At 42.2% G+C, this 259,332-nt stretch overlaps 8 protein-coding genes, 2 long non-coding RNA genes and 1 pseudogene across 17 annotated transcripts; 6 read left to right on the forward strand and 5 right to left on the reverse strand.

Moving 5' to 3' along the window:
• Window positions 1-9,981: 9,981 nt before the first annotated feature.
• LOC113589209 lies at window positions 9,982-15,510 on the reverse strand. Its single transcript, XR_003411938.2, has 3 exons — window positions 15,429-15,510; window positions 10,585-10,660; window positions 9,982-10,204 (listed from the first exon to the last, which is right to left on the reverse strand). It is a non-coding gene; the product is annotated as an uncharacterized LOC113589209 (long non-coding RNA).
• A 31,969-nt stretch (window positions 15,511-47,479) lies between these two features.
• On the forward strand, window positions 47,480-92,261 carry dapk1 (death-associated protein kinase 1). Its single transcript, XM_035529680.1, has 26 exons — window positions 47,480-47,653; window positions 48,193-48,366; window positions 63,201-63,422; window positions 65,782-65,920; window positions 66,776-66,905; window positions 67,820-67,868; window positions 67,957-67,983; window positions 70,021-70,173; window positions 71,227-71,272; window positions 71,472-71,561; window positions 72,014-72,106; window positions 73,851-73,970; window positions 75,101-75,199; window positions 75,454-75,552; window positions 77,476-77,574; window positions 78,362-78,559; window positions 79,151-79,348; window positions 80,244-80,342; window positions 83,262-83,339; window positions 83,619-83,835; window positions 85,051-85,236; window positions 85,654-85,851; window positions 86,991-87,129; window positions 87,469-87,589; window positions 88,157-88,345; window positions 89,333-92,261. Exons 2-26 carry the CDS (start codon window positions 48,305-48,307, stop codon window positions 90,590-90,592), a joined length of 4,311 nt encoding a protein of 1,436 aa, XP_035385573.1. The 5' UTR covers window positions 47,480-47,653; window positions 48,193-48,304; the 3' UTR covers window positions 90,593-92,261.
• Window positions 92,262-95,869: 3,608 nt separating this feature from the next.
• ctsla (cathepsin La) lies at window positions 95,870-99,096 on the forward strand. Its single transcript, XM_027029508.2, has 8 exons — window positions 95,870-96,010; window positions 96,851-96,986; window positions 97,077-97,199; window positions 97,340-97,492; window positions 97,689-97,913; window positions 98,033-98,201; window positions 98,425-98,542; window positions 98,627-99,096. The coding sequence occupies exons 2-8, from the start codon at window positions 96,861-96,863 to the stop codon at window positions 98,724-98,726; spliced, it is 1,014 nt and encodes a 337-aa protein (XP_026885309.2). The 5' UTR covers window positions 95,870-96,010; window positions 96,851-96,860; the 3' UTR covers window positions 98,727-99,096.
• Window positions 99,097-99,871: 775 nt separating this feature from the next.
• On the reverse strand, window positions 99,872-109,549 carry fbp2 (fructose-1,6-bisphosphatase 2). 2 transcript variants are annotated; one of them, XM_027029488.2, is made up of 8 exons: window positions 109,267-109,549; window positions 107,244-107,406; window positions 106,531-106,623; window positions 106,363-106,371; window positions 105,591-105,731; window positions 105,111-105,248; window positions 101,451-101,570; window positions 99,872-100,395 (listed from the first exon to the last, which is right to left on the reverse strand). In XM_027029488.2, the coding sequence occupies exons 1-8, from the start codon at window positions 109,437-109,439 to the stop codon at window positions 100,207-100,209; spliced, it is 1,026 nt and encodes a 341-aa protein (XP_026885289.2). In that variant the 5' UTR covers window positions 109,440-109,549; the 3' UTR covers window positions 99,872-100,206. The 2 variants fall into 2 exon arrangements, with proteins under 2 accessions (XP_026885289.2, XP_026885297.2); XM_027029496.2 differs by lacking the exon at window positions 106,363-106,371.
• A 687-nt stretch (window positions 109,550-110,236) lies between these two features.
• On the reverse strand, window positions 110,237-113,752 carry fbp1a (fructose-1,6-bisphosphatase 1a). Its single transcript, XM_027029475.2, has 7 exons — window positions 113,488-113,752; window positions 112,780-112,942; window positions 112,591-112,683; window positions 112,158-112,298; window positions 111,808-111,945; window positions 111,519-111,638; window positions 110,237-110,879 (listed from the first exon to the last, which is right to left on the reverse strand). The coding sequence occupies exons 1-7, from the start codon at window positions 113,655-113,657 to the stop codon at window positions 110,670-110,672; spliced, it is 1,035 nt and encodes a 344-aa protein (XP_026885276.2). The 5' UTR covers window positions 113,658-113,752; the 3' UTR covers window positions 110,237-110,669.
• A 1,741-nt stretch (window positions 113,753-115,493) lies between these two features.
• On the forward strand, window positions 115,494-158,442 carry kank1a (KN motif and ankyrin repeat domains 1a). 7 transcript variants are annotated; one of them, XM_027029231.2, is made up of 12 exons: window positions 115,495-115,716; window positions 139,352-139,400; window positions 148,225-150,888; window positions 152,355-152,501; window positions 153,656-153,755; window positions 153,908-154,102; window positions 154,416-154,503; window positions 155,298-155,517; window positions 156,157-156,299; window positions 156,652-156,852; window positions 157,069-157,167; window positions 157,503-158,442. In XM_027029231.2, exons 2-12 carry the CDS (start codon window positions 139,373-139,375, stop codon window positions 157,563-157,565), a joined length of 3,948 nt encoding a protein of 1,315 aa, XP_026885032.2. In that variant the 5' UTR covers window positions 115,495-115,716; window positions 139,352-139,372; the 3' UTR covers window positions 157,566-158,442. The 7 variants fall into 7 exon arrangements, with proteins under 7 accessions (XP_026885001.2, XP_026885032.2, XP_026885024.2 ...); XM_027029223.2 differs by lacking the exon at window positions 115,495-115,716 and adding an exon at window positions 135,394-135,651; XM_027029239.2 differs by lacking the exon at window positions 115,495-115,716 and adding an exon at window positions 138,601-138,726.
• LOC113589542 lies at window positions 121,206-128,168 on the reverse strand. The gene is made up of 3 exons (XR_003411996.2): window positions 127,871-128,168; window positions 121,976-122,059; window positions 121,206-121,869 (listed from the first exon to the last, which is right to left on the reverse strand). It is a non-coding gene; the product is annotated as an uncharacterized LOC113589542 (long non-coding RNA).
• An 860-nt stretch (window positions 158,443-159,302) lies between the features above and the next one.
• dmrt1 (doublesex and mab-3 related transcription factor 1) lies at window positions 159,303-175,345 on the forward strand. Its single transcript, XM_027029082.2, has 5 exons — window positions 159,303-159,527; window positions 160,249-160,426; window positions 162,373-162,530; window positions 167,579-167,750; window positions 174,890-175,345. Exons 1-5 carry the CDS (start codon window positions 159,306-159,308, stop codon window positions 175,036-175,038), a joined length of 879 nt encoding a protein of 292 aa, XP_026884883.1. The 5' UTR covers window positions 159,303-159,305; the 3' UTR covers window positions 175,039-175,345.
• A 7,230-nt stretch (window positions 175,346-182,575) lies between these two features.
• On the forward strand, window positions 182,576-185,611 carry dmrt3a (doublesex and mab-3 related transcription factor 3a). Its single transcript, XM_027029072.2, has 2 exons — window positions 182,576-182,969; window positions 184,638-185,611. The coding sequence occupies exons 1-2, from the start codon at window positions 182,576-182,578 to the stop codon at window positions 185,609-185,611; spliced, it is 1,368 nt and encodes a 455-aa protein (XP_026884873.1).
• A 5,345-nt stretch (window positions 185,612-190,956) lies between these two features.
• On the forward strand, window positions 190,957-194,246 carry dmrt2a (doublesex and mab-3 related transcription factor 2a). Its single transcript, XM_027029417.2, has 4 exons — window positions 190,957-191,152; window positions 191,370-191,786; window positions 192,170-192,272; window positions 192,838-194,246. Exons 2-4 carry the CDS (start codon window positions 191,436-191,438, stop codon window positions 193,950-193,952), a joined length of 1,569 nt encoding a protein of 522 aa, XP_026885218.2. The 5' UTR covers window positions 190,957-191,152; window positions 191,370-191,435; the 3' UTR covers window positions 193,953-194,246.
• Window positions 194,247-245,300: 51,054 nt separating this feature from the next.
• Window positions 245,301-245,773, reverse strand: LOC118241993 (annotated as a pseudogene).
• Between the last annotated feature and the right edge of the window lie 13,559 nt (window positions 245,774-259,332).

The following is a 259,332-nucleotide window of genomic DNA, read 5'->3' on the forward strand; positions in this document are numbered from 1 at the left end:
AGTAAAAGCATGAAAGGGGGTTATTCCGTCTGAAACCGATTTTTACTGACACAGTCCACCACTCTGGATGAACTACATTGGAGAGGGACATCGGGCACACCTTATGAGTAGAATCTTGATATTCGTATTGGTCATGCGTGAAAAAAAGAAAAAGAAAACGGCTGGCCTACACTCGTGTAACGTGATATAGTGCAAGTTCACACTTGAACTATAAAAAAAGCCAGTGTCGTGTCTGTGGATGCTAAGGTTGACGAATTCGGTGGGTCCACTGGTCACAAAGGTTGGGCTTGTGTTTCAAACGGTCCCCTAGAGTCAGGAATGTACCTTCAGGCCAGCGCGCTACGCTCTCCACCCAAAACAATGCACCCCATGTCAGTTACGGATGGAGAGATCTGAGAGTGGCGCAGGCTCCTCCGTATCACGCCGCTCCCTCGTGATGGATGAAGGGAACACTATCCTCCGCGAGCCCCGGAGCTACGCTTATCGAAAATAAAGGCAGCTGTTGTGGTTTCTCTCACCGGGGCTAAATGGGCTAAACTATCAACAACCTACAACCTTTTTAATCTTCTTCGTCTTAATATTCAATGACGGACACGGTCACGCTGCTTCAAACAAGTTCAGGTCGTGTTTTCTAAGAAGGTTTGGCGTTTAACTAAACTAATTCGAATTGCATCAAAATACATCATCTTAATGAAAGAACTGTTAACGACTTTACATGGACCAAAAGAAAGAAGAAAACTGGCGAGGGCGAAAAATGAACTAGCCAAATTATTTTCTTTGGCAGGCTGAATTTACACACAACAGATGTGCTTGAACAACGGAGCGCTGCGTGTCATGTTTTGGTGGTGCCATTAAATGTGCGTTCATGTTTCAATAATGCAGTTAAGAGACAAATAGTCACGCCAAATACAAGTATCAGCTGTTAAAGACAAGACGTTAGATGGATTCGTTTATCATATGTCACTGCCATGATTAGCCATTTCTTCAGCGTTTCTTGCAATTAATTGGTGGTACTGGACAAGGAGGGTGTAATCGTGTTTGGTGTTGTCAATGTATGGCTTGGTGGTAAACAGACACCATGACTATTTCCTATATTTTTGACAAGAAAACTACATGTGCTTAATCAATGTGTCATCATGTTTCTATTCATGAAGGGGATGATTTTTAGCCTCATCTTGGTCAACATTAGAATGTTCATAAGATTCCCCCATTGAGGAGTCTTTGGACCAGTCTGTGAGTGGAAAGTCCTGGACGTACATTGGAGGTCATCTGAACAAATGTTAAAAGTGGATGTGGTTGTGACGTGTTGATAGGATGCACGGTACATTCTGTGTACGTCTCTTGTGAATGTCTACATGTGGGTGGAGTTGGTATGTTTGCAAAAGGAAACATCAAACCACAGGAAATGAGTCCACAGGAACAATCCATTTATATGGATATGGAACTTCCTCTATAGGGCCTAAATGAAGAGAGATAATGGACAGTGATAACGCGATTGAACTGAGTGCACTCGGCATTTGGTGGCCCTGATTCCAGTCAAAAATGGTTTTTAACAACCCTTTAATTTTGTTGAACTGTCTCTGTAAGTTTTATTTAATTAATTTAGTTATTCACCTTGTTGTGGATAATACATCAACCCTGTATACATGTAATGTTTTTTTTTTATATACACATTTTGTTTTCAGCAAGGTTTGATTAGTATATCACACAGCAAATTGTCACTATGCGTCTTTTTCTTTTTTCTTTTTCTTTTTTTTTGCTTTTGCGTCTACAAATTAATTGCTATAGATTATAAAATAAATAAAGAGATCTTCTCTGTTCCCACTCTTACGCAGTACTGGCCACACTCTAATAAGAACCAGATTTTTGCAGATATGCTACGGGGCTAGCTCCTGCCAGAATCCTGCTCCCCCTGTGCCTCCAGAGGCACACTACATTCTCCTATTCACCCAGTTCTACTTAAGCCAGTCTCACCTGCTTTAGTTCTTTCTGTTCTTTGGCAATTATTCTCAAAACCAGTTCTTTCCTCTAGGCATCCCTACAATTTGCCCCAGCTCAGTCCTGTGTCAGTTCTGCGAATACCCCTGCGTACCTCTGCGTTTTTGTTTTTTGTTTTTTTTTTCCTCTTCACTCTGACAGCTGCCCTTGGTCTTTCCAGAGCTCAGAACACAGTAACAGCTGTCGGCAACACCATTAAAGAAAGACAGACAGCTGCCAGCTCTCCTGGCTATAACTGCAGAGAAGCAAACTGCCTGTAAAAATCAACGGAGTTGCTTTTTTAATGCAAGTGTTTGCAAAGTTAATGCTTAGCAATGAAGGAGCTGTTGTGAGCTGAAGTCCAGGACATCACCCCAAGCATGCTGTCCTAAGTACTCTATTGTACCTCCATGGCTTAAATTATTGGGGAGGAAAGTCAACAGAATAAAGACTCTTCAATGCTTTTGTACATTTACCAAAAATTCCAGAGTTAGTGGGGCAAGTTCAAATGCATGTGTTTAACTTATTGCAGTTACAGGATATTCTTCACTTTGACATTTGGCAGATCTGAACTACATTATCATGCTTTTACGGTGGAATAAATACATTCGGAAGGAGACTGTCAGTACCCCGTTGCTAATCTCAGCCCACATATCATTGTTGCCGCCACCCCATCATCCATAGCTTCATCAAAAATCCGTTATTCCACATAGCCATTGGCAGCACAACCTGTCTGCAATGACAGGCAGTAGACTGGAGGGAGGAATTTTCTGGCGGGTTGTTTGAACCTCTGGCTGGGCTGATTCACTTGATCCCCCCCACCCCAACACACACACACACACACACACACACACACACACACACACTCCCACACACCAGCTGTTCCAACACATGGCCCCTCCGCCTCTCCGACTACAACAATTTATACAGGCCTAAGGGCCCATCATACCATCACACAGAGTGGGGAGAAAGCCATGTGCACATGTGTGCCAACGAAGATGTAACCCCTTACAGACACAACAGACACAGCATTAATCCAGCAAACATGTAGTACAGCAACACGGAATCATTTTTCCGCATGAGGCACAAAGTGTATCACCTCAAAAACCAGCAGTGGTCACAAGCACTCTGCATTCCATATTGTTTAGTGTTAATGTCTTTGGTGAACCAAGCCCTGCTGGAGTCATGTTCACAGTGCAGTCCCAGGATATCTCCCTTTGGATGATTAGGTTTGATGGAATTCGAACTGCATTATTTGGCAATGTGCAAAATATGTGGCAGTATTTGAAATATGCTCTGGAGTTAGCATTTTCATCTTTGGAATTAGCTTTTGCTAATTAACTGTAGTAATTTTTCACCAATGGATTTCATAAAATGTGAGTTTTATTCTTTTATTGATTGTAAAATATCATCGATGATATTTACGACATATTTAAAACATAACGTTATAGTCATGTCTTCAGGCATATTTAATCACAAGAAACACTCCTCTGTACTTCAAAATATAGATATACCATCACATTTTATCAAACGTTTTTAAGCATATCAGGGCATTCTGATAAGACATTCAGGCTATTCAGGTCATTGGCTGACAGCATCTCTAGGTCCTGCAATTTTCAGTCACTTGTGTCTGTAACCCCCCCCCCCCCCCCCCTTACCCTGGCAGCCATCCAGAGCCTTGATGACAATTTAAAAACATTACGACCGATTTAAAAAAACATAAAACAAAACAAAACACCCCCTTCACTAAACAGACGGACCATCACTCATTCCATCATCTCCCAGTTCAGAAAGTGATGAAGCTGGTGTGATGGGAGGTGGCCAACATGGGAGGCCCTTTGCAGAGTGTCACCTGTCTGGCTTGCTGCAGTGCACACCAGGTAGAGCCTGGGTGTGTGTGTGTGCGTGTGTGTGTATGTGCGTGTGTGTGAGTGGTATGGGTTTGCTAAACGGCAGCCGTGGCATGACTGGTTAGAATAACTGAGTGACACATTGGTTTCTTCTCCATATAAACAGATGTGGGTAGGCTGTGAAAACCTCCAAGAGCTGGGATTTTTTTTTCCTTCGTTCGATGCAAATTCTCCTTTCGCACTCCCATCTGTGTGCTAGCATGATCCCTGCACCCCCCACACCCCATTCCCCCCAGCGTTCCTGTTTCCCTCTCTGAGAAACAAGTGACTTAGCATGGGCAGCTGTGTGAGATCCACACAGCCCTACTTCTTCCGGCGTTCCCTGTTCTGTGTGATACACACACACACACACACACACACACACACACACATACAGACTGGCTGGCTCGCTGCTGGACACCGTACCATTCCTGAAGCTCCAGCGGCCAAAAGGAACCCAAGAGCCAAGAGAGCTCCAACCCTGGATCTTGGAGCTTTTGCTGTGTGGTGCTGACTCTAGCTCAAACTCCAGAGGTGCAAACACATGCGATCAAGTATTCATAATGTTTTTCACTAATAAAAACACAGACAGGAAACGAGAAGCGCATGAGAGGATTATTGCTTTCTTGGACGCAGTAAGCCTTGCCCTTTAATTATAGTGGCTGGGGCCTCTTTAGTATAAAGCCCTAACTCTACTTATTTTACTTATTTGTTAGTGAATTTTAGAACCGGTACATATTATTCCCAAATATACTGCTCTTGTTATTCCTATAGAACAGCTTCTAAATGGCCTTTGCTTTGGAAATATTGTAAGAACTGTTTTTTTATGGTTGCTATGGTCTCACTGGATCTGGCTTTGACAGGATGTGACAGAAACAGCACAAAATATATCATAGTGATTGACTTGACAATATGCTATGTGATGTTTAAAGACATTGTTTAAAGACTGTTACATTGAATATTTATATGTGCAGGGATTAGGGGAAAACCTAAAGATATCAGCCCAGTCCAACTCTTGTTTCCAGAACACCATCTGATTCTTCTCTTTCATCTCTCTTAGGATACTGGTATTTTTATTCCTGCTAGCTAGGTGCTTTTTGGTCTGGTCGGTGGTTGTGATGTTCACAATGATCCTTTCAAACATTTAATTTTTATAAATTTGTTCAACATGAGGTGCTCTAAAACAACACATGAGAAACAAGACATGACACCTACAGCAGATTATAAGCACATAAAGAGGAAGGCGCACCTTCAACGATTGATGAACACATCACATTCCCACCTCATACCACTGTCTGAAAAATGAACAATGTAGACCATATTAGAATTTCTGAGCTAAGTGCTTGAAAAACAGTTTTTGATTAAAGTTATTTATCCTCTTAGCAATGAACAAAGTAAAATCATTAGTATTAATTGAAATTGGTGTGGGTGTGTGCATGTGTTTTCAGACCCTGACAGGCATCTGCACCCTCAGTGATACCAGTGACGTCCTTCTTGTTTTAGGCATTATACAGGCAGTTTTCACTTTTTTAAAGTGCTGCATTAGTACCTTTTAGTTGTTGTCATCTATTCCTTCAGCACTGGCTCTTTGTTTTTAATGGGTGGGATGGAAAAAAAGGAAGAAATGGCTATAGGTGACACGTCATGGGGAGTTTTTATATGACCTGGCAATTCTAATTGCGATCAGATGTGGTCGAGTGCGTCAAGTGATTACTTGGAAAGTTGTAAATATCACTCATAGAAATCTTTGGCTTTCTGTCCAAGTAGCTGTGCTTTGTTAGACACTCATTTGTTAATTATGAGGGCTCATCACTGCAAGCTGGGGCTACCCCTCCACTCACCACCAGCACCACCGCCACTAAAAAAAATCAATAAAAAATAAAAAGATTTGGCTCTCCTGGACAAGATTGCTTCCAGAACGCTGTCCCTATGAAGCTTTGTTGAGGCCCCAGAGATGAATGTTTAACAAAAGAAGCCTGGATGCTGGTATTTTAGCACTAAAGCACCCGGTCCGTATCCAGTTCCCACCAGTGCCCTCACTCATAAGTCCCCCACAACAGTCCCCCTCCCATCTCCTGAGTCCGCCAGATGTCATCAGAGGTATTCATCACTGCTCGCCTCAGGGTCGCTGCTCAGTAATCCATCAGGAAGTTCCTGCTGAACTATAAAGCAAAGAGATGTACCTTTGTTTACCGCATCCACGCAGTAGCGGAGTCCCAGCCTGTGACCCATCGCGCTCAATTTATGCTTATAAATTTGAATGATTGGGTCTTCCATGGCTTTGAGAGCCATGTGATATTCAGCATCAACTTGTTGGGTAGATTAATCTGTCATCTCAGCTGGGACATTTGCACAGGCTCAAGAGATGATGCTTCACTCTTTTATTTCCAGAATTGTCTATATCATTAACTTTAAGTTAAGTTATATTTCTGACAGTAGTCTTGGTAGTATTAATTCCAGGCCAATCATCAAGTCCAAGACCACATTTCATCATATCCTTGGTGTGTATGCATGCTTGCCTTCTTTTAATTTATCTTGTTGGCATTGACCTACATATCTACCTATAATTTAATTTGACAAATTTCTTGAACAATAATATGACATACACAATTATACGAGAAACGCCCCAAAGAGCTCTTAGACAAAAAATCTGTATCAACATTCTTTGATTGAACTCTATGATTTGGTTCAATTGTCATAAAAACAAGGGAGATTTGGCCAATACAAAACTTGTAATCTTAAGATTATGGTGGTATGAGAGGCTTTTGCCAGATCGATAACTTCTGACTCCAGCACTTAACTGCTTAACTCTCTCAAGGGTTAGAATGTGAAATCCTATGGGTATGTCATACCCTTGACTACATAACTTTAAAATCAGCCAACAATAAAATAGCATAAAGCCAAACACCCGAACTATTCCAGTCCAGGGGGATCTGGACTTGTTACCAGAACAGAAATTTAGAGCTAAGCATACTTTGGCTCCAAAAGCCACCTTAGATTTCATTTTCTCTAAAATGATCACTTTCAATCAGCCCTTTAGGCATTGCTCTTTAGATAAATGTGTGTTTTTTTGTTACTCAACCTTTTTTTTACGATTGTGTACAGAAAATCTTGAACACTAGCACTATACACTAGCTTTACAGCATTTGCAGTTATGTGCACCAGAGCTTATTACCTTGGCAGAAGTACAAAAATCCCAATAAAGAACACAAAATGCTGGGAGGGTTAAAAAGAGAGACTATTCACACATTATATATACCACAAATGTCTTTCATTTAGCTTAAATGGGGGAAAATAACCACAGAAGTATTGTAAAAGCAGGGAGATCCTTGGCCTAATTCTTAATCGCCTGTGAGACCCATCTGTGCTGGACCTGCGCCATCTCTGCAGAGCTTTTCCCGTGATCAGGCTTCGCTCATGATGGGACAGCTGCTTTTCCCAGGAATATCTCACATTGGTCGGAGGTTGGAGTCACGTCAATAAACTTTCACCCCTCGGATGAAGAAATTACGGAGTTGCATTTGGCTCCCACATATGGGACCCAGGCATGGAGGGCACCCACAAGCACCAGGTTGCCCCTGTTACCACCATGCACTGAGGTTATGCTGTTTGCTAGTTGTATTTATTCTTTAAGTTGTTTCAGTTTTAGGTGATGTGTGTCCCTTTGGTTCCATTATAGGTAATGTATTTTGAGAGAAATCAAGCATAAAATGACAGTATAAAATGAAACACTTTCAGGTTCTTAACTGAGAGTAGACTTTTATGGTTGAGATTCTCCAGGAATTAGTGCATAATGATAAATTTAGAACTTAATGGCTGCTCATCTATACAATATAATCCAGTTGGGAAAAAAATATTGTCTAATTTGACATGCATTGCTGCATCTAAAAAACTAAACAATATATGGTGTACACACACAATTTCATGGTGGTCCTTCCTCTTACAGTATAGCTTCATCACCCTACACCCACACATCCACACACACCACTCTTCACTCCTTGAGGATACAGACCACCTTCAGTTTCTGATATACATACCACTCTACTGCATAAACAGTGGAATACAGCGGAGCTCCAGTTGGTAGCTAAGTAAGCGCTAAACTCCATACAGTGGCACAAGAAAATGTCACTGGCAGGTCTCTGTCACCAGCCATTAATAAAATTTGAAACAAACGAATCCAGGAGGTCTAAGGGTTGTCTGTTTCCAATGTGCTTGACACTATCAAGAATGAAGTTCTTATAAACCTCTCTCTAGCTCATGCATGCAAAACTAAATGAGGCACTCGCGAGAGCATTGTGGCCCCTCAAGAGGCCATGTAACTGTTTTTTCGAGAGATTGAGGCAGTTTTTACCCTTCATGTGCTTTTTAGTCTCTACTTCCTTCTTGAACTCCCTCCCCTTGCTTTCTCATGCTCTTGCTATTTTTCTGCCACTCTCTCTCTTTCTCTCTCTCTCCATAAACCATAACCATCCCCTCCCAACCTGAGTGGAGACCGCAGAGAAAACATGGCTGCATGTTTTTGGGTGCACAGGCAAACACAGCGCCCCTGCTGATATGCTCTTGTGGAATGTTTGCTTTGTAGCCTTCTGTGCAAGCCATTAATTGGCCCAGTGTTATGATGTTGCTGGAAGTGAAGGCATCCTACTGGCCGAGCTCCGTTTCATTTAGACTGCCTCTGTGAGACCCCAGGCCTGCAATGAAAAACGTCAGTCACAGTAGTACATGTCTGCACCGTTTCCATGGCAAAATAGCTGAAATAGCCACATTTTTCTTTCAGGGCACAGACATTTGGTAAGAGTTAACCACTGTCTATTTGGCAAAAATGAAAGCCCTAAAAAAATAAATAAATCATCTGTTAAATTAAGACAACTTCAGTATACATTCTTCTTTCACCTTCATTTTTTGGAAGGGCCTGTTTGTTTTGTTTTGTTTAAGCACTGTTATATCTTCTTAACATGTCTGATGAGAACTTAATTAGCCAGGGGACAATATGAAATCCATTAAAAGCTAGTACACTGTAACAAAAAAGTATCTGTAGACCGCTGTTAATGAAGTCATCATGGGACATGCTAAAGGAACCTGCAGCTGTCCTCAGTCTGTAAAAGCAGATGCTTGAGTCTTTTGGTCAAAGCAGCTGATCTAATTCTAGCTGTAACACCCAAGATGACTTCATCTGCTATAACAAGCATGGGCCCTCCCTCCAATATCTTCTAAATGTTGAAAGCACACAGGATAAACCACTGGATTAGCTCTTCATCCGCTGTTCTCCAGTCCAAGATAACAACAGAACAACACAGACAGAAAAATAATTTTAGAGTATCGTTTCAAGCATGTATCGAGTATCGCGTCAAGCATGACAGTAAGATCATAGGAAATACAGATCAGGAATAAGATCAGTAATAAGTCTCAGATCAGGAATAAGTCTCAGGAATAAGATCAAGTATAAATCTCAGAGATGCTCTTTTAGCCATTCGTAGTTCATATGGCCTTTGGGTTGTTATACTCTTTAAGCTGCATCTCTACAGATGGAGCTTCCTGGGAAGGTGAGCAGATGTGGCTCTGAGTGGAGAGTCTAGCAGATGTGGGTCTTGGTGAAGAGGCTAGCAGATGTTGGTCTTGGTGGAGAGGCTAGCAGATGTGAGTCTGGGTGGAGAGGCGAGCAGATGTGAGCCTGGGTGGAGTGGTGAGCAGATGTGGGTCTGGGTGGAGAGGTGAGCAGATGTGGGTCTGGGTGGAGAGATGAGCAGATGTGGGTCTGGGTGGAGAGATGAGCAGATGTGGCTCTGGGTGGAGAGGTAAACAGATGTGTGTCTGGGTGGAGAGATGAGGAGATGTGGCTCTGGGTGGAGAGGTGAACAGATGTGGGTCCGGGTGGAGAGGTGAACAGATGTGGGTCCGGGTGGAGAGGTGAGCAGCCTCTGGCCAAGCTCCACTCTGCTGGACTATGGAGCTGGGCTTCAGTGGCCTGAATAATGATCCTCCGTCCACCCTCAGACTCACTGCTATGTCTCTGACCAATGAAACCATTCCTCAGACACACACACACACACACACACACACACACACACACACACACACACACACACACACACACACACACATATGCAGACAGATATACAGGCAGACATGCATGCATGGTGAAGCGCTTACACAATTGGTATGCAAAAAATAAAAAATAAATAAATTGTGCTATTGATTTCTGCTGCTTGTTTGTGTTCTGTCTATGCAGATGGTGGGACAGATGTCCCCTTGCCTTCAACTATGTTCCACTTGGTTTTAATACAGCTTGTGAGTACACTCTGTCTCTGGGACAAAGGAGGAAATCGCCAAATCCCCTCCTGAAACCATGGTCACCACAAGCAGCAAACACAGACACAATAGGGAGAATTGTCCGAACATATTATTTGACAACCCTTCCAAGGCAATAATAGGGACCGTGAAGAGGCAGACACTGAGTCTGTTTGGAGACTGAAAGTCTAGTGGACCACAGCAACTTCAGCAATAAGAACACTGAGTAGACACATATTCATACACACGCACACACGCGCATGCACGCACGCACACGCGCACACACACACACACACACACACACACACACACACACGGTCCCCTCAGAGAGCTGCAAAAACACATCCGCCACTGGACTGGGAATCCTGTCTGTGATAACACTGGAACAATCCAGAACCTTCTTCTGCCCTCTGATGTCAGACATACTTACTGTCACTCCTTCTTGTTTAAATAGAGATGGATGGGTTGGGGGGCGGGTGTCCCAGTTCGTCTGTCAACATCAGGCTCTGTGGACAGGCCAGATTACTGGATAATGTCAAATTGAAAACCGCAGTCTGTCATCCAACAACCCCACCCTACCCCTACACCCCCCACCACCACCACCCGCTTACTGCTTGGACATGCTTCCTAGCCTCTAGAATCTAGAGCATGCCTTCCAACGCGAGGTTGGTCTATAGTAGTCTCTTACATCAGGCCCTTTCCACTCTTGGCAGCTGGTAAAATGTCTATTTCTGGCATGGAACAAAAGTCAGGGTGTGGATAAAGGTGCTCAAAAAGTCATCAGGAAAAACTTTGCATGTTGCCAAGTGATCCTGTCAAAATGTGTCACTGAAGTGTATGCTGGTTTCATTTTCACTTTAATCAAGGAATACTGATTTGTGTGTTAGGTTAGAAAGAAACCCATAAAAAAGAAAAGATCCAAGTCATCAAGCTTTGCTTGTGTTTTTGTTTATGCTGTTGTCCTCAGAAACAGTACAGTTAAGTGAAATTTGATGAAGAAATGCTCTGTTGGCCACAAACCAAGATGGAGGTCGCCATGGAGTTGTCCATGATGTATCTGTTTTGCATTACAAATGTGAGAATGAGCATGTGGCTTCTGTACCTTGAACCTTAAAGGTTGCAAATTGTCAGCGTCACGAGAACGTTTGGCATAGCTCGGGGTAGCAGGAAGAAATAGGAGCTATAAGCACATGGGAGTGGAGGAGGACTGCAGGCAGCTCTGGACCAGCCAGTCCACCACAGCCCCTCTGGCACATCAGCTCTGGACCAGCCAGTCCACCACAGCCCCTCAGGCAGGTCAGCTCTGGAAGAGACAGTCCACCATGGCCCTTCAAAGCTCTCGAAGGAGCAGGAGATCCTCACTCTTGTCCTCCTCAGTGAGGAGCTTCAAGCATGTCTCTTCAAGGACAACGTTCCACTAGCTCTCGAGATAGCACGCAGCATACCGTTTGCTGGGTCCATATCATGAAAGCATATTCTCTGGGTGATTAAGCCTCCTCAACTGACCCATTCCCTTTAAACTTGAGATAAGATGGCCTCCATATGGATACCATGTCTCTCTCTCTCTCTCTCTCTCTCTCTCTCTCTCTCTCTCTCTCTCTCTCTCTCTCTCTCTCTCTCTATCTCACTCTGTTTCACCCTCTTTGTTTCTTTCTTTTTTAAAACTATATCTGGATGAAGAGTTGAAGAGCCCCTGAGAGCTCAGGCACTTCATATTGAGTCTGTGCAAAGGCTGGTTTCCTGTGGAGGAAAAGGGGTCAGACGTTCCCTAAGGAAGAGTTATGTTTGAAGTCAACAGCTTGGTACAGAGTAAGAGGCCAGTCTGTGTTTCCCAGAAGGCCTATAATTAAAATATTAAAGCAGCGCATATGAAAATACAAGTTTTAATTTAGGGATAAATGTCATTGTTATTTTAAGCCTTATACTATAAGAACACAGAAGAACAATGGTTTAATATAGTTTATGACATCCATAGTCTGTAAAATCCACTGTAATCAATTATAGGACACAGTAGGTAGAAATGGGCTAAAGTAAGGCAGTGATCATGACATGGAGCTCTGTGGAAACATGCTATTTGTGGAAAGGTTATTAAAGATGAGCATTAAATGTATTTGTTGTCAGTTTTACTAAAATAGAGTACTAAGTTGAACACAAATAATTAGTTATTTGTCATCTATGCCAGCAAACTCCATAATCAATAACACCCTTGTCCACTTGCAGGTCACAGGGAATAAGTGTCACATATTTACATTTCAAAGATCACCATATCTAGGGTACAGCAACATTTTACCTAAAGACAAATGTCTTGATTGAGCCAGCCAGACGATACTGAGTATTCCAAGGAACAGTGCTTCCTGCAGCAGACGTTGTGGGGATTAAGACATAAACCTGGTGGAAAGGACAGCTAACAGAATTCTTTCTGGGCCTCCAACAGGGCCCGAGCGAGCACAGGGGTGAGGGGCTGGCTCTGCTTTTCCCATCAGGGCTGGGAGAGGGGGAGAGGGGGAGGCGGCGTTGGCGACGGCTCTCTCCAGGGCACGGCCGTGATTTACCACGCTGCAGCCCCCTCGTACCTGACAGCAGCAGCTGGCCCAGTGGCCCGGCCAGGTCATGTCAGCGGTGGGATTCCTCTGCGCTCAGTCCTCTGTCAGCGCTCACCATGACGAGCCAATTTTACCGGGTGCCGGCAGCTAACCGAGAACGGTGCCCGGAGTGGCGAAAGCGGTAACCTCGAGAAGCCGAGGCGCAGCAGCGAAATCCGATCCGGATTTCCTGAGCAGGGAGGGAAGATTTAACGGCGAGAGAGTGGGAAATGAGGCCAAGAATGCAACACAAACGGCAGCGCCAGATCTGCAGTGACCAAAGAGGGTGGCTAATGCATAAAACACGATGACAAGCAGTTGGGGGTTTGCGCAGGTGCCTCGGGCTTATGAATTAATGAGGGATAAGTGACAGTCATCGCGCCACATGACGACGCACCAAATTCCTATGTGAAAGTGCCATGGGTGCAGCCTGTAGATGTCAAGGCGCTGCAGGGTGCTCTTATCTGCCCTGATACATTATCTTTTTCCCTGTACAGGAACAGCTTCCTTGGAAAAGAATTGTTTTAGCTGTTGTTTTTTCCTGCACATTAACTCCAGATGTGCGTTTGATACTTGGGACAGGTCCTGAGGGGCTTGAAGATGAGGAAGGGGGGGGGGGGTTCAGCAATGGAAAAAAAGATGAAGTGTTAAAAAAAAAACTTTCAGGAGACTCTGCCCTTCTTCACTTTGGATGGTAACCATAGGAACACAAAGGTTATTGCACTCCAGGCCTCTTCAGAGACATGGCTGCCAGCGTTCATGTCTTGCAGTCAGGCCCCTGGTGCCTTGAGAATTCCTTATCAAAATGTTTGCTGAATCTGAAACAATACTTTATCCTTGCACGAGCATGCAAATGCATTGAACTCTCTCTGGGATAGAGGAGAATGTGAAGTAAATGATGGAGTTGGCTTAGAAAAGATCATTTGTGTGTGAAATCTTCTTATCCTTAACCCACTGCAAATATTATTCACATAACAATTTTGAATACCTCTTGAGAAACCCTGGGCCTGTGAAGTACATTTAACCAAGGGCAAGTGCTGTTGCTGTTTCTATACATAATTTGCAAAACTAGAAAGGTAGTTTTAACCCTGATGTGAAATTACCAGTGAAGGTTTCAATTCAATGAGTATGGAGAAACAGAAAGCATCTAGCTGGCTGTAAAGATAACAGAGGACTGAAACAGGGAAGAGTTACCATATTTGGAATAATGGCAATTAAGTGGCACTCAGTGTTGCCTTGTTTAAAACCACTCGGTGCCTTGAAAAGCTATTTTTGATTAAGGATCTGGTGATAGTAATGCAATGTTATAGGGGTCTCAGTAGTAGAATGGAATCTCATTATCTGACAGGTTATGAGTGGGACGAAGATGTTTTTCTTTGATGTCTCCATGGAACAGATAAATAAACAGGCCGGTTATTAGCTCACTTGAGACTAGAGGATTAGACATCCAAAATAGCCTTTACAGATCTAAAATAGACCCATTTTTAGCTTAACTAACAAGCTAGTGCTACATGGAACAGTGGTGACGATCCCCTATCTCTACTATGCATATTCGATGGCATTGCAGATTTGAGGCCTTGATGTCTGTTTTATTTCCCTTGAAATCTGAGAGTATGGGCTGTCTGTACTTACTTTCATGGGGATTTTGAGATTACCATCTAAAGAACCCTGAGGATTCCAGTCATCTTTATATATCATGAAAAGTCTGCCAATGCATAAGGTATGTCAAAAACAACAACTGTATTCTTTAAAAAAAAACTAGTGCATTCTGATTAAAGAATGAATATTTGAAAAATGTATATAGCCGATATGTTTTTTACCATGACTAAAGTTCTTTAGTGTGTACTATAGCACAGAGTTGACTCTACCAGGGCACATTTTCTAAGCTGTTCTTACAGTTTCTTAGCAGTATGACAAGGCAACTTTTGTATCATCAATCTGCATATCCAAATATTCAAATACAACACCTGTGTGTAGAGTATGTGTACACTACTTTAGTTCAGGGTCAGCTACTGCTAGCCAGCTTCCAATTTGCCCCACAAGCACATCCCTATGCAAACAGCCTGTAAATCACATTGAGAAAGTTCCTGTTCCTGGCAAGGGGCCAGGAGGGAATTACGATGTCCAGATATCTGCATCTTCATCACAAAGTCTAAGGCACACATCTGGGAAATCTCTCTTTTTTTCCCTGGCTGACAGAGCTTTGCTTGCTGGTGTGAAGATCATTTCCTTCACTATTTGCCTTATACAGCCCAGTATTTCAAGTTTCATAGATATCTCAGAGATGGGTCATATTATGTTTCCATCCAACAGATCTGAAATGAGCCAGACTTTCAGAGCAAAGTTCATTTCTCTTTCCCTTCACGCACTTTCCATCTTTCATCCTTCACATGTATTCAGGGCTTTCCAGCTCACTAGACTGCAAGGTTGCACAGTGACATTAGCACCCTAAACACGGCAGCTGTATAACTTTTCAGCCCCGAAAACGTGACCTTTCTTCCACTGCCTCTGACTTCAGATTGATGAACCATTGCTTTCTGTGACCTTTTCAACCCGTAACTTCAGCCTACCAGCAGCTGTGCACCCGTATCCAGATCTCTCGCCCTCCTCCCTCCCTCTGTCTCACTCTCTCTCCCTCCCTCCATCTTACTCTCCCTCCCTTGTCTCGGTGGCCTCAGAGCCTGCATCTTACCCGGGCTGCAGCGAGAGACAGCCGCATTCAGCATGGAGTGTGCTGCTCCAGCTGGGGGGCAGGGACTTCAGATGGGGAAGGGCCTGGCACATTCAGACACAGGTATTGATGTTAGGGGCCAGAGAGCCAGAGATGCCGTGCGGAGAGAAACCCAACCCTCCACGCCTGGGATAATGGGTCCTGTTCACTCAGGAAATACCTGCCCTGAGAGAGAACGAGATATATATATATATATATATATATATATATATATATATATATATATATATATATATATATATATCGTTCTCTCTTAGGGCAGGTATTTTCCTGAGTGAAGAGAGAGAGAGAAAGAGAGAGAGAGAGAGAGAGAGAGAGAGATATGAAGGGACAGAGAGGAGTGTGAGTGGAACAGAATGCCTATTGTTCTCATAGCCCTAGTTCATGAGGGCATGAGTGACAAGCCAAAACAGACGCTGACCCTGCAGAAAGACGCAAGTCAACGAAGTTCAAGATGACTCACCTTTGCCTTTCAGAGTCAAGATTCAAAAATACACAGCGGTACTACTTTTTTTTGGCAATTTGAACAAAATCAGATGATCTTTTGCAGTCTCCTCTCAGCAAAGTCCACAAAGTTTAATCATATTTCATGTCCATCAGTTCCAGCAGTTCTTGTAAATGAAATTTCCTGGAAAAACTCTTGGATTGTGTCATACTCAGTGCCCTAAAAAACAAAATCCCTTGTCAAGAAGTGTGGTGGAATAGCTCATAAGAAACATAAGTACATGTTTTTTTTAACCAAAATAAGAGCAAACAGTGAATGACAAGTCACCACTACACTCACTACAATTTGCTAAAGTGGCTAGCAACAAAGCGCTCATGGAGACAGGCTAGCACACTATCACTTGCACAAGGTATACCTATAATTAACACTGAGCTGCCCACACTTCATTCCTCCCAGGCGATCCCTCAGGTAGAGAGATTCTTCATCATAGTGCAAGCCCACCTGTCACGGGTAGTGTTGACAACATTGCCTTAATGACCTCTCTGGCGTACAACTCTAAGGCTGATGGATGGTTCTGTTGATGTCTCAATTAAATGTTCTGGAAGATGTAGTGAAAAGAATAATTAGACATAATTAGGGTCTTTTCCTGCAGTGGGAACTGCTTAGGTGCTAATTTTCAATACAAATTACATCAGTGTGAGTTACCGCACGATAGAGCTCTATAGAGGAGAAGTCAGAAATATGTTGTCCCTCATCTCTACAAAACAGATAAAGAAATGTCTTCCTCTGTTCCTTTAAGACACTTCAATAAGTGTGTGATGAAGCACTTGTTGGAGGAAGCATAACTTGTTGGAGGAAGTTTTTGATAGAAATGTCAGCAGCCTATCCAAAACTAGGGAAAAAATCCGAACCTTGTAATGTGCATTGGCACATCATGATATAAATAAGAGTAATTACTCAAGGGGAAATATGATACCAGGACGTCTGTGGTGACAGCTGCTGGTGTGTGTGTGTGTGTTGGGGGGGGGGGGGGTGGAATGGGGACAGATGCTGCTGCAACTCTAGCAGATGATGATGATAGTGATCAAAAACCAGATGCAGGTTCCTATCTCCTTGCTTTCACACACACACACACACACACACACACACACACACACACACACACACATATACAATTATATACACTTCTTGATTTCCAGATCAGTTATGCTAAAGCATACATGCAGATAAAGATCACAACAGACAACTATGGGTGAACCCACACTGACCATCTGCTCACTCCAAAATGACTTTCCAGCAAATCCCATCCTGAAACAGTGGACCACTTCTCTCATCACACTTCATTCAGGAGTGAGGTATACACAGTTCTGTCTTATTTTTATATCTACTGTGCATACTACGAGTATTTATGGAATAAACGATGATTACAAATATAGTATTTATTGCATTTATAGGCAAAATGTGACTCAGCTTCATTTCCTCAATAATAAACAAGACAAATACAATCTTGACTAAATTTAAGAATATCTGTTTATTTGCCTTACCCTGTAGAATTTGAGTTGAACCTCTTGAATACCAACCTAAGTACTACTCACCCTCTCACACACGCACACATATACATCCAAATTTAGAACCAGAATTCAAAAACTATAATATTTGCATAATATTCGTGACACTGCTGCCTTTTTATTATGACGTCACCACAGTTCCTCATTTCATGACTATGAAGTTCGGACAGGAACTTATATGTCATACCCTGGGATCACAACACTGATAGGTCATGAGTCAAAGTTCTATTCCCTAGGGCAGGCAGGAAACGGAGCAGCAGGACAGATCTCCGTGCAATTGCGGGCGTGCCATTTGTCTCACGCTGGGTCTCATTCTCGTCTCCTGGAGGTGAGTGCAACTGGAATGGCATCCACAGAAGCCTCTACTGTGCAAGCACTCCCGCCTGGTGACTGAGACACACTATAAATATGCACATACATACATCTAGGGTGTGATATGTCATGATATATAATTCTTCATAATAGGGATACACAGTGCAGCATGTCGAGATGGCTGTTACAGTCCTGGTTTTTTTTGTTTTTGTTTTTTTTGTCAACACCCACTGGGTTAATGGGAGAGATGATGGTAATTGAGAATAAAACATTTAATTCACTCTTAATATCCAAATGCATAACCATCACGATCTCATGCAAGGATTCCTATGGGGGTTGTTAACATGGATGGCCTCATGCCAAGAGATTAACACAACAAAGTCATACAGAGTCTAACAGCACTAGGCACTTGGCCACTTTAGAAAAGCAGCAAGGTATTAATCCAGAAGATTCCAGGGTCCAATTGCATCAGCAGGAACATTGTGAAAGAAGTCTATAAGACAGCATCACCCTGCATTCTCTGGGAGAAATGTTCCTGAGGTCAAAGGACATTAGAACTCCAGTAGTATGTTCACTGGCCCTCCCAAGTGACTTAGCTGACTGTTCAGTCCTTCCTCACATTATGCATACGCTTAATGGTGTGCTGCGGAGAGCTCTTGGAAGTATAGGCAAAGCGTCACAGACTGTTCAGGCCAAAATCCCAATCAGTTTCCTTTTCGCATGCAACAACAAATGGTTGTTGGGTCGATTTTCCTGTTGTTTTCCATAATTTGCTTTCCGTATCAATAAATCATCGGCTTTCACCTGCATCATTATGTGTGCTCTGCCAGAAGCATGAAACAAGGGGCCCAACAATCGGCTCTGATTTCCCTTGGACACTGGAGCCAGCTTTGGAAAATAATATTATCAAATGCCGGTAAGTGTAAGAAACTGTAAGAAGAGGCGGAGAAAACACTCAATACCCAATGCGTGCTAAGGAAACTTTCGACCTGGCCTTGAAGCACACCAGATGTGGCGAAGCAGTAATGCCAATTTTATCACTCCAATTATTATTTAAAACGCGAGGCTTGTTTCAGCGTCACGTTACCCGCCCTATCGATGGAAAGAGGAGCGGGTGAAGGGGCGTAAAACAAGTGTAGAATTTACAGTCCATGAAGAGCCTATATAGCCGGGCAAGGTCGGTTTTACAAGCACTCTCTAAATGACCGGGTCTTTAAACATTGGTCGCAGCGGTGAGGTGAAGCATGTGGCTGTAATGTTCTCCTAGGGGGGAAAAGGTGAATGTTTCCATTATTTTCGCGGGCAGCTTTATTTGACACTTCGACGTGTTCCAAAAGACAATAATCACTCACCGCCAAACTTGAAACAGTATGACGAACCATAGCACTGGTGCTGATCCAAGGCAAACCTCGTTCGCTCGCACCATAGGAAATCTGGGGGGAAAAAAAACTTTTCTCTTGTCACGACAGGGCCCGAGACCTTTTCCTGAAGTCATTATCCACCCACTTGAACATATACTTGGAGTATGCACAGCAGATGTAAACAGAGTAATGTGCAATATGCGGTGCATTTACTCTGCATAAGTGGGTCCCATGTCCCGATACAGTGCTAAGTGAACTAACAGCTACATAGGCTGCCATTGTTTAAAAAGGGAATGTTTGTTAAATACTGCTTGGACAGAGACTTTGTGAACAGCATGTTGGATTTTGACCTAAAGAGAAATAATAGGGGAAGAAAACAGCCATCGCCCCCTGAGACCTGGCAAACACTCATTGAAAATACATGAACTGAACGGTGGTCTTTGATACTTTTAGCACAGATGTGACTCTTGCAAGTGGAACGTGTCTCTCTCGTATGGAGAGGGCAAGCCTCTTTATCACTGTCAAGACTTTATTAAAATAGAAGTCCTGTGTACTGATAACTCTTAATATTTATAGTGTTAGGCATAATCCATCTGTCTTAAACATATTATCCAAAGTAACATTTTTATAACCTATTTATGTAATAGATTATGCATGTTACAAGCAATTGATCGAAGATTTTGACAGTCAGATGGGAATTTGACGTACAATTATGTTTTTGCCACACGTCCCGATTCTTTTTAACGCGTCCTCTCTGTCTCTCTTTAGGTCACTGTGGTATGTGTATAAATTTGTCAGAGTGGGCGTAAATTGCGGTCGTAGCTAATCTGTCCAGGTTTGCTGAACTGTAGTGCAACGCAGCATCCCACTTGACGAACGGCTCGCTTGTGGATTATTCAGCTTCATGCTGTCCATATGCATTAATGCTTCACTATTCATTAACTGTAACCAATTGTTAGCATCTATAGTCAAACGTACTGCTGTTTATTAATTAACTAAAGTATTTCTGTTAACATACTATGAGAAACTATATTATACAATATTATTACAGTAAAAACATATATAGATTATTCACATTGGTTTCAGTGATTTTGAACATTTTATAAATGACACAAATCAGATGTACTGCAGTAATTTGAGTTTGGGGGGGTATTGGGGTTTTTGTTGTTGTTTGTTTTTGTTTTTTAATTAATACATTAGTTTATTTACTTTGTGTCTTATAAGGGTGCACAGAAATGAACCTCTTTTTTGGTCATTTTTTCACAAAAGCACAATTGTTAGTTAAATGAAGACACCGCATCTTCAGAAATAAACATTCTTGACATGGCTTCTCTGAAATGATCGGTCATGGCAGCATAAGATCCATGGCTCTCGCTAAAATCTCTCAATCTGACCATTTTACAAATGATAACTGAACTGGCCCTTTCAGAGGTGGCTCTCAAGGGCTCCCATCATCCATTTCAAGGAGTGGTCCATAAAAGAGCCAGTCACTCGCGAACATCTCCCTCACTACTCTCCCAGGGCAGTTAGACATCGAGCCAGCCCAGAGGTTACATATTTCCCTATGAGTCTTCTGATAGTGGAATTAAAAATAAGTCTGCATCGAACGGCAGAGCGTTACGGCTTTCCCTCTCAGGACGTGGGGTCAAAAATCTGCTCCCCATCTGCTGGCTCCAAATCAGTTCTGATGTGCTCTCAGGCGGTGCAGCTTCCTGTGGGAGAGGACCGATTTCGGTCCTTCCAAAGCGGTCATGAGCAGAGAAGGCGCGTAATGTCCTGAAGCTGCCAAGCATGGATCAAGCCTGGAGTCTGGTTCCTAACCGTAACATCAAATACGACGCATGGTGAAATCAGACTCTGGACCGACAGCTGTGGGGAAGATCGTATCTGATGGGGGTCATTTAAACGATTGTAAAACATACTGTTTCTACCTCATACACCATTAAACTGAGCAGTATCATACAAAAAAAACCCCCCAAAAAACAGCTAGTTGCTTTGAGTTTGGATTTGCTCGATTGAGGGTAAACGACTACTGTGGTGGCTTGTTTGAAAATGTGATTTAAGCACATTAGGACGGTGGACACCACGCATTTAGCACAGTGCTGCCGTTCAGCACACCGTGACAAATGGATTCTGTGCGGATACGACTGCCACAGGTTTTTACTAAGCAGGACACCCCGTATAGCCATAAGTCACCAAACCGAGGTGCCTCTAAAAAGGCATATTTTTCAAAACCAAAATGATTTATGTGTTTTTTCCATCTTCAATAAAACAAAACCTAGCTCACCTCCCTTCATCTAGCACCTCCCTTCATCTGTGTTTCACTGAATTAAGCCCACGACACCTCCAGAAAGCTCAACGGTGAGGTCTGGCAACACAGCTACCCTTACTTTATGGCCTCTAAAACCAAACTGTACAGCAAATCCCCTAACACCTCTCTCCTATAAGCAGCTGCCACCCGCAATTTCTCACCTCAGCCACCAAAACTCAGCCAAGTGCTTCAGCTTCTTCCTTTCAAAAGCTTCGTCCCACCACATCCTCAAATGGAATTGTTAACTCTATAAAATAAACTATACATTTGCTTTCAGAGTACAACACCGTGTCCGGCCTCAGCATAGTTAATGCAATGCGCGGTGGGACCTGTATTTTTTTGCTTACATCCACTAGCAATTTCCAATCTCACACTTCACCCCATCTACTGATATTTATAGCCTGCCCTCAGTCTTTAATTCATTGCCCCTTATGCAAAAACCTAACACTTTATTCATAACAATATTAATACAAGATTTTGCTTGCAAACATATAAACAAACTGCATATGATTGGTTTGTGTGGAGTATACATAATTCTACATTTCTATTCATTTTCCCACTAGGCAAAAGAAACATAGGAGAAACTGAAAAGACTACTGAATAAAGCCACTGACAAAAGTGCAATGCAGATCATACCGCACATTGAAATGGCTAAATCTCTCTCCCTGGGGCATCCATTTTGGAACATATCATTCATGCAGGGCTAAAAGAAATGTAGCCTGCAGCATGTCATCATTGGGGCTTCAGGTCGGTTCCTGTTACCAGGACAAAATCTGTGGGAAAAGCCCATCCTGTTCCTCCGTTGTTCCGAGAGGACAGTTCAGGCATTGCGGGGTCTCGTTTTTCAGACTCCAGCCACATGCCAATGAGCTCCATCCATCATGCCAGTGAAGTTTCTGGAGGCTGTGGCCCCTCTGAAAGGCCCTCCGTGTTTCTCGATGAGGGATCGACGTTCTCTCAAACTCCTGTGGGAGCCAGGCCAGAATTATGATCCACTTTGCTGCTTTGGAAGGCGGTGCACAGGAGCCCATGCAAAGGGCTCCTATGTGGCTCAGCGCCAGCATCAACAGATTGTGCATAACGACGAGGGTGTCAGTTGCCGATGGTGTAATTTAGAGCACTATGTGAGGGTACTGTGAAAATGTTTTATCAAAGGGTCCATTAGACACACCAGGATATTACTGTAACGTTCCATTTCAGGATGACTCTTCTATAACATGAGAAACTCTAAAAGTTGTGACAATGTTCCTCGTGAAACTTCTCAAAAAAATTGCCAACAGGCACTCAATAACTGAGCAAGCATTTATTTTTTATCCATTAATTTCTCCAGCAATATGCAGAGAAACATGTAAGATTAAGAAGCAAACTTCATTCTGAGCTGTCATAAATAACACCTGGGCATTGTGGGGGTTGAAGTTTTACAGCACAGGACTGGTGTGAGGGATACATTGTTTACTCTAGCGCATCTTGAGCCAGGACATTCCTGAAAGCCAAGCGGTCCCAAATATAGGTAGGCATGTGGAGGGGAGACACCAGGGGAGAAGGGGAGAAAAGGACAGTGAGAGCATGAGCAAGCTCTGGATTGTATTATGTGCCGCTCCGAGCAGGGTGGTCCGAGGCCATGAGCTCAAAGAAGTGAGTTTTAAAACACTGCCCCGCTCTCCAAAACAACCCAGCTTTAGAGTTTTACTGGATGGGCCAAATGGGACTATTAACCGTTTATGGGATAAGACAACACTGGGCACATCAGACAAGGTACAAACGCAGCTTCCTTCAGTGATTTATTCCCATCAAAGCAGAAGTTACAGGACAGAAGGACGGAGAGGAGAGAGGGCTAGAGAGCAGGAGAGAGAGAAAGAAAGAGAGAGAGGTAGAAGGAGTCAGAGAGAGGGTCCAAACCAAATGCCACTTGGCAGTCGAACTAGACAAGGTGCTGCCTTTCAACCAGCAATATAAAACTTGCCAAGCACCACCAGTATTGGATGAAGGAACACATCTACTTATCACAAAGCAGTAATTACCTATAGGGCTCTTAGGCTGAAGTACAGGCCGACTCTGGACCCCCCCCCACCCCCCACCCCTTCCTCTTTGCCATGCTTTAAATATTACTGTCCTGATTGTATCTGCAGGCACAATTTTCCTAAAGCCTGTGAATCATTATTCGAAATTACAGCTAAGTCTGTTTAGTTCCTTTGTTGCCTTCTTTGGATGTTAGCCTTACCAGGGAAGGCAAGCGCTTACATATCTTGCGTTCGTGAGTATGTGCGTATGTGTTTTGAATCCCTTATTGTTCGCCTTTTTCCATCTATCACTTATCTCTTTCCCCACTTTCAAGGCTCATATCATTGGCACTAATAAAAGAACCAAAGAGGTTCTGGGATTAAGGACACCATGTCCTCATTTGTAAATTAAAAGTAGCTTTTAATGCACATAAAATCTCCTGACATTTGTGTGCTGGCAGTAGAGTTCCCTTGTAAAGAGAGATCGCAATGTAGCATTTCCGCACAGTAGTTGCAAAGTGTTTATCTGTGGACGCAAACAGGAGAAAAGTGATGGTGTTCCTTCACGGACGATGAGAAAAGGGACTGCTTGGTCAGATTATGTCAGATATTTGCAATTAAGATTCCCAGGGACATCTCTGCACCTTCATATCACTCAGGGATGACAAGCCAGCATGAATGACCTATTGTCCACCCTCCCATTGGGGACAGAAAGGGAGAGAGAAAGCGAGCGAGAGTGAGACAGACAGACAGAGAGAGAGAGAGAGACAGAACACAATAATGACACTGTGTCCCTCTCCATCATCAGTGGGAAACAAGGACTCTGAGGAATTAAGAATCTTTGGTCTGAGCCATCCAGGATTACACAGGGCTTGTCTTTATGCTGGAAATTCACTAGGGAAACAACTGGTGTATCTAATTAAAGGTTCACTCCAGGCAATGAAGCTTCTTTTGTGTCTTCTGAGGAAAAAAAAAGAGAAGTGAAATTATGAACTTGTAATTTATTGCAACCAATGTTCTACCCAGTGTTCATCCCAGCTGTTAATCCAAGCAGGCCTAAGCAAGTCATCAGGAAAAAAGCAAGGTTTTTGTTCACATGAAACGCAGAGTCTAGAATCATGGACATGAGATTAACTGAACCAGACGTTTTGCTGCACAATCTAAAGAAGGCTGACTTAAAAGGGAGAATGCTTTCATTACTGTCTGCCTGTGATAAATGCCATTTCGATCTGGTTATTATTAATGCACTATACGATGGCACCCGCGTTCTGATTTAGCCCGTTTCTCCACATCAGACTGTATGAGTGACGTTTGGACTCATGGGGTACACCTCCTCAAAATATTTTATGCTATAAACAGAATCTGACAGTAGAATCTATTTTCCAGCCCCAGGGCTTGTCTGTGTTACTAGAAAAGGGAAGCTGCAGGGTGGACAGTAAAGACAGGCTTTATTGACATATGACAGTATTTACATACATCACAGTGTTATGCCAGATCTTGGATAACCAAGATTATAAGAAATGTAAAATATCCATTTGAGACTAAAATTTTATTAATTTATTTTTAAATCTGCAAAGCAATACCTTCGCAATTTAAGTCATATAAGGGACTTTAACCAAAATTGGAAGAAAAAAAACCCAAAAAACTTTCACCTCAGCCTATTGCCATACAAACTGAATATATACATGGTAGATAAAATGCTGTTTTCAGCCAAAAGAGCACAAGAATGGATAATGGACAGAGACAGACGCCTGCAACATGACAACTGGCCAATTCACGATCCACTGGAGAGCATTTCAAAGCCACAGAGCATATTTCACGGGCAGAGGAATGAAAGCTGAGGTTTCTGGTTTGGGGTCATCTCAAGAGTCAAGAACTAGAATCCCTCATAGACTTCCAACAGGAAGTCATCGCAAGGCATGTGTGTATTTGCAGTGGGAGGATACCTTCTGACAACTTAAGTACAAACATGTTAGCCTACTAGATACATTTTCGCATAGACCACAAGGACTGCCTACAACCCCCCACTCCCCCCACCACCACCACTCCTAATCCTGTACATTTTTCCACCAGAAAATTTAACATTAGCTAAGGTAATTCACAAAGCCAGACTCAGGAATAAATGTGCAACTAAATATACTACCAGAAATCCTAAACCTATGGGGATCCTTTAGTTAAAATTTGTATAATCTCCGTCCTACAAAGGCACTCGTGTTGACAGGAGTGCCGTTCAATACTGAAATGGCCTTAACTGGCCTGCACTGTTTGAACCAGGATATAAATTCTACTTTTCACATTTGCTGTGGCGCGGTGAAGTTCACGAAGTTTCAGCACGAATGTGGAAGGGCTCTCACTGCAAACATTTCCTTAGCTGTAAATCTTTTCCGTCCTGCGCGCCTTTGCGCTGGGTTTACGAGAAACGGAGTGGAACTGGCACCACGACCCTGCTCCCGTCCCACCTTGCTAACCGCGCTGAGACATCCGCTGGTTTTGCTTGCTGCCTGACCGCAGTGATTCTTTAGTCGGACGCGAGAAATCGATCCAGTTGTGGGAGACGATTAGAGTCCTGATTTGTTTACATGAACGGGTGTTTCAGGGCAGGAAAGAGTTGCTAAAGAAAATAGGGAAAAGTTTAATGAAGAATAGAAACTGTTGCGCTCTAATGAAACATACGGTTCGCCATGAATTGGGCGAGTGAATGTCACGTGAGGCAGCAAGTGACGTCAGGTGAGAGGTAAAGTGTCTTACACGTGTCTTGCAGTCTTACAAGACTGTGTCCTGCAGTCTTACAGGACCCTACTATGAATGTTTATATAAGCCTACTTTATTTGACACTTTATAAAAATGACTAGGCAATTGATACAGTAATTACCAATAATTAACTGAGCCCTTGCAAGAAGAAAAAACATATATGTAACATCTCTTTGTAAAAATCACTTAAACGTGGTGCGACATTGATGTTCTCTAGGCCTATTTAAAATAGGGTCCATTTATTAGGCACTGATTTAGGAGATATACATTTAACAAAACAAAAATAATATGTAAAGTTATTGTATGTATTACTTTTAAATCCCTACATGAATTAAATAAGGCTGAGCATAGTGATGTCTGTCAACAATCAATGAAGGGCAATGGACCCTAACGTCAGTATGTGTAATAACTGTTTCATGCACGCTATTATTGTTAAAGTCATATCAAAAATAGTTTCCTTTGGCTTCCACAAGGAGACGGCACCGTCAGGCCCCTTACTGCACAATCATTTGGCCATTTCCATTTAGTGCAGAACTTTGAAGACTTCAATTTGAGATGTTACTAACCTACAAAATTAATTTTAAAAATGTAAAAATCAGGACATCAGTCATACTTCTGATGATATCCGCTGTGTCACAGTAATGTTCACTAAGTATGTAAATAGTGTACAGTTTAAGTGCAGCTTCAGTACAACAGACCCAAATCCAGGCCCACCACTTTGTTTAGGCTTTACAGCAGAATGTGAAAATGATAACCTCTCCCCCAGGATCTTTAAGGTAAAGTTGATGATAACATGATACATGTGTGATCTCCATGCCCTCGACCTCCCTCTCAAAGAGGGCGAGCTAAATTCTAAGCCAGCTACACCTGAACCCACAAGATTAGCCACTCTGACACAAGCATGACATAAGCACAAACGTGCAGGCTGGACTTCCTCACTGTAACTCTTACTGATTACAGAGAAATTACAAAACTAATCCTTTGGCTGGGACTACAGGGGTGACTATTGCCAATGCGGTAATGCGACCTTATCATTGGGGGTGGGCGGGGGTGAGTAGAGCGTGCAGCATGCAGTCGCCCACGGCTTCGTGTCATTCTAGATGTCTTTAGAGTGCCGAGAACCCAAACGGTGATGTAGGGCCCAAACATGGGATGAAAGGAAGGCCCTGACAGCGCTGGGCAGCTCGCAGGGGAACGACAGGCAGCCCTTGACGACTCCACGGAGCACTGCGCCCGGAGATGAGATCACCGGCGCTGCTGCCAAGCGGTTTTCGGGGGCTTTCAACTGTCCAAGACTGGTGCCTGAGGTCGCCGACTTGCATATGATGTCACTGGTGTACCACGTTATGTACAGTGTGGATTTCTTCACCTCTTTTCTGGAATTGGCTGACAACTCCTTTTTCACCTTCCCAGTACTCCTGATACATGTGGCTGCAGAGAAGCCCATGTTGGAGGGTACGGTGCTAGAATTTGAACTTTAATTCAGAAGTATCCGCTAGGTTCGCACCAGTAGTATTGTTACTACTAAGTAAGTAAGTGCTAAGTACTGGACGATACTCAAAAAATAGTACCGTATAGGATCAGTCACACGCACACACACACACACACACACACACACACACACACACACACACACACAGAATCATACTGGAATCCCAGCATTTTTAATTCACAGCCCCCCATTTCAAGGGCCCACATGCAGTTGAATAAACAGCTGCTCAGTTGTTTCTTAGTCAGTGTACACCACTACAATATCAGTTCAAGCCCAGGAGCTACTGAACAGTTTACATGTGACATTGGCATCCAGTGACGCCAATAAACAGTGGGCCATCATAGTCATTACATTCATAGTGAGCAAAGTAACCTCACTGTTTTGTTTTATTCCAACATGTCTAAGTACAGAACATAAATTGTGTCACCGTCCAGTTACTAATGAACTGCACTGTATTAACTTAAGATTTTGAGTCACATATGACTTTAAGGTAAAAGAAAATGTAATCTTTCTCTTCCTTCTAGTTCCCTTAACCCCTCTTAATGCATGATCATGGGAAAAGGGTGAGTTAAACTCAAGGCATTGTGAGAGTAACTGAGAGTATGCTTATATAGGCCACTGTTTCTCTTAGCTACTGCCCAGCCAGTTAACAAATAAACTGTAAAGCATTATGGCAACTTTGAAAATTTGGCTAGGCTAGAGAGCTAGAACATCGCAGAGTTGGCAGCAGGTCATATGAAAAATGAACTTGTACATCATTGTCCCCTTCAAGAATTAGACATTTAGGGCCTGAATCCCTTGACATGGATTCTTGGACTAGACTGAAAAATTGAATGTCTAGTTTAGGTTTAGAACCATCCGTGGCCTAAGTAATCAGTCTATAGTTTAAAAATGTCAATTTCATTATTTTACTTGCTTGTTTTGTTTTTCTTTGACAATGTTAAACATTTTACAATCTAATATTTTGAGCCATGTGTCTCTAACCAAAATGTCTACTGCAGTTTAAAACATACAAAGTATAATTCATTAGGTGACCTAATAATTTTATTTTGAAACCAATTCTCAGACAATTCTCGACGAGTTGTGACTGTGTTGGAAAAAAAAGGTGATTTTATCGGAAAGGAATTTTTTTCGCCTTCTTCCCATCCAAAAATCCTGGCTGGAAACACTTAAACTACGTGTACCGGTGCTGCTAATAATGGACTTAAAGAAGGCACATCTGGTTTGCTCACTTAAGATGGCCTGTCAAAAGTAGACGCTGGTCTCTGCCAGGCAGTCAATAGGCCAGAAGTTAAACAAAAATCTTAACTGCAGGAAATGGGCTTGTTATTATAACGTAACAATTTACATTGGCCAACAACCAGTGTTGTGCACTGAAAAGAAAGAACTTGTTTACTAATTTTGAAGGCTATAAAATTCGTATAAATAAAACGGCTCATGAGCAGGTGTGGGTTTTGAAGCTTTGTTTGGAAAGTCATACAATAAAAGAAATGAATGAACTGCAAACAAGTGCAGAAAGGCAAACTTGAATTGAATTAGCAACCCCTTTGAGAGACAGAGTTGATGATCCTTCACTAATCTAAACTCCAAAATTGAACACAGTTCCCAGTTCTGTAGCTGGGGGAAGCTGGACAACAGCGGGTAGATGGCTTCATAAGCAATAAACCAAATACAGCCTTATACCCTTTAAAATGTTCTTATCCTTGCCATGTAGCTTTTCATATGGATAATAAAATCATTCCTTCATGTGTCTTAATGCCAAAATGGATTTCAGCTGGTGGTTTACATTTGGTAGCCTCCATTTTGTGCCCTCTTAATAATCCACGCTAAAATGTGTGTAGTTAGTTTAACCTTTTCATTCAGTGCTGCAAGCCAAATGCATACAGCCAGTCCCAACTGTGCACTTTTTAAAATGGGGGCTTAATGGCCAGTGCGTGGTGATTTGGAGTGCGATGGAAACGAGATGGTGCGACCCAAGGACTGTGCGGCACCATAGTTAAGATGGAGCCCCGCTGAGAAAAGACTTACGTAAAACGGGAGACAAGCAGCTGGGAATGCTTAAATCAGAGCAAGATCAAACTTCAGAAAACAAAGGGGTTTTTTTCCTCTTGCACTTCCAATTCTGTTCTTAAATAAAGGCGTGGCTAGTACAGCTCTGCAGATCGCCAAGGATCACAAAAGGCGTGGCCCAGAACGTGACATCACGGCCCGCTTATCCGCTGAGAAAATCAATGTGGTCCCAGAATCAGGCACCAATCAAAATTGCTCTCATTTAACTTTATCTAAATGTCCACAGGCTTTGATCCCATGTCCCAAGTATGCCCCGTAGCAGCCAAATACTGAGTTCCCTATCATAATGGCCCACTGATTATGAATGGACGGCTAAACTGATTCATTTTTTCCTCTGGGTTGGCCAAATCGACCCCAGCTTTAGGAAGGGTTGTAAACATTCCATTGATAGCACTGCTGATTTGCCAAATCGCTGGGAGAGACCGGTCAAAACAGAATCGGATGTTAAAGCAGTTGGGTTTAAGTGAAGTGCAAATATTCACCCCGAAAAAAGGGGGTTGGATCTTGTTTAACTAGCATGGGGCTTCTGTAAAAAAAAAACAACAACAAAAAAAAAACACCCATAATAAAAAATGTCCAATGTTTGCATTAAAAAGGTCATGTGATTTAGAAAAACATTACAACCCTGTGCTCAGCTCTCTCTTGCCCTCCACACCTAATGACCAGCAGTATACACCCCCCACAGACACATTTTAATGACCATCATTTAATAGAGTGCCCAAAGGAGATACAGTATATCTTTCACCATATTTTGTGGCCTGCAATTATGACAATGGCTCCAAGTATGTATGCAGAGAATTTCTTTGCTGCTGGCACAATCTACAAGGCTTCTTATTATAACCTCTTTCCTTTAACCATTGTTTTCTTTTGATACATAATTTTTCCTGTAACAATATGAAGTGTTTTCAGGATCTCATTTTGTGCATATGTGCTTGTGCCAAATAGCTTTATTCTAAAAAATGTTCAAAAGGAAAAACAAAACCTCAGAAACATTTTTCTTCTAACTATACAAGTTTATCAGTGAGACCATCAGAGAGAATGCAGTGTCAAGGGACTACTAGCTACAGGCTCTTTGCAGTCCCCCCCCTCCAAAAAACCCCCCCAATGAATTCCAGATGTGTGCAAGTTGTAAGCCTTGTTTTTTTTTGTTTTTTTTTGGGGGGGGGGGGGCACTAGACTTCCTCCTTATTGCACCCTTATCGATCACAGTATTAGAAGGGTCAACACTAAAACATCGACTAAAAGCCCCCTGAGCTTGGCTCACAAATGTTATGGTGCAACTGGGATATTCATTTCCAGCTATGATTCATTTAGTTACTTGAATTCCTCATACCATGGGTGTAGTGGGGTGGGGGCATACCTGCGGGAAAGGGAAGATTCATGAGCGCTGTCTGTGCACTCCTCTGGAGGCTGCGCCGTACATTCCCTAGCATCTTAATATTGGCCGCTATCTACGTGGATCATGCATTTTTGCCCAATATGACTCCTGTGCATTTACACTCGCTTTCACTGAGTGAACATGCAGAACTTTGGGAGCATGGAAGTGCTTACAGTCAATTTAACACATTTATTTTGTTGCAATGAATGCATAGTTTGAATATACCTTTGCAGTGCTGTTTATGGGCAAATGTATACACTGCAAAATGTAAAATTTCACAAACATGGAAGCACTTAGTTTTATTGCTTTAAAAATATAACTTTACCACTAACCATTGTAGTGTTAATTAGGGCCCAATGGCCCTTTACACAGAAGAAATTATGCTGCAGAAGACAGACTGTCCTTACAGCCAAGGAGTTTCTCTTGTATTGAGAAGCTCGGTGTAGCCTACAATGCGCAGTGGTGCAAAGGGCGGGAAGAAAGTCTGAATCGTTTGATGAGGGAAAAAATGTATGGAAAATGACTTATTTTTATTCAGCAAAAAGAACCGCCCCCCGCCGCCCCCCAACCCCTTCTCCTGTGTGTTCCTTTCTCAGCGCGCACGTGTGCGTGTATCCATGCATCTGTAGGCCTCCGTGTGTGTGGTCTGTTTTCTCAGAGTAATAGAGTCATGACTGAAAGAAAAATACCGCTCTCTATTTTTAATAAATCTCAAATCCCTGCAGCCTCGGGGGCCGCGTGTAAACTCGCGCCGAATTTCATCACCGCTGAGTAATAAGAAGGGTCTTTAAGGAGGCTTATACACTGCACGCGTGCAACAGACATTTTCAAAGAAGCCCTTCAGTTGATTTGTTCTCGTTGCCGTTTTTCTTGTCGTCACAACAATAACGCAACATGATGGGGGGTCGTTTCATGAAATCCATATTATGCTTTTGAAATACACACTATGCCTGGGTTGTGAAGAGACGGGTAACATACACCGTGATGCGCATTCTGAGCGTCTGAGGTTAAAGACCTATGCTGGATATAGAGTACACGATCCATAAATGTCTATGTTTACACATTTCTCCCAAAGGATTTGATAAAAAGCACTTACTCTAAGGAGTGTACTATGTTTAACTAAAATCAAATGGTATTTGAAGTTACGCTATCGAGCCTCTGTGGAGACATATTAAAAAAAGAGCATAATGAAATACGATTATGTTTAACTGTCATAATGTCCTTGTTCACGTTCTCTCAACGGTCCAGACAAAATGTTGTGATGCAACTTGATTATAATTACAACGATCAAAACAGCGTAACTGCCCACAATAACCCACAACCCTCCCCCTCGTCGCTCTGTGCGGCATTTTATTTTTTCCGAACGCGGTAGCGTGTGTCGTCCTCCACGTACGCCACTGGCAGCTGACGGCGGGAGAAGTGGCGAGAAGGAAAATAAACTGACCGGCTCCGATCCGTCCGCAAAAGCTAAATATTGACTTAGCGACCTGTAATCAGATTCACGCACATGACAGAATGGAAATAAACACCAACATGTGCGCGTTGCCTCCGACTGCCGGCGGCCCACAACAGAGTAAGGGCAGGATACTGGGGGAACACACCAGCCTGAGGCTGCCTGTAAACTTAATCTAGTAATGGGCCCTCTTTGGAGTGGTGGGGGCATGAGAAAGGCCGTTAGATAGCCCCATTCGTTACAAGCATAAATATATGTACGCATCCATGTATGGCAATCTTTTGGCAAGCATGCATTCAATTACGACCGTCGCTACGCTGGAAATTGCATGTTACAATGTTGATTGGAGACTAGCACTAGGGACAGACCAGGCTCTTAACACTTAGTATAAATAGAGTAGCAATAAAGCTTTGCAGTCCTTTATACATGGTTATTCATAAACCAGGAAAATGTGATTATTGAAAAGTGACTTTTTTTAATGTATTGATTACAGACTGTTGCTTCAACATATTAGCACTGGTTTAGTGTAGTAAAGCGTCTGAAGGTTCCTGCCATGATGTATAGGCACCTCGCAGATAGCGCGTTAAAGCTCCAAATGACACGCCTCTCACTTTCGTCACGTGGAACAGTGTCGCATGCAGGACAGAATGGTAAGATCTACTATCTTAGCCTGCTTCAGTAAACGCTATCTATTAGGCCTACCGCTTAATAGATTTTTGCTTCTTCTGAACTGGATTTGTGTGTGTGTGTGTGTGTGTGAGAGAGAGAGATTGATTCACATATTTTCATCAGTTTTCTTGTCTAGTTCCAGCTGCAATTTTTGTTTTTGCTGTTGTTTTTCTCTCTCCTTTTTATGAATAATCGTTTACAGGTGGATTTTTAGATTTCTCCTGGCGTGTCTTATTAGCCTGTCTTCTCTTTTACGGAAACCGAAAACAAGTGACGGATTTCGTAGTCTGGACTTCCATGTGGTCTGAATCTGTATATTAAAATGACGTCCATGAATTATTCATTAGCGGATGCACGTGCACATCTGAGGGGGCGCAAGAACAGAAGAACACAAAGGAAATATATTGCAGGCATTCATCCTGGTATATTACTTTCATCGTAGGGATGAGTGTAAAAAAATTTAAAAAAGATGACGTGTAAATTCGAAATAAAGGAAAACTTAAAAGTAATTAGAAGCATACGAGCAGAATTAGTGACACCTGATATAACCTACTGCTACACTTGTGCGTAAACCAGCGTCCCTTTTACGTTAGGTTTACTCACTACTTTTAACATTTAGATAAATAAATGCAGATAGACGTGCACTTACAAAGTCGATTCTTTTCAAATCCAACCCCTGTCGTCCCTTTCTTGTTTCCCACCCATACAAGCAAAAGCTCGACTCCCCAACGCAATTCACAAGCCAGATGTTACTGAATTGTGATTTGGTCCTCCACACTTCCCCATCTGCTCCTAATTCCTGTTCCTTTATGCCTCTCGTGAATCGCGCACCCCTATGACTCACGTCCAAGACCTTTCATCGCACGCCAGAACATTAAATGATGAAAGAAATCAAATCTTCTATCCATATTGTTTTGTTTTGAATTGCAGCGTCTCCAGGTCCTGATAAGAATGTGCGACGTATTAAATTCAAAAGAGGGCGCATACGGTAAGTGCGGACACGGCGTTTATTTAAAAGTTGGCAAGGAAAGTGCGCCTCATATTTTATCGTTATCCTTTGGGAACACGAAATAGGCTTAACAGAGGGGAAGACAGGTCACATGACACATCTCGGCCACTTGCCTGCTTTCTCCAGTGGAGTCTGGAACTGGTTTTGGGCAACCGCAGCACTTGGGAAAGCCTTTCGATTTGTTCCCCCTTCACCGTTTGTCCACACAACACACACACACACACACACACTACAGCAGTGCAGGGAGCACACCCCTCCATTTTCCAAGGATAAATCTCGCTCCCAAATGGCGCTTTTGCCTTTGAGCAGCCTTTGTTGGAGTGGCTCTAATTACCAGTCGCCTGGATAAACCGTGAGCACAGCGCGATTTCTTGCGCAGCCGTCCCCGGCCTCGCTGTAATAGGCCATTAGTCTTGCCTCCAGTGCTAGCACATTTTTGGCCCGACTACACAGGGCCGCGGAGATAGCGCGCAGCTGACGCCAAGCACGACCCCCAAAAAAGCCAACAGTGCCCGAGCGCAAGACAAAAAAGGGGGCGGCCTTCATGGCCTTAAGTTTTAGACATTGCGGAGTGAAGAGCTTTTTTTGTGGCTAATTGGTTGTGCACTGAAGCTAATCATTCTTATGGGTTTTCATTCGCATATGTCTGGCCCTTGTCGAGTTCTCCTGACCTCAGTGTCACTGCGTTCTCATGAATGCTCCTGCGGTCAAGGCCATTTGCTACAAAGCAAAAAGACAAATTGCCACCAGCCCCTCAGTCCAGGACCTTAAAAACAAGCACCCTCACGAGCTGAAAGAGATCCACTTGCAATTAGGCAGAGTTTGAATTGGCTCATATTCCTACATAATTGTAAACCTGACTCATTTTTCAATTTGATCATTGAGTTTATATTTCTGTAAATTCCACAGAATAAGTCTATGTTTCCCTTCTTGCTCATTCGTATCTTTTGGGGGTTTTTTTTAACTAAAAATGTTTAAGTGATTCTCTTCTGTATATCTTCTTTATTAGGTGCATTTAATACTTCAGTTATGTAGGTGTTAATACATCAATCACTTTTATTTTCTAACCCTAATTTTTACAAAAAAAACAAAATCTTTTTTTTTCAACAAAAATTCATGAATCAGTTAACTGAACTAACATATTTTTGACAGATATATAATATACTGCAAGATTACACCTACTCACTAGGTACAACAGCACTGAACATATTTTCAGGCCAAACGCATGCCATAGTTCTGGCTTCTGTGTTAGCATCGGAAGCTAACACAGTGGCCAGCTTTATGAGCATGGTTAAAAAGAGGCATTATTTCCTCTATGGTTGCCACTTTCAGTCCTGGACTGGAAGCTGCCAGGCTGTGAGGAGGCCATGTTCTGAAGGATTACTGTAATTAAGAAGGAGAATGACAGCATACAGGACCTAACAGAGACCCAAAGTCAGTCAGCGTCCAATAGCTTTTCTCACTACAGACTGTAATTGCACTCATATTTAATTTAGCTTGAAATCAGGTTCAGAGGATGTGGTTTGTTTTTTATATCTAGTTTCAGCTCAAGATTAGCGTAGGGTTTGCGAGGGCGAACAGTGTTTTATTCAGCACACATGCGCTCCATTTCTGCAAGCGCTTTTCACCCTCACTGTTTTCGGCGTGGATCGGGGTTTCACTGAATAAAATCTGATTTTCGGATGAAAACTGCTTGACTTCATTATAGTGGCTTATCTCCATCAGGCATTTCCTGACGCTTATGCTAACTCTTGACCCCAGTGTCAATAGAGTCCCATTCATGAGAAGCCCTGAGCTACAGTGCCTGACACCGTGTTCCTGCTTCTGAGGCTAACAGTACAATACTGCCTGATGTTTACCGGTGTTTACTCTCAGGCTTTCTCATAGAAGCCACAATTTGAAGCTTGAACAAGGTTGCCATTGTGCAAACAACAGAGGTTCTTTGTGCTGGGAATTCAGAACTATAGCACATCACTCTGCTTTTACTAAAAAAAAAAAAAATTTAAACTCCCCACTCAACTGAATTCACATGTTAGTATAGTGTTTCGCTATCCTAGACACATCTGTCAGTATGTTTTATCTTAAGTCCATCCAATGAGATCATTGCAGCTTTTAGATGATTATAGCCCATAATCTGTAATCTACTTTTGAAAGAGGAAAAGATTACGCATAAATAGTTTCTTTGTGTAATGCTAATGTTACGTATTCCAGAATGTGGTGAGATGCAGTGAAATTTCACAAAGTTCAAATAGCAAGTGCCAGAAACATATATAATCTCTATAGGGGAAAAAGATTGATGAAACAGTGTTTTATTTGTTGCTATCGTGATGTTGTTTCCTTGGCTGCTATTGGCCTTTGCTATCCATTACAAATTTGACTCCACTACTGCTAAGTATGATTGGCTGTTTGCCTTGGCACCTGTGTGGAATCTTTTGTTTTTTTTTGTTTTTTTCTCTGAATAAGCAGTACAAAGACATTAGCTCTTTCTCTTTCACCCTCCTTCCCTGCTTGTCTCTCTCGCGCCCTCTCTCTCGCATGCCTTCTCACTCCACTGATGACTCTGAGACTTCTGCGCGAATGTGGTTCTGTGGGATTCTCACGTGTAAACAGTCATGTTTCACCACAGCCTCCTTTGCGAAACCCCAAATTTGTCAGCCATACAAATCCCTGAGTGTGTGTGTTGGGGGGGGGGGGTGCGCACTGCAAGGTGCGGCAGAGGTGTTTCCAGCGGTAACCGCACACCACATGGCTCGGGTGACCTAGATGTGGTCAGTGGCTTGTGGCACTCCAGCAGTAATCTGAGGAAACAATCTGTTGTAACCCTTTAAGCGATACAAGCTATAACCCTAATGCGTTTGTTTGTTTTTTGCGTTTGACACACTTTAGGACCAACAAACCTTACTTATCTGTGATTCTTGCAACAAACCCTTATAAATCACAAAACATTAAGGGCTCTCTCAGCTGAGCCTAAAATGGAGGACATATTAGGAATAAACCCAGTGTTATGGGTCAGTGCTGACATACGCTCCAGTCAAAAGTGGACCAGCCAACACATTCACACCCTGCTGACTTCTCAGAAATCTCTTCCCAACAGGATTTCAGTGCCAGATGTGAAAGTAAATTTCTGCATTAAAAACAAGTGTTTTTATTGTATCAGCTCTTTACTGTATTCACTGGACATGTATGTCTTTATGTCCTCCTTCCATTAAAGTTATCATACTTACTTGGGAAGCTGACTAAGAAGGTTTTGCTAACCCAAGTTTGTCCCTCAAGTTAGCGCGGCCATCTGTGGGCGGGAGATCGCAAGCACGCAACTGGAGCACTGCTAGCCAATTGCAGGCATCAGCTGGTACAGTTAACACTCTTCTCTAAGTGCGCTGAACTGAAAAGATGCTATGATTGGCGGTGATCACATCATGGAGGACACACGCGTTACACCACCCTCTCCAGGCCGGTAGCTGTCATGTGATACGGGAGACCTAAATAACAGGTGGGAACTGACTACATGCAGCACAAGGGGAGGGGAGAATGGAAGAAAAGAAAATACAAAATATATGGGTCATAGAAGATCCACTCCGCACCAGTGGGACAGTCCGGGCTGTTGGATGTCTGGAGTTGCATGCTGTCAGGGGAGTGGGGAGGAGATCGGGGCGGAGAGGTCAGAAGAGGAGCAGAACAAAGCCCTCATCCACAAGAGGACCTGACAGCAACACATGCTGGCCTCTTTTTGATATTTGTGCTGGCTCTTGCATTGGGGCTTGTCCCTACAAGCTCCTGGGGATGCCTCTTTCGCTCTGTCTCCTCAGAAGCCCCAAGTCCGCGGTCACTGAACAGGAAGTGCAGACAGCTGGGGAGCATACTGAGCTGAAGTGACCAGTAGTTTAGGAGCACCAACCCCTGCCAAAGCACCAGCTTGCTGGCTTCGAAAAAACCAAGGGAGGTTTAAGCGTCTTACCAGGCAGCACATCGGACACTTGCGCAGATGTACAGTATTCCCTAGCGTCTAGACAGTGGTGTCACATCCTGTTAGAATCTGTAAAGAGAAGCCTAACATATGTGGCTGGTTTTGGGACTGGCAGAGTATGTGTGCTATGAAGGAGGCCCTGTGGTGACTTGGTGGAACAAACCAAAACACAGGAGCCTTGACTTATGATGAAAATGGGGAAGATGCCCCCCCCACACACACACACACCCACAGACTCAAATAGCCAGCCATTTGATCAGTGTTGGCATTGCAATACAAGCCACGGGGCATTGCGAAGCAACTCAGTCGCGTCTCTGTTTGATCAGGCTCTGACATGGAAAGACACTGCACAGGAGTGGGCAAAGAGGGCTGGAGAGAGAAGGAGAGAGCTAAATAGACAGTGGGTGGGGTGGGGGTGGTGCTATGTTTGTACTTTCTGAGCCTCATTAATGTGTCAAGTGTAGTGAAAATATGGTGAGCATGTGACTGCAAGCCAGGGAAAAAACAAGGCACGTGGAAAAGGCGAGTGACGCTTTCCTGGGCTTTTCTTTTACAGGAGTGGCTGGCATCCGCCTCAAGCCCTGACAGAGGGTCAGCTGTTCTCTTTAACTCTTAATAGACTGAGCAAATAGAGTTTCAGAAAGGCCATCCTGGGATCTGCTCTATAGGGCAAAAAGTAACAAAATGTTGGAAGAACAGCTGTGCTCCCATCTCCGGGGCAATGAACACAGGGACGGGCTGATACAAGCCTGGGGGGGACAGCTGTCCAATCTAAGCCGTGTCAAAGACCAATAGTTGCATTCATTTAAAATGGGGGATCTTTGAATTCCACCGCTCAGGGTGCGAGTGTATTACTCCCCTCGGCTTGGCCTGTCTTAACACTCCATAACGCTTCAGGCCTCTTTGAAGCTCCTCTAATGGCTTTTTCCTGTGAGGTAATTGTGACCATCCAAAGAGCACAAGAGTTTATTAGGATGAAGCAAATATTAGCATTTATACTAGTGTCATTAACCATAAATTGTCAACTTTTTCACGTTATAAATGATTGTATTTGGTATGTGTGAGGTCATTGTCTGTTTTTCCTTTACTGCTTTTAATTGTAAAGTTATGCTTTGATAGTTAAGTACTCACACATGAAATCGTTTATATGACAGAAGGCCTCCAATCGATTTTTTTCCCCTAAGATTATAAAGTTTATTTTACATGGCACTTTTGTTTGTTTTTTCTTTGATTTATGAAGTCCCTGAAGTTTTACAGTGCCAGAAATGGTGAAAGACTAAGACTGAGTGCCCTCTTGTGTTCATGCAGAATATCATCTTTAGCACCATCTGTTTATGCATCTTGCTAAATTATGATTTCTTTGAGATCTGTCTAAACAAACTAACCATATTTTCTAATGAAAATGCATGAACATCTTTCACAATTATTCAGGTGCATTCACAAAACAGCAATAAATAATACATTTGACTAAAAGAAGACATGAAGATAGTTGGATAACAATTAAACCTTATCAAGGTTCTGTATATGGACAAGTTATTTGGAAAGGAGCTCATTAGTTGGTTAATATTTTCAAAGATGGGTTGTGTTATCATGAAATCATATCATCTTGATATGATACCTATTAATATGGTATAATTAAAAATATATAATGCCCTTAATGCCCATAGCACATAAAAAACAATGTGGTCCATGGCACCTGTGTGATGCATGTGGCGAGAGCCCACATGTGCACAGACTACTATATTCGTACATACAGTTAGATGTGACGTGCCTTTCCTGTGATTAACAGCCCCTTCCTCTTCCCTACTGCCTGTTTTTTCTCTCTATCCTAGGGCAATTACTGCAGAAACGTGCCTCTGTGTGGAGTAGCAGGAGGCTCACAGGGGACCTCAATTAGAACAGTAATGGGGGCCACGCTTGCGACCCATTACAGCCCATTGGTGCACGGGTCGGCAAGGAGCAGGGGTTGGAGAAGGAGAGGCCACCTGCCCGGGGGGGCTGGATTGGGGTGGAGGTAGAGGCACAAAGGCCCCTGGGGCCCGCAAAGCATTCATGACTGTGTAGAGAGGGACCTTGGACGTGATGACCCCACTTCCTGGTGAGGGAGACCGAATTAGGGTAGAGCAGTATAGTCTCCTGGCAACAGGGGAAAGCTGGGCAGGGGGAGTGCGCATGTGCTTTACTGAAAACAATTCCTAACTATAGGTCAAGGGTTAGCTTGACCCAAAGAAGTGAGAAGGTGTGTCTGAGAGTGTGTTTGTGTGTGTGTGTGGTTAATTACTCAGTATGATGACTCGTTACAGGAGGTTGAGAAGGATTAGGATAATTTTTTTATAAATGTGAAATGAACTGTAGGAATTATATGGTTAACCAAACATGGATATAAGGGTAAACAAAACCACATCTCATTGGAACTGTAGTACCTTGCAGAGGTCACTGCAGAGGTCAGTGTTTGATTTGGGTATGGCTCCAACTGCTTGGGGAGCGGAGTTGAACTGGGAGGAGACATGTTCTCAGTAAGACAAATCATTTGGTCCCATTCCCACACCTCAGACAGGAGTGTATGAACCCTGACTGAAGCCAGGCAAGTTCTAAACTTTGCTCTGAGCAAAGAAGGCCAGATTCGCCACTTCCAACTAACATTACTGCCTAGTACAGTGATTATCAAACTTCTGGTATTTCCCATCAGAGAATGTACCACACCAAGACATTTGAGTGCAAGGCTGTGTACATCCAAAAATCATTATGTACAGTATGTGCTTATAAAAACAAAGAATGTCAGATATGTTGGCTTAAAGCTACTGGCTCTATTTGAAACAATAACATGATAATGATTTAGAGACTTTTTTTAGTGCTGGGGTTGACTGAAACACAGACGGTTGAAGCATATGATTATTCATTAATTGACCTCTTTATTATAAGGCTAGTTAGTGTTGTAAATCTTAACTGTGTACCGACAACGGAGCTTCGGTTTAGCTTTCTAATGTCTCACGTTTGTTTCATGCAAGCGTCGTCAGCACTACGGTATTAAACTGCATGAGTCATGGTCTCGAGCGTTGCTTTTTTAGGGTCTCAAGAGGAAAAGAAAATCCCACACCCAGCGAAAATTATACACTGGCGTTTTCAGAAACGCACAACTTGTTACACAAATACGCAAACAAACAAAGCCGGAGCACAGCGTACGCCACTAAATTGCTATGTGTGCAACCATCAAATTACAAGGTAACACAATAGTTTATGCAGCAATAAAAGCAATAATTATGTATTGTGGCTTCATAAATGCGTCGAATCTCAATTTTAGGCCTCCGCGAGACACCAAATACCTTTCTGTTAATTTGCTCCATGGCTCCTTTTCTTTTCATACGGTCGCTGTGGTGAGAAACTGTTCAAAAGCACACGGGCTCCTGATTGCTACGCGTTCCCAAGGCAGACCGCAAATGCCAGGGGAAATGAGCTTTCGTTCACTGGCATTACATCAGTTATGTAATATTTCTAATCTTATGGGAAATACTGAGAAACCAAGATGGATTTTGCAGGTCGGCTTTGACCTTTGCCTTGCTGCTTACAATTCTGTATGAGTTTTAATGGTTAAAAAATCTGCAGTATTTGTGCATGGGCATGAGCAGTTTTGTCCCAGAAAATGTGCTGTTGCTGCCAAAATATTTTTTATGATAGCCTACCACATACTGTATATAGATTTTAAGATTTAAAAGGATTCTATCGCTTAGCATTGGAAGCACTATTAATGTTACCACCAGAAGGCCCCAGGCCCCACCAAAGAAATCCTGACAGTGTCGGCCTGTAGACCTTTCGTTATAACATGTTTACTTTTCCTTTTACAGTATGTTGAATTCAAAACTAGAATTTTAATAGCATACCACATCAAGGGCCACAAATATAAATGGTACTATTCTTAAAAAATGAATTTTAACTACATTAACAAGGTTCAGTAAACCTAGGTTACTTTTGCTCTCAAGTTTTTTCTAAACTAAACAGCCTGATTTTCCACACAATTTCGCATTAGTTCAATACACGCAAGTTTTATTGAAAGAGACCAAAACTGATGGCGATAAAATGGGTTTTATATCGCCATTCAGTTCTGGCTTGCACAAGACTGGACACAGGGTAGCCGTATTCTTTTCAGCTTGACAGTGTCCGATCCTATTAGGCGAGATGCTCAGTGGAATCAAATGGCAGAACGGAATTAATTAGAGGAGAGCTACAGCGGTGTGCTTGTTGAACTGTACTGGCAGGGTCACACCTTGCGAAGCTCGCTCTCAGTTCAGAAAACATCAGACTCTTGGTGGTGGGAGGGGATGGGCCAGGTCTGTTTGCAGTGCTGGGAGACAGAGGCCTGAGAGGCCAGATAAAGGAGGCTAATTGGTTTGTATGATAATTGTAATTATTGCAGCACTGGTATTAAGAGGAGCCTGATTTAGGTGATTTGCAGAATAGGCCAGATTATTATTACTATTATTATTATTATTATTGCTGTTGTTGTTGCTGTGTAACTATTCAGATATACACCTAGACACACAGCTTGACATTACATAAGAATGCAAGTTCACCTGTTTTGCCAAGTTCTACCTGAAGTGTGTACTCTCTCTTTCTAATGTGTGTGAATATGTGGAGTTGGAAGACTGACAGAGGCGCACAGTCCCATGACAGGAACTCCTCCTCATCCTAGCAGGGTTCTGCCACTCTGATGTCTCATCTGAACCAATCTGCTGGAAAGTAGCATTCTGAAACAAGACAGGCCTCTTTCATTTCCTCCATTTACTTTTACTTCAGCACATATGAAAGTCCAAGGGAACTGCTGTATTGTGGGTGCACCTGTAGAATATGTGCCTTGCCGAGCAAGATTTGCTTAATTTTCAAAGGCGAGTTTAGTCTCCAAGTAGAACTCGCGTACTGCGGCCTAGAAATGAGCAGATATGAGATTCCACTCTTGTGCAAGGTCTTAAGACATTTGGTTCTGCCAAATTATGTTCTGTTTCATTTGTCTAGGATAAGGCTAGTTTTGCTATTTAAAGCAATTATTCACTGAGCAAATCTCTTTTCATTTTTTTTCATTAGTCACCCTGCTTGATTCTCATTTATCTGTGAATAATCCTTAATAAATACCATGTCTTGCATAACTTTTACTCATTTATAAAGTTACATTAACTTCCATGTTTAATATACAGACCTGAAGTTTAGTGAGACAGAAGGGAGTTTTGTGGGGTTATTGGACAGAGTCATGGTTTAATGGTTATTTTTCATTATGACCTGCTGCTTTGAATTCCAGTCTTCTGTGCCTAGGCGTATACGCAAAGAAACATTAATCAAGTCCTAATAAATATTGGAAGATGTATCATTACCAAACAATCTTTGGGTGGTTAATGCATCGGTAATCGCTCCCAAAAGAAATAAAGTGATTAGGGCTCTGACCGTGTGTCTCGAGTTTTTGTCCATATTTGAGAAGATTTTTCCCCCTCTCAGCTCCTCCCCACCCATTCTGGCCTGCAGCATGTAATGAAGTGAAGAAAGCCAGACTGATAGCGTGAGCGTAACCTTCCAGATAGCACGAGAACGCAAGCACTTGCTGAATGATCTTCAGTGCATTTCGTCTGCGCTTTCCCGTATGCATTTGTAACACTCTCTGAACAAGCGCAGTTATCATACCATTCGCTCACAGAGTATGAACACACACATGCATGTGCACACATAGAAACATACAGTATTGAGAAGTTTAATTCAATTTCCTTATGAACAATGTAAAGAGAAGTTAAATGCATTTTATAGTTTCAGATTAATACCAAGAACACAAATGTCTCTACATTATATACAGAGAAGAGCAGGACTCCGGATCCTTTGTAGGTGTGTGCACAAGTGTGACTTTTTTCAGGTTGCGGTGTGTTCTGCGCACACCTCTCTGTGTGTGAGCATGGGTGCCTATTTAAGTATGTGTTTGTGTGTGTTCCCATAGGTATGAACAGCTGTAAAAACACACATGATTGATGGTCACATCTGTGGCCAGTTAATGATCCAAATGACTCAAGGTGCTCCAGTCTCTCAGACCTCTCTCACTCACCCTCACTCTCTCCAGTCTCTCAGACCTCTCTCACTCACCCTCACTCTCCAGTCTCTAAACCTCTCTCACTCACCCTCACTCTCTCCAGTCTCTCAGACCTCTCTCACTCTCCCTCACTCTCCAGTCTCTAAACCTCTCTCACTCACCCTCACTCTCTCCAGTCTCTCAGACCTCTCTCACTCACCCTCACTCTCTCCAGTCTCTAAACCTCTCTCACTCACCCTCACTCTCTCCAGTCTCTCAGACCTCTCTCACTCGCCCTCACTCTCTCCAGTCTCTAAACCTCTCTCACTCACCCTCACTTTCCAGTCTCTCAGACTTGCATGCAGAATAACTGCAGGGTTTGCCATGTAGGTGACTTGCAGCTGTATGCCGAGGCTCTCCATTCGAGAACAAGAGCAGGCTGATGCAAAACCCATTTTATTTAATCATTATATTGCCTGAAAGCACATGTTCCTCTGCATTTATAGGTTTTCTGCTGTTGCTAGAAAACAGAGTGAGTAATAGTGTTTTGCTACAGATAGGAATATAAACATCTCCAAAGTATTCTGCTTCAAGCAAAAAAAACAACAACCAAGTGCACATGTCAGAATCCACATGTCCCATTGTCACTTGTTAACTCTCTTATGTAAAGGGGTTACATTAACAGGGACTCCAGGCAGGGGAGCCTTCTCTCAGATTTAAGGAACTGACAATTCAGTCCAAGATAAAAAGAGCTGGATCCATAGCAGGCACTGCGACAGCAGCTTAGTAAAGGGCAGATGGTGGGTGTGGGTGTGTGTGTGTGTGTGTGTGTGTGTGTGTGGGAAGGGGGGTGAGAGTGAGACTGTCACTCGAGGTTATTTAAAAACAAAGGAGTTGTGAAGAGGGAGAGAGAGACACACACAGAAAGAGACCACACACACTCCCTTTTCTTCTCTTTTACAAACCCTGTGAACATGGAGAGAATGTCAGTACCAAAGGATAGAAAAAGTGATGGCAAGAAACGATAACGAAGATAATGAAAGAGAAAAAGTCTCTGGAATGAGGTTTGTCTGAATGCAACAAAAGCACAGAGAGCTGCCTGATGACTTTTGTCCATAGCTCTATGGCTGTGAAGTTCATTCCATGAGCACAGAAACCAGACAAGCTCTGCAACTTCACTGCAAGCCCTGAACAAAAAACAAATGTTTTCATTTACTCACAAAGATGCCCTTTCCAAGCTCTCTGAGATCAGCTCAACCTAAAAACAATAACACCAGATATAAACGTACACCAGAATTAAATAAAGATTAATTTGAATGTATAACCTATATTAGATCAATTGTGATTAATTTAGTTCTATTTGATTTTCGATATCAAGAACTGCTGCAGCTCTCATTTCAAACACAAGATGGCACCAACACTTCTCAGTGTATGACTGACCGCACTTAATGTATTCGTTACCACACTTTTTTGATGTATGAGTTTAACAAATGAAAGTTGAGTTGTATTTAGTCATAACAAATTAATTTACGTGAAGGTAACCTGTTTAACTTGCTAAAGCAGGAGACACCTTCTGGCTACAACTGTCTTTCATCGCTGTCTTGAAAGTGTGATGGGCCCTTAGCAACCAGAAATCAAAACATAGCCCCAGTAATCAATGCAGTAGCAAAACTCAGATGACAGACATGCCGTCTGGCATTCTGGAGACTTTGTGTCATCCGTTCGTGGTTTTTAATTATCGGGATTAAAAACCTTCGCTTGCTCTCATTTCAACACTCTCACTCGTGCACCGAGGCGAAACCCATCATTTACATACACTGACATTAGGACTGTAACAGCTGTCGACAATAAGCGGTGAGTCATGTGCCAGTTGATGCTGCGCGCCTCGGTTGAGACTCGCGGAGGGGGCGCGGATCCTATAGCTAGGATCAAAGACATTCATTTATGAGTAGTGAAATATCAGACGGCGTGCGGCGTTATCAGCAACTCCATTTGCTGCTGTATTTCAGAGGCCGATTCACTACAGCAGTTACAGAAAAGGAAGAAGGGTGTCGGTGGCTAGTGCTTGCCTTTGCGACGCCCATGAATATGATTGCAAAGAAAAACACGATTTCAGATGGTACAAATGCTAAATAAAACTTAAATAATAAAGTGCTTTGCTAAATATAAATAGTACTGCAGACAATATTGGCTACGGTACAGTACACAACAGCATCATAGTGATGACGTGCACAGATAGGCCTAGCAGGCGCTTGATTGACCTCTAATATTATATATATAAATATATATATATGTATGACCAGATCAATAAACCTTTTCAACTAAGTTTCAGATCGATATACTTTTGATTTTCTCTTGTTATTGGCTGAACTTGCCTGTTAGATCACTTTGATTAACGCATTCCAGTCACCACAGTAAGTCCTCAAAGGATCAAACTGCTTGCAATGAGCACATCTACAAACAGATGGCGCAAGTGTATTACATTTCATATACCAGCGCTGAACAAAGAGACAAAGTTTGTGAAGAGCAACCAAGTTTCTAGTTTGTAAGCAAAGTTACATGAAAAGAGTCTTAATAAAGTCTTTATTCGTCGACATTTATATTTATCCTGGGTTAAAGAATATGGAAACAATACATAACAATCATAGAATAATTTCTTGTGTCATTAGGCGCACCTATGAAATCGCTCAAGGCGCATCTAGTGACAAAATATCCATAACTACCCCTCTCATAAACACAGTCACAGAGCAATAGTTTTTTCTGTAGCACCCATGGTTGATTACGTAATGAACGCGTGGATACGTAAATAGGTTTTCACGAGTTGTCAACTTGGAATTTCATGAGAAAAAAAGTGCACCTGATATTATGTCCAGGATAAAGGACTGTAGTACTTCTTATAAAATAATATTTAACATGGGCAGGAGTGCCCCTCAGAAATCCACATAAAGATGCAGTTTACAAGTTTGTGTCTCTAATACTGTTAACCTTACAGTACCGTAACTAGATGTTCATGTATTTAATTTTTATTTGTCAAGAGATATTGAAGCTAATTTCTAATATACATATGCACAGACTACATACCGAGAGGGCCGGACTGTTTTAAATTTTTTTAAAATGCCTGTTCGTAAACTCATGGCGTGGGCCATACCACAGGAGAACACCGCCTCCTCCAGACAGAAACGAATCGACACCGTGTCATTACACGGTGTTACCCGCAGTGGGAACGCCACACACCTACATTGTTACAATCCTCCCATTTCATACAACCTTGCGTTTCCATGTCTCCCGAGAACGGTATGTTGTTTTTAACGCAAAACGGTGGACTTTACCTGTTTCCTGAACACTGAAGACAGCGGAAGTTCAAAGGTAATTTTGCTCGCTTTTATTGACATGCATTGGGCACCCGGAGGTGAACGTATTCTGCTCAGTTTTCAATTCATTGTTTTTTCCCCCAGTTTACACTTTAGAGAACGCCAACATTGTAAGAAACTTACAGAGTAGCCCGAACACTGATGAGAAACGTTAAACACCGGTTCAACGATAGAAATTCATTTCGTTCTTTCGTTGGCAGTTCAATGTCGTAGCAACATTACAGCAGTAGCTGTTTCTCACCCATCCACCATCTCTAGTAGTAGCCTACTAATGCCGCAACGCAAAACGTTACACTCCTTGACTGTTCAAAAAACATAAAACTGACACAAAAAACGAACTACATTTAATGCATGTTCCTCTCTTTCATCAACCCTTTAATGGAAGTAGCTTTGTTGTCTACATGGTGGCTCGGCGAAAATGATTCCCGAAGAGATGGTAGCTGGCGTAACCGACGCCGATAAAACCTGTACCTATTTGATCGTTTAAAGGACTTCCACTCACAAACGTCTCACCTTTTGTGTCTTCCCCACCAGAACAAACATGAGAAGGGTTCGCCGTAAACTGTCATGAGGCTGACAGTGATGGGTTGCTGATATTGGTGGGCGCAGATTTGGGAATCCCGGGGAGGAGGAAGCGCCCAGCACAATGACCGTGTTCAACCAGGAGAATGTAGAGGATTACTACGATATAGGAGATGAGCTTGGAAGGTACGTAGCTAATAGCTTAAAAATCGTTATTATTCAGAGCTGCAACAACCGCGACTGGGCGTGGACTAAAATGTCTAATGTGCTTTTTTAAGTTAAACAAATACTGCACACCAGCGTGTTTCAAAATTAACATATAATGCTCCTACATCGTAGAGAGCCATAGTCACCATCCCTTACGTTTTGATAAATGAACTTGGGCAAAGCGCACATGTGCTTAAACGCCATTCCTACCTGACAGTCATACTGAGCCTTGATATTTTACAACCTAGCATTGTGCCACTGCTTTTATTGATCGATGTCTGTTATATGAATGTGACGGTCCACTGCTCAGACTCAGAGCTACACTTGTCAAGATGATAGTCCACAAATGATTACCTTTAATTTGTGTAGTCCGCTTTATTTTAATTCACTGTCAGATCGATTATGGGTTTATTGTCTGGCTATTAGCTAATAATTAGTCACCAGTCATTTTAATTTGGTGATGTGACCTTGTGCATTGCTTGGCAAATTGAGCTTTGTGGCTGTGTAATCGTGTAGGTTATATTTCTGTGGATATTCCATATGTGACGAGAAGCAGATCGAGGCTTTCCAGCTGAATATCATAAGAATGCAGATTCACACTGACTGCCAGGCATGTGGGTGGTGTTGCTCAACACAGATGAATCTGCCCATCGTGTGGGCTGCCACAGAATTGACTCTTTTTGTGTTTAAAGAGTCTTGAGGATGTTCCTGTCATCTTCAGTCCTCAAACATGCACACTTATAGCAGTTAAGCTGCATTGGCTGCATAACTGGCCCAGTGTTGGAGTGGACATGCAGTGTTAGGATGCTGTTCTGCCTTGGTTATTGCATTCAATTGGTTCTGTAATGGAGAAGCATGGAAACTGTATTTGATTACAGTGAGGAAGAAATGAGAAACTCACTCTTGCGTGTGCATGCTCTCTCACACTCTCTCAGAGCTGGGAAACCAGGTGTAACATTTTATTGTTGAAATGTTCAGTATGCATTATTTAAATAAAGATTGATTAGAAGTTGACTGAAGTCGAATGAATGGGGTTTGGTCAAATCTATTTGCATATTGATTATTATTGATTGTTTCTTAGACCCACACTTATTTTGTATGACAAAACCGATATGTGCGCTGATGAGGTTGATTTTTGCTCTGCATTGGAGAACATAACCTTTTTTTTTTAACATATGCCTAAAATTATTTTTAAATTAATACATTTATGAAACTGCACTGTATTGACTGTGGCACTGGTATACATATCCTCAAGCAGCCATTGGACGGGGAAAATCAATTTATAGATCTCTGTGCTAACTTATTTCTCTTGCTTTGTGACTGGCAGACAAGTGAGCATTCAGTAAAATACTGAGCAAAACAGATGTTTCAAAATCAGGAGTATCAGTGACATTGTCCAAAGAGGCTTCCTACCCTCGTAGTTAGACACAGGCCTTAAAAAAATAGAGCCAGAGGAGTATTATTGCTCTCCACAGAGCAAAACCTAAACCTGATTCTTACCATTTAAACAAAAGCCCAGTGCCAAAAAGGCACTAATAACTGCTTGCACCACCCAATTGGCTCAGCCTACCCCTCTCCCAGTCTTTGATGCGCTGAGTAAATGGTTAAACCTGACCTGCCCCCTCTGGCCAGCACTGAAGCGTTAAACAGCCCCACATCAGAGACTCCTCGTGAGCTAGTTGGGCTTCAGGGTTAAACACACAGGGCCGATATATTGGCTTTAAGAGACTCCAGCCAGGGGAAAGTCTGGGGGATAAAGGGGGCCTCTTTATTCTGCTAATGGGCCCTGCTCTGGATGGCCCAGCCCTCAGCAGGGCAAGCACGGATGGCCAGCTGAATAGAAGCCGGGGACACGGCCGTTGGCATGGGCGTCTGCGGCTCTGGGCCACAGACGTTCGCGTACGACACCAGGATTTACAGCTGGGACGTGCTGACTACTGATCAGCGTACCACAGCTATTAGACGGTGGCAGGAAGAGTGAAGTTTTCACAGGGGTTCGTGTTTGTGTGGGAGGCATGTTTTGTTGAGCTGTCATCTTAAAACCAGCTAAACTGATTTTGGTATGGCCCTGTTTTCTCACTAGCAGTTATTGATCTTATTACACAACACATCCTGTCATTTGAATGTGAACGTACGCGAAGCTGAAAGTGTCACGGCAAAAGAAGTTGGCCTACCTGGACTAAATCAAAGTGGCTGGACACACTGGTTGTCATGGGTTCTCATTACCTTTTAATTCCACTCTCACCTGAACTGTGTGAGGGCTGAACTGTGTCCTGTGCAGTGTTCTACAATATGCATCAACAGACTGGCCTTCAATGACCTATTATGGACCATAGATATCATTTAAATGTATCTACATGATACATTTGTCTCCATTTAAATATACCTCCATTCATTATCTTCAGAAACATTTGTTTTGAACATATTCATACTTATGATGTTCTGAATAAATTCCATTCAGGAGAATCTCATTCTAGGCCTTTGTGGAAAGTCATGTAATATGACAGGTGTTACAAACATAGAAGTTCTTAAGTGGTACAGTGCATTAACAGCTGCACTTAGGTGTGAAGTCTGAAATCTCCACTAAGCCCTTCAAATGACAGGTAACCCCTGATCCCCTACAAAAAAGTTTGGGGGGGGGGGGGGGGGGTCATGCCACTGTGATGCGCTGCTATGTCTCCACAATCAGACTAGAGATTTTAGTCAGGTACTCTCTCCTAAATCCGTGTTGGCAATGATGGGTCTTGAGAAAACCTAATCAACCTCATAATATTTTAATATCATAGTGTTTTCCTCTGCAGTCTGACCTACATTCTTGCTGTCACCTGGGAGAGGCTGTCTGTTGTTCTTCAGTGTCCCCCATAATGGCACAATGGTGCATGAAGGGAAACGCCCATCCCCTAATAAACATGCATAGGCCCAGGACACCACTTGGAGCGGTCCTGTTAGTGAGTTCTGGAGTATACACAGCCCACTACAGAGACGCCTGCATAGGCTCTTTTTTTTTGTAGATGTTTTACAGGCTGGTGAGTTAAACATTTATTTGCTTGATTGTGGGTCTGTGGAAAGTGTGCCCCGAGGTCTCTTCTGACCATTACATGTGTAGCATGTTCAACATGTAGAATTGTAGAATATAGAACAGGTAAGTCATGGGTTTGATTCCCAGGCAGCACACACCTTGTGATACTGAGAACTATGTAAGTTGCTCTGGATAATAGGGTCTGCCAAATGCTGTAAATGTAGAAGGTTACACTCAGTATTTCACTAATCAGAGAGTGTAATGGGATGGTTAATCATTTATTGGTTTACCTGATTCCACTGACTTCTGAGTAACTAATGTGCTAGTGTTAGAGTCTGGTAGTAAAGCCTTCTCTGATCTGTGTGTGTGTGAGTGAGTAAGAGAGAGAGGGAGAGAGAACGCGAGATGAAGAGTGTGTCAGAGAAATAAGTATGTGTCCTGCGAGATAAGTCCAGTGTGAAGGGTAAGCTCTAGCTAGCCAAGCATGCCTAATACTAGGGAGAGAAAGCAGGAGAGGGAGAGAAACCAATCTTCTTCCTTGCTTTTTTTGTTGGGAGGGCTTGCCAAGATGCACTGCAACCCCCTCCCGATTCTAACATCCTATTCTTTCTGTCGCCAGTCAATCCAGCAGTCTATGCCTGGCTCTCTAGATAGTGTGCATTTACTGCAGCTGATTACAGACAAACAGGAACTCAAGTTTCCTAAATCCATTTAATCCAACACCCCTGTTATAACGTCTGTTTATTTGCTTCTGGGCGTGCTGGCAGTGTAAACTGACAGTCTAATCAAAAGGACTAAGACCATTGTCCCAGGCTCCAGTCTACTGTGATTAATGGCAAGTCCGGTCACAAAGGGACTCATGCGATCTTAGTTGCTGTTACTGTGTGTGTGTGTGTGTGTTGAGAGACTACATGATGCATGTTGGTGGTCTGCAATGACAACTTGAGCATGTCAAATACAAACATGCCAACATGCACAACCATAGTATATTTAAAAGGGAATTTCAATAACAAGCAAAAAGCCTCGTTGGTACGGTCATATGTCTTCAGGCACACCCCTCTAGCGCTGCATTGGTGCTGCACAGTGTTCTGCGACATACTGACGCAAGATATGGGTTAATGTGTTCACGCGACACCCATGCATGCATACGCGCCTGTTTCTTGACATGATCATCGTGCGCGTTTGATGGCGCATTTCCGTATAGGATTCCTGAAAATAACATGCTGCGCAGCTGTGCTTTTTTTATTGTCTGAATTACGTTCTCGATTTGTCGGACCCCAACACGAAACGCTGCCAGAAACCGTGAATGATAGGAAATAGGCTCCCCTCTTACACTATTATTTTCCGTGACAGTAAATGATGAATCGCCCTTGTAATTGCAAACGCAGCTGACGTCCTCTCGCCTTCACGTGAGGTAGTAGCCTGCTTGGAGGCTATGCAGCAAACACGTCCGCTGACTGATTTATTAAATAAATAGATCTGCGTGAACATGTCGCGCGATCACAGTTTCTCAGGCAGGAAGCTTCTCTCTCTGTGTTAATGTTGTTGCTAAGCTACCGTTAGTGATAAAGAATTAGGAATTCAGACTTCTCATGCTCTTTCTTTCACTGGCACTACATAATCGCGTCTCCCTTTTGTCATAAGTGTCAATCATATATCTAATACAGTTCTATTGATACTCATTTTCAAATATTTTTCTTATTTCAGATTAGTTGCTTATGAAGTTGCCGTATTGCCAGGCGGTATATCAACTAAATTAGCTTGGGCCTCTTTGAAGGCGACATGTTTTGACAGTAGGCAGGCCACCCCGAAACCAGGTTAATGTCAGTTTCAGTCTCTAGAGGTGCCCTTTAACGACACGACCCGTGCCAGACTTTAGATCGCCGCCCATAAGTTGCCATGGTAACTGCCATGCTTTTGCGGCATTTTCCGGTATCTATCGGTTGGACTTGCTCGTCAGTGGGATCTTCCTCGATTAGTGCGGATCTAAACTACTGCGCAAGCCGAAACGGTCCTTTAAACTCATTTGGAACCGCAAAGCGTACGACATTTTAATTTTGTAATTAGTTCTGCCAGTTTGATTAAGTTACAACTGAGAGCTTGTGTTTGGGGAAGAGTCCGCCCCCCCCGCCCGATATCTCTGAAAGTTGGGCTAACTTGCCCTCAGTGCCTTTTCACACAAAGTGCCTTTTGTCGCTTTAAATCCTGAGAAAGGACCAAATTTCATTCCACTGATATGTTGAGTGCCATTCTCGGTAATCAAAGAATGCGACCACATCTCCTTAATGTGTGCCTTGTATACGTCTTGCATGACTTAGCTTTGAGACTTTTAAGATATGGCAAAGACATATACAATGTTGGTATTAAAACATTTCCATTCTCCCGTATTGTCGTGTCTAGAAGCAGTGGCCAAAGTCAACAAATAAAAGACTTGACAAACCAGTTTAAGTGTAGGGAGATAAACATGCCATTCCTCCTCCTCTATTCCTTTCTATAGGTTTTCGAGCTTAATGTTATTAATACATGACCATAGCTCTAGAAACATCCTTTAAAACTTCTCACTGTGGCGCTAAACCTGTGCTTGAGAAATTTATTTATGACCTTAAGCTTGCAGCAGGGTTATGATTTTAGATGCAGCATGACTCACCTATGATGAAATGCCGAGCAGTTGATATTTCCATGTGACAGAGCTTGTTTGCCTAGTGTCAGACAGTGAATGCCCACGAGGAAAGCTCGCTGAATGCCCAACAGGAACCTCAGAGACTGATCAACGTGCTCACATCACAGTCAGTGACAAGGTATTTAACTTGTTGCCAACTGACTGAGTAGCAGCCTGCTGTTATAACTAAGACTGCTTTATTACTTTATTGCAAGAGTAGTACTAAATGAAACAATTAATGTGACCCATTGTGCAGGTCAGCTTCGCGAAGGGTTAATATACAACTGAGCAGCGTGCTTCAAATCAGTTTCACTTCCTGGAAAAAGGCTGTTTGTCTGCAAAAATAGATAAATCGAGAGCCACGTAAGCAGTTTAATGGCGACATTAAAGGGACTTCTGGTTTCACAGTAAAGGGGCATTTTAGTTGGGCGTTATCACTGCTGGTAAAAAGGTGCAGGTGGCATCCATTGCAGAGATGAATAGGAGGAAAGTGAGTGCGCACACACCCCCTCCCCTCCCTTCCCTTCCCTTCCCTTCCCTTCCCTCCTAAGTAGCATTAGCGATCATCTCCTGCTGCTTCCGTGCGCAGAGCTCCAGGCAAACCGCTCGTAAATCCCACTAAACGTCTTCTGCGGGAGCACCGGTGTGCATGTGCTCTACGCGCGCTGCAGCGCCGTTTCCTTGGTTACTCCGGTACGGCGAGGCTGTTGCATAATCGGCGCAGCTCGAGCACGCGGATTAGCGCGATCCGACTCCGCTTTCCCTGACCGGCCCGCCCACGCTCATTTTCCACTAATGAACTAAAGTGACTCACATACAAACTATTAATTCAAATTCTGTGCATCCAGAAGGACTCCCGCATGTGCCTGGTTCTTCCGCTGGGCCAGACACTCGGGCCCTACCGCTGCCTTTAGCTATGGGTGCGTAATTAGAGGAGGGTTTGGTTTAGAGCTCTGCTTTAGCCAGCTGTCTCTGATATCAGACAACTGCAGGTCCTACCAGATGTTTGGTGCATGGAGGTGCTATTGGCCCCGAGCTGAAAAGGCTGGCTCGGCCTGTGCTAAATGTTTCCAGCAGACCTCTTTGTACAGGCAAAATCAATTTAAAAAGAGGAAAGGCATCTTGTTTTTGAATGCAAGGCCATACGTGCAGGAGTTCACTGGGCGATCTCACCGTTTGGCCCTCGGCATAAACGCAGCTGCTCCTCAGAAAACACGTCACGGTTCCGCGCCAAGTAACCTTGCTACAGCACGCGCTCATTACAGAGAAGACCGTGTCTTGTGGATCGTAGCTGTTAACCTAGAATGTGTTCCTTATACGCAGTGAGTCTCAATTTATTCAATGCAAATAAAGCTAGTTAACACAAGAACGTCGCAAAGAAGACTCTCCATGAGGGGGCCACACACCGAATTAGTCCTCCCCTACGCAGAAAGTCTAGCATTAAAACATCAAATCAATATGGAGGAAAAAAGCTAATTGCTTAACGTTTATTGATGAAAGATTTTACTTGTTAGTGGCTCTCACGGGACACGGAGGAAGCCTTGAACTTGCAGTCTCTCCAACGTCCAAATAGCTATTGATCCAGCCACGCGTGTTATTCGGTTTCACATTTATGGGGCACACACCGGACACAAGCACTCCACGCATTTCTGAGAACTTTTGAATGCTGCCCTGTCATTGATATTGTCTGATTTGATGTCTTGTCACAATATGATGAGAATTAGAGGCCTGTAAAATCGTGAGCTTTTATACATTTTTACAGCAATAAATTGAACTGCAGAATGTTTCTACAGCTGTAGATATTTCTTTTGCTTTGAGCTGTTTGTTATGATTTCATCATTATAATCATTTCAGCATAGCTGTTTGACACACTGTCATGGTTAGCCTAGCTAATACTTGGGTCATGTGCCATATTGCTGGCATTACTGCAGTAGCCACCCACCTTTGGTTAATCTGGTTTTACCATCTAGTGCTCTGTTGCATTCTTCTTTCCAGCCCACCATGCTATGTTTGTGTTTTCTTAAACTTATATATTTGAGCTTCAACATGTAGATGTATCTGTCAGATAGGTTTGTGACAGAGGTCTCTGGCTCCAGCTAAATAGGTTAACCAACTATGAAGAGCACACCTGTGTGCAGCTCAGCCACCTTACACAACAGAGCCAAAAAAGCAGAAGCAATCCAACGTTGGAAACCTGCTGAAAACGTGAAAGCTTTTGCCTGACATATCAGTTTTTCTGCTGCAGTTACATTATGCTGCGTTATTCTACTAAGCATTTTAGGCCTGATGTTGCAAACTGGAAAATCTTTCATTTAACATTTTTTAACAAGAAAAGTGTCTGATGATTCATTGCACTGGAGCTAGAGTGGAGAATCCTTTATTAAGTGAACGTGGTGAAGTTTTTAGTGTCCCAGGTTTTCCTTCAGCATTCACCTCTATGTTTCTAGTTCTCATACATTTTTATGTTGCTTATATTTGTGTTTTCAATGTATATTTATAGTGTCTTTCTTGTGTGATGATTTTCAACTCCCAGATGTATTACAAGGAACAATGTTCTGATAAGATCAAAGTGGAATTGGAGTTGCACAGAGTGTGAAGTGTGCACACCTCTGACTCCATTTCCCTTTTACAAACACGTGCATAGACATTGTAGTTGTGCAAACACTGGAATTGTACTGGCGATGATGATGATAACGATGCAGGAAGTTAGGCTTCCTGCAGCCCCTTCAGAAGCGGCCTGAAACGGGGAGGTTCATTTATGATAAACGTGAAATGGACGTAAAAGCCACAATGACTCCCACTTAGATCCCTTAGTTTGATTTTCACATTTGTCTTGCAATCCCGGCATGAGTGCTAGTAATGAAGTAGTGGTTGAGAAGTTCACTTCGTCCTTCCTGATCGTTTGATCGGGCCTGCTCAGTCCACTGTTTGGCATGACACTGCAGTGAGGCGTGCCTCCGCCTCCCCCCCCCCCCCCCCCACCTCATTTAATTGTAAAGTCAAAACCAAAGTTAAACCCTCTGTGTCTGCAATGGCTCAGAAACCCACGCAGATAGTAGTTTGGCAAAGGATATCATTTGTATGAGGTACGCTGCCAGTAAGCAACTTCCTCTTTTAATTAACATTCTGGAGAAAGACGCAAGTAGGTGATGTGAAGAGGGATCCGGAAGACGTGGGGTGTACAAGCAGGACACTGTTCCCGCAGCATAAAGGCAGCGTTAATCCCAAGGGTGGGGCTTGGGATATTAAGCATGCTTATCATCCACCACTTGGGTGCGTAATGTTTTGGGGTGTTGCTGAACATAGTGTGGGGGCCGGCGTGGTGTTAACCAGGCTGGCACCCCACCGAACAGCCTGACGAGCCAATGGCAGGCCATCACAAAAGCTGCTTTGTCATAAAGCTAGCAGGGGTTGAAACGCAGGCAGCCTGATTATACAGTAGTTTTTTGGGTTTTTTTTTTAGCAGACTCGACTGGCAGGCATGAAATGTACACCACAGTTGTTGGGGGGGGGTGTATGGTCTCAAGTCTTGAACAGTAGCAAAGTCCGCTGTCTTTTATATACGAGTAGGGTGAAATAAATATAGAATTTAAATCTTATCTTTTTAAACTTTGACAAGAACTTTGCATTGTTCATCTTTAGAAGAGTAGATTCTAATCTCAGAAGCTGAACAACCACTAAAAGCTCAGAGGACTTTGGATACTGCAACACCATAGTGCTTTGAAGGGCTACAAGACATCACGCACTGAAATGCATACATCCACTCAGCGAAAGTGATTTTAGTGAGTACTGAGTCAGCTCTCGGCACTGTTTCTGCCATGTTAATTTATCGAGGACGTCTAACGTTGCAAATGCCGTTCGTTGAAACCAGCCTAACAGCTGTGTGACGCCACAAATATGCTTTGCCACGTGTCGTAAAGGTTCCCGGTGCACGTCTGTTAGATAGGTTATCTGTGGCGGGAAGACTGCGGGAAGGAGGAGCGTTTTTCAGCTCTAGAGTTTCACGGTTGCGTTCCTGAGCTCGGCTGACGTCATGGAGGCACCAGGTGAAAATGCAGCCCTTGGAATGCCAGTGAAGTGAGAAACACTTTCTAGCAGACACCTGAGAATGAGCCTCCCCCTCGGGGGGTGCAACCACGCGGAGCAGCACTGGTGGAAATCGAGGACGTTTGCAAATACGTAGAAAAGCTTGTAAATTGAAATTATGGTGCGTGGTATATGCGCTCTATATGACTTCACCACGGATGCATTTAGCTAAAAATTGTGTACCAGATTGTGGCTATGGGGAACGAGTCACATCCACAGCACAGCCTGTACAGATCTGCAATATGTCACTGGTTTTCGGCTGACTGCATTATTTCAATGCTTTTCCAATTTGAAGATATAGGACAGTTTTAGTGTTTCACTTAAAAAAATAAAAAAAAATTTGAACTCACAATTCGTTTTTCTGTTGCCAGCTCTCTGCTTGTCCAATTATTCACTTGAATGAGCAAGACAGCTGTGCAGAACTGAAGCTCATCCTTCTAAGCAAGCACTCTGCGCTTTGTCTGTAGCTTTGAATAGACTTGACACCTCCTGCAAGTCTTGGGCTGGAGTGCTTTAGTTCTTGCCAAAATACGTGGTCTTCCATTATTTAGCATCAGCGTTCCTGCTCCTTCACCCTGTCGGTGTGTGTCGAAAAATCGATAACACTCCAGCCTGTGTACCCAGTCAGCAGTCTGTGTTGATCTCTGATGTCATGGGCCAACACGTTTCCAACAGAATAACAAGCGACGCTGCGATGATTTTAACGCTCGCAGGTTGGTTGGCTTCGATTCCGGCGGGTTGGAGACCAAAGCAGAATGTTAGTCTTGCGGTATCCGGGTACTTACAGCCCCAATAATCCCACTGACACAGGAAGGGCTGCGCTCCTTGGACAAGTTTGTGCAACCCAAGGACAGCATGCGACTCTTCAGTATCTTGAAGTGGAACCTTTTTTCCACACAGGTGACTGCAGATGCAGCAGCATGGCTGGACACTATGAGTCGCTGCCTTTGCTGCGTGGCCTTCTGTAAGAAGGAGCTGCTCCTGGGCACAGCCGTTTTTACTGTTGATAACGGGCAGTATATGACCGTTTGTATAAAACAATTCTGGGCCTTCACATCGGAAGGCGACATTTTGAGCAAATGCCCAGCACCCCCTGTTAGCGCCAGGCTGGGCTGACACTGGGGTTTGGAAGAATGTCGTTCCGAGTCCAGTAGAAAGGGCAAGCCAAGGCAAGGGCAGATCAGACCTCACAAGTCTCCATGGATCTGTATTCAGAGCATCATCTTCCTCTGTGCATTCCAAGAAGGGCCAGCCGGCCGGTGCTGTCAGCATTATTTACACCACGCAGACCGGGAACAGAAGGCACACCGGGTCCTGCTGGATGGTGACCTGGGGGGGGTGGGGTCTGGTTGGGTGGGGGGGATTGTGGTTTGCATGTTTATTCTGTACTTCTTTTTCATCTGCAGCTCCTCTTTTCCCCTTGCAATACGCTTTCACACGATAATTCCTCGCCTCGTAGCGGTAACACATCTAAACTTATCCACCCAGGGTGTTTATCCGCGTTTAGTGTTTCGGAACCCGATGCTTTCGATGGAAGCAGTGATTACTTTTTTCCATTCTCTTTTTTTTCTTTTCTCGCGACTGCACTTGAGTTTTTAAGCAACTTTTTTATTTTTTTTTTGGAAACAGATCCACCCATGTCATCTAGTTTTCAGTGACGCTCGGTGCAGAGACGTACTAATGTGTAACGTAGCTTCCAGCCTGTCAGTTCTGCGTATACAACGCTGGGAACCTCCAGGATAATGGTGCGAGTGCAACAAGGAGCTGCATTAGTTAGCTTTCGCTCAGAGATGAAGGCAGGAGACAGGTGCAATAAACCCATAAATACCCCTGTTCCTGCAAGGAAACTCATCAGCTTGTAAACAAGGGTACTTTTTCTACTAACCACAAACAAACACACACACACACAAACAGAGCAGCGTAAACCTGTGGCGCAGCTTCACAGTCGAGTAGGCCGTTGGCAAGTACACAGAAAGCAGCACAGCAGTGAGGGGAAACACAGGCTGTTCTGATCACTCCGTCCCTCCCTCCCATCCAGCCACACACACACCCACCTATCCCATCGGCCAAGCTCAAGTTTCCCTCTCCAACCAAAAAAAAACTTGGAAGCCCCATCCCTGAAAAGTAACATAGGACAACAGGATTCCCTAGACTGGCATGTCGGGTAGTTAAAATCTCCTGTTGCTGCTTCCCTCTTTCTCTAGAAGAGTAAAAGCCGATTCCTTTGTTTCAGAACGCTAATTAACAATGTTAACGGCAGTTGGATATATTCCCCAGCTGAGTTCATTCCGGAGGGAAACTCCGAGATGGAGCACACGACACTTCCTGAGTGTCCCTCGGGGGTGGGGGGGCGATTCTGTGCTTGCTCGTATCTAAAGCATCACGCAGCCAACTAGCGTCCTGCGTTAGAATGGGAATAAGAGCTGTCTCCTCTCAGCAATGCAGGATCACGTCATCGTCCTCGCAGTTGTAATTCTGCCCCTCCGGGTAGCTAGCAGCACCCCTCAACCCCCCCCCCCAACACCCCCCCCCCCCCCCCCCCCCCCGAGTTTCCGTAGGCCTGGCAGCGGTGACTCCGCTGGGGAGAAGTGCAGGTTTGGACGGCTGCCAGCTGGCGCTCCGTTAGCATCTGCAAGCAGCTGCTGTTGTTGTTGTGCAGGGTTCTGCCTTCTGCATAGGCAACACTTGAGCAGGTGTTCCTTATGTTCCTTAACGTTAAGTTCAGCGTCTCGCCGAAGAACCCCATTCAAAAGTAAAACAGCGCTGTACAAACGTTCTGCTTTGTTACTTTTTTTTGTTGCCAAAATGGATCCGTTTCTTCGACAAGCAGGACACAAACCAGTGTTCGGGGTCCTTCGATTCGAGAATGGGAAGGCACGGTGTGAATATACCATAGCTCTAATCAGCCAGTCTGTAGGCGTCGAGAACCTCAGTGGCCTCCGAATTCTGCTGCAGGTGTGCTGACGCTTACGTCAAGGCCGTGTGGGATTCCGCAGGATTATAGGCACAGAGCAGGTGTCGTGGGAGTTCCACCAGTGGAATGCCCCATCCCACAGAACAGCCAGATTCAACTAACCCTGACAGAGGGCTCATTAAGGCGGCATGATGTGGCCGTCCGCAAAGAAGCCTAAGCTCAGACCAAGTCTTCTTCCTGTTGGCAATCAAGGCTGCAGCTGCCAAATGGTATCTGCGTAATGCACAGGATTTTTTTTCCCCAGAGGTATTGCATACCAGTATATGAGGTCTAGACAAATGGTGACGCAGTTGAAGAATGAACTCTACCAAAGCGTCGACCATCAGGAAGGGAGACGTGTCCAGCATCAGCAGGCCTAGAGCCAGCACAGGTTCAGCTGGATAATAGCAAACCCGTCACATGTAGCGGGTCGCCGTAGCACCCGGCATGAAGAGCACTTTTGTCGGGCGAGCCGTTGAACGTGGGCCACGGATAACTCCGGATAATAGAAGCATGAGAGTGCCCGCTGCATCCACATCTCGAGCTGGGCGTCTGATCTGAGACGCAGGCATCTGCCCAGTCTTATACACGGAGCAGACGTAGGCATGGCGAGAGGCGGGGGCAGGGAGACAGCACCCCGTGTTGCGATTCGCAGGTGACACCATTTTATGGGACTTGGCAGGGACAGAAGAGACCGGAGGAACACTCCCCTCCCCCCATCCGGAGCCCCACTTGCCTCACCTCCCCCCGGGCCAACCCCTGCCGTGAACGCTTGCACAGCTGAGGTCCCGTGATCCGCTCATTTAGGAGTGTGGGTGACAGAAGCGTTTAGCCATGCCCTAGTGCCCAACACCATGCTAGAGGGGTCACGAGGGTGACCCCCCTCATTTACATAGTGGTTAAGCAAGAACCCTGCAAATCAAATGCACCTCGGTCTTAGTCGTATAATTCAACAGCGGCATAATCCGAAGAAGGAAGATACCAAGTGAACCAATTTATATCAATTTATGCCGAACCCTTGCGTCACAGTTATAACGGCGTACAGCATCCCCTTATGATCTAAGCGGATGTGTCGGGTAATAACAGCCCCAGGCTTCAGGTACACGCAGTCCCATCGTGTCTGTTCGTCCTCCCACGGAAACCACAGCCCAACCGCCCCCCCCCCTTCATCAGAACCCCCACGGCCGTGATAAAATGCTAACGATCCATCTTTATCTGCCAGGTTACAAAAGGTGGAGCTTGGATGAATGGAGGCCATTAACATGAGAAAGCTCCAGCGCCAGGGACATCTTCCTTCCCCACATTGTTCAGAAATGCTTCTTAGAAATGGCTATTGTCACTTTTGTAGAAAGCCCTTATTTGGTGTCCTTGCCACAGCTGTTTAACACAGCTATTCATGGAGCTGGAGGGGGTTGGGAGGGTAGGGGGGTGTATATGAACACATTGTGTTGCAGAGGTCAGACTCTGAATCAGAGTTGGCCACGTGTAGTAATGTGTACAAGAGGCTTGTCTGGATGAAATTTGGCATTTGAGTAAAGGGACTGTAAATATGGATTAAGCAAAGTACGCCCAGTCTCACCGCTGCTGTGTCAGTGCGGGTCAAATGGGGTCAGGGGCTTCAGCCACAGGGGCTTGTCCTTTTTTGCGTTGGTTTACAGTTCTTTTTAATAATAACATGATAACTCCACCAAATAAAGAATACCATGAAAAAATATCCCAGAGGAAAGAACTAGTTTTGTGTGTGTGTGTGTGTGTGTGTGTGTGTGTGTGTGTGTGTGTGTGTGTGTGTGTGTGTGTCCCTTAGTTTGGGTTATTGTGGGATTCTGGCAGACTGCTGCACCTCAGATGTTGTTCAGGGCTGCGTCGTGACTCGGAGGAGCCGTGAGCACGGCTCTAAATGCTCCGAGCCGGTTCCCACCGCTCCCATTCCGAGCCTCCACCATGTCGCTACGTCTCGGCCCCACCTACGCTCTGTTGTTTTGATGGCGTACCGAGGCATATGTCGGTGCCGAGAGAATGTCGGTGCTCAACATGGGTTGACCACGTTTTCTCTCTCTCTCTCTCTCTCTCTCTCCTGTCTCTCCCCTCTCCTGCAGCGGTCAGTTCGCCGTGGTGAGAAAGTGCCGCAAGAAGGGCACGGGCCTGGAGTACGCCGCCAAGTTCATCAAGAAGCGGCGCAGCAAGTCGAGTCGCCGCGGTGTCACCAAGGAGGACATTGAGAGGGAGGTCAGCATCCTCCGGGAGATCCAGCACCCCAACGTCATCACATTGCACGACGTGTTCGAGAACAAGAGCGAAGTCATCCTCATCCTCGAGCTGTGAGTAATGCACCCCCCCCCCCCACCTATCTCCCAGACTTAACTACAGCTCGCGATCAAGACAGACACAGACAGAAACTGTAGTCACTGAGTCCGCACTGTGCTTGGAACTGAGATGAAGATCTTTATCATTGGCGTTAAAAGGTTTGCCTCTTAAAATGTGAATTGTAAATGTCTTTTAAGAATCCGAAAGCATGAGTGCAGTCAAAGACGAATCCAGCAGGGCCAAAACCGACCTGGGCTCAGCTGTCCTGGCTGCCAGTACTTTTAAGGTTTAAAAGATTTTAACGATTTTAAAGATTCCCAGAGCAGAGTTTTGAAGGAATGTTGTGACCTAAAAATAGAACTGACCCTGCCTCCAGTCCTAGCCGATAACCACTGAGCCTAGACTTCAAATCGGCCGCGTTACTCTGAAGACAAGCGCGTGGCGAAGCTGGGGGGTTCCTCAAGGGGCAAAAACCTGTATGGCCTGTTTGCACAAGCCTGGAGCCCTTTATCAATGCAACAGTGGAAGAAAGAAGCTGATTCACGCCTCTTCCATGTTGACTGTAGCAATACACAAAGACGAATAACTAAAATAACCTTTGACTGATAAAGCAGAGATTAATGCATACGGTCACGTATATGAAAGTACCTGTCTGGAGAACTACAGCACGCAGGAACCTTTGTGTTTACACAACAAGCTGTTATTTTCCCCATCTCATTTAGGGGAATTTGATGGGAGTGTGTGGACATTGTATTTGCTGTGTTGCAAGTTGTTTTGCAGAACATTCAGTGGGAAATCTTTGGGGGGACAAAAAATAAATAAATTAATGGAAAAAATGTTGCGTAGCCTGATCCTAACATCCAACATGTGTGATTTTGGCACTGTGCTGAAGCAGCTCGAGCCTTGTGTCTGTCTGTCTGTCTGTCTGTGTGTGTGTGTGTGTGTGTGTGTGTGTGTGTGTGTGTGTGTGTGTGTGTGTGTGTGTGTGTGTGTGTGTGTGTGTGTGTGTGTGTGTGTGTGTGTGTGTGTGTGTGTGTGTGTGGAGAGAGAGTAAGGTTTCTGTTTTCACCATGAAAAAGCTAAATATCCCCCCAGTATATTTACTATAAATATCTCGAGCTTGCTGTCAATGTCATTTCTTGGTTTGCTGTGCCATACCATCTGAAACGTCCCCTGTAGGGGAGCTGAGGAGCGGTGTAACTCTACATGGGCTAACCTCTTAGCCTGGAGCCATGGTGACAACATGACAATTGTATACTGATGCTTTTTAAGTCAAGGCTATCAGAATGCTGATACGCGACATTGCAGTGAGGCCGCCATAAGTAGATAAGAAAATTTTGCTGGAACTAACTGCGTTTTTTTGTTGTTTTTTTGTTTTTTTATTTCTTCCCCCACGAAAACCCTTGTAGCTGCTTTCGCTGTGAAGCCTGTTCGACTCATCCCTGTCCTATCCTGCTCTGTAAGGCTGTACCTTCTCAGGGGCTTCCCTGAAGCTGTCCTCTGCGCCTACACCTGAAACACCATTAGCCCCCACACCCACCTTTCCCCCCCCCCTTTTTTTTTTTGTTTCCACAATCTACAGAAGTGGGGTATGAGTGAAGTATTACGACCCGGAGAGCCGGAGGTCAAGTTTCCAGCTCCCACAGTCCTTAGTACACAACACGGCCGTCCACCCATTGTGTAGTGTGAAAGCAGAAAAAGATGTCACTTTTTTCCCCTTGTTTTGTTTTGTTTTGTTCTGTTTTTGAGTGATGTTTTTTTAACACCACAGGAGGAACAGAAACCGATCTTGTCATGATTATTTGTTTTTGCATCTGGGTGACCGGTGGCTCAGCTTCCCCACTATCAGCACAGATCTTCCTGTCCGCAGCTGCACCACTTCCTGCTTTGAAATAAACACAGGCCAAGCTCCTGTCAGCCCTGGCCCAGAGGCCCTGATCGGTGCCCCGCCAGCGCCCCTCTCCACCAGCGGGCGTAACGGGGCCTCGCCGATCGTGCCTTCCACCTCGAGCTGCGAGGCCATCTCGCCCCGTTTGAGAGCGCCCATCCGGCGCCACTCTGGAACTCATTTTCTAGATCTCCGCCTGGAGCTGCACCACCGAGGTTGGAGCCCTGCTCGGAATCCTAGGGCCTCCAGCTGGTTGTCACATTTCCACGCCGGGCACGTCCCGTGTGGCTTGGCAGTCGAACCACAGCCCAGAACGTTGGTCCTGCGCGTCTCTGTCTTCCCATGAAAGATTGTTTAATTTCGCCTAACAAAGGCGGGTTACTCAAGACATGGGGGCACCCGAAGCTGCATGGTCTCCTTTTCAAGTTCCACTGTTTGATTTTCTTTCTTTTTTTTTTTTTTTTTTTTTTAATGTTCATTTGCAGAGTGGCAGGAGGGGAGCTCTTCGACTTCCTGGCCGAGAAGGAGTCACTCAGTGAGGAGGAGGCCACCGAGTTCCTCAAGCAGATCCTGGATGGCGTCAACTACCTGCACTCCAAACAGATAGCCCACTTTGACCTCAAGGTGACCTTGAGGCTCCCTCCAAACCAAAGTGGGGTGTGCCATGACAAATTAATAGATGGGCTGTTAATCCAACTGGTTTGTGTGCTACTTTCCACCCAGTGGTGGAATCCTAGGAGATAATAGTCTGCTCTTTCTCGGCAACGCCTGGCAGAGTTGTAATCTGCCATGATCGATGGCACTGTTATTTAAGATGGCAGTAAATACAGGGATTTGTGGATTCCTGCCTCAATCAAACAACAATAACAAGAACACACCACAGATGAGTCCAACGAACAAATGACTAACACATTAACAGACAGCATGATCAGCATATAAGAGTTTGTGCTTGCACTCTTGGGGAATGCAATTCAAAATGCCTCATTATGTTCAAGTAACCGATACACCTCGGTCCTAATCCGTCATGTCATTGCCTTCTGTGTAATGAAATCGACCTCGGTCAACCTGCGAGCATAACTTCAGCATGTCACTTGGATATTTTTGATGTCAGCAGAGCTTTAAAGTGACACGTCTGTACATTAGGCAGGCTGAGAGAATCCGCCTGGGTGGTAATGCTTTCTAGAGAGCGCAGCCATGGCTTTGCATGTGATTTCCATGTGCTGCTGTTTCCTGATCCTTTCTCATGCTCTCTGTCTCTCCGTTTTTGCTCTCTCTCTCTCTCTCTCTCTCTCTCTCTCTCTCTCTCTCTCTCTCTGTCTCTCTCTACCTTGAGACTCCCTCTCTGATCCATGACCCCCTTTTTGTGTGTGCACACACGTGTGGGCTGTGTTGATTGTTATATTGTGCCCCTCTCTCTCTCTCTCTCTCTCTCTCTCGCTCACTCTCTCTCTTTCTCTTTCTCTCTCACCCTTCTTACAGCCGGAGAACATCATGTTGCTGAACCGGAGTGTGCCTCACCCGCGCATTAAGCTCATTGATTTTGGCCTGGCCCACAAGATTGACTTCAGCAATGACTTCAAGAACATCTTTGGCACTCCGGAGTTTGTAGGTGGGTGCCCGACAGCCTCGTGTTGGAGCGACATTCCCCACAACGTTCCCGTGACATTCCCCCCCGTCCCCCAAAACCCCCAAAGCCACTCCCCTCGTCCACAGCCCAAACCGAGAGCTGGACAAGAAAGCGGAAAAGAGCCACAGGCCCTTTCTTGGTGTCCCAGAATGTTTTGCAAAATAAATCCCCTATGTTTGGACCGAGCCCTCAGTGGAGCCAGGCCTGGTGTCTCACCCAAACCAGCTAAACACCCTCTTCCAAGCCACACAATTTCGTCTTCTACCTAACAGTCAGCGAGTCGGCTGTGTTTGGTGTGAGCCCCATCCTCTCAGCCCCCCCCCCCCCCATCTTTTTGGCATAGTCCCCAGTCCTATTTGAATGGCTGCCAATGTGACTGCAGGGTGTGATGAGACGGCATTGTTAATAGCCAGACAGTTGTCCCCCCAGATGAACCGAAGGCCGAGGAAGAGTAGTCAGCTGGGCCTAGTGTACCGCCACACTCTGCCCGACCGCCAAGACGAGAACCCAGTACCAATGCCGCACGTGGGCTAGTTAACACACGTAGCGCTTTTCCCCAGCACGAAAGACATTTGCACAGCTATTCCAGCTGCTCATTACCCAGAACCTAAACGTTAGAAGCTCCGCCGTAGATCTTCCACAATCTTCACCATTCCAGAGCCTCCATTTTTATCGTTCACACATCTGAAACTGAGATTTCCTCACTATTGTGACAAGTGACTCACTTCCTTCACAGCTCAAATATTTTGTGTGAAGGGCAAAAAAAATATATCCCCCCCCCCCCCCCCAAACCAGACATTTTCTCTTTTCCCTCTTTTTCCTTCTTTTTAAAAAAAATAAAAATCCATTTTAGATGGTTTACTTTTAAAACATCTGTTTGTTCCACTGTTTTGCAGCCCCAGAAGTGGTTAACTACGAGCCTCTGGGCTTGGAGGCAGACATGTGGTAAGAAAACCCGCCCTCCCCGCTGAACTGAGGTCTCCACGTCGTTGTCCTCTCGGGTAATCGATTCTCTCTCCCTCTCCCGTTCCAGGAGTGTCGGCGTGATAACTTACATATTGTAAGTATTTCATCTCCGCGACGATGACTCGTAAATTAAGAGAACATAAAATTTGAACTGTGCATCCATTTTGTTCACTTTGCTGAGGCACTGAGCTGCAGCCGCTGCGTTACTCGTTACACAGCAAAGCCATAATCATCACTCATTGTAATGTACAATTATGGCAGCCTATTTAGTTGGGCGTTATGAATTATATTTAGCATGGAAACAGATTTTAGTAATATCTTTTTTTTGCTGTAGTCGTTGCATCACAAGCAAGTGCCTGCTTGTCCGTTGCTGCCGATTCACGTGCTTGAAATGAGGCACGACGGTGTTCGATGAAACCAAGGGCAGTACCAAACAGCCATTTTGTCCAATGTGTCTAATGGTATTATTGATACTGCTTATTGTCTGAGGACACTGGAAAGTTCCTCCTGTCTGTGGCTGGGTGTGTGTGTGTGTGTGTGTGGGGGTGGGGGGAGGTGTGTGTGTGGGGGTGGGGGGAGGTGTGTGTGTGTGTGGGGGTGGGGGGAGGTGTGTGTGTGGGGGTGGGGGGAGGTGTGTGTGTGTGGGGGGGGGGTGGGGGGAGGTGTGTGTGTGGGGGTGGGGGGAGGTGTGTGTGTGGGGGTGGGGGGAGGTGTGTGTGTGGGGGTGGGGGGAGGTGTGTGTGTGTGTGTGGGGGTGGGGGGAGGTGTGTGTGGTGGGGGTGGGGGGAGGTGTGTGTGTGTGTGTGGTGGGGGTGGGGGGAGGTGCGTGTGTGTGTCTGTGGTGGGGCTGGGGGGAGGTGTGTGTGTGTGTGTGTGGTGGGGGTGGGGGGAGCTGTGTGTGTGTGTGGTGGGGGTGTGTGTGTGTGTGGTGGGGGTGTGTGTGTGTGTGTGTGTGTGTGTGTGTGTGTGTGTGTGTGTGTGTGTGTGTGTGTGTGTGTGTGTGAGAGATAAGGTCTCACGGGAAGCTCCAGCAATGGTGGGATAACTGGACCTTTCTACACCTCCACAGTAAACAGTACGGCTGGGTGCAGGCTCAGCTCGGCGCCTCTGCGTCCTTTCTCACCATCCTCCATCCTGCACCTTGTGGTCAGGGCTGTCGTTTTCCCGTTGCCGTGCCACCCTTGGCTGGCCCTGCCCTCCCTTCCACTTTCTTAAGGTTTCAATTTGTACTTTTGCTGCGTCTTCGTTCCACCTTTTTGTTCTCTTGCTCTGTGTCCCTTTCTGTCCTCAATACACCTTCCCACCCAAGGGAAGATGTTCTCACAATATTTTCAACAAGAGAAAATTTCTCTCTGTCTCTCTCTCTATCAGCCTTTCGCCGCCTACACTGCTGTCTTTCTGACACGGTAAAAATAGAGCCACGCATCAGGTCGCTCTGTCCCCTCACGCTTTGCTTCCATATCTATCCTTTTTTCTCCCATAGTTTTTTTTTCTCCCCATTTCACCAGTCCCTCTCCACCACCACCACCCTGGAATCCCACTAATTGGCCGTGTAAATCCAACACAGCTGCAATGTTAAAAGAATCGATGAATTTTTCATGTTTGCCACAAGGCCTCCACACAGCATGCCCTTGACCCGCAGCCAATGCAGTATTTGCCCATCTCGGCCCTTTAATTAGCCCCAGGAGAAGGAAGGGGTTTTTTCCAGAGTCTTCAAGATGCATGTAAGGCAGGAAGGTTCTGCCTTTTGAACACCCCCCCCCCCACAATATGTGGATTTTAAGCAGGTCAAATGAGATACAGTGCTTGCCTTCTCATTCCACCCTGCTAATTTCTTACCTATATTTGGCCACTACTATAAGTGCTCTAATAATATGCTTTTGGCATCCTGAAGTAAACAAAGGGCTATTCTCAAACTTGAACTTCCTTTCTCCGGCAGGCATACTACTTAACACTTAATGAACGGAGAGTAGCTTTTCTCTTCCATAATCTGTAGCAGTGTCCAGTCCACCCTAAAACCTGTTAGCAGGCCTGTCCGGGACCCTTGAGAATGGGTCCAAGGAGACACTTTGTTTGATGCACCAGACCCAGCAGTGACGTCCGTGTTTCCGTCCTTCCCTTCTTGCCACAGGCTGAGTGGGGCCTCTCCGTTCCTGGGCGAGAACAAGCAGGAGACGCTGGCCAATGTGTCAGCAGTGGACTACGAGTTTGACGAGGAATACTTCAGCAACACCAGCGCCCTGGCAAAAGACTTTATCATACGGCTCCTCGTCAAGGACCCAAAGTAAGGGACTGGGGAGAAATCTACAGTGTTTTACATTAAGACAGAATGGGTCATATGTTAGGACTGAAAGGCAGGACAAAGTCTTAACTTGGTTACCATATTTATCAAGAAAGCGGAAACATTCATGGTGTGGTATTTACTCTGATGATGATGATGCTAGCTTTATGTGCAATAGGGCTTGATAATTAACTGATGTGCAACCAATAAAATAGACAATTTATTATCTTCAGTCATGACACCGGTCACACACTTTGTGAAGGAAAACCTGACTGCTAACCCATACAAAGGAACAGATGATGCACAGATAGGAAACAGTGGTCTAAAATGAAATTGAGGACAATAATAATTCCTGTTTTGCCCCTGTGTGAGTTCACTCCACTGCTGTCTGTGCCTCATAATGCGTCAATCCAACTTCACACTATGGGTTGAACTTATGTAGGCCAGAAATCATAAACCCTTCCATGCAACTTAGCTTGATCTAGATCCTCCACATGGGTAGATCCAGTATAGCAATGAGGCTTCATTCAGAGCATTCAATGTTTACCAGTTTTTTTGACTTACTTTTCACACTTTCCATTCGCCTCATTAATCCAATCAGACGAAGTGGAATGAAATATTCCACACCAGTATTCCCCAGTTCCGGTCACCAAGCGGCCCTTCCATGCATGCTTTAGTGTTTTGCAGTTCCAGCGCTCCTCAGCTCACGAAAGGCTGGATAATTAGCTGAAAAGTTGAACCGGACGTCTCAGAGAAGGCAAACACTGAACCGTGTTCGGCGTCAGGGCTCCAGAGCATGGGGGAAGCCATCCTTTATGGCTGGGCCGCTCCCCCTGGCCCTTGGGGCTTTGCTCCAGCCCCTAACTAAGCACAGGCTTTGATGGGAAAGATCAAAGCCGGTTAGGCTAAGACCAGAGCCAGGGCGGCATTTCTCTAGGGTGACAGTCAGGACAGCACTGCTCTGAAGTGCGATTTGGTTTCCAAATGTTATCCCACCCTGCCTAAAAGAATGCAAGGGCTGCCTGCTGTTTAAGCTTGTTATTTTTTCCCTCACAGAAAAAGAATGACGATCCAGGAAAGTCTGCAGCATCCCTGGATCAAGGTTGGCTCATCTTCAGATGACAGCAATGTGATCATGACTCCAAGAATACAAATTTATATGATGGACATCTGCGTTCTGTCCTAAACATCCTGTTTCTTTGGAACCCTTGTGTACTTCACTGCAATTGTTATTACCTCTATATGATTTTATAGTTATTCATATATAATGTTTAAATATATACAATTTCTTTCTGAATTAGCCAAAAGACACTCAGCAAGAACTTAGTCGCAAAGAGTCAGCAGTGAATATGGAGAAATTCAAGAAGTTTGCAGCCCGCAGAAAATGGAAGGTAATGTTACATTTAAAAGCTCCCTGGCGAAAAATAACAAGTAAACGCTTCCGAACAATAGGCAGACTTTTCAGGTGTGCTCATGCCCAGTCAAGTGGTACGGAGTCAAACAGCAAATACAGTCATTTAGATCTGCTTGCCAATAAAACCACCCAGATTAAACATCCTAAGCCCCATTTCATCTGAGAGTCCTGCTAGTATGTCCAGGGCCTTCTCGTGTGGGATATTACCACCATTAGCTTACGATGTTTGAAAGCAACAGCTAATTGGTGGGTTTCCAAGCAAGGAAACCAATTTTTTTTTAATGCACGACTGTGAACTGCACCAATTTCATGCTTCAAGAGGCCAACCACAACAAAGGAAAATAGCAGCCCAGAAAGTTATTCAGGAGACGTTTTGTCTATTGCGCCTGCACAGTGGTTCAGCGTTCTTTATCTCTGTTTCTTCGCCAGCAATCGGTGAGGCTGATCTCTCTGTGCAACCGGCTCTCACGCTCCTTCCTGTCCAGGAGCAACATAAGCGTGGCGCGCAGTGATGACACACTGGTAAGCCCCGCCTCCGCCACGGAAAGACGGGGCCTGCCACACTGGTCGATGGCTGACCTGCTGCCATCCAGCACAGTGTTGTGTGTACTGAAGGCTGTCGACCAAGAACGTGGGCCTGAAAAAGTCTGAAACTTCTTGCCGTCTACTTTGCAACGCCGTCCTTGCACCTATCCAGTGTTGAATTGTAGACTATGCACTTTCCACATTCTGTCAGTCCCCACTCATTTCTATTTAAATCTTTCCTTTTCACATTGTTTACTACAATATGCAAGAGCGCGCGCGCGCACACACACACACACACACACACACACACACACACACACAAACTACAGGTTCAGCTGCATGTTCTGTTCCTTAACTCTTCTCCATTTTGCTGATTAATAAATGATGAGAGAATTTGTGTTTAGTTAGTTCCCTTTTTGGAATCGGTTCCTCTTTTGATTTTGAACAGGAATTTTCATGTCATGTCCATCACAGATGTGCCTTTAATTGGATCACAACAGTCAAAAGACTGTTAAACTTCATACATAAGAGTGCCTTTTAAGTCTCACACATGCCATAATTTTTACTGAATCTCTCATTTTGCATGATATGTTTCTGCAAAGATAATCTGTTCCAGGAAGTGTGTGTGTTTGTGTGTGTGTGTGTAGTGTGTGTTTGGGGGGATGCGTGGGTGAGCGTGTGTTTTTCACGCTGGAAATGGACATTTGTCAGCAATAATAATTGTCAAGCTGTGCCACCCGTGCTGCCTGCTGTGCGCTACTTTATATCTGCAGGGCTGCAGTCAGGTGCTTTGTTCCTGCGGCGATCTGATTATTGACATGAGGCTGAAGTCAGAGGCGCTTCTATGGCTACCATGCCGCCTCTTTGGTTGGCAATGCTAGATACAATCATAGTCATCGTGCTGGCCTGCCAAAGGCCGCTCTCAAGCTTACACTATGGCTGACGTGCCTCTGCCCATCTGCATCCTTCTGCTTGACGTTTTAACAAAACCCAGTCAGAGGATTCTCCAAGCCCTATAATTTGGCCTAGTGGCAGCAATTGTGTGTGTGTGTGTGTGTGTGTGTGTGTGTGTGTGTGTGTGTGTGTGTGTGTGTGTGTGTGTGTGTGTGTGTGTGTGTGTGAGTAAACTAGCGCACCTTTCCAAGTGTGCTGGTCCATGCCATGCATGCTAACACCCCCATACACAGACGCACACACACAGTCTTTCTATATTTTCCTCTCTCACTGTCTGTGGCCTGCTTGTCAAGGCTGTCAGCTTCTTTTTGAAGGTTATGGACTCGCATGGTGCACATACACAGACACACACACACACACACACCTTCCTGAATTATTCAATTGGATTAGGACAGCATGCCTTTTGCCAGTTGAGAGGCCACCTGCGTTCACTGGATTTGAGCAAATTGTGACTGTCGAAACAGATTTGGAATTGTTTTCCCAGCTATAACTCCTTCAGACATGACATAAATCCCATCATTTCCAGAAAGCTGTGTTGTCTGGTGCTATTGTGCTGTCTTGTGAATATATTCTATTTTACATGCAGCATATTGTAAAGATTTTTAAGCAGAAAAAACTAAATCTACGTTGCTCAAGTGTTTTGATCATTTTCTAAGCGGAGAATTGCTATTAGAGGTTTTTGTTTTAGCTGGTTACCTATGACACCATTATGCCAACTCCATCTTGAGCGTCCTTAACAGTTTTGCTCAGTTTAATCACATTCGCACTGATTTTTGCTTACCTGCAGGACGAGGAAGACTCATTTGTGATGAAGGCCATCATCCACGCCATCAATGACGACAATGTGCCAGGCCTGAAGCACCTGCTGGGCTCACTGACCAGCTACGACATCAACCAACCCAACAAGGTGAGGGGGTACAGGGGCGCGGGCAGAGAGGTAGGCCATCGGGGTGGGGAGGGAAGACGGCTGGATAGACAGGCTGACAGGGGAGGCGACGGATGGAGAAGTGGGCTGACGGGCGGAGAGGTGGAGCAATGGATGGCGAGGTGGGGCAACGGGCGGAGAGGCATGACGATCGGAAAGTGAAAGGCGGAGAAGCTTCCTGACCAGAGGAGGTGTGACTAGCCAGCTGATAAGTGTCTAAGCCGTACGTGTCCTACGATGCATTTTTCATGATCTCTTTTGAGACTCACTGCTGATACATGAGGTGTCTGTGCTAGGAGATGGCTTATTGAACACCGGGTTATTCCATTTGGCTTTCAAATTTGGTTCATCACAACTCAAATGTAATAGTTTTGAATGGAGTGGGAATGAGGTCAGTGTTAATACTCATTATTAATTATTAAGCGGGGGGGCAGCCTGTAAATGTGTTTGTGCTTGTCTTAAGGAACGAGAGAGAGATGAGGGTATGTGGACACTAACTTGTTCAAGAGGCATGCTGTTGATTGCCTCGCTTGGAGTGTATGAGAGTGTGTGTGCACAAATGAGTGTGAGTGTCTGTGCGAGTGTGTGCATGTGAATGAGTGTGAGAACGTGTGTGTGTGTGTGTGTGTGTGTGTGTGTGTGTGTGAATGTAAGTGTTTGTGTGCTCTAAGGACTATTCCCATGCCTCATGCATTTATGCATAGCGAAAAGTCCTCCAGTTGTGTATAAATGGCTGTAATCGCCAGCGTTTCTGAGAGCATTTAATCTACTGCTGCGATCAGTAAAACCACGCCACACTGCCGACACGCATCAAGTTAGGGCTCGTTTAAACTGCAGCATTTTAAAAGTGACTTTGAATTATTATCATAATTAGATGTTGTAATACCAGAACCATTGAACCATTGAACCATTGGTGCCTTGTGTGTGTGTACCATAAAGCTATGCTTACTTTTGTGTGTGTGTCTGTGTGTGTGTCTGTGTGTGTGTCTGTGTGTGTGTCTGTGTGTGTGTCTGTGTGTGTGTCTGTGTGTGTGTCTGTGTGTGTGTCTGTGTGTGTCTGTGTGTGTCTGTGTCTCTGTCTGTGTCTCTGTCTGTGTCTGTGTCTGTCATAGCACGGAACACCCCCACTTCTCATCTCAGCTGGCTGTGGAAATGTCCAGATTATCGACGTGCTGATGAAAAAGGGAGCAGAGATACAAGCCCTCGACAAGGTGCCTTTCTCAGCGTTCATCTCTACCGATAGCTCAAAACCCTCTCTAATCGAAAATGCAATGCACAAAGGCCCCTTGTTCCCTTGCTTTAGAGCTAGGTGTGTAACTATTCCCTAGTGAGTGTAAACACTGGCTTAGGCAACTTTAAAACTCTTAAACTGTTATAGCTCCAGTGGGGAGCAGTGAGCATTTGATGGGCATGAGAGGTACAGTCTACACCAAAATATCACTAAGCCCCGCTCTCTGGCCCACAGTCTGGAGCCAATGCTATCTACTACGCAGCCCGAAATGGCCACGTCCAGACCTTGAAATTCCTCCATGAAAAGAAGTGCCCTCTGGACATCCAAGATAAGGTGCCTCAATTTCTCTTTCTCTCTCACATGCACGCATATGTGCACACACGCACGTGCACACACACACACAACACACCACACGTCTTTCCATCTGACACCTTTTCATCCAAAGACCTAACCTTCCGAGCTTGCCCTCCTCTCTGCTATCTTTGGCTTATTTGCAGTTGCCATGGTGACACAGCGGCACGAGCTCCGCTGGGTCTGTTAAATCAGGTGGGCTGTTTTAACGGGCCGCCTCTCCCGACAGCGAGGGAGCACCCAGGTGGGCCCCAACCGCATTGGCGCCTTTGAGCATGTCACCTTTTATTGCCAGTGGAAATTTGGTAGCCCCCCCCCCCCCCCCCCCGTGCGGTCTCTCTTTAGCTCAGCGGTCACCCTTACCATAGTTGCGTTACATCACCGTTACCACCTCCATCACGTCTGCTGTTTGTACAGCTGCTGAAGATGGGCAGGGATTCAGTACAACACCAATGGAGGCGCAGGTTGCCAGTTACTCAGTGAACTGTTACGCAGTTTCTGCTTTTACACTGTCTGAAATGCATCACTTAAAGCCCTGGCTGCAAAATTTTGCAGCAGCAATGGCTGATGCGGCACTGACTAATGCTCTGATCTTATGTTAACTTTCTCAGGGAATATACATAAATAGGAATGAATAAACTCGAATTTAAAAAGGTCAGGTTGGGGTTAAAGTATGTACCACACATTACTGTGTGAATAATTAATAAGGTTGCTTTAAAGGTGCAATCGGCATTTCTTGTTTCAAGTGAAATATAGTCAATTATCGCAAGGTAAGAAACCTGTGTAATGGCATAAGCGATATTATCGTTGATCTTTGAATTACCCTGAATGGATATACCCTGAGTTGCCAATTTAACAGGTTACCTATAGGTCTGACCTATAGGGTCAGTCTATCAAAGACTGAATATATGTTTATATGCTGTTATTCTGCAATACATTCTGTGAAATTATGAAATTGCAACAATATAATAGTTTAACTGAATGAAAAATATATGAATATAAAGGAAGCAATGTTAAAAATTTGTGTAAGGGCACATAATTTTAAAAGATGGCATTAAATTAACAGTCCATGTGTGACGGGTGCAGGGAGGGAACGAGACGTTTGGAGTGTCTTTATTCTCTATAATAAAGTAAGCACGGAACACAGCGGCGAGCTGGCTAAAAAGCTAGCGGGGAAATAAAGGTAAAATCTCTGGCAGTATAACTCGGGGCTCTGGGACGCAGCAGAGCAGCGGTAACACCCGGGGCGAGAGGAAACAACGCGCTGCACTGCCCAAGCGTTGCCGTGCACGTTAATAAGAGGGAGAAACAAAAAGGCAAACAAGGAACATGTAATCAATATTCAGGGGACTGGGAGGGTGGGGGGCAGTGGGCGTGTGCCGCCGTCTGGGTGCACCCTGACACCATGTCATTAGGTAAGGCAATTTCTTAAGAGCCTAAACTTGATCTAGGTTGATAAAGATCTTTAAAAAGTGATTTCAGAATAGTGTAAAAACGTTGCTTGAAAATAACAACAGTTTACATGGGAAGGATACATCTGGACCTTACAAGCCCTGGATGTTTTGACCCCGACCAGGTCACTCATGAATAATGCTAATAAAGGCTAAAACAATGTATATAGGAAACGAGTACAATAGTGTTGCCAGCAGTGGTAAGATTACAGTTGACTGTAAAATGTTTGGCAGCCTATTAGGCCCAGCTATGGAGTAGGTGATCACATACTCAAAGAACAGACATGACATGCATTTGCTGACTGATTTTTCAAGGACCGTATGGTGAAAGCTAGCGCATAAGAGTCACTCAGTGATTTGTGTCCCCTGCTGGTCATAATTCAGTATTTTGCCGATACAGTCTGTGATTGTTAGCCATGCTAATGACTTGGTTTCCTTTGTATCTGGGTTGTAGTCTGGGGAGACGGCCCTGCATGTCGCTGCTCGCTACGGCAACGTGGACGTGGTCCAGTACCTTTGCAGTATTCGTGCCAACCCAAACCTGACGGACCGGGTACGTCTCTCTCTCGCTCTCTCTCTTTCTCTCTCTCTCTCACGCGCGCACGGCTCGAGGAAAAGGTTTGTAGCACACTTAGCAGTAATTGTTCTGGGTATTTTATCTTCCGAAGGAGTCCTTATACTGTATATGAAGTATCAAGTATTATGTCTGCATAATGCCAGACAAGTACCACTCATTAATTTCACACAAATTGATGGCCGAACGCCTTGGGTAAAGCTACCACTTTAACACTCGTTGACATCGCGGCGGCGGGTTAAGTGTCACAGGGCTAACGTGTCTGCCTATCACTTCACGTGCGGCGCGCTCAGACTGGTCGGTAACTTCACCACGAGAATAGTAGCGGAATTAGCAATTATCACTGTGGCATTATGATGGATCTAATGCGAGAAGAACTGTTCAATGCGCGATTGATTAACTGCCAAACAATGCTTTTAGAAGACCGCAACCGCGCCTGTGGAGTTTCGGTTGCACGGGCAGTGGTAGCTCAGTGGTTAAGGTACTTGATTTGTAATCAGAAGGTTGCTGGTTTAAGCCCCACCACTGCCAAGTTTCCACTGTTGGGCCCCTGAGCAAGGCCCTTAACCCTCAATTGCTCAAGTTGTACTCAATCATAATTGTAAGTCGTTTTGGATAAAAGCATCAGCTAAATGCCATAAATTTTAAATGCTTTGTGAAAAGCGCTTTCCTGTTCAATGGTCGACAGCAGCTCTCCTTCCTTGTAGTCACGTCAGTCCTTTGCCATGTGTATACTTGACGCGCTCTCCTCCCACCCGGCATGCAGGAGCAGGAGGTGCCGCTGCACTGCGCCGCGTGGCACGGCTACTCGGCAGTGGCGCGGGTGCTGTGCGAGGCCGGCTGCAATGTCAACGCGCGGAACCGCGAGGGCGAGAGCCCCCTGCTAACCGCCTCGGCACGCGGCTTCCGCGACATCGCCGAGTGCCTGTTGGAGCACGGCGCCGACATGGACTCCACCGACAAGGTGAGCGCGCGGTATTTTCAAGGCGGTTCTGAGATCGATAAAAACCCCCAGACCTCTAAAATGAGGATATGAGAAGCTTTTTTTTAATATATATATATATATAATTAGGAATAGACGCTTTTCTTGAGCTCATAGAATTTATGATTCATCCTCTTCAGCATCTTCTATGATGTTGACGTGAACTTTAAACAGCCTGTAGCATCATAAACAAATATAACATTGTAACCCCTGAGTCTGCATTTGAACAATATATATATATATTTTTGATCTTGTTCCAAATCATGTAAAGCCTTCAAGAATAAGGGATCCATATGTCGATCAAATGGCACTTAACTCAAGTGGGCTGACTGGAAACGAGTCTTTCTGACTGCAGAATCTGCTCACTTCCTCTCCACTCAAAACACCTGTTCATATTGGAGACAGGACTGTTATGAGACAGCGGGTAGTACCTGAACATCTGGCGCTGTGTTCGGCTCACCCACTGGCAATTCACTGTAACCTGGGGGTGACGACTTTGAGTGTGTGTGAACATACATGTGCGTGTCCGTGTTTGTATGTGCGTGCTCATGTGTTTACGTGTGTATGTCACAGGACGGTCACATCGCACTGCACCTGGCCGTGCGGAGGTGCCAGATCGAGGTGGTGAAGTGCCTCCTCAGCCACCACTGCTACGTGGACCACCAGGATCGCCACGGCAACACACCCCTGCATATCGCATGCAAGGACGGCAACTTGCCATTAGTCACATTGCTGTGCAATGCTAAGGCCAATCTGGACATCCCAAACAAGGCAAATTCCCTTATGTTTTCCCTCTACTGACTACTTACTCTCTTTTATGCACAACAAATGTTTCTAACCTATTTAAACAGGCAGTATTTCCTACTAATGTTGGGTCTAGACTTAGGGATGGGTGATGCAATATTCTGTTATTATTGCGATTAATCACATCAAAGTGCACTTTTCTGGCATATCATAGGTATCATCAGCATGTCTAGAATGTGGAGAGACTGCATAGTTGTGTTTAATTGTGACCATGCTGTTTCACAGGTGCACAGTGTCTTTTCCAACTTGTTAGCAACCTCAGAAAAGCATATACATATTGTGCACCATTAAAATATCTTCCAAGTATCACTAGTATTCGTGCCATCAGTTTATCAGTATTTGTATCACACCACCCAGTCCTGGTGGGCTACCACCTCTCGTCTATATGGCTTTGTCTTCCTTGAATGTGTACTGGACCATTTACAGAGACCGTTAAGACTTCCCCCTCACCCACCTATAACCTTCTATATGCTACAATCGGCATCCATCGTTGTTACCTCTAAGGTGCCCTTGTTCGCTTCTCTGGCAGCTGTAAAAGCCCTCGGCGCTGATTCGCCAGGTCAGCGTCCTTCCTGTTCTCCCGTGAGCTGCTCCGATCCCTCTGCGCTCCCATCAGCCAGCAGGCCAAAGATGGACACTAGCTCACGGCACTGGGGAGCAAAGCAGGGGGTCCCCGTCTCGTCGGTGTCTATTCTGAGCCCCAAATGGAAAACCGTTGCTCTTCGTTCCGCCTTCGGCCCTTTGAGAGGCCTCGGGGCCGTCGAACTTCCCCTTCCGCCGTTTGTCTGCAGGTGTCGCCGATGCGTGCCGCCACGGACGCTTGTGATCATTTTTTTGATGGGTTTTACTCTCTGTGTCTCAGTTCGGGAGGACGCCTCTGCACGTGGCAGCATGCAATGGCGGGCTGGAGGTGGTGCGACGTCTCTGCGTAGCTGGAGCCAATACGGAGGCCATCGCCAACGTGAGTGACCGCACACGTCTCTGGTCTGGTTGCCATAGTTGCCAATCGGTTTAGAGAGAGGGACAGACAGACAGAGAGCGAGAAGCTATACCATTCCTCTTTCTGGTTGGAGCTAACATTTGAGACAATTGCTAATGTCAGTTTCAGGGCAGTTCCCTCTTTTGCTATACATTTTAAAATCCCAGCATTTTCCCTTCTGATTACAGAAATGCCACAACCCATTCCTTCTACTCTGGAAAACATTTGAGATTGGCTAAGATGGCTGACATGAACAGCCCTGATTATGTCGCAAGAAACTGCATGTGTAAGACTAAAAGCTTAGTCGGAGATCCCGGTATGGAGCCTGAAAGGCAATTCTCAGCCCCTGTGCTATGGGTTAGTACTGTGGTACTACAGGGGAAGTCAAAGCAGTGCACTTTTAAATCGCTGATAATGTTGGTTAGGCCACAACCTAACCTCACTGTTCCAAGGCTCTTTTGTAATATAAATGACGCTCTGTTCCGCCCTTTTGACAAATGTTCGTGTAATGGGTGCAGCCTGTTACCTGAAATTCAGTCTATGCAGGCATTTAGGAAATCAGATTAACTCCGATGAACAAATCAAAGCTCATTGACTCATGCGAAATTGCGTCTTCGGTTTCTTTACGTAACCGTCGTGTAATTGACTCCTGAAAGGACAATCGTGGTGCTATTAGGTGCGGCTGGTGGCCAGTGTGGCTGCAAACCAGTCTGGGTGAAGCCAGCAGTGTTTGCTGTTATAATTGCTCACCTGTGCTTATGTCAGGGTGTGTACTGTGTATGCTTTCAGCACTGTGTGTGTGTGCGTGTGCAAGTTTGTGAGAGAGAAAGAAAGAACTTGTTTCTGGGGCGTGCATGCAATGGTAAAACTGCTTGAGCAATATTTTCACACGTTTGTGTGTGTGTGAGTGCCTGACTTTTGTCTGTGGGAGTCAGAATCTTCGATGTTCTGACTTGTTATGCAGTCCCTGAGGTCCAACCCAGAATGGCCAACGCCCCCCACCCCCACCCTTTTTGACGCCTGCTGGAAAACCGCGCGGCTCAGTCCCTCTCTGTGCGATCACACACAGCAGAGGCGAAGACCAGCCAGCACTGCTCCCTTCACTAGGACTCTGTTCCCAATCAGTACTTCTGACTACCCCCCATTCACTCTGGCCCTGCTGGCCCTGCTTTTGTTTAGTCCTACGCAGTCCAGCACCTGAGGAATGGGCCCAAACCAATTAATTCTGGAAAAGGCAGAGACCCCTGTTAATACTGTATGGTAACTGAAGCAGTCTCCGTGTATGTTCCAGGATGGATTGGGCTTTGGATCCATAATTTAAGTTCTATGGCATTTTTTATGACCCCTCCTGTGCCCTGGACTCTATATGGCTTGGAAAGACGGAGGCTGAATTCTTAAATGTTGAATGTGCCCGATTTAAACGTACAGATTGAAGTTGCTGCTATAGGTTCTATGGTTCAGTGCCTGCATTTGTGAGTTTGATGTGAGTGGTTGCATCCGTGCCAGAAGACTGCCTTTAATCTGTGTTTCATGGGTGTTTCTATCCTTTCTCTATTTGAGTGTCGGTAATGACGACCTCAGCCTTGATGTGTCATGAATCCGTGTTGATTCAAGGAGTTCCCCCCCCCCCCTCCCCCTGCCGCCCCAAGTCTTTTCATGGCTTTGAAATGTTGAAGGATACCTTCGGTTGTTATAAAACAGATGGAAGTTCACAGAGAAATGGCAAAGGTATCCTTGACGGAACACCACAGATGAGAGGCTGAATACGAACATCAAATAAAGGTAGCTCAATGGTTGAGGTACTCGGCTTGTAATCGGAAGGTTGCCAGTTCGAGCATGCCACCACCACCAAGTTGCCAGTGTTGGGCCCCTGAGCAAGGCCCTTAACCCTCAACTGCTCAAGTTGTGTTCAGTCAGAATTGCAAGTCGCTTTGGATAAAAGCATCAGCTAACTGCTGTAAATGTAACAAAAGCCCAAACTGAAGGATGAAGAAGTGAAAACAGTTGTGTGTTTGATGGGGCTGCGAGTTCCTCTTAGAAAGCCCTAGTTACAGGACAGCTTTTCTGTCCATTCAGGTAATAGATGAGAATACAATTTCACTGTTTGTTTTAACAAAGGATTTTCAGATATTGGCTGCATTCAACACATTCTCCCCATCATGCTCATTAGTGTGTGGTGGGGGTGGGTGGGTGTAGTATGTGGCATATTGTTTTATCTGTTCCCTGTGAAGCTTTGAGAAAGGACCACAGCTGTTTGCTGTGTGTGTTTAGTAAATATTCTTGTGGTCCCAGGTGTCGGATTACGGTGGGAGGGGGGTTAGTTTGGGCATTTCGGATTAATTTAGTTATTTTGCACGCCTGTGAGGTTTGTGTGAACCTGCGTGTCTGTGTCTGTCTGTGTGTGGTATGCGTGTGTGTGTGTGTGCGTGTGTATGCGTGTGTGTGGTATGCGCGCGCGTGTGTGTGTGTAAGCGCACTCGCTCCTTTCTCTCTGTTTACACGCTAAGTAAGTCTGTCTTCACTTCTGCCGTGTCCCGTCTGCCAGTGTTTGACAGCTCACCACTTAACAAGGCTGTATAACTTGCACGTCCTGCCCTGGTCCAGAGCACAAACTCCTTCACTTAGCTGTAAACCTGTAACCTTTCTCTCTGTCTCTCTCGCTCTCTTTCTCACTCTCTCTCTCTTTCTCTCTATATCTGTCTGTCTCTCTCCCTCGCTTATTCTCGTGAACCCATCCATATTCCATCAGCGCGAGATGGAGTCGAAATTGAGAACAGATGAAGGCGGCGTGGCGGCGTTGCGGAGCGGCAGCGGGCCGACTCCCCGTGTCTCACGGCCAAGCACTTAATCCCTCTCCGTCATCCTCTCTCTCTCTGCTGCTGCTCATTATTTTTCTCGCAGGATGGAAAGACGGCAGAGGATCTGGCAACCGCAGAGCAGCAGGACCACGTAACGCTACTGTTGGCCAAGCTGAAAAAGGTTTGAGCTCTCTCTGCCACTCTTTCCCCAACGCATTACTTGCGGTATATGAGAAGGCTCTGTATTATCTGTCAAGCTGTGCTGGTAATAATAAGACACACACTAACGGCACTAGCAGCAAGTTTATGACTTATTAGTTAACCGTAATCAGTCATATTCTGTCGCATTCAGGTTTTGTGGTTTATTTGAGTTGGACCAGCCTGTGGGGTATCCATAAAAGTTCAGCTGCTGTTGACCTGCTCTGCTAATTAGCACACACTCTCCGTTTGGTCCCATCAGGACAACCACAAGGGCAGCTATGTCCAGCAGCTGCGGCTCACGCAGACGGCCCAGCCGCGCATCAAGCTGAAGCTGTTCGGCCACTCGGGCGCCGGAAAGAGCACGCTGCTGGAGTCTTTGAAGTGCGGCATACTACGGAGCTTTTTCCGCCGCCGGAGGCCCCGGCTCACCAACCCCGTGAGGCACCCGGCCTCTCCGGCCAGCTCCAAGCCCGCAGGTACGGCTCGTGGGGCAGGGCCCTCGGCTGTCTGCCCCATGCAGGCCAGCGCAGGGCTGGATCGGCACGCAATAAAATGGTGTACTTTTGTGGTGGTGGTCAACTCCGCCACGCACTCTGGGCACGGCAGAGGTGACTGCGTGGGCAGAGGTTTGGCTTAAGCAGGTTGGAGGTTTTGGTTTTGGTTAGAGCAGGAAGGCTTGGGTTGGAGTCTGAGCACCGTAAAAGGGCTGTGCCATAATCGGCGTCCCGCTGACGTGTCCTGCCAAAAGACACACAAGTGTCATGGGCCGCCCTGAAGATGGTGAGGTCCGTGACCTTGAGAGCATGAGGCATCTTCCGTGTGTCATGACTGACGAATCCCTCCGAATCGGCGCGCGAGGGCGTGCGAACAAAGGCCCCCCAAAAAAGGAAAAACCGTGTGTGACGGCGACGACTGTGCATGCCCCCACTGTGCCACAGGCTTGCCAGTCGTTCCATTGCTTCTTGTGCCTCTAGTCTCAACTGGATGGGCCGAGGAACGTTCTGTCACGTGCCTGCTGACAGAGTGTTTGTGCAACTGTCTTTCTTCCCGTGACAGACGGGACTGTGTGACATGACAGGAACCTGTTTTGTCAGCCCTCTCTGCGAGGCTGTCCTTTAATAATCACGTCACTAAGAATGTGCCTGTGACATTCTTTACATCTGTAATCCATAATTACCTTATGCTGTTATTAATGTCATACCTAATGTACAGGGTGGATTCACTAACTCTAGTCTGAAAACTTTAATAGGAACAGATTTTATTTCATATCTGAAATACTATGCAATACATGAAATACTAATAATAGATGGGCATTCACACTTGAAGGTACTATACTTATAAGATTTTTGGTTCCACCACAAGTTTTTTTTTTTTTTCCTCCCCTATGCACGTATGGACTTAGCTCCCCCTTCTGGTTATAATTTGTTACTGCATGGTTTTCTCAATTATGCAGTTACAGGCCTGCAACTTTTAAACCCTGCAACTTTTAAACAGAGTAATTGGGATTAATAGTGATAATTGCTCAAATTAAACTATGGTCTAATGATCTGTGTTTGTCTGCCTGTGTGTTGTGCGACATTTCTTTCTTGTGTGTGTTGTACACACATGCGGTATGTGTGTGTGTGCTTTTTCTGTCTGCGTGGCGTGTGTGTACGTTTGTATCTGTTGTGTGTGCGTGCGTCTTGTCACAGTCTCGGCGAGTATCTCTAACCTGTACCCAGGCTGCGAGAACGTGAGCGTGCGGAGCCGCAGTATGATGTTCGAGCCCAGTCTGACTAAAGGCATGCTGGAGGTGTTCACGCCCGCACACAACTCGCTGTCGGTGGCCGACGACACGGCCACCAAGGCCATCGACATCCAGACAGCCAACGTCAATGGTCAGAGACTGGCCGACAACCTCGCTCCTCACTCTGTTCCGCACACTCCTCCTCACGCTGCTGTTTATATTTGTAATCATACAGTTGCTTGGCTATGTCCAGCATTTATACTGGTAGCCAAATACAAATATGAATCCCCTTTCTGGCGTAATTTAAGTGGTTTAATTATTTAAAGCACCAGGCTTAGTGATGGCTAGCTTATTAAAATATTCATTAATGTTTATTCAGTGTTTTTATTATTCATGGAACTTGACTGAGTTATTGATATTCGCAATTCTTCATTTTGATGAGTGCTAGAAGGAATTGAAATGAGGATTTTGGAAGATTAGTAGCGATCAATTATTGAGCGGGAGCTTTTGAAACCTACTTAAGAAAATGGAGAAGTTTTAAAACACTTTGTGTCTGTGTGTGTGTCAGGTGTGGGAGACTTCAGCGTGTGGGAGTTCTCCGGAAACCCGGTGTACTACTGCACGTACGACTACTTTGCGGCCAACGACAGCACGGCCATCCACCTTGTGCTGTTCAGCCTGGAGGAACCGTATGAGACGCAGCTCAGCCACGTCACCTTCTGGCTCAACTGCCTCAAGGCCCTAACCCTGCCCGATGACAACATAGGTGGGTGGGGCTACAGGGGGAGGGGGGGTCTCTGCACTCCGCAGGTGGCCGGTTTGCAGGCCTGTCTCTGAGTTGTCCCATTAACACTACGGCTCCTTGGAGTGCTTCAGTGGATGCTCCTCTTCAGCCACTATCAGAGGGTCTAGGTCCAGGCCTTAAGGGTCTCGGTCCAGTTGTAATCCTTCTGCTCCTCCACATCAGCACACCGGAATAGTGTAAACAGTAGCTTTGCTGCTCTGCTTTGCCTCTTCCATGTGTCCCAGAATTCAGGTAGATAGAGATTGTTTATGTCTGTACACAGACTGATGGCGATGGTTTCTGTCTGTGTACACAGATAGAGATGATTTCTGTTCATGTACGCAGTTAGCTGGATATTGTTCTTGTTTTAGTTAATCCCTCTTCCTTTTTACACAGACCGGCTCACCTTCCAACACACATTTATTTACTGCACATTCAGTTTGTTCCAGTTCTTTGTCTGTGCTCTCGAATGGATTTTACCCAGTGTAAGACGCACTGCACCACTCCGTTTGCCTTACATTCATGTTTAGTCATTTATTACCGACACTGATATTCAGGGCCACTTTCAAAAACATGCAAACATTGATTAAAAAAAAAAAAGATTTATAATTTACAAGATAAACGCCTTCAGTTAATCAAGTGCAAATCTTTCTTAAGGAAAAAAATACCGTACAATATTACAGTATGAGCAAGAACAAAGAAACGAACAGAAATGGTGCATCAGCAGAGCATGGAACTGTTTGTACTTGAGCAAAACTAAGATCACTAACGTGAGCTTGTCATGTGCTCTTGTCACATGCTCAGAGTGTGCAGACAGAAGCCTTAAGTGAAAAACAGCCAAAGATCGACTATTTTAAACGGTCAAATAGAAACAGGACAACATAGTAGATCACCTTGACTGAAAAATACATGCTTGAATAACCCGAAACACGTGATGAAACAAGCATGAAATAATGGGAAAACAGACTAGGGAGACAATCTGTGCACTTCTGACTCCTGACTCCTGTGCGTGTGTGCATGTGTGTGTTAGACCTGAACCAGGCAGGCCCTCGCTGCAAGTGTTCGGTAAGGATGAGCGGGACTGACGTTTAAGTGTGCTGCCCCACTGTGTGTGTCCTCAGTGTTCGGCGGGAAGATCCGGAATCCTCTGCGCGTGGTGCTGGTGGCCACACACGCTGACATCGCCAACCTGCCTCGGTCGTTCGGTGGAGAGTTCGGCTACGACAAGGAGAGGGCACTGCTGAAGGAGGTTCGCACCAGGTACCCTGCCCAGCCATGCCGAATGCTCATTAAAAAGACTTTTAACGTTATATAAAACTCACAAAGACTTTTCATTTTATTTACTTGGAGCCCCATTTCTGGCTTTCTAGATAAACTGCTTAGGTAATGCTTAATTACTCAAGAAATACAGAGTATGGCCGAATTATTATGCAAATGTCATGTATTTTGAAACTACTGAGTACATTAATTTGTTTGTGAGTGGGCATTTATGATTATTAATAAATAAACATTTTGGTTGTTTTATCACTACCTGTCATAATGAACCTCCTGCAGAGTTCTTCAGGATCTGGCCAGTTCATCCCTTGTGCTCTTGCGCAGGTTTGGGAATGATCTGCAGATAGCAGACAAGCTCTTCATCATGGACGCCGGTGCCTCCACCTCCAGAGATATGAAGCTGCTGAGGAGCCTTCTGTCCGAGCTGCGCAACTCTGTCATCTCTGTACGTGCTCTCTTCAGTTACTGCCGCCACGGGGAAGGGCCTCGTGACAGCAGAGTGGCTGTGTGTGTGTGTGTGTGTGTGTGTGTGTGTGTGTGTGTGTGTGTGTGTGTGTGTGGGGGGTGGTAGTAGTAGTCCATTATGACTCAGTCTGAGCGCTCTTATGTTTCCCCATAGCCCTCTGCTACTCTCTTACACACATGCACGTACACAAAGCAAAGGCCTATCCCACACGCACTCTCCCTAATGAGCCCCTCACTCCCCCTGCATCCCTCGCACTTTCTCTGTTCCTCCCACACACCCCCGCAGCCGTTCCCTGCCTAAGCTACCTCACTCACCCAGGCCCCTCTGTCTTTACCATGCCCCCCCCCCCCCCCCCCCCCCCCCCCCCCCCCCCCCCCCCCCCCCCCCCGGCTGGTTTGTTTATGAGCGTTCCTTCTAGCCAAGGTCCGTCAGCTGAAAGATATCTCGTTTCTGAACCCAAAATACAAAATTTTCTGGCGTTTGTTAGTCTCTCCTGACACACTTTTTCTCTCCCTCCCTCCCTTGCCCTCGCTATCTCTCTCACAGAGCTGCAGGCCTATGACTCAGCTAGCAGAGAAGTTGTTGGCCACTCTGCCTTCATGGCGTAGAACGACTGGGCCCAATCAGCTCATGTCCTGGCAGCAGTTTGTGGCAGACGTGCAGGAGCAGATCAACCCTCTGGCCAGCGAAGAGGACCTGCGCGAACTAGCCCTGCAGTTGCACAGCATGGGAGAGGTGTGTGTGCGCGCGTATGTGTGAGAGAGAACAGACATCTGTTTTAAAAAGCACCATAAAATTTTATTTTGATTGAGAGAGAGAGCGAGGTAGAGAGCCATGCGTGTCTTTTTTTTTTTTTTTTTATTATTATTGTATATAATTTGTGCTCTGATCTGAATAACCTCTGCTCTCCGCTCCAAGTTAATCAAGTGGCATAGATATGAATGGTCTTCAGGATTCAGCACCAAGTATGCTTACAAGCTGTGGGTGGCACTGGTTAAAGCTATCCCCCCTGTTCTTCCAATTACACCTCCTACACTATTTTAGCAGTGCATCAACAACAAAACAGCCGGAAGGACATCCGAGTGTTTGCCATAACATTCTTACATAATACGCTAGATGACTTTTGTCCTCTGATGGATGAGTTTTTGTCCTTTTTCGTTAAATAAAATAATAAAATTCAATGCTATCAAAATTGGGGGGGGGGGGGGGTTTGAATCCACTAGAGGGCAGTGTTATATCACTGATTGGCTGGGTTTCCCAATCTGGGAGCAATTGTGGATCTTAGTGAATGAGGGTATTTTTTCGTGATATGTCTTTTGGTCGGGTGCTAGGCGTGAAAATTGTTTGTGCACTAAATGTTATCTGGCTCTTTTGGTTCTACTTTAATAATTTGAATGTCACTCTTCTATTAGATTGCATAAATATTCAGTGCAAATTCAAATTGTGTGACGATAGCACACAATGGGTTTTGTGAGTTAGACCATAATGAAAGCAAGGCACATTGCTTTCATTATGGCACAAGGAAACACTGAGGGTTTCACCAGTTCTGCAGGGACTTGTGTGTGCTCAGGGTCATGATCGCTGGTTGCTGAGATGCTGTGATTAATCAGAGCCAAAACTCAACTCAACACCTGATTGCTACAGTCGCCATAGTAACTCACCTCAGCTGTTCTTATCATGTCTTTTTTTTTTTTTTTTTTCTCTTTTATCCCTGGGCTTTAGATCAATATCATGCAAAGTGAAACGGTCCAGGACGTGGTTCTGCTGGACCCCCGCTGGCTCTGTTCCAACGTGCTGGGCAAGCTCCTCTCCATCGAAACCCCCAAAGCCATCCACCACTACAGGGGGCGTTACCGCCAGGAGGAGCTCCAAACCCTGGTCTCTGAGGGCGATGTGGATGAGCTCCTCCAGATCCTGGACGCCATGGACGTGTGCGCACGCGACCTGGCCAACCCTGGCATGGTGGACATCCCCGCGCTGATCCGCACGGGCGGCCTGCAGCGCTCCTGGTCTGACGAGGAGGTGGAGGACACCCTGCTGTACGGTGGCGTGCGCATCGTCCCTGCCGAGCACCTGACACCCTTCCCCTGCGGCCTCTTCCACAAGCTCCAGGTCAACCTGTGCCGCTGGAGCCGGCAGCAGCGGCCCGAGGCCGAGGCTGACGATGCCCGCCTGTGGAACGGCGGAGCCCGGGTGGGGCTGGGCAACGCAGACGCCCTGGTGCTGCTGGTCAACCACGGCCAGGGCGTGGAGGTGCAGCTGAGGGGGCCCGAATCGGAGCGCGCCCGCTGCTATGCCCTGTTGGACACGCTGTGCGGCATGGCAGAGGGCCTGCTGGCCGCCACGCTGCCAGGCCTGCTGACCGCCCGCCATTACCTGAGCCCCCAGCAGTTGCGCGAGCACCACGGCCCGATCATGCTATACCAGCCGCGAGACTTTTTCCGCACCCAGGCACGTGGCGAGAGTGCTCTGGCCAACACCATGGGCGGCTATCGCGAGAGCTTCAGCAGCATCGTAGCGCTAGGCTGCGCCCAGACGTACAAGCGGGGCAGCCTCGGCAGGGATGTGCCGGCATCCGAGATCGGCTACCTGGCCCGACGGAAGCTTTGTCGCCTACTGGACCCTCCCGATGCCCTGGGCAAGGACTGGTGCCTGCTTGCCATGAACCTGGGCCTCAGTGAGCTAGCCGCCAAGTACAGCACTGGCACAAACGGAACTCCGCCGCTGGACCCTTTCTCTGTCCCGAGCCCAACCGCGGCCCTCCTGCAGGAGTGGAGTCAGCGCTCAGACGCTACCGTAGGTGTACTAGTGGCGAAGCTTCGTGAACTCGGGCGTCGTGACGCCGCTGATTTCCTACTGAAAGCAGCACCGGTTTTCCGGGTGAACGCAGAGAGTGTAGGCACTCCACCGGAACGCTACGGCCCAGTCTGCAATGGCGGTGCAACGTCTTACAATTCCATCAGCTCTGTCATCTCACGCTAGAGCGCGCCCCCTATGTGCATGGAGGAACATGTGCAATTTAACCTGTGGAGTGTTGTTATATCTCAGTTCCCTCATCCAAGACTGTGAATCTTAGTACTCATCAACCTTGCTACACTTTGCCGTTTCCGAATGTCTCATTCCTCTGAGGCAACCCTGAGAGAGTGCCTGGTTTAAGAATAATTATGTTGTATTTTTGTTGTCTGTTTTTATTCCAAGTTAGAATCTCATAAAACATCAAGGAGAAATCTCATCTGAATCGATGAGGAGTTCTTCAATTTTGTATTCTTTTATACATTCCAATATCTATTGTGATAATGCGGTTTATACTAAATTTGACAACAGAAGGATGAGTTAGGTTATCAGCCCCAGTACTTTAAACAATACTATAATGATTCAAGCAACTGAGTGCCTTTATGATGGTAATCCATTGTCAACAAGCCATCCTGGACACACCCAGTCCCGCTTACTAAAATGAATATTTGTCAGTATTTCAATCCTTAGACGCCCTTTTGTAAATCTGTTGCTTCTACAGCAAAGGCAAAGAGATTATTGAGGTTTTGGGTTGTGTAGCACACTTCTCTGCCTCAAATTAAGAAAAAAAATATACTAAAGTTATATGCATACCATTTGATGCTAGAAAACTATCCATATTGGAAATTCATTAAGCTTTTACTTTTTATTTATTTTTATTTTTAATAAAGAATTGTAGCCTTTTCTCAAGCTCTGTTCAAAATTTGTTCCAAGATACCTCATTGCAGAGGACACAGTCCTTCAGACTGGGTTTGAAACTGCACAGAAAGCACGTGAAACACATTGAGCATTTCTTTCTGACCCTCCAAAGCTTTAGATTATATAAAGTCCTCTAAAGTGTCCAATCACAGGGCCACAATTTCACTGGGAAAGCACAACCTACTAAGCCACTAAGTATATTTTATCACCACTTTGGATCAGGATTTGCTTTGACACTTTCACATTATTTTCATTGCGAAAGTCAGATCTGCACAATGGGACTTAAATATTGCTATTAAGCTACTGTAACTACGTGTGCATTCCTAATATTACAGAAAGTAAAGAATTGTAACAGCAGTTTCCATTACTAATGCAGTTTCGGTTGCATATGACTTTGGCTGCTCTGTGTTTTTAAAGCATGATCTCAATATTGTTACAGTTGTCAACTTTAATATATATTTCCTGTTTTACACGTCTCATCACCGTCTAAGAGGACATGTTCATTTCGAACTCATTTCATGCTCAGCTGTACTGTTTTCAGTGGATATTTAACCAAAACAATATCCCTTTTCCAATGGATTGAAATCAGGCAAAGGTTTTATGAAATGTCCATTTTGTTTTGCACTGAGGTTTAAATTAGAATTCACTGGTGTATATTTGGAGTCAAAACAGTGCTCTAGATATATGTACTACGAAAATGCCTATAAAAGCTAGGCATCCCCACTCATGAGTGAAAGTGTAGCTTGAATTAATTCTAGATCCAGAATGCTTATTTTTGCAGACTGGCCTTTATGATGTTATGGAAATTAATGTATTGCTTTTGTCAGTCAACTGAAATGACAGCTAAAATCTGTAATAGCCAATAACTCCATCTCTCTCTCTCTCTCACACACACACACACACACACACACACACACACACACACACACACACACACACACACACACACACATACACACACAGAGAGAGAGAGAGAGAGAGAGAGAGAAGGGGAGCAAAGGAATTCCTTGTGAATTCTTTTCTTTTTTTAAAAAAAGCCTAAATAGATTAACAGTTATCCAGCAACTTCCAACGGACCAACTCTGGTTTATCACTTGACCTGCAGTTTGACAAAAATTAAAAACACAATAAGGGGAAAGTGCATAGCTATGTTCTCATTCCACTCAGCACATTTATTTCTCTGTCATGATTGAGTTTGTATTATTGAGCGCTGTCTCGCTCTGTCTGTTTTATACCAGTGGTTGTCGAGCTTCATGTTATCCCCTATTAAAACTCTGCTGAGGGTTTTAGTGGGGAAAGGTACTGGGTGTATTTAAGATTTTGTACAGTCATCTCTTTGCACAAGACTTTTCATCTATTTATATTATATTCCTATAGCATGTCTCTGAATGCCATGTCCCTGATACTTCCTTAAAACAGCGTAGTATGTTTTTATAATAAATTGGATTACCTGACAGCATTGGGCTGTCTCGCTTTTGTGTCAGACGTGTCAAAAGTGCTGTTTGTAATTGCATTTTCTACCACTTTCTGTTCTAAGAAAGGTTGCTGTTGCTCTGCTGATCACTGATAATCTAGCCCTGATGATTATCAACTTTGAAAACATCCAGCACCACTCAAGGTGTCAGAAAAGTGCTGTGCTTGGAATTTCAAGCAATATTTGTCTATCTTGACTTCTTTGATTGAGGCCTAACCCCAGATTAGCTGTGATGAATATGAAAACGGATAATAATGGTGAAATGATAATGTCATTTGTCAACTCCTAAGGAAACAGTGAGACGTGCCTGGACTCGTCTTCAGAAGCAGGAAACAATTGTCACTGTTTTTCAGTATGTTTTTTTCTGCTACCATCTCAATGCAAAGTGAGCATACAAGTTGTAGTGTAGAGATATAGCAAATGTAATAACTTGAGTCATTACATGATCACTTAAGGTTATGCTATGAAAGAAAAAAAAATTCCTCAGTTTTATTCCAAAAATTGTAATATTTAAAAAAAATTTATTTCTAGGATATTTCAGTTATTGGGCTTTCATTTCAAATATTTAAAGTTAACTTTATCTAGACAGAAATTGCAGAACAACTGGAGAGAACTGTTAAACTGCATCTACCCTCCAGGCAGTAACATTACCTTCTTCGCTTTCCGTTTCAGGTGTCTCAGAAATATCCATTATCAGCAGACGTTTTTCCTCTAATAAATATTAACTAGGCAAACAAATTATAAAACAGACACAGTTAATGCTTGCACTACTAAGATGCTAATCCAAAATGCCATATTTCTATCCATTCAAACTGTATCAAGATCTATTGTACATTATATTATTAATATATTACTGTGTCAATCTTAAGGTGAAGCCCTTTGTCCTGAATAATGTATGTCTTCCACTTGTAAGTCTATAGTCATGGCCAAAAGTATTGAGACTGACTAATTTTGGTTTTCACAAAGTTTGCTGCCTCAGTTTTTTTTTTGTCAGATGTTTATATGGTATACTGAAGTACAATTATAAGCATTTCACTTTTTTCTTTTACTTTTTATTGACAAATACATCCAGTATAATCAAAGGCATAATATTTACTGTGTTGACCCTTCTTCTGCAATTCACCTTGGCATGTTGGACATCATCATCTGGACAAAATCTTGACTGATGGCAACCCATTCTTGCCTGATCAAAATTCTGAGCAAACCCACTCCCTTGGATGAGGGCTTGCTCAGGAGTGGCAGAAGGCAGGTGTGAGTGCATCTGGCATGCACAGTGAGGCGAAGGCTTCTGGTGTCGAGACTTGGTGTCAAGAAGGGCAAGAAAGAAGCCACTTCTCTCCAAGAAAAACATCAAGGACAGACTGACAATCTGCAGGAAGTATAGGGATTGGACTGCAGAGGACTGGGATAAAGTTATTTCCTCTGATGAAGCTCCCTTTAGACTGTTTTGGACATCTGAACAAATGATTGCCTGGGGAAGAAAAGGTGAGCACTACCATAAGTCCTGTGTTGTGCCAACAGTGAGGTATCCTAAAACCATTCATGTCTAGAGTTGCTTCTCATCCAAGGGAGTGGGGTTTGCTCAAAATTTTGCCAAAGAACACTGCTATGAATAAGGAATGGTATCCAAACATGGATGTTTGAATTTGGTGATGAACAATGCTTTTACCAGCATGATGTAACACCATGTTACAAGGCAAAAATGATAACCCAAGTGGCTCGGTGAACAAAACCTTGACATTTTGGGTCCATGGCCAGGAAACTCCCCAGATCTCAATCTCACTGAGAACCTGTGATCAATCCTCAAAAACAGAGTGGGCAAACAAAAACACAGAAATTGTGATCAACTCGAAGCACTATTTAGGCAAGAATGGGTTGCCATCAATCAAGATTTTGCCCAGAAGCTGATATCCAATACGCCAAGGTGAATTGCAAAAGTCTTAAAAAGAAGGGTCAACACAGTAAATATTAAGTCTGATTAAACAAGATGCATTTGTCAATAAAAAGTTTGTATTTTTTAAGTTAAAAAACTAATTAAATGCTTATAATTGTACTTCACTATAAACATTTAACAAAACAAATTGAGGCAGTAAACTTTGTGAAAACCAAAATTTGTGCCAGTCTCAAAACTTGGCCATGACTGCTCCCGCTTGTTGGTGTATGTGTGTAAGAGAGGAAGTGGAGTCATAAAATCCACATCACCATTTAAATTGTGAATTTGTCATTGGAAACAAGACACATTTGCTCACATTTGGTCATTTATTGAAAAGAAGCCCAACAGATTTGAGATATTTCCACTAAATTATTAGGCCATTTTAAGATAAATGCATCAGAAGGTCATTGTACTTAAGCAACAGTGATATAGCCGTGAAAGCACTTCTGAGGCTACTTGTTAACAAAAATGCGATCAAGTCGTATGATTATCTGTATCCTACGCCCACACAACGTTATTGATTGGAGATGATTGGCATGGCATATACTAATCGCAACTCACACAAACTTATATCTCACATTTTTAAAAACATTCTAGTTAAAATAATTTACTCACGTTACTGTTTGCTGTTCAGATAATTTTATCATGCTTCTACAACGTAAAGGGTTATGCTAAAGCACTTCTTGAAAAGAAAAAAACTCGAGGGTGCTTCTTTTGGTCCGTTTTCCATTTTAATTGGATTAACTGTTGACATAGCCTATTGATGTTTGAGGTCAGATTGGCACATAGTGTTAGGACAGTTTGACAAAACAATGTGTTAGGGTCTGTCTAATAGGTCAAGACCAATTCAGTCATGTTTATCAATCATGTGAGAATCTTACGTCAGAAAGTGCTAATCGCTGGAATGTCGTACAAACAGGCTGTGTTAAATGCAATAAACAATACATATAAAAGTTTAATTAACTTTAGTTTAAAAACGCTTTGGTGCGGTCAGGTTACGCCCCTCCCCTTTAAACAATGATCCGCACAATATATTAGCACCGAACTAAATACTGGATTAAATATTAAAAATCAAACCGTGAAAAAAAAACATCTGCCGGGAACCAGTCACGTGCAAAGAGATCACATGCTATATGGTGAGTTCACTGAGATGGGCTCGATAGTCGTGAAGGCAGGTTTAAGCCAATCAGAAACGTGGAATTGTACCCTTTGAAGTTAAGACTATAAACGTGGTGGTGTTTCCAACAAGGTATATTTTTCGTCAAGTATTTGCACGGAAAGGGTGAGTCGTTGTTTGTTTTTTGTTCTTAGTATGACTATTGTAGCTATTTACCGTAATTAGTCTTTATATAGGTTTGTTTACATCACCGTGTTCTTATCTTAAATGTAATTATTTTGTGTGAGAGGTTTGGTGTCCTATGTGCAAAGCTAACAAAAATACGTCCCGGTGGTGTCTGTTGTTTGCTGGGTAGTAAGTAATGAGATGGCTGTGGCTTATTCCACTTTGTTTCGTGTATTATCAACATATCCGATACACAGGCCTTTGCCTAAAATTAATTTGTGATATCGGCTTTCAGCAATATATTGTTATTGTTTGTATACGTAGCTAAACTTTAGCTGGTTGCTTCAATGTTTCACTTCCAAATTTTCTTTGACTTCCGTCGGCGTGGTTTCAGTGTCATTTTCGTTTTTCTGGGAAGCTCTAGTTTCGTTTGGATCGTCCACCCAGTGACTGCGACAAAAGCCTATTGCCTCCCCCTTCGTGTTCCAACGCCTTAGTTTAGGCCAAAGTCACTGTGTTCTTGGAAATATAGCTAGGTAGCTAAATATGTGCAATGTAATGAGAGAGGGGGATTATTTTAAAAGACGGTGGCTAGCAGCTATAGGATTGCCTCCGTCTGCATGCATACAAGGCCCTACGGTATACACGCGGAACCTTTCACACAAATTAATTCGGAACCGATTTAACTTCCCTTTGCTCATTCTCTTTCAAATAAACCTCACCGCTTCCGAGAGTTTGGGGTAGCTGTGTAGGATTCGAAAGGGACAGCAGTGCGGTTAACGAAGACCCTGCACTGTAACTAATGCGTTTGCAATACTATAACGTTGTTTGTTTTTGCAGGTTATTCGTCATGAGGCCTTGTCTGGCGGTATTCGCAATGTGCTTTAGTGCAGCGTTTGCTGCACCAAGGCTGGACCGCGAGCTAGACCCTCACTGGGAGCAATGGAAGGGTTGGCACAATAAAATGTACCATGAGGTAAATTTCAGAGCTCTTTCCCCACGTAGCCTTTTCTTTATAGCGAAGCTTGTGAAAATGGATTGTGTAATGGTTTGGTTCCTTTTGTAGAAGGAAGAAGGCTGGAGAAGAATGGTGTGGGAGAAGAACTTGAAGAAGATTGAATTGCACAACCTTGAACACTCAATGGGCAAACACACTTATCGCCTTGGAATGAACCACTTTGGTGACATGGTAAGATGGTGCAATCACTACATGTAGTCACCTGCAGAAAAGAAAATGCTTCAATTAACTTGGAACTCCAACCTACAAATTTACATGCGTATCTTTTTAAACTGCTGTCCAGTATTCAACAAGTTGACCCTTGTCTGCAGACCCATGAGGAGTTCAGGCAGTCTGTGAATGGCTACAAGCACACAAAGGAGAGAAGGCCCAGTGGGTCTCTCTTTATGGAGCCCAACTTCATGGTTCCCCCAGCCCAGCTGGACTGGAGGGAGAAAGGATACGTTACCCCTGTCAAAGACCAGGTAATGCGTCTCGTTTGACAGCTAAGGTTTTTTTTTTTTCATTGGCTCTGGCAGCTTAACCCTATAGGTTAAACTGGTTTGTGCACATTAAACACTTCGAAATGGGTGTACATCTCACTAAGTGTTGTGCAATAATATAGTTTGTTTGTGTATAGTGTCTATGTATTTGCAATGATATTCATGCTGGTCACTTCAGGGACAATGCGGTTCCTGCTGGGCCTTCAGTACCACGGGCGCCATGGAGGGACAGTTGGTCCGGAAAACTGGCAAGCTGGTGTCCCTGAGCGAGCAGAACCTGGTGGACTGCTCCCGACCCGAGGGTAATGAGGGCTGCAATGGCGGTCTGATGGACCAGGCGTTTCAGTACATCAAGGACAACGGTGGCCTGGACTCTGAGGAGTCCTACCCTTATGTTGGAACCGTAAGTATGGTCACTTTGACAAACACAAGGCCAACGTGGTGAAATGGATTTCGGTCATTTGGGAAGAATAAAGGCCACCCAACATGTTAAATCATGCATACTATTGCTTTCCCTTTAAGGATGATCAGCCCTGCCACTATGATCCCAAGTACAGTGTGGCTAATGACACTGGCTTTGTGGACATCGCCAGTGGAAAGGAGCATGCTCTGATGAAGGCAGTGGCTGCAGTCGGTCCAGTCTCTGTGGCCATCGATGCAGGACATGAGTCCTTCCAGTTTTACCAGTCAGGTAAGGCCCCAATTAGTGCATGTAACTAGAGCTTAATTTAGTTCTGGAGCGCCACACAGCAGTAACCACAACACCCCCGTGACTCTTGCGTCTTGGTTCATCATTTTGCAATGTCTAGATTGGTGCTTGATCTGGAAATGGGCATGTCTGAAAAGCTAGCTGAGCCAACAAACATGCTTCCATAATTATCCTTTCACAAGAGTTTGGTCTTTGTTCTCCTCAGGCATTTACTATGAGAAGGACTGCAGCAGTGAAGATCTGGACCACGGGGTCCTGTTGGTCGGCTATGGTTTCGAGGGAGAAGATGCAGTTGGCAAAAAGTACTGGATCGTGAAGAACAGGTGTGATTTTGGTCATTTGGCTGAGTCCATGCTGGATGACTTAAAATTGCATGCATAATGTTTCACACACTGTTCTGTCTGCAGCTGGAGTGAGAAATGGGGAGACCAGGGATACGTCTACATGGCCAAGGACCGACACAACCACTGTGGTATTGCTACAGCTGCTAGCTACCCGCTGGTCTAACGAGAACACTCCCATTCTGTCAAGATGGGCTCAAGAGTACCATGGTGTTGAGTGGTCCAGTCATTCAGTTCACTACTGTGAGATGTTCCTCACCGCTGCTCGATAAAGAGCACTGGCAGTGCAATGGAAAGCTATTTGACTGTAGGAAATGTAATACAATGCAACCTGTAATGGGCTAGAGTGGCAATGTAAGCCTTTGTGTACTGTAGGGTTTATTTTTAATGAATTTTAGTGAATTTATGCAATTGTTTTATTGACTTTTGTTTTGGCTGCTTCATGTAAATACCTTTTTAATTTTGCAGAGGTCATTTGCCAAATGTAAAATGCTCTTTCCTACCTTCATGATCAATTAAAGGAAGATTGCAATTTGTGAGCTGGTCACATCCTTCATGATTGCAGAGGGCCGAACAGTTAGTCTTGGACTTCTGTCCTTGCAGGGTGCATGTGGACACTTATTAATGCGTTGAGATGTGGACCACGTGGAATAATTATAAAATGCTGAGTATTTACTCTAATTCTTTGGGTTAAAAGTACTGCCATTAGTTTCACCACATTAATGTTGGTACTTTTGCAGGCAGGCAGCCCTTTATGGTTGGCTAAAATCATTAAATTGACCCTATAATCCTATTGTGGATCATGTGAAGGTTGTAATGTCCTTTCTAGTAACGCATATGGTAATTGTCTAGATTAGCGTTGGACCATACACCAATCTGCAGTTTCTTGACCAGCTGTGCTGCTTTGTACTTGGGACAACAGAACATGCATCTTCCCTTGTTTTCCCCTGTGTCTTTACAGGTATTTATTCTTAGGACATTAAGATGAGTTGTAGGTAGAAGCCTGATGGTTGCGGGGTACTAGGGGGAGAGGGCATTGGGTAAATGGCTAAGTATTCAGTTACAGAGAGGTAAGACATCTGTTAGCAGGAATAGGAGAGTGGATGATGTCTGCAGCCAATCAAATGCAAAGTGACTCGGCACATAATGTTCACAAAAAGCTGGGAAGGAGGTGGGACAATGAGCATGAGTACCAAGTCAACATGACAAAACCCACCATTGTGAGAAAGGCAGGTGTAAAACTGCCTGAAGGAAAAATTTCTACACAATACTTGTGAAACTGAACTAAAACATTCATGCTGGACAAATGGATGATTTGAATGTGAAGTTTTTATTTGGCTTTCACTCCTTGGTGTTAAAATACAACATGGGTCTTTATTTTGAGACCAGACACAATAGAAATAGGAACATTTGAAGGACTGCATGGAAAGTCTGAGGCACTTTAGACAGGTCAGTTTTTTGCATTAGCTTTAAACCCTGAAATTTGTAGAAGTGTTTTGGAATTCATCACCAACCATAATGGGATTCATCATCACCAACCGTTGTCACATTATTATTACATTACTGCCAGAATGTGGTTCATATCAGGCTAAGAACATTTGGCTTGACATAACTGCTTAGATGTCTGAGAAAAGGTCTCGAAAGGTCTACTTCTGGTGTTTCTTGACAAAGCATAAATATTCCTCCACGTCGTCCGGGGAGCCCACCACGAAAGGGACCCGCTGGTGCAGAGCCTCAGGCTTTACGTCCAAAATCCTCTGGGTGCCAGTGGTGGCCAAACCTCCAGCCTGCTCCACCAGGAAGGCAATGGGGTTGCACTCGTACAGCAGCCGTAACTATAGAGAAAGGGAGACAGAGATGGAAATGGAGAGGGGAGGTTCTGCAGAGACCTCAGCCCTATAAGCGTATCTCATCACTCAGTGAACTTGCATCCACTGTAAGGCATGTTTGTGAACCTGCCATGCTTCCTAAAACTCAATACAGATGAGTTTTAATACATAAATGTTTACATTTGGTCTGGCAACTGCTTATGACTGTAGCTAGTAGGAGTGATCACATTTGACCTAATTGGGCCTCAAATCTGTGTTTTTCTTTGAAGCATGCAAGTCTTTGGTTAGGATGAACAGAAAAACTCATCTCCACTTTTGAGTTTACTTTCCCAAAAATGAAAAGCTTCCCTTGCTACTGTCCATTTTAACACTGGCAGAGGGAAAAAATCAGTGTGAACTCAGCAAGCATACTTTCCTATCGTGAAAAGTTTCTGTTCTGATAGCAGGTTACTGAAAGTGACAGCACAGACCTTCTTTAATCCAGTGCCAGGAAAATATCTGAGTCACAGACAAACGGCAACAGGCCCCACAGACAGGCATTTAACAGCTAACCTCTGTTAAAGACAGACAGCTAACCTTCGATAAAGATAAAGGCCTGTTCTTTTTCAGTCAATGCTCAATGATACATTACAAAATATAGCTAACAAGTGAAGAACAGCTATCAGGACAGACATTTTACAACTGCACTACCAATATTTTGAATAGGGTTTGCATAGGCCTAATCCAGCAAAAAGGATAAGGAACGATGATAATGTTCAATTTTGACAGAATGGATATCGCTAGATATATTACTATAGGGCCTGTGGACTTGCAATAGTTGATTAACTATCAAATATTTGATATTTGACTTATGTCACTTTATTAAATATTAACCTATTTGATAAGTTAGTAATATTTGACATGTATGAGGATAGAGATGTGTTCAGTATGAAACATGAAACATTTAACTCACAAGGGGTTAAATGAACTGGCTGAGGTTGCAGTGGAAGTAAGAATACACTTGTCTTGTGTACAGTACCTCATCATGGGTGTTATAAGTAATAGGATGCTAGATAGCCCACCTTTCCTTTGGGGCTCTTCTCATTCGCAGGATACAGGAAGATACCACCATAAGCAATGGTACGGTGCACATCTGAAACCATGGAGCCCACGTACCTGGCGCCATAAGGGGCAGTGCCATCCTACAGGCCAAATAAAGTACATATTTACAGTAAATCTATAAATAATACTTCTGTAATACTACAATAACTACTACAAAAATAGAAAAAAAATAGCAATACTACAAAAATACCACCATACATTTTTTTTATCAGCTGTAGGGCATGAAGGCACATAAAAACAGTGATAACAGTGCAAAGTACAGAAGCTTTCACAGTGCTAAGAACCATGAGCAAACAGACCTGCATTCAAGCACCAGTCACCAGTCAGCAGAAGCTTTCTTCACTTCTCATAATTAAACTGAGGTGAATGCGAGTTTCATTTCAAACGGGTTCCCAGAATGGAAGTGAGACATGGTCATTCCTGTAAATTATAACACTGCCATAATGTACTGGGTCATAGCACTGCAAGTTGCATTTATATCGGAAAAAAATTTAAATGTGGTTTACAGTAATGTAAAACATTAGTCTTTACTGGTGAACAATGATGACTTAGTGCTCATATAACATATGCTCAGCCAGCATTAAATTTATTTATGAAAAGTAGGATCTGTGCACCATGTTACAATCCATAAAACTCAGGTATACCTGCATTTAACTAAAACCACATAGGCATGTCTGTGTTTTTTTTCTTTTAAATGGAAGGTATCTACTGTGACCGTTCACCTAGTTTTCTTAATCTTTAAACATTAGAACTTGACATAGGTTTGTTGAAATCCCTCCAAACGTTAAGCTTTTTTAGATAGAATGCTGCTAAACACTTGCTAATCGTAACACTGGAAAGGCCAACAACTCAAAACAAGTCAATTCAAACAAGTCAAATAAATCCTAGAAACTAAAAGCCTCTATCTAGGAGAATAGATATAACAACTGTAAATCACAGATAAACATCATCACGATCAAAGTTCAGAAGCTTTGGAGGAAAAATCTCACTCTGCACTCACATACAAACACATGTAAATTTACCATTGCCCCCCCTGCCCCAAATCCCTTCCCCCATTTCAACAATGTCATAATATTCTATTTAAAAATATGCATGTACGTATACTTATTTGTAGTTTCAGGTGCTTCTCTAATACACCTTATTATTTATCTGAGTATTCTACTTGTCATGTCTGTTTGCCATGTCAGTCAGTTGTCTGTCTGCATACCAAGGGTGGGATGGGGTGGATTTTGGATTTGTGTGTGTGTGTGTTTAGGATTGTTTCTCTCCTACTATCATCTCATGACATTCTACATAATATTTATACCTATTAACTGGAAGTATTAACTGTAAGTTGTCATTTCCAAAATGGGTGTGGTTTTGTGACCAACAAAATTTTGTTCTAAATAACTAAATCTGTGTAGAGCCCCAGCTGCTTGACAAAGCCACATAACGGCAATGACACAGTGTGTGTGCGGGAGAGACATGGGAATAGAAGGAGAGAAAGAAAAGAGGAAAAAAGAAAGAAGTCATGCGCTGCTTAGTCATGCTGGAGATGATATGAGGTGGCAGGGGAGTGTGCTGAGCTACTATCGCACACACACAGATACACACGCTGCTATCACACACACCCGTGCACGCAGACAAACAGGTCAATAGTGAAATCCAGGGTAACCGCAGGCCTGAAAACAGCCTTCAGCACAATAACAACAGATGCATGCCATATGAAGAAAAGACATATTAATGTTAAGGGTATAGAATATAACAATAGAATCCAGATAGAATAGTTTGTGTTATTAACAACAATGCATACACTTTGTGTAGGCAAAGATTAGTGACAAGTGGGGAGGGGAGTCAAAAATAATACATTCTCAGGTGCTTTAAATTTGAGTTAAATGTTGATTAATAACAGTGCTGTAATAGATTTGGACATTACAGGACCCTTGAAATAAATAAAAAAAAATAACTTTTTAAATAACAATCAGAGATCAATCAATGTTATATGATTGAAATGTTCAATTTACATTAATCATCCTGTAATAGGTATGGCATAAAATGTCTTAGCAAAACAAAAAGTACTTGTCTGAAATATCTCACAATCTTACACTCCCTCTTATGTTGTGCCTATAACTGCAGAGTCAGGTAAACGTAGATCACCGTGAAGGTGAAGACAGTAATCTACTTTGTACTTAAAAATCTGCAAAAACATCTTTTTAAAGACTGTGCTTAGAATTTTGAAAAACAAGCAAAAACCTTCAAATTGAGGTCAAGGTTTCTTTTTGAGAATACGAAGAAAGCCAAAAAAAACCCCAAAACAACCCAAAAACAACCAACCATCAAATGATCTGCGAGAAAAAGTAATTCAGTGCTATAAACGAGGAAACGGTAATACAAAGATACCACTCATCCATCTGGATGTGCCAACCGCCACTAATCTTGGCCTTGTCTCCACTGAACAAGTGACAGTCTAGGTCAGGTCGACCAGGCACAATATTTTGGTAAAGCTGCTAGGAATCTATGTGATGTGCAAAGTTGCAGGTTTGATATGCATTGTCAGGAGGTACATAGGCTGCATAATAGAGTTGTCACATTTTTGGTGACCACAGCACAGATAAATGCCTGCTTGTAAAGTAAGCAGCAGTATTTACACAAATCTGAACGTTGTCATGGTCAGGAGTGCTGAGTTCGCAGAAGGGCCTCCTAGGATTATGGAGTAAATAACAACGTCCCTACTATTACACAGGGATCTCTGCTGTTTTGGGTGGGAGTGTGTCAACTTCACAGGAAAAGGGAATTTAGCCTGAAATCTGAAGGGAAGATCAGTACAGCAGACTCTGGGGTCACTGTGCGGACGGACACGGACATTCGTGCCAGGCAGTATTCACAAGAATTCTGTATGACAAGTAGAAACCAGGCACTCAGACAAAGCAACAAATTACAAATTGTCACCAATTCTCTGGAAAGGTGTGACCCATTAATAACAACAAAAAGAGCCTAAACTTTTAAACTACTTTATGTTAATCATTTAAGTTATTGGTATGATATGTAAACGTTCTGCAGTGTCAAACAGCTTCAGCAGACAGTAGTGAAATTGCCTTGTATAATTAAAAAATGCTTGACATCCCACAAATTTCTCCAGGTGTGATTAGAACTGTGTTATTAATCAACTATGATAGGAAGTGATATAAGTGTTTATAACCACTGGACCAAAAAAAATCAGCTGGGCTCAGCATATTGTCAGAACTCCTTGCACCCTGCTACAGCGCATACATGTGACAACCCTGCTGAGTCCACACAGACTCAGACAACAGGACATGACATTTCCTGTTTCGTAAATTTCACATCAGCACACAGAGGGCTCAGCTGGTGCTGGACGCAGCTGCACAGGAGATAGTCACACCACAAGGTTCAGTACAGGGCGGTTGCACGGTTATGTCAGTCGCTTATGTCAGGAATTCGGATTCGGACTTGGCCCTGCGGGGAGGCCGAGTCATGCCGTGTGCTTGTGCAAGAGGTTTAAACGTCATGGGCTAATGAATAATGATGAGTTGCAAGACTGTTGGTGGCTACTGTCGTTGACCATTAGAAGTTATCCTCGCTTGGAAAGTGTCCACAACAGAGGCCTCATGTTTTGCCCCTACCTCGGGATATTTCTTCTGCTTTATGTACTCGGCCACGGCGGGGTCGAAATACTTGGCGTAGCCTTCGTTCAGGCTGTAGGTCTTGCCCCTTTTTTTGATCTTCACGTTTCTCTCTGTCAGTATGAATTCGCCGATGGCCTGGAAGGGAAGGGCACACTGAGCACAGACCCCTGTCTGACTGACAAAATATATCCTAGATTATCTGATGAAAATATAAGCGTACCAACCACAAGAATTGTATGAGAAGTGAGTACTTATCACACCTCAAATGTTTTAGAGGCACAAATTCAGGATCAGTTCCCCTTATTAATTCAGACAAATTCATTTGCACATGAGGAACAAAATGTTCTCTGTAGACCAGGACTCTTGGATTGATGAGTTCGGTCAGCATAGAAAAATGGCCATATTCAGTGATCACAAGGTCAGGGGTCAATATGCAAGTGAGGCTGGAACTACAGCTCCCAGCAGTACAGTACTTACTGGATCTAACATGAAAAAGTTGAGGCCCGCTCCAGTGCTCATAGCTACTATGGTGGCACTGCCATACAACGCGTAGCCCGCACACACAATTTGGTTACCAGGCTGTAATGCGTCCTTCTCAGTGGGCTCACCCTCTGAAGTCTGTGTGAGGAAAAACAAGGGTCTGAAAAGCAGTCATAACTAAAAAGATACAAAGTATAATATAAATAAGTGCATATGCAGCTTTAATAAAATGTACACAAAACATGGATTGTTTTTTCTTTATTGACTTTACTGAATAGTGTTTGAGCCGTTTGTGTGAACATGTGTTAGAAATACTTGAAAAATAGGAAATCTTGCAAAACTTCGTTAAAATGTTTTCAGGTATATTTGCAAGTACTCATAGGCCTGTATTTCTCTGTGGCTAAAAATACAAACTCATGCGTATTAGCGGCACCTAGAGGAACTGTATGGGGCGATAAATTTAAATATCTGGAATTTTTTGTACTTACTGACTGTACTTATTAAACTACCCTAAAATAATTCATGTATATATAAGATACTGTCTGGTATAATTAGAAAGCATTCATATATGGTAATATATTGACGTTTCAACATCGAATATCCAATTAAGTTCCAGATTAATTTGAATAACATTAAATGATTCAGAAATATTTGGAGATTTAGATCATTCTGATTTATCTTTAACAATTTTTGAAATGGAATTGATTTTACATATTTGATATTTTGGGCTGCATGTGTCATCTGGCAGGTGGGGGTTCTAGTCAGCTACCTCTTCGGTCTGCATGAAAAAGTAACACAGTGTAGCAGAATGTCAGGTCCTTTTATAGAGAAGTCCATATATCAGTAATAGGCAAGATATGAATAATGAAACAATGTATTGCTTAGATGGCTGCTTTGCTAACACAGTGCTCTGTTAACTGCAGCGACCATCACTCACCCTCTTGTATATGGCAAAGATAGTGCCTATAGGAGCCAAGCAGTCAATGTTGGAGGAGCCATCCAGTGGATCGAAACAGACCACGTATTTACCCTGTGTGCATGAGGCAGAACACACATAAATGTAAAGCGATCTGGCGCCCCCTAGAGGTCATGCTCAAAAATGTACTAAGAACTAAAACAAGCTCGTTACACCTACTGCAGAAGAACAACTATGTAAATTCCAGTTTCTTTTTCCATCTTAAGGGTTTAGATAAGATGGTTGCATGCTATTGTTCACTTAAACAATGGTTCAATATACAATTGCGATCAGATGTTTGATAAAAACATGACGGGAACAAAGGTGTAAAACCATCATATAGTCTATATCAAGAGAGTGATATATACTTAAAGCATTCACATGCAAAATAAACACAACTAGTACTGGGTGACAGAATGTGGACTAATCCATGCAGTGATAAGAACCGATTCATGTACCTGAAATTGTAACCACATATCATATTTTACAAGTACACAGAAGCACAATTTGACTGTGGTGCTTCAAAGCACCTAAAACAACATAATCTCCACCCATCTGCAGAGAGGCATTTTGTGCGGGAGCATTCTAACACATTCGAACAGTGGTGCTATCAAGGGACTGGCAGGGCATGTATTAGCCCTCCCCAAGCCTACGCGTGTCACATTGTAGCACGTGCCAGCGGCCAGTGAACGCACCCTTTTCTCAGCAGGGGTGATGATGGCCTCTTTGTTCTCCTCAGATACCAGGACACAGCTGCTGTAGGACGCTTGCAGCATGTTGATGACCAGGTCGTTGGACAGAATGTCCAGTTTCTTTACCTCGTCCCCCGTGACGTTGATGTGCCCGGCGATGCCCTGACTGAGGTGATACACAGGGACAAACACACTGATTGCTACAAGGAAGCTACAAGAGTTTTCTTCTACAAAATATTAATGGGGAAATGTGTTCTTTTGGTTGTTATTTTGGTGATAAATGGTGAGTGCATGCAGTTTGGGTCCTAGGTGTGCTCATATAGCAGTTTGAACCAGACTGAGGCATTTTACTACTTAATTTTCATCACTAATCAACTTCATTTAGACTCATCAAAACATACTTAATCATTCATTGTTAATTGGCTAAATAAATATATTAAATATAAGATTTATAATAATTAAATATAATAAACACACATCTACTTTAAATGGCAGATGCAATTTTAAAGTAGTCATAAATCTGGCAAAATATTTGTTGTTTTTGAAGTGAACAATGTTGCATTGTTTATTACTTAAAAACTTTATTTAGTTTTAGGACTCTAACAATACATGATACAGTACTGCATCAGATCCAGAGCCCCGTATCAAACAATACCCAGCAACTAAACTGTAGTAGGAGTCTTGGTTCCTCTCAAGGTTTCTTCCTCAAGATCTAGGGAGTTTTTCCTTGCCACTGTCACACTTGGCTTGCTCACTGAGGGCTTGGAATTGCACATTTGTGAAGCTGCTTTGTGATATCTGCTGTAAAAAGTGCTATATAAACAAATTTGATTTGATTTTGATTTGACATGCTCATACTACAACACTGTCCTTCCTATCCAGTGAGTGATCCCTCCCAAGCAGCAAGTCAGGAGCGCTGAACTCTACACCCTACAGGGTGGAGAATGTACAGTATAGTAATATGTAAAGTTGTAGATATATGATGTCTTTGTAAATAGGGCGTGTTAAAAATGTAAACTAGCCCACACAAGTGAGTGCAGGCCCTTGCTGAGTTTTGTGATACATGTGCTGTGGCCACAGCAGTCTGGTTTGTGTTGGGCACATGTTCACTGCTTAATCCAGTATTGTATGTTTATAACAGTGAATATTTTTAGAAACTTTAAATGGAAACATAAGGCATGCTGCTGTCTAATCCTTATGCTTGCTATATTGAAAATGTTATAAAATTGTGATATTATCATATCAAATCAAACTTTTATTTTCATGAATCTTTACAGCCCTTAATGTGAATCCTATCCAATTGGTTTTAAGGTCATCTCATCACGTTAGTGAAATTTCCTTTCCAGTTCCTATCTAGTGTAAGGATTATTAACAACTTCTACATGGAGCATACAATCATTATCACTTCAAGCAATATGCCTCAGTGAAGAATGAAATAGGTCATAAGCCACAGGTCTCAAGTATCATATACTAGGTCAGAGAAAAGGCCACACTGCTATTTTTAACGTGATTACATGTTATAACCATTGATAATAGAGTAGGTTGGAATTGTATTGCAGTTGAATACTAACCTTGTGGTAATATGTAACCTGATTTATACTTTAAAGTGTTCTAATATTTAACAAATATATTCCTTTATAAATGGCTATAACAGCAGCAACCAAGTAGGAGTAAAAAAAAAAAACTAAAGGATCGGTACATATCACAGGTCCGTTATCGTCAAATGTGGTGGTAATGGCCTGTTACACTTGCCATAAGCAACTCTCATAGTTGCTGGTTCTAGTTATACTTTAGTACAGATCATTCTATAATTTAATGGTTCAAATTTGGATGCAATAACTTACAATAAATACTTGGATAAATAAATTTGCAATTGGCTGCAGTAGAAGGTTTATCCGCTGTAGCCTACTTAAGGGAAATGATGAACTGCTCGTTATAGTCGTTAACGTAGATTATCTCTACATTATTTACCCACCTCCTGGTCTCTCCACCTTTTACAATCAAGTAATATCCAAAGAAGACTTACAGGTGAGCAAGGCCTGCTTTCCGTACGGCAGATGAAATAGCTTTGATAGCTATTAGCATGGAGTTTATTAGCTGGGTAAGTTCACCAGTTGCGCCTTTCGCTTGTCTCCCTGTTTCCATAACGAAGCGTGTGAGCGTCCACACGTCTGTGTCGAAAGCGGATTGATCCGACATGTTGGCGTTTCCCTGGTCCGTTTAACTGCGTTTTTAATGAGGAACAGAAGGGACCCACTGCCCGGAGTTGCTTTTTGTACTTGGAGGACGCGGGCAGATGCTAAGGGTTATATTTGTTAGGGGTATCGGGTGACAGGCGAGTATCTCGTGGATTCTCGTCGTGTGAGAACATGGTTGTGGAAGACGTGCGAGCGCCTTACAAAGAGCAAAGAGGGCCAGTGTCGCTGTAATAGTACCTACTAACTTTGATTACTTGGACTGATACATTTCAATGCACCTTTGTATTTCATATTTAGCACAAAGAGCTGCAACGTTTCTTGCACTGTAATTGAAAAAGATCACTTCAGCTATAATACTGAGAAGAATAAATTTATAGTTCTATGTGTGTTCTATAAGAGTTAACTCATAAATAAGGTTTTTTTGGGGGCCAAATCTGTCTGGCTGTCTTCAACCCCACGGTCTACAAATACCAAAAGCTCCACGCATTTCATTTGACCTTTACAGAAAAGGTCGCCTGCATTGCAGTGCCCAGCCAAGTTACAATTTGAACTTTGCAGGCTGTAATTTAAAGAAGACCATCACAGCAATGGTGCACCACAGCAATCTTATTTAACTATATTGATAAATAGAAGTAGTTCCAAAATACATTAATAAATATGCCAATGCACATGGTATTGCCTACATTATGCGTTCAAGAGGAGGAGGCATATCTGAATGTGTTCATTCTCCAACAGCAACTCTTCGCACAATATGATTTAAACAGATTAATATGAGTATAAAGCGAACAACACAACAAATTAGGGTTTTGGTTGGTGGTGTTTTTTTTTTGGCATAACAGTTTATTCACATTTCCCCCTTACATTACAATCTGGTACAGAAAAGGCACTTCATTATGCCTAAAGATAGAAGGCACGAGACAGAATTCAGACCATACAAATTTTCTTTGACTCTTTGGCCAGTAATGTTCATTGAGAGCTAATACAATGTAATTAAATCATTCTTATGTTTGTTAAAAAATTAGATTGCAGGAACACCATATCCAAGTGAGTGCAAATCTTATGGTTTACTTCAGATTGTTCCCTTTTATGAATAGTTGTGTACAGTATTAGGTCAAAGGTTGTTCCCTGGTTTGGAACAAGGAATCAGCATGCCACTTCTGTGACTTGGCCCAGACTGTTTGGAATTTGATTGTTGGTCTCTTTTATAACTTGCCTTCAGTGGGTCTTTTGTTCATGGTCCTGGGCGTGTTTCACATTTGTGATGTTTCTGGTAGATGGAGATGTACTCTTGGACGTCTTCTGGGGAGCCCAGCACCACGGGCACCCTCTGGTGGATGCTCTCGGGCTGGATGTCCAGCACGTTCATGGTTCCCGTGGTGGCCCTGCCGCCTGCCTGCTCCAGGATGAAGGCCATGGGATTACACTCGTACAGCAGCCGCAGCTACAGCAGGGAAGACAATCACAGCTGGTAAACACTGTCATATTATCCCCAGAGTAAACAATAAGGGCTCGGCAAAGAAATTGCAAAATATAGTTAATATGATGATAATATGAAGGGGTTTCCCCTGCAAGTAGAAATTGACGATGACATTAATAAGCCAATAATACCAAGATATAAGCAGAGATAATATGTATGTAGACAAATTTATGAAACCTGTTTGTAGGGTTTTTTTTTACTACAAATCTTGCACAGAAGAGTGGGTCAGTTTACATCTATATGTAAAGTGACCACAGAAGCTGCATTGGAGCCAGGTGTGAGTGACTCCAGTTCACATAGATCGAGAGGCATAATTCTGTTGACTTTATAGGGTGTGACGTCTTCCAAAAGAAGCAGAAATGATTGCTAATCCTTTACAGACATTTGATTTGACCGTACAACTTGGCGCAAAAAACCCCCAAAAAAACCTTTTGCTTGTTTGGTTTTACCCGCTTGTTTCAAACTTTCATGTTTACAGGCATTTTCTTCGTTACTCTCATGCAAGGTGCACCTTTACTGTGGTATTGCGATTGAAAGCCTTTCTCCAAAATGATCACCGTTTGCCAAGTCATAAATTAAACAGCACGTCATCTGTCAACATACCTTTCCTTTGGGACTCTTCTCATTGGCTGGGTACAGGAAAATTCCTCCATACACAAGGGTGCGGTGCACGTCTGCCACCATGGAGCCCACATAACGTGCCCCATACGGCGCACTGCCATCCTGCCCGAGCACATAAACCCACACCAGGTCATGCAGGGGAACTGGGAATTGTGTTCAGTATGAACCTGGCCACTGGTTGTAAGTTTCTATTTACGTATACCATACATAGCGAGTGGCTTTTGTAATTGCAACCCCAAGGTGTTGCGAGAGTTAAGTGCACAAAGTGTACCTTCGGGAATTTTTTCTGCTGCAAATACTCCGTGACAGCAGGATCAAAGTACACAGCATAACCCTCATTGAGGCTGTAGATCTTCCCCCTTTTCTTGATTTTCAGGTTTTGTTCAACCAAAATGAACTCTCCTATAGCCTGACAGACAGGATGGCACATTCTCAGTCCACGTGAAATCACGCGTCCTGCAGGAAATACACTGTTTTGTTCAAATTCAAAAATCCCACAGATATGATGCCATCTAATCAAGAGCCAACTATTTCATATGTGAACTTGATGCATGAGCTACTTACTTATCAATAAACATACAGAATTAGCTTGTGATTGGTCATATGGTCTTGTTGACTCACAGGGTCCAGCATGAAGCAGTTGACCCCCTGGCCGGTGGAGAGCACGACCATGGTGGCACTGCCATACAGAGCATAGCCAGCAGCCACAATGTTTCTACCAGGCTGCAGGACATCCTTCTCGCTTGGCTCGTCTGTGGTGCACTGTGTTTTTTATACGGTTTTACAATTTAAATAAATGTAAACTGAATGATATTGGCATTATTCTAAGTTAATAAAAAAATAGACAAAACAAGGGAGAGAAAATCAGCTGCTATATATATATATAATGATAATACTGGAATCCATTACAAAATTAGCTTCATTCATTTAGTTCGTGATGCCTACTGATATTTCAAAACTGCCCATAAATAATCAGTACTCATGTTTTCTAGGATATAAGTGGAGCAGCACATAACACAATTGAAGGTAATGACTAGTGCCTTCAAAGTCATACCTTTCTATAGATGGCAAAGATGGTCCCAATGGAAGCCAGACAGTCGATGTTGGAAGATCCATCAAGGGGATCAAAGCACACCACATATTTTCCCTTTTGACCATAAATGAACACATTTCAGTAACACAAGAAACAAAATAACTCAAGGTGCTGATCTGTAATCACTGTCCTGCATTTGTTCATTGTTACCCTCCTGTCCGGCTCGATGATGATGACATTGTCGTGCTCCTCTGTGACCAACACGCAGGAGGTGAAGGAAGATTTGAGCATGTTGATGACTAGGTCGTTGGACAGGACATCCAGTTTTTTTACCTGGTCGCCTGTCACGTTTGTACTTCCAGCAATTCCATACCTGTTGAAGAGTATGGACTACAATGTACGTAAACGTATGTAAATAAACAGTGGAAAGTTTTTTTGTTGTTGTTGTTGTTTTTTAAACGTAAATGCATTGATTAAAATGTACTGGAAAAGATTTTGAATTAAATTATTCACACCCACTGCGTGCACAGGTTTGCACTCCAAAATAAAATCTGCATTCGCAATTAAGCATGAGGTTTTGTTTTTTGACAAGACGCCATTATAATGCTCAATGTAAACAAAAGGACAACTGGACCTAAGGGTACAGTTATTCGGATGGCATAGTGAAACTAAGTGCTTGTGGTTGCAAAACTGGCCACACTGAACAATATAGCTAAAAATATGACGCTGTAGAATGACGGAACATCTGCATATGTGGAGCAATTTGCCTTTTTTGCTTTAGCCACTTAGTTTAGGTAGGTAGAACGTTGCACTTTTGAAATACTATAGGCTACAAGGCTATATGCCTTTTGCATGCTAAATGCGCAGGTCAGAAAGTTCTGCTGAATGCTGCAAAGATATTTGATTAATTATACTTACAGGTTGGCGATGCCTGCTTTTCTGACAGCGCTAGAGATCGCTTTGATTGCTGTGCACATAGCATTCAGTAGCGTTGTAAGTTCTCCCGTCCCCTTTGCTTTTCTTCCTTCCTCTAAGAGAAATCTCGTCAGAGTAATGACATTTGTATCAAAAGAACTTCGATCCGACATGTTTAATGCGAAAAGGTTTGCTCGATGTCGTTGAGCGAAATTTAAGTAAAGTTTATTCAACTGATCCTGAGCCCACAACAAGGAAATACTGTGAAAAGGGGTGTGCGGAATGTTAAACCAATGACCAGCGAAAAGCATAGGCAGGGGGTGTGGCTGTGTAAACTGCGACATTACGTTGACTAAATCGTTCTGCAATAAAAAGTTCTTTCATGCTTGAAATGATGGAGCTGGTTCGTGACCTTTGGGTGGCCTAAGATGTTCTCAGTGTCATCGCCACCACCAGCGTTAACACCCAGCAGAGGAATTAAAGTTACATCTTGCTGACCTCTTGGTAACCTTGCCTATTTACGAGTATTTGATTAATTGAAGGGCATCAGTTCTAACTAAATGATAAGTACATTTATGGATGTTTATATTGTGGCCATTGTCATACGCTGCATGGAAAGTAAAGGCCTTGTAGAACATGGGACCTTAAACAACATAAAATTGAATCTCTTCAAAAGATTTTGATCATTCACTTTATATTGTCTATCACCATGCATTCAAACAAACATTATTTGCAGAAAAAAAATAAAATAGCATTCGTTCAGTCATCGTAGTATGAAGTAGTGCTTGATGTGCACTATGATTTAAAGTTTGTTATCTTGACTATTGTTGCAGTATGAAGTCACTGTAGACTGATAGCTCTCATTCGAAAGATTCCCTTTCGAGGCACTAGATGGCAGCACTACTCAAAAGGTGTTCAGTAGTTGGACTTTTAAATTGAACACAAAGTATGTGGTGTTCAGACTTGTTAGTTTTGGTTCGATACAGAATTTTCACTAAAAAATGTTTCAGTCTTTAGATTCAACCTGAGAGAATATACACGAAACAAAACTTTTGTATTATGAAGTGAACACTTCATAACATTGTTATGAAAAATAAACCCTTACAGAGACATCATAAAGAAACACACAAGCCAATCAAAAAGTAATCTGTATTTCAACACTTAATCGTGTTTCCCACGGTTACTATAATGTTCACATTGAAGTCCATTTTTAGTAATCTCTTATGTAAAAACATGCACACGGTCATAATTTTTATCTCAAAAACATTATAACGTTAGTTTACACACACCTTAAATACAGTATCAAGCTGTAATTGCTACTTAGAATACTAAGCAATACTTTATTGCGAGGAACATTTCAAGTGCTGACTGAAACACCCAAGAGCCACAAGGCCTTTGTTACGAATTAAGGTAGCGTATTAAGCTTGCATAGACTGATAAAGCAAAGTTAATGTTTATCTAAGATGCAATGTATTGTGCGGCTGAGGGAAAGCGACTGAAGGGCATTTCCAGAGTCGCTGTGTTTAGCTGGGTAAGTCATGTTGGTGCGTTCAACTTTTATCAGAAGACGATATGTGGTAGCTCAGTAGCTGACTTGACTTGTAACTGGGAGGTTGCTGGTTCAAGCTCCACCACAGCCAAGTTGCCACTGTTGGGCACCTGTGCAAGGCCCTTAACCTCAAGTTGTACTCAGTCGTAATTGTAAGTCGCTTTGGATAAAAGCGTCAGGTAAACGTGTGATAGCAATGTTTAGTTAATTTACACACAGAAACATATTTTTCCATATATTGTGCTTTTTTTTTTTACTTGAGTTAAAAGGAGAACAAAGATCAGACTGACAAGAACTCATTTAGAAAGTTTAGTGCGTCCTAGCTGACTGTGTAACTGTAGACTGCAGTAATTGGAGCACCTGAGTTTGTGTGCCTGCTTGCACGTCACGCTATTTCGTCAGGGTACATTCGTTCTGCACAGGAATTGCCAATACCATCTTGTGCGCATGCGCAAAGAGGGCACGCTTCGCCGCAGAGAAAAGTTGCAATGCAAAACAGGGCAAACTCTGTGGGAAAGCGATGTAAACATAGTAATCTAGTCCTTACTGGGAAATAAAAAGAACTGTGCGATAAAACTTTGGTTTTACATTTAATTTGGCTAGTGCCAAATACCCTGTAAGAGAAACTTGTCCCAACAACTTCATGATAAACCTGCACAACTCGCGACTTTATATGAGAAGAGGTAAGTTGTCTGTCTATTTATAAAATGGTTGAGAACAAACGATGGCTTTTAAATACATTAGCCTGTCAAGTATGCTGTTCGAAGCTGTGAGCGTCAGAGCATGTGTACTATTTGGTCGCTTCGCGCTTATGATTCTCTTCTTGATTCTTACAGCATGAATTTCGATCATTGTAAAGGTGTAAAAGAAAAATCATAAACTGGCTGCTGTTTCGCAATAATATTAAAATAAAGGTCATGAAGACCATTCTCGAAACTTTAAGTAGATATTTGATATTTAGCTAATGTTACATTAATTATGTCGTGTTTTCTTCTTGTTCTCACACCTGCTCGGTGCCAAATATTCGCTATTGCAGGATTAATATGTGGTGATTTACGTTGTTGATTTCGATGCCTCTTGGACAACGTATTGGTATTGAAAAGGTTAGGTCTGTTGAACACAGTCAGTGCGTGAATTATTATCTCGGCGACATTTAAAAGTCCCGAAATGCGCAAGAAATAACCCGATGCACTGCAAAAGAAGGACATGTCTGCCAGCTAAATCAACCTGAAATTGTTCTCGCTTCCTCAGATACCTCGAGAGGATGCGATTTTGATGGCTGTCCACTCATGTCCTACATTCGGGAAGTTTTCACTTGTCGGCAAATGCTGCCTGCTTAGATCGCGACCTTTTCTTAATGTCAGAACAAAATGTGGCTTTTCGTGTTGCCTTTGTTCACAAAAGCTGTTCTCTGTAACCTTTGCTTCAGGTTTGCCGGTAGAAAACTAGATTGAGACATATTTGTGATGTAGGTTTTCTGTAAAATTCAAGCTGTTAGTATTGGACATTGGTTTCATACGCAATACCGGTGCAATAAGGGAAAGTTCATTTTTCTAGCTCAGCATGGTTACAGACTGTAACGCAGCGTGTGAGAACTGCTGCGGACAAAAATATTATTATGCCGCAATGAAAAGGATTGTCAGCAACTTAATGTTATCGGCCGTGAAAATGAAACGTGAATGAAACGTGGTTGCCCTTTTGATGGTCTTCCTCTCCTCCGCCGCCTTAAAAAAAAAACTTTGATCCCTTCACCAGTCATTTCAACATGATGGCCAATATCGGATTCTTCTTTCTTTTTGCCCGTTTCTCCAGAAACAAAAGCCCACGTCATAAATTGTGCAAGTCATCTGAATAAGTGGTGGCGCGCTACTGCACTTTGTGCGGGAGATTACAGATGATAGGCTTGTCTACAGTGCCTCGACCGTGTGAGGCTTAGGTCTGAACGGGGTGAAGTCCTCCCAGTGGAAGGACTTCAGTAGGAAAGCCATGAAAGCTGTTTTCCCCAAGAACATAATGGAAATATGATTGATAAGGAAGAGATCTTTCATCTTTTATGTTTGTCTTCCAACCTTACAGCTAAAGCTATACGGCTGCTTCATAGTGCCAGTCACTGGGTGCCCCTGCCATGTAAGTGAAATGAAAGCGATGTGAAGAGAAACACACAAGTCTTTGTGTCCCGTGACACTAATCCTGCATTCTAATGGTTAACTGCCTCAGGTTTCTTGCTTGAAACATGTAATTTCATGATCATGGTTTGTAACCTGAGAGCTGCAGAGGTTTCCTTGTCTCTGTTACCCACATCCAGCATATGATTCTTAGCTGCTTAACTTGCTTGTAGCACGTGGCAAGGCATTTATTGGCCACTCATATCCCACAGAGCTGCTTTTTGCATGACGGAACAGACGTCAGTGATTCCAAAGTACAGTGCAAAGGTGAAACCATGGTTCGCTTCAGGAGCTCAGTTTCACATGCCTTTTTTCTACCCCAACTTCCACAAGCTGCCACAGTCAGGCCCTCATGAACACGTGGCTTGTAGTCTTGCTGAGTTATCACCTTGCTGAGAAGGCCCATAGAGATCAAAGCTCAGGTCTGTGGTAAAGGGAACCGTAACATCAAGCTCCCTGACAGGCTGTAAAAGCCCAACAGCTGTTCTCTGTTTATCCAGGAGAAATTACTTGCACTATACTGCTCGGTTAGAGCTGTTTGCAAATCTAACCTGCCTCGTCACTGCCACTACAGCCATAACATTAAGCTGGGCACGCTTACATTCGAACAGTCCACGTTAAAAAACAAAACAAAAAAACAAACACAAAAAAAACCCAGCTTTGCTCTGTTTTAAGTTTTCCCTCCTAATTTAGAAAACAAAAAATAGAGTTCCAGAGTGACCAGAGCCCAAAGGTGTTGCCTCGGTCTTTTGCTGCGTATTGCCCAATTTCATCCATTCATGCCAGTGTGCAGGGCCTCCTCCACTGATCTACTGAATTCTGCTGTGATATTTGCAGACTTCATCCTGGGATGTCAATGTTGCATGTGCACGCCAATAACTGGTAATGGATAGTTATGGCTCGTCACGCAGACTGAAACCTGATGCTGCATTTGTTTGAAATACCTGCCAGGCATGGTGCAGGCATCATGAGGCAGGCAGACATCCTGATCACTTGTTGAATTTGTTTTGACTTTTCAGCTGAAGTGATGGCTTAATTATTGTGTAACCATAGCATCTCTAGCTTTCCTATTGCCTTTCATGGTGAGTAATTTATTTGTTTTTTAATGGTGTAGTTACGGTTATTGTCTTATTTATCAGGGCACTATTTAATCCCTTTAATATTCTGCCCTTTGTTTTAATTTCCTGATAAAGGAATGCACAACTGTGAATTTCAGTGGAATTCTGAGCCCTCTATCTAGAGAGAGAGAGAGAGGGAGGGAGCGCATACAATCTGAGTGTATTTGATTAGAAAATTGGTAGATAAGTTTGTAGATAAGATCATTCCATTGATTCAGTTAATTAAACAATTAGTGCTAGGTGAGCAGTTCTCTATAAAGTAAGAGCATTTGCCCTGATCCTTAGAGCACATACCAACTGAGTCAGGAAGTGATTATTGAGATGATTAAAGGTTTGGCAGGACTTTAAAGCATTCAGTTGCAGCTTGCAAGTCTTAAAAGATTAACACCAAAATGGGTCTAGATACTACCAGGGTATTTATTTCAAATTCTTGTAGTTATTGCTTGCATTGTGTAACTTGGGTATGTTCATCACAGTTCTCACTTAAAAAAAATGTGTTACTTAAGGGTAGATTTTTATTTCAGTTATTAAGTACGTATTTTGGGGAAGAGATGAGACAACAAAACATGCTGTAATTAATCAGATATGATTTTAAATGAGGGACACTGCTGCACCCTTAGGGAATAGGGAATTAAAGTCAAATGGTGTGTGCCCTACTCTTGCTGTTTTTAGGTCAAATCTGATTGAGTAAGACACTTGTTTTTTTTTTAAACTGTGTTTTTAAAATGCAAGCATGTTGCTGTAAAGCAGAAGGCGTGGTTTGGGGGTATAATTTCAACTTCTAATGCAGAGAAGCATGCTTTTAAATCTCTGAACTCATTGTGCTTGTCCTCATGTCCTGTTTGCTTGTAAACAATGCAATCAAAATCTTGCATATTGCTTCAGGAGGGGATATAGCTATTATTGATGCAAGGAATAAAAAAAAAAATGAATATTTATATTTATTCATTGTGGAAGGTGACAGATTAAACAATAAAAGAAACAAAAAAACAAAACAAAACAAAACTGACATGACCGAAGAAAAGCTCCCTTTGAAGGATCCCCTAGCCCTATTCACTTGAAAACATTCCAGTAAACCCTTGGGACAGAAGGCATCACGATCAGGTTTACCACATCCCAGACAAGCCCGCAGATGATAATGGTCCTTCATTGTCACTGCTGTCGCCCCTTCAGCCACCTAACGCCGGAGCTTTATTGTCTGTGCAGTGGGGTGTTTTTGTCTTGCTGTCTCGGAATGGGAAGCATAGAAGTGGGCATTCTCAGTAACATATTGAGTTTCACCATCTACCTAGAGTATTTCAGTTACGTCGTAAAGAATGTCCCGAGGCCAGGATCAGTTGGCTGCTTTCCATCTTTTAGTAAACTCTTTTGCAGTAAACTTTGGTAGAGGCAGTAGCTGTCTGAAAGGTGGCCCAACACACGGTCCAACATGCAGTTAAAGTGGACGATCTCTGTGACATCAGAGCCCCTTTGCTGCAGTCATTGTGTGTGGAGAGGCTTGAGTGAAGGCTCTATTGTCAGGGAGACAGAATCCTGCTGTTCCTTGTTCAGCTTTGAAGTCTGAGCTGCTGGGTGAGGGACATCTGTAGAAATGAAGGGGGACAGGCTTTGCTAACTGACCTGTCTTACCATTTCAGAGAGCTGTCCCAGAGGGTGCACACCCTCTTAGCTTCAGATGCTGCGGACAGGGTCCAGCATAAAGCATACTTAAGCAATGGATACTTATGGAGTCATTAAGACATTTCAAAATATGCTACTGTGTACTTCATGTTGTGGGCTTGCTTGTCCAGATTTAGCTTGGTTACTTCTAGTCAAGCCTCGATGTCTCTTACTGAAACTTCAACACACATCAATTTTTTCATAGGTATGATTTACTCTAGGTGCATTCCCTCAGATTCTTTTGTACAAAAATCTTTGCTGTGACCATATGGACTCAACACATGACTGAGGGGCGCATGTCCAAACATGAAGTGAAAATTCAAGTAGAGTTTGTCCTCTACTGCGTGCTGAGGTTAGAACTCAGCAGAAGGACATGCAGAAGCTCTCCAAATGTGTAATACCTCTCACAGGGCCCTTCTTGTGCTTTTATAATGCTAAGCCTTTTCTTGCATGGGCACCATTTTTTGTACTTAATCTGATGTATTCCATATTTGAAAAGGTGGGGTTAACCCTTTGAGTGGGGGGGGGGGGGGGGTAAGCCCAATGCTTTATATGAAGAAATAGTTAACACCAGACCAAATGTATTAAAATACAACGTTTAATAAACTTGGAGGAATGTTAGTAGGATTTCGTGTGGTACTATTTTATTTATTTTTGGTGTATATTTAAGTGAATTCATTACAATCCCTTCATGGGACTTGATGATGTTCTTTAGCTTTTACGTAGAAGAAGTTCAGGAAACAGTATTAGGACAATAACCTGGGGATCAAGTATGAGGAATGGATGTCTCTCTAGAGAAGAGTGTTTCCCATTGGTGGCCCATTTTGGGTCATCTATAGCTTTCCCATGTGGCGTTATGCACAGCAGGTGCTGTTGGGCCCTTGCCACCAGAACTGCAGTAAAGGAGCCCTTCAGATGCACTGCTTTTAAACTCTCCACTGAATCATTTGCCCCTGGGAATAATAAGGAGCTTCTAGCCTGATGGGGCCTGCCACAATTGAGTGTTTGGATAGCTATTCATGCTGGATCTCGCCGAAAACGTGAGGAAATGAGCAAGAGTCTGAGACCAAGGAGGGAAACCAGTGGGTTAACCTCATGCTTTGGGCTTTTTTATATCACAGTTCTTGTCTGTCATTGAGGTTTGAGAGCTGAGAAAAGAGAGATGACAGAGGAGCCCTCCCCAGCGGGCTGCAGTTCAATTCACCAGGGAGTGGTATGCGACTGGGTGTACATCGCATCGGTACATTTTCAAGCTTCCAATTTTGGGCAGGAACAGGCAGGTCCAAAACAAATGTGTTTCAGAAAGGCCAAGCATTTAGATAAATGAAACCCTTCCAAGTGGTGTCGGGAAGATCACATACAGATAGAAATAACATGTAACAGTGTATTCAGTTATATGGTGTTGGTGTTTGTGATGGCACTATAGGCACAATGATGCTTTAGAAGCAAATGATTTCAAGTACATGTAATTATAATGGAAGGGACATGTGTACAGCCACACTGCTAATTATGTAAGTAGCTCTGGATAAGTGTAATATAAATCAAGCTATAAAGTCCCTGGAAAGACAATCCCTGACACTGTCAAAAGTAGAGATGGTAGGTTTTTAAAAAATAAATACTGTATGTGCTGTGGAAATCTGGGAGTGCTCAGCCTAGTAGCCACCGGTCTCCTCAGGTTTCAGCTTGCTACGCCCAGCCGGCCCGATCAGATTCCTCTTGTGCTGTGGGCTCCATGTCAGCTGTCCCAATGACCAGACGATAGCCATCCCTCTGGGTGTTCCAGTGTTTGAGTGATAAACAGAGGCCAGCATCAGTAGTTCTTCCACAGAAAGCTTAGGTGGAGCTCTTGGGAAAGTTACTGATCATTGTATTATCTGACCCTGCAGTCTTGAAACTATATGTGGTCAGAAAAGTCAAATATTTTAATGTTGTATTGCTTAAACGATATGCTCTCTTTTCTTTGTCTTGAATGCTATGTGAGTAAATGGAAACCAACCTACCTTGCATGGCCATGATGTTTAGAACTGTTTGTGGTTTCAGCATAATCCCTTTTTGAATCTAGTACAGGAACACGTGTAATCTTCCTGCAGACCATGAAGATGTAGTTAACATGACTATTCACAGCAGATTTGTGCTACAAATTTACTAGAACCTCAAACTGGAAATTACTTTTTGTTAAATTGTGACTGCACTTAGCTTGCTAGTAAATTGTTTCCGCATGCTGCCAGATGTCTTGTTTGTAATTATTTACTCTTTTAGGGATCTTTCTTCAGCAGTTGCAAGATGTTTGCAACCACATTTTGCTCTTGGGGTCATTTGTAATGGCAGATTTGTAGCTTACCCTCCAGATTTCTTTAAAGGTAGTCTCAAATTAAAAATGGAACGCTTTGAAGACATTGAAGGATTCAGCATGGGTTTAATGCCCCATCTCTTCCCTTCCAGCCTGGAACCTCTGACGTTCAGCCCTGGAACCTCCAAATGTTGTGGCCAGCTTTCTAATTTGACCCCACAATCATTGTGGGAGCTGATGGAGGGACTGTACCGCCACATGTTGCTGGTGATTTTTGAGGCACATGTTGGAGCAGATGCAGGGGAAGGAGACTTGCGTGTAAAGTGATTTGGAAGCTCTAGCATCTAGGCCACTAGTTACAGCGCTGAAGCAGAAAGAAGTTTGAGAGGCTTTCAAGTTTGAAGCCTCACAAGTAGATAAGTGATTTAGAATACATGACTAAAATTAAAATGGTTCCTTGAATACTTGCAGCAAAACTATCCAAATGCAGTCCTACATTTTGTAGTCATGGATAGAAATTGAAAATTTAAATGGTATAGACATAAATTATATACATAATTATATATAAATTATATATTTTTTTGCCCACAATCATTAAAATTTTTATTTATTAAACTAAACATCCAAACCAGAACCACTGTGCTTCATAAAAGCAAGAAAAATATTTTAAAGAAAAAAATGACTTTAGACTCATACAAACTGTAACATGAAAGTGTGAACAGAACACTGCTAAGGTGGAGTATCATGTGCTAGTCACCAATCTATACTGGTCATTTCCAGACTGATAACTACAGTATCCCCAAACAGGAAATGTACACCGTTTTGATTTTTTTTTTTTTGGTTGGGGGGTGGGTTTCTTCTAGCACTTCTCTTTTAGAGAATTTGGTTAACAAAATGGATGGCCTAACCAAATTTAATTCTATTAAGTTCTATTTTAAAGTGTTTGTTTAAGTTCTCCTAAAAGCCTAAGTTAACCTAAAAACTTCAGAGGCACAAGTTATTCTAAAGTCATATATTCAGTTTATATCACTATCAAAACTGACTTCTAGAGAACTTTGAAAATGTGTAGTTTCTGGAGAGGTAGGATCTGAATGCCTCCTGATTCAGAACTGAACCCAAATTTGCATTACTCAGTTAATATGTGACAGGCTAGACATTGCATTCACCAGCTACTTTATTATACATTGGTGTACAGTCTTCCATCCATCTGTTGCCATGCAGTTTATGTTAAACATCCTGGTTGGTCAACCCTACAGCAGCACGCTCGGTATTATAGACAATACCTACAACCATGGTTCTGCCAGGCTTCTCTCTGTGTTTATACTGTGTTGAGAATGGACCGCCAGCCAAATAATGTCCAGAGAGTACATGGTAAGCAGTGAACAGCAGGGCTGTAAATCGCTACTGAATAGCTACTGTATAGTTATAAATAGTTACTGAAAAATCATATTCAGGTTATTTCCCAGAAAACTTACTGTGAGTAGAGTAAAAGCAGCATTTCTATTAACAAACAAACAAAAAAACTAAAAGGGTAGCTTGTTTAAAAGTATTCAGAGTAGTGAGTATTTTTAATTGCGACCTTTGTGCTTCCTGGATCTGCTGTTATAACTGAGTAGATAGGTTGTATTGTGATCATGATTGATTAGATTTTCGAATATTGGGAGTTCAAGTATATAAAAAGGCTGAAGGCTTTCTCTGATGAACTCATCTACAAGCCTGTAAACTGTGGCCTTCTACCCGAGTGAATGACATGCTGTGGCCTAAAGTCTTCATCTGTTCTGCAGCTGAATGCCACCTCTGTTCTTCTGAGTTCTTTCTTTAAGATGCGTTCACTGTACTGCTTTCTCTGGCCATATACTGGCCATGCTTTCTCTGTAAAAAGAATCTCAGTGGTAAAGGCGCTTGACTTGTAATCAGGTTGCCAGTTCAAGTCCCACCACTGCCACTGCTGAGCCCCTGATCAAATCCCTTAAACCTTCAGTTGCTTAAGCTAGCTAGCTACATTGCAGTGGCACAACATCAGCACTGCAGGTTTGTCACACAGCAGTAAATTTAACACTATCATTTAGTTGTAGGTAAAACAACACGGCAGTGATGAATATCAAAGGTTGGCTGAAGATGTCACCAAGTAAGATAGCTGTTCGCTAACTTAGCTAGTTAAGACAGCTTAGAGCTAACTAACTTAGACTTACCCAGCTTAGTGTAATGGAAACTTATATTGCATTTGTGTTACAAGAACATGGAGCAGACAATTCCTCTTTCTCCAAACTCTGTGTGTATTGCTAGAACATCACAACAACTCTACATAGAATAATCTACTAATTTGATTTCTGAGAACGCTCTGTTGCGGGGCAGATAAGCCGGTGGGGAGCGAAACAACCCATTTTTAGATAGAAAGGGCTTGAGAGGGCTGAGTGGTATAAAGAAGTGCAGAAGGAAAGCGGATACTGCCTCTTCTTTACAGACGCCTTGTGTGTATAACTGCGATGCCCTCAGGTTGAGACAAATAATAAATAAGATTTGCTTTTGCTTTACCCACTGGTGTCAGACTCATCGTAATTATAGGATTATAGATTTCCAACACATCTGGCTAGTATAAAATTGAATATTTCTTGTATATGTTTCTTCCATTTAGATGCCGAATTTTTGCCGATTTGAAAGGCAACGTCGCCATGACACAAGAACACTGTTGCCTTACTTCATCTTAACCTCAAAAAGCTCTTGGCAGGTATGGCCATAGATGTGAGGATGTAGTGCTGTTTGCAACCTCATCCATAACCTCCTGCCACATCCTACATCCTGTTCTATTGTTTCAACTTCAAACATTTTGAAGTAGCAACAGTAAATGTATATCCATTTAAAACTATTTAGCTTATAAAGTACTATTCTTGAGCAAAAGTATTAAATTACAGTAACGAGAAGATTTGTAATGTGTTACACCACTGCTGACCATGGGCTACGTTCTGTAACTGAACACTAAGTGTGCCAAATAAGTTAGTTGCTAGTGTGTAATGATACAAAGCAGCTAGGTGTTTCAAAAACCATGTCCGGTGAGTGTATATCAAATTTCTTTGGATATAGACAGATGCTCAGGATATTGAAATGACTCTTGTGATCAGTACTTAGCCTCGTTATATCCCAAATCCCAACCTCCTACCAAATCCCACAACAGGCTTCTCATGTTTCTGTTTTTACAAATAAGGGCAGGTTTGCCTTGGTAACAGCACAGGGTTTCCATGTTCATAATGCCGTCTTGTGTCCTATTTTCATCCCTTTCTTTCTGTTCTAAAAAGAGCAGACACGTTAATGTGTGTTTACTGTAAAAGATCACCACCTTTATTTTGTGGCCAAAGTGGTGCTAGGGGCCCTCCATCAGTGTTCAGCTTCATTTGTTTATTGAAATTAGCATGCATCATGTCATTTTCAGCTGGGCTGATGAAAGCTTCTTGTTCTCGTGGACCCCCCCCACCCCAAATAGTTACATAATGTTTCAAAAACTGGGCATAGAGAGATCCTGTTTATGGCTTAAAGGTGATGACTTGCAAACAGCTGTTATGCTTTGTATGTGCTGGAGACCAATTTCTATGTAGTGTGGTCTCTCCGGATGTTATTCATATCCATGTTCACCTGACCTCTAATTTCCTACGTAAATGGGAGGTATATGATTCTCTTTGAGATATCATGGTTATGTAACTTTTAAACAGTTTATAGACACAACAAAGAAAAACATTTTCATTTTCAAGGAAAAGTCTAAGTTACCCCCCCCCCCCCACACACACACACACACCTTTTGTTTTTCTGGTTTTTAAAAATTATTTTTATTTTAGATACCATTTTTTGGTGTATTTTTGTTGGTATCTTTATGGAGGATGGCAACGTTTTAATTTTACTCCTTTTAGGCTGGAGCCCAGCTGACACAGTGGACATGTTGTATTGGACTATTGTGGGAGACACTGCACAGTCTGTTTACAGCAGCCTTCCCAGGGGGCCGTGGTGTGATGGCTTAATTAAAAATTCCTGTACCTCAGGTTTTGCCAAGGGGACCTGCTCTGCTGACACAGTCAGCCCTCAAACCGTAAGATGAACATGGTCCTCAAAGTATTTGCCAAAATTCTTAAGCAGTGAAGACAGCGCCACTTTAAGTAGATGCAGTCTGACCTTTTTATTATTACATTGTAAGGCTTTCTCTTTTTTTCTTACATTTTGAGATGTTCTTCAATCTTCCAGGCTTTTGTAGTGAGGGGACATTTTGTAGTAAGAGTGACTCATCATCTGCACTATACTAATGTTACCTTGTGTTAAATGTTTGGATTTCTTTGATGCTTTTGTTTTGAATAAGGAACCAGACATTGGGCATACCTGTCTAGTACCTCTGTGCAGTATAAAGGTTTCTGACAACCCAATGGCTCTGTGTTAACCCATTAGTATAATACCGTGAAGTATAACGAATCTTTTTCACAGAGGTGAAGTTAGTAAATAAAAACTTTGCCAAAGTCTTTCTCTGCATCACGTGTAACTCGAGCAGTTTCTCACATTGAGACCGATGCATATTCATGAAGTTGAACAATCCATGTACTTTAGATTGCAATGAATTTTACATGGTATTAGGCCTACTGCTTCTAGCGGTGCTTCCAATTTTTGTGTATGTTGTAATGAGTAATGGGGGTAGATAGAGGGTAGAGTGGGCTACATATTGAATTTAGTCTGTTGCCAGGCTCACAATGCTGGTCTGTATAGTACACTGCTAGTATAGTGTGCTATATTCTAGTGCTTGCATAATTCAGTGAGAAAGCCATCAGGTCCTGGGGCCGGTTGCACTAGTAAGGCTTACATCTGGTTGTAAAATACATTGGTCAGAACCTTCTGGGTTTAACTTTAAGACTTTGAGATGAATTTTTCCTAAGACAGGGCATAAAATGTACACCTAGCTGGGAGCAAGTATAATGTCAAGTTCTATACCTTTTCTATACATGATGCCATGATCATAGCAGTCTCTTAGATGTACAGCTATAATGACTCAGGAAAAAGTCTCCTAAAATGACTTGGTAGGAGAGAACTGTTCGAGGTAACTTTTTATTTATTATTACAATGGTTTGTTTTAGAGGTAGGATGCTTTGTCAGTAGAGGTGAACTACAGCTTTATTACTGATTATATCATTAAAGGTGTTCATCTGGTGTTGTGAATTTGTCTAGTTTATTCTTGTTTATTTATAAAGATTTTCACCAAACAGACCACAGAGGTTGTAATTTACTCATCTAAGTGGTTTTATGTTACAAAGTTATATATTGTAGGGTTTATCAATAGGTCTAGAGTCAGTGTGTTGGTGTTCTTATTTATATGTTGACCAGCATATAAGTCTCCTATTGTGCACATGTTGGTTTTCTCAATGGTGTTGCATGGTACTGAATAGACAGGGATATATCCCCAAGACATAGAAAATACCCACAAACTGTAATACTGAACTGTAATAGAAATATAAACAATAGAGTGCAATGGTTTGCAGTTATGCATAAGCACCCAAAGCCTGACCTCAGGCCAGCCTCACCAACCCAAACCAGTCCTATGTATTCCCACAGTAAATGGCAGAGGGTCCAAGCAGCTTACCCTGTGCTCCCAGGGAACAATGCCTCTCCACTGCTACCAAACTCGTTCTCAGGCCTTCCTCGTCTGTCAGCATCATACACTGAACCCTGTCCAATATAGTCCTCTAAGGACAGCACATCTAAGAGATGCAGCCTAAGTGTTGAGCAACAACACTGTCTGACTTCTCCAGGCTAATTTAGATTAATGGGCCTAGTTTGTGTCATGTGTATGTGTACGTGACCCAATGGATGTCAACACACAGAAAGCCTTGCTAGGAATGCAGTGAATATAAATTTTGTAGCTGCATGTTCCTAGTGTGTCCTTTCAGCTACGCCCATCTGCACCCCCATATATATTTCACTCATTCACACCCACTTACCAACATCCATGAGTCTTGTCTGATTTTTCTTTTCTGTGGATCATCAGCCCTCCTGTATTCAGGTCTCATGTAATTACGGGACTTGATCGCACCCTAGGTTCCCACTTTGATGTGTGGGGAGCAGTGAATTCCAGGTCACAGTAGCCACTGCCCACCCCCCTCTTCTCATAGATCCATGATTACAACGCAGTAGCTTCAGTTCTGTTGCCCCATTCTTCGCACAATACACTGCATTATCTGCATGGAGGCATAAATACAATATCATACCCACATGACTTCCTGACCCCTTCTGTTGTTTGCAAGGAAAGCGCAAATGTGAAGCGACAGATGAAAGATTACCCCACAGTAAGGTTTGCTTTCACAGTGGAGTCTGTAATATGGAAAATGTGGTTTTACTCGACTGCTTCACATAGATTAGCTGGGCTGAGTTGCTCTTTAAGACAAATAATGAGACATTGCAGAATTTGTTGCCTGCAGAGTGGCTTACTGTTGTGGCCCAGAAAAGGGGGTCAGGTTAATTAAACACTGTTTGCAGTGAGGCTGTAAAAGATGTGATGTTGAAAGGTGTTTGTTGCTCTGTTCTCTTAATTCTTGTTTGAGTGAGAAATGGGAGGAACGTTTCATTATGGAAATTTTATGAAAAACATTTTTTTTTTATTGTACTGGGGTAAGAGATCCTTTATTTTTCCCTAAAATGGGATTTAGCATGTCATCTTTGACATGACATCAACAAGCTAAAACTTGTGAAAAGCAATAAAGAGAGGTAAATATTTCAAAATTAAGTTAGTGATCTACTTTTGTAATCCAGTAAACTCTTTTAATGAGACCAGGTGCAGTCTGATCCTGAAGAGGTATGTATAAATGAATCTGAGTGAGCACACATTGAGGAAACAAGAAATCAGCTTTGGAGCTCATTTGCATAATGTCGCATCACTTCAGTCTGTAGTGCTGGCTTGTCAGGCTCTTAATAGTGCATGTAATGCATAATAAGACCCAAGGAAAGCCTGCTCATGGTGATCGTTCATGTTCAACAGAGTTCTGCTGTTACTTTCCCCTACCTAGTAATCTCTTTTTGACATTCCATCCATTTGTGAATTGCTCAGTTTGTGTCAAGTTCTTCCTGACTTTGAATTACTGTATCAGTTTTCACATTTTGATATAAATCCAGCAGGTTTACTGAGGTCAACTTGAATGTGCGCCGTTTTTGTGACTGGTAGCTGATGATGCTGGCAGTCTGAAAGCGGCTGAAAGAAGAGTCATGAGTGCTGATCAGATTTAAACTGTTCTAGTCTGGAGCTTATTTAAATATGTTACATTTGCAACATGCTAGGCCAAAAACGAAATGAGCCCCATCACAGAGGAAGAGCCTAAATGTCCCAGTTGAATTTTTATACCTTTGCTAGTTGATCCTTCCCACGGCACTTTCCCCTCATTCCTTTAGATGAAAGCTGTTGGCTCTTGAAGGCTTCCTTCCGGTCTTTTGAGGAGTTTGGTTTCTGAAAGACGAGGGCACTCGACTCCTACCAGCAGGTGATTCTCCTCACTTCACAGTCGCATACTCGTTTGTCCTCGTGCTCACGTTAATCCAGTTCGTTCCAGTTTCTTCACACACACACACACACACACACACACCCCTCCTCTTGGGTGAGCCATGGGTGTTCGGCCATAACTTGTGTGCCCTTGAACTTGCTCTGCCTGGCACAGCAAGCTACGGGTTTGGCTGTGGCTCAAGATGTTTGGAAGTTTGATTCCATCTGAGGTTTGCTGCAACTCTGCCCATGAAATAAGGCGAGTTTCTCCAGGGATACTGTCAGATGCTGCTTTGGGTGAAAGCATCTTACGGAATATAAAGACTTTCTTTTTTCCTTCATTTGATGTTGATACATATTCATGATACAGTGATACAATGATACAATGTTCATACAATGCCTTTGTTTTTTTTTTGAAGACGTCAGTCAGCACAGGACCAGTTTTGCCTTGTGTATCATTTCTGGGCGTCGTCGTCGTTGGGAAGGCTTGTTTGCGGTTTCACCACCCTCCTCCTGTCGCTTGAGCGCGCGGCCTTAGACAGAGCTCCATTGTGAAGGTGCTAGCTCAGAGAATGGACGTCCGGATGCTTCTGACACACCGTCAACCACAGGATCCATCTCGTACTTCAGTGTACTTGCATGCCAAGGCCTGCTCACAAAGCCCATTGCTGCTCAGAACAGAAGTCACGTTGTGCACAACAGCTCTGCCTTCTGCTTAAAGCATATTTGAAATATTATTTGTGTAGAAATTACACCTGGTATTGAAAATCCAAAACATGTTTGACTGGACAAAAATATATTGAAAACACTCTAAATTCGATCCCTTTAAAGCATATAAATGATTGCTGCAAGGCTTCGCAGGCATCCTTTGAACTGTTTTGCCACCTGCTGTCTTGCTGTAGCATGAATATATATAACCCACATATGGTGGGTCATTACAATGGGACACACAATGTTGAGATCATTAATTAACATGTATGGTAAAAAGCATTGGCCCAAAGAGGTACCCTGGGGAACACCAGTAATGTAGAGCATTTGAATGATGACACAAGTGCCTACCAAATTTCCTCTTTGGTGGAAACTGTGTGCACTGTGAGCCCATGCCTAACAAATAATATTATATAACACACACACACGCACGCACACACACAAACATTGCTTAGTCTAACTTAACTTTCAGAAGTGTAGAAAGTTTATTATTTGACCAGGTATTGGCTTATGACTGTTGATTTTAGTTTAATTATTTAAACTTTCCTATGCCCTTTGGGGGGAAAATTGTCTTGATGCACATATTTGAGCATGACCTGTATTGTGAGCATCATTATCTGTTTGCATTCTCTCACTTGTGCTTCTATTGTCCAGACGGAGGCTCCCTCACTCTCTGCCTTCTTCTGTCTTACCACTGGAAGCGATTAAACTTGGTGCTGCGGTATTGTGTTGCTCCTGCATTCGTTCCAGTCATGAGCAGTGTTATGAAGAGCTTGTGAGGGCAGCGAGCTTCTCAGGTTCAGGCCTGGAAGCCTTAGAGACCATAACAGGTGAAGGGGGAGAGTTTGGAGTCTGGGTGGTTGGGGATGTTTCCTTAAACAGGAAAAAGTGCCCTCCTCTGAGCAGCCACCACAGACGGGACACCATGTGGTTTCTCTTCTTTTCCACATCGCAGTCAGAGAAATCATTTATTTTTAATACATAATTAGTTCGGTCATTCCCAGTCTGATGATCGCTTAATTTTTAAAAAGCCATTTATTGTCAGTTCAACTCCAGCCTTTAGAGAGTGGGTTCCATTTCACCTTTTGTTCACACCACAGTTGTTGATTTCAAATCATCTGAAGCATGTACACCGTGTGTCTGCTGGTCCCCACCCTTGACCCCTTGTACCATCAGGCTTGGATAACATACGACTATCAATTAGCCATGGGAATATGTTCTCCCCTGGTGTCGGTTGGTCTTAATCGGCATCACCCCCACCCCCATCAATACGCCCAGTCCAGATAGTCATGCTTGATAATCGGTCTGAATAGCAATGAAGGCATTTAATCATCCCTGACCATCACATCACCTCCATTATGCCCCTCTGGGCTACCTCTGCAAAAGGCCAGCCACCTCAAGGACGGCTACTCGTGGAGCTAGCTGTGCTCTCCAGGCCAAGGGAGGGCGATCGAGATCGGGTTGAACAGCTGGTCGGGCTCTCGCCCAGCAGATGGCCGTGCATAAACAGTAGATCCGGGCCTGGAATATGAATTCGGGTGGGGATGGGGAGGGGGAGGTGAAAACAATGCGACCAGTCGCTCAGCAAAGAGCTGATTCATCATTATTCAAAAGCAAGCCTGAAGGGGGGCCTGTGTCGTGGCGATGGCGTAAATGCTAATGTGTCGCTTCTGAAGAGGTCCGCCGCGGGGGAGGCCTGTGTGTTTTCTAGCAGCGCCGAGGAGTGCTTTTGCGGATCATCGTTTTTGTTTTCGCTGCGTCCTCCATTTGTGAGGGTCAGTTTGAAAAGGGACATTGAAAAAGCCCACTTGACTTCTTTCCAGGTGCTGGACCTTGTGTGAGCCTATAGAGTGGGTGAGGTTCCCAAGCTGTTCACTCTCCCTCAGGGTCTGTGATCATCGTGATGAGAAGGTCCTGTTGTAGTTGTTTTTGTGTGTGTGTGTGTGTGTGCACGCACGCATGCTTGTGTTTGCCTGTCATGTAGTTAAGTACTGCCCCAGGGGTCGTAGGTCTAAATTTAGGGGTGGTGTTTGCCCATTTCACACTTTTCCAAGCCTAATCCTCCCAGAATGACTTCTCTCTCATTAGCACTATTTAATGTCTGGCCAGCGGAAGTGTAGTAGCCAAACAAAGCCCACTTACTTTTGAATACTTTCTTTAATTAAAACGGACAGCGGGTGATGAGATGGAATCTCATTCCGCCATAAGACACGTTCTTGAACATCCGGAGGTGTCTGTTACTGTGAATGACCTTTTCAGTCTTCCCACAAAAACAGATTATTTGCCTTCTTCATAGCTATTCTCTGATACATTTTCTCATGATTGGCATTTATATTGCTCACATGCTAGTATCCTGTTTACTTCCTGCTTATAAGCATCGATCGCCTTGATTTCTTGGTGATCTCTTTTTGCTTTTGTTGTTAGCACTTGCCACTAAGTATTCAAAGTTATCAGTCCAAGCTAGTTGGTCACTCTTTGTAGAAATTTGCGTTAAGGTAACCAAACACTTCACGAGCCAATCAAGTGTGTTGACAGGTCACTGAGTACAACTGTTTGAACAGCGAGATGAAAACATTTGCATCTGTCGCCCGTCATTTTAGGCGCGCTTGCTCCTTTGTCTGAACTTTTCACAGAAGAGCTTCCGTCCAGAGTCGAGTCGATTGGCTTCTAACAGTAACAATGCCAATTAAATGCTAGAATTCCTGGGTGCTAAGCATACATTTGTCATTGTGATATGAATGCAGAGAGATGGCAAGTGTGGGAATTGACAAACGCCTGCGGATTAAGCAGAATTTCCAGAGTCCCATACGATCTCCTTTAATCCCAGTAGTTTAATTGTTATGCAGTGTTCTACGGAGCCCCCCACAGAAGGGCCCCCTTGCCCCCTCAGCCGATCTTGGAACACTCCAACGTGTGGAGGACCAGCACTGGGACTCTCAGTCAGCCTGGCTCCACTGGAGCTAAATAAATAACTGGCTCCAACCTGCCCATGGCCAAATGTTGGACAGAGTAGAGCAGATAACAAAGACCTGGGTGGGGGGGTGTGAAGGGAAAACTCAGAAATGCTCATCTATTAGGGCAAACCTGAAGTGAGGAACAGTTTTGCTGGGTGTGGATGAAGGAGAGATAGAGAGTGTGTATGTGTGATGGAGATGCTACCCAGGCCTCCCAATTGTCCCTCACATAGACAGCGTGGAAGGAATGGGGGCAGGGGCATTGTTGGATGATGCCGTGAGGTTGGCCAGAGGCTCTCAGCAGTGTCGGCCACCTCTCCGACTGCATACAGCCTCTCTCCATGCTTTTCTGACCTGGACAAAGTAGTACTTGTTTAAAGTATTTCTTATTTGTGCTTTGAGGCTCCTCTATCGTCTTTTATCCGCCCACGGATACTTTGAACTGTGCTGTAGAATCTTTTGTGGTCACTTTCATTTTGAGCACTTATGGGTGCAACGCTGTTCTAAGGTAATGTTGAATTCTTTTCACTGCTTTTTGTTTTATGACTTTGGTTAATGCTGATCTAAAAACTGTACATTTGTGTTGTTACAAATTAACACGTTAATCTTTGGTTGTTTTTATTTAGTTTTGATGCATTGCTGAAAAATGGATTTAGTGGCTTTCAAGTTAGAGTAGAGCTAGAATGCAAAAGCAAACATCAGGCTTAATTCTTTTCCCTGTGTTAAGATTCTTCTCTACAACAGGTATATTGTATGAATGGACAGGTAGCTGGTCTGTGCTTTGGCTCAAACGGTATGCTGATGAGTTATTGCCTCTAGATGGCAGTGTTGTCCGAGAATAGCCAGCCAAATTTGAAAAAGCAGTCCACTCAAATGAACCTTTTGCTGTCTGCCAACATACTTTACTCCTGGGATATCAGCCCTGCATAGCATCAGACAACTTAATTCACCCTATGGCTCTTAAATTCTCACTACATTGTGGATAATGGTTGTACCCTAATCAACACGCCATATTTCAGTTAGACTTGAATGGCAAAATAAGGTCATTTTGGCTCTGTCTCTTCACTCTGTTGGAAAAGAGCGTGAGGGAGAGGGACAGAGAGAAAGAGAAGGTCCATCTTTTGCTGAGAGAAGACATGTACTGCTGTAGCTTCTACGCATTCTTTCCTCTGACAGGTTGGTGCATCTTCAAAGGAATCTATCTGGAGTATGGGTTGGAAGTCTAGCATAAATGCTTTTACTCTCATCCTCCTTGTGTCTTAAAGCTGCCCTGTCCGACAGAATCACAATAATTTCTTCAAGGCATAGCTCTGGGAATTTTTTTTTAAAGTGGCTTTTTCTTGTCATCTAAGCTTGTAATTAAGCTGAACTAGACCATCAGTGTGCTTCTCTGGAGAACTTTAAGTTTTGCGTTCTTTGGGATTTGAAGCTGTCCTGCTCTGAGTGCTGAGTTCTTTAGACACACATGCGTTTGTGTGTTTGCCTGCTTTATAGTTTTAGCCCTTCAAACAGATAAACCATGTATCTTAATTAGTGGCTGGAGGTGGGGATTCCAAACCAGTGCTCTAATCCTCAGCCATTGGGTCCTGGATATTACTGCAAACACACACAATAACTCCTTCTAAAACTTAAAAAAAAACAAAAAACAAAAAAAAAAACTTTTCTTTTCCTGTCACATTAGATTAGGTTGTAGCTGCCTTCGGTTAAAGTGTGTGTGTGTGTGGGTGTTATTATTTACTTTAACTAAGAGTACACACGTTGCCCTGCTGTGCTTTAAGTGCTAGCTCAAGCATTTGTGAAGCCCAGGAACAGGATCATTCTGATGTACAAGTGATTGGCCACTTGACTGATAAACACACTCTTTGCCTACACTTGGATATATTTAAAGACTTGCCCCAAGGGAACCATTTATGGCTAATATGTCTGGGCATGGCAGTGATAATGCCAGAAATAGGCTTTACAGTGCTTCTGATTCTGCTTTGCATGACCATGGCTATGATTAAGTTGTTTTCTCCTCATGGCTCAAATGGATGTGTATATTTAGCTGACTCAAGTTGGGGTCGAGTCCACTTTGTGAAGCCCATCCACTTCACTTCAAAGGTTTAAGGCAGCCTTGTGTGCACGCTGACCTTGGTGTGGAAGAGCTTCAAGGTTGACGCAGGTCTGCGTTCTCCAACAAGTAGATGTCGGCCGACTCGGGTACCACTAGTGCGTGTTCCTCCAACGAGTCAGGTAGCGTATTGTATTTTTTGAAGGTATTGGGATGTTTTGTTGCTTTAAAAAAGAAGCCGTTATGATTTAAGGCCACAGTAGTGCCTTTCTTATAGAGGCGCTTTGCTGCACAGTTTTTATTCAGTAGACTGGTGGTTTGCTAGCCACCTTGATTAGTGGGAAGAACAGCAAGATGTAATGAATTTCAGGCTTTAGACCTAATACTTTGCTATGTCCTGAGATTTGGCATCTGCTCAAAAATTGTCTCGCCTTGCTTAGAGTCAACACGCTTATGCTGTAGTAATTGTTAGGGCTTTTGAGCTTAAAGAACCTTCTAGGGCTTCAGTGGAGAGGAGGTAATTCAGGGCAGAATAAGGAGAGAAGAAAGGCACAATGGAGGGGGAGAAACTCTCCTTTGCTTCTGGTACCTCAGTTTTCTCTTTTTCACTTGTCGGGATAATTATCACTTTGAAGCTGGATTTGGAAGGAGGTCAGTGCAGGGGGAGTGGGGATTGGGGACGAGGGGTGTTTCGCATGGTTGCTGTGGTGATAAAAGCATGGTTGTTACTCCGGAGCTCTGGCCTGGGTCGGGCCTCGACTGCCAAAGAAAGGTTAACATAAACGCACAGGTGTGCGTGCCCCCCCCCCCCCTCTCGATTTTTGAAGTTCTTCGGCCCCTGCTCCCTTGGACAAGGGGGAGATGGTTTTAATGAAGTCCAGCTGCCCGTTTTCACAGCCGAGCGGCTGCCGGTCAGTCCGTGCCTGCCTCGCTTTCATAAACAATGGAAGGGTAGCGTCTGACGCGGAGGAAAGGGCGGTGTTTATATGTAAACATCAAACATGCTCTTTCCACCACTGAAACAATGATGCAAGCTATAAAATCAGTGATAGAAGATTTCCAGGCAAACCTTTTTCACAGTGGCCACAAACGAAAAAGGCTTTTCAGCAAGTAGCTGAGAATAATTAAGAAGTAGCATTGATGTGGTAAAATGTGTCGTAATGATGTAATTGTGGTTTTGGATGCCACATACCAGTGGCCCTTTTGGATGTCCATCCGTATTTGTATTTCCTCTGGGCTTATGATTGCTCTGATCACAAGTCCTTTGGGCTTTGTGTCATTCACTCGGAACACCTGGAACGTCCATGCTCCGTGCCAATAACGGACCTGCAGTGCCACCCCCGTGCAAGAACTAGAAGATGAAACAGAACGGTTGCATTTTTTGTAAGTGAGGAGCTCTCAAACCTCTCCCACCCTGTCCAGGGGTTTTCACTTTATTCCCAGCCATCTCAGCCTCCATGTCGGGATAGCTGAAATAGCTGGTCATGCTACTTTGCTCACGTAAGTGTTTATACCTTGACATCTTGACAGTGCGAAGTGCAATTATCCAGCCCAGGAGGCCCGTGTTCTTTGAAGATTGACATGGAGAAATGTGCTCCCCAGAGACTTGCAGAGCAACTTGATCCCTGGTGAAGTCTCATCTGAATTAACTACAGGGCTTGATATGCCCGTGTGAGTTCTGATGTGGGTGCAGTGCTGCTGACTTGTAGCCAATCTGGGAGGAGGGACAGGAAAATCAGGGTGTTTCACTTACATAAAGGACATTGTATATACACCGTACATTGCTTTCAGATGATTTTTACCCACGGGCTCTTTCAAGTCTGACATTTCAGCTTTGCTGCCTAAGGCGGTGAATCATGAGGAAAGTTTTATGGAGAGACAGTGATTGTAAAGTACTTGTTCAACGTATTCAAATTTTTTTGTAGTGACATTCTTCTTTGAGTCACGTAAAAAACAAAGTACAGACGTTGCAAAACCTGCCCCAATTTAGACAACACAAATCTGGGTGGGGGTGTGCGTGCTTTTAATTTTCTACTCAGCCTCTCTCATGAGCACGCCAGCAGTAGCAGCCCTGCGTGACGAACAAGCTATGACAGTGAAGAGCCAAAAGAAACTATTGCAAGAATGCCTCTGCCTCTGTATTCGCACATAAATTTCCCTAGTGCTTCTTTGAGAGAATTGCACCCCTGGCATGCGAGTATCCACTGTGCTCGTGCACTCATGATTCGTGAAGCAGTACAATCCCCCATCCCCCCCCACTCTTCTCCTACACACCGCTGCACGATTCTTGCACCTGCCAGGGCGGGTTTGTCTGGTGATCCCACCACTATCCCACCAGCTCGCCTTCAGCTCTCTGGAGACATGGCCTGTGCTAGGGGCCCCCGCTAGCATACTTCCACCTCGATGTACCATCCTAGCACACCAGCGTCACGTGGTGATTATCTCAGCGTCATGCTTTGCTGCACTCAGGCTGGAATGAATTTGGTCTCCCACAGACCACCATCTACTTTATCAAAATAAACATTTAATTTTAGTAGTATGTCAAGATGCCATTACTTAGATTTTAGTCTTTGTTTTATATAAAATTGACAAATTAGAAGAATTTTTTTTACTGTCTTCCTTTGCTTTTCGTAGATGTCTGTAATAATGTTGGAATAGTTGAGCACCTGGTCCCTGACCAGAAGCAGCACCCACTGACAGTCTGAGGCATTCTGTGACATCCACTCACTGAGGCTCCTGCGATAGAAGGGAACGGGGTATCCTGGGACAGAACTGCGAACCTTCTCATAGTCAAGTCTGAACTCAGCCACTGTTGCTCTTTTGTGAGAGAGGTGTTGTTCATGTAGGTGTGTTCGGGGTGTGACCTTGCATTTGCAGAGATTCACAAACTTTCCAGCAGTGACTTGGGTTGTACAGGTGATGATCAGTCTGAATCTTCTAAACAATGAGCACACCTTCAGCATTGGTCGAGTCCAACTTTCTGCTTTGCCCTTAATGTTGGTCTAGTAGGCTCTTGTCTGGTTCTTGTACCGGGAGTGGGTGGCGGGGGTTTGTTGGCTGAAGACTGCCGAAGTGTGTGCCGATCTGTCCAGCCTGGATGCATCATTTCCTGATATAGGACCGAGATCATGTCACTGTCATCCGAGCAGCTTGGCTAATCCTGGCAGTGACACATAAGGGATTGCTTTAGGTAGGTTTGTGGACAGACTGCACCTACCTGTTGCAGAACAGGAGGAATTATAGAATGAAAAAGAAAGGTAGGTACATGTTGCTCTGTGTGTGGGATTTAAAAGAATGCCATATTGTAAATCGTTACAGCCTGTGATTTGTCTAATTTGGTTTAATGCAAAGGGGTGAATAGGGCCTTTTCAGTCATCTTTTTTAGACTAGAAAGGATTACTAGTTTTAAATCCCCACAGACATACATTGTAACTAAGTTCAGGGCTAGACTTAAAATGGGTCCAGATTAAATGTCCAGAAAACCCAGCCTTCATAGTTTAACTTTTTTTATGTAACAGATTTTGTATTTCTGGAAGACCTTAGTTTTAAAATAATCATCAGTTTTGAGTTGAAAATACCACATGACATTTTGTAGTTCTCATATTCAAAGTTAGATCTTTCAGTATAAAGTTCCCTCTCTTTCTACCTTCCAAAGCCCTGCACTGGCAGGTTATTTTACATTAATAAATTCACCTTTAAACTCTAAGTTAATAAAGTAATGAAATTTATTTGTGTTGCAAGATTTTTCTTTAACTTGCATTCTAGCTTAGACCCTGTTATTATGATTATTTTCATGATTCCTGTAAACTTGTTGGAGAGTGACAGTTGCATTTTAAAGCGCTCTCTCTCTCTCTCCTCCACCCCTTCCCCCCAACACCACAGCCAGCTCAACACTTCTGAGTCATGGAGTGTGAGACCCTGGAGATTTCTGGTCAGTTTTTACTGCGGAGCATCTGGTGTATTGCATGGCTGCCTGACCACGCCGTTCCTTATCCTGCAGCCCACTGCCTGAATGGGGCATGTTTGGCAGAAAGTAGAAGTGTGTTGGGGCACAAAGAGTGGTGGGGGTTGTCAAGGGGGTGTCATGCAACCCCCCACCCCCCCAACATATGGAAACCAGTGCTTCTGATGTGTTTCAAGGACACGTCTTGGTTCGTAAAGCTGCAGGGTGTAGCTCACACAATTTTGCTCTTTGTCATTACATCATCTCTGTGCTTTTTTCTAAATTATTTTATTTTATTTTTCAAAATGTTTTAATTATTTTATTTTTTTTGCTGGTAACAGTTTTTTTGCCTGATCTTTGCATGTTGTGTGCATTGTCCACATTTGACACTTGAGGACCACCTTCCGGTACTTTTTAAAAACTGTTAGGTACAGGCAGTATTTCTCCGAAGTGTTCTTTAGAGAACATGATCTCATGGCCTCCCTCTGCTCCTTCTGCTCCCTGTTCTTCCTTCGGGAATGTATGAGGCAGACCATGCTACGAGCTCAACCTCTATCTGCCCCGCACATTTCTGCGTCGCCACCGCAGTTTAAGCAGTCCTGCCGAGCCACTGCTCCGTTCCTCGTCATCCACATTTCCAGTTACCCATGGACTTTGGCAGTTGAGTGGATGGTCGTGATCAGCATCAGGCGGTTGGAGAGCTTCATGCAGCTCCCAGATTGGTTGGATTCATGTCAGCCTCACTCCCCTTGTTTATTTTCACAAGTGAGATAAAATAGCTGTTGAGTTGGCTTGGAACGGAAAGCTAGTTGCCCCACATCTTGGAGTGTGTATTTTACCTCATTATTTTCAAAGTTCAACACATTTATTTGCAGTTGCCGGTTTAAAAAGCTGCCCTCTTTCATTGCTGAGCACTTAAAAGGCAAAGAAGGCTCTACTGTACTCACTTGTGAGGCTACCACTGACCAAGCTCCTCCATACATACGACGCTGGGTCTCTGTGTAAGCAAACACAGCATCAGAAAGGTGCTGAATGGAATTGTTTGTGTCTGCTAGATTGGACTGAAACGTTTCATGGTTCAAAGGTCATTAGTTTTGTAAAGAGGAACATTGATTTTTTTTTTTTGGGGGGGGGGGGGGGGGGGGGGGGGTATAGATTTCTCCCTTGTCCATAAAAAAAAAATGTTCCATTAAAAAATTAATTCAACATATTTATCTTTTTTTGACCTTCAGAAATACATTTTGAAAACAAAAATAAATGAGGATACTAAATAAGAAGAATTGGGAATAGTGGCAGCTGTGTTTGGATGGTGTGAGTGTTTTACACAAAGCAGCATTAATAACAAAAAACATCAGAAGAACTTTGACAGGTGTTTACACATAACAAGTGTTTGTGCTTAAACGTGTGCCTTATCAGTGTTGTGCTTTGACTCAGATTTGTTCCCTGAGTTCTGCCTTGATTTGCCTTGTGGTTAAACGTACATGCTGTAAAGGGTGAAGGGCCCACTCTTTTCTTAAAAACAACAGACTAAAAGCATGCCAAGTACTGACACTGATTCTGTTCCAACGTGTAAAAGCATTGTGAGACTTTGGCCTCATCTGCTAATGGCAACTGAAGTGAGCTCGGCATGATCTTTTACCCCCTTGCTTTTTGTGTGTGTGTGTGTGTGTGTCCTGTTGGCAGGTTGCATGCTACACTGGATTTGCTGCATGGCCTTTGCATGATCCCGTTCTGCACCTGCGTGGGCTTAAGAGTGTCCTGCTGCAGCCATGTCCCAGACCGCGCATCTTAATGGAAACAACGCAGGTAATGCCCCTTCCCCCTCAAAACAGTACCTTCATCTTCTGTTCCGCAGTGCTGGATGGAGACCTAAAACACATACGGTTCATCACACAGCCTCTGTAACTAAAAAGGAGTTGTGCTGAGGGGTCAAACTCCAGGGGTATCTGTATGCCTTTATTATGATTCAGAATAGCCTCAACACTACATTTCAAAAAGGCTGTGTGTCAGTCACATGACCCAGTATAAACAGTGCTCTTTGCAGCACTGGTGCTTTTTGAGGGCAATCAAAACCAGCTTCTGAAGATCTTTTTAAAGGATTGTTGTTGTTGTTGTTGTTGTTGTTGTTTTATCTCACTGTTCCTTGATCCATTCCTTGGCGCCAGGAATCTTGAATGATTGGAATGTTGATTAAGTGGGTCGTTGCGAGAGGTAGATAAACTTGCTTGTGTGGCAAATTGATCACATTTGGGTGTCTTCCATGCGACAGTCAGGTGATGAACATATGATGATTAGTGAGTCAATAAATCAAATGCATGAAACAAACAAAAGCAGGTTTAATGCCATCACTCGCATTAAGCTTTGATACTTCGCTTCGCACTGCCGAGTGACAGGTCAGTGCCAAAGACCAGTGGAATAATTCATCCAGTGCTATTCTTGGAGACATGGTACAGCAATGCTAATAGTTTCGTAGCTCCAGACATGAGTATTGGAATTTCTTCACAGCAATAATGAATTCAATAATGAATACTGAACAGTGCTGCTGCCTGTGCTCTGTAAATGGTGGCAAAAGTAAGTCTTGTTCAGAACAGCACTGCGCAAAATGTAACAAACATTTAACAAATGATGATGTATTTTCAGCCCAGCACGGTCAGAATTAATTCTGGCTAGCCCACAAATGGGTTTAAGCAGGTTTGGACACTCCATGTATGAAGTTCATCTGCATGGAGCGCGTGCTTGAATGTGACAGAGGTGGGGTTTCTTGCAGTGTTGCGCTAAGTGCACGTTGGCCACTGTGCCCAGTCCTGTGCTCATACCTGCGCCTCCTAACATTCCACCACCCACTGCTCGCACGAAAGAAAAAACCAAGAGAAAGGACACCAGAAATATGTCATCTTGAGCCCAACCTCCTTTGACCTTTTGTACAAAGACTTGAGTGATTATTTGCATAGTACCCTATGCACAACACACATAGTACACCAAGTATGATGGGGTTTTTTTTTTGTTTTGCTCATATCCAGTTTACCAAAATATACATTTGCAATAGTGCATTTGTATGTGGATGAGCCACAGATATGATGGGTTGTCCTTATCATCTTTTTTAATAATAAAAAAAAACAACTCAATAGATACTGCTTTAGCGATGCCAACTGTGAATCTAACTAACTGAATCTTGAGTGTATACGAAAAGGAGAGTGAGTTGCTCACTTTATAGATTTTTCTATATCGCGTTCCTTTTTCTTGATTAAGAGGCTTGACCAGCATATTTGTATTGGCAGTGAGCTTTGAAGGCGCTTCAGCAGCAAACCAGTTTTCCACCATTTTTGCATGTAGCCAGTATGCACAGTTGTCATAGTTACAAACAGGCATTGTTTGTTTTGCTTTTAACATATGGCATTCACACAGTTTCATTTGTAGCCATTCTAGCCATCCGCAACCATTTATAGTCTCCTCCCGTTAGTTTCCCAACTGCTATGTCACAGCTAATGTTTCTAAGGCTATTTACCCTGATCTCAACCCCAAAGCCATCAAGTAAGGTCTAGTCATCATCCCAAACCTGGTCCACAGTGTCTGCCGCTGTCTCTTGGGTGTTTCCAGGCCATCGAATGTGCTACACTACACTTTTACTGCCAAGGCCTGTAAGTGCTTTAGTTGCTACCTTATGGTCAGCTCCATGCACAAGGGAACGGGGTAATGACTCACCCCTGCCACTGAGTGACATGTCTTACAAAAGCTTAGTGGACTTTTCACATCCTTGCTTTCCTGAATGTCTGGTTTGGCTCTTGTTGGTATTGGCCGGGCCGGCGCTGGTCCTGGAAGTGCTGTGATCCCACATCGTGTTTAAACACGATGGGCCGAACGTCCTCCCCCGCTGCGCACCACTTTTTTTGGTCCACTTCCTGCACCCCCGGTCCTATTCTTGGGTGACCGTGGCTGTGTCAGTTATTGTTGTGCAATACAGCCTGCTTGTTTGTTCCCGAGGTCTCAGGATTATGCGGATTCCCGTGGCAGTTAAACGTCGGCGGGGTGACGTGGTTTCCCTGGGCTGGGTCAGGAAATACCAGGCCAGCTGGAGGGAAAAAAGGGCCCCTGTATTGGTGTGTGTGTATGTGTGTGTGTGTGTGCGTGTGTGTGTGCGCGTGCACGTGGGCGTGTGCGTGTGTGTTTGTGTGTGTGTGTGTGCGTGTGTGTGTGTGTGTGTGTGTGTGTGTGTGCGCATGCGCGCGTGTGGGTGTGTGTGGGTGTGTGCGTGCGTGCTTGCCTGCCTGCCTCGGTGGTAACCGGCAACACCAGTGCTTCTCCAGAACTTGTCACTAAATGGAGTATTATATTCATTGCCGTGTGGATTCAGTGGTGGGTGAATAGGAGAGGGTGGTCTAACTGAATGCGCTTCTGTTCTGATTACTGTGGTATCATGCTGTGCAGAGCTCTTTAGCTTTTGGGAATAAATGGGAGTGCTTATGGCTAATAGGAATCAAAACTGTAGCACATTTTTCTTTTGAATACATTGTCTTATAGCCTTAGTTGGTGTTGGAAATTTGTAATCAGCAAATCTAACCCCCAGACTTTCAGGTGTCACTTTGCTGTTTGGTCTGAAGTTGGATTAGATAGATAAACAGATTAAACTATTTGTTTTATCCATGTTTTATTATATAGGTTGGTCAGTATAGATCCTTGAGTTTCATGTTTCTTTTATGTTTAAACTGCTTTGTTCTTGGTTTATTTCACATATTGAAAAGTTTAAAGAAAAGAAACCTGAGAGTTTGTTTTTCCACTGTGACATACCATCCTTTCTAACACTGTCCTGCACCAGCTACACAAATCAGAGGTGTCTGAATTATTTATGGACATGATCCGTTTTAAAGTGCAACAAGCATTGTGGTCTTTGTAGTCCATTTTAAACTGAAGCTTGGGGTTTGCTCAAATAAACTGCCGGTTGCTTTTCAGTTCAGAGGAAACTTCACATTCACTTCAGTTCATTGCTGATTTACAGAGGTAGTGTGGACTGATGGAATTTGGGATTGTGGCATTTTAAGTGTAAGGGAGTTTTTCTCTCAGGATCTTTTGATGTTTGTTTTTGAGGCCAGAAAGTTAAAAAGCAAAACTAGTAAGCTCTTTTCCTAATCTGTTCACATCATGATATTATTTAACTTGTCCCACATATCATGAGGGTCTTAGGTGTGAAGTGCCAAGTTCAAGAAGCCTCTTAAACAGTGTTTGCAGTTGTAAAATGAGCTGGCATGTGGTGATTTCTCCCACATCGTGAAAGAAACAGGTCTGTCTGTGCTTTGTTTTCATTGCAAACATTTGGCAGATTCCACTGCCCAAGGTGACATAGGAGCTCTTTGAGTCTTTGCTGTGTGTACCGGGGACTTGGTCTGCAGAGAAATAGCATTTTGGTCTGTAGTGTGAGAGAAGATCATTGTCAATAGAATTAAAAGTACCAGTTTCTGAACACAAAGAAACATGTAGTTCAGATGTACTCATGAGAGTGGCTATAGTTCAATACCTACAGTAGCATAGATTTATAGGTAAAAAAGGATCCAAGGTGTCTAGCTGCATTTCATTCCCATTCTTTAGACGTTTTCACTTGAGGCAGGCAAAACGGAGGCAGTGAAAGTGGCATGTGATAGGTGGAGGTTGCCTGCCAATGGCGAGCTGAGCTGAAGTGTTTCCCCTTATGGCAAAGGCTGAGTGTGTGCTCGGTAGTGTATCATCCTAGCCCTAGTCTGGCTCCACTGTGTCTCTTCCTGTTTCTGTGTGCTGTGCAAAGAAACGGAGAATGCAGTCTCGGACACTAAGGCTAACTCTTTATTTTTGTCTGTTTATTGCTCTCCACTAATGTTGCAGCTGGGCAGTTGTAACTACTCGCAGGTTCTAGCCAACACCAGTCACACCCTCCTACTTGGTAACAAAACCTTAAGGAAAACATAAGCATACCAGTGTGTTTGAATGGCTCCTACATAAACATGGTTTGCTCGTCCTGCAGTAAAGACTCTTCTCCAGTGACAGTAAAACATCTCAGACCTTGCTCAAAACTAGCAGGAATTTACCCAAACCATCTCCCCCCCCCCCCCCCCCCCCCCACCTATGATTACACCTTAGGGCTTAACTAGGTTGAAGAAAAATCCTTTAAAGAGGTCAGGGCTCGGCATAGTCCCACTGGGTAGTTCCTGTTTTTGTGTGTCTCCTGCTGGAACTGTTTTGAGTTCTTGAGCTTGCTAACGGTATTGTCCTGATGTTGGTGTCCACCCACATGGGGCTGTCAGACCTCTTTAGGCTAAAAGGCCTCTAAATTTGTTCACAAACAACTCAATGATGACACAATCGTGCCGCTCGGTCTGGTGTGTTTGTTCATCCAGATGGAGCTATCTTCGGGGTCAGCTTTGTCTGAAAGCCTATTGGCTGAAATTGCTCCATTACTTGTACTTTAGCCAATGACCTTCAAACAGGCAGTTAGGCATATTCCTTGTCAAAGGAACTGTGCCTTTACTTGAAGCAACCTATTCAGGAAACTTCGACCAAGAATAAACAGGTGAGGATAAAATGACAAACGCATTTTAAATAAGCTGGTAAACAAGTACTGCCTTTTTTAATTTGGATTCTTGCACTGATTCATCATGTAAAATCCGAAGCAGCATAGATTCTGTGCATCCCCCCCCCCCCAATCTAAAATACTAAGGTGGTAGTTAAAATGTTTACCAGACATGCATGTGTTTTAAATTGCTGCTAGTGGTCATTCATTCGTTTTTATACTGACTGTATTTACATTTACTTTGTAAGATTCTACTGGTAGAAACTAAGGAAAGAAATTTGTTCGAACAATTTGTTCATTGAATTACTGTTTACATCTTGCATGTCCCAGAGGAGAGACTAAAAAGAGGTTCCTGTCTGTCAGTCGCCACTGGCTCGTGTAATTCGAGACCGGACAAGGCGACAACGGATTATTCTTGTCTCGCCTGTTCCTTTTATTGGCTCCAATTCTGGTGCTCCGTCTGTGTGGCAGGTCTGTATACGGTGAGGTCAGAGCTCATCTGCCCATGCTGCTGGTACTTTGTACCACACTGTCCTGTGTCAGTCTCTGGTGTTGTCATTGTAGTCACCTAACAAGCTAGGAGTGCAACACATGAACTGTAAAATGTTTCTTGTCTTGGGGGGCTAAACAGCCTTTGTGCCACGTAATTTAAAAATATTTAAAAGAAAATATAGGGTATTTGAGAGGATTGAAAGAAAACTGGATATAGGCTTTTAATGTGGTACAATTGATAAGAAAATTCACTACAAATGAATTGTATGAATTGTCTTTTTTTTAAATGTTTTTTTATTTTTTTGTGTATCTAGATGATTTTGTATTTGTTAGTGTGACAGAAAAAAAATGCCTGAAATGATGTCCTGAAAAATAGTTTCCCTGTTTGAGCAGTGGCTTTGAAGCATTTTAAAGAAATCTTTCACAATAAGCAGAGGCAGAAGGAAGAGTGAAAGTGGCACGTGATTGGTGGAGACAGCCAGCCTATGGCAAGCTGAGCTAAACTTGGCTAGGTTTACACCAATAGTGGAATTTTTCCCCTTATGGGGTGAAGGTTGAGAAAGTTCTCAATGCGCGAGAGAGCCTTCTTGCAGCTTGTTCTGCTTCCTAACATCCGTTACAGCCTGCGAGAGGCTGTGGGGCTCTGAAGTAGGACTGCAGTTTAACATGCGGTAAGTCAGGCTTGAACAATAAGGGATTAGATAAGCAGAAGACTGCTTACCCGAATCCTTTCTTGGTGTGGAAGTATTTACTTTAGGAGCAAGCTTTGCTGATGATTCACAAATGGTGAAGACATGTAACATGTTTCTTTTAGGCAGTGCTTAGTAAGATGTGTTTTTATGTTTTGCAGTTTATATAAGCCATGGATGGTCTTTTTAAATGGTTTGAACAGTAGGTTGGCTCCTGAAGGGTCAATGTGCAACTTGTGGCAGGAACTTTCTGTTACTAGTGTGGAATTTCATATGTGATGAGCATTGTTGATTGATGGTCCTTGGCTACTATATGATAGAAAATGTTCATTTTTCCTCTGTCAATATGTTCCTTGTTTGCTGGGCGGTCAAAATTGAAGTATGCATGTTGCCAGCAATATTGTGCCAAAAGTAATTTTGGGCAGGGGAAAAATGTTTGTTCTCCATCTTTGCCCTTAACCCAACCCCCTGCTAATAAAAACATGGCCCCACATTATTATCTACTTCCATCTACAAATCCTATTCAGTCATCAACTCGGAACACTGGGAAAGTGTGAATCAGGCCTATGGCACACTTGGCTTTGTTAATGATGTATCTGTAATTGTAATTTTGCCTCTTCACAGTCTTGATTTGATTTCAGTTGATCAGATACTAATATATTTGTACCCGTTCAAGTAGAATGTGTTGGTCTGCTTCCACATTTTATTACTGGCATTTGTTGCAAGTGTTTGTTCATGTGTCAGTGGCTAATATGACAGTGTTTCCAATAAAATTTAACAGTCACTTTTAAGAGCGATAACCCATCTGTTTTTTTGGTTCATGGAAAACAGCATAAAAAGGATCAGTTGCAGTAATGGCTCACTTTTAGAGGAAGACTTCTTACACTTACAAAATGTTGGTCTGTGGTGCAAAATTAAAGAAATGTACTCCATTGAATCCATGGTCTATGTAAATGTATGTGTCCATGTAGTATATAGAAAATATTAGGAAATTTTGCCCATAAAACACATTAAACTACTTAGCAGTAAATATTGTACATAGAATTGTTTTATTTTTATCCGACAGTGCTGACTTTCTCTGTCTAATCCTCCACAGAAAAAGATGATGATGACAAGGAGTCTGAGGCTCCCTATTATTTGGAAACCCCATATGGTTATCAGCTAGACCTGGACTTCCTGAAGTATGTGGACGACATAGAAAGGGGAAACACCATCAAAAAGCTGAACATTCAACGTAAACCCAAACTGCCCAGGTCTGTGCCACCCCCTCAAAGTGGTGGTCAGACTGAGTGGACTTCAACAGACTCCTTGTCTTCCTCCAATAGCGATGAAAGCAAGCCGTCACCGGTGTTCTTCACAACTCGGAACAAGCTAGCCTCGCTGGGTCACAATGCCCAAGTCCAAGAGGCCCCTCAGGCCTTTTTGAACGTTCCCGAGGCCAAGCAGCAGCAGCAGCTGCCACCTCCACCTTCACCTCACCTCCCTCGCCACAACCCCCTGGTGGAGAAAACGCTGATGGAGACTCGGAGGCGGCTGGAACAGGAGCGGGTCCTCATGCAGCCACCGGTCGGTGAGCCGCCCCGCAGGCGCCTGGCCAGCTTCAGCGGAATGGGCTCCAGCAGCTCCCTGTCATCATACGGAGGCTCATATGGGCCGAGCCAGATCTCACCCAGTTCGAATTCTCTGCAGCACAATGGTCATTTGGCCAATGGTGAATACATTCTCTATATGACTTCCTCTATGGGCAGCTCCATACGTCACAGTCCACTCAACTCAGGCTTGACCACGCCAGTGACCAACATTAGCCCTTTGCACCTCCAGAATATCCGTGACCAGATGGTGGTGGCTCTCAAGCGCCTTAAAGAGCTTGAGGAGCAAGTGAAGACCATCCCAATCCTTCAAGTCAAGATCTCAGTCTTGCAGGAAGAAAAGAGACAGCTGGTGTCACAGATGAAAAACTCTAAATTAGCTGGGCAGGGCCAACTCGGGGGCTTCCGAAAGCGTTCCTACAGCGTTGGCAGTGCCGATCAGTACGAGCCAGTGGCACAGCTTCATTCAGGCTCAGAGTTGCATATTGATGAGGCAGAGAATGTGGAGCAGAGCTCCCAAAGGCTACGGGAGTTCCAGCAGTTGACCGCCGAGGTGCGGGCTTTGGAGCGGAATATCCAAGATAGCAGTGAGGAACCAGAACATGGATTATGCCAAATGCAACACAGTAGAAACCAAAATGTCTTACAAAGGCAGTGGAACTGCCAAAGCAAGTCCATTGGTGTTGGCGCAGATGAGAACATGAATGACATGGTGATCTACAGAAAGTCTCCAGGGTGGTGCAAGGATGTCTCTACAGGAACGGAGCAGGAAACAAGGAGCACAGGAGTTGGAGTGACCGAAGCTATGCTGGGCATTAGCACTGAGGCAGAGGCTGAAATAGAGCTGCAGCACCAGACTATTGAGAGCCTTAAAGAAAAGATCTACAGACTGGAGGTACAACTGAAGGAGACAACCCATGAGGTAGAGATGGGAAAACTCAAGCTGGAGCTTCAAGTGGCTGGCTCACGGAAGAAAACTGACAAGGGCTTGTTGGCAAGGCCTGAGATGTACAGCACTTCAGTGGAGGCCAAGGTCTCGACACAGAGTCAAGGGGTGGGGAACCATCATGAGTGTAGTGATGTCAGCATAAGTCATGTCCCACAGACACACACCATAGGTGTCTGTTGTCGACCCAACTTAAAGCATGTTGCTGTGGGTCCAGAGTTGCCAATGGAGAGGTGGGTTGTACAAGAACGTGTAGAGGTTCAGGATCAGTGTGTAGGAAAACAAGTGTTGATGTGCCACCAAAAAGTGGGGGTGGAAGAAAGTAAGTCTGAGGTGGGAGTCAACACTGAGATGACTGTGGAAAGTTTACAGCTTTATAAGACAGAGCCTGAACAGGAAAAGGAGCTCAGGTCCATTGGATGTGGAGAATGCTCAGTGGATGTAGTGGTTTGTCCCATTAAAGAGCTCCTGTGTAAGGGTACAGCAACGGACACTGTGAGGAAAATGGACTCAGCTGTGATGGTTTTGCCCATGGTGTTTTCGCAGCATACAAACACAGAAGTGAAGGCTGCAAGTAAATACACAAACACAGAGAGCACCATACTCACTGATTCCTGCACAATTACTCATCCAATCTCAAAAGACAAGCAAACGAGCACTATACCGTTGGAAACCCGCACAATTGCTGTTGGGGAAGGTCTTGTAAAAGACATCCAAACCACAGTAAAGGCCCGCTCCATTGCAGTGGGTACCACAGCATCAGGGGAGTCTATTGAGAAAATTACCTCATCTAAAACCAAAGAGAGTGGGATTGGCCATGCTAGTATAAATGAAAACTTTTTGGTGGGCCTCAAAACCCGCAACATTGCATGTGGACCCTCTCAACCCCTCAGCAAAACCCAGGAGAGGAGTGTGGCGACAGGACAAACAGAAGCTATGGAGGCACTGCCATCACAAGCAAAGGCTGGGACTGGGGTTGGCTTAGACCACTACATAGAAAGAGTTCAGAAGCTCCTTCAGGAGCAGCAGATGTTGCTGGCTGAAAACTACAGTGAGCTTGCGGATGCCTTCGGCCCACCTCAACAGTTCCAGTTCAGCTCCATTAACAGTGAGCTGGTAACCACTCTATCATCCATCAACTCTGTGATGATGTACGGTAGTGTTGAGGAACTCCACGATATGGACCTCAGGGGGCTGCAAATAGACTCTGGTAATGTCAGAACAGGTTAGCCATGTTTTTGTAACAAAAAAACCCCAACAACTTTGCAACTGTTTGTGATAGAATTGTATTGTTTTGCTCTTACTAAAATAATATCGTTTATTAAATGCCTGTTAAAATAGTTGCACATACATGCTGCGCAAAGTCGTCATGAACAAATACACTAAACATCTTTAACTTGTTTTTGTGTTATTCCCAGGCATTTTACGTGATGTATTTCCGCATTTTCCATTCATTTTGTATGCACAGTAATACACAGTATGTAAAAACCTATAGTAATATTACAAAATGACTTTAAGATGCCTTATTGGCTATGTTCACTGTGGATCTGTGCCAATCCAGATGCAAAAGAATGGACACCAGTTTTGCCCTAATATGCGGATTCAGTGCGAGGCTGTGATCTCAGGCTGTTTTTATTCTCTGTACACCAGTTCTTGTTTAGCAAGGAGAAGGAGTCGAGTTAGACGTGGAGTTCATCCTGTGCCTGTCCGTTCAGACTTAATAGGACCTGACAGGCCAAAGCTATCTCTGACCCTGAAACATGCACAGGGCGAGGGGCTTTGGCTATAAACCAACAATGAGCTCATCTTGTTAGGGAGGCAGAAGCGTGCATGCAGTACCTAATTGTTGTTGCTCCTGCTAATGCTGATTCATAGCGCTTCACTGTTATGTAATAGACAATAGAATTGTTTGGAGATAAGTCCAGCAAATGGAGAATAGCTGGTCCTATAGTTTTTTGTTTTGTTTTGTTTTGTTTTTTCAGATAAATTGAAAACATTTTTAAGATCCTATTTTTGTGAGCTATGCGGTATTTAGAATGTCCTGTAATCTTTTAAGATCGTGCTAAAAGCTGATAGCATTTTTCTAACACACAAATAATGGTATCATGATGCATGAGTTAACCGATTTAAACAAATATGACTAAAACCACATATGACTTGTGCATGACTCCTTTTTAAAAAAAATTATTTTTTAAATTTTATTTATTTATTTTTACTGGCAGTCATCAGTTGGCCTGAATCAATTTGTTTTCATGGTTCTTGTCCAAAACAATTAAATACAACTCTATTGATCTCTGGGATTGTTTGTGTGCCTCCCAGAGTAACACAAACATATCCCATTCCTCACAAGTTCCTGCCTGCCATTTGAAGAAAATTCCTTTTGAAGGCAAGACTGTCATTTGCGTATTAGACTGGAACAGACACACTTAGTTGGGGAGAAAAATGAGCCTTAGTAATTAAACTAGTGAATGTGGATGCAGTTCTGTCTTGACTTGCGTTTGCCTTTACCATGCTCTAGTGTAAATGTGTTTGCCAGTGTGGTAAAGAGATGGTCATATTAATTAATCTACATGTGCTTCACATTCTAAAATTCATGCAAATTTTTTAGTGTATAACTTTAATGAATTTGAAAAATGCCTCAAAATTGATCAGCTGTTTTGTGTTGCTTCCTTATCCTCTCACACAACGCAGCTCCTCTCTCCAGCGCGGCACCTCCTGCTTCTCTCCTCGGCTCAGATGCACACGAGAGCGTGTGCGGTGAGAGGGCTGCTGGCAATGAGCAGAGCACGGTGCCTCAGAAGAGCCGCATGGACCAGCAGATGTCCACTGCTCTGCGTGGTGAGCTCTCACATCATCAACACTGGTCAACCAGAGCAAATAAAACCGGCCCCCCTGGTCAGACCGAAGCTTGGTACTGGTAGTCATCATACCGTATGAAAGGCATTGTCTGTTGCTTTTGCTTGGATACAAGTCACTTATTTTTGTCTTTTTGTGTCTGCTTCAAGAAACAAAATAGCTGTATTATGGAGAGGCCTGAGTGACTTAGCCCCTGCTGCATGTTTGAGGAACAAACAACAGATTAGTGCACTAGACCTCAGCGCTCTGCTCTCACCTGTCAAAATAAAAGACACCTGGGTAATGACTACCTGCGCTGTATGCATATGCAGACAGGGAGAGAGGAGGCAGACAGGGTCTACATGTGCAGGGCATGTTCTGGCAGTTCACAGAACGCTTCTTTTTTCGGTCTCTGTGGAGAGAGGCGGAGGTCCTCTTTGGTATTTGGCACTGCAGAGTCTGTATTTAAAATGTTTGGGATAGCTTTGGGTTTGGGACAGGTTTCTATGCCTCACAGGAACAGTTTTTTTTTTGTTTTTTTTTTTAGATCTTGCGTTTGACTCTATAAGGCATTTTAGCTCCAAAACATTGTTGGTATTTCCTAAATAAAAACTTCAGGGAATTCAGGGACTCTGGTGCTTATTGTTTTGCCTTTCATAATTTCTGATATAAAATTTGTTTTTTTTTTATTGCTGTATTGTGAAGAATGGAACTTCCCAAATGTTTGTGTCCAAAAAGGTTGGCAAAGTGCAGCTTGTGTTCTTGATTAGTGGTTGCTGGTCTTTGGAAATGTTGAGGAAGCTCGCTCATTTCCCTGCAATCTCTGTAAAATTGTATGGCTCACTTTACATGCCAAGCAAGATTGTCAAGTGTTAACAGCTGGTTTGTATCAGATCCTGGTGTCAGCTTGTTTGGGTTGTTTCTGTCCACTTCAGCAGCAAGCAAAAGCTCCCGAGGCCTCCACCTTGTGGCCTAGTGAAAACCTGGTTCAAAGGCTGGCTACTTTTTTCATACAATGTGTAGATATCATAATGGAACATGAGGTTCTCTGAAAAAGCTGCCGGTTGGAAAGATGTCATTCTATTTAACAGATTGTTTCATAACAGGAAAAACAAATGCATGAAAGGCTGAGTTGATCGATTTTACTTTCTTTGCAGGTGGTCAGAACACTCTAAAATCCATCATGAAGAAAAAAGATGGACACCAGGGCACCAACGGCACCAAAAAGAACCTGCAGTTTGTTGGTGTGAATGGAGGGTAGGAGTTTAAAAGGAATGTTTAGATCAGCCAAAAATGGATAGATGTTGTTTTTCCTGAGCCAATACACTATATATACACCACATACACTGTATGTCTTATTTGTGTACACACACACAGACAGTCTTTTAAATTCTGATTTTTCATGTCAGATATGAAACAACGTCAAGCGATGACTCCAGTTCTGAGGAGAGCAGCTCTTCAGCCTCAGACGAGGAGGACGAGGAGAAGGAGATGGTGGGGAGTCTGACAAAGAGGAGGAAAGAGGAGTCCAGCGATGACGGCGTGCTGGATGTGAAGAGAGACGTGGAGGATTTGAGCCAAGGAATGCAGGAGACGAGAGAGAGGTACAAACGAGAGGTCTGAGCTCTGAGATCCAGAGGGTTTTGAGTTTCAAAGTAAGTCTCTAATCTCCATCAGCAGCCATAAACAGTAGCCACTGTTCTGCTGTCCAGCGTTGTGATGCACAAATCAGTTAGAAATGAAGACCATTATTCTGACTGAACATTGTGCAAAGCAGGAAGTAGATGTTGTGACCTTTCGGATTAGATGCAGATGTAACAGATATTCTCTTCCAAATGCCTAAAACGGGAACACTGTGTGTGCTAATATTAGGACTTGTCCTTTGAACGAGTATAATGCTTTCTGTTGAACTTTCAGGCATGAGCTAAGTGAGAAGATGATATCAGCATGCAACACTCTTAAAGCCCACCTGTCTGATCCCAAGGCTTTATCCAGCAAAGATGTGGTGAGCAAACAATTTACCTCCTAATCCAGTTAGATAAAACAGTTTAGCTTCCTCTAATGTAGCGCAATCCCATCTCCCTAATACCATTTCACCATCAGCTATGTCTCTGGCAGACAGTTTTCTCCTCTCAAGACAAACCAGCTTTTTCAACCCCTGTGAGCACCCTGTGCGACGAGGGTGGACTTCAAATGGAGTTAGCCTTATGGATGGTTCACGGCCCGCTTCTCGCCTGAGGCCGAAAGGGGGTGACGATCCTCTGTGCCTAACGAAGTGTAAAAGCATTTTGTAGCAGCAACGAGCAGCACTGATTCTACAGGCTAAGCTCTGAGCTGGATCCATCCATACGCTGGCAGTCCTTTGGCCAGTACTGATATCTGAACTACAGTAGACTTGATGTGGACTAATTATAGTATGATGCTTTAGACACTAGGTAACCGGCTCTGTGAGGTAGACATGTCTGAAGATAGGTTTTGATTTGATTTCATGTTTGAAAAAGTGTTTTCTCCGGTGTTGGAGATGAAAGAATTGCCTTTTGTTAGCTGTTGGCTTTTTTTTAATTGCTTGTAGAGAATTTGGTCATTAAAATCCTCATAAAACAGTCATAGACATTGTTGGTTCCATTAGAAAAACCACACCGTAGTCCAGTCGTTATTAGTCCTTACCACCTTAAATCACACCCATCTGAATATTTACAAAACACTAATGCTGCATTCAATCTCCATACCACATTCTGCAATGTTTTTACCATGGCCAGCGAAGAACCGCTGCTCACTATGTTGTGCCTTTCATCACAGAGGACGTGCATGAACACGGTGCAGCACGAGTGGTTCCGCGTGTCTAGCCAGAAGACGGCCACAGCGGCTGTAGTGGAGGACTACCTCAACGCCTTCCGGAACATCTCACCTGACCTGCTGCGGCATGTGGTCAACATGGCTGACGGCAACGGCAACACTGCCCTCCACTACAGCGTCTCCCACTCCAACTTCCACATCGTCGAGAAGCTGCTGGAAGCAGGTACTGACAGAATGATGGGAGCAGGTGGAGTGTGTTTGGTCTGCAATCTACTGCTTTTATGAATACTGTCCTGGAGCTTGTTTACCGCTGAATTTAGTAGTTTGTGGATGTTGCATCGATTACCACACGTTGTTAGCCACTATATCTATTAACTTCCTGTGAAGATGGAGATCTCAACTAGTCAGCAACTTGAGCAAAAAAAAGTCATGAATGGCCAGCTGGAATGTGTTTTATTACATATTCTGCTATCACTTCTCTGGCTGAAATCTTATCCTCCTCCACTGCTAGTTTTATATTAAATGGACCCCCCCCCCCCCCCCCAAATCACAGCTGCCGAATACCCTGTTCACGATGAGTTGCCAGCACTTCTCAGCGAGCAAAGCCTGTTGTCAGCTCTCCTTTGTGCCACCCCACTATGACGCCCCGTGTTCCATTGTCCCCATTGTCCACTCTCATTCTCTCTGGCAATAAAACGCTCTTCCTCCTCATCTCAATGACGTGTGATCTCAATAGCCAGCATGTAGCGCCTCTCCCCCTCTTGAAGGCTGACAAAGGAGGCGCCTTCCTCACAGAGCACCAACTTGAAGTGCGGCCTCTGGACACTCTCTGACGTCCCTGTCCCTTCCTCTTTTGTCACAGACGTCTGCAACGTCAATCAGCAGAACAAGGCAGGCTACACTCCCATCATGCTAGCTGCGTTAGCTGCCGTGGAGTCCCCTAAAGATATGAGGGTGGTAGAGGAGCTGTTCAGCAAAGGGGATGTCAACGCAAAAGCCAGCCAGGTCAGTGTGACCCCAGTATCACCTTTGGATGACAGGTAAAATGTTTGGCATTCTATTTTTTTTAAATGAACAAGTAAGCACAATTTTGCCATTCTGATCTAGTATGAAATTATGGAAGTCAGGAACACCTTTGCATGAGGTTTAAAAAAAAAAAAACTGCTTAATTTATTTTCTTTATATATTGAATTATTTATGTGAGATGTGGTTATTTGTGTTTTTGATAAACTGGTTAATTTCAAGCTGGCCCACAGATGTAGATGTCTTAGTTGTACGTGTCTTTAAACTGAAACGCTCCAGCCCGTTACCAGCCTTGCTGACCTCCCCTCTCTACCGCACAACCCGCCACCCCCAGGCTGGTCAGACGGGGCTGATGCTGGCGGTCAGCCATGGCCGGATGGACATGGTGAAGGCCCTGCTAGCCTGTGGCGCCGACGTCAACATCCAGGATGATGAGGGCTCCACAGCGCTCATGTGTGCCAGCGAGCATGGCCACGTGGAGATCGTCAAGCTGCTGCTGGCGCAGCCAGGCTGTGATGCCACACTCAGCGACAACGTGAGTGAGCGCATGCATGCCACAGAAGAACACACCCACATGTGAAGGGCCCTACAGTGTTAGTGGGGCCAATGGCCAATCAGGGCCAGCTCAGTTCACTCTTTCACTTTCATTATGCCTAAGGCTTTTGCTAGCTTGCAGTTGTTAACAATATCAAGAAATGTAGAAATGTCTTGCCGACAGCTGATTTGTGTGTGTGTGTGTGTGTGTGTGTAGGATGAAAGTACTGCTTTGTCCATTGCTCTGGAGGCTGGGCACAAAGACATTGCAGTGTTGCTGTATGCCCATGTGAACTTCTCCAAAGCGCAATCCCCAGTATGTAACACCCCTTCTCCACTTAAGCTCACATTCTTACAGAAAATGATATCACCTAGTTTAATTTAGACTGCCACCTCTATTTTAATGCAGGTTTGACACCGACACCAATATACTTCACGCATAACACCCATACCTTGTATATCCAGCCAGATGACCGCATGATACAACCATTTAAAACACTTTTTATAAATGGGAACAAATCATGTAAAAAAGAACAGTCTTCAACAAATATTAATACAGATGCTCTAGAATATGGTGGAGTGTTTAGTGATGGTATATCTTTGGAATGCCTGCACAGACTGTTATTTCAGCGTGTCTGTCGTCTCCTTCAGGGAACGCCTCGGCTTGGCAGGAAAACGTCTCCCAGTCCCACCAGGCGGGGCATGTTTGATTAGAGAAGCCCTGCACCTCCTCCACCCATTCTGTGCTGCTACTCCTTGTAACTCATTTGTGCCTAGCATGTATATTCTGTGACCTAGCAAACCACGCATTTGTGCAAACACATGGCCTGGCCCGCGTTTTCCGCCTTTGGTCCCATGTTCATGTTCTCTTCTGGTTGGAGACTGCAGTGGATCTGTCAGTCAGGAATAGGTTTCTCACTGAGTCATGCTGAACTAGTTCTAAAGTACTTTTTTTTGTGCCTGAATCCACCAGCAAGAGATGTTGTTTAAGGAAACGTCCTGCTTAATGATGGTTTCCAAATTTTGATGTAAACTGGAATTTGGAGCAAGCCTTACTTCAAATTAATGTAGATATAGAAGTTTATAATATATGTCCATGTTTTTTTTTTTTCTTCCATTGTCCCAACATATTTATATACAGATTCTTGAGATTATTGTTTTTAATCAGTAATCAGTTCCAAGCATTGGCCAGTGTTGCCAGAACTCAAGTTTTATATTTTAAGCCTGTATATATGACTGTTTTCCTGTCTACTGGGTGTAAATTGATTTTCTTCTGTCAAAGACCCAGTAGATATATGCAGTAGGTATGAAAGGTTGGATTACAATTTTTTGACATCATTTTAAACATCACAAGAAATACATAGATTGGAAGTGGTCCTTACTTTTATACATGCGATTTTTATTTAATAATCACAGTACTTTACTTCCTAACAGAACATGAAGTCAAATATTTATCAATTAAAAGTTTTTATGACAAATAATTGTATTTTCATGTATGTTAAATAAACTACCAGACTACTTGGTACTTTCCTCCAAACTTAAATGGTCAAAATTCCTGACTTTTCACTTAATAAACGTTATTAAAATCACATTATTTCTGTTTTCATTCATTGTAAAACGCAGCATTCCGCAAATATCGGTACTAAGGTTTAAAAGGATTGAACTCGGAAGGAAATGTATGAAGTCCTAAGAAGATGTTTTAGAGAAGCTAAAGCGCAACTATGCTATGACGAATTGTGGCGTTGTCTCCATCTGCTGGGTACAACCGGTAACTCGCTGATCAAATTGGATGGTTGCTTGCATATTCAAAGTCAACTCCAGTTCCCCCATGTAGTTCCACCACACAGTTGGTCAGACAGCCATCCGATGGGATGCCATCTTGGCTGTTACAGAGAGAAAAGGTGTGTAACCACCTTTCCTTGCCAGGAAGCGAGCTCCTTTTTTGTTACAATAGTGGCATTTTTGTAAATGTAAGGACAAGTAAGCCATTGTTAGGGTTATTACTCTGCATTACACTTAGAATTCTGTTTACCTAATGATTTGTGATATCTCACATTTGCTCGTGTTTGCAAACATCACCAGCACAGAGGCCTACCGCTGCATCTCAACTCGACCCAGCCCCTGCCTTCATTTTATCATGCATATAGCCAGTGTTGTCTTGATATAGGCCTAACTGTGAAAAATATAATGCGAGTTTTTATACGATGTGCACACTCACCATTTAGAGACCTTTGGCGCATAAACAGTAGTCTAGTGTGCATCAGTCAAATATTTTTTTATAAGCTGTCAACCAATACCCTTAGTGGGAAGGGTTGTCAACCACGCTCCCACGCAGGGTGTGGAATGTCGAGGTGGATCCCGCCAAAGAAGTGGCACATAGCCTTCATCCAGAGAAAAGCACAGGGCTGTCTACAGATAACACAAAAGACATTGTTATTTAGTTTTGTTTTCACGATGAGCGACGAGGAGCAAGCGAAGCAACTTTTGGATGGTTCGGGACCGCTGTCCCCGTCGGCGGCGTCTAAGAAACAGCCTCGTATGCCGAAGTGTTCTCGCTGCAGAAATCACGGCTTTGTCTCACCTTTAAAGGGACACAAACGTTTTTGCAACTGGAGGGACTGCCAGTGTCAGAAATGTAAACTGATAGCAGAACGACAGCGGGTTATGGCAGCTCAGGTAGCTAAAGCTAGCTAGCTCGCCCTCGCTCTTTTTACGTTAATTAGCCTTTGCAGCAAGATGATAGTGTAGTGTTTTTGTTTGTATGTTTGTTTGAATCAACATAAAAAAAAAGATTTCAGAGGCAGGCCTAAATTCAGTACGAGTCACTTGCTTGTTCAAAAATAAGCTAAGCTAAGCTAGTTTAGTAAACGATGACGTTGACGTTAGCAAGGTGTACGTTAAACGGTAGTCAAAACTGCGAAGCTCTTAGATGTAATGTAGTGACACATTCCTCGCTGTTAATTTAGCTAATAACTCGATTGTCATGTTACAGTTACATAGTGTTTTATAACAAAGTTATTTATTTACAGGATACAGTTCTTAGCTACAATGTTGATCAGTGCAAACACTGCTAGCGGTTTTTCGCGCCACACTGCGCTGGTCAACGTTTCTCAAGATGAGCAAGAAATGTTAAACTAGTAGCTCACTGTTATAACACCTAGAAATTATGGTTATAAATAATGGTAGTAATATTGGTTATAACAGCTAGAAATCATGGCTGTGAGGAAATGTAAATTTAAGTCACACGAAATTCACATGATTCTCGTCAGACCATTCACTTGACAATTAAGACTTCTAAAATAACTTTAGTAAAATATCTAGTTTTCATATCTTTAGTACAATATAGTTGTTAATTTATTATGCAACTCATGGTTCACAAGCAGTCTGCTTTTTCCAGGTGGCTCTTCGTCGTCAGCAGGCTCAAGAGGAGGAGATGGGCATCTGCACCCCGGTAAACCTGTCCGGTTCTGACATTGTGGTAAAGAACGAGCCTGCCAACGACTTTGTGTTTACTGTCGGAACCACATCACCCGTGGCCGCCACTACTGGCTCTACTGCTTCTCCGGCTGTTTCCGGTGAGCTTACATATTAACGGAGGGGATACATGGGGAAACGTTTCGGTATCTGTCATCGTCAAGACCGTATTTTTATTTAGATTTGTTAAATTGTTTACTGTTCAGCATTTGGTGGTCTAATAACACACATAAAAGGTAAGGCAATGCAAGTTTATTTATATAACACTTTTCATATACAGTGGCAATTCAAAGTGCTTCTCGTAAGATAAAAAAGAATGATAAAGCTTATTACAACTTGAGATCCATCTCCTTGGGAAGGTCTTTGCCAAAAATAAAAATAAAAGGTTACAAATTCAATTGATTACAATAAAGTTAAATAGAGTTTATTTAGATAGAAAATGAACTAAAATTAATTCAAAGAAATAAAATGAAAGATGAATAATGGATAAAAGACAAAGGCTTATTTAAAATGAATATGATTAATAATAAATGTAAAGTGCATAAAGTCAAACATAATGACAGTTATAATTATATATACAATATAAGATAATGACAGATTAAATTAAGAATTAAAAGAAAGAGAAAAATGCACGGTAGTGCTTAAAAATAAAAAGTGCAGTGCTACAGGATCTGCAAGAACAGTATTTAACCTGAGCCGAAAGTCTGGCCAAATAAGGATATTTTTAATTTTGATTTAAAAATATTTAGTGTCGGAGCTCTTCTAATAACCTCTGTCAACTGACTCTATTTGAATGAATATAAAGAGAATGTAAAAAGAACAAAAATAGTTATTTATTTTCCAATTAAAAAATATATTTTGTACAAAACAAATGTATATTTGGTACATATATATTGGTCCTAGAACACTTCCCAACACAGGAAAGATGCATTACAGAGTCTAAAGGTACAGGTAAAATAAACCATAAATTTAAAGCTTCAAAAGTTATGTAAACTGTATTTTTTACCTTTTATAGCTTAGCCTCATAATTCTTGTTATAAAGAAGTAATTGAAAATTTGTTTAATTCATATTTGTCAAACTTCAGATTTGAGAACTACCACTGCAGTCTTACTGTATTTCAGTCAATCATCAAGAAAGGCATTTTCAGCTGTTTTCCTTTACCAGTTGAAAGGCTTCTAAGAAGAAACTCTGGAACTCCAGTGACTTTTGGGGAAAAAAAAAAAAAAAGTACAGTTAAAATCAGACTTTCTGGCCCTCAGAAAGGTGTGGGGTGGAAGGGGTGGAGGGAGTAACATTCCTTCATCACGTTCTGTGTCTATCTGTAGCACTGGTGATTGTGCCCTTGCCAAGCCTAGCCATCCTTCTGATGGCTTTCTGGACAGAGATGGTGGCCGTAGAAGAGTGGGAGAGAGACAGGCTGTTCCTGCTCCTCTGATAGGAGTATGCTAGGAGTGGAATACCAGCACGGTCAAGGCTGTTGGACTGGCTTGTGTCTGCGTATCTTTGGCTGCTGTTGCAGGGCTGAGAAGGAGAAGGGTGCCCCACTCACAGATCTTCTGCTGACACCATGCAGAGAGAGTGCATTCCATATATGATAAAGAGCCTGGTGGCAGGACAAACAAATCTCTGTTAGTATATGCTATAAATGTAATTAGAATAGTTTACCATAACTTTGTGCTGTGGCATTGATGGATGGCATGTAATTTTAAAAAGAATGGCGTTCTTTAAAATCAGTGACTTTTCCATTATATATGACACGGATAGGATCATGTCTGCCAGCAAGGGTATGCAGCTTTCAAAATATAGTTTATTTCACCAGTAGATGGAGCCAACAAATGCTGTACTTTTGGAAAGTGAGCAGATAATACAATCAACAAACAAAATTATAAAACATCTAAAGTGTCTATCCATACCTTTTTTTCTGAGAGAAATGAATGCTGGAACCTCGAAGCTTTAGGTTGGTTTATTGCTGATTGTCAGCAGTCATTGAGAATGTTGGGCTTAAAAATGTTCAAATGGGTCTGTAACTCTTATGTGCTGTTTCAGGGGGCCGCTCCACCCTGTCTCCAACCCCCACGGCTGCCAGCAGGGGGCACTCTGAGGGCTCTGCTGATCTATTGGTGGATGCCTCCTACTACAACTTTTACCAGCCATCTCGCTACCCAGCTTACTACAGCAACCTTTATAACTACCAGCAGTACCAGGTGACTATGCACACACGTACAACCAGCAGTACCACCTGCACACATTCTCATATGTAGCATGTGCCCTGTTTAGCAGTTTGGATTTAATTATGTGTTCAAGCAACTTACACAGTTGCTAATCCAATGGTATGGTTGTTGAATGTAAGAATTCAACATACTACCAAGTAGACTCAAGATGCCATTTGTCTTTTGACACAGCAGTGCAGGCTTTATTATGGAGGAAATGAAGGGGACAGAATTTGGCCAGATATACAATAGGTCTCAAGAAGCAATCTTTCAGTCTCATTACACATCAGCCTCCAAACAGGAAACGGTATTTTGCATTAGCCCAGCACCTATGAAGCACACCAACATCACGTACCCATCTCCCCACTCTTGCCGTGCCCCATGGAACCAGCACTACACCGGTAATGATATGATTAAGTGGGCTGGAGGCCGTGTTGATAGGGGCTCCTGTCGAGGGACCCGCATGGCAGTGTTAAATTGGCAGGCCACAGTGAACCACCCCTCCCCCCAAACACCCCCCAAAGTGGTGCGCTGTGATAGTGCCCGTGCCACCGTTCCAAACCAGTGGGTGAGCACAGTGGAGAAGGTGTACAGCCGAAATGCTGCACTGCCCCTGCTACGTGTTGTTTACATATTCCCGCTCCCTCCAGCCAGAACTGCAACTAATGCTGCCACTGGGAGTTCTCTAACCCATATCCATACAGTGAGTGCAATCATCACTGCCCAAATTTGTCCCCTTCCATCACCAAGATCAAGGAAATTGAGGAAATGAAAGTGGTCTTGTCAGACTGAATTCCTAATCTGTAATCTTTTTTTTTTTTTTCTTTTTTTTTACACAAGCACTGAGTAACAAGTTACAACAATGCTTTGTTTGGGGGGGAAGCTTGTTAAGAAAGGTGAAATTTAGTGAGTGAATTGTCTGTCTGATTTATGGTACCAGAGTTTGAGCTAAACTTTTTCCATATTTAAAAGCTTTGTTGTCAGAATATCTGCTAATCATTAACACCGTAGTGTTATTAGGACAAAACACAAATAGAAAAGTTTTTCTCTTTTTTGGAGCAACCTTTACATATAGTATTAATATTGTGTACTATGGGAACATTTAACATTGCATTGTGTATTGTCATATTTTGACACATCAATCCTGTCCTGTTGTCCATAACTTATATATAATAACATTAACATTTTATTTATATTTTTACAGAGCTCTGTGCCAGGGATGCCTTTTGTTACACACTTATTTCACTGTCACACACTTATTTCACTGTAACTAATCAAATTACATGCCTGTTCTTTACACAAAGACTGCCATTAGTGTGTATGAGGTAAGCAGTTGTAGCTTTATTCTTTTTGCAAACCGATTAGCGCATACCTCTTTAAGAAATGTGGTGTATATGGACATCTCTTGTGGATAATGAATTCATAATGAATGATTTGATCTGGTCTTTGCTATAACATCTGGCATTTACATCCATTGTTATTGTTGGTGTTTTCTTTTGAACAGTTCTTGTTTCTTATGCTCAGTACAGTACAATATAATACAGTTCTTGTGCCCTAAATAAAATTAAACTAACCTAATATGGCAGGTTGCTAATCCCCTGCCATTTTCTTGTAAAAGAGCAAAGGCCTGAACTCAGTGCACTCAATGGCCTTAATAACAGTCACATCTCCAGGGCTGCTATGAGTTATTATAACATACAGTTCAGTCATTGTTGTCTATGTCACTGTCGTTGACATGGTTGGCCCTGTCAAAAGTAAACTAGGTTGCAAAGTTTGGGTGCAGCCTTGTTCAGCTCATCAAAAGATGACAATATAACACTTGACTGTCCGTTTCTGTTGTTACAGTGTTGTCTTTATCTTTGTCATATACGTCATAAGCCACTTTCAAGTGTTACTTCTATTCGGTATTGTATTCAGCTCCTTGTCAGTCCATTCACCGTTATGCTTCTGTAAGTCTTTGTAGATGGTCCTTTGAGAACCATTTTCTGCTTTTTCCAGAGAGGAGGTTCATCGGTTTGTTCCATTTCTTTCATTTTCGCCCTAATGTTGAACACACTGTACCGATTGCATTTACACCTGGTTCAGTCCTGACCACACTGTGAGCCTTCAAACGAGGTCTGGCTGATCATATCAAATGCCATTCATGATGAGTGCTGTGTGCATTTATACCATTGACACATTGCATTAATAAACATCTGTAAATCTAGATTTAGATCCAAGTGGTAAATGGGACCTATTCTCCAAACTAAAGGTTAAACCTTATACACATGCAGCCTCCTATGAGGAGGGAATTTTCATTCTTGTGCAGATCCTAAGCTGTAAAAGAGAGCTAAAACCACAGAGGCCATTGTCTAGTTATTTAATGATTTTGACTCATAGTATTAAGCTGTAAGCTGTAAACTACAAATAATGAAATTAGCATTTCCCACAGGCTTTTGTAGGTCAAAAGTTGTTTGTTTGAGATTTTTTGGGGAAATGTTTCATGCAATTCTCAGTTTAATGAATTGAACATTCATCTGTCCCAGGTGGTCAGGGAACTATAGATGATAATTTTATAGAAGAACTATAGATGATAACTATAGATGATAATGATGATAAATTAGACATCAAAGACTGTTTAGTTACAAGGTTGCTTTGCTCTAGTTCAGTCAGACACTCGTTACATTTGTGCAGTAGAGATACTGAAATGCTCTTTTGCATCATGTCTGTCAGCACTCAGCCCCTCTGCCAGTATCTAGTTAGGGCATGCCTTTCGCCTTATTGCATAAGGCAGAAGATCTCCATTTACACACATTGAATTGGACAGCATGAAATTGAGGGCATCCTCAAAGTCATGGACCCTTCAGCTTTGATATCCCATCAACTTAAGGCAACATTTTTATTAACTGTCATTAATAAGGCAAGAACCCACTGACATATAACCCAGCCTCAACATTATGACATAATATGACTTTAGCAGGGAGATCAGTCTGCATATCCCCATTGATTTATGTTACAAAATATCCCAATTGTATCAAATGCCATCTACTCAAGTGTGAAATAAATTAAATCTATATTTCTCCCAGGATATACCTCTTAGCAGTATGCACACATGGTGTGACGATGGGGCCATATTTCAGCGTGTTTGTGCTGTAGGGGGCCTGACAGTGACATCCCACTCCGGGGTCACTGCTTTCGTCACACTGCTCTGTGGAGTTTGAATTGCAAAGGTTAATGATATTGCTATAGTGTTTCAGCACGCCTCCACAGACTAAAGGAGGTACTTTAATGCTGATTTCATTATGCATAATGGGGCTGCAAGATGAGCGATTGCAAGATTTTTTTTTCAGCAGTCTGAGTGGTATGTTGTAAACAAAACCAGATAAGATCTGATGTTTGTTAGGATAAGGACATTTTTACATATTTATGCTGAAATTAGCATTAGACTGAACTTTCAAAGTTGAATTTGTTTTATGTGTAGTTGTCAACCAGTTAGAGAATATGTTTTTAAAAAAATAATAAATAGATGCGTATTATTGACTAGAAAATTGTAATCATTGTGTATGAGTTACCCAGTCCAAACAAACTTTAAGGTTCTGAAAACACCTAAATAAACTCCACTGTGTTTCACCAGGGTCTGTTTTCATCGACTTTTGCACTTGCAACTACACTTCTATGTTTCCTGAGAACGTACCCCATAACCATCTCTTACGGTCCCCCTGTGAGGTTGGCTGAAGCTGCCACACATGAATCCTCCCCTGGGGGGTGGCGGGGAGTGAGCGCGTCGAGGCCCCGGCCACCCCCCACCCACGGCTGCTCTTTATCTGAGTGCGTCCATCTCCCGCCCTCTCCCTGCTGTGAGCGTGCAGGGCTGTGCTGCACTGCAGGTGGAGAATGAAAATATGAGGGCAGCGTCAAGGGCCCCAGACAGCCGATGGTGCCAGATAAGAGCCCTCCGACGGAGGTAAGGGATCCCAGCCAGCCCTTATTAATGAGGCTGCACTAGGCTTTCATGCCGGCAGACAGCGCCCACTCTCCACGCTGCCACCTTTCTTTACGCTGAAAGGGAAAGTCAGGCCTGAACACATATGTCTAGTAGTTCCATTCCCATGGCTACACAAATGTGGCGGCATGAAGTGTCTTGAATTTAAACTTGAAAACAACAGGGAATCCACAGTTTCTGTAAATGGTTGTGTGTGCCAAAATATAAAATAATGAGGAATGAAGGTCTGCTTAGGACCATGAGGGTGATTTAGCCAGAGAGAGAGAGAGTTGGGTTAACATGAGCAGGGAAACTGATTTGTTCTGTAGGTAGAACACAGTAATCTAACTGCTTGTTGTGGCACATTTCAGATTCTTACTGCACCTGTGTGGTTCTGGATTCATGCAAGTGTCGGTGGAGCATGCTCAGAAAAATAGTTCAATTTCTGATATATTTGTCATAGGCAATACAAGAAACCAGCGTATCTTAAATAACAGTTTATAAAGCTGTCTGGAATTGATGGGGTGGACAATAAATGGTGACATATTACAGGCTGACAGAAATCAAATTCCATAAAAGTGAAATTGAAAATCCCCTAAAGCCCCTGTTCTGTTGAGCAGACAGCTCATTTTAAACTTCTCACAAGAGCGAAGAAAACTTGCCAGAGATGGTTGTTGCGGTTTAATTTGTAGAACAAATGTATTGTAGAATGTAAAACAAACCTTGACCAAGGTTTTTTTCAATAAAACAATTACAACTTGTTTTAAGAAATATTAAGCATTGAAAAAGGTTATATATGTTAAACTCTTCACATTTGGTAACATTTTTTCTAGCGTTTTCTTACACATCCTGACTAGAGTATCTCTTCAAAGAGCCTTTCTGAGGGTGCTACAGTTTTTGGTAAAGTTCATTTGAGCCATGCAACATCTCCTCGTGGATAATGTATTAATACAGGGTGTTATGCTAATAACACACATTTAAAACTGCAGTGAATTCAATCCTGCATGTTTGTGTGTGTGTGTGTGTGTGTGTGTGTGTGTTTGTGTGAGTGTGTGTGTGTGTGTGTGTTTGTGTGAAGCAGATGCCCAGTGGAGATAGCCGCTTGGCTGGCCACAACGTGTCCCCGCAGTACCGCATGCACTCCTATTATTCTGCAGCGTCCTACCTCAGCCAGGGCCTGAGCACGGCTGCCTGCGTGCCCCCCATCTTTGCCCTGGAGGAGAACAACTCCTGCTCTGAGCCCAAAGCTGCAGGTCAGTCCCCCCTTACACACACACTCACGCGCACACGCGCACACTCACACCACTCACAGGCCCATAAAGTTTTATCCAGAGTTTATCAACAGTGTGCACAAGTACATCCGAGGGAGGATCCCTCTGCGAGTCAAGGGCGTCGTAAAATTCATACAAATAAATAAATTCAAAAGTAAAACTTTTATTATGGCCATTTGTTCTTAGACCTTCCTTAGGCCTTTAAGAGATTTAAAGAGACAGAAACCACATGCACAAGTACTGCAGTCATAATGTTTTAATGTTAAAAACCTTCATACATTGATATATAAATCAATGAGCATGCTGCTGAAGAAACCTAGGAAGTTTCATGATAGCTGTTAGTTTTAAAGTATTGCAGTTGTTCTAATGGCTAAGTAATAGCTGTCTCTAAAGCACCCTGTTTAAATAAGTTTGAGATGACCTCAGGAGTTATGTCGACAGTACTTTGTCATGACTGTATCCTAAAGTCCTTCACCTGCTCTGGCTCTTAATGAGTGGTGCGAGCGGTTTTCCCCCCCGGCTGAAACATGAGGGCGCCTGTCACCCCCACTCTCACTCCAGGGGGTCCCATGCGCCATTACAATACAAAAACACTCCAATCTGGGTGGTCCCAAAACCTGGATATTAACTGCACAGCCACTGCAGGGATGGCAGCTTGGTGTTCATTTCCTGTTACCTGCATTCAACAAATGATCTGATACCTTCTTCCAACACCTTGCTTGCTTTTTGGTATGAGATACAAGTATGAAATTTCACTGTGTTAACAAATGTAAGGTTCAGCTGAAAACAGCCAATAAAACCAAAGAGTTTTATCATCTAGTGCTTCCCGTCTCCACCGAGCCAGCTTCTTGTGCTCCCCATGTGCTCCCTCAGTTCGGGCCATGCTATATGAGTGAAAAAGCAGCCTGACCTTGCATGCATAACCAGGCTGGTTGGCCAGAGAAAGCTGTTCTTGACACAGCGTTGACTCCTGTTTCAACATACCACATCCAAATCTCTTTCTGTGAACCTCGCTGGTACAACCAGTACAACCAGGCCTGATTAGCCACTTAACCATGACTGCTGTTAGAGACAGAAAGACTGTACTACTGAAATAAGTCATTTGGTGCAATTCTTAGATGTATACATTTTGTACATAGTGTGTTGGCTTTGATTTTAAAATTTTTAATCAGTTGAGTTGTGCTTTTTTTGTCAGCTCTAAGTGGTTTTCAACAGGGGTTCATTCTTGATAGATGTTTTCAAACTTCTTAGGGCACAATTTAAAGATGATTAGTCTAGATATTACATTTGGATATTGAAGGCAAAGTTTGATCCTTGACCCTGAAGATGTAGAATGTGATGTAATATTCTCATTGACATATGTCTTCCCATGAGAAGGCCTCTGAGTGCCCTATATACCTGTTTTGCCTCCTGTGCTCCCTGTGGTGGGTGGTGTATTTATTTCCCCCTTGCACTAGGGGGAGGGTGGGGGGGGGGTAATCAGTTGGCCAAATACGAGGCCAAATAACCTTCAGGAGTGCCATGCTGTCCTTTCCAAGCGGGCCCTCCACCGCTGTCTCTGGAAAATTGCCTCTGGGGTTAGTGAGCGGGAACAGTTAAGATTTACAAACAATGATGAAGCTTGTCATGCGTCTTTCTCCATCCGTCACGAGCGGCGGCCCTGCCGGGGCGCCCAAGTGTTCTTCATAAAAGCCAGCTCACTGTGAAATACGCCCCTGCACGCGCTTTACTGCCGCCAGCTCGTCAGCAGCGCCGCACCGTAAATCGCCCGGGCCGCAGGTGACACCACACTCCATCACCCGCCCGGGGCCGGCTTACCTCCACCACTCCTCATCTCCCCACCCCACCCCCCGCAAAACCCGCTCGCAAGAGCCGGCCGCGCACCTTCTGCCGAGATGATGCGAACCTCATGAGTTATGTCTAAATTTTTGTGTTATACGAGACAGCGTCAGGTTAGACCATTTTCAGTCAGACTTGGATTTTTGGTTTTCGTTGGTGCCGTTGTTCAAAGTTAGTTGTCTCACGTAGTTCACTTTTTAAGCTTTCTAAATAGTAAATAGTATTGGAAGTTAAATTATTTGCTAGGTTGTACTAGAATGTAAGGATAATGGTGCCCAAGTGCTTTCAGTCTGTCTTAGTGCTTTAAGTTTTATGTCATTGGTATGTACGGTCATGCTGATAATGTTTTCACATTGACAAATTCAGTGACTCAGTAATGAAGTAGAAATCTTGAGCTACTGATATTTATTGATCTTAGTATTGTGTATTCCCTGTATGCTGCCCAACCTTTCCTCAGTGATAGATGGTCAATGTTTTTCATATTCATTCATTTCTAATATTAAACAAGTTCCTTTTGTGAGGTCTTCACATAACCAAGTGATTGGAAACCTATGTTGATTCAGGTGTGTTTCTTCTAACCGTTTACAGTCTAAATTAAGCATTGGTCTGTTTCAGTCCAGTTCACATAGTGTCAGTCTGGTCTTAGCCTTGAGAAACTAACTTGTTGGTTGGATTTTACCTGTCAGACAAGTTGATACAGATAAATCAACTTTGACAGACTTTTTACATCTTAAAGTTCTTTTTAGAAACTCACTTCACTATGGTAAATTTCTGGAAATAAATGGGAAATCCAATCTCACAAGAATAATCAAAGACTATTCACACTCTTTCAACATGGGATTAACACAGTAAAATGATTCTTTCTCTAAGCTCTAAGTACAATAAAGTGTTTAAAATTCAACAGGAAGAGGTATGCCATCTCATGTAACAGAGGAGCTGTCAAGCTTTTCTCAGCATCACTAATCTTTTGGCATTATCCCCAATAGAGCAGGCACTCAGCACCTCTACCATAACCTCAGTTCACAAGGTCAAGTCATGTTTGTCACTTTGAAATCCATATATGTGGATTTGCTGTATTTTTAAGGGTTTGCCTAGAGATCAGTAAAAGGGATCAAACACATCTTTCTAACATGTCCTCCTCCAGAATCAATAGATAAAACTATGACAGAAGTCTATTTTTGCCATCATACTAACAGTTTTTTCAAATATAGTGTGAACAATATATAGTTCTGAAGAGACTTCAAAGATGCTTATATTACCCTTATTGCAGCTGCATTTAGCATTTTACCTGTAGTTTCAAAATGGACTCCAAAAGATGTCCAGCTCCGAGGTAAAACTTTCTACTAGTAAATCTTAAAGGGAATCAGCAGCCTAGAGGCGAAATCTATGGCTGGAGTCTAACCACAGCCTAACAGCTGGAGGCACACTTAGTGACTCTCCCATTTCATGCTGTCTTCCCCTCCCTGCTGATGATGCTAAATGCTCTGTCTTTTCCGTCTCTATGGATTGGTTAAATACCAGTGTAATTGCCTGCTCTGGGGCTTGAACATGGTTGTAATGTGTCGTACAACATCTCTATTAAGGCAGACTTGCCTGAGGTGCTGAGGAGATTACACGGGTAAAGACCACTGCTTTATGTTCCTCTGTTGCTGCTGTCACTGTTCAGACAGGATATTTGGACAGAGAAGGCAAAATCTATCTATATAGCACATTTTCAGTGTCTAAAATCAGTCTGCGTGTTCATATTTGAACCTGCCACTAATATAACATCACTTTGAAAATGTAAATGAACTACAATTTACTATGCATGTGTCCTGGATCAAAACTTTAGGCTCCAAAAATGCAGTTTTCTGTTGTCTTAAAGCAGCTGCAGGCCATCCTATTATAAATGCCATAGTGTGACTGAAAGGCCTAGTTCAATCCTCACTTTTTGCATTGGCGGTCTGCTGAACATACTGAGATGTTTATTTTAACCTTGGGACCACAGTCATTGTTCCACCCCAACCACACTACCCTTATTCCCACATCTCTTACGCCACACTTGCAATTATTTTCTCCCATTTAAACAAAACGACAAGAAATCCCTCAAATCATCGATCGCACATTTCAAGTCATTATAGTATATCCATAATGTTTCCACGGATCAAAGCGGGAGCCTGGAGATGGACAGGTCATTTTGCGGGGGCCGGCGGGGCACAGTAGCAGTGCCAGTGATTTAGCATGGAGGAGGGCCTGCCAATCCACCCACTGACAGTCTCCGGCTGGGGACAGATCGGTTAACAATGCAAGGCTGAAGGTGCTCCCGTGTTTAATTAGCCTCTGACCCTTGCCTGATGCGTCCTGTCAGACAGCGCTGACCACTCACGTCATTCTCTGATGTCCCAATAATGAGGATGGATAATGTTTATCCTGATGGTGTTCAGGAAAATCCAGAGATGATGTTCTGCAGTTAAAGAACAGGGTTGAAGAACTGTATTGTGCTGGGTGTAATTTGCATGCTCTAGACGTTTTGCTATGGCGACGTATCCAGACAGTTTTGTGTATATTATAAGTGTACAGTATAAAACAATGTAAATTTCTATTGCATTAAGTTTCATCACAGGAAACTGGAATGAAAACAAAATTCATGCCATCAGAAAGTTTGGTCCCTCTTCATCCATCTCCTGCAGCGGAGGTGGCCACAGACTTGCTGAGGAGTCAGCCTCCGTTTTAGGTGCCCCCACCACCCACTTGTGTGGACTGTGTTTTCTGCGCCATTAAGTCCTTCCACGGTTCTAATGATTGAGAGACATGCTGTTATATATGTTCCATGAGAGGACTCCATCTCTTGCTCTCTTATCACATCTTCCTCCATGTCTGCTCGCTGGCTCCACAAAATGCTCAACCAGGTGATTCAGAGGTCTCGACTCTTTCACACCAAAGTTTATCTTAGTGTAATTCCCCACCCCCCACCCCAACCCCCTTAATCTCAGAAACATACATACCTACATGTGTGAGTGTGAGCAAGGGTGTGTTTATCTAAGTGGGGGCATTATACACCCTCATGGCCCTGTGCAGGTAGTGTATGAGCCCCAGAAGAAAAGGCTTATCCACAATAGATCTGGCCTAAATTACCATCTTCTCTCACATCTGGGCTTTTGTTGACTTTTTGTTCCAACTGCCAGAAATGATTGAGCTTCTTTCACCATTTCCACTCCCCTTTTCATGGGCTTAAAAAAAAGGTTCCTTTTGTTAAACCACACAAAGACGGGTTAATAGTTTTGAAATATAAGATAGTCAGTTGAACGGAGGTGAATAGGGCAAAAGTTCAGGCGAGAGAATACGTTCTTTCTAAGCATACAGAAAGGTAAATCCTCTCTTGTTTCAGTACTGTTTTATACTTGACGGACATGTGCAGGTTTTTAAATCATCCGGTCGTATTGAGTTCTTGCAAGTTCTAGGCTTAAAAAGGAAAGCGTCACTTTTACAAATCTTATAAATGCTATTTGTTGCCCTGCATTACAAAGGTCTGCATATAAGATGCATTTGTCAGATGTTGGAGAAATTCATATGCTCGACTTGTTTCCTGTGTGTCACTGCCACCCCTTGACATTGAGAATTCTCTAGATAACATCATAGACAGGTAAAGACAATCCTTTTTAGTTTATCTTTTCTCTACATTGTTTTGGAAGTACCAATCACCGGATGTATTTTAAAGCATTCACTAGGCTCCAGCATTAATCTGTAATAAATGGTAATGCGGCGATAATCAAAGGCAACGAAGCCGTGACACAAAACATGTCAGCTCGGCAAGCAGCCCTATCTCGTGATTTACCGTCCCTACAAACGACCTGTCCACTCACCAAGAACTTTCCTTTTAATTACACCATAGATTTTCCCACCTGACGAACTCCTTCAGAATTAACATAGCCACGACTAATTCCAACCCCCTCCTTTCTCACCCTTATTTTATTGCTGTCCAAAGAGCGTCTGCGCAGTTTAGCTACACAAACATTAGTATTAACGATTGGCCAGTTTGGGACGGGTGACAAACTGCAGGCGGCATGCCGAGTGCCAGAGCCCGAAACCAATCAGGAAGTTAATGAGGAGAAAAATGACTCCTTTTTCCGCCAGCTCTCCTTAATTACCTCCATGCCAGAGCAGAGTGCTGGATAGAGGGAGGAGGAGAGAGGGAAGAATGGCATGGAGATGAATCCCATATTGTCTAGCGTAGGATATGAAGGTCAGGAAAACAGTGGAATTGGGTTTGTGCAACCCCTCCCAACCCCTGAGCTTTGTAACTTTGATAGATCCTATAGACACTGTAATATCAGGTTCATATGCACAGTTAGATGAGTACTACACTGACCTGCCACAATGGGGAAGCCATGATCCATGGCTTATTGTAATGTGGCTTATTATAATAGGCTGTAAGTGTTTCAAGTTAACATTAAATAGATCATTTAATTTGTCAACTGCTTGAATAAATTGAGTAGTCTGTTGACAATACATTTTATCAAGTTTGAAGTATATTAACACTAAAAAACAGCTTGAAGCGAGACTGTAATTTTAAATACTTGATCAGGTTCACAATAATTCATTGTGACCATTTACCAATACAATCCTGTTTCGACCTTGCTCTCGCCTTATATGGTATATAACACTGGAGAATGCAAGTCAGTTGAGACATTGCTTACCCGGCATTCTTTGCTTAATGTCCGCTTGTAGTGTGCGTGCTCAGCAGTGCCCCTGGCTCAATACGCTCAACGAGGTTCAGTGGTTCTGCCGGAGGAACCTGAACTCATGCCGACTCAAAGCCTGTGTGATTCATGTGTGAGAACACCTTGTCTACTTTGTTGTAATGTTGAAAGGTGACAGCAGTATAATTACAAGAAGTTAACGGATTGCCTGTGTATTGACTGGCAAAGCTAATCAAAAGACCATAAAAACTGCTTTCACCAGCATATTTTTTCCACATTTATATGCATTGCATAAGGCAATGTGATGATTTATTTCAGACTATTTTGGAAGTTACACAGTATTGTTTGAGCTATAGGTACTTTTAAGATACTACTTTAAGATACTGTAGGAACGTTATATCAACCGCAAAGACATATCAGACTTTTTTCAAATCACCTTTCTTTCTTATATTGACATTTTAGGCTAGGAAAGGGTCTAAATGGCTGATTATTAACCACTATATCTAAAATTTCAGCATTGTCTCATCCATCCTGCACTCTGTACAGCCCTCTGCTAATTGAGCTGAGTTATTGTTTACATGACAATGTCTCTCTGGTTTGCAGTGTTCTCTGCTGACGGAGCTCACGACACTGACCTGGCCTGCATGTCCATCAACACTATGGTCAGCACTGAGAACAAGCCTGCGTGTGAGGCCAATCAAGACTCTGGAGTGTTCACTGTGGATTCCATCATAGAGGGAGCTGCAAAGTGAGAGCCCTGAGCATATTCCTGTTACACTATGCTTAGTGTGGGCATCTGGGGTTTGAGGCTTTGTTGCTTTTACTTCAGGGGCATTATATATCAAGTATAGAAATTTGATGTTATTACTGTATTTTGTTTCATTTCTTTCACTTTAGTTTATGTTGCCTGGATTTTGAGAAGTTTGATGAAATGTTTTAAAATTGAGCCAAGTCATGCATATCAGTGTTGATAATACTTTTCAATTTTTGTTTATTTGCCTTGTTTACTTTGTCTAAAATCAAGACAGTCTAAGGAACCTAACAAACAGAAGACATCATTCTAACCAATATGGAACTAACTTGACCTGGTTTGATCAGGTTACAAGACTTTTTAAAAAATTATTTTAAGTTTCATGGTATCATCTGTTAGAAAATACTGAGACTGTGGTAGTTGTCCATGATTATCACTGTTATTACTGTTTCAATAAATACATTTTAGCAACCTATTGTTTGCCATTAATACAGAACTAAGCCATTTCAAAGTTATTGCCCATGCTCTCTCACTCCATCTTATGTTATAAATTTACTTCACTGCCATGCACCTAGAGAATGGAATTGTGGGTATGGGTTAGTAATGCAGAAAGTGAGGACGGGATACTAATGAATTATGCTTCAATCTCACTACAGCCAAAACATGGTTTATTTATGCCTACCAACCAAAGGACATCATTTAACTTTGGATGATTTGCATCAGTATCATCACCTTAATGATTCTTTATTGCACTTGAGTTTATAAAGAGAGTGATTCTGTCTTTTCTTTGCATAACCTAGAGTTGTCACCTTTTGCCCTTCATATTTATAGGGTTTGCTTAACTATACTTAATTCAAGAGGAAGAATTGAACATTGAAAAGCCCATGAGTAGCTCTGAAATGTGAGCCACGTTGCGGACTCTTGTAATGAAAGTGGAGAAGCAATAGTGTTTTTGCTTAACTAGACAATTTTGATCACAAAATTTTGTCACACTTTGCAAAATGTACAGTTCAAACAATTCTCTTGGCCAGTGAAGTAATAGCAATTTGTCAGGTAGAATTATTGCCTTCCAAAACAATACTAGTAAATACTTCCAAAAACAATACTACTAAAGGACTTAAATAGCGAACCAAGTCAGGGAATTTTGATAAACTGCAAACACATAATAAACAAATCAAAAACTGCAACAGTATGATTTTGTGCTTTTTACATGTCCGCACTTTTATTTTTGTTTCTAGTGCTGCAACTAAACACTTCATTTCCCAATTTTCCCCCCCACCGTTGTGACTGTTGTAATGCGAAATGTAGACATTTATAATTTCAGACGGTAGATTTAAGTTGTTAATGCAGTGGAGACGTGCTCTACCACAAAACCATTCAGTTGCCTTAACCACTGTTCTTCGTTACTGTGACTATGACTGTTATGGAGATTAATTTTGAGTTGCATGTTGCAAATGTCAGTTATTGTTATGTCTTAATAGGACAGCAAGGAATTTCATTTGCAGTAGCATACTCCGGTGTTTATGTGGCTTTGTGTTCTGAGAAGACAGAACTGTAATGGATGACTGATTCTGCTTCTGTGTACAGTGCACTGTATAAAACCGAAAATGAAAATTACTTGTATTTTCTTTGCCCAGTGCTCTGAAAACATTCATTCGAATCTCCCTCATCTGCTGTAATCAATAACCTGGCCATCTTTTTTTCTTTTTTTTATTTAACGCACTTACTCTTAATTTCATCCCCCAGTGGTTTTAGTGAGAAGAATGTGGAGTTACCTATACTGCTTTGACATTATAAATCACAGCTGTGGAGCGGATCGCGCGGCAGTATCGATTGATCCTGATATATCACAGAAATTTACTGTCACTTCTGTTTTCAATTAAAGATACAATCAGTCAGATAATGACTTAATTGGATTTTACAGAAGATTGACTTTTATTGCCTCGTGCTTTACGAGTTTAGTTAAGGAAGGCCCCTTCATCACAGGGGGTTGTCAGTGGCGGTGGCTGTGCCACGTCCTTCTGTAGCTGCACACCGGCCTGTATTCTGGCGGCGGGCTGAAAAGTGTCGCTGGATTTGTTTTCCTTGAGCTGCTATTGCGCCATCAATCACAACTGCATGCAAGACAAAGCCACGATAAAGCTGTACTCGTCCTCAGGATGCATCCAAACACACACACACACACACACAGAGGAGGGGTAGACTAGGAGGGGGCTTTTTCATAGTCAGGAGTTCTGGATTTAAGGGAGGGAAGAATCACCATAAAAGTGGTTGATGACCGTGCAGTCTGAAACAGGACCCTGTTTACTGCAATTCTTTACATATGCGCTTCATATTGGGGTCGGTATGCAATGAATTGGAAAAAGCAAACTGCACTACTCTGGAAATTTGTAAATTGTTTGTCAAAACTCTACCGAATTGATCAAGGTTATAGCCATATCAAGAGAAAAGTATGAGATTACCTAAACCATAACAATGCAGGATTCAAGTGTTTCTATACTGTCTTTCAGCCTGGGATGCCAACAGAAAATGTAAACTGTGTTATTTTGTTACATACTGTGCTGTTTTATTGCTCAAGAGATTCACAAATAGTCTGCAGGAATACCAACATCATTTTTTATAGCTATATATTTCCAAAATACTGAAAATCTGGAATAATCTCATTCACATATACTGTAATTTGTGAATGATGATGGTCCCGATCTTTGTGTTTCCTGATTACACCAGTGATAGACTGGATTTATGTGTTGGGCATGCCTGTGAATTAAATTGTGTGTGAATGATTTAGGAAAAAAACATTTTCTTCTCTTTCCCAGAAATTAATATGGGCCAGTATATTTGTACAATTACACCAAACTTCCAAATTATTAGACACACCTACTCTATTACTGTACCTACAGTACCCATCACATTTATGTGTACTCAGACATTAACTGTCTAATAGTAACTTGTCTTGCTCTCTGCACAGTTATGCCATGCTTCAAGGGGTTTCTTTCCTCAGTGATCTGTGATCTGATCTATTTTCGAAGGCAGTTGATGTTTGGATATTTTGTGTATGTATAATGCAAACATGTCATGGCAGTGGTAGCCTAGTGGTTGATTAGTCATCAGAAGGTTGTCAGTTCTGATATTTTATTCAGTCATAAATATGTCATTTTGGATTAAAGTGTCTACTAAATGCCATACCTGTATCAGTTTGTGCTGCATTCATACGTTTTTCAATGAACAGAACATACAAGTGCATTTCCAGTATAAAAGCATCCTTGTAGCATCTGCCCGTTGTCCATGTTTTGTCTTTTTTTATGTGGTCAAACCCAGGTCAGCTATGAAAGTGGCTAATAAAGGTTTGCACAGTGGTACCAGGAGTGGTGAATTATATCTTAGAATTGACTGTAAATGTATAGCAGCCTATTTGATTTGGTTGTAGACTAGATGTACCTAATAAAGTAATCACTTAGTACATGTACATACATTGTAGTACTAAAAGAACATATAATGATATAACCAATTTAACTTTTCTAACTTTCAGAAAATGCAGCAGAAGTGACCCTCAACACTTAAATGCGGATTTTAGTAAAGAAAGTTAAATGGTCTGAATTACAATCCGAAAATCAAACATTCTTTTAAATAACATATTGACCATTTAGTGGTGCCAAACTTCAAAAATAGGATAACATTTTTAATGCTTGAGGGAAATCTTTATTGAAAGTAGATCTAGTATATCACCAGGTAGGACATGTGATACTACAAATCACTCTTTTAAAAAAAGGATCCAAACAGGACTTAATTATTTCTTTTAAACTAGTATATTAAAACAGTTAATTCTATTGGGATCAATGAGAATAGGCAAGAGTGTCAACGGTACTATTGTCTGCCACTGTTCACACCAAGATAGAGAGGGTGTGGCTGGGAGAGGAGTTGGCTGTCAAACCGCAGTGATTTGAATGCCCTTGGCGGCTCTAGCTGCACAGAAAAATTAGCAAGACATTTCACTGGACAGATGTCCCGCCATCACTCACAACTCTGGTGCCTATTGGACGCCTGTCATTTGGCTCAGTTGGGGATCCACCCTCCGGAATATAGACGATTAGGCAACTGGATGCTTGATGTTGTTCCTATATATTGTCACGGCAAAGCGGGAACAGCTTCAAAGCTATGGTCGTAATCTTTCCTAATTAGTCTTTCATTTAGTAGTTGTTTTTTGGTAGCATTGGCATTGTATTGAGAGTCTTTCAGGACAATTTCAGTTGAGTTTAATAAATAATAGCAAATGAAAACATTTTTCTGGGATCTGCATTTCTGTCAAAACAAAAATGATTTAAATTCTACATTAAACTTGGGAAGCGTGCTATCCTTGTCACTTTTCTAAAAATTCTGAAATTCTTTCACAATTCGAATCTCAGATCTTTTCCCAACATGTAACTTGGTCTCAGCATGTAGCCAGGAATTGCATGTTCTTAGTTAAGAGGTTAAAAAATAATTAAACGCTGGGGTGGAGTTTAACTGCCTAATATTTACCTAATGGCTGGCAGATGATAGTCATAGCAGAACATAGTAGTAGCTCAGCTGAAAGATTCACTGTTGGTTCAGATAGGTTTATAAATGCATGACTTTCAGGACTGGGATATTTATAGACTCTATACTGTCCTTTACTCAGTATAAACTGCGCTGGCGTTCTGTACTGATGAAATGCAGGCTGGTGCTGATATCTTAACGCATTCATTTCAGTTTAAAATCAAATCATGGAGTCCCATGCCCTTTCTTTTTATTCCATGAACTTTGATAGATTGTACTTTCATTTATAGACGTAACATTTTATCCAACATATAATATGTTGATGATAATTTTAGGTGAACATTTTTATATATTTACTATTTTGCTTTCACATGATCCCCCGACCAATTTTTTAAATCCACAAACTCTAGAAGGTTGTATTAAAAGATATATAAAATTACAAATAAGTCTTAAATTGTCACAAAACTCCATTTTGGACCTCGTGGAAAAATAAATAATATAACTACAATGAAAGTCTACTGTTTAAATTCAGATATCGCTCACTTTCTGAGGGCGTGGCTTTTGCACATCACTCCATACATCAATGCCTAGCTAATTTTATTTTCAATTTCTATTTACAGACTCTATTAACATAGAGATCTTTGCTCGTTAATTGCTGAGGCCAACTGACATTTTCAGTTTAGTGTCATTGTATAATTCTTTATACTAATTTGTCAAACGATTTTGAACACACAAGAATTTCTGTTATATTACAGGCTACTTGTACTGTCAACGCGGCGTAACTCCTTTTGATGTTATTATTTCGTATTGCTAACACTAGATCTAGTTGTGGAGTGGCATATCATGTGCGTTACACTCCATAAACTGGAACGATATCAGCTCAATTTGTTATGTATGCTGTACATGTTTGATTATCAAATCTCCGGAGCCTGTAACTGTAAATTGCTCTACAACATTTTTTTTTACTTTGTTTTTGAACAGTCGTGAAATAAATGATCAGCGAGAAGCCATCGAGACAGTCTAAATGTTTTGTGAATTAGGCTATCCCTGAATGATTCTCGTTTAAGTGCTGATCAAAAAGTGGGGCATATCTCCTAAAGGGAGCGACAAAAATTCAGACGATATAAATATAATTCTTTTTCAATTAAAACATAAATTAGGTAGGCTATTTTGGTGTAAAATAAACTAAAACATGATCTCATTTAGGCTATGGGGTAATAGCCTACTGTCACCTGCATTAAGACTTGTTCATCTCAGTAGGCCTATTTTATTAATAGGAGCTGTTCATTTTTGCTTGCCTCAGTTCCAATAACATATATTTAGGCCATTATAATTGTCTAAATTACGCGCAGTATTTTATGTTTAGTCTGCCTCTTTCCATGTTTTTGTTTTATCACGGTCATCACCAGTAGACAAAACTTGATTCAATAGCCGAACGTTGACAATTTCCTAGACTTGTACTGGCCGTCACGTTTTTCGTGTTCATCATTTTGTGGACAACAAACACAATGCATTTTATGCGCAATCCTAAAATGGACGTAAAACGTAAATAATTTTATCATATATAGCTGCTCAATATAATCGGCCACGTCCTCCCCTTCGTATTCATTCGCCCTGCACAAACTGCATGGCGCATTATCGTCACCTTGAAATTTCCTCTGCTATTTTCCAATTAAAAGCTTAATAGCCCTGGAAACGGAGTTCATGTGGTGAAGTTTACCGTGGCCCCCTGTTCTCAAAGTTGTTCTGCTGGGATCCCATTATGTGCTTGACTAAACCCTTTTAGGACCAGAAACGGGGCTTGGGGGGTGCCCGGTGTTGGGTTTCAATAGACTCTAACACTATAAGGCGATGATGGAGCATCTCAACATCTTAAACATTGCTGTCGTGTAAGATGCGCTAACCAAGTAATGTATGAGAGAGAAAAAATACACATCACTTCTTCGTATTATGTTGAGATGTGAGGAAATCCATACAACACACTATATTTTGGCAGTGGAAATGAAATAGGAATGATTATCTTTGTCAGATCTGATACTGGCCATCTCTATGTATCTTAACCTAAAATATGCATTCCCCATCTAATTCCTGTTGTTTTTTTCCTTCCACAGCAAAAAAAAACAATAACTCAACCCAAATTTAATCGCTCAATTAACTCGAATAGCGCGCTTTCTCGGCCTGTTTAAAACCCCTCATGGGAATAAGTTAAGCACATATTCATATGCAAACCAGCATATTATTTCTTTTCTGTTTAATTCGGTTTCTCAGCATGTGGTTAAACAAAGTGGTCTACCGACTGGTTTCACCGTATTCATGCGAAGCTCTCAGCGGCGATGTCAAGACGGGATGCATTCTTTGGCATATTCCCAGTTGATTTTTTGAAATTGCTGCAGCTCTAAGACCTTCCTTAAGCATGTTGTAATAATTGCTTAGGATCAGGTTGCTGTCCACTCGAAATGTTCACAAATTATGAAGCGGGCAGCATTTTGGTCATTGTAGTATTAGGAATAGATTACTCGGTCGCTGTTCTTCTTTTTACAGGGACGGGACACACGCTTCACTGTTTTCTTAGTTTTTTTTCTTTTCAAAGTTTTTTTTTTACAAGTAATGTTTTTCTTATAGAGTTTTTTTCTTTCAAAAATAAGTATTTTTTTTAAATTGTGCACCCAAGAGATTACAAGACGAAATATTTTATAGCTATATCTATCTTTTAGTCAGATTCGTGAGGGTTAGGCGTATTCCTTCATTCCCTGAGGATCCGATCTGCTTATGACAGTGATGAGAGAGATAACGTGAAGTTACTCGCTTCCATTAGTGCGTGGAGTATTCCCTGATGCACGTCTTTATTGCCGGGGAAAAGGTGGATCCTTGTCTTTGAGTCAACACCTCTTTATCACGAGTGTAGCGAGTAGCAAAAGGGGCCTGATCTCCTGACTACTGACAGCACTCTGCCTCCGAACCTTATCTGATGCACTCGCCGCTCTGGCACTGTTGGAAACGAACGTCCATCTGACTTGTGTGAAATGAATGGCTACGGTTCACCCTACCTCTACATGGGGGGCCCGGTCTCCCAGCCAAGAGCGCCCCTCCAGAGGACGCCCAAGTGTGCCCGTTGCAGGAACCACGGGGTGCTTTCCTGGCTAAAAGGTCACAAGCGCTACTGCCGGTTTAAGGACTGTACTTGCGAGAAATGCATTCTTATCATCGAGCGCCAGCGGGTTATGGCGGCCCAGGTCGCGCTACGGCGGCAGCAGGCGAACGAGAGCTTGGAGAGTCTCATTCCAGAGTCGCTGAGAGCGCTACCAGGCATCGCCGTTGGAACTGGAGGCGGCGAGGCCGCCCAGACCGCACCGCCACGAACCAGCAACATTGACTTGCGATGGACAGCCGACCCAATTACCCCACAACTACCACAGGGTAAAATAATCTGGCCATTTAAAAAAATTATTTGTGGCGTTTTGTTTTGTCGTGGTATTTATACATTTTTATCTGAACATTCAATATGTTATAGACATCCAGATAATTTACTTTAGCTTGCTTGATGTACGTTTTAAACAATGTTGTGACAACACGTCTTGTAAAAAGCGCTATATAATTTAATTTGACTTTGACATTTACATAGAGTGAACTCTAATGGAGGATGTCTGATGATTGATTTTAGAGTATTATTTTAGTAAGATGCTAATGCAACTATACAGAGATTACATTTGCACGTTTTCCAGGTGAAAATATTTTCTAGACTATGTATTTCCAAAAACAGTGTTCACGCAACTGAGTTAGTCTATTCAGTATATTTTTCATACTGAGATTTTTTAAATAAGGAAACATCCATGTTTTTGTAGCAAAGTGCTATGTGATAAAGTATGGTAACGGTAATGACAATATTAATAATACGCCAATATATATATATATATATATATATATATATATATATATATATATATATATATATATATATATATATATATATATATGTGTGTGTGTGTGTGTGTGTGTGTGTGTGTGTGTGTGTGTGTGTGTGTGTGTGTGTGTTCCTCATTCTAAGGAAGCCAACACAACTTTTCATCTTTTTTACTATCCAGTTTTAGTTTAGGTATGCCGGTTTCCTTTTAAGTAAAAACAGTTTCTCGTATTCTTATTTATAAATAGCCTAATATAATTCAAAAACTCACGTGAGATTATGAGTTAGGATACGACAAAATTGGACAACACGGTAGGACGCGAAGCCGAGCCAGTGTGATATCGACTTTCCTTCAAGCTCATTTCAATAAGATGATATTTGATCGTTTCAAAGATTACAGTAATCAAGGCGGGACAGCGCCGAATCGAACGCAATAACAATAATTTTTGGGAAAGATCAAAACTCAAGTGAAATGTTACCAAATAACAGGCAATCAGTTTGCAAAAGGTGGTGAAGTTTAATCTACAACAAATCTCTCAGTGATAGCCAGTCAGCAGTTTTGTGTTAACAGCTTTTAGAGGAAATAAAGTCAGCCGATATAAATAATCTTAGAGCTGACAGGCGAGTAACCTATCAGAGGAATGTTGCTTTCAGTCTCTGTAGTGCTGAGGTCCAGTTCAGGGTCCATTATTGATGAAAGTGACTCGAAACTACATATTCCGCCTGTGTTTTTAAATTTTTTATTTTTATTAACGTCAATAATATGTGGTATTATATACAATACGTATGCTACTAGGGATTAGCCAACATGTTTAACCTTAATTTTGCTCTATTTGAAATCATACATATATAAATGCTATTTAAATTGTTTTAATGACTGACTAAATTAATTTCTATTTAGCCTATTAGAAATGAGCAGTGAGTCTGAACCATATTGTTTATAATATATTATACCATTTTCTCCCTTAAAGTATGTTTTATAAAAATGTTTTTTCTTATGTAGTTATGTAGTTTCTTATGTAAACCATTACAGTTTCAAACCATAATTCTTGAAGTTACATTATTAGCTTTTCTTACCTGTGTAAATTTAAAACTCCTTTTACTGCACTTATGCCCAGTGCATGCATTTTATTTCATGTTTGTGCACATAGATTTAGAAAGCTGTACTCATTTGTGTGTTTCAGAGCTGAGTGAGGATCTATCTGCTGAGCAGTCCGGAGGAGAGAACAGCGGCAGCGCCAGTGATCGGGAGCAGGAACCCGCTAGCTCCCCTGAGGAGCCCAAACCCAGTTCCTGCTACACGCCCGACACCCCTGAGCCCCCTCCCCACCCCGAGGAGCCCCGCTATGCACTGCCCAAGGCCTGTGTCGACCCCGAGCCAAAGACTGACAGTCCCAAGTTTCCCTCCGAACCAAACCTCCTAATCGAGGGCCTCTCAGGCTCTGTATCCCTCCCCTTCAACTTGCGGGCCAACCGCCCACCCCTGGAAGTGCTGAAGAAGATCTTTCCCACCCACAAGCCAGCTGTGCTGGAGCTGATCCTTCGGGGCTGTGGTGGAGACCTGGTGGGTGCTATTGAGGTCCTCCTCTCCAGTCGCCCTGCCACAAAGGTGGACAAGACCTCACCTGACACCTCTGAAGCCCTGGTCCTGCCCTCTAATGGGCACCTTTTTGAGCACCCGCTCACCTCATACCCAGTCTCCTCCTCCAAATGGTCGGTGGGCTCAGCCTTCCGTGTGCCCGACTCGCTGCGCTTCTCGCCTGAATCACCTGGAGGTGTGGTGCCGGGTCCACTGGGCATGCCACTGCAGCCCAGCTTCCCCCAGTCGCCCCGCTACCCATTGATGCTGCGCAACTCACTGAGCCGCAGCCAGGCGGGCCCCTTTGTGCACAATGATGTGACTCTGTGGAATACCATGACCCTGCAGCAGCAGTACCAGCTCCGCTCGCAATACATTTCACCCTTCTCTGGCCCCTCGCCCGGGGTATTCCGCACCTCGCCACTCCTAACGTCCAGGGCAGCACAAGAGGAGCACCGGCTCAGCATGCAGGAGGATGGCTGCCCAGTCGTGGCTAAACAGACGATATATGCACCCGATGAGGAGTATGATGAGAGGTCTGACTCCTCGGACTCCAGAATCCTTAGTACGTCCGCCTAACCTCTGCCTGTCAACATGGGGAAGTGAGCTAATGTACCAAAAGTGTTGTAAATGGAACTGAAAAAAGACATATGGCACATTTTGCCGTTGTAGGAGCTTTATGAAAAATATATTGTACATTACATAATGTATTATGTGTCTCTTTGAAGTAAGATGTTTGTGCAGTGCAATGTGTGAACGTACTAGTGCAGTTGTCTGTAACATCTACACATAAAATCACCAGCTTGACCTGACCAAAAAGTGTGACTGACTGACCATTAGTCTGTGAAAAATAACCACTAATTCCACTTTGCATGAAATGTACTGTGAATAGCAATGCAATGTAGAAATAATGAAACAATAAAGCATGTAAATGTATATGTTGAATACATACTTTGAATTGTCATTGTCATTTAAGTGAAATGAATGTAGATAAGTTGTAGAAAATTACACACAATTGTGAAAGGCACTATTTGGTAACACTATTGGGATATTACTGAATTTTGTAATTACAAATAAGAAGTTGTAGATTTGCTGGTAAGGGGTGGAGTCATTTCAGCAGATAACGATAATTCTCCAAATATTTCTTAAATATAAAATGTAATAGTATAATAACAGCATAACCGATAAAAACAGTGATGACTGAATATAGTCTAATTTCGTTGCCCCCACTGAGTACATGCAGAACAACTTAACCCTTTTACAGTTTATAAGCAGAATTTTAATAATTTCCTATCGGATTTGAATTTATCCGCTGAACTGGCTATAATAAAACGAAACTACAGTGCAACTTTAATTGGCCTTAACCTGTGTACTGTACATAACAATATGACCAAAATAATAAAACTGGGCAATAAGCGTATTTGGGGTGTGTGACCTTTGAATTTCGTCAAGTTCTGTGTATATGATAACGAAGTGCTTGCACGGTATGCGCTATATTAATGAATGCACTTACACTGATACCCGAAAAAAGTTACTGTTTGAATCATACGTTTCATCCATTTTTTTTCCCATGGTGGTGACCGCTTTTAATCACAGAAATAGTCTTTGATGTACCACGCAGAACTCAGTTAGTGTTACCTTGTGGTTACAAATATGAGACTGCTGCTCACACGCTTATTAAATGCTACTTCGTGTGGCTTGCATTTTTATGTTTCTCCAGCAGGGAAGACCTCTTTTAACCTTAAAACGCAAAGGGGCAAAACAGTCGGCTAAATTCCGAACGCTTTTAGCGTATTTAAGGGCCACGAGTGAGCTCTTCTTAAATCTGGTTGTGGTCGTTATTCAACTTTGGCTATCCTACAATTATATATGAGACAGGCGCTGGAGGCGGGGACTGAAAAGTGTTTTGTTTTTTTTTTGTTTTTTTTTACCAGTTCATACAATTTATTGGAACAAAAATGAGCAAATTGCTCCATCTAGTGGTGTATTTTAGACCATAATAGACAAAACCGGCTGTGTATTTGTAGAATTACCGAAGCAAACGACACGTTTAAACTATTATTTAATAAAAGAAACACGCGAAGAATAAAAGACATACACTAAGCAGAACGCTTAGACTTGTAGCAGTACACTAATGAGCCTTGTAGTAGTATTAGACAATCTACGCTAAGACGTTCTGGCAAAAGAACAGAATTAGGATATGTAGACCTACAAAACATTTAGCTTAGAAATAACAAATAAAATAATATATTCTTCAAAATACGCTACCTTATCACTCATACTGGAGTCCCTTGTTTTAGCGAAAACAACGTTTGATTCTGACAGGATGTAGTCGAGGCTTATTTGTTATCATTTATCAAAAGCTATGTTGACTGAGAACTTAAGTAGTTTAAAAAACGTGTTGTTTAAAATTACACTGAACATTGTCTCGCTTAATTAATATGACCCTAACACTACTATGAGTTTGGGAAACAGGATCCCGGTACAGTGGTTTTCAATTCTGCCGTAGCATTTACTTCAGAGTGATTCTATGGTGCCATCTTGCGTTCATCCGGTTAAATGCAATAATTGTGCAATTCCTGGCACACATTTTTAGTTCCCATGTTCTCTAATGTGTATAGAATTTTTACAACACGGTTAACATATGGACATGTTAATGGAGTTTAACTGCCGGAAAGGCACTGGGTGCTGGAAGGTACCACTAAGATAAGTATATAAGTTGTATAAATAAATAGCTGTATGAGCTGTATGTGTTATTAATATATCAGGTTTCTAAAAGAATAATTGAAAATCAGATTTAAGATGCAGTATTACCCAACTTGTTAAATGTTAAAAGTAATGTTGTAGTAAGCCAAATAATGCTGTCTAATAAATTAACATTACTACTAGTAATATAATCAATATGATGATGACTATTATTATTATTAATAATAATAACAACAACAACAACAACAACAACAACAACAATAATAATAATATGTTAGTTTTTTGTCTAATATGGTTCATTACACAAGTTTATTATATAATATGCATGCCTATATGTAACATCCAGTGAGTTTTACAGGTTTGAAAAAATTTGCTAGTCTTAGTCCCAAATGTCTGAATGTGCAGGTGTTGCAGCATTCAGCTCATTTGTTGACTTAACCGAGAGAAGGCTTATTGCGCAGGCATTTGAATATGAGCCACTAAGTCAACAACTTTCGTTGTCCTCAAATAGACAGACAAATTATGGCTGGTATAGCATTCAGCAGAAAACACGTATTACTAATCCATCAAGCTTCCTTAAATGCTATTTAACATAACAGGCCCTCCAGATCTTCCGCACTCCGATGGAGTCGCGTTCAGGGTGTCGCGCAGAAGCGCCACATGCGTTATTGTCATTCAACGTGAAGAGTAAATGAATTTTTCTGAAATGCATATTTCATTCGATTCAATACAGTGCACCGTCTATCTATCTATCTATCTATCTATCTATCTATCTATCTATCTATCTATCTATCTATCTATCTATCTATCTATCTATCTATCTATCTATCTATCTATCTATCTATTTTAATTATATCCTGAAAAAAAGAAAAAAGAAAGAAAAACTGTTTTTGCTCAAAACCTCGATTTTCACAAAGTAAGAGGTATTTCTATATGACATACAAATCTGTGTTAATGCAATTGCAACAGGGAGGATCAAAGCATTCTCTATATGGAGATTCCCCCATGGTAGCAGTTTGGTTTTCGGTTTGGCTGACCATAACCTTGCAAATAAATTAAGCAGGCAGGGCGGAGCGACAACGCTGCACCTGCACGTCTAACATCTTTACCACATGCGTGTCTGAATGGCTTCGTGACAAGTCCAGACTACCGTTAACACTCGGTTTAAATCACAGTCCTGACTGAAACAACTCTTGGAACAAATTTTGGCAGTGTTTCTAAATTAAGAGAGATAGAACTCAGTAAAACGTAGTTTTTGAAAATCAGTGTGTAATTTTGTCTCATAAATATGCTGGAATGGACGATGGTATCACTTTTGGCAGCTGGTGAAAATCTACCAACAATTGGTGATTTGTATATAACATCTTTAATTTTCATCGCGGGTTAGGGCGCTCGCGTACACACATACGCTGTAAATAACTCCAGCTGTGTGTCAAAACCGGATTATTTTGTGAATGCTTTCATCCCTTGAAACGCACTTCTGTGACGCAGATGGCGTAAAAGCACGAACAAATCATTTATAAACTGACATTTTAACGAGGGATGAACCAAACTTATCTTTAACTATTAACAATTAAAAATAATAAGTTCGTTCAGCCATTGAGTATTGTATTATGTGGATGGATTTATTAAATGTGTTACATAAGGAGATTTTTTTCACTGCCACTCTGCTTCCAACGTTCTTTATCTATTTAAATTACAATGTACTCCTTTTTAAAAGAGCAAAGCTCTTTTCGTTAGTCGCAATTTAAAGATTATAACTAGGATAATGGGGTGTCGACATTAAATAGAACCCATCCTAAAGTAAAACTGCATTATTTTTACATTGGCTTAATTGTTGTTCTGTCGAGCTATGTCTTAAGTAAGAATTGAACATAGCGTGCTTTCACTGTGTCCCTTGCAGGACTACGTCTCCGTTATCTCAGACAGTAGCAATGTTCCTGGGGTGTTATTCTTAAGTGGCATCTGACTTTACTTTGTTATGAGAGGCTTCACACATGGTAGGTCGATCGGAACAAAGGCCGAGGTGTTTTGTGTGTCTTTCTTGCATGTTGACTTGATTTTTACAGTCTCATTTGTTGTATCAATTCATTAATTTTGCCGAATCCATTGAGCACATTTTGTAAATGCATCAGCTAAATCTTGGCAATTGGCAATAATAGTTTGACTCTCATTTCTTTCTAACAACTACTAGTATAGCGGATTAAATATGGATGTGCACACTTTTAACAACAGGACAGCGAAACTGAACGCATCTGTAGCCCAAAATAATACATGGAAAATTACAAATATATACTTTCAGAGAGAATACCTGAAGTGAGAGGCAGGTTAATTTCGAAAACATTCTGACAGTTTGATTTAATTTATAAAGATGTAATTGTGAAGTTACCCATGCAATTGCCTTTGTAAACTGTTTTTTTTTATTACTTACACTAAATTTCACTTACACCAATAATATAGTACAAATACGTACCTTTGGTTTTAATTAATTACTGGTAGACAAATCTGTGTGTATTCTTTCCATAAGTAGAATATGTAGGCTTACCATTAAGCTTTGAGGGTTGTTTGAATAGAGATGAAAACAATAACCAAATTTTGCATTTTCGAGTGATAATTTGAATAGTTTCAATAGTGGTGACATTAGCATTAACAAACACAATCTAACGAAATATCACTACTTAATATAGGCCTGCCGCTTGCAAATTTCAGACAAATCGGAGGGCTGCTTGCTAATGTGAGTGGCAAAATAAACAGTTGGTGATTATTCCTCTCTGGGTCAAACTCGCTCATGTTAATGAAATCATGGGCTCCATCCCCTGCATATATGTTAACATGTAATTCGTGTAATTCTTTCAACGCAACATTTAGAACGAAACGTAATTATTGCTGGCACAAAGTAATCCCGAGACTGAACTTCAGTGGAATTAACCCTGAACGAGCTTGACATTAGCGGTTTTACTGATAGATGAACACAGTAAATCGTCTCTTCCTTTTAACGTGTAGGGACACCTCTTTGGCTGGCGATTAGCTGATAATTTCCCGGAATTGTTTTATTTGTAACTTCATCCCATTAAGAAGTCAATCGATGGAGAAAGTCTGACACAACCAATGGGGCCATGCTGTTGACAGCGAGCCAATCAGAGCGAAAGAGCAGTGGCCCTTAAGAGGAGGCGTCTTGGGTTGAAAGCATGAGATAATTTCTGTCGCTGAGGCAGCGTCAAAAATCACTACACCAAAGCACTGCTCTGCTCGGGTTCGCGTTCTTCTGCACTGCAAAGAAAATCGATTTCAGAGGTGGAGTCTTTTAACTCACCCCACCGTACAGGCTATTAAAGAGAGCTTTTAAAATTACTGAGCTCTGGTGTAGACAAGGGTATCTCTTCTGAACGTCCACTGGTGCGCGCTTTTGACGAGGTAAGTAGCCTATTTGATAAAGCTGTAGTTATTGCATGTATGCTCCATAACCTTAGAGATATAATGAAATGTGCGTTCATTTTTACAGTCATATTGAGCTTTCCTGTGAATAAACAGGTTAAACGTATTTGCGTTGTATCGACGAACACTTTATCGCTAGACTCTAATCAGCTCAGTCGTTGAGTGGAATGAACTCAGTTGCTACTTTTTGTTTTAGGCGGCATCAATAACAATAAAACAACAACCGAGTTATTCCGGACCCGTCCGAATTGGACCAGCCAACATGACGGAGCTCTCCGGTCCTGAATTTGAAATCGACGTGGAAAGTCTCGAAACGGAGAGCGATGACCAAACGGGTTTCACCACAGCGTTATCTAGTGCCGGAGAGGAGGACCTAGGCACCAAAGAGGATGACAAAGCCGGACACGCAAATCATGGTTCAGGAGACCAAAAAAAACTTAGCCGCACGCCTAAGTGCGCGCGTTGTAGGAACCACGGAGTGGTGTCTTGTCTCAAAGGACACAAGAGGTTCTGCAGGTGGAGAGACTGCCAGTGCGCTAACTGCCTTTTGGTCGTGGAACGACAGCGCGTCATGGCCGCTCAGGTTGCGCTAAGAAGACAGCAAGCTACAGAGGTAAGATTCCCTAGAATAGGATTTTCTTAATATCGGAACCGTATTTAAATATAATGAAACCGGTTACAGTAAGGCCATGGTTGTCGTGGTGGTATCAAGTCAAATGGTTTATATTTAGCGCTTTAATTGGAAGTTAAAATTTGCTAAATAGAATCCATATATTTCTTAAATGTGGCAGAAAAATATAAAGATGTATGTGCATCAGAAAAATGTTAATACTTAATAAACAGCAAAGAAATAGCAGATAGACTACCTATGTCTGACGACCCAAAATTCTAGCAACGAATATAATGTAAGTTAAATTAAGTGTTACATTATAATATGAATAAATCAGTAGATTATAAAATAAATTATATGCTCATTGGCCCATTTTCCAATTTTAGGATAAGAAAGGGATATCAGGAAAGCCAGTACAAGCTGAAAGACGGAATATCTTTCAAAGGCACATCCGCCCATCCACCATGCTGGCCAAAAGTATCTTAGAAGGTGAGTGCACATAAAAGAATATTACTGACAATAACAGGGTGGCGTTATGGCTGCTTTAACATGCTTCAAAATCTGCCCTTTTATTCATTACATTCATCCCTCTTTTCTATTCCTTGACAAGCTAATATATTCCTGTTCTCTCTCTCTCAGCTATTCTTGGATTTCTTTCCCTGTCTCTTTAATTCTCTTGGTTTCTAAATGGACATTTTAATTCAGTAAGCATCTCTCTTTTAATAGAACTGGAAATGTGTTGCATGAAATATGTTGTCAGCAGCAGTATTCTGTGATACTCAACAATAGATTTTATTGCTTGAATGCTTTAGAAGTAAGCACTGGATGCCTAAAAGAAATAAAAGACATTTATTTAACTAAGGAAACAGAATGAAAGTGCAAACTACAAAGGACTGCATGGGCTTTATTTATTTTTACCCAGAACAATTAAGCAAATGTATGAATTCTGTTCCATTTGATATGCATGGTATTATAAATCCATTACTCTACACTTGCACACGCGACTGTTCTGGGTTAGTGGGTCTCAAGGTCTAAGCTGGCTTGTTTCTTGCAGGCTACCGGCCAGTGCAGTCTGACCCTTTTCTGGGCACTGCGCCAAGTCTGCCTCCACCGCTGAGTGACCGCATGAGGAAGCGACGAGCCTTTGCCGACAAGGAGCTGGAGACCATTATGCTGGAGCGGGAGTACAAAGAGCGTGAGCTGCTGGAGTCCAACCAATCCGCCACCGCTTCGCTTTTCCTCCCCGGCAGTGTGGTGCATGCGGCCGAATACAACTCCTACAAGACAGCGTTCTCAGCGGCGACAGCTCCTGCAGTGCCCGAGCCACCCTCCAAGGACCTGTGTGGCTTCCTGCCCGGCTGCCTGGACTTGTCACTGGGCTATGGAGCAGCGGCGGCTGCATCTGGTGGGGCAGCCAATGTGGAGCTGATCTCCTCCAATGTGAGTGTGGCCACCACATACCGCCAGTACCCGCTCTCGCCTCGCTACATGATGTGGCCCCGTGCTGGCGGTGGAGGTGGCGGCGCCAGCAGCCTGGGCGATGCACTGCTCTACCAGCAGTGTCTCCTCAACGCCACCACCGTGCAGAACCTCAAACCTGGTGCTGTCTGGGACCCCAAGATGATGGCTTCTGGCGAGAGCCATTCGCCCGAGCAGGAGCCTGGCACTGCCGCTGCCCGACTTGAAGGCTCGCGGGTGGCTATGGAGGCCGGTGAGGCGCAGCCCGCATCTGCTGATGGGCTGAGCCAGAGTGGCAGGGAGCGCTCGGCCTTCTCGCCGCCCAGGCGGGCCTGTGGACAGTCATTCGCTGGTAGCCCACTGCACCCAGGTGGCCATGAGCATGTGTTAAACAAGATGAGCAAGGACAGCGCCAAGCACACACTCTCCATGAAGCTCAACTCCTTTCACTCTCTGATCCAGCAGACCCTGAGTGACAAGGGTTCAGAACTGAGGAGGCCCTACTGCAAAGACCTATTGGAGGAGGCCGCTAAGAAGTACAGGGATGTCTCGGCTAAAGATCTAAGCTCTTTGAAAAGTTCTGAGAGAGCAGTTAAAGACTTCCCGGTCAAGTCAACGGACATGAAGGTGTCTTCCAGTGAGCCATTGTCATTTTCGGTGGAAGCCATATTAAAACGGCCCTCACTCCCTGTCACTCGAGCATCCCAGTAAATGCCTGTGTAAAAAATGTACTTATGGACTAGGATCTTCAAGATACTGTGTATTTATTCAAACACAGACAGAAATAGATTGTCTTGACATTTATGGTTGTATTTGTATGGGATTAAACAGCTGGATGAGTTGATTTATAGCATTCATGTATTCATCCTTCTAAGTAATCTGTTCAGCTCCTTTAATACTTGTGTAAATAGCTTTGTAAATACAATAGTATGTGACAGAAGCATGTTGTAAATCAGTGTAGAGTATTTAAATGTATTGATAATTTTCTACTTTAAAATGTGTCAATAAAATGGTGAAAAAACATACAAAAGATGTTATGTTGTAATATATTTTGTCCTACATCATTAGAGATGTTGCCTTATATGTTACACCTTTACATTTTTAATATTAGAAACTCAGTTTTGCTTTATTATTATCATATATTTTATTTGCATATTTTCAACTCATTACAAAAAATCTCTTCAAGCCAACTTTTAAATTGTTTGAAACATGAACAAACAAACATTATCCAGAAGAAACACTCATGATAATTCCAGTGAGATAAATAGTAAAGCAATAGATTTAGGAGTAGAGCTCATAATAAAAAACATACAATTATATGTATAAAACCAAATGTTTGGATTGCAGTGGACAGTAGACAGTCAGTATCTTAACACATACAATTTACCCCATCTTAATCCATTTTTAAAAATAATTTTAACCAAATATTTACCTGGTTACCTTAAAGTTATAATCAATGAAGGAATTAAAACCTTTTAAATAGAGACACTGATAATAGAATAAGGGGCTGAAACATTTGTTTTCAATTTATAGATCACTAAGTACTTTTTGCACCATGTACAAAAAAAATCTCTGGTGTTGTGTTATATCAGGGACTATTATTTAATCTTCTTGGGGTGTTCACCATTGTAACTCTAGTATAAACATAATGTACATTGTACGTTTTTAATGACCTTTCAAACATTAGGTCATGATATTTAGCGTGAAAATCTATGGTAACCCTACAATGTTTACCATTGTCCACATAGATAACTAATTTGTTGTTATACATCTGATACATGTGCATACATCTTAATATGTGAGCATTAGTTTGTGGAAAAGCAGGTTACATTTATTTAGAACACTTTAGACACAGAACACCTGCTCTAGACATGAGTTATGTGAATATGTATCACAGATGCCATCTCCCCATCTTTCTACAGAAACTTGAGAGGTCCATAAATTGTGTATGTTTTACAATTCTACAGCTTTTTTCCCCTTTCAAACCCTTTGACCATTCAGCTGACACAGGACACTAAGATGGCTTGAACACACGTGTCCAAACATGGCAGTTGTATAAGATGAAGAACCCTGATTCTTGGGAGAATTATCTATTCAGCCTAAGTCTGCATTCAGTTGCATTCTTTGAGCTTTCTTCAAACAATACTCTGAATTTTGTGTTGCATATTAGTTAGATATCTATTTTAACACTTTTTCCACATTAAACTTATTTGACACTGTACACCTGGTACCTTAGGTATAAACATCCAGCATAAGTTAAAATTAATTCAGAGGCACAACTGACAGACGGTCCACACTAGATAAAGAAGCCCTTGAAAATTTGTAATGATAGACCTAGATTCCTTGCAAAGGCTTTTGGAGCTAAAATAAAATTGCAGCATTGTTAAAATACAGTTGTGTAACCCTAATAAATTCCCTGTGGACACAAAACATTGCGTTTGGAGGAGACATTTCCCTCCAGGACTCGTTCTCGATAATTTAAGACAGACAATTCTGTGTAATATTTTTTGGGTGTTTTTCTATCATGACTTTCAAGTATTTACTGTAAACAGTTCCTATAAACAGCCTGAATCCAAATTTGTGGAAAACAGGTCCACAATTTGTGCAGCAAAACCAAAGGTGGAGAGATTGTACAGATACATTTGTCTATTTGTGGTTCAAATAGTTCCAGACTAGTAAGGATACATGAGCTAGTAGATGTGAAGTGTTTGGAGGATGGATTCTTGAGCTAGCAGAGGTGAAGTGTTTGGAGGATGGATATATGAGCTTGTAGCAGTGTTTGGAGATGCTAACTGCTGCTGATAGGGATCTGCTGATGCCATCAAGACAGATGAGCTTCATTCCCAAAGTGTCGAATTTAGCGTATTAGCAAAGTGCACTTGCTAGCCCTGCAAACATGTTTGTTCAGCTCCTGTTACCAGCCTCTCCCATTAATCTAATTCCAGGTGTTCATTTGAACACAGCAACTAAATAAAATGGCTAAGATAACATTTTGTTTATTTGACACTAGTTAAGCTAACATTAGCATTGCCTTGAGCTACTGTGGAACTGTTTGGGAGTTCCTAGCTTTGAGTTAGCGAGCTGTCACATGGAACAGTTTGTATCCATCTTGAAGGCCAACTCTTCTTTTGTTGAGTGTGCTCACTCGTTTAAGGTAGATGAAGGTTTCTGCTGGTCGCTATCTGATAATGCATGTTACATTGCTGATGCAGCTAGTTCTCATTTTGGCTGTTTTGTGTAGAAGGTGCAGCTTGCGAACTCTGGACAGTTTCAATGTGATTTCCATCAGGGTGAGAGAAAGAAAATGAGGTATCAGCTTGCACATGCAAAACATTTTTTCATCTGTCCTTTCCAGCTACAACATACATCACCAAGCACTATTATTACAAAGTTGACTTTGAGAATCTTCCCTGGCAGAGATACTTATTCCAAAACATATCGCAAATGTCCTACAAATGGGCCTACAAACATAGAGGGTTTGACTCTGATCATTGTAAAGATGCTCCAATTAGGCAGATCCACCATATATGATTAAATAATCAAAAGTGGTTACTTAGGTCCAATGGTCGCAGTTAACTGCCCTATTTTGTAGGCTAGGATCTTATATGTTGCAAATTAAATAGTCAGGCACTAATGGCTGCGGTGGTAGGTGAGCGGGTCAGATAAAACCTATGGCCTGTGTTTGGTTCCCATTAAGTCTTGGCTTTTACCCTAGAACATTTGGCCAGCCTTAACTTTTATTACTCTGAGTGGTATACTGCCTTGATCGCAGTTTGCAGTGTCCCCGTTCCCACCCTCTTCCCTCTCAAGCCTTGCCCATGCAGGTGCAGGAATATTCTACATCTTCTGATCTGTTGACTTTGTCGCTTCAGTAACTCAGTAGACTGGCCCAGGCCATGCTACAATAAGCTGCACATTAAGCAACTATTAGGCAGAAGTGTATGCAAACCCTCTGACACCTAGAAGTCACACAAGCTGAGGGTTTATTTTGACGTGCGGAATAAATGGCGTGCTGTGTATTTTGCATGGACTCTCACCAATGCGTGACCAGTGGGGTAGGATCCCTATTTATTACCCTCAGTTTCTCCCGTGTTTGCCCCTTCACTACCAGCAGCCCGAATTCCTGCAAGGCAACTTGTAATATAATAAGAAATGTGTAGCATGGAAGCTTTTGACAAGCAAGCAGCACTTAATTACTGTGTTTGCTGAGGTGACAGCTGATGAAGCCAATGCGGGCTCAGTCAAATCAGGGTTTAGCCCCGATTACTCACACACACAGACACACACACACACACACACACACACACACACAGACACACACACACACACACACACACTCTCTCTCTCTCTCTCACTCTCCCATCACACACACATGCAAGCACACTCACACACTTACCCAAACATGCTACCACTATCCTCTGTGTGTGTTTCCAAAGAAGAAGCTTGTCTGGCAGGTTATATCATTAGCACCTGTGGGAAGCCCCTGCCCCCACTCCCCTTCTCTTTTGCTCTTGCGCTTACATGCTTTGTCTGACCACATGGGTGAGATTCTCTGAAACAGCAACTTTTACAACAGTCGCTTAATCCTGCCAAACAAGCACACAACAGCTGAATATATTGAGAGTGTGGCCGGAAAACAAACAACAGCAGGGCTTGTTGAACCTACCACCTCCTCCCCCCTTTCTTGACAGGTTCATAAAGTAATCAGCCAAAGCTCTGAGCTGCTATTTCAGCAGTTGGGGGGGGGGGGGGGGGTTCAGGTGAAACCTGAGCCTGAATATCATTTTCAGATGCTTCCACTGAAGCCAAGCTCTTTTTGTTATTTATTCAAAGACATTGTTTACATGGGTCAAAACAACACTGTTGGTCTCTCGTCCTGATTTCTGCCTGTGCCTCCTATGTGTTCTCATTTTTTCTCAACATTTCCAAGACATGCGAGCAGATAAGCAAATTGGCGCAAGTTCATGTAAATGTTTGTAAATCCTTTAGGAACATCAATCTGGAAAGGTCTGCTTGGCAGGAGCATCTTGAGCTGTGCTGCTTGATCTTGTTTTATGGCTCCAGCTGCATACACGCATGTCCATTACACCAGGCGCACCACTCCATCGAATGCTATTACGAAGAGTATCCTATTGTCGGATCAGTGCCCAATGTCTACAAGATTACAAAACTATCTTCTGTGTCCAACCATGCATGGTCTTAATTTGCTAGTCTGAAAGGAGCATGGAAATTCTATGGAAATGCGGGGAAAAAGACATTGGATTTTACTGCAGAGGTCATTTCTGAGGTCTTTGTTTCGGCCCATTTAGAGTGTACCTTCAGCAAGTGAGCACTATGACACAAACAGGGAAATTCAGGTTGACCAAAGGGAAAAAGGAGTAGATGCTTTCTTTCTGCTTTCAGTTTTCTTTGGTTCAAAGGGAAAGTGTTATTTCACCAATCAGATTCACTCCACAGTGTAAACTGACATACAGAGACATATAAAACCTTCAGTAGTTGTAAATATAACACTTCGAGCTTCTAAATGAAGCCGCAATAGAAAATCCAATTGGCTAGATTTAATGAGCCAGTGCGGAATGAGGTCAATGACTCTGGCTCTCACAAGGGTTCCAGGATCCAGTGGAGAAACTCTTAGCTATTGGTGAGGACCAGTGTCAAAACACAACAACTGTTTTCCCAAAGAACTGCCCTATGGTGCTTCTCCTCCCTGCTCCCAATCCCCTCAGCACTGAGCTAAAAGGCAAGCCCCTGGGGCCACTTGACTTCTGCCCTGGACGCAGTGCTGTGATCCGCCACTGTCCTCAGCTCTGCCGAGGTACTGCCTGCTGGGAGAGGTGACTCGCTTCCTTCACAGGAGCAGGCCAAACAAAGGCCTGATGACAGATCAGGTGAAGGGAAAGGGATTACATGTCAGATTGAGAGTGGCTCCATGAGCAAACACAAGGAACCCCTCATGGGTGCATGAAGTAGATGGAATGCGAACAGGAGGTGCTGTTTGGGTTTCACTGGGGTTGTTGTTGTTGGGTGGTGTTGAAGGGTGAACTGGATGGATGAACTAATACATACATAAACTACCAGTAAAACTGATGTCAAATATGGATGCATGGCAAATATGTTGTACATTAGTGTTCTAATGCCCTCTAGATTACTGATGTATTGTGCTGCATCTGTTTACAGATATGTATGATAGAGGCTTTACACTGTAACTGTTTAGCTGAAGAAAATAACTAGTTTTTTTTACAATAATATTATTCTGTCATAAATAATAAACTTACAATTTACATTAGGTTAAACATAGGGTAACTAATGTAACTCATAATCTTTGTTATTCTTTTTCTAAAGCATCTTTTCAAAAGACACCTCACTGAAAGTCATGTCAAAATTTTAAACATAAGACAATAGACATTATTTTGGAAACAGTCAGATTGTAATTGAAATAACATCTATCTTCTAATTCTTGTAAAATTCACAAAAATGCTGCAAAAATAGGAGTACTTTGTTTTGAAAACACCCAGATTGTGATTGAAATAACACACATACCCAAATTCTTGTCAAATTTATATAAATGCTGTGAAAAGAGGAGAGGCATCGTTTTGTAAACATCCATACTGTGACTGAAAAAAAACACTGATTAACCACTGGGGGGGTGGGTGGGTGGTCCTATCTGCTGCACATATCCACTTCATTCACACAACAAAACGGTGGATACCTGCCAAGATAGTAAGGTGGTCAGTTCATCTCCCATCTTCTGAAGCCCAAGTCCTTCATGTAGTTCAAAATTTGGCTACTGCCCTGACTAATTTAACCTTGACAGAGGCCAAAGTCTGAGCCGTTGCTACTGTGACACTTAAGATGTGTTTAGCCAACATGATGTGTGCTATTCTCCATGTTGTCATGTAAACAAAGATTGTTTCCTGTACAATGCAGGGCTACAAAACTGGTTTATACTTCTTATCTGCTCAGGTTTCTGCAGGGTCTGGACATGATGTCTAAATGTCCCACCTGTAGGGCTGCAGACATGCTGCACAGCATCTGCAAGGGACTTTCCCTGATAGGCTAATCAAGAAAATCTATTTTGGGATGATCTTTATTTAGATCTGATTATCCTATTGACATCTTTGGTGAGATTTCAGTTTCTTGACTCCTTGATCTTTTGTTTTATCGACATCTTCACTGACACTTATCTATGTGCTCTTTCTCTGTTCTGTACCTTTCCTGAGTGAGTGTGCCAAAGAGCACAGCATACAGTGTTGTAAAGACAGTTAAAGAGTGAGTCAGAATGGATGAGTTTGTTGTTCGTTATTTGCACAGGGCACGTGAAAAAAACTGTGATCAGAAATATATGGAGAGGTGAGCAAAACACAGAGCTAATAGCATTCTCAATCCACCCCCCCCCCCCAAAAATGTGTTATTTACAGTATTTAGAGTTACATTTGTTGTCTATTCCCGCTAGTCTTATGGAGAGAGTGCTATTCAGGCAAGCGAGTGCTATTCTTTCCATTGACACACCCCTCCAATTTTTCAACAGGTTAGCAGCTATTAAAAGTGCTAATCAGGAATTGTATTGGCTTTCACAGGACTAGCACTACATTTACTAACATGAGCATGTTAGGGATAGCTCTTTTATGTTTGGGTGGGTGCAGTGGTGTTACTCCAACCCCTTTGTTGCTGCGGGACTCAAAATTACCCTGTGAGCTGCAGTGATTCCTGACTAGATCTTTGGGCTGATACTTAGTACTTTATAAATCAGAGACACTATATCACTGTAGCCTTGAGTCTGAATGAAATATCTCTATGTCTACCTAGATGCCCATATCCTTAAACATAAAAGTAAATACCAAAGTAAACACAAAAGTATATGATTTGTGTGCTGTGTCTAATCCCTCTTCTGAAGTTCTCCGCATGACAAAGACCTGAGGTGTGACGAACTGTCATATAATAGGCTGAGCTAAAATCTACAACTGTTTCACTGGGAAAGGGCTGTTACTAAACTAACTCATACCATAGCTGACAATGAGGAAGAGCTGGGGATGACTCAGGTTTCCTCCTGTCGAGCCAGGTGGTATTTTCCCCAATCATGACCACCACACCCCCTCTTCACCCACAACGGATCTGGTGATTGAACAGATACTCAGTTCACACTTAGTAAAGTCACCTGAGAGAGGGGTGTCTGAAATGCGTCTATCTCATGAGCATGACTAATTGCTTCAGTCTGTTAGATAGAAGACTTTAAATGTGATTTATTATACTGTACAGCTCTACTGCAGTAAGGTAATCTATTTAGCAGGCATCAGAAGAAAAGTTCCAAAGGAATTTGGGATTTCCTAAGAGGTTTCCATACTGAATTCAAAATTAATGACAAAAAATATATATATTTTGTGCTGTATACCAAACACAATTATATTTCAAAAACTACTTAATTTCACAATATAGCTACAATTTTTCTATAATTTACTTAATTTACATAACATTGCATATTGCTTTTTAAATTCATCCTATATTATATACGTAATATAAATATATAAAGAATAAATAAAAAATTAAACATCACATTGCAGATACAAGATTACACATTACATTCCAGAACCTGGGGCAATTAAAACCTATTTACATTTCACTCTTATTTTGAATTTCATGAAACATGTATTTCATTTATCTACTTGAAAGATTTGACTGGAGCCTGAGATACCTAGAGGTGATGCCCCTCATTTCGCCCTGGACACTCAGGCCTTCAGATATAACTCTTCATATCCTTTCTTCCAGAAGACAGCTTCATGCCTTTCCTGTGAAGTGCATGTGTGGGTATATTACTTCACTTTTCAGATGTAGCGGGGAAAAAAAAACAGACTACTCTAAGTTACAACTGTAGTAATATTTTGGGGAAGTGCATGATCATATGCCTTCAGTTTGCTGTACTATAGTGCAACTAATATGAAACCTCAATCACTGATAACACGTTTGGGATATTCTACTTCACTATGCTAGTTGTGATTTTTTTTTCTATGAAAATATTCTTGAGTAATAATTCTTATTTTAATTATATGGATTTAGCTGATTTAATTAAAATCTGCCTATTTTTCACAGACTGCTTCAAATGGTCAAAGTAATTGTAAATAAACTGTAGTGAACATTTTGAATTTCAATTAATTAAATGAACTGATAATTTTACTTAGGAATCCCACAATTATGGATCACAGATAGTATAAATATATTTCTTGCTTTTATTATGTGCAGGTCTTTACTGGCTAGACCAAAGTAGCAATTGATATTGGATTAAAATATATTTTAAAAATATATTAAAAATATGATTGATGAAGGGTTTTCTTTTCCCTTTTCTTTTCTGGATTCCGTTCCTTTAAGGATCTGCTTAAATGTGTGTCACCAAGTGATTTATGGTGCAGTGCTCAATATAGGAAATCAGAGAGTCTTAAAAATATTCTCGCCTGAAAAACAGTTCTGGAAGCTTGGCTACCATTTTCATCAAAGGACATTTTTTGAAGAATTATGTGGAAAAACACTTCTCTTTTGGGGAGAAAAATTATATCACCAATGTGAAAATTAATTGCGGATGTAATGTACTCGCAGATGAAAGATCCGGGCTTGACCATGTCTCATATAAAATAACAGTAAAAATAAAAATAGTAGGCCTAGTTTAACTTTAACTGAAATTAAAAACAATCTGTTTCAGTGAAAATGTTTTGTCCTAAAATGTTTTGTGCATTTTAGTGTATTGTATATTGTACTGTTGAAATTTATCAAGATATGCTTTGAAAGGCAGCAGGGGGTCCAACATGTGCTGTTCATCTGCTCACGGCAACCGAAGACCCAGCGTCGTTTCCGAGGAAAAACTGCACGTTACAGTAATGGAATGAAAGATTTATGTCTGCTGTACCAAGTCTGACCCCATGAGGCACCATACAGACGGGTGATTATTAATCCCACACCAAGGAAGAGTTTGTATTAAACGCTTTAAAGAGATTAGATGTGTGTAATAATTATGATGATGCTTTAAGTGGAGTCAGTTAACACTTCAGAAAGGAAAATGGACCCATTAGTGAACCACTGGAGAGTGTTGTGCAGATTTACTTATGACCACTAGAAACCCTGGTGCAATGTGTTGCCATTTAAATCATGAATCTGGGTCACGGAAACCACTGAGCAGACTTGCACTGGATGCGCATAAACCATCCAGAGTCATATGGTCTTTAATGACTATAAAATTCAAGTAATCGTCCTGTTTAGTGATGCCAAGAATACGTGAAGAGGCTAATTCTGGAGCTGTGTATCCTCTCCGCGATTAGAGAATGTATGGGTGAGACAAGGATGGCTCCATGCCAGTTAAATCCTTCTCGTCAAGATGGTGGGATTTGTTTCTCACAAGGACATCGTTCGGAAAAAGAAACGTCATGGCCTACGAGTTTCCAGCTGTCTCTGGATGATCCAGTGTCATAAAAATAAGATAGGATTTTTTTCATTGACTTGGACTGATGTTGAGTTTTGAGTATTTAGAATATGCTATTTCTTTTGGCCTTATGTTGGACTGTACTGTTATACATTGCATTATTAATGTAATTCCCTGGAAAATTTTTAAGAGGAAACACCTTATGAACCCTGCCAAAAATTAGCCAGGATCAAAAGTAACAGGTTTCTTTATTTTAATCATATTATTATAGATTTTTGCTTTTGGTATATAGTAACTATTGACCTTTGGTAACTATTGACCATGTTAGGGTTTTCAGGTCACATCTTTCTTTTAAGAACATTACTTTAAGCCTTCTTAACCACTGTTGATACAAAAACTATTAGCCTTGGCAGCAGTCTAGCCAATCTGAAGAATGATCATAATGAATGACGAGAGGCCTGTTTGTGCTTAAGAGATGGGTTCCACGCGGCAGACACCTTGACAGCCACCTGTGATGAGCCACTCTCATCCGCCAAGGTGATGGAAAAGCCAGGCTTTTACTGTATGCAGGTCTGCCTTTTTTCCTTTGGTGGAAAATCGTCCTTCGCAGTGCACAGACTGGTATATCAGGCACCCGAGTGAGAAGGGAAGGCCTGTATAGGAGAATACCATGACATGTGTAAGACGATATTGGTGCATTTGAAGTTTTAAAAGCTTCTGCCTGAAAGATTTAGTAAGAAGAGCACAGGGGGAATTGTATATGACACCCTTGCAGGAACCCTTCTTATAAATTGGAATCAATTTTTCAAAGGAAGTCATAAAGAAAGTCATTTCCTTCTGCTTTGCCATGCTGATGGGCCCTTTCCAAAGCTGACTATCGAAATTCTTTTATGATCAGTCCTGAATATCTGCTTCCAAGCTTGTACCTTTAGTGACTGCCTCTTGCACACTGAGGAAATTTAATGGCATATTTTAACCTCTTTTATATAGCATTAGTATATACAGGCTATTATTTTAAGAGGAAGCTCAGAATAATATTGGACTATGGAGAATAACAAAGAAAATGAGATGGTTTACATTGACAAAACTGATGGTTGAAGCGAAGAGTGTATATGTGCCTGCAAAAAGGCAACACGTTAAATAGAAAGGCAAGGACAGTTCCAGTCCAGTCATGTTTGGCTAAATTGGCTTGTAACAAACTTGATTCTGCAGACCCTTTGGTGATGCAAAACATGTTGCTCATTAACTTATGTTCACAAAGGCTAGCTGGAAAGCCTAATTTCTTTCTTTAGGATGAAAAAAAGCTTTAAAGATATCAAATATATTTTTATAATTTTCAGATAAATGATGCCTATTTTGTTTTTCTTTAGCAATATTTCATTTATGGTGTTGCTCTGGACATCATGCACACTCTGGCAAGCTTTTACATGAGCAACTCCCTCTTGATAAATGTACTTTTGTAACTAGTATGTGATATCAGCACTTATAAAAGAAAGGTTTTTCCTTCTCTTAATTTCTTGTGGGCTGTCTATTAAATCTTAATGTATGTCACAGTCATATTTTATAAGGTCTTTCATTTATACCTCCATCCACTGAAGATGTAATGCTCTCTGAGGGCCATATGTTTTAGATTGCTCCAGAACAGAGCTGTAAAGCCAATTCTCATAGATTACATGCCTTAGATTAAAAGAAAAATATCTTGTGTTAAATCCCCCTTTTCTAAATGACTCAACCATATTACCAACATCAGTTAAAATGCTGAGTAATGGTGCAAGAGAAGCCCTAAAAATGACTAATCATGCTTTTGAGCTAGCAGCTGGCAAAAGTCCTATTTTATCACATACCATTACTGGTAGAATGGCCTCCCACTGAAGTTGTGCTGATGCTAAGTCAGTCTCACATATGCTGGCTAGGGGCTACCAACAACCTGCTGTGAGTAGGGTTCATCCTTTCTGTAACACCATCTTCTCATTGTCTTATTTTTACATACCCATTAGACTTTGTCTTATTGTTACACACACATTAGTGTTTGCTTAGAGGAAACTGATAACATTTTCCAGATGCTTCAGTCATACGTAACAATGTACGAACCCCCTAAGTGCTGTCATGGATACGCCCCCTCTCATAGCAAACAAACACATCAAAACCAAGGGATAGACACCCTAAAACCCATCCAACCAGCAACCCTTTCTCATGCCATGATCCTAGATGCCAATAACCTCAGGTCTGCCTCATCAAAGTGAAATGTCCCTGTATATGTAATAAGTATCAAGAAGCCACTCTTCACCAACCCCACCCCCGTCTGTCCATCCGTCCGCCCCCTGGAGGAGATGGGGGGGGGGGGGGGTTATTTATGACCAGGCCCAGTGCAGGCTTCTCATTCTTCTGTGCGAACTTTAACACAAGCAGCTGCAGGACTCTGGAGCTGCAGGCTGGAAGGAGGTTGCCAGAGGCTAAGGAAAGCTGGCCCATGAGCCTCGCCGCTGGGCCTCCCTCCCCACACTCTGGCACACATATTTTCCAGGGACACCCCGATGAGCCCAGCAGGGGTCCTGACAGGCAGAGCCGTCCGCTAAAACCATCGCTAGATGCAGCTAGCGTTGACCTGGGGAGGGGCTAATTGCATCCAGACCTGCTCTTTCTCTCTCTCTCATCTCTTTCTTGCTTGTTGTCTTCTTTTCTAGCTTCTGAGTGATGGGCTATTGGCATGTGATCTTGCTTGGCTGCATCCTTCTATGTTTCATGTTAGGTGAGTGGAAAGATTTAGCCAGAAGTTAAAGGTCATCCCTGCAGGATTAAACAAGTGTAGTTGCCTTTGTTCCAAGGTCTGCCATAATTGTCTGTAATGCAAGTTCATTTTCATGCAAGGTAGCAGAGGCTACAAGTGTTTCCTCAGTGATTAACTGGCTGCAGTAATTTAAAATGTACACATGATGTAAAAATTGTGAATAAGCATCACATAGAATATTTAAAAAAAAAATGACTTACATGAAGTCACACACACACAAATAAATAGTACTGTGCAAAACTTTTAGGCAGGTGTGAAAAAATGCTGTAAACTAAGAATCCTTTCAAATATTAATAGTTTATTTTCATCAATTAACAAAAACGCAGTGAACGAACAGAAGATAAATCTAAATCAAATCAATATTTGGTGTGACCACACTTTGCCTTCAAAACAGCATCAATTCTTTTAGGTACACTTGCACACAGTTTTTGAAGGAACTTGGCTGTAGGTTGTTCCAAACATCTTGGAGAACTAACCACAGATCTTCTGTGGATGTAGGTTTCCTCAAATCCTTCTGTCTCTTCATGTAATCTCAGACAGACTCGATAATGTTGAGATCAGGACTCTGTGGGGCCATACCATCACTTCAAGGACTTGTTCTTTACACTGAAGATAGTTCTTAATGACATTGGCTGTATGTTTGGGGTTGTTGTCCTGCTTCAGAATACATTTGGGGCCAATGATGCACCTCCCTGATATTGCCGGATGGATAAATATCTGCCTGTATTTCTCAGCATTGAGGACACCATTAATCCTGACCAAATCTCCAACTTCATTTGCAGAAGTGCAAGGAACCTCCATTTGCAGAACTTGCAAGGAACCTCCACTATGCTTCACTGTTGCCTGCAGACACTCATTGTACCACTCTCCAGCCCTTCGGCAAACTGCCTACAGCTAAATATTTCAAATTTTGACTCATCAGTCCAGAGCACCTGCAGCCATTTTTCTGCATAGTTGAGTCACTTGACCTTGTTTCCATGTCAACAGTATGGCTTTTTGGCTGCAACTCTTCCATGAAGACCACTTGCCAGACTTCTCCGGACAGTAGATGGATGTACCTAGGTCCCACTGGTTTCTGCCAGTTCTGAGCTGATGGCACTGCTGGACATCTTCCGATTTTGAAGGGAAATAAGCTTGATGTGTTTTTCATCAGCTGCATTAAGTTTCCTTGGCTGACCGCTGCATCTACCATCCTCAACATTGCCCATTTCTTTGTGCTTATTCAAAAGAGTTTGAACAGCACATCTTGAAACCCCAGTCTGCTTTGAAATCTTTGTCTGGGAGAGCCCTTGCCGATGCAGTATAACTACCTTGTGTCTTGTTGCTGTGCTCAGTCTTGACATGGTGTATGCCCTGTGACATAAAACTGTCTTCCACAACCTCACCTTGGTAGCAGAGTTTGGCTGTTCCTCACCCAGTTTTAAGCCTCCTACACAGCTGCTTATGTTTCAGTTAATCACTGTGTTTCAACCTACATGTGAAATTGATGATCATTAGCACCTGTTTGGTATAATTGGTTGATCATACATCTGACTATAATCCTACAAAATCCCTGACTTTGTGCAAGTGTACCTATAATAATTGATGCTGGTTTGAAGGCAAAGGGTAGTAACACCAAATATTGATTTGATTTAAATTTTTCTTTTGCTCACTCACTTTGCATTTTGTAAATTGATAAAAATAAACAAGTATTATTTGTATGTTTGAAAGGATTCTTAGTATACAGATTTTTTTCTATATATTATTCTATATATATTATTCTATATATTATACTATATATATTCTATATATTTTTTCTATATGTTTTTCTATATAGTACTATATATATATATATATATATATTCAAAATTGTAGTAAAGTACACAGAGTTTCCAGTGAAAAAGAATGTTTCAGACAGAGGTCCTTCATCAGCTGTGCAAGCAAAGTGCTTCTACAGAATATCTCTAGCTACACTATATATATATATATATATATATATATATATATATATATATATATATATATATATACATACATACATACATACATACATATACACACACACACACAAACACACTGCATGGCCAAAAAAAAAGGTCACCACCTGGATTTAACTAAGCAAATAGGTAAGAGCCTCCCATTGGATAATTACTGCATGGGTGATTATGAGCAACAAGCTGGCAACAAATTATTTAACCCTAAATGATGCAGTGAGCAGCTTCTCATTTGTTAAACAACCATGTCAAAAGATACATCCTGTGGTCGTGGAAAAGATGTTAATCTGTTTCAGAAGGGTCAAATTATTGTCATACATCAAGCAGAGAAAACATCTAAGGGGATTGCTGAAAGTACTAAAATCAGGTTAAGAACTGCCCAACGCGTTATTAAAAAGTGGAAGGACAGTGGGGAAACATCATCTTTCAGGAGGAATGTGGTCGGAAAAAAATATTGAATGATCATGATCGGCGATCACTTGAATGTGTGGTGAAATCAAATTGTAGAAAAACAACAATAGAACTCAGGGATAGGTTTAATAGTGAAAGTAAGAGCATTTCCACATGCACAATGCAAAGGGAACTCAAGGGATTGGGACTAAACGGCTGTGTAGCCTTAAGAAAACCACTTGTCAGTGAGGCTATCTGGCAAAAACAGCTTCAATTTGCTAGGGAGCATAAAGATTGGATTTTGGAGCAATGAAAGAAGGTTATGTGGTCTGATCAGTGCAGATTTACCCTGTTCCAGAGTGAAGGGCGCACCAGGGTGGCTGAAGTGATGCACCCATCATGCCTAATGCCTACCGTACAATCCTGTGGGGGCAATGCTATGATCTGGGGTTGCTGCAGTTGGTCAGGTTTAGGTTCAGCAACATATATATATATATATATATATATATATATATATATATATATATATATATATATATATATATATATATATATATATATATATATATATATATAGAGGAACTTACTAATGAGATGTAAAATATCCTGTGCCAAACCATTAGGGTTTCTTATAGGGCCCACCCAACTCACTTCACTTATAATAACATTTAACCTGCCTCACAGGTACCTTGCAACTTACTACCTCCTCAGGTAGGTATGTATCTTTTTGGTGTTTCACTGATTTAAGCCCAGGACACCTCCGTAAGGTTCAGTGAGGTGTGGTGTCTCAGGCCCCCACCCCCTTCCAGCTCACTTTTAAGCTGTGAATAATCAGTTATGAGAATCCATGATGGCTACCTGTCTGTGATAGTCCAAGAGGATCGAGAATGGTCTTGGGGGGATATCACTTTATGCTGGAAACTTTAGTCTTCTTGAAGTCTGAAGTCAGAAAACCATCAGAGGCACTATGTTGTCTAATCTTAGCACTTCTTAGGCATGTTAAGCCGTGTGAAGAAATCCAGAGGAGAATGAGAATTGAGGTCCCACGAGACGTAACGCATCTTCCAGAGACTCAGTTGCACTGCAGTCCTCCAGAAGCATAGTTCACTTCTAGATGTCCAGCCCCAGCGTTCCTGAGTTGTGTTGCTTTTCATAGGAATAATATATTCCTTAATTCTACTGTGGTCAATGGTGAATAACTAGCAGGGCCTGCGCAAAACAATGCTAATCAGTTTCCATTACCTTTCAGTCATCATTAGCTTTTATAGCATTTTTATAGCATTCCTGTGAGTTTATAAAATGTTTCATCCTCATGTCTAAAAGAACGTGGGCCATGCTATAACAACAAATACCCAGATAACAGTGCCTATTGTGAGAGGAAGCCTTTTGCTGTCACTTGCACAGAATACCATGTAAGGACTAGAATACACTTGAGGTCTGCTTGCAATGAGGAATGTGGCGTTGGTTTTGTGTGCCTGGTGTCTTGTTTGTTTAGGGAGATTTAGACAGATACTGTGCCTAACTTTTGCTGTTGAGGTGAAATTGTATTTCAGTGGTTTATTTCCAAAGATCAAATTATTGCCATATTGATGGTTTTTACATTTATTTGTGATACGTAAATGACAACTCACACTTCTCACACTTATCAGGGTAAAGTGACTGTATGTATTGGTGGGGTGACTGGTATATTTCCAAAGAGGAATGCAATGGGGAGTTGTAACATGTTCTCTGATACGTAGAGGCATTTTTCATACTACTTCCTCAATGAAAGCACATAAAAACGATCTCCGTATTTTCCACGTTGGCGTCCAGGCTTCTTGACACAGGACACATGAAAGTGGAAGCTCAAACAAAACCAATCCATCACTGGATCAGTTACCGAGTCCTACTGATTACTGTAGACAGCTGGATCAGTTGAGTACACAAAGCAGAGTGCTTGAGAAAAATGGTAGATGGACTACAGCCCTATCAACACCGGATCATCTCCTGTCTCACCCCCCACCTCCCATCCCCAGTTCCAACTTAACACCCTCCCCCAAACCCTGTTGACTTCACACTAGGAATCAAGATATGTAGCTTGCATTTGAACTTCCAAACTCCTGCATGTTTGTCTACTTGCTTCATTAACCTCTCAGAGAGTGATTGATTTTTGACAAGGGCTTTCCTTAAGCCTGCAAGTCCAGTTGTGTGATGTTACTGCTGGGTTTGTTTGCCCTTTTGGCGCATTCTCCCCGGTGGGTGGCAGGTTGTTAAACTGTGGACGCCTCTGCTGGAGAAAGCAGATGCCCTCCTCAGCTCTCTCAGTGGACTTCCTGCTCATGTGATACATTGTGGCCGAATCCCGAAACACAAGAACAGGCACAATGACCAATCAGACTGTGATTTTGAGAGCAAAGTTGTGTGCAAGAAGCCTAGTGGGCCTCAGCAGAGCTGCACCAATGGCAGTAGGGAAGGGGCTGGGTTGCCAAAGGAAAAGCTGCAAAAGAATTGCAACCGGCTGCTACATATCGATGGCTTTTATCTTTAAAGCAGGAAGTTAAGAAGGGCTCTTACTCTTATACTTTTTTACACCCTGCAAACTACAGCGCCACTGGCCTCGCTGTAAATGAGCTCGGGACCAAAGAAAGTGGAGCAGAGCGAGTTGACAGCCCTGACCTTACATAAACTCTCCATAAAAGTTAACACGGAGGATTTGAGGAGCCTCAGGAGTGGCAAGATGGACTCTCCAGAGCGGCTTGCTGCTAAAGATTTCCTTAACCCAAACCACCAGGGCAGGTTGCTTTAAACCGACTCGCCAGAGCAGACCAGGCGGATGTTTCCATGTCTGCACAATGCCAAAGGAATGCTCAGAAAGCCATAAAGAAAACCAATCTGGAATCTAGATTGGGATATAGAAAGGAACACATTCATCTCTGCTGGAGGTTTCCCTTTTGTTTCTGGTACATTCTTTTAAGCATGATCAGTTATGACCCCTGTCTCTCTACCATCATGTTTAACAAGAACTATTTTTCTCTCTTTTCAGGCTTATTGTGATAATATTGGGGAGTAGAGCAAAGGATGTGAGGTGATGTGATCTACTAAACTAATCTTGTTCTTGGATACGTTAGCCTTTAAGGCTCAGAATAAATCAACAGAGTGACTCTGGCTCTTTTTCTCCCTCCTCTTTTTTCCTCTTTTCTTTACTCCTCTTGCTCGTTCTCTCTTTTGTGCAATCCCACATGTGCTCTGTATATCACTTAAAGTGTATCACCTTATCCCTTTGTTTATCATCTCCTAGGATAACCATGTGGAATCCTCATCTTCTCCTCTTTCCTTGTCTATAGTGTTTCCAAAAGTATTTTACAAGCGGCCGGTCAGTGGGACTAATGCTTTGCAGCCACTGAGCTGGTAGCGCACATGATATCTTAAATGTAACAATCAAAGGGGCATGCAAGATTTTGGTATTTCCGCTGGCCTGCAGATGTACTAAAGACTGCCCAAGAACCATGATGTCAGTTTCAGACCAAAAGGGGGAAAAAAAAAAACTTCAAACAAACTAACATCTTATTGCCATGTGTCAGCATGTCAGCAGGAAGATTCAAGGGAGTATTGATGCTGATGTGGAAGATTCACTCATAATCTTCAAGCAGTTTCCCTCATAACTCACCTAGTCATCAAATTAACTCACCTCACTGAATACACATTAGCAGAACAGGTACACAATTGAATTACTATGAAATTGCCACATTACATTCACCATGTAATTTCAATCAGTACAAAACCAGTGCGCACACAGATCTGTACAGTGAATCACTTCAGCCCCATATTTTAAAGTATCATAATTATTTAAGGAACCAGTTGCAGACCACAGCCTCTTCAAAAAAAAAAAAAAAAAACCACAAAAAAAATCTCTTTAACTTCACAATGAATAGAGAGTTCCAGTCACTTGCTGGTCTGGCACAGCACAAATGAGCATCGGCAAAAAACAAAACAAAAAAAGCAGAGTAAAAGAGGAAGGAGAACAAAATGTGCTGCAGACACACAATTCACCCAGACATTGAGGCAGAAAAATGGATGAGAGATGGTCCATAGGCTGCCGTGGCCAATTAATGCTCTTAGAGGGGGGTCTGGAGCTGGTGAGGCATGCGGGGTTGAGCTTCAGGTGACCTTTGGGGGAGCTGAGGCTGGTGGAGTTCTCATTAGAACTGACTGACCAACACAGGCCTTCTGTCCAGTTTTCTGTTAAGTGGAATGAAGATGACTTTCAAGGTATTTCAAGGCTGGTTTCAGATCACGCATTAAACCTAGTTTTAAAAGATTTTCAGTGGGGAATACCTAATGATGGGGTAAGTGAATTCATAGCTTAATCTGTGTCATTAATCTGTGTGCTGAGAAATGTAATAGACAGTTTCATAATGACTTTGCAGTACAGTGCTGAACTACTACAATAATTAACTGTGACATTTTGGAAGCAGTAGTGAGACACGAGGCACCAGGGCAGAAATACAAAATGTTTACTCCAAACTTGGAATTCAAAAAAGAGTCGCAAAGCTCAGGCTTGCTCAGTCTCTAGGTTTCTAAGGCCATTCAATGCAAAGCCCTAAACCTAGGCATCTGTAGGGTTTAAACAGGCAGGTAAATGAACAAGGAACAGGTGCAGAAGATGATTCAATAAACAGGTGATTGTGATCTGGGGACTGGCTGAGTGTCGTGATTGACCTGTGGGTGATGTGTGCTCTGTGACTGTTGGCTGGATACCAGCCAGGGCATGACGTTAACGCTGATTGAACTGTTCAAAGATGTTTAAAAAATATTAAAAGCATATTCATGCAGGGAGTATGCTGGCCAATATTAGACACTAAACTGTTATTACCTGCTGTAGACTTTGATTTAGGCCATTTATGTATGAGGGACTTAAAAACAAAAAACGCCAGAGACATATTATTCAGATATTTTGAACTCCACTCACATACAAATGCTGCTAAGTGACAAAGGCATGTCATTTCCCAATTTGAGATTAAATGTGGGAATTTTTACCTTTTTTACTGGAGAGTACATTTTTAATACCTTCCAAGGCAGAGGATGTATCATGTTCTGCAAATGCGGCTGTGTGCTTGTTCTGGATTTAGGTTACAGTGAACACCCATGACAGGAGGTAAGACAGTCCATCCCACCTCAAACTGACACAAACCAAGGCCAACGACCAGCAACCAGAGCTGGCGTACAAATGTAGCCAGGAAAAAGCAAATTGATTTTAATATTTCACATGCAAATAGTTTAACGCTCTGTTTCTCCGTTTTGTATTACCGGATGCCATAAAGTGGAACCGAGCAGAACTCGGATATTAAAACCCCCGAATACCACCCACCCTTACCACCCATCGACCTAGCTCATCCGAGTTCCAGTTCTGTGTATGGCTGAAGTGAAGCTTGGAGGCAGTGTGCTCACCTTCTGATTGGTTGCTGTAGCTCCATCTCGCTGCCCTGGAGAGAATGCTGCCATGATCTAATCCCTTGAATTGGCTCAAGTTCAAAGTTCAAACAGGGTTGTAGGTGCTATTTTGTTTTAGGTAATACAGCCATGTTTGTACAAAACAGACAGTGGGTGTTTAAGTGTCGATACAAGCCTCCTGGAGGAGAAGCTGTTCCATGAAGCTGTTGGCCACTTTTCCACGAATCAACCCTATTTTCCATTGCATGGCAGTGCGCGGGTTTGGTCTCCTGCAATGGAAAGCTTTAGGTGTGTTTTGACTCTAAACTACCTGTGCCAAATTTGATGAGCACTCTCTCTGTATGTTTTTGCACAACAATATGTTGTTTAATAAATGCGTTAGTTTTGTTTCTTTAATTTTTGTTTTTCAAATTTAAAGTATACTTGGTTAATGTACTTAGTCTGCAATTCATACACTGTGGTTGATGAACATCTTGTCATACTACACTATTAATCAAAACCCATCACATTATTTTTATAGACAACTGTATGATAAAGCTAAATTTCATTAATAATTTCTTAGTTATTTTGAAATAAATCAAAGGCAGCAAACTAACTCTATTGCAAAAATACTCCCACACTGAATGTGTTGAGGGTAGCTCTTTTGCATTGCTTAATTGTAGAAAACTGACCATCAATAACAGGAGTAACAGAAATTGGATAAAAAAAAAAATTCACATGCTCTGCATGGAGTTGTGATTAGTTAAGTAGTGCATAGCCTTTCCAGAAGAGAAGCATTATACTCCAAGTCTGTCAACATGTTCAACCTTTGGAAGTATTAAGTTACCCAAATATCTTCTTGGAGAATAATTGCGTTGATGAGAGTAATTGAGCCCATGCAATTCAGATTTAGATTTTACTATTACTGTTTACAGTATGGATGATATGTGGGGTAATCAGCTATTAAATCTCATCAAAACAATCTTTACATAATTATAAATGCATCATTTACATTGTCATTGTTTTGGTGTCGAGATGCCGTTTTTTGGCATTTGCATGACTTTGTGCCCACACTGCTCATAGCCCAGTAGCCTAGAAGGCATGAACTGTGTTTAGAGGTTAAATATTAGTGTGCACCACAACAATTCACACAAACAAATATCCAGGTGTTGGCATCCAAACTGAAAACAATCACATAAAATTTGAATAACAGATCTGGGTTTGGGTTTGCTTCATTCTGTTTGGACAAGTGGCCAAACGAATATTTTAAACAGGGACCTCAAAAGGAGCGTCTAACCCAAATGCACTGTTTTTGCACTATGTCTATGCTTCGGGCTATGGAAAATGTTAGTGACTGGGAAACGTGTTTAGATGAATGAGAAAAAACAGGTTTGTAACCATTGTTTTTTTCATTGTGTTTACCATAACAGCACACAGGAACTTGTAGTTGCATGCAGAGAGTGTGATGAGCACAGAATTAATTCTCCCCAGTATTTACCGACAGTGCATTCCCTTAGAGACTTCACTAACCAACAAGAATGAGAAACGCAGGCAAAAACCACTAAATGATTCAATGAAATGCACTCAACCTGTTTTTATATGCATAGACAAGCTGTTGTTTAATATCTCTTCCCCTGAGGAAATTGAACAGCCATTTGCAGAAACTTTACCTGCTCAGTAAAAGAACAGAAAAAACAGTGTGGTGAGGAAAATAGCACATTATGGAGCACTGTGATTTCTCTCTGGAGTGCACGATGTAGCTATGCAATGCAAGACTCTATCTGAAGAAAGAGGTGTCCTGTCCTAAGTCTCCAAACCTCTGCACCAGATGAAAGCAAACGATCATATAAACAGATTGCTCCACATCAGTGGTGAGGATGAGGCTTCTTCTTTACGTCTAGCTTTGCCTCTGCGATAGCTCATCAAAGCAGTGCTGCACGAGTCACACAGGAAGCAAGGCACTGTAAGACTACAAGCCTTGAAAACCATGTGAGACTCATCACTTTGAAAAGCACCTGAATTTGAATCATGCACTTGTAGGAAGGTTTTTGATTTGCACATGAACTATCATGTTCTAGTAATAGCATTCTTATTGTCTTGTATTTTATGGCAGTATGTTGGTTTAATTAAAGGGTCATTTTAGGCGCCAAAATTAGCTAGCTAAGGATACTTTAGCACTTTGTAAGTCACTCTGGAAATGAGTGTCTGCTAAATGCTGTGGCTATAAATATCATCAGTGCTGTCTATTATTTTGTATTACAGTAATTAGCTATTGTTAGTGGATGTTGTGGGAGTTGTGGGAACTGAGATAACAGAATGAGACCATCTAAGCACAAATTAAAAAATATAATAAATTATAAAAAGTAATACATTTAATAAATAATAAAATAATACATAATAAATAATAACGTTTTACACAAAAGTAGCTTTAATGATACTTATATATATTTAATTACAGGTATGTATTTACAGTTACGTAACTAGGCCAGCTATAACATCTTGCAAAGTAATTTAGTATTTTATGTGGTTGCATGACCTTCAAAGGCTGTCCATTACATAAACATGAGAATCGCTGTGGACTAACCTAGCTTCTGCATGTAATGAGAGCTGTGGGTCTTCCAAATGACCTTAACACCAGCAGCGCATAGGCAGAGAACTTCATTTCTAAAAGCTGAACCGTGTTTGAAAGCTACAACGCAGCTCCAGTTTGCCACAAGCCTTGGCTGTCCGATTAGACACATGCTGAAGTCGTTGCTGTTGCCTAGCCCTGCTTCCAAGAGTCGTATCAAAGAGATGCTGACAGTCCACATATAACATAATCCTTTGCAAGAGGAAATAAAACAAAAGATCTGGGTTGACTTGTCGGCCTTGGGGTGGGGGGGGGGGGGGGCAAAAGAGCAGGAGACAGAGAGATATAGAGAGACAGATAGTGGGAGGGAGGGTGAGAGAGAGAGAGAGAGAGAGAGAGAGAGAGAGAGAGAGAGAGAGAGAGAGAGAGAGAGAGAGAGAGAGAGGGGGGAATCTATAGCATCTAATCAACTTAAAATAAAATTGTGTTAAAGATTTGTTAAAATGATGTGAATCAAATCCTTATTAGCCAAAACACCTTATACTGTGGAACATATACATGAAATAAATTAGGCCCATTATACATTATAGTCTAATGCTAACATTATGCCCCTCATTTATATTTTGTTTTGACATTATTACAGCTTTCACATCAAAATGCTGCAGTTTGTTGTCATTACATTAGCTTTAGGTAGGCCTGTTCTCAGTAGTCTCAAATGTAATCTGGGTGGTAATGTAGGCTGACCTTAAACACCAGTGGGATTATTGTCCATGACTGGCATTGCAAACTGCCTTAACAGCACTTTCCCCCTCCCTGCTCATGAGCCACATGATGGAAGGCTGGAAAAACTAATCATGACCAAAGGAGTGGGAGGTTATGTTGAAGCAATTAGGGCCTAGTGGTGGTCTCTGCATCACCCTGTAAACCAAAAGATCAAAACCAGACACCAGTATCAGGGCACTGGGGTACAAATAAGGGAAACACTTACACAGTGTGGTTACATCCATATGAGTTCAAATGGTGTAGGGTGCTGAGATTTGTCACTGTAGCTAAATGTTAAGGTGGATAATACTTTGAATTACTAACAGGCATAGTTCTTTTCTTGTATAAATAAAGAATTTATTAACCTGAGATCATAGCAGGTCTACTGCTAAACAGAAATATTATGATTCCTGTTTGTTTAATATTTATTTTATCTTCGCACACACTTTATGAGTCACAAGAGCATAGGCAGAATATATTTAATGGCTGATACACTCAAGATGATTTAATAAAAGACATTGCCCAGGAATTAATTTCCTTGGTACCATTTAAGTTGTAACTGGCTAACATCACTGCACTGAAAGGGATGAATGGGGACGAACTCAGCAAAATGAAAATAAAAGACGTGTATTTTGGTCCAAAATGACATCACTGACTAAAACTTATGAAATGTGCACCTTTGGCAAGAGAAGCTTCAATTTTGTGACAAAGTGATATTGTCTTCTGTTGAGGAATTTTAAAACAGGCTTTTAGGAATTCTCTTCTTTTTTATTTCTGTTTCTTTAGTAACTTGTTTCCCACATTAAAAAAAAAACAGTTCCATGTGTAAATTTAACATATTTCCATCTGACTTTAGGCATTTTTTAATCAGCTATAGCGGGGATGTATTAAGGCAAAAATATTGTAGGCTTTGATATATTTCTTTTCATATATTGAATTAAACCTCCCACTTAGTTTAAGATTAACTCACTTGTGTTAAGTGCAGCATGAGAGTTTAAATTTATGGTTCGTTAATGTATATGCCTAGAAGATTTGGAGTGCAGATTAAAGAACACAAGTCACATAAATGTTTTACATGTTATGTTTTTTCCCCACTATTGTACTGTGTGCTTTAAAATACGTATTAAAAACTGTGGCTGTAAAAATTGTATACCATAGTGCTAATGTGATGCACTGAAAGCTATAAAATAATTTTATTCAGTATGGGTTCCAAAACCACTGCTGGGTTACCCAGCGAAAAGAAGCAAATGATAAAACTTAGATATAAAGTGTCCATGACAGGTTCTCAATGGAAAACATATTCCACCTCATTCCATTTTACTCTTAAATTGGGTGTAAAACTGACAAAGTCACTTTTAAGATTTATGTAATCCTTTGTACCATCAAATCCCACGCCTGGGCCTAGTTAATATGTTGACTGAACAGAGCAGCTTAAAACATTTTGACAGTGGCCACAATTACCACTAACCTACCTCATACCAACTCTCTGTGCCCCTTCTGTCTTGACTAAGAGCTGGCTTACACAGATGGAGAAGGCACGGAAAGTGATTAAAAACACACCATAGCCCTAACAGTGCCCTTTCGCACCAATGACAACCACTGCACTTTTGAAGCTGGAGCGTCTGCTAAACAGATAAAGCAGTTCATTTGGTTTCTGTTACACTTCGCCCACCGCCAGGCGCAAATTACACATCCGTCCACTTGAACCCCACCTACCGTTTATTTGCTTTCACAGTCTTGGGAGAGGTTACACGCTCTGTCGTAAGGGGTTAATTGTCACCTGCACCTGTCTTGGATGACACTGTTTGTTACAAAGTCTGCTACTTCATTTTGGGGCTGTGTGTGTGTGTGTGTGTGTGTGTGTATGTGTGTGTGTGTGTGGGGGGGAGGATTAGAGCTAGGTCTAAAATGAAGCAGTTAAATACCTCCTCCACCCTCTCTCTCCCTCCTTCTCACTTTTGCTCTGCCTCTTTGAATCAACCGTTTTACAGAAGATTAAGTGGATGGGAAGTAATCCTACCCCACATTTAGAAGTAGAAGAAGTATGATGAAGTGAGCCATTTGGTTCACATAAACTAATAAACTAATTCTAACTTTTTCCTGCCTTTACACTCCTATCCATCATGTAGAACAAGCTATATTTCCCCTATGAAAGATTGAAAGCCTATACTTAGGCCTACCTAGACATCAAATGCTGTAACAGTTTACCATTAAATAATACTGACCTAAGCCCTTTAAAAGGGAATGTACTCATAAATGATACTGTTACACTTTTTTTTAAGGGTCATATTTTTGTTCAGAACTACAGTTTGGAATATTCATACAAAAAACAAAATTTGAAAATCTGCATAAAAAACTAATGGTAATTTGTTCAATTTAATTTGATTTTATTCTTTCTTCTCATTTTCTTGCTCTTTGTTCCATAACTGTTGTTTGCTTGTTGCCTGTCAGGAATGTTTCAACAGCAATATTTATGTGAGGAAAACCTGAAATAACTGCATAGTACAAACATAGAACAATATTTCCATCACTGAAATATTTATTACAACTCCAGCAAGTGGTTATTTTTCTGGCAACTTTGTTTTCATATATCAAATGCAACAGTAAAAAATGCCACAGACATGTCTGTTTCATTTTTTCCATGGTAAGCAATACCATGCTAAAGCAGGAAGGCCATTGCCTCTAGAAGTCTCCCACAAGAGTGCAGCTATCCGGTGTAATGAGGAGTCTAAATGACATCTAAATCAATAGGTCTGAGTAACTGCTGCTGCCTTAACATTTGCCCGATTAGATTTTTTTTATTGCCAGGCGGTTTGCTCTTCAGAGGCCTACAATGCGCACCAAATGTTTCACATTACCAGTGTGAAAATCCTCCTATTCTTTCACCTTTTTCTTTTCGCTTTCCCCCCTTTTACAAGCCCATGCATCCGTGGAAACTTGATATTTCATATTTCATTCTGGTTTGCGGATGTCATTGAGAGGGACACTGGTTCACATGCAATTGACCAGCCAGACCCTTTGATCAGCCTGACCATGACTAATTACACACGGAGAACAAATGAAAGAAATATCGACAGATTTCATGGGAATTGGCAAGATGGCTTAAGGTTCCTAATTCCAACATGCAAATGGTCACTGAGCATGTTCTTGTTGGAGGCTTTGCAGTGTTCTACATGGGTTAGAAAGGTTTGGAAGCATCGGGACTACAAAAGTATGTTTGTTTTCTTAGGCCTCTGGAGGACCTTTTGTGGCAAATACCTTGTGCATTGGAACTAACGGTTGAGGTTATAATTCTCCAATAGGCTATAAAAGCTACAATGTTTAAAAAGAGATCCAGATAAACATGACATTTACATTTACAGCACTTGGCAGATGCTGTTCTCCCCAGCGACTTACAGAAATGCTTTGTAGTCTCTATCAAATACACATCCTCATGGTACAATAGATAGGTCAGTGTTAAGACTACTATTAGGCTAAAGCCCTGGACAGAGTGGTAAAAAGACAGTAAACAAGTAAAAGGAGTTTCTTTCTTTCTTCTAATACATATTTAAAAGTACATAATTTCTTATTTTCATATTATCTTCTAGTACATATTTAAGTGCTTAAGTAGTACAACGATATGGAACAACAATATTTATACCATAATTAAAAACAATTTGTTGAAAAATTTAAATGACCTACTTAAAATGTAATCTTGTTTAATATGTTTGCTATGACAAATTATTTAAAAATGTGAAAATATAAAACCTATAATAGACAGTGTTTTCAGATAACTACAATAAAGACTTGTAGTCTCTAAAACAATATCCTTGAGCCAAAATATCAAGGGAAAATGTAAAAAAGGAAAGTAAAAAGAAGAAAAAAAGAAATTTAAAGCAGCATAAATGTTCACAGTGTTCATGCAGAGGTCCCTGAAGGCTCATCTGGAAAAAGGGCTCTGTTCACAGGGCAGGATGTACCCAGAAGGAGCTCTTCCTTCCTTCGCAAACGTGCATGGTCATATGTTTGGGATCCCTGACCGATTTACTGCCAAACATATGAAGGATAACCAAACCATTTTCACTCTTTTGATCTTGAGGTCTTCAGGATGCATCCATGCTGTCTAAAACTAACAGAAATGCAGTTGGGCATGCTAACCATAGGAAAGCAGCTTAGCTGGTGAGTTGGCCTGCACAGTTTCTGCAGTGCATTTCTAAAAGACTTTTTTCTAGCAAGTATGCCAGGTCACGCTTGGTCACAGCAGCAGGTGACTGGGATGAGATCATTATGTGGTCGTTAGGGTGATTTGAAACCTCCGGACAACTGTTGGGCTTGGAGGTGAGAGCTATCACAAGCCCGTATGTTTTTGTTTTTCCTTTCCCCTTCTTTTTTCTTTCCTTTTACCGGGGACACCATCGGCACGGAGATCACATTTACTTCCTAAGCGGCATGAAACATCTCCCCATCTTCAGGAAGAAATAAAACGACGGTGTTCTGCTCAGCCCCCTAGTGACAGCCTTGATTCTCTGCAATCTGGAAAATGTCATTGTAGCACGAGGTGTGTTTTTATCTCAATTGACTGTACCTGCACCTCTGCTTTTGTCATCAGTCTTCCTGCGGTAAATCATAAAATTACAAAATGCTTCTCGTGCTTTCGTTTCAGTCCTTCACAGGGGTGATTCCGGTGATTCTGCACTTTTCCACAGGGAGACCTGCACTTTGCAAGGGGCCGCCTTACATCCCCCCATTCTCTCCACTCACGGTGGGTCGTCTGCAATGGGACGAGACTGTTCTGCAGTAAATCCTCCCAACTACCTGTTTGATAACATGCCAGTGGTGTCTCTCTGGACTCTGCCAGCCTTTCCTCTGTAGATCAACGTCTTGGCCAGTTCTATAATGACTCAGGATCATGTCTTGACCAGGTACAGAGCCTCTCCCAATGCGTATGCAATTGAGCAAAACCTCAAGTTTCAATTGGTCAAATTTAGCCTTGTTACCTAATATGATTCCTTGTGTCTGATGGATATATGTTCAGTATGAAATCCTTGCACCGTCCTTGTGGTAAGCCAACAACATCAAGTGGCAAGATGAATGAGCTTGATGAGTTCTTCGGTTTTCAAGGTTCTTCAAGCATCTGGCTGCCTCACTCCACTTTCTCAACGGTTTTGGCCTTCTTTAACAGGAGCCCTGAGAATGTTTCAGTATCAGAAATGACTGTGTCAGGACTGCCTCTGAGTCAATGCGTGGCGAAAAGAAAGAAAACATTGGAAATGGTTCATAAATTATATGTTTCATGGAACGCCAGGATTCGATCTGGGTGTCAGCCCTTCAAAAGTGACTGGCGAAGCGAGAGCAAAAACATTCTCAAGCCTATTATTCTGCAGATGGTCTGTAAAGTACTGCAGTAACAGATATTTATGAAAAGAACACATTTAAGATTATAATGGGCATTTTGTCTTATGGTGCCCACAGACTGTATAATCTAATTTCACAGAATAATCTAATTTTAATTTTAAGGATGAGAAATCTAATGCATTAAAACCATGTAACAAAACAGACAAATTTATATTTATTATTGTCTGTGATAATTTCCTGATTAGAGGCATGAAGGATTTGCAGCTGGCATTAAGTACCTTATCAATTTATTTCTTCAAAAATGACAGCAACACTTTATTTAGAATCCTTCTGCCACTACCTCAATTCATTAAACCTGCCAAACAACAGCAGGAAGCCTCCCCAGCCAGTGCAGCCGCCACATACCACACTTACAAGTATCTTACCACACTCCTAGTGTAACCAAAGCAAACCACATGGGCTGATGGGAAGGGCCTGATTCTGACAGTTGTAGGGCTTCACCGTTTGTCATGGAAAAAGATCATAGAGGGCAAAGAAAACACATCTGGACTATTATAGTCAGGGAGAAAGGCCTGGGTGCAAGGGTTTCAAACAATGTAGATGACTTATTCAAAGGCAACAACTACAGTATCCACAGACAAGTCATATATTTCAGCTCCTACAAAGAGAAAGACACAGGTTTGTGTTTTGTTTTTACAAAAGACTCAACAACTGGAACGTCAGTATAACTGATCTTTATAGAATAAAAATCAGTAGAATAACAGTGGAGATCTTTGGTGCTGAGGCATTAGAAAATGTAAAATTCACAGCTTATTGAGAGAAGGAGAAGAAATATTTTGCCCAGACTTTCATACATCTGATTGAAAAATAGGTTTGTACTGACAGCCCTGCTTAAAAGTAGCTGTGGTTTAAGGTAAAAAATGACCTGTGTTCAAACTGCCCCAAGCATTCCAGTCCACAGACATGCAAACCTATTTAGTTCTACACAGCATGCCCGTATAATGGACAGCCACCTGGCCATGGTGCTTAAAGTGTGGGGAAAAACTAATTCCTCTTTGGAATGTCAGATGGGATCTCAAGCCTATGCACCTGATACTAAAAAGAAGTTCACAGGGCTCCACAATATAACAGATAGCTCCCATGAGGATGAACTCCGTTTCCCTGGACTGTATGCTACAATCTGCCCCTTTTTTCATTCCGGCTGCTGGCACGTCTTGGATAACCTCCCACCTTGTGACTTTGAACATGGCAGGGGGGAGGATACATAAAGCTGAGCATGTCTAGTGAAGTTCTGACCAATAGAGGGCCCCTGAGACCTCTACCATGACTCCTCATGATTTAGCAGACATTGGACTCAACCTATGGGAGATACTGGAAATTGGGACTGATGAAGGGCTAGTAGTATTTGGAGGAGAACACAATGGGATCATGAGGATTATCTTTGCACGGCTGTGTTCAAGTTCATGAAAACCTCAGTTTTGAACACAGCAAAGTTGTTCCTGGAGAATAAGGGCAGGTGCTTTCCCTTCACAGGCTCTGGAATTTGAGTAGTCTCTTCTTCCTGCTTGAGATCCTCTAGATTAAGGTCACAGGAGACCCATCTCCATCAGGCCCAAAAGAATAGCATGAACCTCTGGCTATCTGCCATTTCTTGGGTCCTTCACCCCTGGATTCAGATCCCTGGATTTCATCAAAAAAATCCTCTTTCTCAAGTTCTGGGGGCTCCGTGCTTGTTTCTTCAGACCTCAACACCTATGAAATCAAACATTGGTGCCTCCTGGGTGCCTCCCAAAGCCTGTATTACTGCTCAGGTTCACACTTATTCGAAACAATAGTGTCATAAAGATTACATACAGTTTTCCATAAAAAAGTACCTGCAATCCAAATGTCAGTGGTATTACTTCAGCAAGACTTTCTCATTAGCAATGTAATGCAATTCTTATTTATTAAATGACTAGATAAAGACTTATGCACCTGCTCAGCTTTTTGTTAACGTAGTCCTAGGTAAACAATGCTAGAGCAAAAATTTTCAAACCCTGCATTTAGGATATGTTTTATTGAAAAAATCTTGTGTAAGTCTTAATCTCAAACATAAAAATACCAAACAATAGGTGCAAACGGTTGGGTGGCCAAATCATTGGATGGCAAAAGTGCAAGTACACAGATGTGTTTGCTGGAGTGTCTTGCTGGGGCTGATGGTGATGTAGCAGAGTGCCTCAAAACATCAATGAAATGCACATCTTTCACATATAGAAATACCAGGCTATCAGTCACGCAGCAGGCAGTAGGGGCTCGTGTGTATCTTCTCTAGATCTGGTCACACAGTCATGAGGAACATGTGTTCTCAAAATGTGCGACACCTTACCCACACCTCTCTTCGCCTTGCAGTATTTCAAAGGGTTTTGTGGCATTTATTGTACCTAAGCCACACTTTGTATTGCTTTTTTTATGAGGTTGCATGATAGCATTTCATAATGTGGCTATGGTTTTAGATTCATTTTTTAAGGAACAAAGGCAAGGAAATCTGTACTCTAAATGTTGTCATCTAAAACATGTTGGATATCCAAATATTTGGTACTGGATCTATGAGGCTAAATAACTGAGTAAAAAGCTATAGAAACAAACTTTGGATATGTCTCAGGTGATAAATTACATTTTAGCTTAAATTTGGGGTCCCCAAACGTTTCTGTAAAGTAGATCTGACATCCATGTCCCACAGACAAATGTAAAAATAGTTAAAAGTGTTGAGACAGTTTTAACGCATCCAGCTGCAATGTCAGCTGTAAGGTCTCAGAAAAGATGAGGGTAGATTCTCTCAGGTGCAACTGTGGCTACAGCCACTGCAATTTTTAATATACGGGCAGCATGTGCTACTGTTCAATCTTGCTAGAAAATCAGAGCTGATGTAATAACAGAGAGCAGACATTGGCCAAACTACAAAAAATGACCAATTTCACTGACCATGGGGATCATGGGCCAACGGTTACCACTCATGTACAGACACATGGTTCTGGTCGCAGAGAAAATGCAGCTCTGCTCTTATCCTGGCACCTTGTGATGTAGATGTTATGTTTCCACCAGACCTAAACGACAGCAATGTTTGAGTCGTGTACACCCAGAGGTGCAGATCAAAATGCCTCCATTGGGTTTATGGAAGCATAAATGTGTTCGTTGTCTCAGATATACAAGGGGAAAAAAATCCCCTTATGGTAGGATCTAGTGTTTGATCAGCAGCTCTCCTGGGTAGCACCTCAATCGTGTCAGCAGCAGCAGCCTCAAACAACACCTCCATCACAAAGTGCCATGTGTACATCAACCTGAAAGAATGCAGGGGCTTTCTCAGAGAAGCAAGTGACCAATTATACACAGCGGAGGGGCTGGGGAGCACTGCCATCACTTGCATCCCTGGCCGTGATATGAACTCCCGTCGTACCAAGGCCATGTTCACTTGCCTGAACACAAGGTGCTTCTAGTTCATACAGTAGAAACACTGATTAATGGTTCCAGACATCTGACAGGCTTTGAAGATTTACACATGGTTGTGTAACTGACCCTTGTCTCTGGGTCAGGAGTATTTCCAGCTTGGTTGTGTGCTGTAATGTTTGTAGATGTTGGTAGCTGATAGCGTTGTGTTGACAGTTGTCATGGAAGGTGCTAAGTGTGATTTAGAATCAAGGCTAAAATATTATGTTGATTTTATCACAGTTGTGTCTAATAGGTATCTGGGAAAAAGTCCAAGAGACATTCAAAATATTTAGAGTCTCTTCAGCACCTTGAATATTGTATGGTAGTAATGAAAAAAGTGGCAAAGGCACTGCTATAGTTAATTACACTCTGCAGAAGAACTACTGTAAAAAAAACCACCTTCCTCTCCATTAGAAGGTATGGTTTCAGTAACACGGTGAAAATTGCTGGTCCTGGATTGATGATATAAAAATGTTAACAGCACATTTGTCATGAACGGGATACATGTGCTAAAGCACTTTCAGACCGATAGTGCATGTTCTCATTCCTCAACTGCAATTCTACACTCGAGGGAGTTATTAAGACATACGAGAGTTCGTATCTGGGCTTTAAATGCACTATAAAGCCCCAATGATATGAAGCTGTGTTGGGGCTTATTCAACAACTTTATAAAGGTTGTATATATTGTATGTGTTTACTTAAAGGGAAAATATAGCTTATATGAAGGGAAGATATGTTAAGACATCCTAAAGAAGAATTTTTAATTTTTTTCTCATAGACACAGCCAACAGACATCATCTCGACAAACCATTTAAATTTCCTCAGTGTATACAAACTCCATCAGCATGAGACACAGTTTATCAAAATTATATGTTGGTTTGTGTTTATCGGTAACTGTTGACTCTTCTGCAAAAATTGAAACCAAAGTAAGAAAATAATATCCCTGAAATGTGTGTGGTCAAAAGGATTTACACATTTTATTCGGTTATCTGTTACAGTTTATCAATGAAACAAGATTAATAAGTTTTATCTTGAAAAATACAGGTACTAGTTGTTTACAAAACTTATATCTCGAAGGGTACCATTTCTTTTTATCAGAAATCAGTATTTAACATCAAACACAGAACTGGAACATGCAGAATATTGAGCCTGTACATGTATATGTGTAAATAACAGTTTAAGGGGTCCAATTCTTTTGCTTGTTAACTTGGTTCTGCTCTCATGCTAAATAAACTGTTTATATAAAGAATATAACTCGAATCCTGACGTATTTTATGCTACACATGTTTATGTACATTTATCTTAAATGCTGCAAGTGTTCAAATAGGAAAATTTGCACCTTGATTATTCAGAATACAATGTGTGATTTATCAGAAATTCACCTTAAAAGCAAGCACCTAAGCAAGCAAATAAAACAAATAACTTTTAAAACATTAAAAATGGCCATAAAAAAATTAGGCTACTACTAGATGAAGATTTGTGCTGAAATTCAGTCCAACATAATGTAATTGATTTCTATGATTGATTTTCTCTGATATCTGCTAGTGTTGGCCATTTGTGTTTTGTATACACACAAAGATATTTGCTTACATTTTTTTCAAAAGAAGTGGAAAATGTGTTTTACTGTGGTTATTCTTAGGCATTTGTTCTGCGTAAAAGCGTTTTGGCTTTTCCTAGAATTCTGAAAATTTCCTCAGAGGCTCATGCGTCATGACATTTTGTTTTGTCACTCTGTCCAGCTAGACAATCATGTTTTATAAATATATTTTTCAAATAAACTTGTTTAACAGAACACACTTCTTATTTACACATTTTTTCAAACTATTTTACTAATTTTTGCAAACAGGTATTCACACTGTGGTAACAACAAATTATCTTTCTGTTATGTAAACATATGTATGTTAGTAGCAGCTTCTGCGTGAAAACCTTTGCTGTCCTGTTAGGCTATGCAAATTTATTTTTCCTTAGATGGCTACACATAAAAAAAACAAAAAACAAAACAGTAACGTAAACACCTAAAGTGTTTATAAGTTCAGCCTGAGGCAAAAATTTATAAGGTAATATTTTAACAGTGTAGCTCTTAATTTACTACTAGGGATTTTGCCCAGTAAACTTACGTCTGTATGCTTCCTGACACTTCATATTTCTCAACCAAACACGTCAGCAGTTTGTTTTACACTATGAGTCTTCTCTTGCATCTCTCTTGAATTCTGCCTCGGGCTAAAATTCCATTTACACATGTTCGTGTCCAGCAACATATTAAAATAGAAAACCTACCTCTCCTACGAAACAAATTACAAATATATCAAACCAAATGTCATGTTCTCAATATCACAGGCAACATCTCATCTTATCTTTTTGGCAATGAGCTAAATAACTGTGTTTTGTGCGTTTGTGACACTTTTCATTAGCACAAATACTAAAGCAATAGTGAGAGACAAACAAGAAGAAAGCCCCAGTCTAAGCTCTTTGCCTGGTCTCATTCATCATAGGCTGGAGGGATCAACATCGTGCCTTATTCCAATAAAGTCACATGAAACCAGAGCTGATTTCTTGCTAAATTCCAACATTAGTCACAGGTCCATATTTCAGGATTAGCAAAGTCTACAGGGAGTAATTGTTGCCTGCATAGAGGGATGACCTGGCTGCATTATTGAACTGCTCTATTTAAGAATGTTTGTTTAGCCAAAAAGTGCTGTTTTATCACTGTTTTTTTTGCTCCTTCAAAATCAGTTAAAGCTCCTGAATCCTTCTCACTGAGGACATATAACAGGGGTTTAAGTCAGGTTCGCAATAGGTAAAAAGGGTGTGACGTTTTGAGATTGTCTAATGGTTACCAAGCCAAAGTTTAATTGTTACTTGCTTTTGCTTGAATGATTCTTCACGTATAAGATCATGTTTCGCAAGTTTCAATGAGAAGGCTCACAGATGGGAGTTTTTTTAAGAAGCACTTAAGGTTAGCGCTGATATTTGATAGAATTTCTAATTGCTGTTTGGGGAGAATAGCACCTGTCTATGCACTCCTGGATAGGGTTCCATTGCTTAGGCCAAAATGAGGGGACTGCAAATTTTGGGTATCTCCTATATGCACCCCCCAAACCCAAGACCCCATCACCCTCAGAGCAGGAGGCCAAATTACTTTTTAATTCAGCCGAGTTGTCAGCGCCATACTGTACCTTAATGCAACCTCTCAAGAGGACGTGGTCATTTGGAATTTTAGATGCCGCATTGTATTTCTGTCCGTGCTGAAAAGATAGCATTCCCACTGCGGCAGGATTCCTCTCAGGCACACTAACCAAAACAATCTAGACAGTCCCGCTCTTGCGGTTTCACTGAAAACCAAATTTCTTTCATGGCCCACTCTCTTGATGGTCGCTCAGTGTGAGCTGAACTCTGCATGAACCAACTGTTAATGATTACAGCAAAGATATACAGGTATTAAATACAATGTGGGTGCTTGGGAAACTCCAGGGGTCTTGTTATGTTATTCCAAGCGTTTAATGCAAGGAGGTCATCTAGGCCATGAGAGAAAGGTAGAAGGCACAAAGACGATTAATGAAATCACAAAACATAGCTAACTTTGAGGTACTATAATTAGTAAAAAAAAAGACATTTATTCTGAAGATATGGACTTTCCCCCTGTGTTACAGTTAGCTGAAGCTGGGGAAAATCCTTTGCCAACAGGTGAGGGAGTGGAAAAAAAACTAAGGGTGGAAGCGGTTTGACAGATGGAGTCATACGAACAAAGCGTCCAGTGTAACAGCATGTGAACACCTTTCAGCACCTCGGAAGAGGCAAACAAAACATGCATGATACAACATTGCGACATGGGCTTCTTTGCCTGCTCGACCAGCGAGTCGCAAGTCAGTGCAGCTCCGCAACCATGGCCTGTAATAGCATGTCGACGGGCCGGCAGTGGGCTCAACACTGGCAAGATGATTAATGGTGGGGCTTTGACAGTGCAGAGCCAGGCTGGGCTCTATCAAACACCTGGGGAGTGTGAGACTGCCGCTGTTGGACAATCTGCGCATTCATTGGGCGGAGTTGGGACTTGCAGGTCAACACAGCAATCTATGAGGTATCCATGATAGCCATGTTCAGTGCTTGGAAACATGATATGTGCCCACCAAAGAGATGCTGCAGTGTGGAATGTGAGAGGAATGAAATGTCAGCTTTGGGAGAGAAGAGCTCAGTTGATAATGAATCTCTCTCAAGCTGAGAACTGACCCTGAGCAGTACCTTGACAGCACTTGTCTTTGACGATGTGTGTGTCCTGACAAAGGCTGGTGTCGATTCTGAAAAGGCTGTTCAACCTACCTAACCACCATACATTTGGTAAACAGCTGCTCATATTGTAAGATTTTCTGGGTGAGGCAAATATATATATATATATATATATATATATATATATATATATATATATATATATATATATATATGTATGTATGAAATAAAGAATAGGGTTAGGGTTAGGGTTAAATTAAATTACTCATGTTTAGCAAAGGAGATACAGATTCTTGAATACATGGCCTTTAATACACCCCATTTCCTCAAAGCTTAGTACTTAAAGTAAACTCTCAAAGCTCTTGTTTATGTAGGCAACCAACCAGTTTGCAACACCTTACAACCAAATGTAGCATTACACTTTCCTTCACAGGTGCACTTTCAACATGTTGCAATTTAAGTCAGCAAATTAAGTGTAAGGCATGAACCTTCTTTAGGTGTGTCAACTAGCGAGATGGCATAGGAGGGAAAAGTATCAACATAGCAAGACCTTGCACTGAGAGAGCCAAATTACACGTATCCGTCATCTCTCTGATTTTAGCAAATTTGTTTCAAGTGGGTGTTGTCGCTCCAGGGGGATGAAGCAATCCTTAGGTGAAGGGCAGACAGGTTGCCACTAGCTTGCTTATAATTCACTGCTCATTGTTGGAGCGGCAGAGAATTCTTTCTCAGTGACAAGAATTCCTCCACTTAGCTGAGTCACACCACTGGGCCAAAACCAACCCAATGTTGTCATGTTGGCTCTTAGACATGAAATCGTGTGTGGACTGCATTTAAAAAGAAACTTGTTTTAAAAAACAGTAGGTTTACCAATAAAACAAGCTTATCATGTTCTGTAGCACAGAAATGGTTTGTTCCATTTGTTTCAGTATTCTAATGAGAGATCTATTCTCTGGGTTGTGAACATCCCTGAATGGAACATGACATGAGGTCTGATCAAAGATTTTGGCTCTTTTCACCTGATGGTCCTTTTGCCCTCTGTGGACCCAGTGCATTGCTAACAGATCTTACAGCACATAATGCCAAGCCTACGTCAGAATCTCCTATGCATTTATGATGGAGAGTATTTGATTATCTTTTGTGCAAGACAAGTTTTATTCCTTCACACAACTGGGAGAGTGGAGTTTCATTGATTCCAGGTGTCACCTTTTACGCACTGATTTCCGCTGAGGTGCAGGCTATTTTAAATCTAAGCTCTTTGCTGTGGAAATGCTGTTGACATGCTGTTCCAGAACAGGTTGATTTATTGATGAAAGACTAAGCAGTACAAAGAGACAATGGCCGAAGAACACAGATAAGCCTTTTTAATGGTGTACTCCAGGTGCATGTGTTCAGGTAGGAATACAATGCTCCCTCTTTGCCAGCACAAATGATCTAATTTACTGAGCGAATCATAGTGAACTGTGTTGTAAACCTTCAGCAGCAAAATCTTGCAGTGTATTTTTCTTCTTTTCATAGTGGCCCACTGCATCCTTGGCCTAACTCTTTATGAAATGAAATACAAAGCATGTTGTGCCAGTTTTATTAACAATATTTTCACTTGATTTTTTTTTGTCTGAGTATTTAGGAGACAAGAATATCATTATATATTATCGGTTGGAATGATACAGACTTAAAATGGACTGGACATGTATCTGCTGAATGAACCACGCTGCTGTTAATAAAGACACCATTATGCTTTTAAAATGTATGTCACCACTGACCATTAGTTTAGTCCTGTTCTGCTGTCATAGAGTAAGTCGATGAAAGATGTCCACATCGATTGCTAGTTGTTGCAGGTACGGTAAATATTTGCTGAGGTTCCACAACAAATGCCATTCAATCACTTCTTTATTAGCAACAAGTTGTCACGAGTATCAAATGGGGTGAAAAAGTTACACACACGTGTATTCCGTGAAGGGGATAGAAAAAAATCCCCTACTGAATGTTCACTGCTGAAAAGTGAAAGGAGGATTTGCCTGGTGAATGCTGGAGAGAGTGAGTGCGGGTTAGTTGGAGATCTGGTATGTGTACAGAGGTTTCAGAAATTATTTACAGCCAGAGCTGTCTTTCTGCCACTGGCGGGCCAACAAAAGCCCGGTGGCATACCTGAGCCACTTGTCTTAAGGGGCAACCACTGCATGCACTTTTTGCACTGTAAAACACCATCTGAGCCCTTCTCAAAAGGGCAAGGGCTGGTGCGTCTGCAGCCAGTAGATCAGCAGTTGTGAGGGGGGACTTATCTGTCATTACTATGAAAACGCGCTAAGTCTGTGGACTTTGGATCACATTGCAGGGGCTTGACAAGGCACACCTCACTGCTAAGTCTGCATGCCACTGAAGGCTCCTACTCAGCCCTTACAAAGGAGGAAAAGAAGTGTTTACTGGAGGGATGTAGAAAAGACAAAAAAATGTTGAAGTTAAATTAGCAGGCAGTGTTCCTAATCTAGCTGTTTAATATTATTAAAGGGTTATTTAAAGTGTAAAACTGGCAGAAAATTAAACTTTTCTTTATTTGACTAATAAGCCTACATGTGAAAAATGTATCTTCAACAAAAGGTAATATATTTTAAAATCTTTTTAATTGAACATCTCAGTGAGCAGAAGAATATTCCCGGAGGCATTTTTTAGGTTGTTCGTGATAATGCTGTCTTAATATTATATATACTTCAAATTTACTGCTGCTTCTGGCCATGAAATATGTAACTATATAAGAACAGGAACCTCTGCCTAATATAAAAGTCCACTTTTCTGTCTTTAAGGTCATCTACAGATAACAACCCAATACAGCCAAGACCCTGGGTGCGTGCATGCGTGTGTGTAACAACTATGCCAGACTTCCAAGTTCCATGTCCACATCCATCAGAAAAGACATCACAGATAAGAAATAAATACAGATTTTCTCTGGATTAAGAAAGATTTGTGACGTGTGCATATTTCCAGTTTGTGAGTGTTTGAGTGTGAGAGACTACTTTCTCTACTTCACACACACACACACACACACACACACACACACACACACACACACACACACACACACACACAAATAAATACAGAGAAAACAAAAGGGATAGAGAGACAGAGAGAGAATGTTAAATAATGATGGTGAGAAGATAAAATAGCTTTAACAACTCCCAGATGCTGGTTGCTCGTTGGTGGTGGCAGGTATTCTGCTGCCATCATACATCAGGAGCTGCAAACATTCACAGTGTGACAAGACTGAAACACATTGTGCACTTAAATGGCAAAATACATTTTAATTCAAAGCACTACAGAATAAAAAAAGCCTCTTTCATTTTTAAAAGAAAATGCATTGATAATATCTATTAACTCTCTAGGCTTATCAAACAATAAACAAAATAATCAAACAATCTAATACCCCTATTCCTCAAGCATCTACATTTTTTTTTTAGCATTTTTTATAGTAGGTTTTATTCTCTACAGTTTAAACCTCAAAACCTAGCTGGCACTTTGTGAAACCATGGTCTTTAGGTCATTTTAACCTGTGTTTTGAGTGCTTAGAGTCCTTAGTGTGCCTTTGTCCAGCAGATGTCATGCAGGTTGAGGTGATAAATGGAGCACAGAGGATAATTGTGACTGGCAGAGCACCTGCAACAAAGGCAACTACAAAGAGACACTCGCTGACAGCACTTCCTTTCCTCCCAGCCAACGGTATGACCCTGCTGGAATCCCGACCATCTTGGAAAAAGATTTCCAACGCTGGTCTCTATTAGAAAACGGCCCCCAGGGTCCATATAAAACCGCAGGCTTGCAAATTGAGCACCGTCGCAGCGAAATTAAGGGTTAAGTACCACAGGGCGTCCCACACCTGCACATAAATCTAACCAGATTGCTTTCGTGGAGATGATGTGAAGAACTGAGAAAAACAGTAAACACTGACTGGGGGCTGAAAGGTGCGAGTGAAGCTAGTTGGCGAAGTGGGATGTTTAGAGACCTTTTTATTGGGATGAGGGGCTGAAGTGGACAGTTCATAGATGCAGAAGTCAGCTGGGGAAGTGGCTTGATGCAGGACTTCATGACTTTGGTTTCTTCATTTTCGGAAATTCAGACACAAATCGTTTGTTTTCACAGGATTATAAAATGAACATTTCTTCTGCTTCACTTAGAAATCTAATAGCCAGCCTATTGTACACTGTGTAGTCACTGTAATGGCCCTAATTGTATTTTAATGGTGCCATTTCAGATGGGACTATTAGATTAATCTAACTGGAACATCTTTATTACTTCATTCCACATTTTATATATGTTAAATTCATTGGATGTATTCAGTGGAATTGCTGACAGAGGTTTCTTATGAATAGTTTTGTTTAACAGTACCTTATTTGCATGATTAATATAACTCAGCAATGTAAGCATATGCTAATTTCAAACGTTATTTAATAAGATACAAATCTGGTTTAAGATTTTCAACAGAGACTCAGTGCCTTTTAATTGCAGTGCATAGGCCTATTTAGGCTACTGATAAAAAAATTCACAAATATTCCATTCACCTCTCACCACACATCAACCACTACGGTGGTGTAAAACAAACAAGACCTTCTGAAAGATGTCTCATGTAAAACTATAGATAACGTGCCTGTTGTTGGCTCACACCTGGAAAAGGCCTACACCTATTAGTCAAAGTAAGGAAGCCGCAGTAATCTGTGATAAATATAGCTATGGTCATGGACACTGTGCAAACACTGTTGATCCACAATATTGTCCTGAATATAGGCCTGCGCCAGTACTGAAAGGCCATAGGAAAAGCCTTGTATACATATTGTGAATTAAAATCTTTCAGAAGTCAATAACGACAACAAGAACAACAACAATAATAGTTTAGTGAGCAATTATATAAATCAGACAATGACAAACTAAGTGTATTTTTTTAACAGGACAGAAAGATACAGATAAGCAGTGTCACAAAGCATCTTACTCTCCCCTGCAAAGGCTGAAAAAAATTTATTTGCTGGATTTCCTTAGGCAATGACCATAAGAACCTGATAGTTTGACAGGTATGGTGTTTTGTTTGGTTCAGGCAATCGAGAAATATCACTAATTATCACAAGAAATAAGATTTATATGGGTTTAGAAAGATTAACTGCCCTGGATCTTCATACCTCCCTAATGCCTCTCAAACTGGCACGTGTATGTATCTTTGAATAATTCCATGGTGAGGAGCTTTAAGAGGCCAAGGTTTTAAGGGAAACCACCATCATTTTCTCAAATCCTAGGAAGTGCCAGTGAATATAAGGTGGTGGAGGCAAACACTTAAGGTAATTAAGGGTTTTATTTAGTTTAATTTACATTCAGGATCATTGCACACATCCCTTTTGAAAAATGCTAAGAAAGGAGAGGATTGTTGAAGAATGGAAACTCAGATATAACCAAAACCAAGCACTTCTGATTCAAATCCTAATCAGCACACTTGTGTAGACTAACAAGATTTTTTATTTTAATGCTAATTCATCGCTTTTACTTTAAGAAAGGACCATAGGTTCCGTTTCCTGTGTTTTTACTGCTAGATATGGCTTCTTATTTAATCAGAGACTCATTGTTCCATGTCAGATTCCTACACTGTCTAAGTTTTTTATTTGAATTTAGTAAAATGTTTATTTGAAGCATTTTGAAGCTAATTTATTTGCATGCTGTAATGTAAGTTAAATAGAGGTGAAGTTAAGCTCAAAATAAAAAACAGCCAGTCAGTAATGATTAAAAACATTATTGTTGCATAGTAATGCATAAATCAGAAACCCCAGAATCATCTATTCTGTAACCGATTTGGTAGTCTTTGTATAGTACAAATCAATAGTTTTAATGCTATTATGATGGTATCCAAAAGATTGCCACTATATAATAAATTATAAAATCATTACAAACTGTGAATGCAAGTTCAAATTTTTAACTTAATATTTTATAAATTAATATTTAAAATGTGGGGTACATTTTATATAATGAAATAACCACAATTTATAATTTTTTCTTAGCTTATTTAAATACCTAAATTTACATAATTTGTGTTGAGACCAATGTGGGCTATTACAAGACCTCAATGTGACATGAATCATTTACTTAAACATGTGACTCAAGCGAAGCTAGTAAGAGTATCAACCATATGAACATAATCTGTCATTCCAACACTGGGCTTACAATCAACAACATGCCTATCTCACCTGATAGCATCAGCCAGGTGTCCTTTACACACACACACACACACACACACACACACACACACACACACACACACACACACACACACACACACACACACACACACACACACACACACACACACACGAGGCAAATTTTGTTTTGGAAAGATGTGTTGGCAAACAGACTACTGGGGAAAATATCAGGTCAACAAACGAGTCTTAACGGTGTGAGTTATGTTATTAATGAAAAACAACATATGTTACCAATTAACCTGACCTGTGTTAAGTTTTTTTCAGCATGTCATTTTTCAGCATGACCAAAAATAATTGGCCACCACGGAGTTTAATCGATGAAAATTCATATTTATGGAATTTGAGCATTATTTTCTATATGTGGGGAATAAAACTAAATAAATTTAATTAAATCAAGACTTGAACAATCCACTTAAATATTCACTACAACACTTAATTTCCATAACTGATCAACTAACATGTTGGACAATTGACTTTCCTTCGAATTCTTAGACACAGTCTCCACCGTGTGGTTAATGGTGGGTACTACATATTATAATTACCATATTTCAATAATTAAATATTTAATTAGAGTATGCCTACTGGTTCTAATTTATTACTTCGCGCATTTTCAGATAAGGCTATTAATTGTATTGGCAAATATTTAATATTAGCTATACAATTATAAAAATAATAAACTTAAAAAAAAAAAAAAAAACAAATCTGAGAAATGTTTCAAAAATCTAAAATGAATGCAGGCGGTTTGAACACGTGCTTAGCGATGCATAAATGCACAAGGAACGATCCACAAATAAATGCGAATGATTCCACAAAGAAATGAGTGGAAACGCATGTTCGTGAATTCTATAAACAAACAAACAAATAAATAAATAAACACATAGATTATAAATTGCAAAAATAATCATGTGTGCATGTTTTGTGTATTTGTGGATGCCATTTTAGTTTGTACATCACGGAGTAAGTGTTTGTCAGTTATGGTTTTGTGGATTCGTATTATTTATTTACAATGACACAAATCTCACTCCATACATAACTGTTCTATTAACAAATTAGTAAAATAAGCACTTAAAAAACGAAAACTTAAACATGTCCGTAAAGCACAATATGCAGTAATACAATAATTATGTTCAGGAGAATATCGATATATAGCAAACTAGCATGCTAGATAACGTAACTACATTTATGTATAACTACCTTAGGGTTAGATAGCTAGCTATATGATATGTGGCGTGGATATGTTAGATCTCTAGTTATATCGATGGGAACTTTGACATATGATCCAAAGTATGTAGACACTCCTCCTAATTACTGAGTTCAGGTGTTTCAGGTGTTCAGGTGTCAGCTCACACATTGATAACATTGCTAGAGCCAGGATAAAGAACTGGGCGATGTTCAAGACCGCATACTTAGAATCTTTTCTGCCTGAGGATTATTTTGCTGAGATTGAGGAACAGCTTTGTTCAATGGTGCAGGCTCCATACCAATGCCTCTGAGACTTCCCTTATGACTATGGGGCTTTGTGCCTGGAGTGGCAACCTGAGATGGTTGAGGATGAGATGGTCCGGAGGATTTTAAATGACTGTAATCCTCATCTTGTTAGTGGTTTAAGGGTAGTGGTAACCACTATGCACCAACTTGTAAAGACCAGGCTCCATGGTAGAGAGAGACTGGGAATCCTCAAAAGGGTACTGGACCAGAGTCCAGAATGCAAGCAGTGGCAACCACCCTGCCTCCAAGAAACCACAAAAAAAGTGGGGAGAGGAACAGCAGAGAGGGTGAGATTGCATCTATGCGTGCTGAGCCTTCTCTTTCGTGGTTCCTGTACAAATTAGGGGGATTGCTTGTGACGCTGTGCTGGATACTGGAAGCACCTTAAGCGTCATACAAGAGAGTCTATGGAAACATATAACCAGAGATGAGGAAGATCTCCAGCGCTGGCACAACCAGTCTTTTGTGATGGCTGATGGACAGGAGAGCCAAGCCATTGGGAAGGCTCTACTGTTTCTCAGTCTTCATGACACTTCTTAGAAGATGGAGGTATAGATCCTCAGGGACAACAACCTGCACATGCCTCTTTTGCTGGGACTAGATTTTCTAGTGGTTAGCAAGCTCAACCTCCAACCTTATCACAACAAGTATATAACATCCAATGCTTAAGTACATCAGTTTCAGTATAAGAAAACATTTTCACTTAGGGGGGATGGCATAAATTTTTATTTGGCAGTTATGAATGAGTGACCCTCAACACTCCATAAGAACATTGTCTCTCAACCTGAGATTGTTAGACCACTGCTGCAGAAGTAGTCTACTGTTTGGACAGAGAGTTTGGGTTCTGCTAGAATTGAGCAACATCGAATCTACACTACTGAGGAGGGCCCAGTCAGGCGACAAGTATACCGGACGTCCTCCCAAAAGCAGGCCATGATGTCCAAGAACCATGTCCAAAAGATGTTGGCTGAGGGAATACTAGATCCGTCCTCCTCTTCCTTGGTGGCTCCTGTGGTCTTGGTGCCTAAACCAGATGGGTCCTTCCGTTTTTGTGTAGATTACCATGGTCTGAATGCCAAAACATGCCTGGATGCCTACTCAATGCCTCTGGTACGTGGGATTTTGGAATCATTCTTCAGCATGCAGCATTCGTCAGTATTTTGGATCTCTTGAGTGGCTATTGGCAGCTGGCTATGGATGAGCAGAGCAAACAAAAAATAGCTGTCATTACACCACAACGCCTGTATCAGTTCAAGGATATGCCTTTTGGTCTCAAGAATGCTAATGCTTCCAAGGGCTGATGGAGCAAGTATTGGGTGAGTTGAAAGGGAGGATATGTTTTATCTATATTGATGACATCATTGTGTTTTCTCAAATTCAAGAACAACACCTCCAACACTTAAGAAGCCATGTTTAAGAAGTTACATCTGGCCAATCTGACGTTAAACATAAAAAAATGTCATCTTTTTCCAGACCCACCTTACTTTCTTGGGCCTTGTCAGGTCAAGGGATAGAAGCAGACCCAGAAAAGGTAAGAGCCATATGTGAATATCCAACACCTATGGATATTAAGAGTCTGCAGAGATTCTTGGGACTGGTAGGCTGGTACCACAGGTTTATCCCTTACCTAGCAGACATTTCAGCTCCCCTAAACCAGCTGAAGAAAAAGAAGTTCAAGTTCAAGTTCGGTTTATTCGTCACATACATAGTCATACACAATATAACATGCAGTGAAATGGTGGAGAGTGCTCTGTCCAAACTGAGGAAGAGAAACAGGGGTGCATAGAGAAAAAAAAAATATATGCAGATAAATATATATATAGAACACATGCTGGGAGTGGATAGAGGAGTGCCAACAGGCTTTCATGAAATTTAAAGAGGCCCTTCAGTCCTCCCATTAGTAGCTCAGTCTAGAAGAGATCTCACATATCAAGTACAGACAGATACCAGTGACATTGAGTTGGGTGCAGTTCTTACTCAACAGCTGGATGGAGAAGAGAAGGTTATATCTTATGCCTCGTGAGCTTTAAGGGATGCAGAACTGAGACATTCAACTTTGGAGAAGGAGTGTTTGGCTGTAGTATAGGCTATGGAGAAATGGCATCATTACCTAGAGGGTTCTACCATGGTGCTCTCACTTGGGCTTTTAATTCACCAAAAACAGCATCTAGGCATCACAAGTGTACATTTAGGATAAAAGATAGAAGATATTTTTCATAGTAAATAAATAAATGTAATTGCATGTAGTACTTACACATATTATGGGATATGTTTTTTTCTATAATAATTTTTTATCAGTAAATTGCTCTAGCATATTATTTGTACTTTAATAATAGTAATAAGCTAAAAGGTTATAATGCATGCATAGGTATAGAGTAAGTTGGGTATTAATTTGCATTTTTCTATTCATAGCATCACAGCTAACAAATGTCTGGAACTGATTGTTGGTTAAAACATGCTGATACCTCTCCAGACTGTAGCCTGTCACCAGCATTCCAGGGCCTAGCCCTCACCCAGGTCCCCCTCCGGGATCTGTTTACATCAAGATGGGCATCTATGACGAAGCAGAATCAGAAACAGTTAGGATCCATGCGCAGGAGTTTTGCTGAGAACAAAAAAGCAGGGCCAGAGGCAAAAATTGTAAACAAGGTGGGCAGGGGTCATGAACCAGTAAACAGTGAAGAAACAGTAAACAGTAAACTGGGGTTGAGGCAAAAAATCAATAAAAACAGAAGACAGGATAGTAGTCAAATTCCCAAATGACAGTAATAACAAACGGCCTGGTATGCAGACAGGGAAATGTTGGCAATACCTTGCAAGTGCAAGATACATAATGTGAGGATGAGGCTGATAAGACACAGGTGAGTGTGATGATTTACAATACAGACCACTAGAATTCAGGAGATGAAGACCTCTGGTGGCCAGAAGTGTACATGCCAGTTGGTACCTAAGCAGCCTAAGTCTTTAACAGTATATTTATATTTGCCAATCGCTGGATGTTAACATGAAGTGTGTGAAGACTAAAGTCCTAAAAGTATGAGTATATACTATACTTTGCAGCAGCACATGTGAACAAAAGACTGTTAATATCTGGTAAGACCCATAATATAAATATTTGTCTTGATTTGCAGAAATAAACTAATTAGTGTGAGTATAATACAGAAACAGAGTAAAGCAAATTCATGTAAGGGACATTTATGTTTTATTAAGAATATACAGGCAGACAGTTGAACCCAGTGGCATTTGAATGTGATCACAGCTCTGCAGAATACAAAACTATGGAATTCACAACCAAAGTCTGTTCAGAACACATTTTTGCCTTCCTCATTTAAAACTCTGCTATAGACTCTTTGGCTTTAACTATGACATAATTACTCCATTGTTTGAATGCAATGTGTTGTGTATCTGTTAGTCCTGTCTCTTGTTAATTCTAAGAACGCAAAGCAACACTGAGCATGGAACAGACAATCTATAAATAAAAGTGATGATGATGATGGTCCCTGGGTGCCTTGCATATGTGATAATGAAGCTTTGCTCCTGCCATCCTGTCAGTGTCAGGTAGTGGTCCACAATTTGCAGCCACTGCACGGGCTCATCGGCAGTCAGGTCCTTCAGCAAGCAGCAATGCTGGCACAAGCACGCACCCAGGCATGTGAGCAGCTCGCTGGTGGTGGAGTGCATGAACAACCTTCTAGGCATGCTTGCAGTGCTGGCCTGGCCCAGCCTTTCAGGCTTACTCACAGTGGTGGACTGGTTCAAAGAAACATCAAGAGTGTCAGATGTAGACAGACAGTACACAACTGTAACTGGATTATGAGTGATGAGTGATGACAGTGGGCTCAGCACCTATCTGTCTTTTCCTCTCATGCTGGTTGTTAACGGTACCCACAGTACCTCCAGTGCCTCCAGGCCATCACCATAGGCAAGCTTCATGGACTGCTTTGTCTTGGGTGACAGAGCTTTGCCAGAATGTCCTTAGAAGAGCAGGGTAAAGAACCAATGTTTCGTGACCCTGGTCTTCTTCTTTTCGAGCTGAGATGCTATCACATCCAAGACGTCTGAATCCTTACCGCAGAATGGTAAGGACAAAGCACTACCCATATTTTATGGAGTATTTTGGATCAAGTGGATTGGGAACAGAAAAGAGTACGGTGGAATTAGTACCTGTGGAGAAAAAAAGGTATATCCACATTAGTACATCCATGACTTATTAAATTCCATTTGCAGAACGTTGAACTAAACAGGTTAGGTTTTATTGATATTGTAACGTAAAATAGATTACAAAAATCAAAAGTCAATTAACAATTTGGAATGTAACATAAGCTACTGTCACGGATCGCTCGCCTCCCGCGAGGCACGTGGTTTGGCCAGCCACATGCAGTGGGAGGACTTTCATTTGTGGCCACGCCTGCACACACCTGTACTTGGTTTTGTCTGTGCGTATTTAAACTCACGTCAGAGTATGCGGCGTTGTTGGTCATTGTCGGCGTAATGTCTGAATGGAACATGTTTATGTTAGATGTATTCTTGTGTATCGTGTTTGTTTAACGTCAATCGTTTCATGTTCATGTGTATCGTTTGTAACATGTGAGTGCTGCTGTCCTTTATGTTAATAAATGTTCGTCCCAGTCGGTGGAGTCTGTGCATCCTGCCCCTCGCCCTACGGCACTTGGGTCGACGCACGTTACAGAATGACCAACCACCACAGGACGCCTACTCCCTTGGCGAAGAACGGACTTCCTAGAAGGAGGTGCGTGAACACCCCCTGCACTGCCACCTGGATCTCAGGATATTGGAGAGAGGACTGTGAGAGCTGTCCGTGTCTTCTCCGGAGGCAGAGGGGAACACCCCCAGGAATTTCTTGGGGGGGCTGCGGCTGCTGAGCCTGGGCCGAGGAGGACCGAGGACCACCTCGACGACCAGAAAGAGGGCGGTCGGGTGGAGCCAGCGGGATCTCCTGAGTCCCTTCCCCTCAGCAGACTTGCCAGCGAGACTGGGAGGGTCTGCCCAAAGCCTCAGAGGCAAACCGCCTCGGGGACGCTCCTAGAGCGGCAGGAGGAAGGAGGACCGTTCAGGGAGGTGGCACGTCTGGAACCAGGGTGGATGTGCACCCCCGCGTGTCCATCGAGGCCAAGGACACGTCAAGGCGCCTGCGGGGACGGCGGGCGCCACATCACAGCGCCTTGTGTTTGCGTATGGGCGCTATTGGGTGTTTGTGTCTGTGCCTTTTGTGTTTACAGGCGCAACGTCTTGTGGAGCGTACCGGACCGCCCTGAGAGAGGCAGGGATGCTGCCTTTGCTACGGCACTCAGGCCACCACACGTTACAGTTACACTACTCACGTGTAGGGATAGTACTCAAATATCATTTTAAATGTCGGGATCAGGCCTACAGTGAGAATGCCAACAATAAATGATTTTTGATATGCATTTTTGTTGTTCTTATATAATGTTTGAGGTGAAGTTACTATCCCTGCATCAGAATCGTGCATAATTACGCACACACACACACACACACGGAAGCATTCAGGGGGAGGAGCCATACCGTGACACTAAGGACAAAATCTTAGCCACTTACGTAAACTTAGCTAACTAGCTAACAAACAGGAATCCTGGTTGGTTTGATTAAGCAGTGAGCTAGGAATCACAATTCCTAGCTCGTCACAGAATCTATATTGTTGTTGGTAAGCAATTTTATATGAAATGACTGCTATGTGAGAAGCCTCTTGTGGCTTATATAGGTGTCATGTAGCCTTCGAAACTGTTCATCAGTAAAATGTTGCTGAAATTTGTTCATGTAGACCTGCTTTATAATCCTTACATATTCTGAAGCTCTTAAAAACACAGGCAAATTAATAGACTGGCACTCCACGGATAGCTGGTGCCTCATGCATATTTTCTGGAGGGAATGTGATTATCAGCAGGATACTAATAAAAGCAATATTAATGTAATTTTGTTATTGATGCTACCAGAAGGGATTATTCTCAGAAAGGATATTCTCAAGAAGTGCATCGGAATTAATGGTTGCTATGAAAATTGCTGATGGTAATCTTAATGGGAATTTTTGATGGAGTCAGCGATCACTGAAGCATCTGCTAATATGTTTATCTCAAGGCAGTGTCTGAGAAAGTTAGCCAATTTTCTTTGCTCCACACTCAGTATGGCTGTTAAAAAAAGCACCTTTTCCTGGTGCAAAAATAAAACCTTTATCATAGAGGGCTTCATTTTAATCTTTGTGCATCAGTTGACAGTATGGAATCATTTTTTTTGCCTGAATGCTTTGAAAGGTATACATTTTATGTCCAGGGGAAGCTGCTATAGCTAGGGGTTGTCATCTTTCCAGGGTAGCACAGCAGTGAGCAATGCTGGGTGCTTTCACCCTGACCTGACAACCACAATACATCAGACAGCTGTTTTGCATGTCAGTGCATCTTCACCTGGAGCCACAAAGTTAAATAGCTTTTAGACCTGGTTCAGGCTTCAGTTCTTACTTTACAGTATTCTCACTGTTGAGCTGAGTATAGAATTCATTTTGTGAAAATAAATGTTTTCCCTCAGAATAGGGAGACATATCTAAAGTTGTGGGGCACAGCAGAACCACTTCAAATTGCCAGTGTTTGAGTGCTGTCATATGGCAGAATAGGTCTAGTGGAGCTCATTTGATGGTGCATATAAGAAATTTGGGTAACATTACTTTAGGGCACTGTTCAGAGTGCTAGATGACTCCCACATAAGCCCTTAATGACAATTGACATAAACATACTTGGACATTTATAAATGCTTATGCCAACAAGCATCAGCTGACATTAAAAGCTGCTTTTCACATCTTTGATATCAAGTTAACATAACTAAGTCAAGCGGGACATTTTTGGTAAGATTAGGAGGTGTAATAACACTAGGTGGGGAGAAATTACATCACACGTTATAACAACTGACTTTGCAATTATGTAGGGTTTTTTTTGTTTTTAACTAAAATTAAATGAACTTTTAACAAAATGTTTAATTAATAAAGTTTTTTATTCTTTAATCCTTTAATGAACCATCTTGTTCTTCAGGTCAGTGAAGACCTGCCAAAAATACTGCGGGTCATTGTTAATCTGCAGCATCTTGCCACTCATGCGGTTAGCAATGTCCAGGGATTGGGCCCAGAAGGCCCCTTTGTTTTCCTCCACCAAGAAAGCTTTGGCTGGGTAGCTGATCTCCTCACACATGTAGGAGCAAGACACATACAAGCATGTGAGCAGCACGGGTTGCAGCTCCTATTGGTGGCCACCTCAGCTGAAATGATGTCACGGCACAGCATGTAGAGAAAGACCACGGTGCTTGGAATGAGGAAGCTTTGCTCCTGCCATTCTGTCAGTGTCACGTAGCGGTCCACAATGCGCAGCCACTGCACGGGCTCATCAGCAGTCAGGTCCTTCAGCAGGCAGCAACGCCGGCACAAGAACGCACCCAGGCATGTGAGCAGCTCGCTGGTGGAGGACTGCATGAGCAGCCTAGGCATGCTTTCAGTGCTGGCCTGGCCCAGCCTTTCAGGCTTACTCGCAATGGCGGACTGGGTTAAAGAAACATCACCATTTCCAGATGTAGACAGACAGTTTATAACTGGAACTGGATTATGAGTGATGACAGTGGGCTCAACACCTTCCTGTCTTTTGTCCTCATGTTGCTTGATAACGGTACCCACAGTCACTCCAGGTCATTGCCAGAGGCAAGCTTCATGGACCGCTTTATCTTGGGTGACAGAGCTTTGCCAGAATGTCCTCGGAAGAGCAGGGTAAAGAACGGGCATTTCTTGACTGGTCTTCTTTTTCTTTTCTATCTGAGATGCTGTCAAATCCAAGACGCCAGAATCCTTACCACAGATTGGCATGGACAATGCACTACCCATATTTTATGGACTATTTCGGATCAAGTGGAATGTGAACAGAAGAGAGTAAGGTGGAATTAGTATTTGCGGAGAAAAACGGTATATCGATATTAGTACATCCATGGCTTATTAAATTCCATTTACAGAACGTTGAACTAAACAGGTTACGTTTATTGACATTGTACCGTAAAATAGATTACAAAACAAAAATCAATTAACAGTTCTTAAAGTAACATAAGCTACACTACTCACGTGTAGAATTTGTACTCAAATCGGAGAAGAATATCCTATTTTAAAACAGTTGGGATCAGGCCTACAGTGAGAATGCCAACAGTAAATGATTTTTTATATGCCTCTTTGTTGTTCTTATATAATGTTTGGCATCTATCATTATGACGTAACGATCAAGTTACTATCCCTGCATCAGAATCGTGCATAATTAATCCTATATGAATAGGAGACCACACAGATAAATATTTCATGGCTGATTTTATGTATTCAGCACTGGCTACAGATGTTATATAACAGTCTCCCCAAACGCAATCCACGCTCTGTCTTTTCCCCTTTACCGGCACGCGCACGCTTAGACATTCCAGTGGACCAAGGAGTAAGCATAGTTTAGAAGATGCGATGCTGATCCTTGCGTTCCGTGGATCAATGTCTTTGGGACAAATATGTTGGATCATACATGAAAATGTGTGTGCTGGTTTTCTAATAAAACAGTGGTCCGCTGACCACTTTAAAATGCACCCATTCTCTTGTTTGACTAACCGAGCTTGACTATCATGTTAGTGTTTTATCTTCTTTATTTACTATAATTTTTTAACAAACTAATTGTAGCCAGCTTGCTGTGAGACACCAGATCTAAAATAATGGACCTACTGCGTTGTATTTGTAGAAGCAATGGCAGACATGACGGGAAACTCGCTAATGCACCCGGGTTACCTTGCCTACTGATGAAAGTACAATCGACCATGGCAGAGACAGAGAACTAGCAATCTAGTTAGTTATCTGATAATACAACTTTACCCCTCTAATATTAATGGATTACCATCACATATGCCTGTATGTTCAGAAAACCCATCCCCAATTAGCTAGTTTTAAGATTAAATATTCAAATAGAAAATAAAGATGCAGACTCCAGAATTAGTTGAAGAGAATAGCTGGTCCCGTCCTTTATTGCAACTTCAATATAAACGTGCTTTTGAGGGACCCTCCGGAGAATGTCTGAGGGGTACACAAGAGTTTAATTCTTATAAACTTTTTCAAGGGTAATTATGTAAACACCCCTCCTTTTTTCCATATTGTTCTTTGAAGTTTCCACCATTATGCCCAAATTACACATGACATTATAAAAGCTAGTCACCTATGAACCTGCGGGAATTGCAGATGCTCTGTGTGTGTGTGTGTGTGTTTGTGAGAGAGAGAGAATGAGTGGGCATTTTGCTCCACCTAGGTGCCAAGTGCACCTTGATAGTGGGAAACTTTGTAGTAGTGGCACTGCATGGCATATACATCATGTCTTAAGAATTAGACAACTAGAATGAGAAACACACGCAAACAGAATTTTGTTAAGCACTCAACGGTGGAGATTATCAATTAGTTGAGGTTACATACAAAGGCTAAGTGTGACGTTAGGAGGCTAAGCAGGATGCGGGGTCAAGTAACGTTATACAACCACATATTTATTTGTACACAACACAACAAAGACGTAGCACGCAGGCTATCTTGGTCAAACACTGACAACACAAACACGTAAATGATAGACTTTTATATATGTGTGCTAATGACACAATGAAGAGCAGGTGTGAGACAGAGAGGGCATGGCCACTTTGACGAACACACACAGACACACGCACGCACACACGGAGGCATTCGGGGGGAGGGGCCGTAGCATGACACTAAGGACAAAAGCTTAGCCACGTAAGTTACGTAAAGTTACAAGAAATGGTTTTGTTGTCACGATACGGCCCCTCTCCCCGAACGTCTCTTCGTGTGTATGTTCGTCAATGTGGCCACGTCCTCCTTGTGTCTCACACCTGCTCCTCATTGTGTCATTATCATATGTATAAAAGTATGTCGTTTAAGTGTTTGTGTTGTCGGTGTTTGACTACATTGCTGTGCGTGTTTGGATGTTACAGGTTTCGCCCGACTCGTCCTGCCTAAAACCTCCAGAGTTACATTTGCACTACTCTAGGTACATATATTCTCTGACATTCTATGACGTTTTAATATCGCAACAAGACCAGTTTAACCCATTTCTGCTGTTCTCAAAGATTTGTTTACTCTAGCGGCCCAGATGTGGGCCACATCTTTCAAACTCATTTTACATATGGACTTAACTTACATCTGGACCAGATTTGCATCACCTCTGTGCTGAGTCTGCATCAACTCCAGCAGTTTAAGTTGCACTTTATTTGAACATTATGTTAGAATGTATGGATTAGTCATATACATTACAATACCCACTCTTTAGTTATAAAATCTTTTTGGTTATTCTGTAGACTAAAATGTTTTTTATAGGCTACAAACCAAACACTGATCCTGGTCAACCCCTGTTCTGCAGATGTATCTTTCCTGCTTCAACACACCCACTTTAACTCAGAAAGGTCTTAATACACGGCCTGGCCAAAAAAAAGGGTGACCACCTGAATTTAACTAAGCAAATAGGTAAGAGCCTCCCATTGCATAATTACTGCATGGGTGCTTGTTTCCGATGACAACAATTTATTTAACCCTAACTGATGCAGTAAGTAGCTTCTCATTTGTTAAACAGCCATGTCGAAAGACACATCCTGTGGTCGTGGAAAAGATGTTAATCTGTTTTAGAAGGGTCAAATTATTAGCATGTGTCAAACAGAGAAAACATCTAAGGAGATTGCTGAAACTACTAAAATTGAGTTAAGAACTGTCAAACGCATTATTAAAAAGTGGAAGGACAGTGGGGAAACATCATCATCGAGGAAGGAATGTGGTGGGAAAAAATTCTTGAGTCATCATGATCGGTGATCATTTAAACATTTGGTAAAATCAAATTGTAGAAAAACAACAATATAATTCAGGGATATGTTTAATAGTGAAAGTAAGCGCATTTCCACATGCACAATGTGAAGGGAAATCAAGGGATTGGGACTAAACAGCTGTGTCGCCTTAAGAAAACCACTTGTCAGTGAGGTTAACCAACATAAACGGCTTCAATTTGCCAGGGAGCATAAAGATTGGACTCTGGAGCAATGGAAGAAGGTCATGGGTCTGATGAGTCCAGATTTACGCTGTGCCAGAGTGATGGGTACATCGGCGTAAGAAGAGAGGCGGCTGAAGTGATGCAACCATCATGCCTAATGCCTACTGTACAAGCTTGTGGGGGCAGTGCTATGATCTGGGGTTGCTGCAGTTGGTTAGGTCTAGGTTCAGCAACATTATGTGCTCAAAGAATGAGGTCAGCTGACTACATGAATATACTAAACAACCAGGTTATTCCATCAATGGATTTTTTTCTTCCCTGATGGCATGGGCATTTTCCAAGATGACAATGCCAGGATTCATCAGGCTAAATTGTGAAAGAGTGGTTAAGGTAGCATGAGACATCATTTTCACACATGGATTGGCCACCACAGAGTCCAGACATGAACCCCATTGAGAATCTTTGGGATGTAGTGGAGAAGACTTTGCACATTGGTCCAAATCTCCCATCATCAATACAAGATCTTGTGGAAAAATTAATGCTCTAGACAGAAATAAATGTTTTGTGACATTGCAGAAGCTTGTGGAAACGATACCACAGCAAATGTGTGCCGTAATCAAACCTAAAGGCGGTCCAACCAAATATTAGTGTGTGTGACCTTTTTTTTGGCCAGGCAGTGTATATTGCTGAGTCATTGCATTGGGTGTGTTCGGATCAGAATAAACACTAAAATGTACAGGAGCAGTGGGTTGACAAGACCAGAGTTGACAACCACAGAGATATACAATTTCTTTATAGAAAATATTTTTATTACTGTATTAATACACTGCTAATGGAAGAGTCAATAACAAAATCATTCAAGAAGATGCACACTCCATTGGGTTTCAATCATTTTCTTTATCTTCATAAATCATCAGAAAATCCATCAGACACAAATCAACATAAACAAGCCAAACAGAACATTTCCATTTCTATTTATGGAATTTGGCAGACGCTCTTATCCACAGCAATTTACAAAAGTGCTTTGTCATTTATTCATAGAATGCATCCTAGCCAGTATAGTAGGTTAGAGTCCAAGATACCACTGAACTAGGCTACACCATAAACAAGTAATCTAGCTAAACTTCAGAACTGAGTTAACGAATAGGGTAGTTTAAATGACTCCACCATTGCCGGTTCTCAAGCGCTGGATGTGAAAGGAGGAGGGTTAGGCGCCGGGCCAGCAACCTGGCCCTGTAAAAACTTCTACCGCTACGGAAACAACAAGTGAATATTCTAAACGATCCCATCAGCAAAGAGGACCTGGCTCTAACTTGATGACAGTGCTGGGGGAGCAAACCCGCGAGGGTGTCCAACGCCCGATGCAGATCGGAACCTTCGATGCAAAAATTATTTCCAAATTAGGCACCTGGAATGTTCGAACTCTCTGCGAAGGTGGGAAGCTCGCCCAGCTTCTACACGAATTTGACAACTACAATCTTGACATATTGGGCGTCTCCGAAATGCATTGGACTGGATCGGGAAAGATCGTAAGTGATGGCAAGTCAGTCCTGTATTCAGGACATGAGGAGCACCATATTCATGGTGTCGGATTGGTGCTTAGTAAAAAGGCATCATGTGCACTGCTTGGATGGAAACCTGTCAACGATCGCATCATCACGGCACGATTTCAATTAAGACACGCTAAAACTTCCATCATCCAAGTATACGCTCCAACCGAAGACTCCAATGATGATCAGAAGCATACGTTCTATGGACTGCTACAAGACACCATTGATGAAATCCCGACCCATGACGTTAAACTTCTCATCAGTGATTTCAATGTGCAAATTACCGACGACCGTCGTGGCTTAGAAAACGTCATTGGTCCACACAGTTCGGGGCGACAGACCAACGATAATGGTGAACGATTTCTATCCTTTAGCAATATGAACAATTTCTGCATTGGTAACACATACTTCCGACACAAAAACATCCATAAGAAAACCTGGCGATCGCTGGATGGAGCCACATATAATGAAATTGACTTTATCTGTATCTCTCAGCGATGGCATTCAGCACTGTTGGACGTCAGAGCCTATTACGGAGCGGACGTTGGATCAGACCTTTATCTCGTATGATCCTCAATTCGGTTACAGCTCAAACGGAGAAAACAAAAGCAACGACAACGTCTTTATGCTGTGGAGAAGCTGAAAGAACCTGCCGCGGTCCAACAATTCCAACTGGAGTTGAGAAATCGGTTCGAGCTACTCTAAGATGCGGGCGACATCGACGAATACTGGATTGCATTCAAACAAGCAGTCATAGAAACGGTAAAGGAAACTGTGGGCCGCCGACGCGGGACACAGAAAGAACGTTGGATACAGGACCCAACTTGGAGCCTGATTGACGAAAGGAAAATCGCAAAATGCCGACGCGAACAGGCAAAGGCTGACCCTGAGATGGAAACCACAGCAGAGCGATATCGGCAACTGGACAGGGCAGTCAAACGAAGCTGCAAATCTGACAAGAAGGCATGGTTTGAATGCAAAGGAGCCGAAGCACGAGGCGACTAGCAAGAATGACAGTAAGACGCTGTACCGCATTGTACGAGAGTTGACTGGGGCATGGAGCAACTCAATTGTACCCATCAAAAACAAGGACGGGGTGTTTCTGCTCACCAGGAAAGAACAAAATGCGCGCTGGGTAGAACACTTCAAGGAAACCTTGAACCAGCCCACCCCTGCCAACACCTATGACTTTGGCGCCACACCACCACCTCCAGACCTGGTAGTTAATCTTGATCTAATCACTATTGAGGAAACTAAGGTGCCTATTCGAACACTCAAAGCCAACAAAGCACCCGGCCTAGACGAAATAGCACCGGAAATGCTAAAGCACAGTGGAGACGCAATTGCAAACACCCTCACAGTGCTGTTCAACAAGTGCTGGCAAGATCAGAGCGTCCCAAGTGACTGGAGGAAAGGAGTAATTGTTAAACTCCCCAAGAAAGCCAATACCGCCGATTGCAACAATTGGCGGGGCATTACACTCCTCTCGGTTCCTGGGAAAGTCTTCTGCAGCGTTCTATTACGGCACCTACAACAAGCAGTGGACAAAATTCTCCAGGAAGAGCTAGCCGGATTCAGAGCGGGCCGATCGTGCAGTAAGCAGATTTACACGCTTCGTAATATCATCGAACAGTGCATCGAATTCCAGCATCCCCTGCTCATCAACTTTATCGACTTCAAAAAGGCTTTTGATAGTGTCCACAGGGGCTCCTTGTGGAAAATTTTATGAGCCTAAGGCATTCCACAACGGTTTGTCAACGTCTTCCAGAACCTATATATCAGCTCTAGCTGCTGCGTCAGGACAGACGATGGCTACACAGACTTCTTCAACATCGAAACCGGAGTCAAGCAAGGATGTATCCTGTCGCCAATTCTCTTTTTACTCACAGTTGACTACGTCATGAAAAAGGTGATGATGAGCTCAGTGACTGGAATCCCTTGGACAAATGGATCTCATCTCACTGATCTCGATTTCGCAGACCACATTGCCTTGCTAGCGAATACAAAACCGGCTCTACAATTCATGACAACATGCCTTGAGGGCGAAGCGGAAAAGGTTGGCTTGCGCATTAACACAGACAAAACCAAGGTCATACGGGTGAATCTTCAGGACATCGACGAGTTCACATATCTCGGCAGCATAGTATCCAATAATGACGGTGGCTCAGAAGCAGACGTTCGATGTAGGATCGGAAAGGCGGCGGGTGTGTTCCAGTGTCTACGCCGCATCTGGTCCTCAACAACAATCAATACAGGAATCAAAATGCGTCTGTACTCCACGATCATCATCCCAACCGCCATTTATGCCAGTGAAACTTGGAGGAACACAAAGAGGATCGCCCAGAAACTAAACGTTTTCCATCAACGGTGCCTCCGCTGAATATTGGGTATCTCGTATAAGGACAGAATTACCAATGAGGAAGTTCTTCAATGGAGTGGATTGTGGAAGCTGGAAGAAATCGTCACCGAACGCAGAATGCGCCTCACTGGTCATCTCTTATGTCTTCCAGACAAACGCATCTCAAAGGCAGCTGTACACTGGACACCGACAGGAGGAAAGCGAAAGCAAGGCTGTCCCAAAACCACCTGGAGATCAACCTTCATCGCCGACCTAAAAACTATTGACATACGCTCATTGGACGAAGCCAGAGAAGCTGCAGCCGATAGGACCCATTGGAGAGCGCTTGTTGCCCAATGCACCAAGGAGTGCGGAAGGAACTAAAGTAAAAAAAAAAAAAAATACTTAGGCTTTCGAGATTAGGCTAGCTAGAATTCATAAATGGATCTATCTTAAATTTTCTTTCTGTGGTGAATGAAATAAAGGAGTCAAGTTTTGAACTTACAGATGAAATAGCCAACTGTATGAGTTTTAGAAATAGGATAGCCTGTTTTTGACATAGTAGGGAACATATTTTTTTAGAGATCTGTATTAAAAAAAAATTAGGGGCTTGGTAGAAGACTGCATGAGTAGCCTTGTAGGCATTGATTGCACCGGTGGTCTGATTCAGCCTTTCTGGTATACTCGCAGCAGTGACCTGGTTCAAAGCCACACCACCAATGCCAGATAGTTATGTAGCTCACAAACAGAATTGGATTGGGAATGACAACAATAAAGCAGCAACCTTTCTTTTCTCCTCATTATGGTTTTTAACAATACCTGGAGTAACTTAATTCTGGCCATGCCCAGAGGCCAATGTTATCTAGCATAATCTTATTCAAATTTGATAAATACAAGATGATTTGTAGGTCTATAAAATATCACCACACATGCATTTAATTGTATTTCTGGGGATTACTGTACAAAGTACTATTTCAGCATTTGGTCATGAATTAGGTTATATTTTCATCTTTAGCAATTTGAAAAATAGAATGAAGCTATATACAGCATGTGTAAATAGCATCTGTTGTTGCAATATCCACAAATTGAAGAAAATGGATATGATACCAATGAGTACCAGCGAGGTGGATGGAGTAATATTGGATGAGCTTACCTGATAGATCAACCACTCCCATGTTCTTAATGTAAGATGGGGTTGGGGCAGGAAATGTTTGCTGCCCAGTGATTATCTCCATCCTTCACTCTCCTCTGCACTACCTCGCCAGAAATTGCTGGATGGATTGGGGAACACACTGACACTTCCCGAGTCCATCCACTTCTCAAAGACCAGGGGGGCCCTCTCTGATCCATCTTACTGTGCCTCTTTTTGCTTTTCTGGTGAGGGAATTTGCTGTCCAAGTGGGATATCCTATCCTATCCTAGTCATTTCTGTGCCTATACTGTGATGAATCCAGCCATTCCCTGTGAGAGTGCCCAACCAAATAAGACCCACACTCAGCATTCAGCAAATCGTGCTGATGTCTCCTTGCATGCTAATGTCATGAGTGAATTTTTCATTTACTCCACTGGAAGATGTTGAACAGCTCTACAGTGCACTGTTCTGATTCAGTACTGATTGATTCTGGAAGTTTCATCATCCAGGTCTATCTAGGTCTCCTCATTATTACTCTCCATCCTGGCTTTCAAGTTCCTGCCCATGATGGGAAGCCCCTAGTGTGGGTCCAGTGCGGATGTATAGCACACCATAGAGCCTGTCACTCTTGTCACTGCAGTCCAATGAGTGTTAGGGCTACCTTTGCTACAGAGACATAACCCCCTCATCGACTGGAAGACTCTGGACCTTTGTAAATAGTCAAGTCAAATTTATTTATATAATGATTTTTAGAACAGTTGTCACAAAGCAGTTTGATTCCACTTTGACTCCACTTCCCAAAACATGACAATATCTCTTCTCCCCCAGTGAAATGGAGGACTATATCTGGACTATATCTCTGAGGCACTGGCCCATGGTTTAATTCAGCCCATCTGCATCTAGTTACTTTTTCATAGAAAAGAAGGATGGTGGTTTGCGACCCTGCATTGTTTACCAGGGCTTGACCAAAATCACAGTTAAGTATCACTATCCCCTGCCTTAGGTTCCCTCTACCTTAGAGCAGCTGTGTGGACCATGCTACTTCATCAGACTCGACCTTTGCAGCACTTATAGCTTAGTATGGCTAAAGAAAGGAGACGAGTGGAAGACTGCATTCCTAACCACTTCTGGATCCTATGAGTGTGTGGTTATGTTGTATGGCCTAGCTAAGAGCTCATGTTTTTCAATTCTTTGTCAATGAGGTTTTAAAAGGTGTGCTGGCATGTTTTGTCACCACTTACATAGATGAGATATTGTTATATTCCCTTACATTTTGCCAGCACATTCAACATGTCTAAGTAGGACTGTGTCATCCCCTTAAATGCAGCCTTTATGTGTAGTCTGAGAAGTATGAGTTCCACCAGCAGATTGTTAGTCATGAGTAATCATGGATAAAAAAGGTTGATGCTGTTTTACATTGGCCCCATCCTGGGTCTGTCCATGCATTTCATATCTTAACCCTCAGAAACCCTTTGTGGTAAAGGTAGATACCACCAGTTGCCTACATCTGTAGAAACCTTTCACTTGTAGAACGTAATTAAGAAAGGCAACTGAGAGCACTTGAAGAGTGGCATAATTGTCTTGAAGGGCTGATCATAGTAGTAGTATATGCTACATACATGTAGACTTTACCCTCAAGTTGGAAAAGAATCATTGGTTTTAAAACAAAGTTTTGGAGTATGTTATTATTATTGCGTTATTGATGTTGAAACAGTGTAAAATGTATGTGATCAATTAGGTTTTGCCATGCAATACTTTTTATTACTATTTATTTTTATGTAATGTTTGATGTCTTGTGATATCATAACAATTTTGCAATACAATTCCTGTATAAGCCCTATACCAAACACACTGATTTATTAATAAGGTTTATAACTTTTAATCTGTGTTTCCAGGGGTTTTAGAAATACAGCATAGAAACCATTGTGGAATTTGTTAAACCATTTTGAAATTTGTTAAAGTGGGACAAAATGGAAATTGTAAATAGTTAAAATGGGATAAATAAAAATACTTGGGTGGCTAGCCATATATTTTAGGTGGTTGCTGGGTATAGCCTATATATGGGAAAAAATGTTCATATTTTTGCACTACTGATACATACTTATACACAAATGTACATGTTAACAAGTGCTATTCAGGGGATTGGTGACTTGTCTATTATGGCTTGGGTCTCACCAAAGGCTGCTTGCTGTGATGGAAGTAACGTGATAAATGTGGACCATCTATGCAAGCCAAGGTAACATTCACTGGCCTCATTTTGATTTGGTGGCCAAATTATTATAAATAAGACACTGTGTTCTCTGTTTGTTTGTGAAGACAAGATGCACAAGTAAGATACTGTCTATTCCTTGTGCTGTGGAAGAAAAGTAATATACAAAATTATGATTTTTAAAAATATCTTTCAGTGTCCTCAGAACTTCACTAAAGTCTTTTTTGATATCAGTAGAGGTTTCTTGTCACCTGGTTTTTATTGTTACTATAGTGCATAAGTATCACATCAGTGTAACTCATGACAGAAAAGGGACGGTAAACCCCTTTGTGATTTGTGTGAAAACATGATTTTCATTAGTTGTTTTTTTCTGTGGCAAGATTATGGGTGCTACTATCTATTTGAAACAACTTAAAGGTCAAAATCTGGATGATTTACAAAGGTCCAAATGGGCTAAGGAAGTATTTCAAATGTGGGTTTGGTAAATTAGGAGGTATTTAAAAAGTCAGGTCTGTTTGAATTTGTTGGAAATTTGTAATTTTCTCATACTGAGTGAGTCTAAGTTGTTTACTATCGGAATTTGTGTTCTGCAAAAAAACTGCTCTGTGGCAGAATTATTTGAGGTAAACCAGATGGTGTGTGCAATGTCACTGGCTGAGCTTGCAGCATTTATAGTGCTAGACAGCTGTCAAATGTGGAGTGTCCTTTTATTCAGGATCTCCTCAATTCTGACCCAGGTGTTACACATCACATCACTGGCTAACCTTGCTATATTGCTATAACCTTGCTATGTGCTATATTCCATGTATATTCCTGAGTTGGTTGGAACTTGGAGAAGGAAGAAATAGTTCTTCAAATGTGCATGTAGCAGTACCAAAAGTTTATTTCAGAAATACTAAAGGTACAGGTCTAGTATATTGTTCAATAAAATTAGGAAACTCATTGAAAAATAACTCATCTGCAATCTTGGAACTTTAGAACCCCATGGGATGAATATTATGATTTAAACATCTCTTTTTTCATATATAAAATGGCTCTTTCTCCTACTAATGTAGATGCACTTTACTTGTACAGCTACTGAAGGACCTCTATCCAGAACATCCTGTTTCTCTGGAACCCTTGTGTACTTCACTACAATTTTGAATACTCGCTCGCTCTTGCTCTCTCGCTCTGTCTCTCTCTCTCTGTATATATATATATATATATATATATATATATATATATATATATATATATATATATATATATATATATATATACACACACAGCGGGTGAAATAAGTATTGAACATGTCACCAATTTTCTAAGTTTCAGATGTCGGTAACAACCCATCCAATCCAACCCATCCAATCCATATGCAAAGAAATCAAACCATAGATGTCCATAAATTAAGTTATGTGTAATAATGAGAAATGACACAGGGAAAAAGTACTGAACACATGAAGAAAGAGAGGTGAAAAAAGTCATGGAAAGTCTATCAGTGATTGGAAAGCAATTCTGCCACTTAGTGCAAATTAATATCAGCTGGTTCAACTGATGGCCTACAAAAAGGTGTCTCATTACCAAGGTGCCACACAAGAAACATCTCATGATGGGTAAAACCTGTGAGCTCTCTCAAGACCTTCTGAACAGAAGAATTTCTAAACTACTGAAGGTTCCATTGAGCACTGTTGGGGCCATAATCTGGAATTGGAAAGAACATCATTTCACCATAAACCAGCCATGACCAGGTGCTCCCTGCAAGATTTCAGACAGAGGAGTGAAAAGAATTATCAGAAGAGTTGTCCAAGAGCCAAGCACCATCTATGGAGAGCTACAGAAAGACCTGGAATCAACAGGTACAATTGTTTCAAAGAAAACAATAAGTAATGCACTCAACCTCCATGGTCTGTATGCACACTCACCAAGCAAGACTCCATTGCTGAAGAAAAAGCATGTTGAAGTGCGTTGAAAGTTTGCTCAACAACATTTAGAAAAGCCTGTGAAATACTGGGAGAATGTAGTCTGGTCAGATGAGACCAAAACTGAACTCTTTGGATACCATAATACACACCATGTTTGGAGGTCAAAAGGCACTGCATATCACCCCAAAAACACCATAGCAATAGTGAAGTTTGGAGGTGGGAACATCATAGTGTGGGGCTGTTTTTCAGCATACAGCACTGGCACACTTCATATAATTGAAGGAAGGATGAATGGACAAATGTATCAAGACATTCTTGATAGAAATCTGCTGCCATCTACCAGGATGATGAATATGAAATGAGGGTGGACATTTCAGCAAGACAATGATCCCAAACACACAGCCAAGGAAACTCTCAGTTGGTTTCAGAGAAAGAAAATAAAGCTGTTAGAATGGCCCAGCCAATCACCTGACCTGAATCCAATTGAAAATCTATGGAAGGAACTAAAGCCAAAATCACACCTGAGCAATGCATATGACTAGTTTCTCCATACAGGACACGTCTTGAAGCTGCCATCACCAACAAAGGTTTTTATAAGAAGTATTAAATAAATTTCAGTAAGCGTGTTCAATACTTTTTCCCTGTGTCATTTCTCATTATTACACATAACTTAATTTATAGACATCTATGGTTTGATTTCTTTGCATGTGTAACTTGGATGGGTTGTTACCGACATCTCGTGAGAATTACATGTCAATAGCACTATTATAAAATATGTTTACTTAGAAAATGTCACCAGGTGTATGCATAATCGTTGAAGCGGAAAGAAATCAGCAAGATCTGATCTAAATATTGGCCTAATTTAAGATAGTAGGC

The sequence above is a fragment of the Electrophorus electricus genome, chromosome 9 (genome assembly GCF_013358815.1).
Source record: "Electrophorus electricus isolate fEleEle1 chromosome 9, fEleEle1.pri, whole genome shotgun sequence".
NCBI classification, from domain to species: Eukaryota; Metazoa; Chordata; class Actinopteri; order Gymnotiformes; family Gymnotidae; genus Electrophorus; species Electrophorus electricus.

Bases quoted from the DNA above. Each gene is read 5' to 3' on its own strand.
- dapk1 (XM_035529680.1), top strand. From the start codon at position 48,305: ATGACCGTGTTCAACCAGGAGAATGTAGAGGATTACTACGATATAGGA. The intron at 66,906-67,819 runs GTGGGTGCCCGA...ACTGTTTTGCAG, and splicing joins TGGCACTCCGGAGTTTGTAG to CCCCAGAAGTGGTTAACTAC. The intron at 85,852-86,990 runs GTGGGTGGGGCT...GTGTGTCCTCAG, and splicing joins CCTGCCCGATGACAACATAG to TGTTCGGCGGGAAGATCCGG.
- ctsla (XM_027029508.2), top strand. From the start codon at position 96,861: ATGAGGCCTTGTCTGGCGGTATTCGCAATGTGCTTTAGTGCAGCGTTT. The intron at 97,200-97,339 runs GTAAGATGGTGC...CCTTGTCTGCAG, and splicing joins TGAACCACTTTGGTGACATG to ACCCATGAGGAGTTCAGGCA. The intron at 97,914-98,032 runs GTAAGTATGGTC...TTTCCCTTTAAG, and splicing joins CCTACCCTTATGTTGGAACC to GATGATCAGCCCTGCCACTA.
- fbp2 (XM_027029488.2), bottom strand. From the start codon at position 109,439: ATGTCGGATCAATCCGCTTTCGACACAGACGTGTGGACGCTCACACGC. The intron at 107,407-109,266 runs GTAAGTCTTCTT...GTATCACCTCAG, and splicing joins AAAGCAGGCCTTGCTCACCT to TCAGGGCATCGCCGGGCACA. The intron at 100,396-101,450 runs GTGGGCTATCTA...CTTTCTCTATAG, and splicing joins AGAAGAGCCCCAAAGGAAAG to TTACGGCTGCTGTACGAGTG.
- fbp1a (XM_027029475.2), bottom strand. From the start codon at position 113,657: ATGTCGGATCGAAGTTCTTTTGATACAAATGTCATTACTCTGACGAGA. The intron at 112,684-112,779 runs GTAACAATGAAC...TATGGTCAAAAG, and splicing joins TCATCGAGCCGGACAGGAGG to GGAAAATATGTGGTGTGCTT. The intron at 111,946-112,157 runs GTGAGTCAACAA...CCTGTCTGTCAG, and splicing joins ACTGCTTCATGCTGGACCCT to GCTATAGGAGAGTTCATTTT.
- kank1a (XM_027029192.2), top strand. From the start codon at position 135,603: ATGTCGGCCGACTCGGGTACCACTAGTGCGTGTTCCTCCAACGAGTCA. The intron at 153,756-153,907 runs GTAGGAGTTTAA...TTTTCATGTCAG, and splicing joins TTTGTTGGTGTGAATGGAGG to ATATGAAACAACGTCAAGCG. The intron at 154,504-155,297 runs GTGAGCAAACAA...CTTTCATCACAG, and splicing joins CTTTATCCAGCAAAGATGTG to AGGACGTGCATGAACACGGT.
- dmrt1 (XM_027029082.2), top strand. From the start codon at position 159,306: ATGAGCGACGAGGAGCAAGCGAAGCAACTTTTGGATGGTTCGGGACCG. The intron at 159,528-160,248 runs GTAGCTAAAGCT...TGCTTTTTCCAG, and splicing joins AGCGGGTTATGGCAGCTCAG to GTGGCTCTTCGTCGTCAGCA. The intron at 160,427-162,372 runs GTGAGCTTACAT...GTGCTGTTTCAG, and splicing joins TGCTTCTCCGGCTGTTTCCG to GGGGCCGCTCCACCCTGTCT.
- dmrt3a (XM_027029072.2), top strand. From the start codon at position 182,576: ATGAATGGCTACGGTTCACCCTACCTCTACATGGGGGGCCCGGTCTCC. The intron at 182,970-184,637 runs GTAAAATAATCT...TGTGTGTTTCAG, and splicing joins TACCCCACAACTACCACAGG to AGCTGAGTGAGGATCTATCT.
- dmrt2a (XM_027029417.2), top strand. From the start codon at position 191,436: ATGACGGAGCTCTCCGGTCCTGAATTTGAAATCGACGTGGAAAGTCTC. The intron at 191,787-192,169 runs GTAAGATTCCCT...TTCCAATTTTAG, and splicing joins GAAGACAGCAAGCTACAGAG to GATAAGAAAGGGATATCAGG. The intron at 192,273-192,837 runs GTGAGTGCACAT...TGTTTCTTGCAG, and splicing joins GGCCAAAAGTATCTTAGAAG to GCTACCGGCCAGTGCAGTCT.